Source organism: Salmo salar, chromosome ssa10 (assembly GCF_905237065.1).
Source record: "Salmo salar chromosome ssa10, Ssal_v3.1, whole genome shotgun sequence".
NCBI lineage: Eukaryota > Metazoa > Chordata > Actinopteri > Salmoniformes > Salmonidae > Salmo > Salmo salar.
In genome coordinates, this window is record NC_059451.1 from 35998012 (window position 1) to 36282560 (window position 284549).

Below are 284549 nucleotides of genomic sequence, written 5' to 3' on the forward strand. Positions count from 1 at the left end.
TTTAGAAAAACAAAGTGGACTGTGAGACTAAGAAACAGGCAGACATTACAATCCTCTCAGCCAATGTAAAGAAGAGAAGAGAGAAAAGAAAACAGATTCTAAATATTGATTCTGTCCCATGTAGTTTTATAATTTATTATTATTATGGAGAAACAGATGGTTGTCAGGGGAGATGGAACACAGTGGAGGACTCTGGGAGGATTGATACTCTGCATGAAAAAGAGTTTGCTCCCAACTTTATTGGTCAATTTCTCATAGTTATAATGCAAAGGTTTGCTTGATTTGAAAACTATATTTTATTCATCCGACTGAACATTAAGACAGGTTAAATGAATATGATAAATAAAAATATACAACTTTTGAAAACTTTGATTCTGTATCTAATAAAGATGCATTTGGTAAACGTTTTGCTGTAGAGGAACAGAAGAGGACATAAAATACAGCAAAGCAAACTAAGAGATATTTTGAGAGATTTGTTTGCAGTTGTTTGTAATTACAAACCATCTTGGCTCTTGAAACTGGAACTAGAAAGAAAAGGGATTATAGGCCTAAGCAGTTTATCTGAATAGCATAATGAACCCACTATGGTTGTTCCCAGTCCCAACCAGCTTGCATATCTGTGTGCAGTACAGTCTCAAATAAAATAAACCATGGTTAGAATAGAATACAATAGATTAGATTAGAACATAATTGAATACAATACAAAACAATACAATACTATACGAAGTTCTAGACTACCATCACATGAAATTATTGTTGCAATATCCAATGGTTAAGTGGCCGTGCAGAAGAATCAGCTACAAAACAAAATGTGGACATTTTACCCACGGAAATTGACTACCACTGTCATTGTTTTCCATAATGGTTTGTTTCTAGCCCCGTAGTGTACAGCTAACACACGTAGTTGGAGTACTGGATTATAGCATCAACAACTATAACTACGTAAGAAATACACAGATGGATTGTGGTGGAGCAGCTGTGGTAAACATTAGTGGATCAAACCAGGCACTCACTATTCCCAAATGGCACCCTATTCCCTATATAGTGCATTACTTTTCACCATGGTTTGGTCAAAAGTAATGCACTATATATGGGAAAGGGTGCGTTTAGCACCACTACCCACTGCCTGCCTGTTGTAGAGCTGTGGCCGTCAGAATCACATATCCCTGTCTGATTTATCCCCTGTGCTGAGGTGTTAGTGGGCCAGTAAATCCATTTCCTTCATTATTGAAAATTAAGCACAAATGGAATACATCTGTTTGCTTATTATTAAATTGAACAACTTCAAGTATTGTGACGTTGACTCGGTGAGCGGCAACATCTGCAGGAACAGTTCTCAGGGGTGAACAAATATGCTCGGCATTTTCATGGACCTAAATTCTTTAATCCTATTTCTGTGACATTTCCATCGCTGGGGAAGTTTTTCATTTATTTCTCAGGGAAAAAAATTGAATTCAAAGCAGGACGTTTTGCAGGACAAGTTAACCCGTTACTAAATGCAGTCGTCGACTATCACAGTTTAAGGCCAGAGTATTGAGAGGCGTGTTGCACTATAGTAACCATACAGCTGTGCTACTCCAAAGGATACCCCCAGAAACTTCACAGAAAAACATATTTAAAAAAGAACACATCCAAGACATTAACATAAACAAGAAAGTAACTTTAAATGAATTGTTTAGGGTCGTGAACCCCGAGTGTTTTTACTACATTGACCATATAGGGTGAGAAATCTCTCTTGGGCAGCCAACCATGGCTGGGTCAATAGGCTGAGGGGCTGGGGGAGAACAATTTACACTAAAGCAATCGGGATGGCTTCTTAAAAAAAACAATGTTCTCTTAAAAAAATGTAATCACAGAATCTCTAAGAATACATTAGCATTAGTGTGTCAGCTCAGCTCTTCTGGCAGTGGCAGGTTCCCAGAGCTGGTATTCATAAAGTTTCTTAGATTAGCAGTGCTGATCTAGGATCAGATCCCCCTGCTCCATTCATTATAATATAAAAGGCAAAAAACGGATCCTAGATTAGCACTCCTACTCTGGGGCATTTATGAATAAGGACAATAGGAGCAGATGTCCCTCCTAGCATGAGAGGTGCTCTATATGGCTCCACACAGAGAGGCCCTTTACTGTGTAAACTGGTCCTCATAGAGAGGACTGTTTATGTAACTCTAGCATTGCACGTCTGTCTGGGTGACATTATGGATCTAGTACAAGTAGAATATGCAACCCGGAATCCTTGGGACGTCCCTCTCCATTGAAGTTGACATTTAAAATGGTTAAGGTAAGGGTTAAGGTTAGGGTTAGGTAAGAATTATGGTTATGGTTATGGTTATGGTTAAGGTTAAGGTTAAGGTTAGGGTAAGGGTTAAGGTTAGGGTTAGGTAAGAGTTATGGTTATGGTTATGGTTAAGGTTAAGGTTAGGGTAAGGGTTAAGGTTAGGGTTAGGGTTTAGAGTAGGGACGTCCCATGGAACCCAGATAGCACTGCCCGAAGTACAACTGGAGAGGTAGAAGCGCTGCTCTGTCCGATGGTATAAACATGATACATGCTGGATTCCTCTTAAACGCCTCTTGGCCAAAATATTTAACCAGATGAGCTTAACAGAGCAGAGAGAACCACAGCTAGCTCCCTTCAAAACAGTCCTGCTATAGATTTGCATTATGTAGAAAGGCCCTTCTTAAAGAATGAGTGGAGTCTGATTGGATACTGAGTGGAATGGAATAATCTCAACTGACACTATTTTACAACTGTAGACATATACAAAGGTCCATAATTATTGGCACCCTTGATAAAAATGAGTAAAAATGGCTGTAAAATAAATAATACAAATACAAAGCTATATTATACGCTCAAAAAGATTTAGTTTAACAACAAAAAAAGATAGGTGTCAAAATAATTGGCACCCCTGTTTTCAATAATTTGTGCCCCCTCCCCTTGCGAGGACAATGGCACTTAGCCTATTTCTAAAATGTTTTACCTTAACAAGGGCCCCAGGACTAGTTAACTCAAAACAGCCCAATAACATCAAAGATCCACCACCATATTTTACAGTAGGTATGAGGTACTTTTCTGCATATGCGCCGACAGAGATGGTCGCTGACAGAGAAGGTCGCCGACAGAGATGGTTGCCTCGCTTTGCGTTCTTAGGAAACTATGCAGTATTTAGTTTTTTATGTACATTGTTACCCCAGGAAATCTTAAGTCTTATTACATACACCCAGGAAGAACTATTAGATATAAGAGCAACGTCAACTTACCAACATTACGACCAGGAATACGACTTTCCCGATCACCTGGGTGGTGATCCTCTCTTCGGACCACCACCCAGGACAATGGATTTAATCCCAGCAGCTGACCTAAAACAACGGCGGGGATAGGGAGCGGCAGATAGAAGAGGCAGACAGACCGGTCTTCTGGTCAGGCTTCGTAAACGGGCACATCGCTCACCGCTCCTGAGCATACTACTCGCCAATGTCCAGTCTCTTGACCACAAGGTAGATGAAATTCGAGCAAGGGTTGCCTTCCAGAGAGACATCAGAGATTGTAACATTCTCTGTTTTACAGAAACATGGCTCTCTCGGGATATGTTGTCGGAATCGGTTCAGCCACCGGGCTTCTCCATGCATCGCCCGACAGAGATAAACACCTCTCTGGGAAGAGGAAGGGCGGGGGTGTATGCTTTATGATTAACAACTCAGAAACTCAAACAGGATATACCAGTGACAGAACCATTCAACGCTGGTCTGACGAATCGGAAGCCACGCTCCAAGATTGTTATGATCACGCGGACTGGAATATGTTCCAGTCAACCTAAGAGAACAACATTGATCTATACGATGACTCGGTGAGTGCGTTTATAAATAAGTGCATTGGAGATGTTGTACCCACCGTCACTATTAAAACCTACCCTAACCAGAAACCGTGGACGGATGGCGGCATTCACGAAAAACTGGAATCGCGATCCACCACATTTAACCTCGGAAAGAGGTTTGGTGATATGGCTGAATATAAGCAGTGTAGTTATTCCCTTCACTAGGCAATCAAACAAGAGAAATGCCGGTACAGGGACAAGGTGGAGTCGCAATTCAATGGCTCAGACACGAGACATATGTGGCAGGGTCTACAGGAAATGTTTATTTTATTTTTATTTATTTATTTCAACTTTATCTAACCAGGTAGGCTAGTTGAGAACAAGTTCTCATTTGCAACTGCGACCTGGCAAAGATAAAGCAAAGCCGTTCGAAACATAAAACAACACAGAGTTACACATGGAATAAACAAACATACAATCAATAATACAGTAGAAAAAGTCTATATACAGCATGTGCAAATGAGGTAGGATAAGGGAGGCAAGGCAATAAATAGGCCATGGTGGCGAAGTAATTACAATATAATTAAACACTGGAATGGTAGAATGTGCAGAAGATGAATGAGAGATACTGGGGTGCAAAGGAGCAAAATAAATAAATAAATACAGTATTGCGATGAGGTAGTTGGATGGGCTATTTACAGATGGGCTATGTACAGGTGCAGTGATCTGTGAGCTGCTCTGACAGCTGGTGCTTAAAGTTAGTGAGGGAGATAGGAGTCTCCAGCTTTAGTGATTTTTGCAGTTCGTTCCAGTCATTGGCAGCAGAGAACTGGAAGGAGAGGCGGCTAAAGGAAGAATTGGCTTTGGGGGTGACCAGTGAGATATACCTGCTGGAGCGCGTGCTACGGGTGGGTGCTGCTATGGTGACCAGTGAGCTGAAATAAGGCGGGGCTTTACCTAACAGAGACTTGTAGATGACTACAAAAAGACTACAAAAACAATAACAGCCACGTCACGGATACCGACATCACGCTTCTAGACAAACTAAACACCTTCTTTGCCCGCTTTGAGAATAATACAGTGCCACCGTCGCAGCTCGCTAACAAAGATTGAGGTCACCCTCTCTCCTTCTCAGTGGCTGACGTGAGTAAAACATTTAAACATGTTAACCCTCGCAAGGCTGCTGGCCCAGATGGCATCCCTAGCCGCGTCCTCAGAGCATGCGCAGACCAGCTGGCTGGTGTGTTTACGGACATATTTAATCGCTCCCTATCCCAGTCTGCTGTCCCCACATGCTTCAAGATGGCCACCATTGTTCCTGTACCCAAGAAGGCGAAGATAACTGAACTAAATGACTATCGCCCCGTAGCACTCACTTCTTTCATCATGAAGTGCTTTGAGAGGCTAGTCAAGGATCATATCACCGCCATCTTACCGGCCACCCTAGACCCACTTTAGTTTGCATACTGCCCCAACAGGTACACAGGTGACGCAATCGCCATCCCACTGCACACTGCCCTATCCCATCTGGACAAAAAGAATACCTATGTAAGAATGCTGTTCATTGACTACAGCTCAGCATTCAACACCATAGTACCCTCCAAGCTCATCATCAAGCTGGAGGCCCTGGGTCTCAACCCCTCCCTGTGAAACTGCGTCCTGGACTTTCTGACGGGCCGACCCCCAGGTGGTGAAGGTAGGAAACAACATCTCCACTTCGCTGACCCTCAACACTGGGGCCCCACAAGGGTGTGTGCTCAGCCCTCTCCTGTACTCCCTGTTCACCCACAACTGAGTGGCCATGCACGCCTCCAACTCAATCATCAAGTTTGCAGACGACACAACAGCAGTGGGCTTGATCACCAACAATGACGAGACAGCCTACTGGGAGGAGGTGAGGGCACTCAGAGTGTGGTGTCAGGAAAACAACCTCTCACTCAAGGTCAACAAAACAAAGGACATGATCGTGGACTTTAGGAAACAGCAGAGGGAGCACCACCCTATCCACATCGAAGGGACAGCAGTGGAGAAGGTGGAAAGTTTTAAGTTCCTCGGCGTACACATCACAGACAAACTGAAATGGTCAACCCACACAGACAGTGTGGTGAAGAAGGTGCAATAGTGCCTCTTCAACCTCAGGACACTTTGGCTAGTCACCCAAAACCCTGACAAACTTTTACAGATGCACAATCGAGAGCATCCTGTCGGGCTGTATCACCACCTGGTACGGCAACTGCACCGCCCTCAACCGCAAGGCTCTCCAGAGGGTGGTGCAGTCTGCACAACGCATCAACGGGGGCAAACTACCTACCATCCAGGACACCTACAACACCCGATGTCACAGGAAGGCCAAAAAGATCATGATGGACAACAACCACCCGAGCCACTGCCTGTTCACACCGCTATCATCCAGAAGGCGAGGTCAGTACAGGTGCATCAAACCTGGGACCGAGAGATTGAGAAACAGCTTCTATCTCAAGGCCATCAGACTGCTAAACAGCAATCACTACTTCAGAGAGGCTGCTGCCTACATTAAGACCCAATCACTGGACACTTTAATAAATGGATCACTGGTCACTTTAAACAATGCCACTCTAAATAATGCCACTTTAATAATGTCAACCTATCTTACATTACTCATATCACATGTATATACTGTATTTTACACCATCTACTGCATAATGCTAGATTACTTGTTGGATTTGTGTGTATTAGGTAGTTGTTGGGAATTGTTAGATTACTTGTTAGATATTACTACACTGTTGGAACTAGAAACACAAGCATTTTGCTACACTCGCATTAACATCTGCTAACCATGTGCATGTGACCAATAAAACTTGACTTGATTTCTTTCTAAGCCAAACCCACCACCAGTGTTGCCAAAGTGCTCTATTTCCGTGTCATCTGACCATTGCATCGGTTCCAATCCAAGTGCCAATGCTGTTTAGCAAACTCCAGTTGTTTACAGTTGTTGGTTTCTCTCAATAAAATATTTCTTTCTGGCATCTAATTGTAGATTTGGAGACTTGGTGACCCCAAGATGTGTTCAGGTTCTGTAATTCTCCAACTGCTGCTCTTTTACCTTTTGCCTCCCAAACCATCTTCCTCACTATATGGGGAGACAAGATACTTCTGGGTCCTCTGCGAGGCAAGTTTACTCCTTGTTCCAGTAGTTTTAAACTTTGTTAATTGTTGCCCTAATAGTGGTATATTTGTTTTATCTGTTGCTTTTTTGTACCCATTGCCTGGTTTATGAAAGTCAACAACCATTTGTCTCTTTTCATTTGTGAGTTCTTTGCCTCTCCCCATGGTGATGGATGACGAAAGGAAATTTTATTTATTTATTTATTTCACCTTTATTTAACCAGGTAGGCTAGTTGAGAACAAGTTCTCATTTTTTGCATGTGTTTTACCTCGTTTTATTGCCCCAGTAAAACGGAAAGCCATGGAAGGCCAAAATACAGTGCCCTATCCCTGAGATTTACTTAAAAAACTAGAATGTTCATACAGATTACATTTTGTTTGATTTAATTTATAAGAATCTTTAGGTGTGCCCAATAATTTTGTTTCCTATCTTTTTGAGATTTTGCATACAATATATACAATATAGCTCATTAGTTGTATGATTTATTTCATACAGTATTTTTTGCTCATCTTTATCAAGGGTGCCAATAAGTTTGGACCTGACTGTAGATACTGTACATCATTAGTTCCTACAGTGTTTAAACTTTTTAAATCAAGCCCATATGCAAGAGGGAGGACTGACTTAAGTATTAAAACGGCATAGCATGCCAAGTCACTAACTGGGGTGAGCATATATGTGATTGAGTAATTGAAATAACAAAGAGAATCATTACATTGTTACTGATATTGCCATGGTGTCATTAATCTAAACCACAAATCCCCAGTGCAGTTAAAAATGATTCTGGTGGTTTATTGATTCTGTACTGTGCCGTATTTTACTGTACTGTATTCTATACCTTCTATACTGACCTGGCTGAATGTTGTCAATTAGGAGTGAGGACAAGAAGCAGAATGGAGAGAAAATATAGCATCTGGAACTATGTGATTTGACAAATAGACAAAAAGGTCAAGAAGTCTAGGACATGAAATGAAATATTAAAGTTGACAAGGTACTTAGGTAAGATATCTTACTACACTACGTGCCTCCACTGAAAATCCACTAGAATAGAACATAAATTCTACCTGGCTTATTGGCCTGCTCACAGTTCAAAAGGAGTGCCAATAGAGACAGGCAGACTGAGACAGACAGACAGACAGACAGACAGACAGACAGACAGACAGACAGACAGACAGACAGACAGACAGACAGACAGACAGACAGACAGACAGACAGACAGACAGACAGACAGACAGACAGACAGACAGACAGACAGACAGACAGACAGGCAGACAGACAGACAGACAGACAGAGAAAGAGAAAGAGAAAGAGAAAGAGAAAGAGAAAGAGAAAGAGAAAGAGAAAGAGACAGACATACAGACACATGTCTGAGAGACAAACCATTGTCAGGTCTGACCTAACCATAACTGTGACAGAGACGAGAGGAAGAGTCTGGTTTTGAGATTGGGAAGATAAGTAGACCCATGAGGGAAGCCTTACGGTAACATGTCTGTGGAATTCAACCGTTTAGCCAACAAGAGACACTTAATCACCCATCTCATTCACAATGTAAATACAACTGCTGCCTTACAGCTGCCTCGCGCCTCCAGTCCACCTGGCTGCCAAACTACCATCTGCAAAAATCACCTCTACTCTGAATTAGCTAAACATTGTATTTTTTCATCCTTAATTTTGTAGACAGAAGCATATAAATAATGTTAGAATATCAGCGCTAGGCAAATGGCAACCACCTGAATCACCTGACCTATGTGATGACTTCATTCATACGAGATGAGACAGGATGTTGAAAGGTGCCAGAGAGGATGGTGAGTTACTGCCACCAACAACAAGGGTGGTGAAATGACATTCAGAATTCGAAGCACAGACAAAAGGGGTTGGTTATCAGCATCTTTGCCGCTAGCTAGCTGATAAGTTAGTCGTACTAGCTAGCTAGCTGATAAGTTAGTAGTACTAGCTAGCTAGCCAGTGTAGCCAATGTATCAAGGTGACAGCTAAAGCACAAGCAACAGGTTGTAGTGATTTTTGGCATAAAAACTGTATCCCAAAATTATCAAAACCAAATTCATCCTGAACACATAGCGAGCAAGCTCTCCCACTTCATATATGCAGTCATTGCTCTCCCAACTTCGACCACTATGATCAGTAGTGGTGTGTGCGTAAAATAACTGGGGAAGCCAAGCCAGAAATAAAAGGAGTATTACAACCTACAGTGAGGGAAAAAAGTATTTGATCCCCTGCTGATTTTGTACGTTTGCCCACTGACAAAGAAATGATCAGTCAATAATTTTAATGGTAGTTCTATTTGAACGGTGAGAGACAGAATAACAACAACAAAAAATCCAGAAAAATGCATGTCAAAAATGTTATAAAATGAATTGCATTTTAATGAGGGAAATAAGTATTTGACCCCTCTGCAAAACATGACTTAGTACTTGGTGGCAAAACCCTTGTTGGCAATCACAGAGGTCAGACGTTTCTTGTAGTTGGCCACCAGGTTTGCACACATCTCAGGAGGGATTTTGTCCCACTCCTCTTTGCAGATCTTCTCCAAGTCATTAAGGTTTCGAGGCTGACGTTTGGCAACTCGAACCTTCAGCTCCCTCCACAGATTTTCTATGGGATTAAGGTCTGGAGACTGGCTAGGCCACTCCAGGACCTTAATGTGCTTCTTCTTGAGCTACTCCTTTGTTGCCTTGGCCGTGTGTTTTGGGTCATTGTCATGCTGGAATACCCATCCATGACCCATTTTCAATGCCCTGGCTGAGGGAAGGAGGTTCTCACACAAGATTTGACGGTACATGGCCCCGTCCATCGGCCCTTTGATGCAGTGAAGTTGTCCTGTCCCCTTAGCAGAAAACCACCCCCAAAGCATAATGTTTCCACCTCCATGTTTGACGGTGGGGATGGTATTCTTGGGGTCATAGGCAACATGCCTCCTCTTCCAAACACGGCGAGTTGAGTTGATGCCAAAGAGCTCCATTTTGGTCTCATCTGACGACAACACTTTCACCCAGTTGTCCTCTGAATCATTCAGATGTTCATTGGCAAACTTCAGACGGGCATGTATATGTGTTTTCTTGAGCAGGGGGACCTTGCGGGTGCCGCAGGATTTCAGTCCTTCACGGCGTAGTGTGTTACCAATTGTTTTCTTGGTGACTATGGTCCCAGCTGCCTTGAGATCATTGACAAGATCCTCCGTATAGTTATGGGCTGATTCCTCACCGTTCTCATGATCATTGCAACTCCACAAGGTGAGATCTTGCATGGAGCCCCAGGTCGAGGGAGATTGACAGTTCTTTTGTGTTTCTTCCATTTGCGAATAATCGCACCAAATGTTGTCACCTTCTAACCAAGCTGCTTGGCGATGGTCTTGTAGCCCATTCCAGCCTTGTGTAGGTCTACAATCTTGTACCTGACATCCTTGGACAGCTCTTTGGTCTTGGCCATGGTGGAGAGTTTGGAATCTGATTGATCGATTGCATCTGTGGACAGGTGTCTTTTATACAGGTAACAAACTGAGATTAGGAGCACTCCCTTTAAGAGTGTGCTCCTAATCTCAGCTCGTTACCTGTATAAAAGACACCTGGGAGCCAGAAATCTTTCTGATTGAGAGGGGGTCAAATACATATTTCCCTCATTAAAATGCAAATCAATTTATTACATTTTTGACATGCGTTTTTCTGGATTTTTTTGTTGTTATTCTGTCTCTCACTGTTCAAATAAACCTACCATTAAAATTATAGACTGATAATTTCTTTGTCAGTGGGCAAATGTACAAAATCAGCAGGGGATCAAATACTTTTTTCCCTCACTGTATGTGTTGTGATAATTGTGTTGTTTGCTCTATAACCTGTTAGTTCGTATGCCTTGCCACCGTGATATATACTGCAGGCCTAAAGGCCGAGACAATAAGAATACACAGTGGCAGAATAAATTCAACCAAACCTTTTTTTCATCACAAAGCCAGAGAGCAACTTCTGTCCAGCGAAGTCCACAAAGCATATTGCATGTAAGAAACAGTTGCACAGCCAACAGCATGGTCAAGCAAGTTCATGTTTGTGACATTTTCGGACTACTAAAAAACTATTGATTCAGAACCACAGTTACCGCAAGTCGCAAAGAAAACAGGAGCTGCCTCCACTATTCCAGCACCATTTCAACTTCAACATTTCAACAACATCAAATCACCTCTGCTTAGTCTAATACAGTGACAACTAAAAGATACCAAAAACAATTTAGCCCAATTAACGTAAGCTAAATATTATGTGGCTGTCCATGGTACTGATTTATGTCTGAGTGTGTGTGTGTGTGTGTGTGTGTGTGTGTGTGTGTGTGTGTGTGTGTGTGTGTGTGTGTGTGTGTGTGTGTGTGTGTGTGTGTACGTGCGTAACGGGCAAGTAGAAAAAGCATGATGACTCACCCTACTTGTAGAGAAAAGCCAATGCCCTCCTCCTCTCTTTTATGTTGACGAAACAGTCTATGACTGTCATACAGTACACGCTTTTAGTTTTTGTTGACTAAAATGACTAAAATGCTTGCTCGGAGAGATAAATACTTATCTATTTATGGAAAAATTACAGTGATAAACTCTTTGGTCCTATCACAGTTTACTTTCTTACTAATGGCATTGCCTACTCCAGATGATTCGTTTTTAAAATCATATGAGCAAAAAAAGATTTCATTTTATTTGGAATGGTCAGCCAGACAAAATTAAACGTGCCTATTTATATAATGAATATGAGTTTGGGGGGCTAAAATTATTAAATACTAACGCTTTAAACCTCTCACTAAAAGCTTCACTCATACATAAGTTATACTTAAACCCAAAATGGTTCTCCAGTAGATTATTAAGAAAAGCTCATCCTTGGTCAAAAAGTGCTTTTTTGCTTTCATACAGACTACAACTTCTCATTTCCGTCTAATTGAAAATGAAAATTTGTTCTAAAATATAGCCCTTTCTTAAACAAGCCATACAAAGCTGGTTACAATTTCAGTTTTATCGTCCAGAAAAGATAGAACAAATATTACAACAAATGTTATGGTTAAACTCAAATATATTGATTAATAAAAAAACATTCTTTATGGATTACATTTTTTTTTAATTATATTTATTCATGATATTATAAATAGAAATGGAGGAGTTATGTCACATATGCAGTTATCGAAAATATATGGGAATATCTGCTCAATCCAAATTTACAACCAACTGATTGCAGCACTACCACAACAATGAAGGAGACAAGTAGAAAAGGGAGAAGGTAGGGAACTTGTTTGCCTGCCATATATTAAAGATACAAATTGGCTGAAAGGAACTGGCATAAATAGAAAAATATACCAGTTTCATCTGAGGACAAAACTGTTGACAGCTGCACCATACAGATTGCAAAATAAATGGGAGGAGATTTACCAATTCCATGGCACATGGTTTATGAACTGATACAAAAACTACACTTGACTCAACACTTAGAGTTTTTCTATTTAAATTATTATATAAAAGTCTTGCCACCAACAGAATGCTATATATATATGGGGCATACAGCAATCTCAGCTCTGTAGACTTTGTTGCGAAGAGACAGGTATTGGCCCTATGTAGCTTGTTTCCGGCACAGGTTCAGGAATGGTTAAAAAATCACAACATGCACTTAAAATGAACCTTACAAATAGCAGTGTTGGGCGATCTGGAAAGCCATAGCCAATCAGCAAATAATATAATAATACTCGTAGGAAAGGTTTTCCTCTTTAGCTCACAATCTGTGGATAATATATGATTAGAAAGATTCAAATATTTTGGGCCTACTACATCTAGCTACGTTTTGAACTTCTATCCTCTCAGGACAGGGACACAATGTATGAATTTATGGTTGAATCAGAATTGCCATTATGGCCTTTTGAGTGGCGCAGTGGTCTAAGGCACTGCATTGCAGTGCTAGCTGTGCCACTAGAGATTCTGGTTTTGAGTCCAGCCAGCAGCCAGCTGCGACCGGGAGACCCATGGGGCGGCGCACAATTGGCCCAGCGCTGTCTGGGTTGGGGAGGGTTTGGCCAGCAGGGATGTCCTTGTCCCATCACGCACTAGCAACTCCTGTGGCAGGCCGGGTGCAGTGCACGCTGACACGGTCGCCAGATGTGCGGTGTTTCCTCCGACACGTTGGTGCGGCGGGCTTCTGGGTTAAGTGGGCATTATGTCAAGGAGCAGTGCGGCTTGGTTGGGTTGTGTTTCAGTGGACGCACAGCTCTCGACCTTCGCCTCTCCTGAGTCTGTACGGGAGTTGCAGCGATGAGACAAGACTGTAACTACCAATTGGATACCATGAAAAAGGGGGTAAAACATTTTTTTGCTAGCTAGCTTGCCACTGGAGGAGAACAACCAAACGAGATCCAACAATTCTATTTTTTTCTGACAATTACGTTTTGCTCTCAATATGATGTGATTCGTCTGAAGCAATATCCAGACTGGCTTCCCTTGACACTTTTTTTTGGTGCGCCAGGACCATTCACAGTTGAGCTCACTCAGTGTAGCTCAACACTGATTGACTATTATTTTACACTTTTTTTATCAAGGGAAGCCAAATGCTCACTGGCTTCCTTTGCATTCAATGCTACGGGCAGCAACAATATCATACTCTTTTTTGACCAGACAGCATCAGATAGATAGGCTACACATACAGAGGCAGAGGGGCGCTGTTTCGCTCGTTCAGATGCTTTCTCCAGTTAGATACATTGAGCCTCTTGTGAATTGAAGGAAAATTATGAAACACAGAGAGATGAAAAGATCAATTATTTTATGTTTTTTTTCTTGGTAATTTTTTTGGGGTGGAAGCCTGGCTTCCCTTGGCATCCATAAATACACGTATCTGACTACAATACTAACCCACTAATATAATGCCTTGGACCAGCCCTAGTGTGCCGACTGGTATGCGCATAGCACACTGATGCTCTCTCGTCTAGAGTTCAGGTTACGCATGCACATACCGCCTGAGACGCACGAGCATGCACTTTGTGATTCGCAGACTAGGCGGCGTCAGCGCGCAAAATCTGCAACTGGATGCTTCTCCTTACAGAGGCGAGCCAGCGACTGGAGGGTTGCCAGTTTGAATCCCTGTTCTGATGGGAATAATCTGGAGAGAAGTGAGCTGGCAGCCGGAGGGTTGTTGGTATCAAAGCCTAGTTGCCATTGCCTGATGTTGTGCCCTTGAGTAAGGCACTTAACCCCTCAAAACAACTGCTCCATGGGCGCCCAGTTTGGTAGCCCCCTGCTCTAACCTCTCCAACATGGTAATGTATGTGTGTCTTTCAGGAGTTTGAATAAAGCAAAAGTCTAGCTTAGTGAGGTTACATTTTCAAAATCATTATTAATATTGTGGAGGACAACGTGAAAAACTGACAACATCTTTTCATTAAAGGCCCACAGGCTCCCACTCTCCTACTGCTGCAGTCATTAAGCGAGGCTGTGCCCTGATCAACAATGCCACCTCTTCTTCTCTAATCACAGAACAGCTCATGCGGTTAAAGGTGGGTCAGAATAACACACACACTCACTTCTGTCCTCATGGCACATGCATGATGGTCTTAATGGGGAAAACATTTCTAAATGTACATTTTAGTAATTTAGCAGACACTCTTACCCAGAGGGATTTACAAGAGCAATTAGGATTAAGTGCCTTGCTCAAGGGCACATCGGCAGATTTTTCACCTAGTCGGCTCTGGGATTTCAACTAGAGATATTATTGTTTCTGGCCTCACTCTCTTACCCACCTGGCTACATGCCGCCAATGTTTATCTTTGAACTATGCACAGCCCTGGGTCCCTCGGGAGTTAAGGCAAACACACAAAATATCTGACCGCACACCCCCTCCAACCTTTCACAGCTCCAGACATGAGATTTGGGATAGACCCTAGGTCTGACTGGATTCAGGTATTGATTAACTTGTAACCAAACTCAAATCCTAACAAAAAATATTTGAAGCTCTTGTACTAAAGATGATAGAGGATTCCCATTCAGATTGGTGATCATCATAGAGGAAAGAAGTAGCACATTTTAGAGGAAGCACATCTGAAGGGTTTCAGTTGGATACACAATATCACAATCTCTTTCACACGTGTACACGTCTACAAGTACAGGAATACAGAGGATGAGTAATCGGCCGCATAATGTGCGCATACATGTGGACATTCGATTTTCCAAGCAAACACAAACACTTTCTTCACCCCAGCGCAGGTTTGCCTTTTATTCCCATGGGATTTCCTTCAAAGCCTAGCAGACAAAAGGGGTGTGTATTTCCATCACGGCATACCTTTCCCTGTAACTGCAGGTCAGGTCTGCTCCACTCACCTTTCAGTGGTGCCCCGGGCTACAGCAGAGTTTCACCACCCTCAGCACACCCTACACGTTTTCTAGATAACAGCCTTCAGTGAATGACTGGGGCTTGCCATCGACCAATCTGAGCTGAGGTGTGTATTTGATGTGATTATTGGTTGAGAGGGTAGACATCTGGTTGTTTTTAAAGCCTGGTAAGTAGTGCTGCTGTTTTTTTTATTATGTTGGTGTAATGAACACAATGGGAGACAGAGAGCTGGTTTCAAGCGCAGGGCACAGCAGGTGTTTATTGGTAAATGACCACAGGAGGAGGCAGGTAGCAGGTACCTGTTTCCCTCCTTTCCTGTTTCCCTCCTACCCTGTTTCCCTCCTTCTCTTCTATCCTGTTTTCCCTCCTACCCTGTTTACCTCTTTCCCTCCTTCCTTGTTTCCCTCCTCCCCCACTTTCCTGTTTCCCTCCTTCCCATCCCAGTCCTGAACGTCCCACAACATCTGTACCCTGTCTCTGGAAGGCAGGCAGACCAGGCTGACTCGGCAGGCAGTTGCTGACAGCTGGTATTGGTGTATTTTACAGCCCTCTGCCATCCTCCACAAATATGGGTTTATTTTCCAACTGGGCTTTACTTTACAGTTTGGATGAAATTAGTCTGGATGAAATTAATCCGTGGTTTAATTAAGACAGGTACTTAAAATCCACTCCACCACCAGAGCCTGAAAAATGAGCCGAGCGCCTTAATTTCAATGGCTACAATTTTCAGTACAAGCACCTATAAAAGCACAATAAATCAAATGAATGTTCATATCATTGGAATCAAATTTAGGCGTTGCATGTATCATTAATATACTTTTACAGGAATAACTTTGCCAAGATATGATGATCTATACAAACATAATTTCTGAAAAGTTGAGTATTTTCTGATAGACTTTGATGGTCTTTAAATGGTAATTGATAGCTATGTGTTTACTGTAGTGTAATTACACTGTAATTTCTGTAGTCATGATTGAGAAGAATGTTGGGTGACTCTCAGTTTGAAAGATAAGCTTGCTTCGGTGCAAAACAGAGTTGACCGTCGGCGGAAAATAAACAGTGGACATCACACTCTCTGTCTATAATCTCTCCCTGCTTCACAGTTTCAAGTAATGCAAACAAAAGACCCTCAAAAAACAGTTATACCCTCTATGCAGATTACAGATGTGTTGTATGCATTCACATTTTCCATAATACTAACCAACTGTATATGTGTGCATAGCATACTGCATTGTTAAATCTTTGTCACTGTATGTTGACAATTGGCATTCCCTCTGAGTATTGTTGTATTTGTGTTTGGTTTCAGTGTGCGGGAGAGTGGGGGTATTGGCCCTAACAGACCTCTTGGTTGAAGGACAATAATGTCATGTAATAGCCAAGACCGTCATTAATCTGTCATTGCCAGCATTCATTTAGGCGCCTGCAATCCTCCATTTGATAAGCAGATTTATAAACAGTTACTGAGACAAGAACAGTTGCCAAAATAGAGAGGCCACAATGAGGAATGTATTTGTGTATAAAAACAATTCAGTGCAGTTTTGAGACACATTTCTGTGGTGTGTGTGTTTTGTTGAACTATCCTTGTGGGTACCAGAAGTCCTCACAAGGACAGTAAAACAAGGAAAAGTGGGGGACATTTCGCCAGTCCCTACGAGGAAAATTAAGGTTAGGGTTAAGGTTAGGGTTAAGGTTAGGGGTTAAGTTTAGTGTTAGGAATTATGGTTAGATATAGTTTTAGGGTTAGGGCTTTGGAGTGAAGGTTAGGGTTATGGTTATGGAAAAATAGAATTTTGAAAGGGAATAAATATTTTGGTCCCCACAAGGAAAGTAAAACAAAATGTTCTGTGTGTGTGTGTGTGTGTGTGTGTGTGTGTGTGTGTGTGTGTGTGTGTGTGTGTGTGTGTGTGTGTGTGTGTGTGTGTGTGTGTGTGTGTGTGGTATATATGTACAGTATGTATGTATCTGTGTGTGTGCGTGCATGCATGCGCATGTATGTGGTTTTGATTGAGCTTTTTATAATGTGCGGTGGTGTGATTCTGAGGCTATAGATATTTTATTGGAATCGCTCTAGTGTTCCAGCTTTAAAAGTGGGGCTCTTCAACCTCTCCAAGTAAATATACACACATTACCCCTGTGACACAATCAAAACACTGTCTGCAAGTCAGCACAATGGGACTGTTTTATGGACACTGGCAAGCGATATCAAATGTACCATAGTCATTTTTCTTAATGTGTGAAGCGAGTGGGGGCCAGCTGTGCTACATTAGGATGCTAAACATAAATGGTCTACTACTATGTCAGGTGTGGTAGGAATGTATGCCTGGGGCATATTCATCAGCAGGGTAAACCTCTGGGATGAAATTATCTTGGTGTTTAAGATTTGTTTGACGTTCGTGTAAGGCTAGTATTCATATCTAATGATCACTAGCACGCAGAAATCACTGATCATTAGTTTGGAGTCTGTAAGAGGTGCTATGGTATACTGTACCTAAAGCCTACTCAGTAGAAATTACTTTACACAAAAACAACATTGAATTTACATCTCTTGATCAGTATCTAAACCTCATAAGATCCCATCATAGTGCCATATTGAAAGTTCAATCTACACCCCCCCTCACCCATACACTCAACCCCCCACCTTACCCACACACACACACACACACACACACACACACACACGCCTCCTCTAACCACTCCAACAAGCCCCTGGGAATTGACCAATGGCTATGAAGCAGGATGTTGTTCCCTACTCCGTGAGGAGGTGTCCCAGACCACTCTACTTGGCCACATCCCCTAACCAGGAGATAAACAAACAAAGCCCAAAACATACTGTCTTGACCTACTTAGAGTAATGGGTAACGTCCCAAATGGCATCCTAATCTCTATGCAGTGCACCACGGGCTCTGGTCAAAAGTAGTTTACTATATAGAGAACAGAATGCCAGTTCGGTCCACATTAAAACTGGCCTCCCCAATGTAGTCAGTGTCAAAAATGCTGTTGGTCAAATTGAATCCAAGGTTTCGTTCCCATATCTGTGATTCAATGGTTCTACAGTAATCCTTTCTCTGGGTTGTTGATATGATTCAAAACTTTCTGACGTACAGAAAGTCTGTGTCCGCTTCCCAATACAGTGCATGGGCCCTATGGGTCCTGGTCAAAAGTAGTGTGACACAGTATATAGGGAATAGGGTCCTATCTGCATTTTTTCTAAACTGAGTTATTGACATAGCCTTGTTCTATACTCTAAATACCCCAATTCATGTTGTTAAGTTCTGTTACAGAAAATAATCTCAGAAATCTGTCTGTGGAGGTGAATGAATGAAGGGTTGGAGAAGTGTGCAAAACAAATGAATCATCATTTAGAGAGGGGCCTGCTCAATGAGTGAGAAATCACTCTTGGACTGGTTCTGTGAGCCTTCATACACAGGTAACGGAAAAGAACGTGCTTAACTCTATCCTCTTGCGTAAAACAATGCTTGAAGCTGTAACGGTCGTCGTATGTAATGGACCAAGGCGCAGCGGGTTGAGTGCTCATTTTAACTTTTATTAGAACACTGAAAAAACAAAACAAGAAAACGAACAGTAATGCAGGCTAAACACAGCAGTGCAAAAACAACTTCCCACAAATGACAGGTGAAAACAGGGATACCTAAGTATGACTCCCAATCAGCAACAGCGATGTACAGCTGTTCCTGATTGAGAGCCATACCAGGCCAACACAAAGAAATACACAACATAGACAGAGCATAGAAATACAAAAACTAGAACATAACCAAAAACCCCGGAATACTCTAAACAAACACCCCTCTACATAAACACATATCCCAACAAACCCCGAACCACATAAAACAAACACCCCCTGCCACGTCCTGACCAAACTATATTAACAAATAACCCCTTTACTGGTCAGGACGTGACAGTACCCCCCCCAAAGGTGCAGACCCCGGATGCACCTCACACAAAAAATAAACACAAAAATAAACCCCCCAATCTAAAGGGAGGGAAGGGAGGGTGGCTACCGTCACCGACGGTTCCCGTGCTACACCCCCCCTCCCCAATCCTCCTACTGTGGAGGTGGCTCAGGCTCTGGCCTTAGTCCCCCACCTAACCTGTCCACCCCTGCTGAATACCTTGGGCTGAAGCGCGTCGCTGTAGACCTCGGGCTGAAACGCGTCTCTGGCTGCGCCGATTCCGGACTGTAGGGCGACTCTCGCTGCGCCGATTCCGGACTGTAGGGCGACTCTCGCTGTGCCGATTCCGGACTGCAGGGTGACTCTCGCTGCGCCGATTCCGGACTGTAGGGCGTCTCTCTTGGCTCCGGAATGTGGGCCGTCTCTCTCGGCTCCAGACTGTGGGCCGTCTCTCTCGGCTCCTGACTGTGGGCCGTCTCTCTTGGCTCCGGACAGTGGGCCGTCTCTCTCGGCTCCGGACTGTGGGCCGTCTCTCTCGGCTCCGGACTGTGGGCCGTCTCTCTCGGCTCCGGACTGTGGGCCGTCTCTCTCGGCTCCGGACTGTGGGCCGTCTCTCTCGGCTCCGGACTGTGGGCCGTCTCTTTCGGCTCCGGACTGTGGGCCGTCTCTCTCTGCTCCGGACTGTGGGCCGTCTCTCTCGGCTCCGGACTGTGGGCCGTCTCTCTACGGGACACTGTCGCCGGAAGCTCTGGACGGGGCACTGTCGCCGGACACTCTGGACGGGGCACTGTCGCCGGACACTCTGGACGGGGCACTGTCGCCGGAAGCTCTGGACGAGGCACTGTCGTCGGAAGCTCTGGGCGAGACACTGTCGTCGGAAGCTCTGGACGGGGACTGCACACTGAAGGCCTGATGCCTGGGGCTGGCTTAGGATGTGCCAGAGTAAGGACACGCACCACAGGGCTAGTGCGAGGAGCAGGAGCAGGACGAGCTGGACTGGGCTGACGCACTGGAGGCCTGGTGCGTGGGGCTGGTAGTGGAGGTACCAGACTGGTGACATGCACCCCAAGGCTAGTGCGAGGAGCGGGAACAGGACGTACTAGACTGGGCTGACGCACTGAAGGCCTGGTGCGTGGTGCTGGCTTTGGACACGCCAGACTGGAGACACGCACCTCAGGGCTAGTGCGAGGAGCGGGACCTGGATACACCGGGCCATGAGTAGGCACTGGAGGTCTGGAGCGTACCTCCTGCACAACCCGTCCTGGCTGGATGGTAATAGTAGCCCTGTATGAGTGGAGTGCTGGCACAGGGCGAACTGGGCTGTGCAGACGCCTGATGGTTGCCGTGCGTAGAGCAGGCGTAGGGTAGCCTGGGCCTAGGAGGCGCACTGGTGGCCAGATGCACTGCGCAGGCATCCTCCTTCCAGGCTGGATGCCCACTCTAGCACGGCACTTGCGAGGGGCTGGGATCGCTCGCACCGGACTGTGCGTGCGCATGGGCGAGATTGTGCGCACTTCCGCATACTCCGGCGCTCTCCACTCCCTATGCTCCCCATAATAAGCACGGGGAGTTGGCTTAGGGCTCACCCTTGGCCCAGCCAAACTACCCGTGTGCCCCCCCCCCCCAAGAATTTCTTGGGGGTGCCTGTCGTACTTGCCCCTCAGCGCGTATAATGCCTCATAACGTCGTCGCTCCGCCTTGGCTGCCTCTATTTCCTCCGGTGGGTGACGGTATTCACCAGCCTGGTGCCATGGTCCAGCCCCGTCCAGAATTTCCTCCCATGTCCATGATTCCCCATAGTCCATATAGTTCCTCTGCTGCTTCTTACCCCGCTGCTTGGTCCTTTGGTGGTGGGAAGTTCTGTAACGGTCGTCGTATGTAATGGACCAAGGCGCAGCGGGTTGAGTGCTCATTTTAACTTTTATTAGAACACTGAAAAAATAAAACAAGAAAATGAACGAACAGTAATGCAGGCTACACACAGCAATGCAAAAACAACTTCCCACAAATGACAGGTGAAAACAGGGCTACCTAAATATGACTCCCAATCAGCAACAACGATGTACAGCTGTTCCTGATTGAGAGCCATACCAGGCCTACACAAAGAAATACACAACATAGACAGAGCATAGAAATACAAAAACTAGAACATAACCAAAAACCCCAGAATACTCTAAACAAACACCCCTCTACATAAACACATATCCCAACAAACCCCGAACCACATAAAACAAACACCCCCTGCCACGTCCTGACCAAACTATAATAACAAATAACCCCTTTACTGGCCAGGACGTGACAGAAGCGAACAGTCAATCAAATAAAAATGACGAAGGGCTGAGCACTCACTTCATTCAGTTGCAAATTAATCTTTGTTTCATTTTCTTTTCTTTTACAAGCAACATGTCTTACTAGAAGCCTTTACACACAGTCATGAGGAAACGGAAGATGGCCAGGTAATCAGGTCAACAGAGGGACATCATACAGTACAGGCAGGGCCTGCATACTTTGGACACGCCAGACTGGAGACACGCACATCAGGGCTATACATAAAGTATGCAGCCAGGACTCTTTGCCTTCCAGTGGTCAGTGAGGTTTGAGAAGTGGGGCCTAGGCTGGTCAGCTCAAACATGGTTTGGGATGACATCATCATCAGATCTCCTATCCAACTCGCCCTGGGCCCATCTCTCCCTCTCACTCTCTCCCTCTTTCTCTCTCCCTCCCTCTCTCTCTCTCTCTCTTACAGCCTGACATCATAGTACTTTACACATTCTGTCCCATCTTCCTGATGAGGGGTCCTTGGAGTCACTGTGATCATGCATGACTCCAAGGACCCCTCATCAGGAGGATGGGCCAGATTAGCCTGTGAGGAGAAAGAGAGTGTGTGTGTGTGGACACATCTAGGTGGTCTACCCCCTCATCCCCTTTGCCAGATGGCCACATGGTCTGCATTATGTAATGGCTTCACCCAAGAGGGGACTGATGACATCATCAACACACTGCCAAACCTAACACATCATTACTACAACTCATTGTTATAAGACTAAGCCCACAGGAATAGGGATATCTACACTATTCTGAGTGAGATAATGACTAAGTAGAGTACCATGATGTTGTTACTGATGTTGTTACTTTACAAATTTTCCGCTTGATAGAGTGTATTAATCAGAGGAAGAGAAAAAAACATGCCGAACAAGTTATGAACGATTATAAGATTTTATTAGGCACACAAATGTGCATTCAAAATGCCATGCCTATTTACAGCATGATTTACAAAAGCTTTGCAAATTAAAAACAACAATTTTATCAACAAATAGCTTTGAGACCAAGGGGATTTCGACTGGCATTTGAGAAAGGACTTCTTTGGTTGTGCATAATGAAACTACAGCCAACTGACCAACACACACACACACACACACACACACACACACACACACACACACACACACACACACACAGATGTTGAGAAAAGGTTAAAAAAAAGAAAGGTTCAAACAAATAAAAAAGCTATAGAATTAGCAGAAATGTAGGGATTATTTTACTGGGCAAATGAACTGTTCAGCGCTGATATTATGTACTGTATGGAGTGGGGCCTCTCTTACAGGGTGGCTGAAACCAGCAAACCTCCCCTGATCTACTTTGCAAAATACTGTATACATGTAAGATCTACAAACAGGGATTGAATTTGAGATCTAAACTTCCAAGTATAATATCTAATCGAATCCTAATTCATAGTGTAATTTGAGGTTTAACAGGTTCATGGGTAAATGTCCCACAGTAGATAAGAAAAGCCAGTGAACTACTGGAATGTTATAAATGCAAATGATGGTAACAGCCACTTTATAGAGCGATTGACAATTAAAGGCAACATTCCTGCGGTCGTGGAGACTGCATTCAAGGGAAAGGCTCCCTATGTCGGCTCAATCGGAAATGACCTTGACATTTTTAGGTGGATCTTCCCACCCGATAATTCGCTGATATGGCTTGAATCTTGCCTTAAAACTGCCATCCCACTGGAGCAGGTATTCCCAAACTGGGGTACGCGCAATGCCGTCGGGGGTACGGCATATAAAATGTGATTCACGTTTTTTTTTTAAATTAAAATTAAAAACATATATATATATATATACACACTGCTCAAAAAAATAAAGGGAACACTTAAACAACACAATGTAACTCCAAGTCAATCACACTTCTGTGAAATCAAACTGTCCACTTAGGAAGCAACACTGATTGACAATAAATTTCACATGCTGTTGTGCAAATGGAATAGACAACAGGTGGAAATTATTGGCAATTAGCAAGACACCCCCAATAAAGGAGTGGTTTGGCAGGTGGTGACCACAGACCACTTCTCAGTTCTTATGCTTCCTGGCTGATGTTTTGGTCACTTTTGAATGCTGGCGGTGCTTTCACTCTAGTGGTAGCATGAGACGGAGTCTACAACTCACACAAGTGGCTCAGGTAGTGCAGCTCATCCAGGATGGCACATCAATGCAAGCTGTGGCAAGAAGGTTTGCTGTGTCTGTCAGCGTAGTGTCCAGGGCATGGAGGCGCTACCAGGAGACAGGCCAGTACATCAGGAGACGTGGAGGAGGCCGTAGGAGGGCAACAACCCAGCAGCAGGACCGCTACCTCCGCCTTTGTGCAAGGAGGAGCAGGAGGAGCACTGCCAGAGCCCTGCAAAATGACCTCCAGCAGGCCACAAATGTGCATGTGTCTGCTCAAACAGTCAGAAACAGACTCCATGAGGGTGATATGAGGGCCCGACGTCCACAGGTGGGGGTTGTGCTTACAGCCCAACACCGTGCAGGACATTTGGCATTTGCCAGAGAACACCAAGATTGGCAAATTCGCCACTGGCGCCCTGTGCTCTTCACAGATGAAGCAGGTTCACACTGAGCACATGTGACAGACGTGACAGAGTCTGGAGACGCCGTGGAGAACATTCTGCTGCCTGCAACATCCTCCAGCATGACCGGTTTGGCGGTGGGTCAGTCATGGTGTGGGGTGGCATTTCTTTGGGGGGCCGCACAGCCCTCCATGTGCTCACCAGAGGTAGCCTGACTGCCATTAGGTACCGAGATGAGATCCTCAAACCCCTTGTGAGACAATATGCTGGTGCGGTTGCCCTGGGTTCCTCCTAATGCAAGACAATGCTAGACCTCATGTGGCTGGAGTGTGTCAGCAGTTCCTGCAAGAGGAAGGCATTGATGCTATGGACTGGCCCGCCCGTTCCCCAGACCTGAATCCAGTTGAGCACATCTGGGACATCATGTCTCGCTCCATCCACCAACGCCACGTTGCACCACAGACTGTCCAGGAGTTGGCAGATGCTTTAGTCCAGGTCTGGGAGGAGATCCCTCAGGAGACCATCCGCCACCTCATCAGGAGCATGCCCAGGCATTGTAGGGAGGTCATACAGGCACGTGGAGGCCACACACACTACTGAGCCTCATTTTGACTTGTTTTAAGGACATTACATCAAAGTTGGATCAGCCTGTAGTGTGGTTTTCCACTTTAATTTTGAGTGTGACTCCAAATCCAGACCTCCATGGGTTGATAAATTGGATTTCCATTGATTATTTTTGTGTGATTTTGTTGTCAGCACATTCAACTATGTAAAGAAAAAGTATTTAATAAGATTATTTCATTCATTCACATCTAGGATGTGTTATTTTAGTGTTCCCTTTATTTTTTTTAGCAGTATATATTTTTTTCTTCTTCATATTTTCAAACAGTACATTTATATTGTCCAACGGGGCTATGCATTTGGGTGAGGTTTGTTTCTCGCCTGAGTAGCCTCGTTTCACTGCCATAAATAAAATTAAACCATCTAGTGTTTATAACAACGTCATAGCCTAGTCAAATAATTAACATCCAATCACATTAACCGTTACTCTCTCGCAAGAATACCTTCACTCTTGCGCAGACATTTAGAAACTAAACATGACAATTTGAAAAATAAGCCACAGGAGTTTTTTGAGTGAGAATAAAGACGATTTTCGAGTAGTAAGACATGTATAAAAGCAACAGATACCATTAATAAGAAAGGGCTAGAAGCGTCTATTATGGTGAGCTACCGAGTGGCTTGGACAGGCAAGCCCCATACTATTCTGGAGGATTTCCTTCTTCCTGCTGCCGCGGATATGGCTGGGACAATGCTGGGGGAAAAGGCCCAAAAAACTATATAGACAATGCCTTCATCAAACAACACTGTTTCACGACGCATCAGTGACATGGCAGACGTTTTGAAACAATTACTGATTCGCATACAAGCCAGTGAATTATATGCGTTACAGCTGGATGAGTCAACAGACATGGCGGGCCTGACATAGCTTCTGGTATATATCTGTTACATTTATGGGGGGTCAGTTAAGGAAGACATCCTCTTCTGGAAACCAGGACGACATGAGAGGATATTTTTAAAGTACTGGACAGCTTTGTGACATCAAATGGACTTTGGTGGTCAAGATGTGTTGGTATCTTTACTGATGGCGCAAAAGCCATGACAGGGAGACATAGTGGAGTGGTAACGCACGTGCAAGCAGTTGCTCTCGACGCCACTTGGGTACACTGCAGCATCCACCGAGAGGCTCTTGCTGCCAAGGGAATGCCTGACAGCCTGAAATACGTTTTGGACACTACAGTAAAAATGGTTAACTTTGTTAAAGCAAGTCCCCTGAACTTTCGTGTATTTTCTGCATTATTCAATGGGCAGCGACCATGTAACGCTTTTACAACATACAGAAGTGCACTGGTTATCAAGGCGCAAAGTATTGACACGTTTTTTGAATTGAGAGACGAGATAAAAGTTTTCTTTACTGACCATCATTTTCACTTGTCTGACCGCTTGCATGATGACTAGTTTCTCACACGACTGGCCTATCTGGGTGATGTTTTTCTCACCTGAATGATCTGAATCTAGGATTACAGGGACTCTCTGCAACTATATTCAATATGCGGAACACATTTGAGGCTATGACTAAGAAGTTGGAGCTCTTTTCTGTCTGCATTAAAAAGGACAACACACAGGTCTTTCCATCATCGTATGATTTTTTGTGTGCAAATGAACTCAAGCTTATGGACAATGTCAAATGTGATTTAGTGAAGCACCTGAGGTGCGCAGGTACTTTCCCGAAATGCACGACACAAACAACTGTATTTGTTATCCCTTTCATGCCCTGCCTCCAGTCCACTTACCAATATCTGAACAAGAGCCTCATCGTAATTGCAACAAGCGATTCTGTGAAAATGTAATTTAATCAGAAGAAACTGCCAGATTTCTGGATAGGACTGCGCTCAGAGTTTCTTGCCTTGGCATATCGCGCTGTTATGACACTGATAACCTTTGCAACCACGTACCTATGTGAGAGTGGATTTTCAGCCCTCCCTAGCATGACAACTAAATACAGGCACAGACTGTGTGTGGAAAATTATTTAAGACTGAGACTCTCTCCAATACAACCCAACATTGCAGAGTTATGTGCATCCTTTCAAGCACACCCTTCTCATTAACCTGTGGTGAGTTATTCACCATTTTAGATGAACAAATAAGGTTTTATATGTAAGATGGCTAAATAAAAAGCTAAATTATTGATTATTATTATATCATTATTTATGCCCTGGTCCTATAAGAACTCTTTGTCACTTCCCACGAGCCGGGTTGTGACAAAAACTCACACTCATTCTTATGTTTAATAAATGTATTGTACGGTGTGTGTGTGGCAGACTTACAATGATGGCAAAAAACAACATTTGAGAGTGCGCTGACCCTGGTGCTAGAGGGGGTACGTAACTGGAGGTTGAATGTTTGAATGGGTATAAAAAGTTTGGGAACCACTGCACTAGAGAAAGCAACCTTTCAGAGAGAACTCACAATATAGCTCAAACAAAAAAGGAAAAACTTGTCTGGCACCATCACAGTACAAGACATTGAATAAGAACAGTGTTCAGAGAGTATGAATATAACTAAACCTGTAATATGACATCTGAAAATGTGAGAGGAACAGACAATACAGAAAAACCTTTCTTTTGATTTATGTAAAATACAATGAAGTACTATGTTGTACTACCATTCCATTGTGTTTATAACAATTCAGTCTTGCTTACTTACAGTGCATTCGTATAGTATTCAGACCCCTTCCCTTTTTCCACATTTTGTTACATTACAGCCTTATTGTAAACTGGATTAAATAAAAACATTTCCTCATCAATTTACACACAATACCCCATATTGACAAAGCAAAAAGTTTATTTTCTTGCAAATCAAAAAAAATAAATAAACTGAAATACCTTATCTACATAATTATTCAGACCCTTTGCTATGAAACTCAAAATTGAGCTCAGGTGCATCCTGTTTCCATCGATCATCCTTGAGATGTTTCTACAACTTGATTGGAGTCCACCTGTGGTAAATTCAATTGACTGGACATGATGTGGAAAGGCACACACCTGTCTATATAAGGTCCCACTGTTGACAGTGCAAAAACCAAGCCGTGAGGTCGAAGGAATTGTCCGTAGAGCTCTGAGACAGGATTGTGTCAAGGCAGAAATCTGGGGAAGGGTACCAACACATTTCTGCAGCATTGAAGGTCCCCAAAAACTCAATGGCCTCCATCAATCTTAAATGGAAGACGTTTGGAACTATCAAGACCCTTCCTAGAGCTGGCCGCCCAGCCAAACTGAGCAATCGGGGGAGAAGGGCCTTGGTCAGGGAGGTGACCAAGAACCCGATGGTCACTTTGACAGAGCACCAGAGTTTCTCTGTGGAGATGGGAGAACCTTCCAGAAGGACAGCCATCTCTGCAGCATCCACCAATCAGTACTTTATTGTAGAGTGGCTAGATGGAAGCCACTCCTCAGTAAAAGGCACATGCCAGCCCGCTGGGAGTTTGCCAAAAGGCACCTAAAGGACTCTGGTCTGATGAAACCAAGATTGAACTATTTTAGCCTGAATGCCAAAGGTCACGTCTGGAGGAAACCTGGCACCATCCCTACGGTGAAGCATGGTGGTGGCATCATCATGCTGTGGGGATGTTTTTCAGCGGCGGGGACTGGGAGACTAGTCAGGATCGAGGGAAAGATCAACTGAGCAAAGTACAGAGAGATCCTTGATGAAAACCTGCTGCAGAGCGCTCAGGACCTCGGACTGGGACAAAGGTTTGCCTTCCAACAGGACAATGACCCTAAGCAAACAGCCAAGACAATGCAGGAGTGGCTTTGGGACAAGTCTCTGAATGTCATTGAGTGGCCCAGCCAGAGCCCAGACTTGAACCCAATCGAAAATCTCTGGAGAGACCTAGAAATAGCTGTGCAGCAATGCTCCCCATCTTGAGAGGATCTACAGAGAAGAATGGGAAACTCCCCAAATACAGGTGTATCAAGCTTGTAGCGTCATACCCAAGAAGATTCAAGAAAGTACTGAGTAAAGTGTCTGAATACTTATGTAAATGTGATATTTAAATTATTTATTTATTTATAAATGTTTTTTCTTTGTCATTATGGGGTATTATGTGTAGATTGATGAGGGGGAAAAAAATGTTTGGTCCATTTTAGAATAAGGTTCTAACATAACAAAATGTGGAAAAAGTCAAGAGGTCTGAATACTTTCCGAAGTCACTGTATGTTATGAATAATGTCACAATTGTATTTATTTTTAAGTTATGGGTATACAAAATATTACTTTTGTAAAGCTATATGATATCTAATTGTCTCTATGTTTACATAGGAACATTTCAGTAAAAACAGGATCATTTTAAGGTAGTCAATTGAACCAACTTCAACACTAAGTGAGAGATTTTTCTTTAATTAAAACATCACATGTGAAGAAAATTGCTAATATTTTTACATCATTTATAGAAACAGAAATACATAAAGTAATATATGCAACTTTACAAAAAAAATAGAAAGAACACAAAACAAAAAATTCACAGTACTCAGAGTCAACAATAGATTGTCTCTAGGTAAATACTTTAAAATATATATATTTTTTATACACAACTATATATTTATACTCTGTTTACCTCTGTGGAGACATATATACATGTTAACATACAACTAAGACTCAAAGCTTTGAGATAACATCCCTTCTCTATCAGGATCTGCAGCAAGCAACACTTAAAATACATTACACATAAGTAGGGTCTAATGCCAATTTTCCTAATGTATTGGGTTTTCTATTTCTCTTCCAAACATATTTTCCTTCCAAAAAACTTCCCTTTTCTCCTATTAAAAAAACATGTACTTCTATTCAAACCCCCCAAACACAAAAAGTAAAGACACACCAAAGAACATTCATGGATTCTATGACGGTGAGACTCTTTTGGCTTTGCATTAGCTATGCATGGCACGTGATATTATAACTGATGCAACACAATACAACTCAACACAGTTGTTTGTCACTCACAATGAATGTACTCATTGCTAACATGCATTATATACATCTAAGTGCCCATATGTCTATATACACAGAGAGAAACAATACATGTTTTACTTCAGATCACAAATAATCAGGATGAGTTCATTAATAAGTAGTAGAATGTTTGTCAGAACAAGTACACCATTAACATTCCAGGATGGAGCCAGTATATGGCAATGTTTAAGGTCCAATGCAGCTGTTTTTATCTCAATATCAAATCATTTCTGGGTAACAGTTAAGTACCTTACTGTGATTGTTTTAACGTAAAATGGCCAAAAAGAAACAAAAATAGCTTCTTAGCAAAGAGCAATTTCTCAACCAATAATTTTGACTGTCTGGGAGTGGTTTGAGTTGAGGGGGGAAAACTGAAAACTAGCTGTTATTGGCTGAGAGGTTTGGAACTCTTTCTTATTGGTCTATTAACTAATTTACTGCCTGGGGATGTCACCAGGCAGGACAAAACTCCATCCCACCAAAACAGGCTGAAATTTCAGGCGGTCTTTTCAAACAGTTCTTACACTAAAAGGGCATTATCATAATTTTCACAATTTCACAGTATTGTTCCAACCTCAAAGTGTGGAAATATATATAAAACACAGGACAATCACGTTTTTGACTGCACTGGGCCTTTAACTATTTCATTTTGATGCAAGAGCTCTGGTGAGTAAGATTGGCAATATATTTATTACATATAGAAAATAAACTTGAAACTTGATCATCTGGGTCAGATCTACTGCGTAATAAGCCAATGACTATGTTGGCTTATATTTTCATAACACAATCTCAACCATATCAGATTCACAAAAGATACACATTTTGGTATGAAATTGTGTACAATATTATTATGTACAATCAGAATACCAACAGCTGAAGTTCTAGTGGTGTCGGACCCAGATAGAAAGGCACATTGTTTTGTGTTTTAAATGTAATGCCCAATTACTGTGCCCCAAGTTCACTTTTAACTATACTGTATATTTATGATCCAACACTGCAGCATATAGCATTTTAGTTACCTCACAGTGGATACAAACATTATAATATATTTGGGAATACTGGCCAAACGTAGCCACTTAACAATGTCTTATTTAACAACATGATATTTAGAATGCTTCTAATGCACCAACCTTGCACAGTATATTTTGACTTTCGCCTTATAACATTTTAGATTATTTACAATATTCACAAAAATATACATAGCTTTACGATACAATTTGTATATAGTATAAGAGAACCCATAATGCCTAATTCCAAGCTGTGTAACACCAATCAAACGTGAGACTAAGGATTACAAAGCATACATCACTCAATATCAACAAAAACACCATTGATACTTAATTAACAATGTTGTAACAACAGTAAGTTTAGATGGATGACTTGCCAACGTCCTACTATAACCGATAGCATGTAAAACTAGCTGGCTTACAAACAGGGTTATCATCAAGTGACTGTTCACATTACTTTTGTCTTTCACATTTGTCTTGGTATCTAGCTATCTATCTATTTACACCTCTGCTTGGTTATTAATTCCCTTCACATTCCAAGTGATTAATAGCACATGATGGGATGCTTCACTCTATCTGGTTTTGCTCTCTGATTCAACTGGTTGATTTGACCATTTCCTATCTACTGTAAATAGCATGAGGATAGGAGGTAGCATCTCTATACTGAACAAAAATATAAATGCAACATGTAAAGTGAAGGTCCAATGTTTCATAAACTGAAATAAATGATCCCAGAAATGTCCATACGCACAAAAAGCTTATTTTTCAACAAAAAAAATGCATATTGTTTACCTGTTAGTGAGCATTTCTCCTTTGCCAAGATAATCCATCCACCTGACAGGTGTGGTATATCAAGAAGCTGATTAAACAGCATGATCATTACACAGGTGCACCTTGTGCTGGGGACAATAAAAGGCCACTCTAAAATGGGCAGTTTTTTCACACAACACAATTCCACAGATGTGTCAAGTTTTAAGGGAGCGTGCAATTGGCATGCTCACTGTAGGAATGTCCACCAGAGCTGTTGCCAGATCATTTAATGTTAATTTCTCTACCATAAGCAACATCGTTAGAGAATTTGGCAATACGTCCAACCGGCCTCACAGCCGCAGACCACATGTAACCACGCCAACCCATGACCTCCACATCAGGCTTCTTCACCTGCGGGATCGTCTGAGACCAACCACTCAGACAGCTGATGAAACTGTGGGTTTGCATAACCGAAGAATTTTGGCACAAACTGTCAGAAGCTGTCTGAGGTAAGCTCATTTGCGTGCTCATCATCCTCACCAGGGACTTGACCTGATTAAACTTCAGCGTCGTAACTGACATCAGTGGGCAAATGCTCACCTTCAATAGCCACTGGCATGCTGGAGGTATGTGCTCTTCACGGATTATTCCCTGTTTCAATTGTACCGGGCAGATGGCAGACAGCAAATATGGCGTCATGTGGGCAAGCGGTTTCCTGACGTCAACGCTGTGAACAGAGTGCTCCATGGTGGTGGTGAGGTTATGGTATGGGCAGGCATAAGTTATGGACAACAAACACAATTGCATTTTATCAATGGCAATTTGAATGCACAGAGATCGCGTGACGAGATCCTGAGGCCCATTGTCGTGCCATCTATCCGTCCCCATCACCTCATGTTGCAGCATGATGATGCATGGCCCCATGTTGCAAGGATCTGTACAAAAATCCTGGAAGCTGAAAATGGCCTGCATACTCACCAGGCATGTCACCCACTGAACATGTTTGGGATGCTCTGGATCAACGTGTTCGACAGCGTGTTTCGGTTCCTGCCAATATCCAGGAACTTCGCACAGCACAGGAGTGGGACAACATTTCACAGGCCACAGTCAACAGCCTGATAAACTCTATGCGAGGAGACGTGTCGCACTGCATGAGGCAAATGGTGGTTTCACCAGATACTGACTGGTTTTGTGATATATTTTTTTTAAGGTATCTGTTTCCAACAGATGCATATCTATATTCCCAGTCATGTGAAATCCATAGACTACTGCCTAATGCATTCATTTCAATTGACTGATTTCCTTATATGAACTGTAACTCAGTAAAATCTTTGAAATTGTTGCATGTTGCGTTTATATTTTTGTTCAGTGTACATATAATGTGGATAGGAGTTAACAGGCAGTCCTGTTGACAGTCATGTTGTTCATTTCACTAGTCCTGCTAACACTCACAGATGTTGTTTGCAGACAGGCAGCTTTACTGTCTCCATTGCTATTGGTGTACACTAGCTTGTATACAGCCTAAACTAGAACATTTAAGGTCCCATGAAAATGATCTGATGTGATTGCAGAAAAAAGCAGCATTTGTATAAAAATAAAATAAAAAGGCTGGTATTTCACTAACAGTTATTTTTTGCCCGTAGCTAGAGTTCTAGTACTCTATAGATGTGAGGCCTTGTTGCCGTTCTGGGTATTAGAGGGTCATTCCACGAAATGAGTGCCATTTGCGTCCCTTTGATATTTTAAGTAGAAATTGTACACCAATATAGAATTTTAAAAGCCTGTTATATTTAATCAACTGCCCTTTAATATAGACCACATGCAGAATTCAATAAATCAGCTTTTTAATTTGAATAAAACAACTAAAATAAATAAAAGATTAGCATTTTGACATGTCCCTCCGTCAACTCTGTATCACTTCTAGGAAGATTGTAACCCACTTAACCCCAACATTTCTCTAAGTTTTAACCATCATTGTAAAGCCCTAGTTATTTTATTGCTTTGATAAACTCATTTCTACAGAATATTGTATATTTCAGGTGATTAAGGATTCATATACAATACCAGTCAAAGGTTTGGACACACCTACTCATTCAATGGTTTTTCTTTATTTTTACTATTTTCTACATTGTAGAATAATAGTGAAGACATCAAAACTGAGAAATAACACATATGGAATCATGTTGTAACCAAAAAGGTGTTAAACACTTAGATTCTTCAAAGTGGCCACCCTTTGCCTTGATGACATCTTTGCACACTATTGGCATTCTCTCAACCAGCTTCAACTGGAATGCTTTTCCAACAGTCTTAAAGGAGTTCCCGCATATGCTGAGCACTTGTTGGCTGCTTTTCCTTCACTCTGTGGTCCAACTCATCCCAAACCATCTCAATTGGGTTGAGGTCGTATGATTGTGGAGGCCAGGTCATCTGATGCAGCACTCCATCAATCTCTTTCTTGGTCAAATAGCCCTTACACAGCCTGGAGGTGTGTTGGGTCAGTGTCCTGTTGAAAAACAAATGATAGTCCCACTAAGCGCAAACCAGATGGAATGGAGTATCGCTGCAGAATGCTGTGGTAGCCATGCTGGTTAAGTGTGTCTTCAATTCTAAATAAATCACTGACAGTGTCACCAGCAAAGCACCCTCTCACCATCACACCTCTTCCTCCATGCTTCACGGTGGGAACTACAAAAGTGGAGATCATCCATTCACCTACTCTGCGTCTCACAAAGACACGGCGATTGGAACCAAAAATAAAAAATTGGGACTCATCAGACCAAAGGACAGATTTCCACCAGTCTAATGTCCATTGCTCGTGTTTCTTGGCCCAAGAAAGTCTCTTATTCTTATTGGTGTCCTTTAGTAGTGGTTTCTTTGCAGCAATTTGACCATGAAGGCCTGATTCACGCAGTCTTCTCTGAACAGTTGATGTTGAGATGTGTCTGTTACTTGAACTCTGTGAAGCATTTATTTGGGCTGCAATTTCTGAGGCTGGTAACTCTAATGAACTCTGCGTCTTCCTTTCCTGTGGCGGTCCTCATGAGAGCCAGTTTCATCATAGCGCTTGATGGTTTTTGCAACTGCACTTGAAGAAACCTTCAAAGTTCTTGAGATTTTCTGCATTAACTGACCTTTATGTCTTAAAGTAATGATGGACTGTTGTTTCTCTTTGCTTTTTTGAACTGTTCTTGCCATAATATGGACTTGGTCTTTTACCAAATAGGGCTATCTTCTGTACCTTGTCACAACACAACTGATTGGCTCAAATGCATTAAGAAGGAAAGAAATTCCACAAATTAACTTTTAACAAGGCACACCTGTTAATTGAAGCTGGTTGAGAGAATGCTAAAAACTGCCATCAAGACAAAACTGCAAAACAGCCATCAAGGTAAAGAGTGGCTACTTTGAAGAATCTCAAATATAAAATAAATTTTTATTTGTTTAACACTTTTTTGGTTACTGCATGATTCCATGTGTGTTATTTCATAGTTTTGATGTCTTCACTAGTATTCTACAATGTAGAAAATAGTAAAAATAAAGAAAAACCCTTGAATGAGTAGGTGTGTCCGAACTTTTGACTGGTCTGTCCCTCATTTTACGGTCAACCCTGGTACGGTCAATCCTGTTACTTTATTTGGCATTTACTAGTCCTTTTTTTAAATTGAACCTATAGAGATTAGAAAATGTGTGTTTTATGATGTTGAACATGTGCTCTTTATGACAGAATGTTAAAATGAGGTGAAATCAACGTTTTTTTGGAGCAAGTTACACTTCTCAAAAGGCACCGAATTGGTGGAACAACCCTAGTACTGTTTCACTCTCAGACCAGTCCTTGTAGTACAGCAGTTCTGTCACACAGATTAACTTGTGTTGAAATAAATTGAATTAACCAGGGACATTAACGGGTGTTATTGTTTTTTAGTATCTTTCAAAATCCTTTTTTTATCCTTTTATTTTTATTTTCTTCTTTAATAAATCATCCTTCTTCTTTGTTTTCACAAAGCATCCCAAAATAATTCCTTTCATCCAGAGGGGAAACAAGTGTCAACAAACCCAGTTCCCTGTGACCCGTGTAGCCCTTCCTGTAGCCCTGCAGGGGGGTAGGGGGCTCCCCGCCGGGCTCCTTTCCAATGGCCTTGGCCTGACCTCTGGGCTATGCTGTACTGCTGCTTGAACAGGGTGTGCTTTGTGTGCTGCCAATACTGTGGGCCACACTGCTGTTCTCTGAGGGTGGGGGTTGGGGCTTCAGGGGCTGCTGTCGCCCAGCTGTATCACCTGGATAGGGAGGTGAGGGGGAGAGGGAGGGAAGTGAGAGAGAAGGAGAGGGGTGTGGGAGAAAGGGGGAGGGAGAGAGAAAGACAGACAGAGAGAGGGGGAGAGACACGCAGGAGGGGGTGAGAAGAAAAAATACAGAAGTGAGTGAGGGAGAGGGAGAGAGCGAGGGAGGGGAGAGAATGAAAAAGACAGAGAGATAAGGTTTGATGAAATACATCACAATAATATGATTTTAGATACGCTGTTTTGTACCACTGCCTTTTATTCAAGGTATCTTATTATCTAGAGGCCAATGGCTCAATCTGGTAACAGACTGATGTATAAATGAAAATCATCAGTTCTCCAAGTGCTGCTGCTTGTCCCATGTGGTGACCGCCACTTCACTGCCATTTGTTAAGTGAACGTAACAGTCGCACAAGGACTCAACTCCTTTGAGTCAGCCAATCAAAACACCTCATCAAGCACAGTGTCTAAAATGGAAAGACCTGAACTGAGGCTTCTCAATCCAACTCTCCACTTCCTGTTATCTGCAAGCAATTCGCATAGCTTTAGCAGAATAAAAATGAGACAGAGGCCTTTTGCTTGGACCTCAAACCACTGACTTGTTTATTGTTCTGTGTTTAAATGAGCATTCCAGTTTGTAGATTCCTGGGCTCCAAAGCTGGAGACAGAAAGTTAGGGGGCAAATAAAAATGCTTCAATTTGTTTGGAAAGCTTGTCTGACTGAGAACTGAAGGCATCTGAAAAAATCCCTGTGTTTGTTTTACATATCTGGCACACTGTGCTTCTGGTATTAAAATGCACTCCATATGTTGTTTGTTTGCAATCTGAGCTCCTGCATAGCTGAGTGAGGACCATAGAGGAATATACATAGAGAGAGACTGGAAAAATGGAGTCTGTGATTGTTTCCCAAATTGCACCGTATTTCCTATATACTGCACTACTTTTGACCAGAGCCCTACAGGCTTTGGTGAAAAGTCGTACACTATATAGGGAATACGGTGCCATTTGGGACGCAGTCGGTGCCTACCATATTGATCTCTGTTGGTTTCTGGAGTGGTTCTGTGTTTGGGTATTACTGTCATTTACTTTTGTGTGTGTGTTGCGCGGCTCTGGGCCCACAGCCCTTCTGGTTCCCTCTTTCAGGCCCCTCGTCTCTCTCTCTGCTCTAATGTTTGCCAGAGCAGCGCTGTCAAAGAGCTCAAGCTAAACACAGTCCATATACTCACAGAACACTGCATGGGTTGTCAAACACAAAAGGCCTCGGCTCACTTTAACTCTCCTTTCTGTCCATTCTCTATCTCTAAAAAAACTTCAATAACAAAGTCAGTTTACCTCCTGGTAGGAATCTAAGGGGCGAAATCCTAAATTTAATTTAGTCATGCATTGAAATCTATGGGAGACCAAGTGAAAATTTGACGTAAATAGAAGTTAGAATTCGCCCCTAAAAGCATACTTGGCTTTCCACCATACTGTCAGCGAGTTTGACCAAACAAATCTATAAATCTCATGATAGATCCGGCCGACCAGATAGGTAGGTCCGGAAAACCAGCCAGATAGGTACTGTAGGTCAGGCCTGCCAGATAGCTAGGTCTGGCCGGCCAGACACAAATGGGCTATATAATTTAATTTAATGTTGTTGTAAACCATCTGGCCTGAATGAGAAACTTTGCGTATGGTGACATCACGTGTCATTGAAGTGAAGCAACAGTCTATTCACCCTGTTCCGGCGCCCGGGTAACTCCCACTCCTTGTCTCCAGTGGCAATCCCCTTTAACCCCTGGTGTGAGCTATCACAATGCAGGCAGCGAGATCACAGCCAATCTTCCATAACAGCATCCTTCCTCCAAAGCTGTGTCCCAAAATAGCACCCTATTCCATATTTAGTGCACTACTTTTCACCAGGGCCCATAGAGCTCTGGTCAAAAGTAGTGCACTATATAGGGAATAGCGTGCCATTCTGGACGTACACCACATTCCTAATGTGGCATATAGTAAAATAGATGGATACTAGGGATAGTATTTATCACGTCCTGTATACACAGGATACATTACTGGACTGAAGACATAGCTTTAATAAATAACTTCCTGATATCTGTTTCCGGTTACATTAAAATATCTCTTATTTGTATTAAATAAATGTCACTTCCCTGTGGCTGCAAACACACGGTAATGATAAAGAATACTTCAGAGTACTCTACCGGTTTTAATTGTGACCTTCTATACCAGTCATGGGGAATATCAAAGCATGAGCTAGCTGTCCTATCTGCAGAGCCTGATAGGGGAAACCATATTGCACACTTGTACCTGATTAAAATGTGTACTCATGCCTAGTCTGTTGAAAGGTTCAGTTTTGAGCCATCAGGTGGATGCTTCAGCCATCTTGGAGTTTCTTTTTAGGATTTGGCCAAGACCACACAGACCAAGGAGAAAACTTTATGGGCTTGTTTTGTGAGTGGGTGAGTGTAGATGAGTGTGGGGTGAGTATGGTTTTGGCTTTTAATGTGAACAAACCTCTAACATTGTCCTTCGCCTCCTGAGGGAATAAGTGAGGGTACATGTTTCATCATTCACTGTTTTAAAATTATTCAGTTGTGGATATTTTAAGTTGTTTTTGAGAAAATATAAATTCTTGGGGTATTCTTGCCTATGTTTCCATGTAGGGATATGTTGGTGTTACAAGTCAATAGTTTCCAAGACTACATCAGAATAGAATAGGGATGCGTCCCAAATAGTACCCTATTCCCTATCCAAGACTACATCAGAATATAATAGGGATGCATCCCAAATAGTACCCAATTCCCTATATAGTGCACTGCTTTTGACCAGAGCCCTATGGGCCTCATTTTTAATTTTATTTTTAATTTAACATTTATTTAACTAGGCAAGTCAGTTAAGACAAATTCTTATTTACAATGATGGCCTACACCGGCCAAACCCAGACGACGCTGGGCGCCGCACTATGGGACTCCCAATCACGGCCGGATGTGATGCAGCCTGGTATCAAACCAGGGAGTGCAGTGAATCCTCTTGTACTGAGATGCAGTGCCTTAGACCACTGCGCCACCAGGGAGCCCTCATCAAAAGTAGTGCACTATATAGGGAATAGGGAGCTATTTGGGACACAAGCCTAAGCCTCTCGGCCTATTATGCTCCAACAGAGGAACCACTAGCTATAACATCAATATTAGAACCACATTCCTGCAGTGTTTTTTATCACAACTTCTAAAAGGGCTTAACTCTCCTAATCTTTTCATAACTACATTCTTTACACCTGTTTCCCTAAAGAAGTTCAACTCTTGACCTCAACAATATTTTGGGCCATAGGGGAATACAAAGGCTTGTGTTTATAATGGCGGGTCTCTCTAGGAAACTCATAAAAGTCTTATGAAGGACGTTTTAAAGGGGTGCCAGTATAAACAGAGGGATAAAGATAAAAGTAAAAAATTATGTATTTGGACTGGTTAACTGAAATGCACATTAGTGGAGTTTGCTGCACTTTTCTGAGATTTCCGCATTTTAGTGAGGTTGAAATTTGCCGCCCTACTGCTTCTAAGTTATAAGTGACACACATTTTAGTAATGACATTACCTAGATTAGATCAACTTTATTAGAACCCCCTTATGCTGTAAATGAAAGGTTTCACAGTGTTTCACTGAGATCACATCAGATCGATGAAGAGGGGGGCCAACAGTGTAGTAAGCAGATAAGACAGCCAGTGGCCAAACAGGCAGAACACAGACATGCCTTTGGTGCTATCTGTGCTGTGGTCCTCTACACCTTAGGGCAATGATCACACTTAGAACACCCTGATCTTGTTTATAAAGGATTTCATGGTTTTCTCTGAGGACACATGAAGGATCGATGACAGGGGGTCAACTCAACAGCATAGCAGCCAGGCAGAACACAGACAGGCCTGTTCTGTTCTACAGTATGTGCTGTTAGAGGTCCTCTCCAGACCTCAGTGACCTCCACGCTTCCTCCCAAAGGTCAGGGGTCACCAGCCTGGGGATGCTGGTGTGGAAAGTCTTGACTTAGCATCTAATGGACAGATTGTGTCTCTCTTCCTGTGAGCCAAACGGCGAGTACCCCACAAAATGGACAGGGAGAATTCCAGCCAGCCCACTCTCTATGTCCGAGCTGAGGCCATTGTGTCTGAGAATAAAACAACCCGCAGGACACGAGACCCATTCAAAGGCAGGAAAGAGAAGAGCCGCTTAAGCTGACAAACAGGATATATTTACAGTAGAGGGGTCAATATGTTATTGCCAGGGGTGTAGCCAGGGTCTGAGTTTTAGTCGGGTTGGGGGATCCAATAAATGTAAAGAAAGTTAAAGCTCATTTACTGCATTTCTATAACATTTTAAAACTCTAAAATGCTATTTGGATAACAGAATAAACAAGCAAAATTGCCTTAGCCATTACCACATTGGTTGCTGTAGGTTCATTCACCTCAGTTGATCTACTAAAACATAGCCTATTAGCTATACAATTAGCCGCTACACATTAACTCCCATTAACCTGTTAGGGCTAGGGGGCAGTATTGACACAGCCGGATAAAAAAACGTACCCGATTTAATCTGGTTACTACTCCTGCCCAGTAACTAGAATATGCATATAATTATTGGCTTTGGATAGAAAACACCCTAAAGTTTCTAAAACTGTTTGAATGGTGTCTGTGAGTATAACAGAACTCATAAGGCAGGCCAAAACCTGAGAAGATTTCATGCAGGAAGTGGCCTGTCTGAGAAGTAGTGTTTCATCTTGGCTCTTTTTATTGAAAACTGAGGATCTGTGCAATAACGTGACACTTCCTACGGTTTCCATAGGCTCTCAGAGCCCGGGAAAAAGCTGAACGATATCGAGGCAGGCTCTGGCTGAAACACTTTATCGCTTTTGGCAAGTGGCCACTCAGAGTACTATGGGCTTAGGCGCGTGCCCGCGTCGACCGAATGCTTTCTTTTCCTTTGTCTGTTTACCTAAACGCAGATCCCCGGTCGGAATATTATCGCTTTTTTATCAGAAAAATGGCATAAAAATTGATTTTAAACAGCGGTTGACATGCTTCGAAGTACGGTAATGGAATATTTAGATTTTTTTTGTCACGAATTGCGCCATGCTCGCCACCCTTATTTACCCTTTAGGATAGTGTCTTGAACGCACGAACAAAACGCCGCTGTTTGGATATAACGATGGATTATTTTGGACCAAACCAACATTTGTTATTGAAGTAGAAGTCCTGGGAGTGCATTCTGATGAAGACAACAAAGGTAATAACATTTTTCTTATAGTAAATCTGACTTTGATGAGTGCTAAACTTGCTGGGTGTCTAAATAGCTAGCCCTGTGATGCCGGGCTATCTACTGAGAATATTGCAAAATGTGCTTTCACCGAAAAGCTATTTTAAAATCGGACATATCGAGTGCATAGAGGAGTTCTGTATCTATAATTCTTAAAATAATTGTTATGCTTTTTGTGAACGTTTATCGTGAGTAATTTAGTAAATTCACCGGCAGTGTTCGGTGGGAATGCTAGTCACATGCTAGTCACATGCTAATGTAAAAAGCTGGTTTTTGATATAAATATGAACTTGATTGAACAAAACATGCATGAATTGTATAACATAATGTCCTAGGTTTGTCATCTGATGAAGATCATCAAAGGTTAGTGCTACATTTAGCTGTGGTTTGGGTTTATGTGACATTATATGCTAGCTTGAAAAATGGGTGTCTGATTATTTCTGGCTGGGTACTCTGCTGACATAATCTAATGTTTTGCTTTCGTTGTAAAGCCTTTTTGAAATCGGACAGTGTGGTTAGATTAACGAGAGTCTTACTTTTAAAATGGTGTAAAATAGTCATATTTTTGAAAAATTGAAGTAATAGCATTTCTAAGGTATTTGAATAACGCGCCACAGGATTCAACTGGCTGTTGAGTAGGTGGGACGCAAGCACCTAGCCCATAGAGGTTAACTGAGCACCGCAATTAAAAACTATAATTTAATCTGTACAGAGGGATCTGTTACCAGAAAAAGTATGTTATTAACAAAAGTTAAACAACTACGTAAGCCTTACAGAACTTTTTTGGTGATTGCAGTTTTACAGCTAATTTCCTGCAATTATACACATTTTGACATGCAGTACCAGTCAAAGGTTTGGACACACCTACTCATTCAAGGGATTTTCTTTATTCTTTACTATTTTCTACATTGTAGAAAAATAGTGAAGACATCAAAACTGAGAAATAACACATATGGAATCATGTTGTAACCAAAAAAGTGTTAAACAAATCAAAATATATTTTATATTTGATATTCTTCAAAGTAGCCACCCTTTTCATTGATGACAGCTTTGCACACTCTTGTCATTCTCTCAACCAGCTTCATGAGGTAGTCTCCTGGAATGCATTTCAATTAACAGGTGTGCCTTGTTAAGTTAATTTGCGCAATTTATTTCCTTCTTAATGCGTTTGAGCCAATCAGTTGTGTTGTGACAAGGTAAGGGTGGTATACAGAAGATAGCCCTATTTGATAAAAGACCAAGTCCATATTATGGCAAGAACAGCTCAAATAAGCAAAGAGAAACGACAGTCCATCAAAGGCAGAATTCCTCTGTCCAGTGTCTGTGTTCTTTTGCCCATCTTAATCTTTTATTTTTATTGGCCAGTCTAAGATATGGCTTTTTCTTTGCAACTCTGCCTAGAAGGCCAGCATCCCGGAGTCGCCTCTTCACTGTTGATGTTGAGACTGGTGTTTTGCGGGTACTATTTAATGAAGCTGCCAGTTGAGGACTTGTGAGGCATCTGTTTCTCAAACTAGACACTAATGTACTTGTCCTCTTGCTCAGTTGTGCACTGCGGCCTCCCACTCCTCTTTCTATTCTGGTTAGAGCCAGTTTGCGCTGTTCTGTGAAGGGAGTAGTACACAGCGTTGTACGAGATCTTCCGTTTCTTGGCAATTTCTCGCATGGAATAGCCTTCATTTCTCAGAACAAAAATAGACGGATGAGTTTCAGTAAAAATTAGTTTTTCTGGACATTTTGTAATCAAACCAACAAATGCTGATGCTCCAGATACTCAACTAGTCTAAAGAAGGCCAGTTTTATTGCTTCTTTAATCAGAACAGTTTCCAGCTGTGCTAACATAATTGCAAAAGGGTTTTCTAATGATCAATTAGCCTTTTAAAATGATAAACTTGGATTAGCTAACATAACGTGCCATTGGAACACAGGAGTGATGGTTGCTGATAATTGGTCTCTGAACACCTATGTAGATATTCCATAAAAAAAATTGTCCGTTTCCAGCTACAATAGTCATTTACAACATTAACAATGTCTACACTGTATTTCTGATCAATTTGATGTTATTTTAATGGACAAAAAATGTGCCCTTTCTTTCAAAAACAAGGACATTTCTAAGTGACCCCAATCTATTTGAAAAAAATGCAGAGGATATGACCTCGTTGTCCTCAAATGTAGCTACGGCCCTGGTTATTGTCAACTCGCCTCTATCAGCGATAAGATGTTTTCTGATTATAAAACAGCATTCTGGCACTGTGTAGTTAAGACATTCTTTAGAAGCACTTATCAGTCCAGAGAGGTCACCATCAAGATGAAACCTTCAGTCTAACATGAGGCCCAACAGGTAGGACCTCATGCAGCAGCAGGTAAAGGGACAGTACCCAGATGTTTAAGTTCCAATGAGCGTCTACGTTCCAAACAAGCATAGCACTAATGAATGTTCCAATGTCCATACTATCATACCACTTGGAATGAAGCAATGCATTGAGCATACATTCTAAGTAGTATACAAGTGGGGATGTAACTGTATGAGACTTCCTGTGTCTCAGGTAAAGGGACAGGTCAGAGAGATTTAACTGTATGAGACGTTCCTGTGTCTCAGGTAAAGGGACAGGTCAGAGAGATGTACCTGTATGAGACGTTCCTGTGTCTCAGGTAAAGGGACAGGTCAGAGAGATTTAACTGTATGAGACGTTCCTGTGTCTCAGGTAAAGGGACAGGTCAGAGAGATGTACCTGTATGAGACTTTCCTGTGTCTCAGGTAAAGGGACAGGTCAGAGAGATGTACCTGTATGAGAGTAGATGAACCACAGGGCTCCGGTCAACAGGGCACCGATCACAAATGCAGCGAAGGCGATCCCAACCACGGTTGGAGTGTCCAACACATACAAGATGGCTGAGAGAGAGAACAAGGTAGATTGTTATTCAATGACTTGACAACATGACAACACCTTGGTTTGAACGTGAGGTAGCGACAGCATGTATTTTTCTCTGGTCGTGACAGCATGAAAACAAGTTATAAGTAAATGACATAACTCAATCTGGACAACAAGTATTATGTCAAAGTGGCCTAAGATCCTGAGATATAAAACCATTGGTTAAGAATTTCCTAGTCAATGACTGACTTACTTTCCCCTAGGGGGTCAGCAGGGTCTTGTGATGCCATGAGGGTGGGATGAACTGAAACATAAAACACAGACTGGTGTTAACATAGAACAACAACTGAACAACATTACATTTGTAGATGCATGAAAACACCATATCACAACTATGTGTTGAAGCGTCAAGAACACTTGCTGTGACGTAAAATGACAGCACTTCTAAATCAAATCTGAGCAACCCAATGACCCTAACTACCGTGGGATAACCAGGTCTTGACAATGGTCCCCTATGTGCCCTGGGCAAAAGTAGTGCACTACAAAGGGAACAGAGTGCAGAGATGAACTTGTTGACTCCTAACATTTCTGCTTATTCCTTAATTTGAGGTCATCTGGACAGCTTTAAAAAAACAAACAAATTACTTCTAAACAAACCATACAATGGTGCTTGTTGTGTAGAGGCGAACTCAAGAGCAGGTTTGTTCCGGGTCCAAGCTATTCCGGGAAAGAACACCTTTGGGTTTTCATTCCATCATGACGGACAATGATAGAACCATCAGAGGATAGTTGGATTTCACATGGGACCCCCCTCCCTTCATCCCTCCCTCCCCTCCAAACCACTCAGTGACTTTCCTGCTCCATCTCTCAATCCTTCTCCTCCATTCCCCCTTCATCCCACCCTCCTGTCATCCCTCCTACTGCTCCACCTCTCCAGTCTTATCTGTTCCTTTGGCTCGTTATGAAGAAAATGCAAAGCTGACCCGTCAACAATCAGAGACGCCCAACGAGTTCCAGGTCAGAGGAGAGGATAGAGGAGCCGAAGACAAGTTGAGGCCAACAATCAGAGACGCTCAACGAGTTCCAGGTCAGAGGAGAGGATAGAGGAGCCGAAGACAAGTTGAGGCCAACAAAACTAGCACACCGTGGAAATTTGTTTTGCAGTACAGTTGTAGTTGTACAGTACAGTTGTATGAAAAGACTGTAGCAGAAGATCTTTCCAAGCCTGGTCAAACTTTGATTGGGAAGTTCCACCTCTGGGTTGCAGTTGGGGTTTTTGGCCGTCTGAGGTATGGTCACAGCTCTGAGGTTCTGTGTAAGGGTCCCTGCCCTGTTCCCATCTAGCCTCGCCTGCCCATGTGTTCTAACAAAGATGGTTGAGTCAGCTATCCCTGGGTCTTCCCCCCAGACCAACTTTCCTACTAGCACATCTGCAAATAGTATGAAAGAGACCCTAAGGTTCAACCATTCTCCATGTAAGAAGCAAAGCTTTGTTCTTCATACTTATTCAGATTTCACAAAGATCTCAGCTGTGCTACGTGTGTGAGAGGAAGGGAGAGAGAAAGAGAGAGAGAGAGAGAGAGAAAGCGAGAGAGTGGGAGAGAAAGAGAGAGAAAGAGGAAACTAAAGGAAAGGCAACGTTCTCATCTCCGTATGCTCTAGACACAGTCGACCCGGAACCGATAGCACCTCAATAGAGTCAACGTCATTTGTTTGCCCAGTGTTTGCTGTTCACATAATAGAACAGAAGAACAGTCCTTTAGTGGCATGGTGCCTTGTTTCTCTTAACATCTGACCCTTGGCCTCTAATTCAAATCCCCAAAGTGTGTAGAAATGACTAATGGAGTCCATGTGAGATCCTTGACATTTGAGGCCTGTACTCAGATAAACCATATGCCAGTTGACTTGGTTGCACAATTTACAGGCAGTCAGTCAGATAACAGGAATTCAGTCAGAAAATGTTATGTGTTGTATAATTACTGTACTGTAAACAAGTCCACTTCAAAAGAAAAGCATAGGGAGATATGCAACAGGGGATTCAAAATGGCAGTGCTCTGACGAAGTTGGTTGTTGACTGAAAGCTTAGCACATTACAACTCGCATCTGAAGCTTAGCACTGAACCTGCATCTGATTCAAGTGTGCAGAGACTTCTTTTGATAGCTCAACGTTCTTACCAGTACTCAACATTACTACTGTCCCTTCTGTTAGCTTTCCTTACAGTTCACAGTTCAGTAAAAAGGGTGACAATTTATTTATGCTGTGAGGCAGTAAATCTAACTTTGATGGCTGAGCTTGAGGCTGTTATGTTTTTCCGTGCAACAAACTGCCTACAAACGTCCCTCTTTGATTTGGAGATCAAGCTGAACTCAGTGGATACTGTCCAGTACAGGACTCAGGTTGCTTGAAAATACTGCTTGTTGTCTTTGCCATCTCAGCATAAGAGATGCCTTTGTATTAAAAGCATGGTATCTGAGCCCAGCTGTATTTTTTTCATTAGGCTTTATGTGCTTACTTAATATCCCTTTGCCACGGGAAACAAATCCACAGCCCTGCTTGGCATAAGTACTGGTATTGGCAGGAACACAACACACCACTGCCAAGGTTGGCTTGGTTACAGTAGGCTAGGTTTGGCATATACTGCATACTCAGAGCCCACGTGGGTGATGACTCCATCCTTATGGGTCTCTGATCACCAATAGCTAAAAGCAGCTGAGGTTGTTGAGGTTCTTTATTTCCAAACATCATCAATGAAAGACATATCCCTTGATTACAACATCTCAGTCTGAGCCGCAGAGGAGTGGTGCTCACTGTCAAATCAAGTGGCACCCTATTCCCTTAGGGCTCTGGTCAAAAGTAGTGCACTATATAGGGAATAGGGTGCCAATTCTGATGCAGCCTGAGTCTGTACCCAATGTTTAGGCCCTGCAGTGGCATGGTGCTCCTTTGTCAACATAGGCCAAATCAAGTGTAGTAAACACTCCTCAGGTTCCCACTACTGTTTGCCATGCTTCATTTACTCTGGGCACAATGCCAGCCCTTAGTGATTAATACAGTATGATTAGACATGAAAGACAAGTACTGCATCCTAAATTGCAGCCAATTCCCTTTATAGTGCACTACTTTTACCATGGCCCATAGGGAATATGGTGCCATTTGGGACGCACATTGTGGGTCAATAGGGGTTTACTCATCACACCCACCGACAACAGTCCACTTGTTGATGTAATCACCCCATAGGGGGATGCTGATTGGAATGTGAAAACAGTCCCATCTAGATCATAATGAGTATAATGAGATGTAGGACACCCTCGGGCCTCTGTGGTCCTGGGGCCACTCCAGTCTGCCCCACCCTCTCTCTGATCACACACTCATACACGCACACACACACGCACACAATCCCAGCCCTCTGAGCCCCAGAGAAGAGAACAACTGACTGACTGACTGACTGACTGACTGACTGACTGACTGACTGACTGACTGACTGACTGACTGACTGACTGACTGACTGACTGACTGACTGAATAAGTGATTTTCTAATGCAGCGATGAGGGGGCCTCAAGCTCTGGATATTCTCCCAAACCTAGCGAGAAGACCACTTCTCCCTCCTTTCTTTACCGGGAAGGGGAGGCCACAGAGGAGGTTCTAAGTGAAAACAACTAGAGCTCTCTGCTGGATGGATGTGGATGACTCGTCTTTTTCCACTCCTTTCGCACAGTACTGCTTTGTAGAACTGTGATAGAACATGGCTGGGGCCTCATCTGGGGCCTCAGCGCTAGCAGCAAGCCACCCATAACCCAGCTATGCTCGACTGCTCCAATCAACCTCTCTCTCACACACACACACACACACACACACACACACACACACACACACACACACACACACACACACACACACACACACACACACACACACACACACACACACACACACACACACGCTAATAAACTCCAGATGCAGGGAGGCAGGGGGGCGGAGGATGCGCTCTGCAATGTGTCTCCTCTCCTTCTGCAGAACTGAGGTTGATTTTTCCTGGGACGTCCTTTCTGCCACCCAGACTGTTCTCTGATTTACTCTCTCTGTCTTCCTGTCCTTCTTCAATGACCTCAAAACAGTTCTGGCTCTTTACATGTGTCTTAGTTAAGCAGGCTGCGCATACAGTATGTCTCAGTTAGACTAGTCTCTCTCCACAGACATTCATATAAATGTTAGCTAGACTTCCAGTACGTCTTGCGAGACTACAGTAAGATTAGACTGTCTCTGATGTATAGGGAGGGAGGGAAGAAGGGAAGGAGGGAAAGATGGAATGAGTACTTTGCAGTAGTTCTAACATGCCATCCTCCTCATATATTTTGGATAAGCTGGTTCATCATAGAGATTATATTGGTTATGAGGACTGTACAGTAGGTTAGCGTTAGTCCACTCACCAGGTTCCTCCTCCTCTGTGTCATGTTCATCCACCACCACTAGGGTCTTGGTAGAAGTCCTGGTGTTCATCATCATGGCTAGGATGATCTCTCCGTTGACAGACGTACAAGCCTCGTCCGGTTGGATACACTGCACGGAGAGAAACACAATCACAATGAGACCACTGAGAGATCAAAGATAATTCAGCCTTGGTATTCATACACCATGTGAAAATATTTCATACAGTATATTACTTTTATTAATGTTTTATGAATTTCATTAATTTCATATGTTACATAACACATGGAGTTTCCTATTAAAATAAACCATTTTTCGTATGATTTGCTTATCAGCCATGAGACTGTTACATGCTTTTCATTCATATGACAAAAGCAGTTTATAAGACCAATCAATAATCAAATCTCTACACATTTACCCAAGACAAAGCATGCCTTTTGATCTTTGACCACACGTATCATTTTCCAAGAAATCATACCTAGTCAAAACTCATGTTCCTTCCCTTGATCCCTATCCTAACCATAATGTAAATAATCAGCTGCATCGCTGCTCTGGCGTGAGTCAGCTTGGAGCCCCAGCCTGCCTCTGACAGGACATTTTCATGTAAAATACCCTCTGAGACCCAAATAGAGGGAGGCTGGGTGAGCACTGAGCAGAAAGAACTGCTTGGAAAAGGTTATGAAAGTGGAATGACTTAGCAGAGATGGAGGGAGAGTGAGAGAGAGAATGAGAGAAAAAGAGAGGAGTGAAAAAAGGAGAGAGATAGAGAGAGAGAAAGCGTGCACGTGTAACGCCCTGGCCATAGAGAGGGGTTTTTGTTCTTTATTTTGGTTAGGCCAGGGTGTTACATTGGGTGGGCGTTCTATGTTCCTTTTTCTATGTTTTTGTAGTTCTTTGTTTTGGGCCGTGTGTGGCTCCCAATCAGGCACAGCTGAAGTTCGTTGTTGCTGATTGGGAATTACTGGACGAAGGTGGACCATGGGCTCAAACTGGGGATTATTGATGCCCGCAGTGGGAGATCGAGGCAGCGATAGCTGAGAGGCGCTGGTATGAAGAAAGGGAGCGCAGCAGACACGAGAGGAAGCCCCCCCAAAAAATTTGGAGGGGGCACACGGGGAGATTGGCGGAGTCAGGCGGTAGACCTGAGCCAACTCCCCGTGCTTACCGGAAGCAGCGTGGTACTGGTAAGACACCGTGTTATGCTGTGGAGCGCACGGTGTCCCCAGTGCGCGTTCAAAGCCCGGTGCGCTACATACCAGCCCCCCGCAAGTGCCATGCGAGGGCAGGCATCGAGCCAGGACGGGTTGTGCCAGCTCAGCGCGTCTGGTCTCCAGTGCGCCTTTTCGGGCCAGGGTATCCTGCACCGGCTCTGCGCACTGTGTCTCCAGGGCGCTGGGAGGGTCCAGTTCGCCCAATGCCTGCTCTCCGCCCGTGCCGGGCCAAAGTGGGCATTCAGCCTGGAGTGTGGGTAAAGAGCGTCCGTACCAGAACTCCAGTGCTCCCCCACAGCCCGGTTTATCCTGTGCCACCTCCTCGGACCAGGTCTCCAGTGGATCTCTCCAGCCTGGTCCGTCCTGTGCCACCTCCCAGGACTAGGCCTCCAGTGGTTCTCCCCATCCTGGTTAAGCCTGTGCCTCCTCCTCGGACCAGGCCTCCAGTGGGTCTCCCCATCCTGGTCCGTCCTGTGCCACCTCCCAGGACTAGGCCTCCAGTGGGTTTCCCCATCCTGGTTAAGCCTGTGCCTCCTCCTCGGACCAGGCCTCCAGTGGGTCTCCCCATCCTGGTCCGTCCTGTGCCGCCTCCTAGGACTAGGCCTCCAGTGAGTCTCGCCAGTCCAGAGCCGCCAGAGCTGCCCGCCAGTCCGGAGCCGCCAGAGCCGCCCGCCAGTCCGGAGCTGCCAGAGCCACCCGCCACTCAGGTGCCGTCAGAGCCGCCCGCCAGTCAGGAGCCGCCAGAGCCGCCCGCCAGTCAGGAGCCGCCAGAGCCGCCCGCCAGTCAGGAGCCGCCAGAGCCGCCCGCCAGTCAGGAGCCGCCAGAGCCGCCCGCAAGTCAGGAGCCGCCAGAGCCGCCCGCCTGTCCGGAGCCGCCAGAGCCGCCCGCCTGTCCGGAGCCGCCCGCCTGTCCGGTGAGTCCTGTGCCTGCGCCTAGGGCCAGGTCTCTTACATATCTCCTCAGCCTGGTGAATCCTGGGTCAGTGCCGCCGGAGGGACTCCCGCCAGCCAGGCGCAGCCAGGGACGCCCGCCAGCCGGGCGCAGCCATCGCCGCCAGCCGGGCGCAGTCATCGCTGCCAGCCAGCCGGGCGCAGCCATCGCCGCCCGCCAGCCGGGCGCAGCCATCGCCGACCCGCCAGCCGGGCGCAGCCATCGCCGACCCGCCAGCCGGGCGCAGCCATCGCCGACCCGCCAGCCGGGCGCAGAAATCGCCGCCCACCAGCCGGGCGCAGCCATCGCCACCCGCCAGCCGGGCGCAGTCATCGCCGCCAGCCAGCCGGGCGCAGCCATCGCCTCCCGCCAGCCGGGCGCAGCCATCGCCGCCAGCCAGCCGGGCGCAGCCACCGGGCGCAGCCATATAAAGACATAATATTTATTATTTTGGAACTTTTGTGAGTGTAATGTTTACTGTACATTTTTATTGTTTATTTCACTTTTGTTTATTGTCTATTGCACTTGCTTTGGCAATGTTAACATATGTTTACCATGCCAATAAAGCCCCTTAAATTGAAGCAAATTGAATTGAGACAGGACTAAATGCAAGAGAGAATGCGTGAGAGAGAGGGAGAGAGAGAGAGAGAGATAGCGAGAAAGAGAGAGAGAGAAAGAGAGAGGGGGACTAAAGGCGAGAGAGAGAGAGAGAGAGAGAGAGAGAGAGGGCTTCTGGTATGGTGAGGAGAGGGGAAAGTGAAAATGACACTTGAGTTGTTGGCTTGTTTTGGTTCTACAGATGGTTACTTAAGAAACCTGAAGTAGATGTATGCTACCTGCTCTGGTTCAGAATGGATTGAGACTGACAGACGGTGCAGCAGGCCTAGCTCGTGCCAAGTCTGCAAACTGGAGCACAGACCTTCTGAATGGCTAAACTGCCCAGTCACACTGTAAACACTACCTAACTTACGCCGAGTGCTCTTCAAACTACCATGAAATGTATGAATCATTGCATAGACCACAGATTCAGGTCATGCCAGTTAAGTCTGGGTTACTGCATGTAGGGCTTTGAAAGAGGTAGATGCTACAGTATATACCACTGGCAATGCAGGAATTTGGGCAGTGGCACAGCCAGGCTCTGGACTACCCATGCCCCGTGAAAGACCAGGGTTCAATCCCTGGGCCAACATCTACAACTCTTCATACTGCACCTCTTATTTGTCCACCCACCCCTATTCAACATTATCTATCCCAATAAATAATACCGAGTGAGTGAGATAGAGGTCATTCGTCAATGGCTTATGCTCCTTGCAGTTTACTCCGAGTGGATATTTACATCATTCCCACAAACTGGGGAAAACAAAAATGTTTTCCCATTGACCCCAATTGTAAAAGAGCCAACTTCATCATTGATGTTTTGTTATGTAGAAAAAACAAAACATGCTGAAAAGCTGCTGTGTTGTTCAATGTACATGTAACCAAATCAAAAATCACAACCTACAATTTGCAATTGTCCCACGTAGCGAAATAGAACCTGTGAGAAGTGCTCTGTGGCTTCAGGCTATTCAGCATGGGAGAGGGAAATGTGGGGACCTGGTGTTCAAGCAGGCTACACCTAGCTACAGTGCCTTCAGAAAGTATTCATAGCCCTTGACTTGTTCCACATTTTTTTGTGTTACAGCCTGAATTTAAAATTGATTAAATTGAGATATTTTACTAATTCATAAAAAATGTAAAGCTGAAATGTCTTGAGTCATTAAGTCTTCAACCCCTTTGTTATGGCAAGCCTAAATAAGTTCAGGAGTAAAAATGTGCTTAACAAGTCACATAATAAGTTGCACTCACTCTGTGTGCAATAATAGTGTTTAACATGATTAGGAAAGACCAGACAGGGTTTTCCAGTGCCTCGCAAAGAAGGACACCTATTTGTAGATGGGTAAAAAATAAAAAATAAAGCAGACATTGAATATCCCTTTGAGCATGGTGAAGTTATTAATTGTAGTTTGGATGGTACACCCAGTCACTACAAAGATACAGGTGTCCTTCTTAACTCAGTTGTTGGAGAGGAAGGAAACTGCTCAGGGATTTCACCATGAGGCCAATGGTGACTTTAAAACAGTTACAGAGTTGAATTGCTGTGATAGGAGAAAACTGAGGATGGATCAACATCATTGTAGTTTATCCACAATACTAACCTAAATGACAGAGTGAAATGAAGGAAGCCTGAACAGAATACAATTATTCCAAAACATCCCGTTTGCAATAAGGCACTGAAGTAAAACTGAAAAAAAAGCAAAAATAATTGCTTTATGGACATACTCATGATTCATATCCCAAAGTAAAGAAATTATCTCACTACAATACATTACAATAGAAAATTAGCAAAAATAGATAAGATCTTGCTATCATGGAAAGGAAAATACTTGTCTATTTGTTGAAAAATCACCCTGATGAACTCTTTAGTCATATTCCAGTTTACCTATTTGCTTATGGTCTAGCCTACACCTAGCAACCAGTTTTTCAAATTATATAAGCAAAAAATATTCCATTTTATTTGGAACGGCAAGCCAGACAAAATGATTAAATATTAAAGAATTAGACCTCTCACTAAAGGCTCCAGTCATACAAAAGTTATACTTAAATCAAAACTGGTTCCTATAGTAGGTTAGTAAGAATGTCTCATCCCATGTTCAAGAATGGCCTTTTTCTGTTTATTCAGATTATAACCTCTCACTTTAATGTCTGCATATCTTACATTACTCATATCTCATGTATATACTGTATTGAGATCCAATCACTGGACACTTTAATAAATGGATCACTAGTCACTTTAAACAATGCCACTTTAAATAATGACTCTTTATTCATGTTTACATATCTTACATTACTCATATCACATGTATATACTGTATTTTATACCATCTACTGCACCTTGCCTATGCCACTCGGCCATCGCTCATCCATATACTTATATGTACACATTCTCATTCACCCCTTTAGATTTGTGTGTATTACGTAGTTGTTGGGGAATTGTTAGATTACTTGTTAGATTTGTGTGTATTAGGTAGTGGTTGGGAATTGTTAGATTACTTGTTAGATATTACTGCACTGTTGGAACTAGAAGCACAAGCATTTTGCTACACTCGCATTAACATCTGCTAACCATGTGTATGTGACCAATACAAATTTGATTTGATTTGATTTATAGATTGCAAAATAGTTAGGAAGAGATTTTTGATGTACCGATTCCATGGCACATGGTTTATGAACAGATACGCAAAATGAAGCCAAATTGAAAACTTAGAATTTTTCTATCTAAATTATTATATAAAATTCTTGCAACCAACAGAATTTTATATATATGGGGGATACAACCATCCCAGCTCTGCATATTTGGCTGCGAAGAGACAGAATCATTAGATCATTTGTTTTGGTACTGTCCATATGTAGCTTGTTTTTGGTCACAGGTCCAGGAATGGCTGAAGAATTGCAACATTTACCTGAAGCTAACTGTGCAAATAACACTGCTGGGTGATTTAAAAAGTCATAGTCAATTGATCAATAATATTATAATACTTTTATTTAAAAAAATATTTCATTTACAATCTGTAGAAACTATGAGAATAGAAAGGTTCAGAACTTTTGTGAAGCATCACAGCACAGTTGAAAATGGATGGTGTTAAAAGATAGATGGGAAGGGTTGAATGGAGCTGAAGAGTGCAACTAAAAACAACAAGATAACTAATGGAAAATATACTGTGTCCGTAAAATGTATATAGGTTCAGAACTTTTGTGAAACAGCACAGTTTCCCAAAATTGCATACAAAGTCTTTTGTTTGGGGCAAATCCAACACAAGACATCACTAAGTACCACTCCTCATATTGTCAAGCATGGTGGTCGCTGCTTCATGTTATGGGTAAGCTTGTAATTGGCAAGGACTATGGAGTTTAAAAATAAAATAAAATAAATGATTTTAGCTTAGAACATGCAAAAATCCTAGAGGAAAACCTGGTTCAGTCTGCTTTTCAACAGATGCTGGGAGGAAAATGCACCTTTCAGCAGGACAATAACCTAAAACATAAAGCCAAATATACACTGGAGTTGCTTACCAAGACAGCATTGAATGTTCCTGAGTGGCCTAGTTACAGTTAAATCGGCTTGAACATTTAGGACCTTGAACATGGCTGTTTAGCAATGAACAACAACCAACTTGACAGAGCTTGAAGAATTTTTTAAAGAATAATGTGCAAATATTATATAACCCAGGTGTGCAAAGCTCTTAGAGACTTACCCAGAAAGACTCACAGCTGTAATTGCTGCCAAAGGTGATTGTAACATGCATTGTCTCTGGGGTCTGAATACAAAAATGTAATATTTCTGTATTTAATTTTCAATAAATGTGCAAAAATCTCTAAAAACACTTTGTCATTATAGGGCATTGTGTGTAGATGGGTGAGAAACAATATATATTTAATACATTTTGAATTCAGGCTGTAAGACAACCAAATGTGGAATAAGAAAAGGGGTATGAATACTTTCTGAAGGCACTGTATGTGTGTGGAAAACATTTAATCACAAGTAAGACATTTAACGTGTTTAGTCTGTTTGTAATTCCACTCACTACTTGTAGCTGTATAATCTGTTTGTTTGTGTTGTTGGTCTTGGCTAGCTTTAATGTTCCAGTCAGTAGCTAGCTAGCACTCACTCGCTAGCTAGCACTCACACCGGCTCCTAGCACTGTCATGAAAAGGGGCACGTATTACGTTTTTCTAAGTAGTGAGAACGCTCGGGAGCAGGCAATGTTGAAAAGCAATCTTTAGATGTTGTACTTTTCTTAAATGTAGTTTTGTAATTGACTAAAACATGTAGACAACAAGAAATGTGCGTTCTGTAAGCCAATAGGGTAACCAAAGTAACCACAGGTTGTTTTCCTCATAAGTCGGCGGGGCCGTGACGCTCTAGCTAATACAGACTGGGACTATCGGAGCCAAGGATGTCAAGTAACTCAAGAAATAACACAAATATGGAAAAAAACGAAAACATACCATCGCCAGTCCCTGGTTATTGTGGGGTCTCTTAGAGCAAACGGACATTTCACAGTGCAGGAAGAGCAACGATTCATTGACGTGTGAGTTGAAGGTGAAGCTGAACCTCTTCCTGTCGGTCTGGGAGTGGGAGATAGGTAGGTGTCTCTGACTGTAGTATTTGACGGTGTCGTCCGTAGGGCAGATATTCTCGATCAGGGTATAGTCTGACGCGATGTTGGGGTTTGAGTTGGCAGAGATGAAGCAGGTCTGGATCATGAAGCCAAGATATGGGTCGAATTTGAAGGCTCCAATCTGACGGGAGAAATACATTAAAAAAGAAAATCAAGATCAAAGATTTTGGTGTTAAACAAAACATTGTGTTAAACATTGTGTCATTTTTCACAAAAACAATCAAGTCATGTGCCAAAATATTGTCCAGTTTATAATGTGTAAGCAAGGTGTGGAGGTTATATGATTGATACAGCCTCTAAAGATGTCAGATGATTCTATTTACGAATCCTCTCATCGATGTCATCGAATTGACAAACTATCTGTTTCGCTCTGCAAAGTTGTGTGAGGAACACCATCTTGGCAAATGTCTGTACACTCTCTGTCAGTCCAGGAGCTGACTATTTACTTTAACACAGAGAACAAGCTAAAGGAACACTATCAGAGTGCTATCAGGTCCAAGAATCACAAATCCTGTGGATTTCGGTCCCTTCAAACGTTTTAAGAGGATCTTTCCTTCGGCAGACCACAAGGCATTTCCCTGAGTTATGGGATACATCCCAAATGGCACCCTATTCCCCATATAGTGCACTACTTTCGACCAGAAACCTATGGACCCTGGAATAGGGTGCCATTTGGGACGCAACATGACTTATTATCCCCCTGCTGCTTTCTCTCTCCTTTTTCTCTGAAAAATCTACATGTGTTTTACTGTTTTCTGGCTGTGCCATCGACATGCCAAGGTTGTCAAAAAGCTTGCCCAGTCAAAAGCACACATGTACGCACGCAGGCACGGACACACAAACACGCACACAGGCATGCACACACACGCACGCACGCACACTGCGTTCAAAGGACAGCTCATGGTTGGCAGCGACTAGTGAAAACCCAGTGAGCACTGTACATGCAGGCTGTGACCTGACCTATGAGTAACACAAGTTATGACACACTTGTTGCACAACAGCAGTTTCCTATACAGCTTAGTTTGGGCTGTAGCCTCAGGGGCTAGGGCAGGGCATGGCAGATCTCAGCCCAGTGTGAGAGGTGTGGAGGTGGGACAGAAAGGGCTAGAAAGGGGCTAAGGACTAGATCCCATGGCCCCACACACAGAGCTCTTTGTGACTTGTTGCTGCTGGCTCTCTGAGGCCACACTGTCAGAGCAGCCGTCCTCCTCAAATACCTCCATAAATCAACACTTCAAGAGCCTCACTATGTGGATCTACATTATACATTATAGTCATTTAGCAGACGCTCTTATCCAGAGCGACTTACAGTAGTGAATGCATACATTTCATCCAATTTCATACATTTTTTTTTTTTTTTTTTTTTTTCTGTGCTGGCCCCCCGTGGGAATCGAACCCACAACCCTGGCGTTGCAAACACCATGCTCTACCAACTGAGCTACAGGGAAGGGAAGGATCTCAAACTTATCTTACACAACCTCCCGATAGGACCTTTTTAGTAATTACTTTTCAATGCTATTAGCAAGGTACATCCTGGACTTTCCAAACAGAATAAATAGAAGATACGGTCTCTGGGGAGAATTCTAAATGCCATACAGTAGTGTATGTGCCAGGACACTTAAGACAGAGATGATGGCTGGGAGGGGTAGTTAACAGCAGAAAGACGATATGTTAACTTTATATCCTACCGACCCAGACCAAATATCAACGTACCCTGTGGAAGCTAAAACACTAACAGATGAAAGTGGACCAGACCAGTGTACACACAGAACAGTCCTCACTGTTGTTTTGACAGGCCTCATATTAAGAGAAACAGAGACACAGACATATGCACACACACACAGACAATCCTGGCTCTTGTGAAATCGCTCCAACTCACATGTCCTAACATCTGGATAGTAGCCTACTAATTATATTCATCTGAGCGAATCACACACAGACTAAAAATATAACAGACACAATGTATTACTTAAATATATTTAGTACAGTTTATAGTATTTCACTGCTTCGTTTACCTCTACGAAGACCTGTTTATTTTTGGAGACGGCATGGAAGGCCTGGGTAGACGGATAACGGAAGAGATGGGTGTTGTACAGCTCCATGTTGAACATGACGTCGGCGCTGAGCGGTTCCTTTGCTGCTGGGGAAATACGGGGGAACGATCCTGATGATCCTGATCCTCCTAGAGTGTCCTGGTTCTTCCTGTAGGTGCAGTTGAACTGGAGAGAGGCGGGAGAGAGGAGAGAAAGCCAGTCAAAACAGCTGAACTGGAAGGAGAAGGAGAGAAGAGCCAATCCAAACAGTTGAACTGGGGGAGGGGTGAAGAGCCAATCTAAACAGCTGAATTGGAGGGGTGAAGAAGAGAAGAGCTAATCACAACATAATCATGGTTCTAACATACCCTGGCCCTCACCCTGGTCCTCACCCTGACCCTCACCACCCCCCTGGCCCTTACCCTGGCCCTCACATTACCTGTCCCTCTCCCTCGCCCTGGCCCTCACACTACCTGGCCTTCACAGCCAGGAGCGTGTCAAGTGTTTCATCACAGCAATATCACTGAGGGACACAGAGATACAGGCAGGAGGAAACAAAGATGAGAGAGGAAGAGTGTGCATGGGTAAAGAGTATGGCTATAGAGACACAGAGAGAGAAAGGAAAGAGACTTTGTAGATGAAAGGGAAAGCGTGATGGCAGATTTCCCAAAACGTTCAGGTCAGAAGAAGTTCAAGACATAAAGATAATGTGGGGAGTAGACAGTGAGAGTTGGAATCTTCCATCCTCCTAAGAAGCCAGATGAGTCTTTACTAGCACTGAGGGACTCTGGGAGATGGAGTTTCAACCATCTGGACAGGATTCAGGCGGAGGTACTATGTAATTTATTGATGATCAGTGGTCTGGTCTTGACTCCCAAAACTCTCAACCCGAGGCAGGCCCTGTCATGCAATGCTACTCTCTTAATTCCTTTTTCATTTAGGGTTCATTAACCAGGGTAAACTCCCTTGACTTTGAAAACCAACCTCTTGTTCGAGGGGGACCAAATGTATGAAAAACAAACAAATGGAGAGTCATGTAGCTACAGGACTGGCTCTAGCCATTTGGGGGCCCTACGTGAGATCTGGTTGGTGCCCCCCCACGTCCCGGGAAAACATATTAGTGCTCCCACCCCCTTTCACGGCTGAGAGAAAAATTTGAGTTTTAAAATTAATTTCCTGCAATACTACCCATTTTGCCATTGGGTGGAGAGACATCTTTGCAGTTTTATAGAAGTCGGGAAAAAAAACAAGCGACCGCTTATGCCTGTAGCTGGCCCTGTGTAGCTAGATGTCTAACCAGAATGGAGGACCTGTGTTCATATAGAATCTATATTATCTTATATTATATTATAGATGTCTTACCAGAATGGAGGACCTGTGATCAGGCCCCGTGGTCTGCTCCAGGAAAGCAGCCCTCTCCAGCGCCTCTGTCTCCCCAGGGAAAGTCACGTCTCCGGACTCTAGATCATCGTAATCCAGGGAAACACCACTCCCATCCTTAGGCTCATCGTGACTTATCAGGATCTGGATGTCAACCACAGGGGAGTTGAACACATCAGTGAACACAGTTCAGATACAGTATGCATCCCAAATGGCACCCCAGTTATTCCCTTTATAAAGTACAAACTTTTGACCAAAGCCCTATGGGTCCTGTTCTAAAGTAGTGTACTATATAGCTAGGGTGCCATTTGGGACACACACACATTGAACAGGTTCAGCTTGACTTTTTAGAATCTGTACGTCAGCCACACAGGGGAGTTGATCATTGAATCATTGAACATAGTTCAGATATACTCACAAGGTAAACAGCACATGTTCCCAGCTATTGGCGCCAAATCATGTTTTATGGGTGCATCTCAAATGTCACCCTACTACCTATATAGTGCACTACTTTTGTCAGGGCTTTGGTAAAAAACAGCGCACTATATAGGGAATAGGGTGCCTTTGGAGACACACACCAGGACACTTTACCAGTGATTGGAGCCAAACTATTTTTTAAAAATGGTCTGCGTGTGAATGGTGTTGTTTCATTCAGGGGCTCAGGACTAGTGTTGCAAAGCTACCGGTAATTTAGGTAATTAACAGAAAATCTATGGCAATCTATCGTAACTTTGGTAATGTATATTTGAATAACTTAAAAACATTTATAATAATATAGAATATTCATTTTTTATATCTGTGTCCATATTGTTCATGAGTTTCTAGTACATGGTTCAAGAGAAAATAGCCTAATTAATGAAAAAAAACATGGCATTATTTTCAAATAACTACTAACTATTGACTTTTTCATAACTGCCACCAGTTTGATGGCAAAACACTGAAACAAATACATATTGACATAATAACATAAATACACGTTTAAAAAAAATACATATATAGGATATTTCATGCTGAAACCCTCATATTAAACACCAATTGTAAGGGGTGCGTACTGGCGGCAGAGAAGTCAGACGCAGGAGAGCAGAAACTGTGTTTCCAAACAGCGCAGTTTAATAATAAAAAAACCCACTAGAAAACAGAACAATCAAATAATGGGTACATAACCCGACGCACACCAGGACAGATGTGCACAAGCACTTACAACAAACAATCACCGACAAGGACATGAGGGGGAACAGAGGGTTAAATACACAACATGTAATGAATGGGATTGGAACCAGGTGTGATGGAGACAAGACAAAACCAAAGGAAAATGAAAAGAGGATCAGGGATGGCTAGAAGGTCTGTGACTTCGACCGCCGAACGCCGTCCGAACAAGGAGAGGGACCAACTTCGGTGGAAGTCGTGATACCAATGGTATCACTAATTTGATGGTGAATAATGTTTTGGTGAATGGGGAATAATAGTTTTTTTTAAATCATCTTATTCAATCATTTCATAAGTTTTACACGTGATAAGGCGACACAGAGGCCCAGAGATTATTACAGAACCGTACCCAAAAGGGCCACTAGATGTCTTGTGATAGATTACATAAAATCCTTCAAAGATACCAAAATTCTGGTAGTTTACTGGTAAACTTCTAAAGTTTCCAGTAATATACCCTCCCTTTGCAACCCTACTCAGGACACCAGTGATGCGGCTCTGGTCTGAATCTAGCTGCCAAAACATTCTGCAACAGATGAGCTTACATTCAAAACGCGGGAACGTCCAGAGATTTCAACAGTCCAGAGCTGAAAGCTCTATCAGGTAAAACCCTGTAAAGCATATATTTCATTTTCTCCACAGGAAAGAAACACTGGAAGCCCACTCTGTGTACTTCAGATGTTTACAGGGTCAGAGGTGAGTTAGGGCTAGAGGACAAGGACTAAATTAGGTCAATTATTGCCATTGACATTTAGTTTATTCCTACTGGTGCTTATTTCACACGTGTTGACCCGCCAGTGTAGTCTCTAGTCTAAGAATGCATCCCAAATGGCACCCTTATTCCCTATATATTGCACTACTTTTGACCAAGGCTCTAATGCACTATATAGTAGTAGGCTTGGGCGGTATACAGTATATACCATATACCGGGGGAAATTTTGAAATAGCCACAGGATGTTTATTTATTTATTTTACTTTTTTTTATAAATTAGAATATTTGTAGCTACTTTTTAAGTAAATTCCTGCAGTCAACTTGTGCAATACGTTAGGAGATAAAGAAGATTCCGTTCTTCATTTTACCTGCCACATCATTTTTCATTATGAAGCTTACTGGTAGTCCCCAGTCACGTGGTGTTTGTTTACAAGCACACAACAACGAGAGGCCAGAACCTTGTGTCACTAACTGTTGTGCAGTACGCATCCGATGATCTAGTTTCAGTATGGAATTCACAACTAAATGTTTGCCAGCAAGATATTTTATAACTATTACGGTAACTGTCTAAAATGTGCTAAATGCTCTGTGGTTGTGCATTTGGTTGGCTAATTTAGTAGCTAGTTAGCTATCTAGCTACGTGGTTAGCGTCTTCAAAAATCAAGATTCGCTTTGTAACAGCTGAGAATCCCCTACTGGATCAAGAGCCTTGCTGTCTAATGTGTGCTTTGTGCAGCAAACTGTGAGTAGCATTTCTTAGTTACTTGTAAAAATGTATGAGCTGGGATGTCTGTCCTGCAAATAGTTTAGGTCAGAGACTGTATAAAATGTTTGCAATGCACTTGTTAACATTTAGTTAGCACTCTCTATTGGTTAGCATTGCTAACCTTTGGATTACAGCGGCTCAGTGGGGTTTGAAAATAGCTCCCCTTGTGTTCAATGCTGGTATGACCAAATATCCCGGGATGGCACAAGGTCGGTATGAAGGTATGACAATCTGGATACCGCCCAAGCCTAATAAATGAAAATGCTTATTCGTAGGATGGAACAAACAAGGACCATACAAGGACATGGGGCTTTGATGTATTGCGAAACAGCTAAATGAAGAATATTTTATTTTGACCATAGAGAACTGAAGTTATCTTTGCATCTAAGAAGAGAAAAAAATAAGAATTATCCAGGAGTAATAAAAGCCAAGTTCACAAATTTTGCGGGGGTATTTATCAAGGGGTGGGAAGCCCCCTCAGCACCCCTACTTCCCGCGGCAATTCATATTGTTGTCCTGATTTAGCCCTAGCTGCCCCTAAATGTTCCTCCCATGCACATAGAGATAATGGATTACCATTGTTCAGAGTAACAGGATAGGGTTGGGGGTTACGGCCATAGAGATCCTATAATTGTTCTATTTAAATATGTGAATACAGTACTCATATTGCGCTAGTTTCCAGACACAGACCAAGCCAAGTCTTGGACTGAAAGTATTTTAAATGGAGATGCATTTTAGTCCAGGGGTATGCTTATTAGGATCTGGGCACCCTCAATTTCCAGGCTTTACAAGATTTGGGAGTATGGTAACATGTGGTAGGCTAGGGTCCAGGAAACCAGCCATTCAATGAGTTGTTATAGATAATCATTTGCTAAGTGTGCTACTCACTGAGTTGATGTAGAGGACCATAGGACCGGGGTGCATGGGGTACTTGGTGGTCTGACAGCCCTCCAATGGGGTCACCAACGTGTAGTGGGTGGAGTTGACCGTTGCTTTGCATTCTGGGTCTTGAAGAGTCAGGTTGACATTAGCGTAACCGTTGGCCTGAGGAAAGAGACAATGTAATTATAAATAAATAGTCAATCATCTATAAAGTATTTTTTAATGATATAATGTCAATATAATCTATAATCTTTGCAATAAAATGTAATCATGATCATCTCAAAACGATCAGTAGAGCTGACTGAGACACATAGCATTAGACAAGTGAGGCATTAGACGTCACTATGCCATTCTACAGCACAGACTACTTCTCTGTGTGATGTTAAATAAAACCACAGGATAGTCCAACTCTAACCTTAATTATACCTAATTGCAGTGTGTGGGTTTTACTACACTGTGATGTTGTCTATTGTGTTGAGCCTGCTTCACAGTGCCCAATGGTAGCACACAAGTACAGACACACACACAGCAGCAAACACACTACACACTGTTGATTCAAGTCAGTGCCAGTCAGTATTAAAGAGGAATAATCATACAGTTAAATCAAGCATGAAAAGTGTGAATTCCACAACTGCCTTTCCTCCATTTTTGACACAATGAAGGCAGACATTTATTCACAGTGATAAACCAGTTGGCTGACTACTAAAGTATCTCCTCACCTGCAGACTCTCTCGGTCAATGCAGACCACTATCCTGCTCTCCTCACACTGAACACTGAGACCAACACTGAGGGTCCCCTGCTGCTCCTCAGGCTCCCCACCCAGCTCCCCTCCCAGCCAAGGCCGGTCATCCAGGGAGGGGTGCAGGGACAGGTAGGGCAGGCCCTGCTCCATGAGCGGGGGCAAGGGGAAGGTGAAGGGCAGGCCACCGGAGTGTGGGCCAGCACCCCCCTGACCACCAGAGAGGATGGGGTTGGTGTCCCGTAAGATGGAGAGTTCTGGAGGGAACATGGAATCCAGGGGATCCACCACATCTGTAAGTGAAGTGTGTGTGACACATTTTAGTCACACCCACAGATGCACAGATACAGAGACGCACAAGCACGAATGCACAAGCACGAATGCACACGCACATGCACACACACCTTCACACACACACTTTCACACACACACTTACACAGGCCTCATCTGGTGATTTTAAAGGCATGGAGATTGCACAGAGCACAAACAGAACAGAACAATGAAACTAAATTGGCTCAGAGTTAGCAGACTTGAGTTTCAGACTATTGTCTTTATAAGGACAGTTAAAATTGGATGTTGATGGTTTGTGGTTGTAAAATCAATGATTTATAATAGTTTATACTTTTATAACAAGCGCTTACAAATAAAATGTATTATTATTATTAGCATCATTTATTTACACAGTAGATATCTTTCTTAAATTTAGTGAACCTATGTCTATTTGTCATGCATTATCTGTTATTTTCATTATAGTAAACATACACTTTCAATGACCACTTTATTAGTTACACCCATCTAGTACCGGGTCGGACCGCCCTTTGCATCCAGAACAGCCTGAATTCTTCAGGGAATGGATTCTACAAGGTGTGGCATTCAAACGTAGCTCAATTGCTATCAAGGGACCTAATATCTGTCAGGAAAATATTCCTCACACCATTACACCACCGCCACCAGCCTGTACCATTGACACCAGGCAGGATGGTGCCATGGACTCATGCTGTTTACGCCAAATCCTGGCTATCATCAGCATGACGCAACAGGAACCGGGATTCGTCGGACCAGGTGATGTTTTTCCACTCCTCAATTGTCCAGTGTTGGTGATCGCGTGCCCACTGGAGCCGCTTCTTCTTGTTTTTAGCTGATAATAGTGGAACCCGGTGTGGTTGTCTGCTGCAATAGCCCATCCATGACAAGGACTGATGAGTTGTGTGTTCCGAGATGCCATTCTGCACACCACCGTTATTTGCCTGTTTGTGGCCTGCCTGTTAGCTTACACGATTCTTGCCAATCTCCTTCGAGCTTTCTCATCAACAAGCTCTTTTTGCCCACAAGACTGCTGCTGACTGGATGTTTTTTGTTTGTCGCACCATTCTCTGTAAACCCTAGACACTGTCATGCATGAAAAGCCCAGGAGGCCGGCTGTTTCTGAGAAACTGGAACCGGCGTGCCTGGCACCGACGATCATACCACGCTCAAAGTCGCTTAGGTCACTTGTAGGGTTGGGCGTAAATCCCAGGATTTACGGTATTACTAGCTTGGTACACAAGGGGGCGCCAAAATAAACAAAAAAAAGCCCTATGGGCGTCTATTACCAGAATGCTAACAAAATTAGAATAAGAAATAACACATTTCCATGGAGGCTGCTAGCTAAATATGCTAACGAGCGCAAACAAAAACAAACTTATTGCAAAGACAGGCAATCCAGCTCATAAAGTTATACATATATAGGTAGGAGCTACCGAATGTCATTTTTGGTGAGTTTGGACATTTAAAAGCGAATGTGAATGAGAGACTCAAAGTTTGGACGCATGCTTGTCTGAACACTACTCTGGAGCAGTGTGTGCAGGCTGTGTCTGTGTGGAATCTGGAGTCACTAGGGCAACTGGCCTGCCTGCCTGCCTGCTCTGCTTGGAGAAGATGGGGTAGGAGCAGACGGGCTGATAACAGAGAGGATAAAAAAGCAAGGAATTCAAGACAGCCTACAGAATACTCATCCAAAGGGCTTTGACTTCTCAAACACAGCAGAAAGCTAACCCAATATTGTTAATTCAGCCACTTAGATAACTAGTAAGTTAAATTCAGGGTTGTGTTAATGCAGAATTCTGTGTTTTTTCATGCAGGAAAAAAAATATGCTGCGTTTTGGAAAAGCAGATCTAAAATGCTTCTTACTGGAATTTCTGCTTGACACCAGAATAATTTTGTGCTTCAAGTTGCACTTCTCCATTTGGATGACACTTCACGAATGGGCATTCTATCAGCAGACAGTGCTTTGAGATGAACTTCAAGCAAAACATTAGGACATTTAGCAGGCTACATTCTTTCTATGATAAACATTAGAAATATGATGGCCATGCATCGTTTTTGCAAAAAAGACCTTGCTTTTTCATTGTAAACTCATTTACTTTTGTGGTTGCCGGCCAAGTAGTGTTGCGCTTCTGTTGTCATCTGATGAAAATGAAGCTATTGTCTGCCGAATTTGTTGCACTAATGTTTTTTCTGTGAAGGAGAACTATAGCTGCACATCCCTGATCACTAGTGAAGCCAAAGACAATATAAAACGTGACCCCTGTCAATACACAGCTGGACTAACCTGCTCCCGCTTTCTCCTGTTGTGCTATTTACAAACAAACACTTGGCTGGCTCAACTGTTCTGGGGAAGTAAGGTAAGATTCTTAATGTAAAATAATGTGACAGGTGAAATGAAGAATGCAATCTGCTTTATCTCCTAATATATTGCACAATTTGACTGCAGGTATTTACTCAAAAATAAGCTACAAATATGAACATTTATTGAAAAACTTAAAATAAGTAGTTTCAATGGTGACGGTATTGAAAAAACATCCCGTGGCTACTTCCAAATACCCCGGTATACGGTATACCGCCCAAGCCTAGTGGAAGCCCGACTGGAATTTTTCTAATAAGTTATTCATACTCAAATAAGCCACCAATTGCTTGAAAACTACTTCTAAAAATCTTGGATAAAAAAGGACGTTTAGAGGTCTATAATTACTCAGAGAGGAGGGGTCTAGATTGTGCTTTTTAAAGAGAGGTTGGACCAGAGCTGTTTTTGGAAAGGAGCCAGAGTTCATGGACATAATGTTGAGGCCAACATTAGGCATAACTTCTTTTAGTAGTCTAGTAGGGATCACTTCTAAGGGGCAGGAGGAGGTCTTCATGTGAGCTACAGTATCAAGGAGAGAATCAAAGGATATTTTCTCAAAGGAGCAAAAGGAAGCAGTAGAGAGTTTCAGAGCGGTTGCCTTTAGTGCCTCCTGACCAGAAATGCTGTTATGGTGTCGGCTACTGTCAATCTGGGATCTAATATTTTCTATAAAGAATCGTAAAAACTGTTTGCAGAGATCGGGGGGGGGGGGCACCAACAACAACAACAACAACACAATCAGTTGTCTAGAAACAGAATTATAGAAGCCTGGGTGTTTCTCACCTGGCTCCCTGAGCCTCAGATTAAAGGTGTTAGCTACAGGTGTGTGGGTGTAGGTGGTGACTGGTCCGTAACCATGATCCTCTGCCCACTTGATCAGGGCCTGAGAGCCAGACGGGAGGTGGTGCTTAGGGGTCCTAGACACCTCCATCAGCCTCTCTGTGTTGGGGCTCAGACTGATGGTATCTGGCGTCTGAAAGAAAGGTAAATACAGCTTTATATTAGTCATATGGAATATTAAATATGACATACAGTATACAGTCATTTTCTTCCGACAGATGGAGTCACTCCTATGTGATGCTCATCGCTCAGTACAGACAGAGCAATCTGACCATATTTTAAACCAGTCTGTGTCATGAAAGTCATTTTATAGAGATCAAAGTGGGTGCTTTTTCTCTTCTAGTCAGCAGCATTTACAGTAATCTCTACCTCTGTTAAAGTTTCATTTCCTTTGTCTGACTGTATGGAACAGTAAAAACGACCCTGCCAGCTTCAAAAGCCAGCGCGACCACAACCCACAATGAAAGTGTGGGAGTATTTCACATCAATAAAGTGTGAGAGTATTTCACATACTTTCATATCTTGACAGAGTAAAAGTCGAAGAACCATTTTACATTTGTCAGGTTTCTTCATGGAAGGAAAACCCATGAAAAATGTACTACTGCCCATAGCGGTGAAGGGTCATATGCACGCTCAATCAAACACACACACGATCACACACACACATCGAAGGCCTGATCAATGGTGGGACTTCGTCTAATGTGTCAGATTTCTACCAGAATTCCTCATTAGTTCCGCAGTGTTCCGTGCTGTATAATGTGAGGGAGCTAATCCCTTCTCACAGATCCACTCTGTCACAAATGGCATCCTATTCCCTATTTAGTGTACTACATATGGCCAAGGCTCATGTACTCTATGTCAGCCTGGCCTGTACTTTCCCAGACACCCTGGAACCACTCCAATTCGCATTCCGCCTTAACAGATCCACAGATGACGCAATCTAGTTGCACTTCACACTGCCCTCTCCCACCTGGACAAGAGGGGAAATAGCTATGTAAGAATGCTGTTCATAGACTACAGCTCAGTGTTCAACACCATAGTCCCCTACAAGCTCATCTTCAAGCTGGGGACCATGTGACTGAACACCTACCTCTGTAACTGGATCCTGGACTTCCTGGCGGGACAGCCCCAGGTGGTAAGGGGAGGCAACAACACCTACATCAGGCTGACCCTCAACACGGGGGCCCCTCAAGGGAGTGTGCTTAGCTCCCTGCTGTACTCCTTGTTCACCCATGACTGCATGGCCACGCACAACTCCAACAACATCATCAAGTTTGGTGACGACACGATGGTGGTAGGCCTGATCACCGACGGCGATGAGACAGCCTACAGGGAGGAGGTCAGAGACTTGGAAGTGTGGTGCCATGACAACAACCTTTCCCTCAATGTCAATAAGACCAAGGAGCTGACCGTGGAATACAGGAGAAGGAGGGGAGAACACGTCCCTGTCCACATAGACAGGGCTGTTGTGGAGCTGGTTCAGAGCTTCAAATTCCTTGGCATCCACATCACTAAGGACTTAACATGGTCCACACACACCCAGACAGTTGTGAAGAGGGCACAACAGTCTTCTTTCTCCTCAGGAGGCTGAAAAGATTTGGCATGGGCTCTCGGATCCTCAGAAAGTTGTACAGCTGCACCATCGAAAGCATCCCGGCTTGGTATGGCAATGCACCACCATCGACCGCAAAGCGATACAGAGGGTGGTGCGGACAGTCCAGTACATCACTTGGGCCGAGCTCCCTGTCATCCAGGACCTCTATATCAGGCCAGAAAAATTGCCAAGGATTCCAGCCTCCCAAGTCATTGACTGTTCACTCTGCTACCATCCGGCAAATGGTACCGGAGCATCATCTGTCAGACTAACAGGCTCCAAGACAGCTTCTACCCCCAAGCCATAAGACTGCTAAATAGCCATAAGAATGCTTAAAGGGATATTTCGGTTTTTAACATGTTAGACCTCATTTTCCACTTACTTTTAGTGTTGAAGCCTCACCCAGGCAATTATTTTGGTCAGACTTCCATTCCTGAGATTTCTTTGGCTGTCTTAGTTGCTTGCAAGAGTCTATATATCCTGAACTGTGTTTACTGTTTTGCCCTTGTATTGGAACTCATTTCTATGTCACTACTACATCCGCGTGCTGCTAGTCTTGCTTAGCCACACGTCCAAATTCTACGGAGCACTGCTTCTCGAGGATAGCGCAGTACAGACACATCTTTCAAGCACTACACTGCCCAAAACCATTACATCAAAATCAAAACATGTCTGAGTCGGACAGCTACAAGCCTGAAGAGGATGCATACTTTGCAGAACCATATTTATATGGGCCAGAATATACTGATGAAGAGCTTGGACAGATAGAAGCCGAGACAGAATGGGGGAAATGGCAACAGGTGATCAGGCAGACCAGCAACCAGTGGCAGCGCCCAGAGAGAGAGTCACGGGGAACTGGTGGTGTAAATGTGAAAAATCGGAGAAAAATGGAAGGCAATGCAGACCGAAATTGAGTGTCTGTGCTGTTCCGATGGGACTTGATAATGCCAACACTTGAAGAACTACATTTGTCTGCTGGAGACACTGATGATGTCGGTAACAGCACAACAGTCTGTGTGACAGACCATGCAGATTTCACAGCCCTTATCAACCCAGGAGTCATTTAAATGTTTTTCCATGTCCCTAAGATCAACTGAAAAAAGTGACCACGTCCAGCGGGAGCAAACGGGCAGCTGTCCATAGATTCAGTAAACATTTGAAGTTGAAGTTATCAATAATGTATACATAACAATGAATGTATTATCTGTTTCCTATAATGATCCCTTAATGATACACTATATATACAAAAGTATGTGGACACCTATTCAAATTAGTGGATTCAGTTATTTCAGCCGCACACATTGCTGACAGGTGTATACAATTGAGCACATAGGCATGCAATCTCCATAGACAAACTAGAATGGCCTTAATGAAGAGCTCAGTCAACCTTTCCAACAAGTCAGTTCGTCAAATTTCTGCCCTGATACAGCTGCCCCGGTCAACTTTAAGTGTTGTTATTGTGAAGTGGAAATGTCTAGGAGTAACAACGGCTCAGCCGCAAAGTGGTAGGCCAAACAAGCTCACAGAACGGGACTGTCGAGTGCTGAAGCATGTAGCACTTAAAACTTGTCTGTCCTCGGTTGCAACACTCACTATCGAGTTCCAAACTGCCTCTGGAAGCAAAGTCAGCACAAGAACTGTTCGTCGGGAGTTTCATGAAATGGGTTTCCATGGCCAAGCAGCCGCACACAAGCATAAGATCACCATGCGCCAAGTGTCGGCTAGAGCGGTGTAAAGCTCGCAGACACTGGACTTTGGAGCAGTGGTAACATCTTCTCTTGAGTGATGAATCACGCTTCACCATCTGGCAGTCCGACCTGCCCCAAAACATAGTGCCAAATGTAAAGTTTGGTGGAGGAGGAATAATGGTTGGGGCTAGGCCCCTTTGTTCCAGTGAAGGGAAATGTTAATGCTACAGCCTTCAATGACATTCTAGACGATTCAGTGCTTCCAACTTTGTGACAACCATTTGGGGAAGGCCCTTTCCTGTTTCAGCATGACAATGCCCCCGTGCACAAAGCAAGGTTCATACAGAAATGGTTTGTTGAGATCTGCAAGCATTTCACGGTTAAGTATTCGGAGCATGTGACAAATAATATTTGATTTGGTTATTAACTGTCATGTTAAACAGATATTTACATTTTAGTAATTTATCCAAAGCAAATAGGGTTAAGTGCCTTGCTCAAGGGCACATCAGCACATGTTTTCTCTCCACGTAGTCAGCTTGGGGATTTGAACCAGCGCCCTTTCAATTACCGGCCCAACGCTCTTAACCGCAAGGCTACCTGCCAACCCATATAGGCCCAAGCTGGTACTGTCCTAGAACAGTAAACTGTAGGTCAGGAGCACAGCACATCGCTACCATGTGTCCTCAGTTTCCAGTCCCCTCCTCCCCCTAATGTTTCTCTTAGCGTAACCTACTACTGTAGCCAACCGTAGACCTGCTCTGTTGGCCTGATTGATTCAGTGCAGTGATAGCCTAAAGTGTAGCTGTACAAACAGGCAGAGGCTGGGGAGTGTAGGTTTGTGTTCCAAATGGCACCTTAATTCCTATATAGTGCACTACTTGTGACCAGAGATCCATGGACCCTGGTCAACAGCAGTACACTACATACGGAATAGGGTGCCATTTGGGATGCAACCTGGGCCTAAACAGAGCTGGCTGCCTAGCAGAGGCACACACCCACCCTGCCTGCATGAGGGCGACTGTTACATAATGTGGGAACCAACCCAGAGCCCATAAGACAACACAAGACACCTCCACTGAGGTCAGCACTTAGCATAGGGACCATGGAATGGAGCTACGCAGCACTCATAAAGATGATAGGATAGGAGGGCAGGCCAGTTTGGTTTGAGCCACAGAGATGGTCTTTTTTCCTTTAGTCCAGGTCATCATTGTAAATTACAATTGGCTTTCAAATGACCCACCTTTTAAGTAAAAAAAAAAAAACATCTTATTAATAGATAAAATGTTATATCCATTAGGTATCTGTTGTCTATGTGCCAAAGGTGTAAGAGCCATCCATCATTATGACTTCAGATATACGTAAATGGTTTATTTGTTGTTGTTTTTATACATACATTGCATTGTCAACCTTAAACCAAATAATTATCCCTTGGTGTAAGCCTTGTAAATGTGTGTATGTATGTCTTTCAATTACAATAAAAGTGTATAAACGACCACAGTGTGTGGGTGTCAATGTTAACAAGAATGAAACAATATTTAAATTCTACAGACAGTCATGGATGTATTTATTACACAGGATTTTAACCTGGTCTCAAGAGTATTTCGTATGATTCTGTATGTAAATCCGAGACACTCCATTTAGCATGATATGTTACGTTTCGTATGGCATATATTCATTTGTGGATGTCCATCACCCATTTCGTATGATATGTTACAAATTACAATTCATATTATATCAGTCAGCAGCGCTCATAACTCACATTATCATGGATGACAAACAGGTCAGGCTGTGTGAGGCTGTGAGCACAAATACTGTCTGTGATGAGCCTATGAAAATGTCTTGCCCCCCTCCTCTCTTCCCCCTTTCTCCTCCTCCTTCCCCCTCCTTATTTGATGCGATGACAACCCTTAGTGCTGTCGGGGTGATATTTCACGGTTCATCCATCCCCCTCCCTCCTTCCATCCCTCCATCCCCTGCAGGCAGGTTGAAACCAGGTGCCACTTCAACACTCCTCAGATTGTGACAAATGTATTGGTCAACAACAAAAAGTGGTGACATGGCTGTCTGTCTGCTGTGCCCGTCTAGTCATGTGTTGTGACATGGTTCTTCTGCCTGTATCCCCTCACACAATCGGTGCCATTGTGATGTGTTACTGAGACAGTGAAAAAAATATTGGCAGTGAAAAATCTTAAAGTTGAACTACTCAATTTGAAAAACAACTCAACAACAGTGCCGCCACTTGGTTTGCTATAAAGCTGAGGGATGGAGTCTTGGGTCTCTGGAGATGGCCTTTAAATAAAATGCTACTACTGAAAATCATTTTTTTTTAAATTTAGGTCAAAACAGCTCTTCCCAAAAGGAGAGGCTGTGTTTGTTACGTTCAGAGTGACGTTCTGAGTCACGTACCACTACATCCAGTTTCCCGCTGACGCTGTGAGCCTTGATGACCCAGTTGACAGACTTCTGACACTTCAGCAGCAGCACGATGTCACGATGCAACAGAACATCTGCCCCCAACGGCCTCAGATCAACAATCACATCCACCTGGAACGCACTGCTCAAGGAGAGAGAGAGAGAGAGAGAGAAGGGAATAGAGAGCCAGCCAGGAGAGAGCCATAAGAATTATGGAAGGCCCAAAACACTCTGTATTTACATGCCTTCTCTCAGTCTGGCCAACTGATTAAGAAACTGGAAGTATTCCCAGAAAGAAGAGGACGTGTGTAACAGACCAGACCACATAGCAGCAGTATGGTGAAATACATGTATTTCTGGGCTCTTCATGCATATACAAAGTAATCACACCACTGGAAGAGTGAGGCGATTATCTGGCAGACTGGAGATAGGTTGCATCCCAAATGGTGAATAGGGTGCCATTTTGGGACAACCCCATAGACTCTGAGCCTGAGATATAGTTCTTTACAGAACGTCATAAGGTCAATATTACCCCCCTCTTCCTTCGTATCCAACACAAACTACCAGAGACCAGAGAGAGCGACCATTCTGGCCTCTTGTAATGGGGAAATAACACTGAGATCATGAAGGTTCATGTTAAGAGTTACTGTGATCGACATAATGTGTATCATATTGACATAAAGGGCCAGTTTCCCAGTGACAGATTAAGCCTGCTCCTCGACTTAAAGCAAGCTCAATAGAGAATCTCCATTGAAAGTGTTCTTTAGTCCAGAACTAGGCTTAATCTGAGTCCAGAAAACCAGCCCAAACTAGATAAACGTGCACCCTATTTGGGTCAGACTATGTTTTGGTTCTGGTCGTGGGCTACAGTACTGACCAGCTGGAGTTATGTTTATGTTACGGTTGTGTTATGGTTGTGTTGTGGTGGATTACAGTACCGACCTACTAGAGTTGGGTGCTTGCAGCTCGATGATGTGGACCTCTTGGTCCTGGTCTGGTCCAGACAGGACACAGCCTTTAGAGGCCTGGGACTCTATGTAGCCAGCAAGGTAGTTCAGAGAGAGGAACTTGTTGTCGATCTTGCAAGTATCGGAGAACACTGGGTCTGGAAGAGGAAAGGAGAAGGTGGGTGGATGTGATTATGAGATGAGATCATGACTCAATGTATAATTCGAACGCTGGATGTGATGTGATTATACATGATTAATCATCAAGAGGAAGAAGCTCTGACGAAGGCAGAGAGGACGATACGTAAGCTTAATATACTGAAGTGATACTAGGAATCACTGTGTGCAAGTTTTTCTTTACTTTCAAGATGATTCCTCATGAGCAAATGGGTGAGGTATTTAGTTTGAGTATTTACACTACAGTGTGTTCAGCCAACGTTTTGAGATATCTAAACACTTTGAGATTGCTGGTAAAAGACAGGGACAGACAGACAGACAGGACAGACAGACAGACAGACAGACAGGTTTTGTATTGAACACTATTATTCAAGTTCTGACAAAATTAAGGCCAATATGTTTTGAAAATATATTTTGAACAATATCAGTCATAAACACGTCGAACCTAGATGTCAGGTTTCCCACCATTTTAACTTATCATTTATTTACTCAAATATTATTATACTCCATCCAACTGCCCAGGCATGCAATCCTCTTCTCCATCTTTTCAGAGGAATCACAAGACAGATGCTTCCTTATTTGGCAAACAAGGTCTTGGACAGTAATGAGGTTTAGAGAATATAAAGTAAAGGGTTGACACCTTCCTCCCCGAACGTCCTCATGGCACTTTGAAGAGCGGAGGAAGAGAGAGTGTGTGTGTGTTAATGGCCTGAGACAACAAAGTGGAAATCTGTCCCACCTCATGAAAAGGTACCAGAGAGGAAAAGACATTGGGAGACGGACTGGAAAGTAGAGCTCTCTCTCTGTGGTAAACATGGCATGTTGGACGTTTGCCAAACCACAGGATCTAATGACAGAGAGAGGGGCTGAATGGATGACTGCTTCAAGGCTAAGCAATCACACACTCTCTGTTCTCTCTGCTCTCCTCCAAGTGACTGAGAACATGGAGAGCACAGAACATGGAGAGCATAAAAGAAAGGCCTGAGGTGTATGTTTCATAATTAACTACTCATGGTGTGATTCTGATAACGTACAGAAATGCAAGTCCTTTTGTTCACCTGACCTAGAATACTGACCTCACAATCAAATGCAGACCGTATTACCTCCCAAGAGATTTATCTTCAGTTATAGTACCAGCCGTGTATATTCCCCCTCAAGCCGATACCACGACAGCCCTCAAGGAACTACACTGGACTTTGTGCAAACTGAAAACCACAAATCCTGAAGGCGCATTTATTGTAGCTGGGGGCTTTACAAAAGCGAATCTGAAGAAAAAGCTTCTGAAGTTCTATTAACACATTGCCTGTACAACTCGTGCATCAAAAACTATTGACCATTGTTTCTCTCCCTTCTGGGATGGCTACAAAGCCCTCCCCCGCCCTCCGTTCGGCAAATCAGATCACGACTCCATTCTGCTCCTCCCTTCCTATAGGCAGATGCTCAAACAGGAAGTACCCATGCTAAGGTCTATTCAACGCTGGTCTGACCAATCAGAATCCATGCTTCAACATTGTTTTGATCATGTGTACTGGGATATGTTTCGGGTTGCTTCTGAGAATAACATTGATGTATACACTGACACAGTGACTGAGTCAATCAGGAAGTGTATAGGGGATGTTGTTCCCACTGACTGTGGGAACCTTCCCAAACCAAAAAGCATGGATAGATGGCAGTATTCACGCAAAACTGAAACCATGAACCACCGCATTTAACCATGGCAAGGTGACCAGGAATATGGTTGAATACAAACAGTGCAGTTATGCCCTCCGTAAGGCAATCAAACAAGCAAAACGTCAGTACAGAGACAAAGTGGAGTCGCAATTCAACACCAGATCTATGTGGCAGGGACTCCAGACAATCACAGACTACAAAGGGAAAACCAGCCACGTTGCGGACACCGACATCTTGCTCCTGGACAAGCTAAACACCTTCTTCACCCGTTTTGATGATAACACAGTGCGACCGACACAGGCCACTCTGGAGGACTGTGGGCTCTCATTCTCTGAGTAAGACATTTAAGTGTGTTAACCCTTGCAAGGGTGCCGGCCCAGATTGCATCCCTAGACGTGTCCTGGCTGGAGTGTTTACGGACATATTAAATCTCTCTCTATCCCAGTCAGCTATCCCCACTTGCTTCAAGATGTCCACCATTGTTCCTGTATCCAAGAAAGCAAAGGCAACTCAACTAAATGACTAATCGCCCCGTAGCACTCACTTCTGTCATCATGAAGTGCCTTGAGAGGCTAGTTAAGGATCATATCACCTCCACCTTACCTGACACCCTAGACCCATTCCATTTGCATACCGAACCTACAGATGATGCAATCGTCATCACACTGCGCACTGCTCTATCCCATCTGGACAAGAGGAATACCTATGTAAGAATGCTGTTCATTGACTACAGCTCAGCCTTCAACACCATAGTACCCTCCAAGCTCATCATTAAGCTAGGGACCCTGGGTCTGAACCCCGTCCTGTGCAACTGGGTCCTGGACTTCCTGAGGGGCCGGTCCCTGGTGGTGAAGGTAGGAAACCTCACCTCCACTACACTGATCCTCAACACAGGGGCCCCACAGCCCCCTACTGTACTCCCTGTTCACCCTGCCTCCAACTCAATCATCAAGTTTGCAGATGACACAACAGTAGTAGGCCTGATTACCAACAATGACGAGACAGCCTACAGGGAGGACGTGAGGGACCTTGCGGAGTGGTTCCAGGAAAATAACCTCTCCCTCAACTTCAACAAAACAAAAAGCTGATTGTGGACTCCAGGAGACAGCAGGGGGAGCACGCCCCCATCCACATCGAAATGGTCCACCCACACAGATAGTGTGGTGAAGAAGGCACAACAGCGCCTCTTCAACCTCAGGAGGCTGAAGGAATTTTGCTTGGCCCCTAAGACTCTCACAACTTTTGACAGATGGCCATTGAGAGCATCCTATCAGGCTGTATCACTGCCTGGTATCCCGCTCTCAAGAGGGTGGTGCGGTCTGCCCAACGCATCACCGGGGGCAAAGTACCTGCCCTCCAGGACACCTACAGCACCCGATGTCACAGGAAGGCCGAAAAGATGATCAAGGACATCAACCACCTGAGCCAAGGCCTGTTCCCCCCGCTATCATCCAGTAGGCGAGGTCATAACAGGTGCATCAAAGCTCAGACCGAGAGACTAAAAAACAGCTTCTATCTCAAGGCCATCAGACAGTTAAATAGCCATCACTCGCCAGCCTCCACCCAGTACTCTGCCCTGAACTTAGTCACTGTCACAAGCCAGCTACCACCTGGTTACTCAACCCTGCACCTTAGAGGCTGCTGCCCTATGTACATAGACATGGAATCACTGGTCAGTTTAATAATGTAACACTGGTAACTTGAATAATATTTAAATACTGTTTTACTCGTTTGATATGTATATACTGTATTCTACTCAATGCCATCCCTCAACTATTGTTGTATATATACTAATCTATTCTAGGTATTCCACAGATATACTAAATATTCTATCTGCATACTGTCCATAATGTCTATACATCCTATCACGTGTACACATACATACAGTACCAGTCAAAGGTTTGGACACACCTACCAATACATGGGTTTTTCTTTATTTTTACTCTTTTCTACAGTGCCTTGCAAAAGTATTCATCCCCCTTGGCGTTTTTCCTATTTTGTTGCATTGAAACCTGTAATTTAAATTGATCTTTATTTGGATTTCATGTAATAGACATACAAAAAATTGTCCAAATTGGTGAAGTGAAATGAAAAAAAATTACTAAAAATGTGAGAAAAAAAAACATGGAAAAGTGGTGCATATGTATTCACCCGCTTTGCTATGAAGCCCCTCAATAAGATCTGGTCCAACCAATTACCTTCAGAAGTTACATAATTAGTTAAATAAAGTCCACCTGTGTGCAATCTAAGTGTCACATGATCTGTCACATGATCTCAGTACATATACACCTGTTCTGAAAGGCCCCAGAGTCTGCAACACCACTAAGTAAGGGCCACCACCAAGCAAGCGGCACCATGAAGACTAAGGAGCTCTCCAAACAGGTCAGGGACAAAGTTGTAGAGAAGTACAGATCAGGGTTGGGTTATAAAAAAATACTTTTGAACTTTGAACATCCAACGGAGCACCATTAGATCAATTGTAAAAAGATTGAAAGACTATGGCACCACAACCAACCTGCCAAGAGAAGGCCACCCACCAATACTCATGGACAAGGCAAGGAGGGCATTAATCAGAGAGGCAACAAAGAGACCAAAGATAACCCTGAAGGAGCTGCAAAGCTCCACAGCGGAGATTGGAGTATCTGTCCATAGGACCACTTGAAGCCGTACACTCCACAGAGTTGGGCTTTACGGAAGAGGAGCCAGAAAAAAGCCATTGCTTAAAGAAAAAAATAAGCAAACACGTTTGGTGTTCACCAAAAGGCATGTGGGAGACTCCCCAAACATATGGAAGAAGGTACTCTGGTCAGATGAGACTAAAATTGAGCTTTTGGCCATCAAGGAAAACGCTATCTCTGGCGCAAACCCAACACCTCTCATTATGTTTTTTCATCGGCAGGGTTTGGGGAAACTGGTCAGAACTGAAGAAATTATGGATGGCGCTAAATACAGGGAAATTCTTGAGGGAAACCTGTTTCAGTCTTCCAGAGATTTGAGACTGGGACGGAGGTTCACCTTCCAGCAGGACAATGACCCTAAGCATACTGCTAAAGTAACACTCGAGTGGTTTAAGGGGAAACATTTACACGTCTAGGAATGGCCTAGTCAAAGCCCAGACCTCAATCCAATTGAGAATCTGGTATGACTTAAAGATTGCTGTCCACCAGCGGAACCCATCCAACTTGAAGGAGCTGGAGCAGTTTTGCCTTGAAGAATGGGCAAAAATCTCAGTGGCTAGATGTGCCAAGCTTATAGAGACATACCCCGAGACACTTGCAGCTGTAATTGCTGAAAAAGGTGGCTCTACAAATTATTGACTTTGGGGGGGTGAATAGTTATGCACGCTCAAGTTTTCAGTTTTTTTGTTTTATTTCTTTTTCTTTTCACAAGAAAAAATATTTTGCATCTTCAAAGTGGTAGGCATGTTGTGTAAATGAAGTGATACAAACCCCCCAAACATCACTTTTAATTCCAGGTTGTAAGGCAACAAAATAGGAAAGAATGCCAAGGGGGGTGAATACTTTTGTAGAATAATAGTGAAGAGATCAGAACTCTGAAATAACACATATGGAATCATGTAGTGACCAAAAAGTGTTAAACAAATCTAAATATATTTTATACTTGAGATTCTTCAAAGAGCCACCCTTGATGACAGCTTTGCACACTCTTGGCATTCTCTCAGCCAGCTTCACGAGGTAGTCACCTGGAATACATTTCAATTAACAGGTGTGCCTTGTTAAAAGTTAATTTGTGGAATTTTGACCAAGAAAGAGAGTGATGGAGTGCTGCATCAGATGACCTGGCCTCCACAATCACATGACCTCAACCCAATTGAGATGGTTTGGGATGAGCTGGACCGCAGAGTGAAGGAAAAGCAGCCAACAAGTGCTCAGCATATGTGGGAACTTCTTCAAGACTGTTGGAAAAGCATTCCAGGTGAAGCTGGTTGAGAGAATGCCAATAGTGTGCAAAGATGTCATCAAGGCAAAGGTTGGCTACTTTGAAGAATCTAAAATATAAAGTATTTTTCAATTTGTTTTACACTTTTTTGGTTACTACATGATTCCATATGTGTTATTTCATAGTTTTGATGTCTTCACTATTATTCTACGATGTAGAAAATAGTCAAAAAAACAAACAAAAAAAAAACCCTGGAATGAGTAGGTGTGTCCAAACTTTTGACTGGTACTGTAAATATATATAACAATACACAAATCTAAAATTTAAATAATGGAATTAAAAAATATATAAATATTAAGATGAGCAATGTCGGAGTCCTAATATTTCTATATTTGTTAATTCCATTATTTTACTTTCAGATGTGTGTATTGTTGTGAATTGTTAGATATTACTGCACTGTTGGAGCTAGATATGTGTACGCGACCAATAGAATTTGATTTGATTTTGACATAATGCTGTAATGTGTAATGGAGCCATTACTCCCCTCCACTCCTGGCAGTAACTGTGATGTTGTCTTGCAGTGAAAGATAGTCGTTAAAAGGTCTCCTATCTATCTGGATGTTAATGTAGGATGAAGTTGAACGTGCTGTCGGTTCGGTTTACCAGTGGGGAGTGAAACAGTGAAGGAAGGAGTGAAGCATGGCTTCAATGGATCAATCACACAACATCCCTGGAGGAGCCCTGGACTTCCAACAGCCAGCCTCCCTACTACAGTAACTCTACTGACTGGTGGAGAGGAGATGAGGCCCCCACTGTCTGCTTTTGCTCAAGACACCTCTTCACAGTTTTCCACTTACAGCTCATAGTTATCAAGGAACATCTCACATTCCCTAAACCCATTAATGCCTTCGACAGTTTAGTTTACTACAAACTTTGCTGCTCAGAAGAGATCTTCCTATAGACACAAGTTGAGGAGCAAGGCCCCTATCATCTTACTTAACAGCAGCTTGAGGAGTTAAGTAGGAGATAATATGATAAATAGATCCCTCTCGTGTATTTGACTAAACCTGCTTGAATACTTGAATAGCAAGAAACAGTCCCATGTTTGATCTCTCAGTCTACAGATTTTGTTCTTGTGTCATGAACTTCGGTACAACTCTGCCACTTCCCTCTTTTTCTCATAGTGCACAGGACTAGTCTATCAGGCCTCAAATCTGGCAGCAGGCCTACACACAAGCTAGCAATCAGAGCAGCGATCCCTCACAAACATACTACGCATTTCCATCAGTCACTTCTACCTCACTCCACTGACTCTGGGCTCATGGTCAAATAAGAAAAGTGACAAGCAAGGAAAGCAAGGGGCCAGATTACAAAAGAAAGAAAGTCTATGTGCAACTGGTCAAGTCTATGTGACAATATACAGTTAGCAAAATTAGGTGTAAAAGTCTCCCCAGGCATTCTAAATGAGAATGTGGCACACCTTCTCCCACTTTGATGTATGGTTTCACCTGAAACCAATGGTTATCCTACAGAAAGGACAGCCAAAGAACCCTTTATGGTTCTAGGTACCACCTTTTTCCATACTGTCCCTCTAACAGTGAAACACACCTTCTCCCACTTTGATGTAGATGTCCAGGGTAATCTTGAGTTCGGAGAAGGAGGTAACGGCTCTGTACTTCTTGGTGGCCCAGTTGAGGAGGTGCTCGTTGCCATGGGGAAGTACCTCCTTCTGAACATGACAGTGGAGGGAGAAGTTCCCTGGAGGGAAGTGGACATCAGATCCCCCAGATACCTGGAGGAAGGAGAGATACAACAATGTTATAGACAGTCAGTAAGAGAGACACCATGGCTTTACAGACAGACATACAGTACACTTTTCATCAACAGACATAGCCCTGAGACATGGCTGTAGTGTGTTAGGAGTCATAATGTAGGAGTCTACAGCTATGTATCAGCGCTACACAAGACACAGGGAATTGGACCACTGAGGTTTCAGATAGCTGGAGGGTTGAGAGACACAATGAGGTTACAGACAGACAGTGTACATCAGAAGACAGCCCCGAGACATGGCTGTAGGCTGCTATGGTATTACAGTAGGTGTAATAAGACTCGTAGTCAGTTATAGGAGTCTACAGCCTTGTCTCAGGGCTAAAGGAACCACAGAGGGACATCACTTTGCCGGTGAGAGAAAAGAGCTGAAGGTAAGGATTCCACAGAATGACTGTGATACAGTAGGTTTCTGTATGACAGTATGGCCTGGTTTTCCAGCCACAGATAAAACCTAGTCCTGGACTAAAAAGCAAGCTCAATGGAGAATCTCCATTGGAAATTATTTTTAGTCTAGAACAAGGCTTAATTAGTGTCGAAAAAACCCGACCCTAGCTGGAACATTTGAAAATTATGGGAGGCAACCCAGCTGTCTAGAGAGACTAAGCCTTAATCAGTGTGTGGGAAACCGGCGCTAAGAGACTACCTAAAGCATTATGGACCTAGGGTGAAGAAACACAGAGATACCATAGGAACAGTAATATGCGGTGGGGATTTACAGTATCGGAATATCTAGTCCAGAGAGCAATAAGCATTGATTTAATATCATAGGGATGATTTTTGATAGTCTAATCTACATCAAATAACTTTTGATTTCTTTTAGCAGTCTCCATTTCAGCTACAGAAGGAAATACATGTATAGAGTTACTGAGGACATAATATGGTAAGCTACAAAAAGGTAGCTGTGATTTACTGTTCAGAAGCCGTATTTTCTGTTGGGCTCATGGAGTTAGTTTTCAAGACTTTCACTCACAACGACTTCTTTGTTGATAAAGATATGCACATAAAACTAAATTCTGTATTGATATGTTCATCCACTTTATGGGAAAATAACAAACTCGAGACAATAAAAGTAAAGGCCTGCCTAGAGGCAAACAGAAAGAAAGAGATGAGCAGACCTTTCCAAAGTTAAAACCTTCATCTAAACTTCGCGCAAACACATCTTTCACACTCCATCCCCATTCATTATTTTAAGACTTCTCACAATGTCCTCTCCTTATTTTCACACAAGGTCCCCTTGCACAATAAGGTGTATGGTTTCTACTGTTTATATAACCTGTTATTGTGCGTAAGCCGTGTGCAGGGATTTTTCAAAATGGCAGCAAACAGCTGGAGTAGTATGGAGCTGTCTGTCATGAATGTAGCTAGCAGTTACACACACGCACGTGATCGCATATGCACAAACACTTATCTGTCTTCATCATAGGTAATACATATGCAAGATGCGCGTGTCTGTATATGCATGCTCACACACGCACACACACACACACACACACACAATAACTCAGAGGTACAAAAGAAAGAGACAACTTTTATCAATGCAGTATGTTTGTTTGGCGTTGCCATTGGGGATCATCTCAAAGTAGATCATTTTGTCATATTAGAGCCGGCTGAGAGTGGGGTGATACAATGAGACGCAGCCTAAGCCTAGGTAGGTAAAAAAGTGTTCACAAAACCCAGCTGTAATATGCAGAGTGAAAAAAAGAAGAAGAAAATGTGAGCGGAGCCCTGAGCCCACAATGAAATGCTGGTTTGTCTTCTGGCAGGAAGGGAAGGAGGGATTGAGGAAGGGATGGAGGGAAAGAGAGAAACTTGGCTGAGCTTGGCATGTGTGAGTGTGTGTGTGCATGTGCATAGAACAGGGAGCAGAGAAAGAGAGAGAGAACGAGAGAGAAGTAGAGAGAAAGCGAGACCACCCCTTTGGTTCTTAATGGACCTCGACCCATATGCTTCATTTCAGAGGGATAAACATTCACATGCGCTGAAAAACCTACTACTGACTGTAGTACAACTGTGAGCAGGGCTGAGCATCCCAGGCCAGTCGGCAGCCCCACACACAGTCTGGTCTAGATAGCCTACCTCATTATATTTCCATACTTGTTATTCTTAATACCAAGGCCTCCAATGTAAAGTGGGGGGCAGCTGACAGTGTGCTGCCTGGCAGGCCAAATGAAAACATTAACTCATAACACTAAACTGATAGAGCGTAGTGCTGAATGGACCATTTCCCTAAAGCGTAGGTGGACATTTAGGATCATTCACACTTTGTTGCCTTCCCCATATTTTGGTTAATAGGAATTTTCCAACGAGGGGGAAGAGGAAAGCAAAAACGCAATAATCTACTGCAACGTTGGTTCATTTTTCAGATTATGGTGTCCGTTTGTTTGTGTGAAAATTAGTCACATTATCTCTGTTGGGTATTTGGAGCTCCAGACAGAGAGGTTCTCCATTCCCCCCAAACACACACACACACACACACACACGCACGCACGCACGCACGCACGTACACAAACACACACACTAGCCAACACTATGTGCAACATCTGCCTGACCCGTGGCCTCTCCTCTCTATGTTCCTGGCATTGTCACCACAGATAATAAATTCCAAGACCAGGGAGACGGACACTGTCGAAGAATTCACCGCTACTTAGATATTTATTTTTAGCGATAACGTTTACTAAGACTATGGCAGGAAGGAAAGGAAAACTTAAGTGGAGAAAGATGGAGCACCGTGCCATTGCCTGACTGCCTCACCTAAGCTATCAAATATGAAATAGAGCAATGGAGGAGCGCTGAGAAAAGAGAGGAAAGGAGGAAGAGGAGGGGGAAGATGAAGAGGAGGAGGAAGGGGTTTACTTTGGAAAACCTTCCCAAGCTCAGCAGAGTTTATCAATTTAATTGTGGCAATATGACTGTAATTAGTCTGAAAGAATTAGAGGGGGAAGCCTGAAAACCCAAATTAGCTCCAGGCCTTTCCAGGGTGATTTGAAACCTCAGTAATATGTAATGGGAATATGAAAGAAGAGACTCAGAGAGACCCACTTTGGGACTCGACCAGTTAGCTGAGGGAGAGAGACAGAGAAAGAAAGAGAGAGAGAGGGGAGGGCTTTTGAGATTTAAAAAAAATGAAATATATGAGTAATGTTTTTATCAAAGACTTGAAAGTTTGAAGAAAGTAATTGCCACTAGCATCCACTTTTACAAGAACACATAAACTGTGAAGCCAGCCCTTGCATGAGAACTGCTTTAAAATGTAAAAGCAATGCTATTCTTAATTTTTCCACTCCTAGAGTATCAACAATACTTCAACGTAGTGCTATATGCATAGACATCAATGACTGACACAATGGGACGATTAACTCAATGATCCGTACAATACACAGAACATACATTTTTGTCTATTATATTGTCCCTACTGTCATAGGCATGTACGCTACTCGTTGCCTTGTGATTGTTATCACCCCGTTCTCCCTGAAAAGAGAAGAGGAGGATATGACTAAACGTGCAGAGAGAGAAAGGGCTTTATTCCTAAACTTTATCCCTGAACACATAAATCATTGTTGTTTATATGTCCTCTGCTCACAAACAGACCCAGACAGACAGACAGACAGACAGACAGACAGACAGACAGACAGACAGACAGACAGACTGACTGACTGACTGACTGACTGACTGACTGACTGACTGACTGACTGACTGACTGACTAGCTTAGTCCTGGGCTCGCTGTATCATATGACTTAACACCTAACGCACCCAAGCATGGCCTGTCTGTCTGTCTGGCCTCTTTCTGTCGGTCTGGAATCAGCTCAGGTCTGCACTCAGAGGTGAGCGCCGTGGAACTTTGCAAAGCCAAAAGTTTACCTCATTCTACCTAACTGAGCATGGAGCTAATCTCCAATGAGGAGTTCTTGGGCAGTTCAAAGCCAAATATAAGGGTACTTGAGTATAACCAGGGATGGAACTCTAGTCTGGAACATTTTCTACAAGCCCAATATGAAACATACTGGCCTCTGGCAAGCGGGCTAGCCTAATTTCCATGGGTATAACACAATTACAAGGGTCATATCTGTTGAAAAAGCATTTGGCATCCTCAACTGTTCAGCAGAACATGCAATGTGACACAATTAAATATTACCCATACTTTCAAAGAGATTTGTCGACAATCCACAGAAGTCTACCTAACAGCTATAGAGAGCTAAGCCTCCTTACTGTAACATTGGTCCCTTGCTTCTCTCCGCAAAGTTTAAAACCCAACAATAACATGTGCATGCTGCCCAGTACCCTGCATGGTCTGTGGCGTTTTAAAAGCATATTTGCCTGTGGTTGGTTTCCTGGCCTCTCTGCCTATGTGTGTGAGTCTACATATTACTTCCATATGTGCCAGTCGTGGTGAGGGGAGAGGAGAGACGCCATGCCAAATGTTTTATATTCATTATCAGAGTGCTGCAATCCTACTACCTAAGAAATACTAAGCAACACCCACAGTAAAGCACAACCTGAGAAAACGCCATGTCTGTTTGGAGAGACAGAGAGAGGATGTGAGATAATAGGAGCGTGCTCTAATGCAGATGATATAAATGTGATAAATGCTTTTGTGGGTGATTTGATCTGCTCTCTCAAGACTGGCTCCAGGATAGCTAATCAAGCTCCTGGGGGGGGGGCGGGTGTGTGTGTGTGTGTGTGTGTGTGTGTGTGTGTGTGTGTGTGTGTGTGTGTGTGTACTGGCAGGGAGAGCTGTTGTGTAGATAACAACACCATCTGTCTCTACATCAAAGCCAATATTGGGCTGGCCATGGTTCCAATTAAGAGAGCGAGCGAGAGAGAGAGAGAGGGAGATGAAAGAAAGAGATACAGAGAAAGAAAGACAGAGACAGAGACATACAAAGAGAGAGAGCGAGAACAAGACAGAGAGAACAAGACAGGGAGAAGAAGATAGATAGACAGAGAGAAAGAAACGAAAGTGAGTGAAATTTGCACATCATAACCATAAAATGACATTTGAAATGTGTCTATTCCTTTGAAACTTGTGAGTACAATGTTTACTGTTAATATTTGATTGATTATTTCACTTTTGTTTATTATTTATTTCACTTGCATTTGGCAAAGTAAACATATTACCCACGCCAATAAAGCCATTTGAATTGAATTGAATGAGAGAAAGAGAGAGAGAGAGAGAGAGGGGGAAAGAGAGAGGGATTTAAAGAGAGACAAAAAGGAAAAAGATAGAGATTTAAATCAAATCAAATTTTATTGGTCACATTCGCCGAATACAACACCTTACAGTGAAATGCTTACTTACAAGCCCTTAACCAATAATGCAGTTAAAAAAAAAAAAAGTGTTAAGAAAGTGTTTACTAAATAAACTATAGTAAACAATAAATAAATAAAAAGGAAAAAAGGAAAAAAAATTAAGAAAATAGAAAAATAACAAATAATTAAATAGCAACAATAAAATAACAGTAACAAGGCTGTATACAGGGGGAACCGGTACAGAGTCTATGTGCGGGGCACAGGTTAGTCGAGGTAATATATACATGTAGGTAGAGGTAAAGTGACTATGCATTGATAATAAACAGAGAGTAGCAGCAACGTAAAATTGGGGGGGGGGGGGGGGGGGTCAATGCAAATAGTCTGGGTAGCCATTTGGTTAGCTGTTCAGGTCTCTTATGGCTTGGGGGTCGAAGTTAAGAAGCCTTTTGGACCTAGAATAGAAGCTCCGGTACTGCTCCTGTACCGCATGACACTAGGGTGGCGAAGTTATGGCAATTTTTAGGGCCTTCCTCTGACACTGCCTGGTATAGAGGTCCTACCCTCTGTAGTGCCTTGAGGTCGGAGGCCGAGCAGTTGCCATACCAGGCGATGATGCAACCAGTCAGGATGCTCTCGATGGTGCAGCTGTATAATTTTTGGAGGGTCTGAGGACCCATGCCAAATCTTTTCAGTCTCCTGAGGGGGAAAAGGCGTTGTCGTGCCCTCTTCACAACAGCCCCATTGATGAGAATGGGGGAGTGCTCGGCCTTCTCATCAATGCTCGGCCTTCCTTGCTCACATTGAGGGAGAGGTTATTGTCAGGTCTCTGACCTCCTCTCTATAGGCTGTCTCATCTTTGTCCGTAATCAGGCCTACCACTGTTGTGTCGTCGGTAAACTTAATGATGGTGTTGGAGTCATGCTTGGCCATGCAGTCATGGGTGAACAGAGAGTACAGGTGGGGACTGAGCACGCACCCCTTAGGGGCCCCCGCGTTGAGGATCAGCGTGGCAGATGTGTTGTTACCTACCCTTACCACCTGGGGGGCGGCCCGTCAGTAAGTCCAGGATCCAGGTGCAGAGGGAGGTGTGTAGTCCCAGGGTCCTTAGCTTAGTGATGAGCTTTGTGGGCACTATGGTGTTGAACGCTGAACTGTAGTCAATGAATAGCATTCTCACATATGTGTTCCTTTTGTCCAGGTGGGAAAGGGCAATGTTGAGTGCAATAGAGGTTGCGTCATCTATGGATCTGTTGGTGTGGTATGCAAATTGGGGTGGGTCTAGGGTGTCTGGGAGGATGCTGTTGATGTGAGCCATGACCACCTTTTCAAAGCTCTTTATGACTACAGACGTAAGGGCTATGGGTCGGTAGTCATTTAGGCAGGTTACCTTAGTGTTCTTGGGCACAGGGACTATGGTGGTCTGCTTGAAACATGTTGGTATTACAGACTCGGTCAGGGACAGGTTGAAAATGTCAGTGAAGACACTTGCCAGTTGGTCAGTGCATGCTCGGAGTACACGTCCTGGTAATCCGTCTGGCCCTGGGCCTTATGAATGTTGACCTCTACGGAGAGGGTGATCACACAGTTGTCCGGAACTGCTGGTGCTCTCATTCAGTGTTGCATGCCTCGAAGCATGCATAGAAGTAATTTAGCTCGTCTGGTAGGCTTGTGTCACTGGGCAGCTCACAGCTGTGCTTCCCTTTGTAGTCTGTAATAGTTTGCAAGCCCTGCCACATCCGGCGAGCATTGGAGCTGGTGTAGTAGGATTCAGTCTTAGTCCTGTATTGACGCTTTGCCTGTTTGATGGTTCGTAAGAAGGCATAGCGGGATTTCTAATAAGCTTCCGGGTCAGAGTCCCGCCCCTTGAAATTGGCAGCTCTAGCCTTTAGCTCAGTGTGGATGTTGCCTGTAATCCATGGCACTTATTGATGAAGCCATTGACTGATGTGGTGTACTCCTCAATGCCATCGGAATAATCCCGGAACATATTCCAGTGTGTGCTAGAAAAACAGTCCTGTAGCTTAGTACCTGCGTCATCTGACCACTTCCGTATTGAGCAAATCACTGGTACTTCGTGCTTTAGTTGTTTCTTGTCAATAGGAATCAGGAGGATAGAGTTATGCTCAGATTTGCCAAATGGAGGGCAAGGGAGAGCTTTGTATGCATCTCTGTGTGTGGAGTAAAGGTGGTCTATAGTTTTTTCCCCTCTTGTTGCACATGTAACATGCTGGTGGAAATTGGGTAAAATGGATTTAAGTTTGCCTGCATTAAAGTCCCAGGCCACTAGGAGTGCCGCCTCTGCATGAGCATTGTCTTGTTTGCTTATGGCCTTATAAAGCTTGTTGAGTGTGGTCTTAGTGCCAGCATCGGTTTGTGGTGGTAAATAGACAGCTACGAAAAGTATAGATGAAAAATAGTAAATAGTGTGGTCTACAGCTTATCATGAGATACTCTACCTCAGGCGAGCAAAACCTCAAGACTTCATTAATATTAGATTTCGTGCACCAGCTGTTATTGACAAATAGACACAAACTGCCACCCCTTGTCTTACCGAGGCAGCTGTTCTATCTTGCCGATGCACAGAGAACCCAGCCAGCTGCATGTTATCCATGTCGTTGTTCAGCCACGACTCAGTGAAACATAAGATATTAGAGTTTTAATGTCCCATTGGTAGGATAGGCTTAAATCAGAGCTCATCCAGTTTATTATCCAATGATTGCACGTTGGCTAATAGGACTGATGATAGAGGCGGGTTACCCACTCGCCGTCTGATTCTTACAAGGCACCCTGACCTATGACCCCTATATCTCACTGTGGCTCAGTTGGTAGAGCATGGTGTTCGCAATGCCAGCATGGTGTGTGCAATGCCAGGGTTGTGGGTTTGATTCCCACGGGGGGCCAGTACAATTTTTTTTTTTAATCCATGAAATGTATGTATTCACTACTTACTGTAAGTCGCTCTGGATAAGAGCGTCTGATAAATGACTAAAATGTAAAAATGATATCTCTGTCTCTTATTCATGTGAATGACGGGGATTTGGGCCTTGTCCGGTGACTGATGTAAATCCTTCGCATCCGATTCATTAAAGAAAAAATCTTCGTTCAGTACGAGGTGAGTAATCGCTGTTCTGATATCCAGAAGCTTTTTATGGTTATAAGAGAATAAGTTACACATAACGTGGAAAAAACACACACAATAGCACAATTGGTTACGAGCCCGTAAAATGGCAGCCATCTCCTCCAGCGTCATTAATCAATTCACACACCAAGTTCAAATAATGTAATAAAATAAAGAAAAGGGAGGGAAAACGAGGAAGACTTGGAAAACACAGAAAGAGCAACACATTCCAACAGCTAAACTTTACAATGTTGCTCCATCAAAAGGCCAGAGAGAACAGAGATGTGTTTCAGATCAAACTAGTCAAACAAAGAGGCACGATAACACCATATGCAATAGAGACACAGACAAAGTCATACAGCCAACTTCCCTAAAGACATGGAAACATGCCCTCTTTCGGATTGTAATTGTCCCCTGCTGAAATTACATTGGCTTGATTTGCTGTGTCCATCTTTCATTCCATGTTAGAATTGGTATTCTTTCATTACTCAGTACTTCTGATTGATAGGGAGTGTTGCGGAGCATGTTTACCAACAGAATGTCTGGATTTTAAAAGGCTGGAGGTTAGGAGGGTGCAGTGGGCCAACAGCAACAGTGTGTTTACCAGGCAGAGCAGGGCTAAACTGCAACAGTTCCAGAACCCATCCGTGTCTGTCTGTGGACCCTAGAATGAGGGACCAGGAAACGAGGCCTTGGCAGAGCTGATTCAGGGCTGATCAAGTGTTTGTATATGGTGTGTGTGTGTGTGTGTGTGTGTGTGTGTGTGTGTGTGTGTGTGTGTGTGTGTGTGTGTCTAGCAGGGCTGATGCATGGCCCATTAGCCCCAGGAAACAAGCTCTCTAACGGGGAACAGCGTAAAGAAGGTTTGGGTCGAGGTGTTACTATTGTCTCTGTTACTCCATAAATCCAACAGGGGAGATAAGCAGGGGAGATGTGGCTGCATGCAGTGTGATGGGGTTTCTCCTCCTTTTCCTCCTCCTCCTCCACATCCTCCTACAGGGAAAACAGGCAGAGTGAAGCACCGATAGTGTGCGGGACAGGAAGAGTGGGTGTACATCCTTTCTTTCACCCTGTCCCGTCTCGTTGTCCAGTCATTGTGTGTCTGGGTTCCATGGTGGCATGTTAACAAGGCGTCCCGGTGGAGCTAACCTGAACCTGAGGAGAGCAGAGGCTCCAGGGTTCCTGAAACTGAGGCGAGCAGAGGCTCCTGGGAATCTGGTTCTGGCTAAGTGCAGACAGGCTGACAGAGAGGATGTACAAGGCAACTCGATTTGCGCACAGTCAGAGGGCCTGGAGCTGTCACTCAAACACACAACCCAACACTTACCTTACTTTGCCATAGCTAAGGACAGAGTGGCACTCCACAGACAGACGGCTTATCTGGTACAGTCAATTCACTGTTAGAGTGAATGTGTCTGAATAGGACTCACATATGACTCACGTGTATATGTGTAGCTTGCCAGGGCCATAAAGAAAATCTCATGTAAACTATTTAGATGAAAATTACAAAATCTGTTTATGTGAATATATGATACTGCGGGTACATTAAAGTATCCCTGAACAGTAAAACTCTCACCAGGGAGGAGTCCTATCCCCTTCCCTCTTCACAGTGGGAAAGCAGGCACAGGGCCCCATGTCAGATCCCATGTCTAACAAATCAAATCAAATCAAATTTTATCACATACACATGGTTAGCAGATGTTAATGTGAGTGTAGCGAAATGCTTGTGCTTCTAGTTCCGACCGTGCAGTAATATCTAACGAGTAATCTAACAATTTCACAAAGGAATGATTAAGAATATGTACATATAAATATATGAATGAGCGATGGCCGAACGGCATAGGCAAGATGCAGTAGATGGTATAGAGTACAGTATATACATATGAGATGAGTAATGTAGGGTATGTAAACATTATATACAGTGGCATTGTTTAAGTGACTAGTGATACATTTATTACATCCAATTATTAATTATTAAAGTGGCTAGAGATTGAGTCTGTATGTTGGCAGAAGCCACTCAATGTTAGTGATGACTTTTTAACAGTCTGATGGCCTTGAGATAGAAGCTGTTTTTCAGTCTCTCGGTCCCAGCTTTGATGCACCTGTACTGACCTCGCCTTCTGGATGATAGCGGGGTGAACAGGCAGTGGCTCGGGTGGTTGTTGTCCTTGATGATCTTTTTGGCCTTCCTGTGACATCGGGTGGTGTAGGTGTCCTGGAGGGCAGGTAGTTTGCCCTCGGAGATGCGTTGTGCAGACCTCACTACCCTCTGGAGAGCCTTACGGTTGTGGGCGGAGCAGTTGCCGTACCAGGCGGTGATACAGCCCGACAGGATGCTCTCGATTGTGCATCTGTAAAAGTTTGTGAGTGTTTTTGGTGACAAGCCAAATTTCTTCAGCCTCCTGAGGTTGAAGAGGCGCTGTTGCGCCTTCTTCACCATGCTGTCTGTGTGGGTGGACCATTTCAGTTAGTCCGTGATGTGTACGCCGAGGAACTTAAAACTTTACACCTTCTCCACTACTGTCCCGTCGATGTGGATACGGGGGTGCTCCCTCTGCTGTTTCCTGAAGTCCCCGATCATGTCCTTTGTTTTGTTGACATTGAGTGTGAGGTTATCTTCCTGAAACCACACTCCGAGGGCCCTCACCTCCTCCCTGTAGGCCGTCTCGTCGTTGTTGGTAATCAAGCCTACCACTGTAGTGTCGTCTGCAAACTTGATGATTGAGTTGGAGGCGTGCATGGCCACGCAGTCATGGGTGAACAGGGAGTACAGGAGAGGGCTGAGAACACACCCTTGTGGGGCCCCAGTGTTGAGGATCAGCGGGGTGGAGATGTTGTTTCCTACCCTCACCAACTGGGGGCGGCCAGTCAGAAAGTCCAGGACCCAGTTGCACAGGGCGGGGTCGAGACCCAGGGTCTCGAGCTCAATGACAAGTTTGGAGGGTACTATCGTATTAAATGCTGAGCTGTAATCAATGAACAGCATTCTTACATAGGTATTCCTGTTGTCCAGATGGGTTAGGGCAGTGTGCAGTGTGGTTGCGATTGCGTCGTCTGTGGACCTATTGGGGCGGTAAGCAAATTGGAGTGGGTCTAGGGTGTCAGGTAGGGTGGAGGTGATATGATCCTTGACTTGTCTCTCAAAGCACTTCATGATGACTGAAGTGAGTGCTACGGGGCGATAGTCATTTAGCTCAGTTACCTTAGCTTTCTTGGGAACAGGAACAATGGTGGCCCTCTTGAAGCATGTGGGAACAGCAGACTGGGATAGGGATTGATTGAATATGTCCGTAAACACACCAGCCAGCTGGTCTGCGCATGCTCTGAGGACGCGGCTAGGGATGCCGTCTGGGCCGGCAGCCTTGCGAGGATTAACACGTTTAAATGTTTTATTCACATTGGCTGCGGTGAAGGAGAGCCCGCAGGTTTTGGTAGAGGGCCGTGTCAGTGGCACTGTATTGTCCTCAAAGCGAGCAAAGAAGTTGTTTAGTTTGTCTGGGAGTAAGACATTGGTGTCCACGACGGGGCTGGTTTTCTTTTTGTAGTCCGTGATTGACTGTAGACTCTGCCACATACGTCTCGTGTCTGAGCTGTTGAATTGCGACTCTACTTTGTCTCTATACTGACGCTTAGCTTGTTTGATTGCCTTGCAGAGAGAATAGCTACACTGTTTGTATTCGGTCATGTTTCCAGTCGCCCTGCCATGATTAAAAGCAGTGGTTTGCACTTTCAGTTTTGCGCGAATGCTGCCATCAATCCACGGTTTCTGGTTGGGGAAGGATTAAATGGTCACTGTGGGTACCACATCACCGATGCACTTGTTAATAAACTCGCTCACCGGATCAGCGTATACATCAATGCTATTGTCTGATGCTATCCGGGAAAACATATCCAGTCCACGTGATTGAAGCAATCTTGAAGCGTGGAATCAGATTGGTCGGACCAGCGTCGAACAGACCTGAGCATGGCCGTTTCCTGTTTTAGTTTCTGTCTATAGGCTGGGAGCAACAAAATGGAGACGTGGTCAGATTTGCCGAAAGGAGGGCAAGGGAGGCTTTGTATGCATCGCGGAAATTAGAGTAGCAATGATCCAATGATCCATGATGCCAGCCTGGGTCGCGCATTCGATATGCTGATAAAATTTAGGGAGCCTTGTTTTCAGATTAGCCTTGTTAAAATCCCCAGCTACAATAAATGCAGGTTTCCATTTCCTCTATGTAAACTGGAAACCAGTTTACATAGAAGGAGTCCAATGAAATTCTTTCAGGGCAGTCAAGGTGTCTGCTTGGGGGGGATATACACGGCTGTGATTATAATTTAAGAGAATTCTCTTGGTAGATAATGCGGTCGGCATTTGATCGTAAGGAATTCTAGGTCAGGTGAACAAAAGGACTTGAGTTCCTGTATGTTATTATGATCACACCACGACTCGTTAATCATAAGGCATACACCCCCGCCCTTCTTCTTACCAGAGAGATGTTTGTTTCTGTCGGCGTGATGCGTGAAGAAACCGGGTGGCTGTACCGACTCTGATAACATATCCCGAGTGAGCCATGTTTCCGTGAAACAAAGAATGTTACAATCTCTGATCTCTCTCTGGAAGGCAACTCTTGCTCAAATTTTGTCTACCTTATTGTCAAGAGACTGGACATTGGCGAGTAGTATACTCGGGAGCGGTGGGCGGTGTGCCCGTCTACGGAGCCTGACCAGAAGATCGCTCCTTCTGCCCCTTCTGCGGCGCCGTTGTTTTGGGTCGCCTACTGGGATCCGATCCATTGTCCTGGGTGGTGGTCCAAACAGAGGATCCGCTTCGGGAAAGTCGTATTCCTTGTCATAATGTTGGTAAGTTGACGTTGCTCCAATAGTTCCTCCCGGCTGTATGTAATAAGACTTAAGATTTCCTGTGGTAACAGTGTAAGATATACACGTTAGATACACTACAGCATAAAGCCTAGTACTGTACTGTAGGCTGTGGGTTGGGCTTCATGGCTTCATGACTGTTGTCAGCTGTTATATATCTGATGAGGAGACTCTGTTGACCTGCTAATGGCTCCCTCCGAGACCACGTCCCAAATGACACCTTATTCCCATATAGTGTACTACTTTTGATCAGAGCCCACACTACATATAGGGAATATGTTTCCATTTGGGACACAGCCCCTGAGAAGACTGGCTCAAACTGCATTTGGAATTACAGCTCTAAAAACAGAAGCAGCCTGGATGCACATTCATCTGAATAAACTACGTCAATCTGACATGGAAATATTTCCACTTAGTACAGGAAATAACTCAATTAAAAAGGGAGCCTGGTATGTAGGTTGTTATGCTGTGTGATGTATTCACTAGGGGTGTCCGAGTGAAACCGGAGTCTGTGGTTAAGACAGATGGGTCTGTTGTAGAATTGGGTTCAAATACTATTTCAAATATTTATAATTATTTTAGCATTTGCTTTCGCCTGCCTGGAGCGACAGATGGGAAGGGTTTTCACTTTTGCACCTATTCTATTGGTTCCATTGTGCCTGGCAAACTCAATCAAGCCCAGCTGATGAATTTGAAATAATTTCAAATAGTGTGTGAACCCAGGTCTGGTCTGTGATATGGCTATATAATGGTTTCTCTGCTCAAAGTGGATGGATGTTAGCACGTCGGCTACGTAGCTTCACATGACCACAGTAATCCCACTCAACACAGAGGTGATGACGGAGATCTCGCTCTTCTCATTGCCGAAGGAGACCAAGGTCTTTTCACTGCCGAAGGTCAGATTTCAGGCAAGCCTCTCTCTGAGAGACTGAATTTGGCTATATCTGTTATAAATGTAAAATGTTTTAGCCGTAAAGGATTTAGGTCGTGGCTTTATTGCTGAAGCTCAGCTCTCTCAGTGATCAAAATAAAAATGGCTTAATATATTTTTGAAAGACCCTGTGCGTGTGTGGTGTGGGTCAATGAGTGTGTGTTTGTGTGTGTGTTCGTGCATGAATGCGTGCGTGTGTGTTGTGTGTGCATTTATGTGGGCGTGCTGATGCATCTGTATGGGCTCTGGTTTTCATGATAGGATGTTTTGCATGCAGTGAGAACACATAACCACCACATCTGGAAATAATATGGAGTATGAATGCCATTCTTGCAGAATGCTATGGTGTTAACTCACATTTGACAATGATTATTTCAGAAGAACCGCAAGCTACATGAAAGTTTTCACAACATATATGGAAATGTAGGTGTTGAGTGTACAGATCCAGACAGGCTTACAGTGTAGAGCAGCATTTTGAGTTAAACCATGTACATGAAGGCCTGTTGCTCTCATTTCGCTCAGATGTTGTCATGTGATACCCCACTGTAAGGTGGGGTATCATGCCCCACTGTAAGGTGGGGTATCATGCCCCACTGTAAGGTGGGGTATCATGCCCCACTGTAAGGTGGGGTATCATGCCCCACTGTAAGGTGGTGTATCATGCCCCACTGTAAGGTGGTGTATCATGCCCCACTGTAAGTTTGGGTATCATGCCCCACTGTAAGGTGGGGTATCATGCCCCACTGTAAGGTGGTGTATCATGCCCCACTGTAAGGTTGGGTATCATGCCCCACTGTAAGGTGGTGTATCATGCCCCACTGTAAGGTGGGGTATCATGCCCCACTGTAAGGTGGGGTATCATGCCCCACTGTAAGGTGGTGTATCATGCCCCACTGTAAGGTGGGGTATCATGCCCCACTGTAAGGTGGTGTATCATGCCCCACTGTAAGGTGGTGTATCATGCCCCACTGTAAGGTGGTGTATCATGCCCCACTGTAAGGTGGTGTATCATGCCCCACTGTAAGGTGGTGTATCATGCCCCACTGTAAGGTGGTGTATCACGCCCCACTGTAAGGTGGGGTATCACGCCCCACTGTAAGGTGGGGTATCATGCCCCACTGTAAGGTGGGGTATCACGCCCCACTGTATGGTGGTGTATCACGCCCCACTGTAAGGTGGGGTATCACGCCCCACTGTAAGGTGGTGTATCACGCCCCACTGTAAGGTGGTGTATCACGCCCCACTGTAAGGTGGGGTATCACGCCCCACTGTAAGGTGGGGTATCATGCCCCACTGTAAGGTGGGGTATCATGCCCCACTGTAAGGTGGGGTATCATGCCCCACTGTAAGGTGTGTGTGTGTTTTCGTGATGGAAGGGAGGATGGGAGGGAAGATGGGAGGGGAGGGAGGGAGGGATTACCAGTCAGACTGGAAAACAATAACGTTGTTAGGGACTCCAGTGCCAACAGAGCTCACCGACCCTGGTGTGACTATGACCGTAGCTGTTGGCAAGACAGCACAAACAGATCTGGGACCAGGCTAAGCATAAAGTACATGCCAACCTATATCCCATCATTTGGCAGGTAAACCCTAATCACTTGAGGGTTGATATCAATGATGTCCTAAAGGAGTGGTGCGTTAGTCATCAAAGTGGTATAGGTTTGTCACTGATTTTTAGAGTTTACTGCGAGAGGATGTGGAAAGTGTGAGTGTTTGCACAGTGTAAAGAAGAGCCTGTACCCATGGGTAAACCACTGCTGCACATTACACACAAACTACTGCCATACAGACATCAATGTCTCACCACAGGCCACGTGGGAGGGTGCGTGTCTGTGTGCGTGTCTGTGTCTGTGTGTGCCTGTGTGCCTGTGTCAAATCAAATCAAATCAAATTGTATTTGTCACATACACATGGTTAGCAGATGTTAATGCGAGTGTAGCGAAATGCTTGTGCTTCTAGTTCCGACCATGCAGTAATATCTAACAAGTAATCTAACAATTTCACAACAACTACTTTATACACACAAGTGTAAAGCAATGAATAAGAATATGTACATATAAATATATATGGATGAGCTATGGCCGAACGGCATAGGCAAGATGCAGTAGATGGTATAGAGAACAGTATATACATATGAGATGAGTAGTGTAGGGTATGTAAACATTATATAAAGTGGCATTGTTTAAGTGACTAGTGATACATTTATTACATCCAATTTTCCATTATTAAAGTGGCTAGAGTTGAGTCAGTATGTTGGCAGCGGCCTCTCAATGTTAGTGATGACTGTTTAGCAGTCTGATGGCCTTGAGATAGAAGCTGTTTTTCAGTCTCTCGGTCCCAGCTTTGATGCACCTGTACTGACCTCGCCTTCTGAATGATAGCGGGGTGAACAGGCAGTGGCTCGGGTGGTTGTTGTCCTTGATGATCATTTTGGCCTTCCTGTGACATCGGGTGGTATAAGTGTCCTGGAGGGCAGGTAGTTTGCCCCCAGTGATGCGTTGTGCAGACCTCACTACCCTCTGGAGAGCCTTATGGTTGTGGGCGGAGCAGTTTCCGTACCAGGCGGTGATACAGCCCAACAGGATGCTCTCAATTATGCATCTGTAAAAGTTTGTGAGTGTTTTTGGTGACAAGCCAAATTTCTTCACCCTCCTGAGGTTGAAGAGGCGCTGTTGCGCCTTCTTCACCATGCTGTCTGTGTGGGTGGACCATTTCAGTTTGTCTGTGATGTGTACGCCGAGGAACTTAAAACTTTACACCTTCTCCACTACTGTACCGTCGATGTGGATACGGGGGTGCTCCCTCTGCTGTTTCCTGAAGTCCACGATCATCTCCTTTGTTTTGTTGACACTGATTGTGACGTTATTTTCCTGACACCACACTCCGAGGGCCCTCACCTCCTCCCTGTAGGCCGTCTCGTCGTTGTTGGTAATCAAGCCTACCACTGTAGTGTCGTCTGCAAACTTAATGATTGAGTTGGAGGCGTGCATGGCCACGCAGTCATGGGTGAACAGGGAGTACAGGAGAGGGCTGAGAACGCACCCTTGTGGGGCCCCAGTGTTGAGGATCAGCAGGGTGGAGATGTTGTTTCCTACCCTCACCAACTGGGGGCGGCCAGTCAGAAAGTCCAGGACCCAGTTGCACAGGGCGGGGTCGAGACCCAGGGTCTCGAGCTTAATGACAAGTTTGGAGGGTACTATCGTATTAAATGCTGAGCTGTAATCGATGAACAGCATTCTTACATAGGTATTCCTGTTGTCCAGATGGGTTAGGCCAGTGTGCAGTGTGGTTGCGATTGCGTCGTCTGTGGACCTATTGGGGCGGTAAGCAAAATGGAGTGTGTGTCAGGTAGGGTGGAGGTGATATGATCCTTGACTAGTCTTTCAAAGCACTTCATGATGACGGAGGTGAGTGCTACGGGGCGGTAGTCATTTAGCTCAGTTACCTTAGCTTTCTTGGGAACTGGAACAATTGTGGCCCTCTTGAAGCATATGGGAACAGCAGACTGGAATAAGAATTGATTGAATATGTCCGTAAATAAACCAGTCAGCTGGTCTGCGCATGCTCTGAGAACGCGGCTAGGGATGCTTTGGCAGAGACACGTACAGGATTCTACCCTCCACAGCATAACCTTCGCTCCAGATCAAAACTCAAAACCTACAACCTAATTTTGGACAGAATTATCTGGAAGGCCCAAGCTATACAGCAAATGCTCTGGCAAACAAACTGAAAACACCATCCAACCTGGAACTGAGTGAGTAATGTTTAGTCTGAAGCTATATTTTATATTCAAAAGCCAAGAAGAAAAATAAATTACAATGATATATTTTACTTTATGAGGACTGAATGCTAAGTTGGACTAGCAAGCTTGCTGGGACAAGGAGATACAAATTGACATGTCAAGTGAGAGGTGTCAGAGCCCTTTAGCCCAACAATGGCAAGAGAATCAAACAGTCTACTCCAACCAAATGCAGAGGGATTTGAAGCTGCCTCCCACTGTTCAGAGGTAATTAAAATACAGTACACTCTGTATGTAAAAAACGATAAGGCAAGAAAAGAGTACAAAATGGAGCTCCTTATGGAAAATCAAAAGACACTTTTTGTTGACTGTTATAAAAATGGGAACATAAGCAACTTAATCTTCCACACAGACCATCCAATGGCATGGCACAGTGCTATATTAACACACTACCCCTCCGTTAAGAGTGTTACTGAGGGGTGGAAACTCAGGATATTACACAATGAGGACTCTGAGTCAGCTAATATAAATCTCCATAAGTCTGGAACAGTATTGGTACAGGACAACCCCAAACAGTTTCAGCTGGACTTTCACCTAATCAAAGAATTAGCTCAGCAGGAGAAGCTCTCCCTTGAGAAAGATACCCCTAGCGGATCAGACCAGACCTCTTCATCATATAACCCCACAGACGAGCAACCCCAAGCGGAAAGTCAACCTCCCAGCACAGAGTACTACCCTCTCATTGAAATGAAGGATAAATTCACCCAGCTGGAGGTAAGGCAGGTGGAGCTGGAACAGCAGGTGATTACACTCCAGTCAGCACAGACCCAGACAACAGTCCAGCACAACAACACCCCCTTAACCAGACCCGAAGAGCTGGAGGTGGAGAGAGACATATCTGCACTCTGGACTGTAGTGGGACAACACAAACAGGAGAAAGAGCAGGAGCAAGAGAAAAACAGAGCACTAGAGGAGAGGATCAGACTGCTGGAGGAGAGCTTGAGGGGGATGGCGTGTGACAGAGAACAATCCACTAGAGAGGTGGCCACCCCCGCAGAGAAGCCAGCAGAACAGCCCACCTCAGCTCCCGACAAAGGTCTCGACACCACAGCAGAACAGTCCACACCAGAACCCCCCCCCACACACACACACACACACACACACACACACTAAGGACACACACAAGACACAGATTGTACTCCTCAGACGGGAAATATATACATTAAAAAAAATACTTTTCCCAAACACAGAGTGTCTGACCTCTGGTGTCCAAACACCCAGCGTGCCCTAGACCTTCTGTCTGAGGACCAACTAGGGTCACCCAGCCACATAATAATACACACAGGCACAAACGACCTGAGAACACAGCAGGAAAGAGCACTCAAGGGAGTGATTGAAAGCACTCAAGGGAGTGATTGAAAAAGCTTCTTCTACTTTCTCCAATGCACAAGTGGTTATCTCCACCCTGCTACCACAAAAATACTTCCACCCTGCTACCATACAGCAGGTAAACGCAAGTATTTCCTGTGACTGTGCCTCAAAAACAAATATATTCCTGGCCCACCACTCCACCCTGGACTTGAACAGCCTTTATGACCAGGCACACCTATACAAGGCAGCAGTGCCCACCTTCACCCGGACTCTAAAGGACATCTCTCTCAAACGCAGCCCCAACACTTCACACAGGAGCATCAGATCAATAGACACCCCACCCAGACCAGCGAGACACTCTCCCAGACCTGCGGGACCCCCCCCCCCCCAATCAACCAATCAACACCTCCCCAAGTCAAACATGCCCACACCCCATTTAGGCCCCCTCAGATCAGACCTATGCCCCTCCTGCCCAACCCATGCCCCCCACTCCCGCAAAGAGGGCCTCAACATGAAAGTCACACATACGCCCAGGCCGTGAGGGGGCAAACAGGCCCAACCCCCACTCTTACATTAGCCCAAGCCAATGGAATGTACCAGGTGCTCAGCAGGTTCTGCTCACACTTACTGGCCTGAGGCCAAACCACACAACCAACAATATTGGACACTTTATGGAACACAAAGCCTTCACTATATCATCATGGAATATCCAAGGCCTTAGGTCATCTGCCTTTGGCCTAAAGAGCAGGAACCTGGACTTCAGACATTGTCATCCTACAAGAAACATGGTATAGAGGAGACGGACCCACTGATTGCCCTCTAGGTTACAGAGAGCTGGTAATCCCATCCACCAAACTACCAGGTGTGAAACAGGGAAGGGACTCAAGGGGTATGCTAATTTGGTATAGAGCAGACCTAACTCACTCTATTAAATTAATCAAAACAGGAATATTTTACATTTGGCTAGAAATTCAAAAGGAAATGATCTTAACAGAGGAATATGTCATCCTGTGTGCTACCTATACCCCCCCACTAGAATCCCCATACTTTTATGAAGACAGCTTCTCCATCCTGGAGGGGGAAATCAATAATTTCCAGGCCCAGGGACATGTTCTAGTCTGTGGCGACCTAAATGCCAGAACCGGACAAGAACCTGACACCCTCAGCACACAGGGGGACAAACACCTGCCTGGAGGTGACAGCATTCCCTGCCCCATATGCCCCCCTAGGCACAACTATGACAACAGAACCAACAAAAACGGGTCACAACTCCTACAGCTCTGTCGCACGCTGGGTATGTACATAGTCAATGGTAGGCTTCAAGGAGACTCCTATGGTAGGTACACCTATAGCTCATCTCTTGGCAGTAGTACTGTAGACTACTTTATCACTGACCTCAACCCAGAGTCCCTCAGAGCATTCACAGTCAGCCCACAAAATCAAAATCACAGCCTACTTGAACAAAGCAATACTCAATCATGAGGCATCAAAGCCAAAGGAACTGAGTAATATTAAGACATGCTATAGATGGAAGGAATGTAGTGTGGTAACCTACCAAAAAAACAATTAGGCAACAATAAATTAAATCCCTTTTAGACAACTTCCTGGACAAACGTTCCACTGTAACAGTAAAGGTGTAAACTTGTCATTAGAAAATCTTAATAGTATATTTGACCTCTCAGCTTCCCTATCAATTCAAAAAAATTCTAACAGAAAACTAAAGAAAATGAACAACAATGACAAATGGTTTGATGAAGAATTCAAAACCCTAAGAAAGAAATTGAGAAACCTGTCCAACCAAAAACATAGAGACCAGGAAAACCTGAGTCTACGCCTTCACTATGGTGAATCACTAAAACAATACAGAAATACACTACGGAAAAAGAAGGAACAGCACGTCAGAAATCAGCTCAATGTAATTGAAGAATCCATGGACTCTAATCCATAGACTCTAACAACACTAATAATTATCTATCCAAAATGGAGATGTATGGGTAAACCACTTCTCCAATCTTTTTGGCCCTATAACAAAGAACAAACAGCAAAAACATATACATGATCAAAAACAATTCTTAGAGTCAACTATTAAAGACTACCAGAACCCACTGGATTCTCCAATTACCTTGAATGAGCTACAGGACAAAATAAAAACCCTCCAACCCAAAAAGGCCTGTGGTGTTGATGGTATCCTCAATAAAATGATAAAATATACAGACAACAAATTCCAATTGGCTATACTAAAACTCTTTAACATCATCCTTAGCTCTGGCATCTTCCCCAATATTTGGAACCAAGGACTGATCACCCCAATCCACAAAAGTGGAGACAGATTTGACCACAATAACTACTGAGGGATTAGTGTCAAAGGCAACCTTGGGAAAATGTTATCAATAACAGCAGACTCGTACATTTCCTCAGTGAAAACAATGTACTGAGCAAATGTCAAAATGGCTTTTTACCAAATTATCATACGACAGACCACATCATGAGAAACCAAATCATGAGAAAACAAAAAGATAATTACTTGACACATTGGAAAGAATTAACAAAAAAACAGAGAAAACTAGAATGCTACTTGGCCCTAAACAGAGAGTACACAGTGGCAGAATACCTGACCACTGTGACTGACCCAAACTTAAGGAAAGCTTTGACTATGTACAGACTCAGTGAGCATAGCCTTGCTATTGAGAAAGGCCGCTGTAGGCAGACCTGGCTCTCAAGAGAAGAAAGGCTATGTGCACACTGCCCACAAAATGAGCTGGAAACTGATGTATGACCATATTAGAGACACGTATTTCCCTCAGATTACACAGATCCACAAAGAATTCGAAAACAAACCCGATTTTGATAAACTCCCATATCTACTGGGTGAAATACCACAGTATGCAATCACAGCAGCAAGATGTGTGACCTGTTGCCAGAAGAAAAGGACAACCAGTGAAGAACAAACACCATTGTAAATACAACCCATATTTATGTTTATTTATTTTCCCTTCTGTACTTTAACCATTTGCACATCGTTACAACACTATATATATACATAATATGACATTTGTAATGTCTTTATTCTTTTGGAACTTCTGTGAGTGTAATGTTTACTGTTAATTTGTATTGTTTATTTCACTTTTGTATATTATCTACTTCACTTGCTTTGGTAATGTTAACATATGTTTCCCATGCCAGTATAGCCCCTTGAATTGAAGAAAGAAAGAGAAAGAGAGAGAGAGAGAGAGAGAGAGAGAGAGAGAGAGAGAGAGAGAGAGAGAGAGAGAGAGAGAGAGAGAGAGAGAGAGAGAGAGAGAGAGAGAGAGAGAGAGAGAGAGAGAGAGAGAGAGAGAGAGAGAGAGAGAGAAGGAGACACACAGCGATTAGAAGGGAAATGAGTTAGATCTGGACCCAGATGGAAGATATGTTTGATAGGAGTAATAGGGGAGTGTTTGTAAGGAACTAAGTTGGAGCTGGACTCACATGGAAGGTGTGTTTAATTCCTAGGGCTAGTTTCTCTGTCCTGATGTCCCACACCACAGGCTGGGGGGAGTTTAGCACAAACACCAGGGGCTTCTGGTGAACCAGCAGGGACTGGATGGGCTTCAGATGCAGCTCCACCTGGGAACAGGGTAACAACACAGAAGGTTAGAGGTCTATAATTAAGCAATAAGGCCTGAGGAGGTGTGGTGTATGGCCAATATACCACGGCTAAGGTCTGTTCTTAAGCACGACACAACGTGTTGGTAACTAGTTTATAATAGCGATAAGGCTTCTCGGGGGTTTGTGGTATATAGCCAATATACCCCAGCTAAGGTCTGTATCCAGGTACTCCTTGTTGCGTCTTGCGTAAGAACAGCCCATAGTCGGGATATATTAGCCATATACAGGGTTGGGTAGGTTACTTTATAAATGTAATTAGTAACGTAACTTTAGGATTACCCAAACTCATTAACGTAATCTGATTACATTCCATTACTTTTAGATTACTTTTCCCTTAAGAGGCATTAGAAGAAGACAAAATGTATGTTACCAATTGAACGACATCTATTGCAGAATAAATCAATGTTAAAGTTTACATACTGTAGCTGGCAATATATGGATGTTCAATTTTACTATATGGGTTGGTTATGTAGTCTTCTTCTAAACCATTGCTTTCTACTACATATAATAATACCATTAAATGATATCTTTACATTAAAAACCAAAGTCTATCAGAATTCCAGTCATTCCAATAAATGTTATACCCCTTAATCTTCAAGAATAGGACTTGGAAATGTGTTTTATTTTATCTTTATTTAACTAGGCAAGTCAGTTAAGAACAAATTCTTATTTACAATGGCCAAACCCTTTGAGCCAGAGTGTCTGTAGTGACGCCTCTAGCACTGAGATGCAGTGCCTTAGAGCACTGTGCCACTCAGGAGCCCCGAGTATAGATTAGCCAAATTGTTTTACCTGAGCATGACCCCAAAACTAAGGACTTATTAGCCAGCCCTACTCTGTTGTTTATGATTTTGTTGTCAGGAAGGACTGATTGGGCTCATTGATTCTAGTTCAAAAATAAATGCTGCGCTCATGGAATGGCATGCTTTGAGAACTACTGAAAAGTGCTATTTACATGTGAAAAATGAAAGCCATATGCTGCATTTGCTATAGGCCTATTGTTAACCTTTTTGTTGGTGCCACTTTAATATCTTGATAATATGCAGCTGTTTAAAGGGCAAATCCACAGATGAAACAATAACACAATGGACACCCCACCTCTGTTTTGGTAAAAAGCTGAGGGATGGGCCTGGAGAAATGCAACCAATCTCAGATAAATAGACAGAGCTATGGATGCAAGGACTGACCATCAATGATATCAAAATAATTGTTTTAACCACAGTGGATATAAAGTGTTTGTTTACATTCACAATGTTTACAAACAATGGAGTAAAATAACCTTATATTTTGGGTTCTCATGGAGTGTGACAGTTGAACTACACTAACATCAAGGCGGTGACCCGATCCTGTAGGTTCATGCTCTACAACATTCGCAGAGTACGACCCTGCCTCACACAGGAAGCGGCGCAGGTCCTAATCCAGGCACTTGTCATCTCCCGTCTGGATTACTGCAACTCGTTGTTGGCTGGGCTCCCTGCTTGTGCCATTAAACCCCTACAACTCATCCAGAACGCCGCAGCCCGTCTGGTGTTCAACCTTCCCAAGTTCTCTCACGTCACCCCGCTCCTCCGCTCTCTCCACTGGCTTCCAGTCGAAGCTCGCATCCGCTACAAGACCATGGTGCTTGCCTACGGAGCTGTGAGGGGAACGGCACCTCCGTACCTTCAGGCTCTGATCAGGCCCTACACCCAAACAAGGGCACTGCGTTCATCCACCTCTGGCCTGCTCGCCTCCCTACCTCTGAGGAAGCACAGTTCCCGCTCAGCCCAGTCAAAACTGTTCGCTGCTCTGGCACCCCAATGGTGGAACAAGCTCCCTCACGACGCCAGGACAGCGGAGTCAATCACCACCTTCCGGAGACACCTGAAACCCCACCTCTTTAAGGAATACCTGGGATAGGATAAAGTAATCCTTCTAACCCCCCCTTAAAAGATTTAGATGCACTATTGTAAAGTGGTTGTTCCACTGGATATTATAAGGTGAATGCACCAATTTGTAAGTCGCTCTGGATAAGAGCGTCTGCTAAATGACTTAAATGTTAAATGTTAAATGTAACTAAGCTCATGAGGCATTTGTAAGTTATATTCTTCAAGAAGCAATGGATATATACATACACTACCATTCAAAAGTTTGGGGTCACTTAGAAATGTCCTTGTGTTTCAAAGAAAAGCATTTTTTTTTGTTGTCCAGGCCAGCATCCCGGAGGCGGCTCTTCACTTTTGACGTTGAGACTGGTGTTTTGCGGGTACTATTTAATAAAGCTGCCAGTTGAGGACTTGTGAGGTGTCTGTTTCTCAAACTAGACACTCTCATGTACTTGTCCTCTTGCTCAGTTGTGCACCGGGGCCTCCCACTCCTCTTTTTATTCTGGTTAGAGACAGTTTGCGCTGTTCTATGAAGGGAGTAGTACACAGCGTTGTACGAGATCTTCAGTTTCTTGGCAATTTCTCGCATGGAATAGCCTTCATTTCTCAGAACAAAAATAGACTGATGAGATTCAGAAGAAAGTTCTTTGTTTCTGGCCATTTTGAGCCTGTAATCGAACCCACAAATGCCGATACTCCAGATACTCAGATACTTAGTCTAAAGAAGGCCAGTTTTATTGCTTCTTTAATCAGAACAAAAGTTTTCAGCTGTGCTAACACAGCTTTGTTTTGGGCCGTGTGTGGCTCCCAATCAGGCACAGCTGAAGTTCGTTGTTGTTGATTGGGAGTCACACATAAGGAGCATGTTTTTCCTTTGGGTTTTGTGGGTAATTATATTTTCTGTTTAGTTTTGTACCTAGCAGAACTGTAGGCTGTCGTTCATTTTCATGTTTTGTTTGAAGTGTTTCTATTAATTAAATATTGAATATGAACACATCCTCCGCTGCGTATTGGTCCACCTTTTCCGACGATGACTTCTCTGTTTCATCTGACGACGAAGACAGCCGTTACACTGACTTGTGGTGGAACAAACTTAAACTTGCACCTTTTTTCAATGCTGATTTGAATGTCATTGAGAAAACAGAGAAGTGTCAAAGATTTTTTGTGCAAACCTCCTTTCTGAATTTAAAAGTAATCCTCGAAGTAATCATCTAGTTTTTCAAAAGTACCTGTAATCTGATTACAATATTTGTGCTGACAACGTAACGGATTACAGTTACCGTTTTTTTGTAATCCCTTACATGTAATCCCTTACTCCCCAACCCCAACCCTAGCCATATACCACAAACTCCCGAGGTGCCTTATTGCTATTTTAAACTGGTTACTATCGTAATTAGAACAGTACAAATATTTTGGGGAGTCATACCCATGGTATATGGTCTGATATACCATGGCTTTCAGCCAATCAGCGTCATAAGACCTGTCATAACCATGTATGGCCCACTTACAGTGCCTTGCAAAGTGTTCACCCTCCTTCACATTTTTTCTATTTTGTTGCATTACAACCTTTAATATAAATGGATTTTTATTTGGATTTCATGTAATGGATATAGACAACATAGTCCAAATTGGTGAACTGAAATGAAAAAAAATTTATAAAAAACGGAAAAGATGTGTGCGTGCATATGTATTCACCTTTTGCTAGGAAGCCCCTAAATAAGATCTGGTGCAACCAATTACCTTCAGAAGTCACATAATTAGTTAAATCTAAGTGTCACATGATCTGTCACATGATCTCAGTATATATACACCTGTTCTGAAAGGCCCCAGAGTCTGCAACACCACCAAGCAAGCGGCACCATGAAGACCAAGGACCTCTCCAAACAGGTCAGGGACAAAGTTTTGGAGAAGTACAGATCAGGGTTGGGTTATAAAAAAATATCCGTAACGTTGAACATCCCACGGCGCACCATTAAATCCATTATAAAAAAATGGAAAGAATATGGCACCACAACAAACCTGCCAAGAGAGGGCCACCCACCAAAACTCACGGACCAGGCAAGGAGGGCATTAATCAGAGAGGCAACAAAGAGACCAAAGATAACCCTGAAGGAGCTGCTAAGATCCACAGCGGAGATTGGAGTAGGACCATAGGACCACTTTAAGCCGTACACTCCACAGAGCTGGGCTTTACGGAAGAGGAGCCAGAAAAAGCCAGAAAAGCTGGAGCAGTTTTGCCTTGAAATGGGCATAAATCCCAGTGGCTAGATGTGGCAAGCTTATAGAGACATACCCCAAGAGACTTGCAGCTGTAATTGCTGCAAAAGGTGGCTCTACAAAGTATTGACTTTGGGGGGGTGAATAGTTATGCACACTCAAGTTTTCAGTTTTTTTGTCTTATTTATTGTTTGTTTCACAATAAAAAATATTTTGCATCTTCAAGGAGGTAGGCATGATGTGTAAATCAAATGATACAAACCAGCATATGGTCAGATACAGTCAGCATAGGGTCAGCATAGGGTCAGCTACAGTCAGCATAGGGTCAGCTACAGTCAGCATAGGGTCAGCTACAGTCAGCATAGGGTCAGCTACAGTTAGAATAGGGTCAGCATAGGGTCAGCTACAGTCAGCATAGGGTCAGCTACAGTCAGCATAGGGTCAGCTACAGTCAGCATAGAGTCAGCTACAATCAGCATAGGGTCAGCTACAGTCAGCATAGGGTCAGCTAGAGTCAGCATAGGGTCAGCTACGGTCAGCATAGGGTCAGCTACAGTTAGCATAGGGTCAGCTACAGTCAGCATAGGGTCAGCTACAGTCAGCATAGGGTCAGCTACGGTCAGCATATGGTCAGATACAGTCAGCATAGGGTCAGCATAGGGTCAGCTACAGTCAGCATAGGGTCAGCTACAGTCAGCATAGGGTCAGCTACAGTCAGCATAGGGTCAGCTACAGTAAGCATAGGGTCAGCATAGGGTCAGCTACGGTCAGCATAGGGTCAGCTACAGTCAGCATAGGGTCAGCATAGGGTCAGCTACAGTCAGCATAGGGTCAGCTATTGGTCAGCATAGGGTCAGCTACAGTCAGCATAGGGTCAGCTACAGTAAGCATAGGGTCAGCATAGGGTCAGCTACGGTCAGCATAGGGTCAGCTACAGTCAGCATAGGGTCAGCATAGGGTCAGCTACAGTCAGCATAGGGTCAGCATAGGGTCAGCTACAGTCAGCATAGGGTCAGCTACAGTCAGCATAGGGTCAGCTACAGTCAGCATAGGGTCAGCTACAGTCAGCATAGGGTCAGCTACAGTTAGCATAGGGTCAGCATAGGGTCAGCTACAGTCAGCATAGAGTCAGCATAGGGTCAGCTACAGTCAGCATAGGGTCAGATACGGTCAGCATAGGGTCAGCTACGGTCAGCATAGGGTCAGCTACAGTCAGCATAGGGTCAGCTACGGTCAGCTACAGTTAGCATAGGGTCAGCTACAGTCAGCATAGGGTCAGCTACAGTCAGCATAGGGTCAGCAACGGTCAGCATATGGTCAGCTACAGTCAGCATAGGGTCAGCTACAGTCAGCATAGGGTCAGCTACAGTCAGCATAGGGTCAGCTACAATCAGCATAGGGTCAGCTACGGTCAGCATATGGTCAGCATAGGGTCAGCTACAGTCAGCATAGGGTCAGCTACAGTCAGCATAGGGTCAGCTACAGTTAGCATAGGGTCAGCATAGGGTCAGCTACAGTCAGCATAGAGTCAGCATAGGGTCAGCTACAGTCAGCATAGGGTCAGCTACGGTCAGCATAGGGTCAGCTACGGTCAGCATAGGGTCAGCTACAGTCAGCATAGGGTCAGCTACGGTCAGCTACAGTTAGCATAGGGTCAGCTACAGTCAGCATAGGGTCAGCTACAGTCAGCATAGGGTCAGCAACGGTCAGCATATGGTCAGCTACAGTCAGCATAGGGTCAGCTACAGTCAGCATAGGGTCAGCTACAGTCAGCATAGGGTCAGCTACAATCAGCATAGGGTCAGCTACGGTCAGCATATGGTCAGCATAGGGTCAGCTACAGTCAGCATAGGGTCAGCTACAGTCAGCATAGGGCCAGCTACAGTCAGCATAGAGTCAGCTACAGTCAGCATAGAGTCAGCTACAATCAGCATAGGGTCAGCTACAGTCAGCATAGGGTCAGCTACAGTCAGCATAGGGTCAGCTACGGTCAGCATAGGGTCAGCTACAGTTAGCATAGGGTCAGCTACAGTCAGCATAGGGTCAGCTACAGTCAGCATAGGGTCAGCTACGGTCAGCATAGGGTCAGCTACGGTCAGCATAGGGTCAGCTACAGTTAGCATAGGGTCAGCTACAGTCAGCATAGGGTCAGCTACAGTCAGCATAGGGTCAGCTACGGTCAGCATATGGTCAGATACAGTCAGCATAGGGTCAGCATAGGGTCAGCTACAGTCAGCATAGGGTCAGCTACAGTCAGCATAGGGTCAGCTACAGTCAGCATAGGGTCAGCTACAGTTAGCATAGGGTCAGCATAGGGTCAGCTACGGTCAGCATAGGGTCAGCTACAGTCAGCATAGGGTCAGCTACAGTCAGCATAGGGTCAGCTACGGTCAGCATAGGGTCAGCTACAGTCAGCATAGGGTCAGCTACAGTCAGCATAGGGTCAGCTACAGTCAGCATAGGGTCAGCTACAGTCAGCATAGGGTCAGCTAGAGTCAGCATAGGGTCAGCTACGGTCAGCATAGGGTCAGCTACAGTTAGCATAGGGTCAGCTACAGTCAGCATAGGGTCAGCTACAGTCAGCATAGGGTCAGCTACGGTCAGCATATGGTCAGATACAGTCAGCATAGGGTCAGCATGGGGTAAGCTACAGTCAGCATAGGGTCAGCTACAGTCAGCATAGGGTCAGCTACAGTCAGCATAGGGTCAGCTACAGTAAGCATAGGGTCAGCATAGGGTCAGCTACAGTCAGCATAGGGTCAGCTACAGTCAGCATAGGGTCAGCATAGGGTCAGCTACAGTCAGCATAGGGTCAGCTACAGTAAGCATAGGGTCAGCTACAGTCAGCATAGGGTCAGCTACAGTTAGCATAGGGTCAGCATAGGGTCAGCTACAGTCAGCATAGGGTCAGCTACAGTCAGCATAGGGTCAGCTACAGTCAGCATAGGGTCAGCTACGGTCAGCATAGGGTCAGCTACGGTCAGCATAGGGTCAGCTACGGTCAGCATAGGGTCAGCTACAGTTAGCATAGGGTCAGCTACAGTCAGCATAGGGTCAGCTACAGTCAGCATAGGGTCAGCTACGGTCAGCATATGGTCAGCTACAGTCAGCTACAGTCAGCATAGGGTCAGCTACAGTCAGCATAGGGTCAGCTACAGTCAGCATAGGGTCCGCTACAATCAGCATAGGGTCAGCTACGGTCAGCATATGGTCAGCTATAGTCAGCATAGGGTCAGCATAGGGTCAGCTACAGTCAGCATAGGGTCAGCTACAGTTAGCATAGGGTCAGCATAGGGTCATCTACGGTCAGCTACAGTCAGCATAGGGTCAGCTACGGTCAGCATAGGGTCAGCTATAGTCAGCATAGGGTCAGCTACAGTCAGCATAGGGTCAGCTACGGTCAGCATAGGGTCAGCTACAGTCAGCATAGGGTCAGCTACAGTTAGCATAGGGTCAGCATAGGGTCAGCATAGGGTCAGCTACAGTCAGCATAGGGTCAGCTACAGTCAGCATAGGGTCAGCTACGGTCAGCATAGGGTCAGCTACAGTTAGCATAGGGTCAGCTACAGTCAGCATAGGGTCAGCTACAGTTAGCATAGGGTCAGCATAGGGTCAGCATAGGGTCAGCTACGGTCAGCATAGGGTCAGCTACAGTCAGCATAGGGTCAGCTACAGTCAGCATAGGGTCAGCTACAGTTAGCATAGGGTCAGCATAGGGTCAGCTACGGTCAGCATAGGGTCAGCTACAGTCAGCATAGGGAAAGCTACAGGTCAGCATAGGGTCAGCTACAGTTAGCATAGGGTCAGCTACAGTCAGCATAGGGTCAGCTACAGTTAGCATAGGGTCAGCTACAGTTAGCATAGGCTCAGCTACAGTCAGCATTAACACCACCACCACCTTTCATTTCACTCAGTTGCTTCACTAGGCAAATATCAGAGCATTTTCTCATCAAAACATTGCAGATCACTCTGTTGACTGTTCCTGCACAATTACCGAGCTATAATGTTTCTGATTGTGTCTTTTATCAGGGTTTTAGTCTGACTAAGTTTGACTATGAGCTTTCTCCCTTTGGAAAGCAGTAACTCTGCTCTGATATGTAGTCTCTCTCAGGTTGCTGCTATCTGAATGACCCTAATTGAACTCTTATACACTGGAGGCTTTGTTAGGAGCGCTGAGGATTTTCTTAACGAGCGACGGAGCGAGCCTCTGTTACCCATAACCTCACAGCATAAAGCTATGACCAAGCTATGTCTTCCCTACTCCTTAACGTGCGTGTGCGTGTTTGTGAGTGAGTGAGTGAGTAAGTGAGTGAGTGAGTGAGTGTCGTCTTCCCTACTGTCATTTTCACTGTCAGAGGGAGAGGAGTGATTCAGCTAACTCACACTGTTGGGAACTGTGTTGTTGTACGCTGCCCTGCACTGGTGGCGCAGGCTGGGCCCCCAGGACCAAATCTAGCCTTGAGATTTAGAAGCATGTAGGCCTCACAGAAACCAGACTCTACCTCAGACATGTTAGGATTTGGCCCCTCCATCAGCAGTTTGACAAATAGGCCAAAACTTTATCACAATCAAGGTTTTTTAATTTTTTAATTTAACCTTTATTTAAGTAGGCAAGTCAATTAAGAACAAATTCTTATTTACAATGACGGCCTAGGAACAGTGCCTTGTTCAGGGGCAAAATTACAGATTTTGATCTTGTCAGCTCAGGATTTGATCTAGCAATCTTTCGGTTACTGGCCCAACGCTCTAACCACTAGGCTACCTGCCGCCCCAGCTGAGCTGAGCTCCACTAACAGATGGGAAGAGGTGCTCTGTTACCTGGAGGGGAAATACACCCAGAGAAGTTTTCACATGGATACCTGACATACTGTACAGACCTAGTTTTGATGGATACTAATATAGGTGGAGGGGGGTTAGGGGGAACTATAGTTTAACGTATCAGTTGTTGAACCTTCCTTCAATCTCTCTCTCCCTCTAACCCCCCCTCTTTCTACCCCCCACCACCCATGTCTCCCTCTCTGTCTCTCTCGCCATTCAGACTGGTTTTAACTCTATTCGCAGGCATCATATTAAGCTCTTCCTGCGTGTGAGTGACCAGAGCTTGTAAATCACAGTAAATCACTAACTCAACCCACAACAAGTTCTGTCAGTGTCATATTATTTACATTTAATGGCCTTAAATCAATTCTAACTCAATTAGTCAAGGCAGGTTCAGATGAGAAAAAGAGAGAACAGAGACTTCTAGCTACTGTCTTCAATAGTGACTGGCGTCAGCACATTTTCAGTTCCAAAGTCTGTCAAAAATGATAAACACAGCAAATGCACAAACAGTACGATATTGTGTCTGAGAGTGACATTTCAGATGTACACTAGAGCCAAGAAAACGTTCAAAGCAAATATGCACAAACAAGTTGTTTGTTCACGACCTTACATAGTTCAAACCTCAGATCGTTATCTTCAGAAGAAACTCACTTGCTGTGTTTATATGTTCTGTTACATTAACAGATAGGCTCTTAACATGTAATGCTTGATATAGTATATTTCAAGGTTAACCATAGTTAAACATCAGCAATAATTGAATTCCTCAGACTTTGTTATGAGGCAGACAACATCTTCAAATGTAGTATTCGGGCCCCTTGAACTTTTCGACCTTTTGCCACATTTCAGGCTTCAAACATAAAGATATAAAACTGTAATTTTTTGTGAAGAATCAACAACAAGTGGGACACAATCATGAAGTGGAATGAAATTTATTGGATATTTCAAACTTTTTTAACAAATAAAAAACAGAAAAATTGGGCGTGCAAAATTATTCAGCCCCCTTAAGTTAATACTTTGTAGTGCCACCTTTTGCTGCGATTACAGCTGTAAGTCGCTTGGGGTATGTCTCTATCAGTTTTGCACATCGAGAGACTGACATTTTTGCCCATTCCTCCTTGCAAAACAGCTCGAGCTCAGTGAGGTTGGATGGAGAGCGTTTGTGAACAGCAGTTTTCAGTTCTTTCCACAGATTCTCGATTGGATTCAGGTCTGGACTTTGACTTGGCCATTCTAACACCTGGATATGTTTATTTGTGAACCATTCCATAGTAGATTTTGCTTTATGTTTTGGATCATTGTCTTGTTGGAAGACAAATCTCCGTCCCAGTCTCAGGTCTTTTGCAGACTCCATCAGGTTTTCTTCCAGAATGGTCCTGTATTTGGCTCCATCCATCTTCCCATCAATTTTAACCATCTTCCCTGCCCCAGCTGAAGAAAAGCAGGCCCAAACCATGATGCTGCCACCACCACGTTTGACAGTGGGGATGGTGTGTTCAGGGTGATGAGCTGTGTTGCTTTTACGCCAAACATAACGTTTTGCATTGTTGCCAAAAAGTTCGATTTTGGTTTCATCTGACCAGAGCACCTTCTTCCACATGTTTGGTGTGTCTCTCAGGTGGCTAGTGGCAAACTTTAAACGACACTTTTTATGGATATCTTTAAGAAATGGCTTTCTTCTTGCCACTCTTCCATAAAGGCCAGATTTGTGCAGTATACGACTGATTGTTGTCCTATGGACAGAGTCTCCCACCTCAGCTGTAGATCTCTGCAGTTCATCCAGAGTGATCATGGGCCTCTTGGCTGCATCTCTGATCAGTCTTCTCCTTGTATGAGCTGAAAGTTTAGAGGGACGGCCGGGTCTTCGTAGATTTGCAGTGGTCTGATACTCCTTCCATTTCAATATTATCGCTTGCACAGTGCTCCTTGGGATGTTTAAAGCTTGGGAAATCTTTTTGTATCCAAATCCGGCTTTAAACTTCTCCACAACAGTATCTCGGACCTGCCTGGTGTGTTCCTTGTTCTTCATGATGCTCTCTGCGCTTTAAACGGACCTCTGAGACTATCACAGAGCAGGTGCATTTATACGGAGACTTGATTACACACAGGTGGATTCTATTTATCATCATTAGTCATTTAGGTCAACATTGGATCATTCAGAGATCCTCACTGAACTTCTGGAGAGAGTTTGCTGCACTGAAAGTAAAGGGGCTGAATAATTTTGCACGGCCAATTTTTCAGTTTTTTATTTGTTAAAAAAGTTTGAAATATCCAATAAATTTCGTTCCACTTCATAATTGTGTCCCACTTGTTGTTGATTCTTCACAAAATATTACAGTTTTATATCTTTATGTTTGAAGCCTGAAATGTGGCAAAAGGTCGAAAAGTTCAAGGGGGCCGAATACTTTCGCAAGGCACTGTATTAGAGATGCACAGTAGAGATAATATATTAGAGAGAGAGAGCAGCGAGAATATATTAGAGACAGAGATAATATATCAGAGACAAACACAGCAGAGATAATATATTAGAGAGATACAAAGCAGAGGATATATTACAGACACAGCAGAGAGAATATATCTGTGTCACAGGTATCGTAGCAAAGAGACCAAGGCGCAGCGTGGATAGTGCTCATTCTTAATTTATTTTATGAGAACACTTAAACAGCAAAATAACAACGACCAACAGTTCCGTCAGGTAAAACAACTAAACGGAAAATAACCACCCACAAAACCCAAAGGAAAACAGGTTGCCTAAGTATGGCTTCCAATCAGAGACAACGAAAGACACCTGCCTCTGATTGGAAACCATACTCGGCCACAGATGGAAAATGAAACATAGAAACAGAAAACTAGAACAAATTCCCCTTGAACCAAAAAACCCCAAAACACACAAAACAACCCCCCTGCCACGCCCTGACCATTCTACTATGGCAAATTACCCTTTTCACTGGTCAGGACGTGACAATTAGAGCGAGACACAACAGAGAGACTATATTTGAGACAGACACAGCAGAGAGAATGTATTAGAGAGACACAGCAGAGAATATATTAATGCAAGAGAGACAGCAGAGATACTATATTAATGCGAGAGAGACAGCAGAGATACTATATTAGATAGAGACACAGCAGAGAATATATTAGGGAGAACCACTGCAGAGAGAATATATCAGAGAGAGACACAGAGATAATATATTAGAGAGACACAGCAGAGAATATATTAGAGACACAGCAGGTATAATATATTAGACAGACACAGCAGATATAATATATTAGACAGAGACACAACAGAGATAATATATTAAAGAGACACAGCAGAGAGAATATATTAGGAAGACACAGCAGAGATAATATATTAAAGAGACACAGCAGAGAGAATATATTAGGAAGACACAACAGAGAGAATAAATTAGATACAGATAATATATTAGAGACAGACACAGCAGAGATAATATATTAGAGAGAGACACAGCAGAGAATATATTAGAGACACAGCAGAGAGAATATATTAGAGAGAGAAACAGAGAGAATATATTAGAGAGAGACACAACAGAGAGAATATATTAGAGAGAGACACAGCAGAGAATATATTAGAGAGAGACACAGCAGAGAGAATATATTAGAGAGAGACACACAACTGAGAGAATATATTAGAGAGAGACACATAACTGAGAGAATATATTAGAGAGAGACACAGCAGAGAAAATATTTTAGAGAGAGAAACAACAGAGAGAATATATTAGAGACAGACATATTAGAATATATTAGAGACAGAGGATATAGTACTAAAGAAAGTATAGGCATGGCTTCAAAGCCTCTTGATCATAGTCTCCCACAGATCTAAAGGAATAAGGCCCTGGGGAAGAGAGGGAGAGGAGGAGAGCAAATTTGAGTATTTAGTGATATGGGCCATAAAAATGCTGCAATAATCATAATAAAAAGGCCCTCTGAGAGAGACGAATGGAAGAAATTACAGAACGCTTATCTTCAAGGGGGCTTGGCTCAGAGACGCTCTGAGCCAGACACACACACACACAACAAGTGAGACGAAAGCCCCACAAGTACGTCTCGCATAGCTTCTCTCCCTCTTTTTTTCTCACCCCTTTCTTCATGTTTGTCCTCATGGAAAATTGTAGATGAGCATCTAATCTACTTAAACCTCCCCCTCTGTCCAGACTCTGGAAAAAGCCTCTCCATCCCTCCTGGGAGAATAAACTAATGCAAGGCAACTCAGATACAATCATACCTGCTCTCATATACAGCTGGCTCCAGGGGCCTTGGCTTTGAGCAGAGAGAGAGAGAGAGAGAGAGAGAGAGAGAGAGAGAGAGAGAGAGAGAGAGAGAGAGAGAGAGAGACAGAGAGAGAGAGAGAGAGAGAGAGAGAGAGAGAGAGAGAGAGAAATAAAGAGAGAAAGAGAAAGAGAGAGTTGTGGAATTTTAGAAGCAGACAGAATCAATTCCAAAAGAAGTGAGTCACCTGAAAGCAAAGGCATAAAAATAGTTGCGCGGAAACAAAATGGCAAAGGTTAAGAGAAAGTAGTGCCAGAGAGTGTAAAATAATAAGATTAACAGTGTTGTGATACACTCTTTCACGTCAGACTGAATGCGCCCATGGGAGGGTCACTGACGTAGAAATACCTGGAGAAGACCTGTGAGGCCATTTAGCCAGTCAACTTCCAGACATTATAGATCAACTGAGGAATGCATCAACTCATGATCTTTCACACTTATAATGTGGGAAGGGGGAGATAATGTGATATCAATCTATCAGCTGTGGAAGCACTGGAACTCACAGACACTTTCCCATTCCCACTCCCAGTCCCCACTCCCACTGCCAGTCCCAGTGCCAACTCCCCATCCCCTCTCCTACTCCTACCAGCCAGATGTGTAGAGGACAGAGGAGAGCTGAGCAGCAGATACTGTGTGTCTCTATCTGCCCACAGAGAGACTGAGATGCAATCCATCCAGATTCCATCCGGAACCATTGTCACTCTGCACTCCTCAGCCAGCGGTAATGTGATTTAGACGTCACAGCAGGCAGGGCCCAGAACCCATGGAGGATGTGAAGAGAAAAGGACCAGAGGCCCCAGTGATCAAAGCCCAGATAGTAGTGCTAAGTAATTAGTGATTTTTGAGGTTTTGGTCAGATTATTAGAAGATAATAACATGAAATGCACTATGCATTATGTGGGTTAAATGATGTAACAACACAGAATAAAGCTATTAATAAAGTCCCATGATGGTAGTGACTGCCAATTACACCTTATCACTTATTAACCATTATTTATTCACATTACTTTACTTTAATAAAATATTTCAGTTATTGTGTATATTAGATTTGTTTAATTTGATGACTTTATTATTTCATTCCAAGTCATCATCTCATCTGTATAGAGCTGCTGCCTATGCTGTCTGACAAAAATCTAAATTTAGTAGTTCTTTAAAGTAAATAAGGCACACTTTTATGACTGCCGAATAACAACTATCAATCACTTAGATCATGTATTTTCAGGTAGAGATACCTCGCGAAGCAACAGCTGCTCTCTATGTCACCTCACAATGACTCATTATTCTCTCTTCTGTAGCAGGCGTAAAAGAAACACAGACCGGACAACTAGATGACAATGACCATAATCCGTTGCGCATTAATTACTATGTAGAATATTGGCCTGTTGGAAACTCCCTACTAGATTGCACAGTTCAGGCTGGATCTGATTTATCTCTAGAGAAACTGCGCAATGTGCGCATTGATCTCACAGAAAAAATGGAATTCAAATAACTTAACCCATGTTGGTCAATTAGTTGTAAAAAAAAATAAAAAATGTAAACTACATTTATGATAATCGTTCAGCACTACCAGCTATTATCAGGTGGCCCTGGACCTGGGAGCTGGGACTGCCACGCACCTCCAGAGGAACCTGTGCAGACTAGAGGCCCTATGGAGAGCCCCGGCAGGAGCCTGGAAGCCCAGCCTGATTGATGATGGGGAGGTTGGTGCAGGGATTTGGGGGACCAGGGTCCATTACAGTCATAGCCAGGCCCAGGACACATGGGCTGTGTCCCAAATGGCACCCTATTCCCTATATAGTGTACACATTTTGACCAGAGCCTAGGTGGTCCTGGGCTCTGGTCAAAACTAGTGTGCTATGTAGGAAATAGGGAATAGTGTGTCATTTGAGACATAGCCATGCTAGTGACTGGCCAGGGACAGGGAGGGACATGGGCTTGTCTGGACCTATCACGTTACGGTAACATCAAACCCCTCACACAACCCTCACATGATCACAGCTGCTGCCAGCCCCGGCATGCTAGGCCAGTCCCAGGCGGCATACCGTGACTGGTCAGAGCATACGGACGTAAACAAGGAAAAGATCCCATTAAATACAAAAATCTCAGTTAATTACTACATAAGCAACGAATGCCAATACAACACGCAAAAAGAGGAGGATCCAACTGCTGTAAACAGACACAAGGCTGTGGATATCTGCAGTATTAAGGTATGATGAAAACATATTCCAAGTGAGACATACCACACCGTCAGACAATAATAACTACACCATGATTCAAGGCATTTGGCCAGCCACCTGCGTCAAGCATTCTGAACACAATTGCATGACCTTTCAGGCCCAAGTAAATGATGTTTCGCGTCCAAGCATTCATAATACCTCAGCATAGTAGAGTGAAATGTTCATAACCAATGTATGCACAGCCCGTTGTTAATAAGCTGTCAGTACCCAAGTACTACAACACAGCTGTCAGAGACCTCTCTCTCTACTCCTCCATCCAGTCAGTCAAACCTGACACTATCACACGCACAGTGACCCACTTACACACACACACACATCCAACTCCAGCTTTCAGCAGCCCTGGCTGCAACAACCAGGAACAGGGTATTTTTCCTTTATTGACAGAACTAATTATGCGTCTGACAGTCCACAGTGACTCAGTGCTAACTCAAAACATCCTTTCGATTAGCCGGCCAGTAATACTAATCTATCAAAATATTCTACATCCCTCCCTCCCCTGGCAAATTATAATAATGGTCAATCCACTTCAGCATGAAATCAGCAGGCACTTTGTTACAACAGAAACACAGTTGGTTGGAGCAGCTGCCTACATGATGGATAATGACTTTTTATACAGTACCACTTGGTAGCCCTTTGTAACTGGGTTGATATAATGTATAAAGTCACAACTGGAATTATTGGCACCCTTCATAAAGATAAGCAAAAAAGACTGTATAAAATAAATAATTCAAATTCTGAGCTACAGTTGAAGTCAGAAGTTTACATACACTTAGATTGCAGTCATTAAAACTTGTTTTCCAACCACTCCACAAATGTCTTGTTAACAAACTATAGTTTTGGTAAGTCGGTTAGGACATCTACTTTGTGCATGACAAATTGACTAATTGTTTACAGGCAGATTATTTCACTTATAATTCACTGTATCACAATTCCAGTGGGTCAGGAGTTTACATACACTAAGTTGACTGTGCCTTTAAACAGCCTGGAAAATTCCAGAAAATGATGTCATGGCTTTAGAAGCTTCTGATAGGCTAATTGTCATCATTTGAGTCAATTGGAGGTGTACCTGTGGATGTATTTCAAGGCCTACCTTCAAACTCAGTGCCTCTTTGCTTTACATCATGGGAAAATCAAAAGAAATCAGCCAAGACCTCAGAAAATAAATTGTAGACCACCACAAGTCCACAAAATTCCCTGTCTTAGATCAGTTAGGATCATAACTATATGTTAAGAATGTGAAATGTCAGAATAATAGTAGAGAGAATTATTTATTTCAGCTTTTATTTCTTTCATTACAATCCATTACTCCAACCTAAGTGTATGTAAACTTCCGACTTCAACTGTATATACAGTGGGGGAAAAAGTATTTGATCCCCTGCTGATTTTGTACATTTGCCCACTGACAAAGAAATGATCAATCTATAATTTTAATGGTAGGTTTATTTGAACAGTGAGAGACAGAATAACAACCAAAAAATCCTGAAAAACGCATGTCAAAAATGTTATAAAATGATTTGAATTTTAATGAGGGAAATAAGTATTTGACCCCCTCTCAATCAGAAAGATTCCTGGCTCCTGGGTGTCTTTTATACAGGTAAGGAGGTGAGATTAGGAGCACACTCTTAAAGGGAGTGCTCCTAATCTCAGTTTGTTACCTGTATAAAAGACACCTGTCCACAGAAGCAATCAATCAATCAGATTCCAAACTCTCCATCATGGCCAAGACCAAAGAGCTCTCCAAGGATGTCAGGGACAAGATTGTAGACCTACACATGGCTGGAATGGGCTACAAGACTATCGCCAAGCAGCTTGGTGAGAAGGTGACAACAGTTGGTGCGATTATTCGCAAATGGAAGAAACACAAAAGAACTGTCAATCTCCCTCGGCCTGGGGCTCCATGCAAGATCTCACCTCGTGGAGTTGCAATGATCATGAGAACGGTGAGGAATCAGCCCAGAAATACACGGGAGGATCTTGTCAATGATCTCAAGGCAGCTGGGACCATAGTCACCAAGAAAACAATTGGTAACACACTATGCCGTGAAGGACTGAAATCCTGCAGCGCCAGCAAGGTCCCCCTGCTCAAGAAAGCACATATACATGCCCGTCTGAAGTTTGCCAATGAACATCTGAATGATTCAGAGGACAACTGGGTGAAAGTGTTGTGGTCAGATGAGACCAAAAATGGAGCTCTTTGGCATCAACTCAACTCGCCGTGTTTGGAGGAGGAGGAATGCGGCCTATGACCCCTAGAACACCATCCCCACCGTCAAACATGGAGGTGGAAACATTATGCTTTGGGGGTGTTTTTCTGCTAAGCGAAAAGGACAACTTCACCGCATCAAAGGGACGATGGACGGGGCCATGTACCGTCAAATCTTGGGTGAGAACCTCCTTCCCTCAGCCAGGGCATTGAAAATGGGTCGTGGATGGGTATTCCAGCATGACAATGACCCAAAACACACGGCCAAGGCAACAAAGGAGTGTCTCAAGGAGAAGCACATTAAGGTCCTAGAGTGGCCTAGCCAGTCTCCAGACCTTAATCCCATAGAAAATCTGTGGAGGGAGCTGAAGGTTCGAATTGCCAAACGTCAGCCTCGAAACCTTAATGACTTAGAGAAGATCTGCAAAGAGGAGTGGGACAAAATCCCTCCTGAGATGTGTGCAAACCTGGTGGCCAACTACAAGAAACGTCTGACCTTTGTGATTGCCAACAAGGGTTTTGCCACCAAGTACTAAGTCATGTTTTGCAGAGGGGTCAAATACTTATTTCCCTCATTAAAATGCAAATCAATTTATAACATTTTTGACATGCGTTTTTCTGGATTTTTTTGTTGTTATTCTGTCTCTCACTGTTCAAATAAACCTACCATTAAAATTATAGACTGATCATTTCTTTGTCAGTGGGCAAACGTACGAAATCAGCAGGGGATCAAATACTTTTTCCCCTCACTGTACTATATACAATGTGCTGGTCATCTATTAGATAGTGTGGTATGTTTAAACACTAAGTCAATTTGGCAGGTGTTTGTGTGTGTATGCGGAGAGGTGGAGGTGTATTGGGACATGCAGCAATGCTGACAGCAGAGTGCATGTGGAAGAATTGGAAAATATAATGCATGAGCTCATTGTGTCAATGTAGGAGAGATAGCATTTCCTCCACTCACAGCAGATCCAACCTGGACTGCTTTTATTTGCAGTATAGTCAACATCAAGTCTCTAGAGAGAGTGGTAACTGCCTACAGAGTACACTGTACACTGTATATATACACACTACTATTCAAAAGTTTGGGGTCACTTAGAAATGTCCTTGTTTTTGAAAGAAAATCACAATTTTTGTCCATTAAAATAACATCAAATTGATCAGAAATACAGTGTATATTATTATTTTATACTAATACAATTGCTCAGAGAAACATTTAAATAGAGCTTTTTGGCCACGTAAACAACCCAAATTATTGGCACCCTTGATAAAGAATGGGCAAAAAAAGAGGTATGCATATGCAGAAAAGTACCTCATACCTACTGTAAAATATGGTGGTGGATCTTTGATGTTATGGGGCTATTTTGCCTCCACTGGTCCTGGGGCCCTTGTTAAGGTCAACGGCATCATGAATTGTACTCAGTAGCAGGACATTTTAGCAAAAAACCTGGTTGCCTCTGCAAGGAGGCTGAAACTTCGCCACAAGTGGATCTTCCAGCAAGACAATAACCCCAAGCACATATAAAAATCCACAAAGAAATGGTAAATTGACCACAAAATCAACATTTTGCAATGGCCGTCTCAGTCTCCAGACTTAAACCCATACTGAAAACCTGTGGTTTGAATTGAAGAGGGCAGTCCATAACAACAGACAAAGAATATCAAGGATCCAGAAAGATTATGTATCGAGGAATAGTCTAAGATCCCTCCCAACGTGTTCTCCAATCATATATATATTTTTTAAAGGCTCAGTGCTGTTATCCTTGCAAGGGGAGGGTGCCAGAGTATTGAAAACAAAATATTTTTATTTGAGCAATTGTATTACTATAAAATAATATAATTTGGTATTTTTTTGCATACAGTACAGCTCATTATTTGAATTATTTATTTTATAGTGTTTTTTTGCTCATCTTTATCAAGGATGCCAATAATTCTGGTCGTGACTACAGTATATCACCATATGGTGACTTGCCATATTCGATAACTAGGCCTGGGGAAACGTTGCGGCATGCTCAAAACAGGATGTTCAGCAACACAATCATCACTCCTCTACAGCAGACAGACAGCACTAGATGAGAGCCCGAAAAGACAAGGCTGTTGGAAAAGCCTTGCATTTCCTGGAACTTATCAATGAACATTAAGCTCTAGCTTTATCAGATAGGTGTGTGTGTGTGCATGCGTGTGTTTGTGTTGTCTGTATCTTGGTTCTTTCTGGATCACTGCTCAGAAAGTGTCACGAGTGTCGTGTGTGGAGGACCAAGACGCAGTGGGTATATGTACACTCATCTTCTTTTATTAGGACAAAGAAGGGAAACCAAAACAAACACGTATACAAAAACACAACGACGATAAACAGTCCTGTAAGGCATAAAGCTAAACACGGAAATAACCTCCCACAAAGTGACAGGTGAAAACAGGCTCCCTAGTATGACTCTCAATCAGCAACAACGATGTACAGCTGTTCTTGATTGAGAGTCATACCAGGCCAACACAGAAATACAAAACTAGAACAGCCCCTTAGAAATACAAACACAAGAACATACCCAACACCCCGGAACACATAAATCAAATACCCCTCTACAATACACACACACCCCGAACCACCTAAATCAACTACCCCCTCTACATCGACACTTACACCAATAAACCCCAGAAACACTCTACACAAAATATCCCTCTATCTAAACACATACACAAAACCATGAAAACAAATACCCTCTGCCACGTCCTGACCAAACTACAATAACAAATAGACCCCTTTACTGGTCAGGACGTCACAGAAAGAGAGAGGGCAGAACTCTCTGTGGGGGTAGATAGCAGTTAGGCCAGGCTAGAGGAGAGGAGTAGCTCACAGGGCTGCCAGGGCAAGGGATCCTGTTGACTGATCTTATCAGCACCCCACCGGCCGTCCCCCTGCTGATCTGAGGGCCGATGGGGCCACTACCTGGAGCCTCTCCACTACACAGCGATGCTAATCAGTCTGCTTCCAACCCCAGGTCACACACACACACACAGATCTCAAATGGGCCCAGCAGGCAGATAAGACGTCAGGGGTAGATATTTCTTCATGGGATGATAGTAATCAGGTTGTGATTATGTAGGCTGGCAGGGGAATGAGGGGATGATAGTAATCAGGTTGTCATTATGTAGGCTGGCAGGGGAATGAGGGGATGATAGTAATCAGGTTGTGATTATGTAGGCTGGCAGGGGAATGAGGGGATGATAGTAATCAGGTTGTGATAAGGTAGGCTGGCAGGGGAATGAGGGGATGATAGTAATCAGGTTGTGATTATGTTGGCTGGCAGGGGAATGAGGGGATGATAGTAATCAGGTTGTGATTATGTAGGCTGGCAGGGGAATGAGGGGATGATAGTAATCAGGTTGTGATTATGTAGGCTGGCAGGGGAATGAAGGGATAATAATAATCAGGTTGTGATTATGTAGGCTGGCAGGGGAATGAGGGGATGATAGTAATCAGGTTGTGATTATGTAGGCTGGCAGGGGAATGAGTGGATGATAGTAATCAGGTTGTGATAAGGTAGGCTGGCAGGGGAATGAGGGGATGATAGTAATCAGGTTGTGATAAGGTAGGCTGGCAGGGGAATGAGGGGATGATAGTAATCAGGTTGTGATAAGGTAGGCTGGCAGGGGAATGAGGGGATGATAGTAATCAGGTTGTGATAAGGTAGGCTGGCAGGGGAATGAGGGGATGCAGAGGAAAACAACACTCCATAAAGGAGGGAATGATGCAGACCCAGAACTCAGACCCAAATCTCAGACCCAGATCTCTGTCAGATTTGTTTAAGTGGATGGGGTACTCCCAACTCCCCGATTCTATCGCTGAATGCTGTGCATTCACGTCATGTACAGTAGCCCTTCTGATCCCCATGGGAACAACAATTCTAGAGGTGCCATCATATAACTACATATCCATTCATGTTAAATGATCCTTTACAAGGTTGTCAGTCAGCATGATTCAAATAAACCATACATGTAGAATATGTGTGCTCAGCATAACATAGTGTCAGGACACCCAGGAGGAGATAGATCTGAAGAGATAGCTGTGTCAGTGCTTGTTTTCACATCTGACTCTGGTGATAACACAGTGCCATCGCTGCTTGTTAATTAAGAGGCAGATGTCTAGAGAAATGTTGTTCTCTGCTACTATGGGTGCATTCGTAAATTCACTCCGATTTCAGAGCACTCTCGTCTGAGTGTGCCAGACCCCCAGAATAACTGATACATATACCAACGTGCAACACATATGAATATGACCAGAATATGACCCCCACCTTAGAGAGCAAGATAAGATGGTGCCGAAGAACATGGCTGACGTTTTACATTCTCCCCAAAAATTGTGTGATTTTGTAATTTTTTTTGCGTTTTGTGTAACTTATTTTTTAACTTATTGTGTACATAATGTTGCTGCTACCATCTCTTATGACAGAAAATAACATCTGGACATCAGAAAAGTGATTACTCCCCACGGACTGGAAGAAACTTTTTCCTTTAACGAGTCTGACGAGAAGGATATCCTGCTTTCACTGGAAAAGGCCCAGACCACGCCTTTTGCGTGAAGAAAAGACGCCGGGAAAATGGGTCGCAGATCGGGCAGCCTTCTGAGAATCCGGAGGCAAGCGAGTAAACTCCCACTGCCATCCGTTCTTCTTGTTAACGTGCAATCATTGGAAAATAAAATTGATGACCTATGATTAAGATTATCCTACCAACGGGACATTAAAAACTGTAACATCTTATGGTTCACCGAGACGTGGCTAAATGAAGATACGGACAATATAGAGATAGTGGGATTTTCCATGCACCGGCAGAACAGAGACGCTACCTCTGGTAAGACGAGGGGTGGGGGTGTGTGTCTGTTTGTCAATAACAGCTGGTGCTCTATGTCTAATATTAAAGAAGTCTTGAGGTATTGCTTGCCTGAGGTAGAGTACCTCATGATAAGCTGTAGACCACACTATCTACCAAGAGGGTTCTTATCTGTTTTAGCTGGCACTAAAACCGCTCTCAACCAACTCTATAAGGCCATAAGCAAAGAAGAAAATGCTCACCCAAAAGCGTCACTCCTTCTGGCCGGGGACTTTAATGCAGGCAAACTTCAATCAGTTTTTCCAAATTTTTACCAGCATGTCACATGTGCAACCAGGGGAAAGAAATCCTACACCACCTTTACTCTACACACAGAGATGCATACAAAGCTCTCCCCCACACTCCATTTGACAAATCTGACCATAATTCTATCCTCCTGATTCCTGCTTACAAGCAAAAACTAAAGCAGGAAGTACTAGTGACTCGCTCAATACGGAAGTGGTCAGATGACGCAGATGCTACACTACAGGATTTAAAGGGATTCATCCAATGGCATTGAGAAGTACACCACCTCAGTCATCGGCTTCATCAATAAGTGCATCGATGACGTTGTCCCTACAGTGACTGTACGCACATATCCCAACCAGAAGCCATGGATTACAGGCAACATCCACATCAAGCTAAAGGCTAGAGCTGCCGCTTTCAAGGAGCTGGAGACTAAAGCTTATAAGAAATCCCGCTATGCCCTCAGACGAACCATCAAACAAGCAAAGCGTCAATACAGGATCAAGATTGAATACTACTACACTGGCTCTGACGCTCGTCGGATGTGGCAGGGCTTGAAAACTATTATGGACTACAAAGGGAAACCCAGACGCGAGCCTACCAGATGAGCTAAATGCCTTTTATGCTCGCTTCGAGGCAAGCAACACTGAAGCATGCACGAGAGCACCAGCTGTTCAGGATGACTGTGTGATAATGCTCTCGGTAGCCGATGTGAACAAAACCCTTTAACAGGTCAACATTCACAAAGCCGCTGGGCTCAAAGCATGCGCGGACCAACTGTCAAGTATCTTCACTGACATTTTCAACCTCTCCCTGACCAAGTCTGTAATACCTACATGATTCAAGTAGACCACCATAGTCCCTGTGCCCAAGGAAGCGAAGGTAACCTGTCTAAATGATTACCACCCTGTAGCACTCACGTCGGTAGCCATTAAGTGCTTTGAAAGGCTGGTCATGGCTCACATCAACAGCATCCTTCCAGACACCCTCGACCCACTCCAATTCGCATACCGCCCCAACAGATCCACAGATGACGCAATCTCAATCACACTCCACACTGCCCTTTCTCACCTGGACAAAAGGAACACCTATGTGAGAATGCTGTTTATTGAATATAGCTCAGCGTTCAACACCATAGTGCCCACGAAGCTCATTACTAAGCTAAGGACTCTGGGACTAATCACCTCCCTCTGCAACTGGATCCTGGACTTCCTGATGGGCCGCCCCCAGGTGGTAAGAGTAAGCAACAACACGTCTGCCACACTGATCCTTAACACTGGGGCTCCTCAGGGGTGTGTACTTAGTCCCCTCCTGTATTCTCTGTTCACCCATGACTGCGTGGCCAAACACGACTCCAACACCATCATTAAGTTTGCTGATGACACAACAGTGGTAGGCCTGATCACCGACAACGATGAGACAGCCTATAGGGAGGAGGTCAGAGAACTGTCAGTGTGGTGCCAGGACAACAACCTCTCCCTCAATGTGAGCAAGACAAAGGAGCTGATCGTGGACTACAGGAAAAGGAGGGCCGAACAGGCCCCCATTAACATCGACGGGGCTGTAGTGGTGCGGGTCGAGAGTTTCACATTCTTTGGTGTCCACATCACCAACAAACTAGGCGGTGTCAGAGGAAAGCCCATAAAATTATCAGTTACCCAAGTTATAGACTGTTTTCTCTGCTACCGCATGGCAAGTGGTACCGGAGCGCCAAGTCTTGGACCAAAAGGCTCCTCAACAGCTTCTACCCCCAAGCCATAAGACTGCTGAACAATTAATAAAATCGCCACCAGACAATTTACATTGACCCCCCCCCCCTCCCTTTTGTACACTCCTGCTACTCGCTGTTTGTTTGCTATCTATGCATAGTTACTTCGCCCTCACCTACATGTACAGATTACCTCAACTAGCCTGTACCCCCGCAAACTGACTCGGTACCGGTGCCCCCTGTAAAGTCCTTCCTCCTTTAAAAGTTGCGTCATACTGCGGCACACCGTGCATGCTGCCACAGCATTCTGTGGCACGTCATTTAATTCTCAGCCATTTCTTCTGTTACTGCAAGACATTGCTAGTTTGACCACCAGAGGGCATCTTTGAAAAGCATTTGATAGTCTTCCATATTGCAGACACAGGAGACTGGAGTTCAATCCCCCAACGGGGAGGAAGGAGTAGGCTGTCCTTGTAAATAAGAATGAGTTCTTAACTGATTCCATATGTGTTATTACATAGTTGTGATGTCTTCACTATTATTCTACAATGTATAAAATAGTAGAAATATATAAAAATCCTGGAATGAGTAGGTGTGTCCAAACTTTTGACTGGTACTTTCTTAATTAATTTGATTATTATTATGGTGTTTCTATTCCATGAAAAATGCAAAACCCTCTGGATAAATTCAGACCGTTTCGCTCTCGGAGCGCACACTAGACGTTCGGGCCGAGGCAGTCAAGCACCCAAGCTAACAATGGCTAGCTTGCTATCTACTTCCAGACACAAATGAGACCACTCTGACCATTTTACTCGCCCTGGCAGAGCTGGTTAGGCAGTTTTCGTGTTAACCAGAGCGTTGGTGACTGTAACTGTGCTGCTGGAAACAATTTAACTACGCTTTATTCGGCCATATTCAATGGGCATGAAGCGCTCGTAAATTCATTATTATGCGCTCTGGTACACTCAGACGAGAGTGCTCTGAAATCAGAGCAGATAGCCAGAGCAAATTTACAAAAGCATCCGAATGTCCATTGAGAACGCACTCGGACTATACCATTTAGCTAAGCTAAGAATGACAGGAATAATCAAGTCAATAAACGTTGGGTAGTTAGATAGCCTATAGTCAATTTACTGTCAAGTTTGATGTATAACTACTAACGTTAGGTAGATAGCTAACATACAGGTACATACTGCTGTAATGATATCATATGTGGTTCGTAAAGACAGCGTAGCTAACAAATTGTCAGCCAACATAACGTGTAAGGTAACTTATTTGAAAAGTCATTACTTCATTACATTGAGTAGCAAGTTACCGCGAGGACATGCTCTATCGACTCTGCGGCTTGAGCATGCTTTTGGTGCACTGTCGATAATGCGCTGGACTTCAGGCAAGAAGGTTGAGGGTTCGAAAACCTGCTCCCTGCTTGCTTCATTTGAAGTTGTGCACAATTATCAGTTTATTATTTGGTTTATATTGCCCATTCATTGTCAGTTAGAGACAATAAAGCATTGGGACCCAAAAGCATAATCAGTGCATTGGTCGTTAAGGCAAATCTGGTCTGTGATAGGACACGGGTTTTTCACACCTAGCTCAGCTATTAGACTACTAAAGAATAAAGGTTGAATAGTCTATTGTTCAGCTATTAGCCCCCCTCCCCGACTTGCAACAAATGGATGTATTTTTGTCAAGAGCAAAACTTTTTTATTTTCAAGTCAAAAATAATTGTTCTGAAGCAACTTTTATATTTTCAATCAAAAATAATTGTTCTGAAAGTCAAAATGAGGCTTCAAAGGAAACCGAAATGTTTTGCAATCAAATATTTTGTAATAGAGCGTAAAACTATGCATTTATTCCCCGAAAATATTTTGAGAACAAAAAATGTATTTGAAAACAAAACTCGTTATCAGCCACCCTCCATTTTGGCAATTTTTTGAGTGTCAGTTTGGCTACAATCAATATTGTTCAGCCTTTCTTTCCGACAAAAAGGAAGTCATAGCGGACACCTATGAAGGACTGTGTGATGATGTCATCTCAGGTAAGCAGCACTGGGCGTTCTTCTGTCCAACTTTTACATAGCTAGTAGTTAGCTCCTACGATTCAGTGTCAGGTTCATAACATTGTACTATATTACATAGATACATGCATACCGTAGAATGATAAATCATGCAATTATTATTCTCAAGCTAACCAAAAGCATTCAGCTTCGAACGCCTGTTTTCGCCATTTTCAGTTCAATTAATCTAACTTTCTGTCATGGCAACTCATAAGCAGGCCATGTCCTACTTGTTTCATAGTCGATATATAATCATATTTCATGACAGTGTAACGGTTAACTTTGTTTACAGAAAGATGAAAGAACACAATATGTCTGTCAGGGAATGCTATTCTGATATGTCAGATTCTTCATTCTTCATATTGTGTTACACCAGAAAGTCAGCGTCATTAAGGCAAGGATGCCCCATGCAGGCTTTAGAATGGTCAAAGGAAGTCTCAGAGCAATGGGCCATCGTGTACAATGGCGAAGAGTCTTTGCAGCGTGTAGATGGTGCAGGTATCATTGCCAGAATGATCCAGCTTCGTTGCATTGCTCGGCAAAAATACTCTGTTCCTGCACCTCTGTCTCTCGTCCACATTGATACAAATCATAAATTGATAAGGTACTAAGATGTAGAATGTCTCCATCAAATCTAAGAAGTTATTTTAACTTTAACTTACTTATTCCTAAACAAATTTTCAATGATGTATGAAATTGGAGTTGTTCTTCATCAACTGGTAATACATAAATAATGAAGCAGGTTAATAGCTTAAACATTTCACTTTTAATTCCAATGCTTTTTTTCAAGATACAACAGGTAATATATTAATATATTATTTTGTATACATATTGCATATTTCCCATCACCTAATGAACAACCACAATACCAGTCTGGTGTTAAGCTTTCTGTGCTGTATTGACGTATCCTGAAATTGATATCTTCTGCGTTAGATTGATCGGTCATATCTCAGTTATTGTTTTCATATCAACAAAAAATAAGCTACTTTCTTTACTTTCAGAGTGCAAGCTGATCAAAGGGTCGAAAATGTAGATATTGCCAGATGTTCACTGTCCGAGGAACAGGCTGTGGAAGCTTTATTGCTGGCAAAAGTGTCCATAACCACAGGTAATTAAACTGTTCTGTGTTCTTTTTCTCTCTTCCTCTCTGCCTGTCTTGTTGTACATGGAACCTGTCTCACATGCACAGTTTGGAGGAAGAAGGATACATTGACCTGTCAAATATTATCCACCTCTTCTGTGTGGGATATGTGTTCCTACCTCGTCTGCGGGCAGATCTGCAGCATTTCACAGAGAGTTGGAATAATCACCCTTTAAGTACAGAGGCGAACCTGACACCTCACCAGCTGTGGCATATCGGAATGCTCCAAACATCTGTGCACATTTTTGTTTTTGCCTTAGCACTACACAGCTGATTCAAATGATCAAGTCATCATCAAGCTTCAAGTGGTATTATGTCTAATAATGACATTATCTTCTATTGTTTGTCCTCATGTGTCTGTTTTTCAACATAAAGTACTCTTTGGGCACTTAGTGTGGACACCAAGTGAGACCACACACACACACACACTAACAGTCTCTCTCCTTCACTTCATCCCTCTCCCCCTTCTCCCTAAATCCTCTAGGTTATATCAGCTGTGTCGGTGAACCCCTCCCGCATCTGAACTGGCTGACACAGAGGGCACAGCATGATCATAGGTGAGAGGTCAAAAAAAGGCTTAATCATGCTCTCTCTCTATCCATCTGTCTCTCATCTGCAGGTATGTTTTGATGTGAGAGAGGAAGCCAGTCCCATCATCGCAACCTCACCCACTCTTAACTTCTCTAGGGTAGGGGGCAGTATTTTGACGTCCGGATGAAAGGCGTGCCCTTGGTAAACTGCCTGCTACTCAGGCTCAGGCTTAGATTTGGATAGGAAACACTCTGAAGTTTCTAAAACTGTTCGAATGATGTCTGTGAGTATAACAGAAGTCATATGGCAGGCAAAAACCTATGCCGGAGTTGGCAAATATGCCGGAGTTTGACACACCTGGTATTGGATATGACTGAAAAAGAATGTCTCAGAGATTCATACCTAAACCACACCTTTATTTTCCAAGGAAGAGTACATGATCAGTGCATATATATATATATATATATACAGTGGACAGGCTACAATGTGGGGCTCTCATGTGTGGTAATAAGTACAGTACATGTATATAGAACTTGCATCCTTGGCACAATAAAGTTATTATATTCTACTCAATCCATAGGCTTCATTAATGCCATTCAAACTTGAAGTTGATACAACAACTATGATAGCTGAGGTTCATAGATTGGTATGAATATTAGTTCAGAACCTAACGTTTTAGGGTCCATACACAGATCGGCTACATACTGTAGCTAGCTACACATCCATATGCATACAGTTATTTTTAAACAACACAAATTACAATGTCATACTGTACTCATGTCATAACACCAGCTAGCTAGTTGGCTAATGTTAGCTAGTCAGTTAACTTGCTAAATCGCGATTTTTGTAAATTAACTTTATGACAAAAAATATGCACTGTCTCTAGATTAACTAACTTATTCCTCTCAATTGTACATTTTTAACATGACTCATTATGATGTTATAATTACTTACATTTGCTTCCCCGGTAATGTTTTGTCAGCCATCTTTGTTGAAGAAAGCTACCAGGGACGGGTGGCTCGCGTCAAATTCGACATTGGAACCACTTGATATGATTGGTCATATAAAAACCTTGGGAACCAAATATCTTCTTAACTCTTGTAAGTAAGCATTTCATTGTAAATTCTACACTTGTTGTATTCGGCGCATGTGACAGATAAAGTTTGATTTGATTTGATTTATTTATAACTTGTCAGACATGTCCAGATCAACTAGCCCATGTCAGCTAACATTTTTTTAATTTAGGTTTATTAGCCCATAGATATTGTTGTAATTTTTTGGTCTCAAATTTCACATGAATACACATTAGACATGGCTAAATTTATAGAATTGCAATAAAATGAGCTTCTTTCCATCAACAAGAGGGATGTGAACAGTTTTTGTGCAGGGGGGGGGTGCGGGATGTTCCTGAATGCTGGAAGGGGGGCCCGAGTGAAAAAGTTTCAGAACCCCTGCTCTAGATAACATGAAAACAGCTTAACCAGCTCTGCTAGGGTGAGTAAAATGGTCAGAGTAAGGTGTTCTCTCATTTGTGTCTGAAAGTAGCTAGTAAGCTAGCCAACTTTAGCCAGTTAGCTTGCGTGCTTGACTGCCGTTGTGAGGTCAGAACGCTCGGATCAACTCTACTCAGCCAGAGCGTCCAGTATGTGCTCTGAACGCTCTGAGAGCGAAATGCTCTATTAACTGACAATCTGACAACACTCTTAATTTACAAACGCCCAGAGCACACTCTGAGGCACTCTGGCACTCCAGAGTGAATTTACAAACACACCCTACAATTACCCTTGTCCAAGAGCACCTGTAGAGGTATGTAATAGTATTTTCTTATAGTTAAAATTAGTTCTCTAATAACTCTGTCGCCAGAGAGAGAGAGAGAGTAGTGGTGGAATTGTGCCTATTTACAGTACACTAGTTAGCTTGACCTGTCTCTTGCCCTTTGTAGTGTCACTCAGTTCCACTCCAATCTTCGCATTCAGAAGCTGTATTCTCTGCAATCAACTAATAGTGCCTGAAGAGATGTTACACCACAACTCTGTCCTTTAAGAGCTGTGCTATCTGCTGTCATCTATTTGTGCCTGGGGAGCTGTACCGTAAGTCACCCTCCAGGCAGATCTCAGAGCAGCTACAGTATCTATGAATTCCAACTGATAAAACAATCTGCTGAGCCTCACTCTGATCTGTGGCAAAAAGACTCTTGTTTGACGTTTGCCTTTGTGTGTGTGTGTGTGTGTGTGTGTGTGTGTGTGTGTGTGTGTGTGTGTGTGTGTGTGTGTGTGTGTGTGTGTGAGTAAGTGAGTGAAATGTGTGAGAGAGTGAGAGACAGTTGAGTACCACTTGGTAAAAAAATTAATAATAATTGTGTCAGCGTAGTACATGTTGAGTGTCCTTCTCTATAAGCATGGTGAAAGTGTTGTTAATTGGTTTACAGAAAAATACAGTGCATTCGGAAAGTATTCAGACTCCTTGACTTTTTCCACATTTTGTTACATTACAGTCTTATTCTAATATTTGTATCTTTTTAATTTTTAATTTATTTAACCAGGTAGGCCAGTTGAGAACAAGTTCTCATTTACAACTGCGACCTGGCCAAGATAAAGCAAAGCAGTGCGACACAAACAACACAGAGTTACACATGGAATAAACAAACATACAGTCAATAACACAAAATAAAAACATATATACAGTGTGTGCAAATGTAGTAAGATTAAGGAGGTAAGGATATAAATAGGCCATAGTGGCGAAATAATTACAATTTAGCATTAACACTGGAGTGATAGATGTGCAGAAGAGCAAAGGAGCAAAAAAAAGATAACAATATGGTGATGAGGTAGTTGGGTGGGCTATTTACAGATGGGCTGTGTACAGGTGCAATGATCGGTAAGCTGCTCTGACAGCTGATGCTTAAAGTTAGTGAGGGAGATATAAGTCTCCAACTTCAGTGATGTTTGCAATTCGTTCCAGTCATTGGCAGCAGAGAACTGGAAGGAAAGGCGACAAATGAGGAGTTGGCTTTGGTGATGACCAGTGAAATATACCTGCTGGAGCACGTGCTACGGGTGGGTGTTGCTTTGGTGACCAGTGAGCTGATAAGGTGGGGCGTTACCTAGCAAAAACTTATAGATGACCTGGAGCCAGTGGGTTTGGTGACAAATATGAAGCAAGTGCCAGCCAACGAGAGCATACAGGTCGCAGTGGTGAGTAGTATATGGGGCTTTGGTGACAAAATGGATGGCACTGTGATAGACTACATCCAATTTGCTGAGTAGAGTGTTGGAGGCTATTTTGTAAATGACATCGCTGAAGTCGAGGATCGGTAGGATAGTCAGTTTTACGAGGGTATGTTTAGCAGCATAAGTGAAGGAGGCTTTGTTGTGAAAAAGGAAGACGATTCTAGATTTAATTTTGGATTGGAGATGCTTAATGTGAGTCTGGAAGGAGAGTTTACAGTCTAACCAGACACCTAGGTATTTGTAGTTGTCCACATAGTCAGAACTGTCCAGAGTAGTGATGCTAGACGGGCGAGCGGGTGCGGGCAGCAATCGGTTGAAGAGCATGCATTTAGTTTTACTTGCATTTAAGAGCAGTTGGAGGCCATGGAAGGAGGGTTGTATGGCATTGCAGCTCGTCTGGAGGTTTGTTAACAAAGTGTCCAAGGAAGGGCCAGAAGTATTCAGAATGGTGTCGTATGCGTAGAGGTGGATCAGAGAATCACCAGCAGCAAGAGTGACATCATTGATATATACAGAGAAAAGAGTTGGCCCGAGAATTGAACCCTGTGACACCCCCATAGAGACTGCCAGAGGTCCGGACAACAGGCCCTCCGATTTGACACACTGAACTCTATCTGAGAAGTAGTTGGTGAACCAGGCGAGGCAGTCATTTGAGAAACCAAGGCTGTTGAGTCTGCCGATAAGAATGCGGTGATTGACAGAGTCAAAACCCTTGGCCAGGTCGATGAAGACGGCTGCACAGTACTGTCTTTTATCGATGGAGGTGATGATATCGTTTAGGTATTGATTAAATAATTTATTTTCCTCATCAATCTGCACACAATATCCCATAATGACAAAGCAAAAACAATAAATAAAAAAATGTGTTCAAATGTATTAAAAATAAAAACAGAAATATCTCATTTACATAAGTATTCATACCCTTTACTCAGTACTTTGTTGAAACACCTATGGCAGCGATTACAGCCTTTAGTCTTCTTGGGTATGACGCTACAAGCTTGTATTTGGGGAGTTTCTCCCATTCTTCTCTGTAGATCCTCTCAAGCTCTGTCAGGTTGGATGGGGAGCATCGCTGCACAGCTATTTTCAGGTCTCTCCAGACATGTTCGATCGGGTTCAAGTCCGGGCTCTGGCTGGGCCACTCAATGATATTCAGAGACTTGTCCCGAAGCCACTCCTGCGTTGTCTTGGCTGTGTGCTTAAGGTCGTTGTCCTGTTGGAAGGTGAACCTTCGCTCCAGTCTGAGATCCTGAGCACTCTGGAGCAGGTTTTCATCAAGGATCTCCCTGAGCTTTGCTCTGTTAATTTGTCCCTCGATCCTGACTAGTCTCCCAGTCCCTGCCACTGAAAAACATACCAACAGCATGATGCTGTTACCACCATACTTCACTGTAGGGATGGTGCCAGATTTCCTCCAGATGTGAAGCTTGCATTCAGGTCAAAGAGTTCAATTTTGGTTTTATCAGACCAGAGAATCTTGTTTCTTATTGTCTGAGAGTATTTTGGTGCCTTTTGGCAAACTCCAAGCGGGCCGTCAGGTGCCTTTTACTAAGGAATGTCTTCCGTGTGGCAGCTCTACCATAAAGTCCTGATTGGTGGAGTGCTGCAGAGATGGTTGTCCTTCTGGAAGGTTCTCCCATCTCCACAGAGCAACTCTGGAGCTCTGTCAGAGTGACCATTGGGTTCTTGGTCACCTCCCTAACCAAGGCTCTTCTCCCCTGATTGCTCAGTTTGGCTGGGTGGCCAGCTCTAGGAAGAGTCTTGGTGTTTCCAAACTTCTTCCATTTAAGAATGATGGAGGCCACTGTGTTCTTGGGGACCTTCAATGCTGCAGAGAGTTTTTGGTACCCTTCCCCAGATCTGTGGCTAGACACAATCCTGTCTCTGAGCTCTACGGACAATTCCTTCGACCTCATGGCTTGGTTTTGCTCTGACATGCACTGTCAACTGTGGGACCTTATATAGACAGGTGTGTGCCTTTCCAAATAATGTCCAATCAATTTAATTTGCCACAGGTGGACTCAAATCATATATCAATGATGATCAATGGAAACAGGATTCACCTGAGCTCAATTTCGAGTCTCATAGCAAAGAGTCTGAATAATTCTGTAAGGTATTTCTGTTTTTGCCACTTTGCCAATGAAGTAATCATTCATAGAATTGGCAACATCAAATGGTTTTGTAATCATTCATATAATTGACAACATCAAATGGTTTTGTGATGAAAAAGCCATCTGACTCAATGAAAGATTTTGTCTTTCTGCCGATAATTTCATTTAAGGTACTCCAAAAAAAAAATCCATTCTTTATATCATTGATCTAAGCTTCATAATTCAGTTTACTTCTTATTTTTGTGGAGTTTAGTCCCATAATTTCTCAATTTGCAGTTAGTCAGCCAGTCAGTTTCTTAACAGGTGCAGCATATGGATCCCCCTTATTAATCACATTAGACCAACAAATATTTTTACCATCATCCACATAAGAGTCACAGCAAACTCTTTTGTATGATCTCTTATATACTATTATAGGCCCAGCATTTAGAACTTTGGCTTTCCTGGATATATAGTGATCACTGGATCCAATAGGTACGGATACAGCTTTATTAGTAAATATTAGTAAAAATATGATCAATACATGTGAATGATCTTGTTCCTGTAGTGTTTGTAAACACCCTGGTAGGTTGATTAATAACCTGAACCAGATTACAGGCACTTATTACAGTGAGAAGCTCCTGAGCGGATTGCTTGATGAAAACCAGTTAATATTCAGGTCCACAAGAAAGTAGACCTCGTGGTGTGTTCCATCAGAAATAATTTGTTATTGTTTGAACATTGAGAGATACGTATAAATGTAAGCTTATCACTGTCAGAGTTAGACCCGTATGCACAGTATTAGACAGCAGCCAGGAGGCTGCATATTGTGAAGCAGGCAAATGCAGCTGTGCATTTCTCTCTGTTATTAGAAGGATTAGGGCCCAGACCCTCTGACAGTATCCCAAATGGCACCATATCCCTACATAGTGCACTACTTTTGATTGACTCTGCTCAAAAGTAGTGCACTATACAGAGAAAGGGGAGCTATTTAGTGATGCAGCCTTTGACTGGTGTATGCCCATACAAAATGGGCTCACTGGGAGCATGGCAGGAAACTATTAATTCCTCTCACTTCTGAAGTGAATACGTGGAAGAACTCAAAAAGCGTTTGAGGGTTTCACACGTAGATGTGAAGAGGATATAGAGCAGGCCTGACAGAATGCAGCTGGTGTGTGTGTGTTGTGTATGTGTGTACATCAATGTCAATGTTGCATTGATTAAATAGTAGCTGGGAGCTTGTGGTGTCTGTACTTGTGAGATTTGTTTATGACAGTTTGTGATGGAACACATGAAAATTGCATGTCCTTTAGAATGGTTTGGCAAGCTAATCATAGGTGGGCTGCGAGCTACTAGTAGCTCACGATCGTCCTGTTGGAGACCCCTGGTGTACATCCTGTTCCTCTTCCTGTTCCCTATCCTCCTTCCTCTTAGCCCCTCCCTGTAACCATGGAAACCAGATGCATGTCTCTGCATGCTTATCAGGATAGAGATATCATGGAGCACATCCTGGTAACAAGACTGACTCATGCAACTAAACCTATTAACAGTAATATTTTGAACTATACCAATGTCCAATTAGAATAATACTTTTGAGAAACAGTTACAAATAGGCCTGACTGTATGGAAGAACATGGTTTTATATGGATCTTATGTTCCACCAATTCCCCTGTGTAGACAGTGGAACTTGAAGGTGCACCTTGGAGGTGTATTGTCTATACAGACAAGGTGTTACTAATGGGTGGAAGTTGGGTTTGGAGGGAACTCTGTACGTGGACATAGCTGTGCACTTGACTTGATAGGTCAGTTCAATTGAAAAAGCAGTCCCTGGCTGCTGCACAGTCAGTTCAAAACAGAAAAGGACATGTTCCACATCGGCCCCTGAGCCCAAACAGCCCAGCCAGAGAAGACAGTCCCAGCCAGAGCAGGCCACAGACCCCTGCTTGTGCTGCAGGCCAATCCACTGTAAACATCAAAACACACCACACACACAATCCGTTCTACGGGCCAGTCGCCACTCCCTCTTCCAACATGAGGCAGAGAAGAGACTGGGGAAAACAACTCTCCATAATTATTGACTGCCCTGGATGACCAGCTACCTTTGTACTGATTCTGACAACAACAAGCATCCAACACACACTCCTAATCAAACAGAGGAAAAACCTCATTACATAGAGTGGAGGGTAATAAATTAGCATGCCCCATGAAAGGACTGAATGAAATGGATTTGAATGTCGGTATTAGCAATCTTTCCCTTGTGTTTGTCTCAATACAGAGGCCAGTAGGCCATCTTACCTCAAGAAGACAGGAGATGCCTGACTACAGTTATTTTGTTCAGGCAACTTTCCATCCCCCTCTAGGCTTATAGAGTGGATGTTGGTAACAGGAGCAGAGGCAGACTAGGCAGAGTTAGCAAATCAGGTGTCCAGTGAAATGTTTGTGTGTCTAAGTATCCCCTCCATCTGCCACTGAAGGTCATGATTACAGGCAAGTTGTGTACGTGTCATGGTCAGCCTGTGTACGTGTCATGGGCAGCCTGTGTACGTGTCATGGTCAGTCTATGTACGTGTCATGGTCACCCTGTGTACTTGTCATGGGCAGCCTGTGTACTTGTCATGGTCAGCCTGTGTACGTGTCATGGGCAGCCTGTGTACGTGTCATGGCAGCCAGTGTACGTGTCATGGGCAGACTGTGTACATGTCACGGCAGGTAGTGTACGTGTCATTGGCAGCCTGTGTATGTGTCATGGGCAGCCTGTGTACATGTCACAGCAGGTAGTGTACGTGTCATTGGCAGCCTGTGTATGTGTCATGGGCAGCCTGTGTACGTGTCATGGCAGGTAGTGTACATGTCAATGGCAACCTGTGTATGTGTCATGGGCAGCCTGTGTACGTGTCATGGCAGGTAGTGTACGTGTCATGGGCAGCCTTGTGTACGTGACATGGGTAGCCTGTGTACGTGTCATGGGTAGCCTGTGTACGTGTCATGGGTAGCCTGTGTACGTTTCATGGGCAGCCTGTGTATGTGTCAATGACAGGCATTGTATGTGGTGAAGCCAAACCCTGGTCTCTGCCTGGGTGTAAGACTGAAGGACAAGGGATGAGGGAAGGCTACACAGAGGCAGAACCTGTGTCCCAAATGGCACCTTAATCCCTAGGCCTATATAGTGCACTACTTCTGACCAGGGTCCATATGCTATTGTCAAAATTAGTCCACTTCAAAAGGAATAGGCTGGCATTCAGACTGAGACTACTGAATATCCATATGGGCACATCTGGACCCCCGTCTCAGGTACTGTAGGAAGGTCAGCCGTTATAATGTCAAGGATCAGGATTGGTTAAGTTAGGAAGCTTATCTCCACAGAGACACCCACCTACGCTCACAGGGAGAACCGGTACAGGGCCAACTTATCTCTATCTCAGATTGTAAATAACCTTGGTCATTTGTCCACCAAGGTAAAGCCTACGGCCAGAAACCTTGGTGTCTTTTTGACCCTGACCTAAACCTCAAGCTGCATGTAAAGAAGGTTGTCCTGCTTTTATCGTTAAAAAAATATAGCTAAAGTCACTGATCTGGAGAAACGTACACATGCTTTTATTTCCTCAGACCTAGATTACTGTAACTGTTTGTATTACTGTCTCAGTCAGAAATCCCTCCATCATCAGTTAGTACAGTTAGTTCAAAATGCTGCAGCTCGGCTTTTAACAGGCACCAGGAAATGTAACCATCACACCTGTTTTAGCTACACTGGCTACCAGTCACTTTTAGAATAGATTTTAAAATTGTATTAATCACGTTTACGGCTAGGCTTGGTTTAGCCCATCCTATATCCTTGATCTTTAATCTCCCTATGAACCAGGATGCAGCCTGAGATCCTCTGGCAGGGCACTGTCGACCATTCAAAATTCTAGGGTGAAAACGAAAGGAGACCAGGCATTTGCCATTAGGGCCCCTAGACTTTGGAATGGTCTGCCAGAGGAGATCAGGCTTGCAGATTCAGTGCCTCTTTTTAAATCCCTGCCGAAGACACACTTTTATGAAGACGCTTTTAATGTATCATTTCAACGTATGCTTTTAATTATCTATCCAATTTAATTCTCATTCCTCCTTTGTTAATTATTTTACTTTATTGTTTTATGGTGTGAAACACTTTCTTACCTGTATTGAAAAGCCCTATACAGTAGTAGTAGTAGTAGTAGTAGTAGTAGTAGTAGTAGTAGGTAGTAGTAGTAGTAGTAGTAGTAGTAGTAGTAGTAGTAGTAGTATGCATCTCTCTCTCTGCCTGAGACGGAGTGGCTTTCTGCAGCCAAGGACAGGGTTTGGAGGGGTGAGTGGAGAAGGCCAGGTAAATAGACAGATAATAGTTATGTTACACAGACAATCTAGGATGTTTCTAACAAACAGGAATATTCTAGAACAGTTCAGCACTTTCCATTCTATCTGGTAAGTAACCCACCAATTGTTCATTGGCAGAACGGAGTGTGCAAATCATCATCATCCATACATATGTTGTTGGGACACATCTTTGAACTGGCCCAAGACAAACTGCTTAGGGGGATTCATGTGACATTCGCAATGATGTGAAATGAAACTCATGAAATGAAATGCACTCTTTGCAATGATGACAAGCGTTTCCCATGACATTTGAGCATGTCCTTCCTCCCTCCCTCAGTTCAAGACATCACTTATATAAAATACCATCTATTAGTCTGATTTACAGTCCAACTAATGTAGTCAGAAGATGACACAAAGTCAGAAAAACATTAACACTGGCCAAAATGACAAACAAAACATGAGATATATTACATGTGAGAATTTCACGAGCAAAACAAGCCCACTCTCAAATGTCAACATAAGCCATGACAGTTATCCTTAGGGAACAGAGTGTGTGCTTTGGACTATGTGCTCGTGGACTCTGTACCTCCCAAGCAGAATTAGATGACAGTAATTTAAGTTGTTATTTGGGTGGTAACACCAAGCAGGAGAGGTCTATAAAGAGAAAATAATTGCAGGATTTTGGACAGCTAAACTCCCATGGGTTTATTCTGATTGCTCAGCATGAAGAGCACCATGAGAGGCCTTGGTTTCCCTATTATGAGTCCCAAATGGCACCCTATCCCTACATAGTGCACTATTTTGCTCCAGGGGTGCTGTACAACTAAATGGCTGACCCTGTAAAACAACAGACAAAGGTATCATTAGGCTGGTGATTAGAGTGGCGCAGTGGTCGAAGGCACTACATGGCAGTGCTAGAGATGTCACTACAGACCCTGGTTCAATCCCGGGCTGTATTACAACCGGACGTGATCGGGAGTCCCATAGGGCGGTGCACAATTGGCCCAGTGTCATCCGGGTTAGGGGAGGGTTTGGCTGGGGTAGGCAGTCATTGTAAATAAGAATTTGTTCTTAACTGACTTGCCTAGTTAAATAAAGGATAAATATACAAATACATTACTTGGCTTCAGGTGTTTTCTGTGGTCTCATGTACTGTCTGAATACACTACAGAAACAAACTCTCTCTCTCTCTCATTTTTGACTCTCCCTCTCTCTCTTGTGTGTGTTCCTAATGTTTTGTAAACTCAGTGTATATGTTGCAGCTCTTATTCAAAAGCGGCAGGATATCTCCGTTCTTGGCAAGGTTATTCTTCTACAGAACAAAGATATGTAAGCCAAAGAGAGCAATCAGAACAGCACATGTTTTGGATGTGGAGTAATGACAGGTATGGCATCACTCAGACTTAACTTTGCTGCATGCATTCCTTTTCGGTGTGACAATTACTTCAATGTGTTCTGTTAGATTGTGTTCATACTATGGTATTCTATTGTCCAACATCGCTCTCGATCCTTCTTGGGAAATTTGTTGATACTATATGTTTCAAAGGAGACCTTTAATTAAATCATTTACCTCAAGCTCGTCCTTTAGAATATGTTTTCAACATAGGCAAAAGTACAAGTCCTATCTACATCTGTGATGTTTTATTGTGCTTCCCATGACAGTGTTTTTGTATTTTAATGTGTGTATATACAGTACCAGTCAAAAGTTTGGACACACTCATTCCAACACACCTCCAGGCTGTGTAAAGGCTATATGACCAAGAAGGAGAGTGATGGAGTGCTGCATCGGATGACCTGGCCTCCACAATCACCCGACCTCAACCCAATTGAGATGGTTTGGGATGAGTTGGACCACAGAATGAAGGAAAAGCAACCAACAAGTGCTCAGCATATGTGGGAACTACTTCAAGACTGTTAGAAAAGCATTCCAGGTGAAGCTGGTTGAGAGAATGGCAAGAGTCTGCAAAGCTGTCACCAAGGCAAAGGGTGGCTACATTGAAGAATCTCAAGTATAAGACACTTTTTTGGTTACTACATGATTCCATATGTATTATTTCATAGTTTGATGTCTTCTCTATTATTATACAACATAGAAAATAGTAAAATATAGAAAAACCCTGGAATGAGTAGGTGTATCCAAACTTTTGACTGGTATTGTACACTGCTCCAAAAAATAAAGGGAACACTAAAATAACACATCCTAGATCTGAATGAATGAAATAATCTTATTAAACACTTTTATCTTTACATAGTTAAAACAAGTCAAAATGAGGCTCAGTAGTGTGTGTGGCCTCCACGTGCCTGTATGACCTCCCTACAACGCCTGGGCATGCTCCTGATGAGGTGGCGGATGGTCTCCTGAGGGATCTCCTCCCAGACCTGGACTAAAGCATCCGCCAACTCCTGGACAGTCTGTGGTGCAATGTGGCGTTGGTGGATGGAGCGAGGCATGATGTCCCAGATGTGCTCAATTGGATTCAGGTCTGGGGAACGGGCGGGCCAGTCCATAGCATCAATGCCTTCCTCTTGCAGGAACTGCTGACACACTCCAGCCACATGAGGTCTAGCATTGTCTTGCATTAGGAGGAACCCAGGGCCAACCGCACCAGCATATGGTCTCACAAGGGGTCTGAGGATCTCATCTCGGTACCTAATGGCAGTCAGGCTACCTCTGGCGAGCACATGGAGGGTATGGCCCCCCAAAGAAATGCCACCACACACCATGACTGACCCACCGCCAAACCGGTCATGCTGGAGGATGTTGCAGGCAGCAGAACGTTCTCCACGGCGTCTCCAGACTCTGTCACGTCTGTCACGTGCTCAGTGTGAACCTGCTTTCATCTGTGAAGAGCACAGGGCGCCAGTGGCGAATTTGCCAATCTTGGTGTTCTCTGGCAAATGCCAAACGTCCTGCACGGTGTTGGGCTGTAAGCACAACCCCCACCTGTGGACGTCGGGCCCTCATACACCCTCATGGAGTCTGTTTCTGACCGTTTGAGCAGACACATACACATTTGTGGCCTGCTGGAGGTCATTTTGCAGGGCTCTGGCAATGCTCCTCCTTGCACAAAGGCGGAGGTAGCGGTCCTGCTGCTGGGTTGTTGCCCTCCTACAGCCTCCTCCACGTCTCCTGATGTACTGGCCTGTCTCCAGGTAGTGCCTCCATGCTCTGGACACAACGCTGACAGACACAGCAAACCTTCTTGCCACAGCTCGCATTGATGTGCCATCCTGGATGAGCTGCACTACCTGAGCCACTTGTGTGGGTTGTAGACTCCGTCTCATGCTACCACTAGAGTGAAAGCACCGCCAGCATTCAAAAGTGACCAAAACATCAGCCAGGAAGCATAGGAACTGAGAAGTGGTCTGTGGTTACCACCTGCAGAACCACTCCTTTATTAGGGGTGTCTTGCTAATTGCCTATAATTTCCACCTGTTGTCTATTCCATTTGCACAACAGCATGTGAAATTTATTGTCAATCAGTGTTGCTTCCTAAGTGGACAGTTTGATTTCACAGAAATGTGATTGACTTGGAGTTACATTGTGTTGTTTAAGTGTTCCCTTTATTTTTTTGAGCAGTATATATAGGTTGGGTATAATGTGTATATTTATGTTGTATATACAGGGCGCATTTGTAATATGTCTTCCCTGTTAAAATAAAGGTTAAGTAAAAACATCTCTGCAAGGCACACTAAGGTGTTATGATACAATCACCAGAGTGATGTCTTTATTTGCATACTGACTCAACATAACACACCCTGCCTTACACCCAGTTTCTGTTCTTGTCTATGCATCAGGCCTTAGCAACATTTATGTCTGCCTAACTCAGCAGTGAAATCCCCAGTGCAGGCCGAGACATGCTGCTTTTCACACTACCATGACTGATGGGGTAGGGAGTGGGACACTTAAATATCCTGACACAGCACAAGCACATCCTTCAGTCCGCAGTCTAGACATTTGACACCCATGACTTATGGTAGAGAAAATGTTAATGCATACAGAGGTTCTTGCCATTCAATAGTCTGATATACAGATGTTGGATCTTAATTTGATCACACTTTTGTTGCGATCAAACAACATTATGGACTAAACGTTAAAATCCTGTTGCTGCAGGATTATTTTGCTATGACAATACTGGTCAAATGAAGATCCAACACCTGTACTGTAACCCTTGAAAGAGAGAAGGGTTCAGGCCTATAGGCAGCTAGACACACTACAACTATGAGGATTCAGGTGCAACAGTATTCAGTGTCTTCTTTAGTTGACGTTATTAAAACAATTATTTACTGCTAAGCCTCTCTTGAATATGCTGGGATGTCATTTTGAGCAATAAAAGAATGTGATGACAGCCTACTTTTCTCTCTCCTCACAGTGTGAAGAAGTGCAGAGGCCAGGGTAAAGGGTTTATTGACTGCACAGCCATTAATATAGCTGGGGGAGATAACCTTTTCTTTGCTTTTGTTTTACTGTATGTTGCTGAGCTCTCCAACAACAATGGCCATGTCCCAAATTACATCCTATTTCCTATATATATTTCCTATATATACTACTAAGCAGTGCAATATGAAGGGGAATAGGGTGTAATTGGGACGCAGGGGTAGAGCCCTCCAACAACAATCTGATCTACCACGGATGTTTACAATCTTCTGCTGCGTTGTTTTGGCCATCAAGCCTTTCTTTGGCTTCCTGTCAGCACCAGGAGGGAAGGAACGGACGCCATTTTCTGGGGCCCTGATTATAATGGGGGCAGAAGAGGGCAGGGGATAGATGCTACAGATACCGTGCTATCTACTATACTCTACAGATAGTGTTCTCTACTGTACTCTACAGATACAGTGTTCTCTACTGTACTCTACAGATAGTGTTCTCTACTATACTCTACAGATAGTGTTCTCTACTGTACTCTACAGATACAGTGTTCTCTACTGTACTCTACAGATAATGTTCTCTACTATACTCTACAGATACAGTGTTCTCTACTGTACTCTACAGATAATGTTCTCTACTATACTCTACAGATACAGTGTTCTCTACTGTACTCTACAGATAATGTTCTCTACTATACTCTACAGATAGTGTTCTCTACTATACTCTACAGATAGTGTTCTCTACTGTACTCTACAGATAATGTTCTCTACTATACTCTACAGATAGTGTTCTCTACTGTACTCTACAGATAATGTTCTCTACTATACTCTACAGATACAGTGTTCTCTACTGTACTCTACAGATAATGTTCTCTACTGTACTCTACAGATACAGTGTTCTCTACTGTACTCTACAAACACAGTGTTCTCTACTATCAAATTTTATTGGTCACATAAAGTTATTTAGCAGATGTTATTGCGGGTGTAGCGAAATGCTTGTGTTCCTAGTTCCAAAATTGCATTAATATCTAACAATTCACAACAATACACACAAATCTAAAAGTAAAATAATGGAATTAAGAAATATATAAATATTGGAAGAGCAATGTCGGAGTGGCATTTACTAAAATACAGTAGAATAGAATACAGTATATACATATGAGATGAGTAAAGCAGTAAGTAAACATTATTCATGTGACTAGTGTTCCATTATTAAACTGGCCAGTGATTCATTGTCTATGAATATAGGGCAGAAGCCTTTGAGGTGCAGGGTTGAGTAATCGGGTGGTAGCCAATTAGTGATGGCTATTTAACAGTCTGAGGGCATTGAGATAGAAGCTGTTTTTCAGTCTCTTGGTCCCAACTTTGATGCACCTGTACTGACCTTGCTTTCTGGATTATAGCGGGGTGAACAGGGCGTGGCTCGGGTGGTTGATGTCCTTGATGATATTTTTGGCCTTCCTCCGGGTGCTGTAGGTGTCCTGAAGGGCAGACAGTATACCCCCGGTGATGCGTTGGGCAGACCGCACCACCCTCTGGAGAGCCCTGCGGTTGTGGGCAGTGCAGTTGCCGTACCAGGCAGTGATACAGCCCGACAGGATGCTCTCAATTGTGCATCTGTAAAAGTTTGTGAGGGTCTTAGGGGCCAAGCCAAATTTCTTCAGCCTCCTGAGGTTGAAGAGGCGCTGTTACGCCTTCTTCACCACACTGTCTGTGTGGGTGGACCATTTCAAATTGTCAGTGGTGTGTATGCTGAGGAATTTGAAGCTTTCCACCTTCTCCACTGTGGTCCCGTCAATATGGATAGGGGCGTGCTCCCTCTACTTTCTCCTGAAGTCCACGATCAGCTCCTTAATTTTGTTGACGTTGGGTGAGAGGTTACTTTCCTGGCACCACTCCGCCAGGGCCCTCACCTACTCCTTGTAGGCTGTCTCGTCCTTGTTGGTAATCAGGCCTACTATGGTTGTGTCGTCTGCAAACTTGATTATTGAGTTGGAGACGTGTGTGGCCATGCAGTCATGGGTGAACAGTGAGTGCAGGAGGGGGCTGAGCACGCAACCTTGTGGGGCACCAGTGTTGAGGATCAGTGAAGTGGAGGTGTTGTTTCTTACCTTCACCACCTGGGTGCAACTGGGGTGAAAGTCCAGGGCCCAGGTGCACAGGGCGATGTTCAGACCCAGGGCCCCGAGCTTGATGATGAGCTTGGAGGGTAATATGGCGTTGAAGGCTGAGCTATAGTCAATGAACAGCATTCTTACACAGGTATCCCTCTTGTCCAGATGGGATAGGGCAGTGTGCAGTGCAATGGCAATTGCATCGTCTATGAATCTACTGGGGTGTAAGCAAATTGAAGTGGGTCTAGGGTGTCAGGTAAGGTAAAGGTGATATGATCCTTAACTAGCCTCTCAAAGCACTTCATAATGACAGAAGTGAGTGCTACGGGCGATAGTCATTTAGTTCTATTACCTTTGCTTTCTTGGGTAGAGGAACAATGGTGGACATCTTGAAACAAGTGGGGACAGCAGACTGGGATAGGGAGAGATTGAATATGTCTGTAAACACTCTAGCCAACTGGTCTGCGCATGCTCTGAGGACTGGGCCGGCAGCCTTGCGAGGGTTAACACGCTTAAATGTCTTACCCACGTCGGCCACAGAGAACAAGAGCCCACATTCCTTGGGAGCGGGCCGCATTGATGGCAATGTGTTATCCTCAAAGCGGCGAAGAAGGTGCTTAGCTTGTCCGGGAGCTAGACGTCAGTGTCCGCGACTTGGCTGGTTTTCCCTTCATAGTCCGCGATTGTCTGTAGACCCTGCCACATGTCTCATGTCTGAGCCATTGAATTGCGACTCCACTTTGTCTCTGTACTGATGTTTTGCCTGTTTGATTGCCTTACAGAGGGAAGGCCATATTCCCAGTCACCTTGCCATGGTTAAATGCAGTGGTTTGTGCTTTTAGTTTAGTGCGAATTCTGCCATCTATCCACGGTTTCTAGTTTGGGAAGGTTTTAACAGTCACAATGGGAACAACATCCCCTATACACTTCCTGATGAACTCCATCACTGTGCCCGTGTATACATCAATGTTATTCTCCGAGGCGACCCGGAATATATCCCAGTCCGAGTGATCAAAACAATCTTGAAGCATGAATTCCTATTGATCAGAATAGCGTTGAATATACCTTAACACGGGTACTTCCTGTTTGAGTTTCTGTGTATAGAAATGGAGGAGCAAAATGGAGTTGGAATCTGATTTGCCAAAGGGAGGGTGGGGGAGGACCTTGTAGGGATCCCGGAAGAGAGAATAGCAGTGGTTGAGTGTTTTCCCAGCATGAGTACTACAGTCAATGTGTTGACAGAACTTCGGTAGCGTTTTCCTCAAATTTGCTTTGTTAAAATACCCAGATAAAATAAATACAGCCTCAGGATATGTGGTTTCCAGTTTGCATAAAGTCCAGGGTAGTTCCTTGAGGGCCGTCGTGGTATCGGCTTGAGGATGAATATACATGGCTGTGACTATAACTGAAGAGAATTCTCTTGGGTGGTAATATGATCAGCATTTGATTGTGAGGTATTCTAGGTCGGGTGAACAAAAGGACTTGAGTTTTTATACCTTATCACAATCACACCATGAATGGTTAATCATGAAACATACACCACCACCCTTCTTCTTCCTGGAGAGTTCTTTATTCCTGTCTGCGCGATGCACTGAGAACCCAGATGGCTGTATGGACGGGGACAGTATATCCGGAGAGAGCCATGATTCCGTGAAACAGAGTATGTTACAGTCCCTGATGTCTCTCTAGAAGGAGATCCTCGCCCTGAGCTCGTCAACTTTATTGTCCAGAGATTGAACATTAGTGAGTAACATACTCGGAAGCGGAAGATGGTGTGCCCGCCTCCTGAGTCGGAATAGAAGTCCACTCCAAATACCTCTTCTCTGCCGGCAGGTTTTGGAGCAGCCTCTGGGATAAGTTCAATTGCCCTGGGGGGTGCGAACAAAGGATCCAATTCAGGAAAGTCGTATTCCTGATCATATTGCTGGTGGGTTACCGCCACTCTGATATCCAAAAGTTCTTTATAGCATCCAGTATAAAATAACACAAAAACTGTTCTGGGCTAATAATGTAAGAAATAACACAAAAAAATGAAATACTGCAAAGTTGCTTAAGAGCTAGAAGAGCTGCCATGTCTGTCAATGCCCTCATACTATACTCTACAGACACAGTGTTCTCTATTGTACTCTACAGATACACCATGGAAGGAGCTGCTCACAGGGAGAGGGGGCCTGTGTGCAGAGTGGTGAGAGACAGGAGAGCCATCCATCTTTACACAAATAACCAAAGCCTGGGTAGTGTTCAATCAATAGGCACACAAAAATAAGAAAATGGTGTGAAACCGGGAGGTACCACCTATCCTATAAAAAAAATGATTGTTTATGGGTTTTTTTTTTAAATCACAAGAAAGGCCATGTAAGGTTCTCTGGTCTATTGTCTTTAATGACTCAGGGTCAAGAACAGCATTCAGATTGGTTGCCTGCAGCCTAAGATCTGCATGGCTGATAACATCTAACTAGTGTGTATGGTAATATCTCCCCTACATTGAGCAACAACCGCCCACCACCACCTCCTCAGTTAAAGCTGCTGTTATTCTGGGACGAGTACAATTTGATAAGAGGGGGTCCACTATCTTTCGTTAACAACATTACTCTCCAGCCCTGCTGCTCAGCAATGACAAAAACATTTTTTTATTATGCAGCTCTCCCCAGAAAGTGCTTGAGTCTCCCCAGCTCACAGCCAGAGAGGCCTACCAGTAATTATAGCATCCATTAACTTGATATGGAGCTGTTGAAAGGTGAAAGCCAACCCACACTGTTATGTACTTTCTTAGGATGGCACACTGCCCATGGAACGATACTGACTGAGTTATCACCTGGAGGAGGTGACATTTTCTTTAACGTGCTCATCTGCTGAGGCCACTTAACTCAAAATGACACCAGCATTTTTGTTGACATCAATGTTTATGTTATGGTAGAAACAATATGCTGGGAGCATGTTGGATATTTAGCTGTCTGACAGAGTTGTGCACTGTGGGTTACAGTTACTGTATAACAGTATATACAGGTGTGGATAGAGTGAGACTCTACAGTCTACAGCAGGGTTTCTCAAAGTGGGGTCTGCCGAGGTACTGCAGGGGGTCTGCGGCCAGATCAAAAATAAATAAATATAGCTCTGTCTATGAATTTGAGAGTGGTTACATTTCTCCAGGCCCTCAGCTTTTTACCCAAACAGAGGTGTGTAGAATTGCAGGAAATAGGCTTGAAGACTGCAAAATGTTGTCGTTGATGCCGTTCCTTCCCAGGGCCTGAGACTTGGTTTGTCCAGCCATGCACTGCTGAAGTCATAGTAAAACTCCTGGTATGCTACTTCTATCTCACACCAATTCATATTCTCTAGTAGTTTTCACACTACTGAGCCATGCCGAGCTGTATTGCACTGGCCTAGTTATGCATCCACCATAGTTGCTGGTACCATGCTGGATTGGACATATCTGAGCCTGCACAGTGCGGTTGAGTTTGGCATGATAGTGTGAAACAGTATATGAGGTGTGGGTGTTCTGGGCTGGCTCAGCCAGGTGAGTGACTGACCTCTGGTCAGGTGTGTCCTGTGGTCCATCATATTATATACAGTATATCGTTATACATTGTATTATATATAGGTGGTTATATTATATACAGGTGACTGACCTCTGGAGGTGTGCCGTTTGACCCCTCAGGGCTGCTGCCCCTCAGGTTGATGATGTGAACCTCCTGTGGTAGACCCGTGGTTCCACGGGAGGCACAGCCTGACAGGGCCGTGAAGCTCTTCAGCAGAGCCTGCACCGGGTGGCCTACACCTACTGGCAGCAGCTCACACGGGCTACGAGACAACGGACCTGGGGGGGGGGAGAAAAATTAGATGAGTGGAACCCATGAAATGGTTTTTTGAGAATCCAAGATCCCCAGTGTGGAGCTAAATAATCTTCATTTTAAAAGTCAACAGCACAGATGGAAGAAGTGTTCCACACTGCAGCTTCAGTCCAACAAACTGGAGAACACTTTATATGAATTTTCTGTAAATCATTTATAGACTGTCCATAAATAGATAGCGTATGAATCAGCAATTCTCTGATGAACAAGTTATGAATGATGAGGGTAAATAAAGTGTCAGCATGCAACTATAATGAGTGACATAATCATTATTTAAATTGGGAATAGCAAAATAAAACCGTGACTGCGCACATTGTCTGGGCACAAAGCTCACTACTTCTCAAAGTAGGGCATTCTCTCCAGTCCACAGCCTACTAAAACAGCAGACTGGCCTCTCAACAAAGAGCAGCACCACGCTTTCTGACCCTCAACAGGCCACTAACACAAGACTGGCCTTGCCTCTGAACAAAGCAGTGTCTAGCTGACCCTCTACAGGATGTTATGGTGCCAGATGTATAATCAAGATGACCCGAAGAGACCTCCATTATAATCCCCTTTATGTCACTTTTACCTCTTTCTCTTTTCCCGTAAATGTTCAGATCTGACCTTCCCTTAATTCCCTAATCCCTACAGGGGGTGGCCCACACTTCACACTTTAGTGCTCTTGTCTCTGGACAGCCCATAGTTAGCCATTATGACTGTGGTCAGTTATAGAAGTTGCTGTGGAGATGTGGCGCTGGAGGTGTTCCTGTGAGAAGCCTGTTAGATTGGTCTACAGTGTGTGTGTGTGTGTGTGCGTGTGTGTGTTTCACTCCCACTGGTGCCCTGCTGCACAGAGAGACTGGTGAACTTGGACTTAGAGTACAACAAGAACGGATGGACTATAACAGGGGTCAAGCAGTTGAACATAACGAGCACACTTGTTAACAAAACTTCCTTGAAGGGCTATCCTAACAAGGTCATATTATGTTGGAGGTTGTGGGATTCCGTTTTCTCTCTCTCTGGATCAGAATCTCGCTTTTTCTATCTTTCATTTTACTCTAAGCTGATTAGCCTAATAGTGGTGCAGGTAACATTGTGAGGTCCTGTATATTACTAAAAACGGAAGATAATGCTTTAGGTAGCTAAAGTCAATCATAATAAATTATAATAAATAGGCAACAACTAAATATCAAGACTGCCATAGATTATAGTTAGTCTGAGGGCAGTGGTCCAAAAATAGGGCCGTCTGCCCCTTTCCTCTCACTACTGTCCATCCATCCATCCATCCATCCATCCATGGCTGTCATGGAGAGGAACAGTAGGACCAGTGAGACCTGTCAGTCATGCAGAGCCAAGCCCCAGCGTGGTCAGACCAGGGTTATGTCCCGAATAGCATCATATTCCCTATATAGTGCACTATAAAAGTAGTATAAAAGCAGTGCAATATATAGGAAATAGAGTGCTATTTGGCACGCAACCTGGGAGAGGACACTAAGACCCAGTCTGTCTGGGAGGCCTGGTAGGGGGCTGGGGGACCGGCTGGGTTTCTGGGTTTGGTCTGCTGGCCTGGAAAAGCACATTTGTCCCTCACTTACAGATCAGGCTGCAGTGAGTGTTTGGAGAGCTTGGATTTAAACTCAGATCATACCATGCTTATAAACTCATCAGCACATCATCATGGTCACAATGGTAAGCTCATCAGCACATCATCATGGTCACAATGGTAAGCGCATCAGCACATCATCATGGTCACAATGGTAAGCTCATCAGCACATCATCATGGTCACAATGGTAAGCTCATCAGCACATCATCATGGTCAAATTGGTAAGCTCATCAACACATCATCATGGTCACAATGGTAAGCTCATCAGCACATCATCATGGTCAAATTGGTAAGCTCATCAACACATCATCATGGTCACAATGGTAAACTCATCAGCACATCATCATAGTCACAATAGTAAGCTCATCAGCACATCAACCAGCTAATCACATTGCTCTGTGGACCGCTATTACATCAGGGCATAGGCTTAGCCATGTGCACAAGGAACGCATGCCACTTGCCACAAGCTTTCAGGTGGGCTACAAGGTTAAACTGCCACTATCTGACATGTATCTACAGCGTAAACATTATTTTACTTTAACTTTAGTAATTTTACACACTTAAACACACACACACTCTTACACTGACACACACATACACATACACACACATGCTTACACTGACACACACACACACACACACACACACACACACACACACACACACACACACACACACACACACACACACACACACTGTTAAACTGACACACACACATACACACACAGCCCTGATGTTTTGTGCAAGGTGTTGGACAGGCCTTTTCCATTAGAGAAACTGTGTCTCAGTGGACAAGCTGTGGCCAGACTTTCCTCTTGCAGGTCAGTCCCTACACTCTACTCTGCCCAACGGCCTCACAGACATTTCTTGGGCCAACCAGCCAGCATAGGCCCGCCCAGGTTTCAAACACTGCATGATAAACACGCTATAGTTGCCGATAGCGATCAGGGGGAACATTTGGAAATAATTAAAAGAGAAAATGAAAGACAGGGGAGATAACAACTTTAAAACTCCCCTGTCTCTGACAAAAATACTGTACCTCACAAGTGGGTTGCTACAGTGGGTTGCTAGAGGTAGGTTTCTCTCTGAGAACAGACTGTTATTGTTTTGCAGTACACACACACACACACACACACACACACACACACACACACGTGTGATCCGCACAAAGCCTGAGACATGACATACCTTCCTATCTGTGTGTTGTGAGGACAGAAATGCTTTACTATTGTCTCTCTTGTCTCTCCTGAGAGAGACCTTGAGAGCCTCTGACAGATGTCTTTAACCTATTCTCTCTTCCTACAGCTGCTGTCTCCTGGGGCTAGTGAATCCCTTCCCCATACAACCCATAGGAGATCTACTTTGATGTGATTGATGATTCAAAAACACAGTGACGGATGCCTGGAGTCAAGGAAAAAAAAACTGCAAAACCTTAATGGCAAAACCTTGTTGTGGTACTCCTCCCCAAGGAGTACACGCCGGTCCCTCTCTCTCCAGTCATCACACCTAACCCTTCAGTCCTAATCTCACAGCACTCAAACTCACTTTTCCCTCCACACCACACATTGTGAAATAACAACCACCCCACCTGCCAGACAGACAAATAATTTGTCCTTTTTAGAAGACAGCTAAGAAATGACGCTACTTGTCGGGCAGTGATGTTGTTTCTTTATTTAACTTCCTGGAAAAAAGGGCTATACAGAGAAAATAAAAGCGTGTTGGAAAAAAAGAATACAGAAGATTTTGAAAATAATGGAAGGAAACCAAACATTTGTTTTATAACCCTGAAACACAAATGGAGCTGTGGGTAATAAACAAAGACACTGTTTCCATCCCAAAGAATAATGGAATCATCGGTATCGAGTTCAAAATCATATCAGGACAAAATGGTTTTGACTGAGATGGGATTGAGCAACAATAGGGCCATACTTTCCCCTAAACTAAACTCAGACAACAACTCTGATTATTTGTGTATTATATATTCATTTATGGGCCTGCCATATTTACAACATTATTACAACAACGATGTCTATTGGACATTTACAATATGGAACTTAGTTTATATATTTACACAAAGGAACTTTAATAGACATATACAATGCACCCAGCCACTACAAGGATCATTCCTAACTCAGTTGCCGGAGAGGAAGGAAAACGCTCAGAGATTAAACAGCTACAGAGTTTAATGGCTGTGATAGGAGAAAACTGAGGATGGATCAACAACATTGTAGTTACTCCACAAACCTAGCCTAAAAGACACAGTGAAAAGAATGAAGTCTGTGCAAAAATATTCCAAAACATGCATCTTGTTTGCAATAAGGCACTAAAGTAAAAGTGCAAAAAATGTGGCAAAGAAATTAACTTTATGCTAAGAGCTAAGCACAATCCTAGAGGAAAACCTGGTTCAGAGACAAATTCCCCTTTCAGCAGGACAATAACCTAAAAACAGAAGACCAAATATACACTGGAGTTGCTTACCAAGACGACATTGAATGTTCCTATGTGGCCTATTTACAGTTTTTACTTAAATTGTCTTGAATCGGCAAGACCTTGAAAATGGCTGTCTAGCAATGATCAACAACCAGCTTGACAGAGCTTGAAGACGTTTTTAAAGAATATTTTGCAATTATTGTACAATCCATGTATGCAAAGCTCTTAGAGACTTACCCAGAAAGACTTACAGCTGTAATTACTGCCAAAGGTGATTCTAACATGTAATGACTCAGAGGTGTGAATACTTGTGTAAATTACATATTTATGTATTTAATTTTCAATACATTTGCTATCATTTCTAAAAACATGTTTTCACTTTGCCATTATGGGGTATTGTGTGTAGATGGGTGAGAAAAAATGTATATAATACATTTTGAATTCAGGCTGTAACACAACAAAATGTGGAATAAGTCAAGGGGTATGAATAATTTCTGAAGGCACTGTACTTATACAACAATCCTCTATTATAGCCATAATATCTGGTATTATTGATATTTTTCTGTGTAGCTGAAACCAACTGGAATCTAATCCTGCACATCTGGTATGGTCATCATAGTCTGCAGCCTCCATGGAGAGGGGGGAGAGGAGAAAAAAAAGACTTGAACAGCTTTGTCTCTTCTGTCACCTCTCCCCCTGTCCATACCTCTCTCTCTCTCCCTGTCTCTCTTCCTCTCTCCCCCCTCTTTCCCCCTCTCTCTCTCTCTCCTCTCTGTGTTTCTTCTCTCCACAGCAGAGGGAGTACAGAGAGGTCCTGTCCAGCAGCTGCTAGGCCCTCTGGCCAGGCTGAGCCGGACTAACGCCCACAGGAGAGGAATGAGAGAAGCTGTTGTTCACTCTGCATGAAAAATCAACCCGGCCTAGAGAGCCCACCAGACACTTTACTAGACAGACTATACACACTGCAGAGCAGACACCTCCAAGACCTAAGCCCAGCAGATCCAGTCATATCTGATAGTAACAAGTGATATTCCGTCTGTGATGTCTACCTTCACAGCAAAATATTTATCTTGGATTTTGATTGGGAGAATAAGGTCATGGTTAATCGTCTTCTGGTGGAAAATAAGGTCAAGGACCTGTGAATCTCAGCGTGAAGCCAATGTTGGTTGATCAGATTATGTTCAAAAATGAGAACAATAACAGCAATTGAAGAAAATTCTGATTTTATTTCATGTCTAGGATATGATTATATCCATCAATGTTCAAGCACCCTTTATTCGGGGGCCTTGGGGACTAACTGCTCTCGTCAGGCAAACCACCACACCAGGCGAGACTGGTTCCCACAGGAGTGTCTCTTCCTGTCTCAGTCTGGATCCTGAGAAAGATGAGACAGACAGAACCCTGCAAGAGAGCAGCGCATGGGATAGAGCACACCTGTGTAAGTACAGACAGCCTGGTCTGGTCCTGCATGTTCTGGACCCACAGACTCAACATCAATATCCTACTATCCTCACCACCCAGACCTAGTTACAGCCAGGATAACTAAGTAAAAATCATAATAAACGACAACAAAAACACAAAACTATCCTATAAATAAATACTCAAAAACCACAGAAGACAGTTTCTGTGTACCTCACCAGTTTGACATCAGATAGGTTTCTATAAAACTGACTAATTTAGAATGTTTCCCCAGGCTAGCATGCTAGGAAATAATGATTTGATAAACGTGTAATCAAAGTAACAGAAGGATAACATCTCAGTTCTAGACAGGATGTATTGCCAATGATGGTCGACATACTGTACAAGGTGTCTTTGCCACTCGTTTCTGCTGCTACCTCAACTTTCTGGCTGGAAATGCCATGCCTTTGTCTTTCACTCCCACATGCACCTGTTTAAAGAGAGCACAGACACACCAGGCCACAACTTTTACACCTATAAGCTATTAACCTACTTGTTCATATATACATCCTGTTAACCTGTATTCATAACGGTATTCTATCTTTCCTATCAAATTTGGATATATATATTTTTGCTGTCAATTTTTACAAATGTCAATATTTATTTATTTATTGAAAGCAGTAACTACCCTCAATGTCCTCTGGACATTTCATGACTCTAGGACCAAGAAAATGTATTCAAAATAACTTCTGAAGTTTTATAATTGTGTGTTCGTTAATGGGGAAATATGGTAATTTATCAGAAAAGTCTCTGTTTTTGGAGATAAGAGGTTTTCATCAGACAGTGACGATATGGTATCTTATCTTGTGGAAGGTTCAACTATGTATGATGGGTAACGGCAATAAACCATTCCTGAAACCATTTGCTAAAATACAAATGTTACTCAAGGCCATTTGGCGTCATGGGGCAGTCAGTCTTGAAAAGGCATTTGTAATAAGTTTCAGCATGAGCCATAGTTTCAATTAAGTCCTTTGAGTGGAGGAAGACGAATAAGCCACCCGCACACATGCTTCGCGGCCAAATTAGATGCCAGAGAAAATGAAAAAGAGCTGATAGCCCGCTGTGCCTTTGACACACACACTGCCCTTTCTCTCTCTCCTACAGTATATATTGTAGATAGCAGGGGAGGGCTGTCAGAGTGAGTCAAGGGGCTCTGTGGGCCCTGGTCAAAAGCAGTGCACTATAAAGGGGATAGGGTGCCATTTGGAAGCAGGCTGAACGAAAACGCTGACTGGGTTATATAGTGGTACTACTGCGAAAGGCCTCAGAGAGAGTAGATTAAGTTTAGGTTGCTGAATTTACTGGGTTCTTATAGTAATACTGGGAAAGTCCTTTGAGAGAGTAGATTAAGTTTAGGTTGCTGAATTTACTGGGTTCTTATAGTAATACTGGGAAAGTTCTCAAGAGCAGATGACGACGGTTTAGGTTACTGAATTTACACAGGGTAGAAACCACAGGCATTCACATTTTTACACGTCAAACTAGGAGTTTAGAGAGAGAGAGGGACAGAACAAGAAAGAGGAGAGAAACAGAGAGCGAGAGTGAGAGAGAGTGAGAGAGAGAGAGAGAGAGAGAGAGAGAGAGAGATCAGGAATGGGGGAGGCACTGACACTGAAAGATAAAATGCACTCTGACTCAGATGAGTATAACTCCTTATTACTCCACTTAACCTATCTGATGATGTGGGAGTTGAGAAGCACGGACAGCCAGTAACAGAACTGATGTACTTTTCAATCTCCCAGTCTCTATTCTGCCCCTTACAATACCTACTGAAGTCTGCAGTTCTGGTTATGCCTCTTTTGTGAATTACAGTTCAGTTTTTATATCAGGTGGTCAAAGTATTAGCAGTCTCTACTCAGAAGCTGTATATGTGAACTAAAATAGAAATAGATTCTGTAGTAAAGGCTCATTGAGTGCTTTGATTATTACACTGATGTTGAAGGCTAGGGAACGAGGAACGTGGATATACAGTATCGGGATCGCTCTCAAAAGGGTTAGTAGAGTCAGGAAGCGTATAGAAACTCAAAATGATAGTTAAATCTCAGATACTGTAGAAATAATCTCCAAGCCAACCGACTTATGACGCATTTAAACACCCTGGAAGTGTTCCAAATAACACCCTATTCCCTAGTCCTATAGGCCCAGGCCAAAAATAGTGTACTATATAGAGAATATAATGCCATTTAAGGATGCAGCCACTGATTAGATTCCAAGAAATGCACTCTGTTGCTACAACATGCTGCTGGTGACATTCAAAGACTTTGCTACAGGATGTGATGTCATTCCATGTGCCTGTTAGGAACATATCTGATTTTCCCACAAAGCCAATTCCGATAAGAAACAAAAAGACCCTTCCCCAATGCACTACACACACACAACATGTGCACGCATAAACACACTCACACACTCAGAGACAGACAAGTGCACGTGTCTTATTTCCAGCATCCCTCAGCAGTAGACTATTGTATATTTTTTCAGAGGGAGATACTTTTACACAGTTTTAATTCTTAAACAGTGTGTTTCACAATATAGATGACGCTGGCTGTGCACTGCCTATATCAGAATACATGCTGTATCCTGTACACATTCCCAAATAAAGACAAACGGGTTTTAAAACATGTTTGTTCAATTACACAAAGACATCATAAGGCAGGATTGATTACAGGAAAATACATGTAATAGACAGGGGATTGGTGGGGCCACTATGTCAATATGTGTAGTTCTATCCATTAAACCTGTGGTATCTCAGTTCCCATATGGACTAAGGTATTATCTCAATCCTCCAATCATTGGTCCTTGTCTCCTAGCAGAGATTCTCAGGGTCCGCAGAACACGCAAACCAGTTTAGGGAGAGCAATATTCTGCCCTGTCATGTTTTTCTAAGGGGCTTTAGTTTGGAACGACACAATCACTAGGCCCGCAGTGCTGACACTAACAGTAACTCAGTCAGCGCTGAGTTAGCCAGAGGGCACAAATACAGGAAGCGAATAAAGCCTTTCATAAGGATAGTACTAGCTTTATTCATTCTGTCTGCTAGCTATGAAATATGGATTCATCATGAACCAATATGAGCCTGTAAAATGTGGAAGCACGGGAGGCAGGACGTTGGTAGGAAGGGGGAGACATGGGGGAGGACGAGGAGAAGAGGTGGGGGAGAAGAGTGGTTGACAGGGGAGGACGGGGGGAGGAAGTGGGAGATGGGGGCGGCACTGCAGTCAGTCAGGAAAGTCATAAAACCTTTTCATCAAAGTGTGAAATCTGAGATCAAAAGTCCCACAAACCTGTCCACGGTCCAGCATCACACAAACAATCCCTTATTTGATGAATCAATCTGATCAGACAAAATTGTATTCGCTAATGCGAAGCTTGATTGCATGACTGAATAACTTGATCGCATTACTGAATAACATTTACATAAGGGGGATAAAACAGTAATCGGGAGAAAAATATTTAAATGAATCTTTGTTCCATCTCCAAGTGTGTTACCAGGTGTGGATACTAGTCATAAATCCTACATCTGTGTCCATAAAAAGAACAGTGACAATTGAGCTATTGACCTAGGACTGAAACCGTCACTCCAAATCGGGACCCATCTTTCTATCAAGTGATAATAAACAGACAGGCCCAGTCTAGGAATGGCTTCCTGTTTTGATTTTATACACAGGCATAGCAGTTGCAGAAACGGTATGTACTGAGATGGATTAATTCAAAAGTATTCACACCCCTTGGATTTCTTCACAGTGTTTTTTTTCAAAGTGGGATTAAAATGGTTTTAACTGTAATTTTTGGTCAACAATCGACACAAAATACTCTGTAGGGTCAAAGTGGAAGAAATACACTTTTTAAAGAAGATTTAATCAAAAATAAAATAAATAAAATATAGTCGTTGCGTAAGTATTCAGCTCCCTGAGTCAACACATGTTAGAAACACATTTGGCAGCAATTACAGCTGTGAGTCTTGTTGGGTAAGTCTCTAAGAGCTTTGCACACCTGGATTATGTAATATTATTCTATTATTCTTTTAAAAATTCTTCAAGCTCTGTCAAAATGTTGTGGATCACGGCAGACATCAATGTTCAAGTGTTGCCATAGTCTTGCCATAGTATTTCAAGCAGATTTAAGTCAAAACTGTAACTTGGCCACTTAGGAACATTCACGGTCTTCTTGGTAAGCAACTCCACTGTAGATTTGTCCTTGTGTTGTAGGATATTGTCCTGCAGAATAGTGAATTCCTCTCCCAGTGTCTGGTGTAAAGCAGATTTTGCTCTCGGATTTTGCCTGCGCTTTGCCCTATCCCGTTTCTTTTTACATTTACATTTACATTTACGTCATTTAGCAGACACTCTTATCCAGAGCGACTTACAAATATGTGCGTTCACCTTATGATATCCAGTGGAACAACCACTTTACGATAGTACATCTATATCTTTTTCTTTTTTTGGGGGGGGGGTTAGAAGGATTACTTTATCCTATCCCAGGTATTCCTTAAAGAGGTGGGGTTTCAGGTGTCTCCGGAAGGTGGTGATTGACTCCGCTGTCCTGGCGTCGTGAGGGAGCTTGTTCCACCATTGGGGTGCCAGAGCAGCGAACAGTTTTGACTGGGCTGAGCGGGAACTGTGCTTCCGCAGAGGTAGGGGGGCCAGCAGGCCAGAGGTGGAATCCTGAAAAACTTCTACATCAGTACAGCTACATCAGTATTTGCATACCTATACCATGATGCAGCCATCACCATGCTTGACAATAAGGAGGCAGTTACTCAGTGATGTGATATGTTGTGTTGGATTTGCCTCAATCATAGAGATTTGCATTTAGGCCAAAAACTGTATTCCTTTGCTATGCTTTTTTGCAGTATTACTTTAGTGCCTTGTTGCATACACGTTTTGGAATATTTTTTTTATTTTTTATATTTGTGTTCTTTTTGCTCTGTCATTTAGGTCATTGTTGTGGAGTCACTACAATTTACATTTACATTTACGTCATTTAGCAGACGCTCTTATCCAGAGCGACTTACAAATTGGTGCATTCACCTTCTGATATCCAGTGGAACAACCACTTTACAATAGTACATCTATATCTTTTTTTTTGGGGGGGGGGTTAGAAGGATTACTATATCCTATCCCAGGTATTCCTTAAAGAGGTGGGGTTTCAGGTGTCTACGGAAGGTGGTGATTGACTCCGCTGTCAATGTTGTTGATCCATCCTCAGTTCACTCTCATCAAAGCCATTGAACTCTGTAGCTGTTTTAAAATCACCAATGGCCTCATGGTAACTGTATATTGGAGGTGTCTCGGTGGTTTAATACATCATTCACAGCATAATTATGAACTGGACCATGCTTAAAGAGATATTCAATGTCTGATTTGTTATTGTTACCCATCGAAAAACTCCCTGGTTTTTGTAGTTGAATATGTGCTTGAAATTCAACACTTGACTGAGGAACCTTACAGATGTTGCATTTATGGGGTACAGAGGAAGAGTTAGTCGTTTAAAAATCATGTCAACCACTATTATTTCACATAGAGTAAGTGAACGTAATTTATGTGATTTGTTAAGCCCAATTGTATTCCTGAACTAATTTAGCCTTGCCTAAACAAATGGGTTGAATACTTATGCAACGACTATATTTTTCAGTTATATTTGTTTTTATTAATTCAATTGTTTTAATGTTTCTTCCACTTTGACATTACACAGTATTTTCTGGGTATTGTAGACAAAAAATGACAATTAAATTCATTTTAATCCCACAATAAAATGTGATGAAAACCAATGGGTCGGAAAACTTTTGCAAGGCATTGTATGGACTCAAGGGTGTAGAGACTAGAAAGAGTTCTCCCAAGTCATGCTATTCTTTAGTGGAGAGTTAAGTATGTGCTAACAAAAATGACTATGATGAATTGTTTTAGAAAGAAAAAAGTTTCCGTTGGCACCTTTATATAACTGCATATTCAAGAATGAGGGTGACATAAACATAAATCTAAAATATTTTAGCTTTTTCATCCCTTGGCCTTTTGAAACAGGAGACAGGAATTGTAAATGAATAAATGCCCGGTCACGTCAATGACCTTTCACCCATCACTCACAGGCGCCAAATAGACCCCAGGCCCTTTCATCCAGGCTTGTCAGCGTTCTCAGGAGCAACCACCTACCCCTGTCCTCTTAGCCTCCCACCCGTCTCAGGCCTCTTTTCAGGGTCTCAGGCCCAGTGTGAGTCAGATTCAGACACACACACACAGGCCTCGTAGCCAGGGTCTCAGGCCCAGTGAAGGTCTTGAGTGCCACTTGTCCTGCTCGTTCCTGACACCATTTATTTTCTGAATGACCCACCCACCCAGCCTGCTTTCATCTGGCCCTTTGTATTGTTCATATTAGTAATGACTTTACAACAATAGAAAGGCTGAAAAGCCAGTCTAGTTAAACCACCAATGTGAAGTTTCCTCCCACCTCACTTGAAGTATTAAAGAACACTTCTTGAGACTCTAAGTCCTATACAGATCCTGTGAAGGTTACATCAGCAGCTAGAGGTTGTAGATGCTGGGGACAGGAATACAATTTTAATGACATAACGACTGAAGCTATCTGTTTATTAGTGCATTTTGGGCCGTATATCAGAAGAAAATGCTAACATAACGTATTGTATTTCACTGTGCTCAAACGTCCGGGAAATTTAAAATGCTGCCGGTCAAATGTCCAGCGCCACATTTTCCTAACGGAAACCCTGACAGACATGTACACACAATAAATAAATGTGGTGTGTGATATCTACTGAATAAACATACCCCTGCTTGTTTGTTCTTTACCATGAGCAGCAGGAAGGGATTGAGTATCAGGGTAAACAGAGGGCAGCCCCTATACAGCTTTACGGCTTAAATATACTGCCTCATATACCCCTATTGATCCAGCCACAGCACATAAATATCTAGGTCATGGTTCTACAGAAAATAATGAAACCAACTGTAATCTTCCAATGGAGATATAGCCTGAAAAATGAACAAGTGAAGTCAACAGAATAATATTTGGGGTCATTACAACATGAAAAGGTGGATTTATGTTCCACGGGAGCAAAGAGGAGTAAAGACTTAAAATATATAGGATTACTATACTGTATGTTCTCTGGATGCCATGGCGATAGCAGGACAGTTTTGAGGGATTATCTCCAAAACAAACACTATATATACAAAAGTATGTGGACAACCTTTGAAGTGAGTGAATTCGGCTATTTCAGCCTCACCCATTGCTGACAGGAGTAGGAAATCGAGCACACAGCCATGCAATCGTTGACAAACATTGGCAGTAGAATGGCCCGTACTCAAGAGCTCAGTGACTTTCAACATGGCACCGTCATAGAATGCCACCTTTCCAACAAGTCAGATCAGAAAATGTCAACTCTGCTAGAGCTGTCCCGGTCAACTGTAAGTGCTGTTATTGTGAAGTGGAAACGTCTATAAGCAACAATGGCTCAGCCGCGAAGTGATAGGCCACACAAGCTCACAGAATGGGACCGCCGAGTGCTGAAGCGCGTAGTGCGTAAAAATCATCTGTCCTCGATTGCAACACTCACTACCGAGTTCCAAACTGCCTCTGGAAGCAACTTTAGCACAAGAACTGTTCGTCGGGAGCTTCATGAAATGGGTTTCCATGGCCAAGCAGACACACGCAAGCCTAAGATCACCATGCGCAAAGCCAAGCGCCTACTAGAGTGGTGTAAAACTCGCCGCCATTGGACTCTGGAGCAATGGAAACACGTTCACTATTTGGCAGCCCGACAGACGAATCTGGGTTTGGCGACTGCCAAACACTACCTGCCCCAATGCTTAGTGCCAACTGTAAAGTTTGGTGGAGGAGGAATAATGGTGTGGGGCTGTTTTTTATGGTGTGGCTAGGCCCCTTAGGTCCAGAGAATGGAAATATTAACGCTACTTTGTGGCAACAGTTTGGGGAAGGCCCTTTCCTGTTTCAGCATGATAATGCCCCAAGTGCACAAAGTGAGGTCCATACAGAAATGTTTTGTCGAGATCGGTGTGGAAGAACTTGACTGGCCTGCCCAGAGCCCTGACCTCAACCCCATCCAACACCTTTGGGGTGAATTGGAACGCCGACTGTGAGCCAGGTCTAATCTCCCAGCATCAGTGCCCGTCCTCACTAACACTCGTGGCTGAATGGAAGCAAGTCCCCGCAGCAATGTTGCAACATCTAGTGGAAAGCCTTCCCAGAAGAGTGGAGGCTGTTATAGGAGCAAAGGGGGGACCAACTCCATATTAATGCCCATGATTTTGGAATGAGAAGTTCGACGAGCTGGTGTACCCATACTTTTGGCCATGTGGTGTATCACTCACTCTGTGGCGCTAGCTGCCTAGTGTTATAGTCATATGAATACTTTTGTTATTATGTTATATACATGTACATCATTATGACTGATGGGTTAGGAGAAGCAGCTGGTTGCCGGCGAGGCCAGTATGAATAGAAAAGAAAGGCAGGTCTTTACATTTTAATGGAGCCTGAGAGGCAACTAGAGAGGGCAACTACTTTTACACACACAAACACATATATTTTCACACACACACAGCTACTTTCACATAGACCCAAATGAGGAGACCACATTCCAGTGGACCTCCTCGTCTCGTGGCCCGAGAAGAATGACATGACGTCAAATGTCTTGCCGCTTTGCCCCCACACGTATTAACACACGCAAATGACCCTGTGAGGGGAGAGACCCTGGCCTTCGACAAGACGCTGGCTAGTTAATAATGAGACTGAGTACAAAGGGGATAAAATATGCTGCTGGTGAATAAAGTCCTCTGTTTAAGGAAGACTTCAGATCAGCCTCCACTAGAACCCCATGAGAGAGGAACTACACATCTGACTAACTGCCACTAAGCAGAGCTCGCCCACCAGCTCAAGAAATATATTGTTATTTATACAGTAGAACAATTGAAATATAGTTTATTTTAATTGTTGTAATAGTTAATCAAGCAGTGTGGACAACAGGTAATTTTGTCAAGAAAATGGAAGATACCATGACATGAAATTAATAAAAAGTTTAGTACGCATGTGTTTTAACACGAGAGTGTTTCTCCCACGTACACAAAAGAAAAGAAAGGCACCTTCCAACTCATACATAACAGTGCATCACATTGTGGAGGGGAAACCCTTGTGGTAAATGTGATGAGTCCCTTAATCCTCTACACAGCAGCAATGACGCTAACCACAACCAACAACAGTACTCTCTTTCCATTCGTTAGCCAAGTCCCAACTTCCAGAGCTGAGACCCAAGGTGAAAAAACAAGCGTGAAAATATCAATATGTGACTGTGTGCGTGATCTAAGGCAAATGATATCTGTAATTTAGTGTTCAGACTGAGGAGGGCCTGTTACTTTGGAAGAATACTTTGCTGATATTTTCCAAAGAAACTTTCCGACGGTGGGGCTTAGCCGACGTGGCCTGTCAGCACAACTTATCTGAGGGGAATTGAGGGGGGAAAGGTGGGTCCCAGACTGGGGAGAGTAGGGCGGTGAGATGAGAGACACCACCTGGAAGCCTTCAGCTAACTCACTAACATCCCTGCTCCTACTTAAGATGAGGGAGGGAGAGGAAGGGAAGCTTATAGATTGTTAACTGCAGAGAAAGTGACACGTCATGTGTGGTGGTGATGATAATGAACCTGATAATGTACTTCAAAATAAGAGGATATCAAGTAACTCATATCCTTCCAGAAAACATGTGGGGACAGAGATCAGGGCTTTTAGCTAAACTTGCAGTGAATAAAGGACTCAACTCAAACCCACTCGCTTAGTTTTTTTAATTTTTTTTAGTAAGAAGAAGAGTGCCAAGTTCTGGCAACCTACAATGAAAGAGGCAAAAAAACAGAGACATGCCCTACTACTCTGTCTACCTTCTTCCAATACCAGGACAAGAGAGAGTTAAACTCTAGTAATATTTGTTCCTTTCTCTTTCTTCAGTGAAGTCACACTCCACATATCTCCTTTACTGTTCCAGGACCTCTATACCAGGCGGTGTCAGAGGAAGGCCTTAAAAATTGTCAAAGACTCCAGTCACCCTAGTCATACACTGTTCTCTCTGCTACCGCACGGCAAGCGGTGCCGGAGTGCCAAGTCTAGGTCCAAAAGGCTTCTTAACAGCTTCCACCCCAAGCCATAAGACTCCTGAACAGCTAATCAAATGGCTACCCAGACTATTTGCATTGTCCCCCCCTCTTTCATGCTGCTGCTACTCATTGTTTATTATCTATGCATAGTCACTTTAACCCTACCTACATTTACATATGACCTCAATTACCTTGACTAAACTGTACCCCCGCACATTGACTCTGTACCAGTACCCCCTGCATATAGCCACACTACTGTTATTTTACTGCTGCTCTTTAATTATTTGTTATTTGTTCTTTTTATTTTTTACTTAACACTTCTTTTTCTTAAAACTGCATTGTTGGTTAAGGGGTGGTAAGTAATCAATAAGGGATGATTGCTTTCACCTGGTCAGTTTATGTAATTGAAAGAGCAGGGGTTCTTAATGTTTTGTAGACTCAGTGTACATCCACTGCTGTTCATCACTAATCTCAATAATAAATCTACACTTAATTACTAAATAATTTTCTCAAGCTGAGAGAAAGCCTGTGTCTTTCTCTCCTCCCTCCCTTATCGGCAGTGTTGTTGAGATAAAGGCTTAACCGCAGGGAAGGGCCCAGGTCTGTAAGTAGAGATGCTCAAGGCAAGCTGGGCTCCCATTGCTATATAAACATCCCTACCACTCTCTAGCCTACAGCAACACACACAGTCATATGTGCATCCCAAATGGCATGCTATTCCTTACATAGTGCATTACTTTTAACCCTATGGTCAAAAGCAGTGCACTATATAGTCACAGTCTCTGTACCGCTCTGACTGGCTGCTCCGACTGTTAGCATGAATCACACTCCAACATCTGGTTTAACATGCTGGGAGGGACCTCTCTCTCTTCGGTTTGGCTCAGTGTGTGTGTGGAGTGTGTGTGTGTGTGTGTGTGTGTGTGTGCATGCATGTGTGGATGTGTGTGTGTGCGTGTGTGTGTGTGTGTGTGTGCGCGGAGTGTGTCGATTTGGACTGGACTCCTCTTCCCCCTCCTCCCCCATTCTCCCCTCAGTTTACAGTGGGTTGCACAATCCATTTTGGCAGTCCCCTTGTCATGCTGCAGTCCTTAACAGCGGCATTGTGGATATACAGTAGATGGTGATTTACAGGCCATCCTTTTGTTCAACTATGGGGAAAAGGGCTAAAACTGCTTCCCTGAAGTGTGTATCTGATAGCCAAGCATGGAGCTGGAAATAAAATAAAAGAGCTAAGACAATTATATATTAAATGTGGTACACTGTGAGCACATTAAAATGAAAGCGGTAGATTGGTATCAAAGTGAAGGTTATAGGAGTATGAAGATTAATACCATATTTATTGCACTCGAGCCTTGTTTACATTGGCAGTTTGAAGTGACTCAAATCCTATTCTTTTGCATGTCTGATTTAAATCTGATCTTTTTTATGCAGTCTGAACAATCAAAAAGCACATAGAATCGGATATTTCAAGCCACATCTCAAACCACCTTCGTTAGTTGCTTGAAATCAGATACAAATCTGATTCCTGGCCACGCGACAGTAAAATCTGATTTATTTGCCCTCAAGTGGTTTTTAGACTGTTATTTGGCTTGTTGCTTGCTAGCTACTATCTTTACAGTTTGACAAGAACATGTGGTAGCTAACTATCTTGTTAATTGCTTATAAAGAAATTAGTGAATGTGCTAGAAAGCTAAACAGCTGCCTAGCTAGTTTAGTTGAATGCTGTGGCTAGCCAAAATTGACTTGTTTTGAAAGATGGATCATCCTATCCTTTGAGGCTTTAAAAGTGTTCTTACACTATGATTTTGAACATGCCAAGCAACTGGGAAACATCCATGGCAGGCATTGTTTCCACCTTAGCTTGCTACATAACTTCTGAGTGATAGGAAGCACGAGCACCACCACCAATCAGCCTACACCACTGAGCACACACCCGTTGATACTATGACAGCTAGTGTAGCCATTTGGTCATTTGTAACTTTCTCTTTGGACAGTCAGTATTCCAAAATGGATTTGAAAAAAAAAAACTGGTTTGAGCATTAAGGTCTGCAGTGTGAACCAGGCTTTGGAGTCATGGAATTCAGTAAATGATGACTCAGGCCAGGGTGACTGACTTAGTTTGTCATGTTACCGTTGTCTTTTATAGCTGTTAAAACTTGATATGAGTGAATTCTCAGGCCCATCTATGTGTCTGTCATCATTTAAAGTCCCTACATGTACATACAGTATCACCATGCCTTCCAATTGAAACTCAAAGACTACCCCCTTCTCTCGGCTATGTGTCACTCATCAGAAAGAGCCGCCTATGAGATAATAACATGTGAACGGCTCGAGGAGAAAAAGTGCCTCGGCACTCAACACATGAGCGTGTGTTTCTGAGAGAACCACGAGCGGTGCATTGTGCCTGCAGTATAACAAGCATCCTGCCTGAGCTGTTTTTGGCAAGTGCATCAAATTAATATCCGGCTTCACATTTATTTCACAGTGAAACCTGAAGTTGTCACAACCAGTTCATAAAATACCCTTCAGAGATTAAAGAGTTTTGTCAAGGTGAGGAGAGGCACACGTGAAAAGAAAAGGTAGCAGAGTAAATGCACAAAACGTATAAACAGTCCCAGGGAAAAGGGAGAGAGAATGAGAGAGAGATAGAAACAGAGAGAGAGGCAGCAGACAGAGAGCGAGGCAGAAAGAGAAAGAGAGAGGCAGCGAAGAAGGACGGAGCAGACAGACAGATGGGAAGAGAGCCATCAAGGTACTTTGGGTAAAACTTCAGAGAGAATTATGGCTTGTATCCTGGATTGCATTACATTTACATTACATTACATTTACATTTAAGTCATTTAGCAGACGCTCTTATCCAGAGCGACTTACAAATTGGTGCATTCACCTTATGATATCCAGTGGAACAACCACTTTACAATAGTGCATCTAAATCTTTTAAGGGGGGGGGGTTAGAAGGATTACTTTATCCTATCCTAGGTATTCCTTAAAGAGGTGGGGTTTCAGGTGTCTCCGGAAGGTGGTGATTGACTCCGCTGTCCTGGCGTCGTGAGGGAGCTTGTTCCACCATTGGGGTGCCAGAGCAGCGAACAGTTTTGACTGGGCTGAGCGGGAACTGTGCTTCCTCAGAGGTAGGGGGGCCAGCAGGCCAGAGGTGGATGAACGCAGTGCCCTTGTTTGGGTGTAGGGCCTGATCAGAGCCTGAAGGTATGGAGGTGCCGTTCCCTTCACAGCTCCGTAGGCAATCACCATGGTCTTGTAGCGGATGCGAGCTTCAACTGGAAGCCAGTGGAGAGAGCGGAGGAGCGGGGTGACGTGAGAGAACTTGGGAAGGTTGAACACCAGACGGGCTGCGGCGTTCTGGATGAGTTGTAGGGGTTTAATGGCACAGGCAGGGAGCCCAGCCAACAGCGAGTTGCAGTAATCCAGACGGGAGATGACAAGTGCCTGGATTAGGACCTGCGCCGCTTCCTGTGTGAGGCAGGGTCGTACTCTGCGAATGTTGTAGAGCATGAACCTACAGGATCGGGTCACCGCCTTGATGTTAGTGGAGAACGACAGGGTGTTGTCCAGGATCACGCCAAGGTTCTTAGCACTCTGGGAGGAGGACACAAGGGAGTTGTCAACCGTGATGGCGAGATCATGGAACGGGCAGTCCTTCCCCGGGAGGAAGAGCAGCTCCGTCTTGCCGAGGTTCAGCTTGAGGTGGTGATCCGTCATCCACACTGATATGTCTGACAGACATGCAGAGATGCGATTCGCCGCCTGGTTATCAGAAGGGGGAAAGGAGAAGATTAATTGTGTGTCGTCTGCATAGCAATGATAGGAGAGACCATGTGAGGATATGACAGAGCCAAGTGACTTGGTGTATAGCGAGAATAGGAGAGGGCCTAGAACAGAGCCCTGGGGGACACCAGTGGTGAGAGCGCATGGTGCGGAGACAGATTCTCGCCACGCCACCTGGTAGGAGCGACCTGTCAGGTAGGACGCAATCCAAGCGTGGGCCGCGCCGGGAGATGCCCAACCCGGAGAGGGTGGAGAGGAGGATCTGATGGTTCACAGTATCAAAGGCAGCAGATAGGTCTAGAAGGATGAGAGCAGAGGAGAGAGAGTTAGCTTTAGCAGTGCGGAGAGCCTCCGTGACACAGAGAAGAGCAGTCTCAGTTGAATGCCCAGTCTTGAAACCTGACTGATTAGGATCAAGAAGGTCATTCTGAGAGAGATAGCAGGAGAGCTGGCCAAGGACGGCACGTTCAAGAGTTTTGGAGAGAAAAGAAAGAAGGGATACTGGTCTGTAGTTGTTGACATCGGAGGGATCGAGTGTAGGTTTTTTTCAGAAGGGGTGCAACTCTCGCTCTCTTGAAGACGGAAGGGACGTAGCCAGCGGTCAAGGATGAGTTGATGAGCGAGGTGAGGTAGGGGAGAAGGTCTACGGAAATGGTCTGGAGAAGAGAGGAGGGGATAGGGTCAAGTGGGCAGGTTGTTGGGCGGCCGGCCGTCACAAGACGCGAGATTTCATCTGGAGAGAGAGGGGAGAAAGAGGTCAAAGCACAAGGTAGGGCAGTGTGAGCAGGACCAGCGGTGTCGTTTGACTTAGCAAACGAGGATCGGATATCGTCAACCTTCTTTTCAAAATGGTTGACGAAGTCATCCGCAGAGAGGGAGGAAGGGGGGAGGGGGAGGAGGATTCAGGAGGGAGGAGAAGGTAGCAAAGAGCTTCCTAGGGTTAGAGGCAGATGCTTGGAATTTAGAGTGGTAGAAAGTGGCTTTAGCAGCAGAGACAGAAGAGGAGAATGTAGAGAGGAGGGAGTGAAAGGATGCCAGGTCCGCAGGGGAGGCGAGTTTTCCTCCATTTCCGCTCGGCTGCCCGGAGCCCTGTTCTGTGAGCTCGTAGTGAGTCGTCGAGCCACGGAGCAGGAGGGGAGGACCGAGCCGGCCTGGAGGATAGGGGACAGAGAAAATCAAAGGATGCAGAAAGGGAGGAGAGGAGGGTTGAGGAGGCAGAATCAGGAGATAGGTTGGAGAAGGTTTGAGCAGAGGGAAGAGATGATAGGATGGAAGAGGAGAGAGTAGCGGGAGAGAGAGAGCGAAGGTTGGGACGGCGCAATACCATCCGAGTAGGGGCAGAGTGAGAAGTGTTGGATGAGAGCAAGAGGGAAAAGGATACAAGGTAGTGGTCGGAGATTTGGAGGGGAGTTGCAATGAGATTAGTGGAAGAACAGCATCTAGTAAAGATGAGGTCAAGCGTATTGCCTGCCTTGTGAGTAGGGGGGGAAGGTGAGAGGGTGAGGTCAAAAGAGGAGAGGATTACAATGAGAGAAGATGTATCACTGACCAATTTAAACATTACATAACTAAGAGCCCTCCTTCCAAGTTTACAGGGCATATGTGACCGTATTTGATGAGACTTCAGGACTGAGAGAAGCTGGAAGGTGTAACACAAACGAAGATGAAATGTCCCGTTCTCCTCTTATTTACCTCTTTTGTAATGTCATATGTTATCTTTGAATCTCTATTTGTTTCATAGTCTTTTCAGTGATCTTTCAGAGTCACCTTCAAGTTTTTTGGCACACACCTCAGCACAAGGCTTGTCACATCTTAACACCACTTAATTGGTGGAATTACTGAGTAACATCTTTCATCAGTAGGATATTCACACTTACACGACTTCACAAATATTACTCATGTAACTAGGAAACACTACACCTTATGATGATGAAGACATAATCTAAGACTTACAGTGAGGGAAAAAAGTATTTGATCCCCTGCTGATTTTGTACGTTTGCCCACTGACAAAGAAATGATCAGTCTATCATTTTAATGGTACGTTTATTTGAACAGTAAGAGACAGAATAACAACAAAAAAATCCAGAAAAACGCATGTCAAAAATGTTATAAATTGATTTGCATTTTAATGAGGGAAATAAGTATTTGACCCCCTCTCAATCAGAAAGATTTCTGGCTCCCAGGTGTTTTTTATACAGGTATCGAGCTGAGATTAGGAGCACACTCTTAAAGGGAGTGCTCCTAATCTCAGCTTGTTACCTGTATAAAAGACACCTGTCCACAGAAGCAATCAATCAATCAATCAGATTCCAAACTCTCCACCATGACCAAGGCCAAAGAGCTCTCCAAGGATGTCAGGGACAAGATTGTAGACCTACACAAGGCTGGAATGGGCTACAAGACCATCGCCAAGCAGCTTGGTGAGAAGGTGACAACAGTTGGTGCGATTATTCGTAAATGGAAGAAACACAAAAGAACTGTCACTCTCCCTCGGCCTGAGGCTCCATGCAAGATCTCACCTCGTGGAGATGCAATGACCATGATACCGGTGAGGAATCAGGCCAGAACTACACGGGAGGATCTTGTCAATGATCTCAAGGTAGCTGGGACCATTGTCACCAAGAAAACAATTGGTAACACACTACGCCGTGAAGGACTGAAATCCTGCAGCGCCCGCAAGGTCCCCCTGCTCAAGAAAGCACATATACATGCCCGTCTGAAGTTTGCCAATGAACATCTGAATGATTCAGAGGACAACTGGGTGAAAGTGTTGTGGTCAGATGAGACCAAAATGGAGTTCTTTGGCATCAACTCAACTTGCCGTGTTTGGAGGAGGAGGAATGCTGCCAATGACCCCAAGAACACCATCCCCACTGTCAAACATGGAGGTGGAAACATTATGCTTTGGGGGTGTTTTTCTGCTAAGGGGACAGGACAACTTCACCGCATCAAAGGGACGATCGACAGGGCCATGTACCGTCAAATCTTGGGTGAGAATCTCCTTCCCTCAGCCAGGGCATTGGAAATACTTATTTCCCTCATTAAAATGCAAATCAATTTATAACATTTTTGACATGCGTTTTTCTGAATTTTTTTCTTGTTATTCTGTCTCTCACTGTTCAAATAAACCTACCATTAAAATTATAGACTGATCATTTCTTTGTCAGTGGGCAAATGTACAAAATCAGCAGGGGATCAAATACTTTTTCCCCTCACTGTACTATATACAATGTGCTGGTCATCTATTAGATAGTGTGGTATGTTTAAACACTAAGTCAATTTGGCAGGTGTTTGTGTGTGTATGCGGAGAGGTGGAGGTGTATTGGGACATCCAGCAATGCTGACAGCAGAGTGCATGTGGAAGAATTGGAAAATATAATGCATGAGCTCATTGTGTCAATGTAGGAGAGATAGCATTTCCTCCACTCACAGCAGATCCAACCTGGACTGCTTTTATTTGCAGTATAGTCAACATCAAGTCTCTAGAGAGAGTGGTAACTGCCTACAGAGAATAGTGCAAAGACTGCAGCCAAAACTGGGGTGGTAAAGATGGTCATTATCAAAACGTTCCACTTCAGGCACTCACAATGAAATAAAAATATGTTCTATGTTGGGTCACACTTCAAGATTGTCATTTACAGCAGGGTTCCCCAACTTCGGAATTTGGTCCGCGGGTGGATTTATTTGGCCCCCCAAGTTTTCTGAGCAAAAAAATACAGTATATATTCTATATATCCTAAAGCATGTGGACACCTCTTCAAATGAGTGAATTGGGGTATTTTAGCCACACCCGTTGCTGACAGGTGTATAAAATCGAGCACACAGCGATGCAATCTCCATAGACAAACATTGGCAGTAGAATGGCCTTACTGAAGAGCTCAGAGATGTTCAAAGTGGCACCGTCATAGGATGCCACCTTTCCAACAAGTCAGTTGTCAAATGTCTGCCCTGCTAGAGATGCCCCGGTCAACTATAAGTGTTGTTATTGTGAAGTGGAAACATCTAGGAGGAACAGCAGCTCAGCCTCAAAGTGGTAGACCACACAATCTCATAGAGTGGGGCCGCCGAGTGCTGAAGCACGTAGCGTGAAAATAGTCTGTCCTCGGTTGCAACACTCACTACTGTTACGAACCGGCTCTGAGTTCGCAACAAAAGGGAGACAACGTGGAGACAAGGGGTATCAAAATATATATTTATTAACTAAAGTAACTAAATAATTAACAATGGCGTATGTGTAATCAGTAATCAGTAGTGTAAGTGAGTGTTTTGCATACCTGAATGTAATAATGCAGGGTGTTGAAAGGTGCCAAAGCAAATAACCAAAAAAGCCACAAAACTACACAACCAAAATCAACAAAGTGTCTGCATGGAGAGAGTCCTCCCAATAACTGTGGAAGAGGTCTCTTTATCCTGGGACACACCCGGGCCCAGGTGCTTCCCATTTAGCTGACGACCCTTCCAACTCCGCCCACCGGCATCCTAACAAGGAAACAAGAACAGAGAGAATACGGCAGACAGAGTGGGAGGGTCGTCACACACCCCCCCCATAAAACCGGGGACCAACAAGGGCCCCGGAACAACGTACCAGCCTCTGCGTCCCAAATTGACACAGGCCTCTGCGTCCCAAATTGACACAGGCCTCTGCGTCCCAAATTGACACAGGCCTCTGCGTCCCAAATTGACACAGGCCTCTGCGTCCCAAATTGACGAGAGGTTACATGTTCACCTTCCACTTGCCCCAGCCAACCTCCTTCTCCCCAGACCTCAGCAACCTTTGTGCACAGGAAGCAACATTTAAGAGGAAAGGAGAACACAAGACCAGGAGGGAACAGACAGGAAAGTTAGAACATGACAAAACCAAACAATGGTCAGTCACATAACACTCAGGAACAGGGCGCACAAGAGACCACATCAGCTACAAACGCAAACAACATCTCCCAACGGTTCATAGTCACTTCTCAACGGTTGTCATTTCCCAACGATTCATAGTCACTCCAATGATTCATAGTGACTCCAACGATTCATAGTCACTCCAACGATTCATAGTCACTAAACTCATAACCGAATACGAGTACAGACCAGAGGGTGTAATAAAGGCAAACATGTCATGTGCCCTACTCGTCAGTGGCACCTGCCAATAGCACAATAACAGGTCAAATTTGCTCACAAACTTAGCTGCGCCGACTTGATCAACGCAGTCCTCCCTCCGAGGAAGAGGAAATTAATCTGGCTTAGTGACTCCGTTTACCTTACGGTGGTCCGTTCCATCTGGTTTACTGACCAAGATACAGGGAGAAGACCAACTGGAGAAAGAAGGCTCTGCTATCTTATTCTCCAGCATGTACCTGACCTCAGCATCCAGGCAACGCAGTTTCTCTACAGAGACTATAAAACCGCTGACGAATGTGGTCAGCATCTCCAATGTCAATATCATGCTCTATCAAGTTTGTACGTGTAGGTGTCACAGAAAACAAACCTGGAATTTTCCGAATCAGACCAACCAGCTCTTTCCGCCCGTCAACAGGTAGCTGAGTAAAAGGGCTATCCAAAATATCCAGTGTCTCTGAATTTTTCAATCTACCCTGCAGTAAACAATCATCGGGACCAGGAACATTTTCGTCCTCATGCACAGACCTAGCATTACAAGAACCAAGGGAAGTAACGGTATCAGCCAAACGAACAGGTTTACCATCCTCTGTAGACTCCCACTTTCTCATCAGAACATCCTCTTGGAGAAAATAACCATGTGAGACATCTCCCAACTGTTCCACAGGCACAATTTGGTCACGCAACTCTTCTAATGTGGGGTCAGTCCGTGGCGCATTGATTAGATCGGAGCGGAATACAGATAACGGGATAACAGGGAAAACAGTGAGAGACTTCTTTGTGGTATTCTCATTTACCGGAGCAGGGACCAGGTCACCATGGCTCATAGACCGCGTCACTGCACCCGCAGAGAACACCGCTGGGAAACTCTGCGCACTCTCATCAGGAATCCCTACAATTGACGGTTTAGTGGAAACCACTAGAGATGGAAACACGACAGGCCACACACGCTCACCAGCCAAGTTATTCCCAAGGATAACGTCGATACCCTCAATAGGCAACGAAGGACGCACCCCCACAACAACCTCACCTTTCACCAGTCCACAATCCAATATCAGTTTATGCAATGGAACTGACAGATTGTTCAAACCTATTCCCCTAATTAGAACACTATTCCCAGAATCAGTCTCAGCAGAGAAAGGTAACACAGATTCCAACACAAACGATTCCGAGGCACCTGTGTCTCGTAGGTTCTTACTTCCAAACAGACACAAAACCCTCCGTAATGAAAGGTAAATAGCCTGGGTCAATATGGACTTTCACATGCCCATGGGCCTGAGACAATGTGTCAGGAGTAAACTGATGTGGAACAGACACAGCTAACGCCGTAGGCCTAGATTTAACGTTAACACACGTACTGAATTTACCCCTAGACCTGAGAACCGGACATTCGTTTTTCCAATGACCTGAGCCTTGACAGTAGTGACACTCTTGACCAAAGTCAGTTTTACCACGGGAGTCAGGCTCAACCCTAGTTGAATAAAACTCTGCCCGTGAACCAGAGTATCTCGGTGAGCGAGGCCCAAATCTCTCCGAACGCCCCCACTCACTCCAAGTACGGGGTTCTACAAAAACACTTTTGTGAGTCAAAACATATTAGTCCGCCAAAACCGCAGCTTCAGCGACAGTCTTTACTTTTCGTTCGTTAATATACGTCGCTATATGACCAGGGATTGTGTCCTTAAATTGCTCTAGCATAATCAGATCACACAGCCCTTGAAAAGTCATAACCGCAGAGGCGGAACACCAGCGATTAAACTGTGAAGATAATTTTCGCGCAAACTCAACATGAGTCTGCCCATCATCCCTTTCTAAAGGTCTAAATCGTTGGCGGTAAGCCTCAGGAACCAATTCGTAAATCTGTAACACCGCCATTTTAACCTTATCATAAATGACACTGTCGGCTACACTAAGAGCTGAATATGCTTCCTGCACTTTACCAGTCAGCACACACTGCAACATTAAAGTGCGGTCAGAATCAGGCCAACTCCTAGCGTCAGCAACACGCTCAAACAACGAAAAGAATGTCTCAGGGTCCTTTTCATTAAACTGAGGCAACAACCGTAAATTCCCAACAATGTCAAATGTGTCCGGGGCACGACCAAAAGAGGAACGACTCCTAAGTAAATCTGCGTCACCTTCCCAGAGCAAACTCTCCCCTGAGAGCTTTCCTTCCCTAACCAACTCTAGTCGCTCTTGTTGCAGCTTGATTTTAGCACGCTCCATATCCTGTTTAAATTCCAATTCCTTTTCATATTTTACACGATCATGCTCTAGCTTCTCACGATCGTGCTGTAGCTTCTCACGATCGTGCTTTAGCTGTAACAGAAGCAGCTCTTTCTGCTGTTCAAAAAGAAGACTACTAGGACTAACCGATGGAGCGGTAATTGTAACATATCGGGGAGACGGCGAGTCCTCAGCAGAGGCTGCCCCAGTGGTATCTTCAAGAATACCACTCTCCATCAGATTGGCCTTCAATATTAACCTAATAGAATTTTTTAGACGTTTATCACTAATTTCAACCTTGTAGTGTTCAGCAACCTTCAACAGCTGTTCTTTAGTACATACATCTAACAGTTCCTTTGATGGAAAGCGAATGAACTCGTCTACATTAGACGCCATAGTCAAAAAAATTCTCACTCAACCCCCTACTGAGCACACCAGACCACAAAAAGAGAAAATACAATCACACCGGGCACCACAGAAAAGAGATGAGAAATGGAGTTTCCCCAAAATCTACAATAACTCAACCCTAGTCTTCATGCAGATTTGCGGTGGGTAATTATGCACTGTAGCCCGCTGGCAAGGAAGTAACCCCCAGCACGCTGGTAGATTCCACCAAGCCACAGATGTGCCCCCGAGACAACTGCTCAGTCCACAGACACCACACAAAAATAACAAACATTAACAATGCCCAACATATTCCAAAATGAAAGACGTCGCTAAGCCTTTCAGGGGAAAAAGGTTATAGCTCCGGGTAGTAAGTTTCACTACCCTATCCAAATCTCCCACCAAGGTACACAGCTGATTGTACTCACCTCCTCAGACCAACGTCCCAACAGCAAGTAGAACAAGCGTTTCCAGGCTAGGCAGGGGCCTGGAAACTAACCAATGTATTCTCTCCAACACAGCACACAAACCAAACAAAGGCAACCAATACTAAGCACCAAACTCAAACTAACAAACAAAGCTCCTACAGAATTTAACATACGTCCACGTTTTCTCCCAAACACAAGTTCAATATCCCGGATGAGCCCCCACTTGTTACGAACCGGCTCTGAGTTCGCAACAAAAGGGAGACAACGTGGAGACAAGGGGTATCAAAATATATATTTATTAACTAAAGTAACTAAATAATTAACAATGGCGTATGTGTAATCAGTAATCAGTAGTGTAAGTGAGTGTTTTGCATACCTGAATGTAATAATGCAGGGTGTTGAAAGGTGCCAAAGCAAATAACCAAAAAAGCCACAAAACTACACAACCAAAATCAACAAAGTGTCTGCATGGAGAGAGTCCTCCCAATAACTGTGGAAGAGGTCTCTTTATCCTGGGACACACCCGGGCCCAGGTGCTTCCCATTTAGCTGACGACCCTTCCAACTCCGCCCACCGGCATCCTAACAAGGAAACAAGAACAGAGAGAATACGGCAGACAGAGTGGGAGGGTCGTCACACTACCGAGTTCCAAACAGCCTCTGGAAGCAACTTTAGCACAATAACTGTTCGTCGGGAGCTTCATGAAATGGGTTTCCATGGCCAAGCAGCAGCACAAAAGCCTAAGAATACCATGCGCAATCCCTAACCTCAACCCTATCGAACACCTTTGGGATGAACTGGAATGCCGACTGCGGGCCTGCCTAACCCCCCAAAATCAGTGGCCGATCTCACATATGCTCTTGTGGCTGAATGGAAGCAAGTCCCCGCAACAATGTTACAACATCTAGTGGAAAGCCTTCCCAGAAAAATGGAGTCTGTTATAGCAGCAAAGGTGGGACCAACTCCATATTAAATGCCCATGATTTTGGAATGCGATGTTCGGCAAGCAGGTGTCCACATACTTTTGGTCATGTAGGCCGTCATTGTAAATAAGAATTTGTTCTTAACTGACTTGCCTAGTTAAATAAAGGTTAAATAAAATGTAGTGTATATATATATATATTTCTTTTTTTAAATCATTGCTGGCATACATTTTGGAAATCTGTTACCAATTATTCCCACGTATAATGGAGAGACAAGTGATCGCATAAAATGTAATCAAGGTTTGAAATGATTATGTTTAAGTCAAATATTATGTCTGTTTGGGCTTCTTGTGGTCAATTTGCAGTATTCACATGATTTGTAATTATGTTCAGGGCCCCTGACCACCCGCTCAAGAAAAAATTGACCCATGGCTAAATCTACTGTAGTTGATGATCCCTGATTTACAGGATTCTAAGGTCTAGATAAACACTACATACAGTGACTTCGGAAAGTATTCAGACCACTTGACTTTTTCCACATTTTGTTACGTTACAGCCTTATTCTAAAATTGATTAAATAAAATAAATTCCTCAGCAATCTGCACACAATACCCCATAATGACAAAGTGAAAACATGTTTTTAGAAATCTATTACAATTAAAAACAGAAATACCTTATTGTCACGCCCTGACCATAGAGAGCCCTCGGGGTTCTCTATGGTGTTTTAGGTCAGGGCGTGACTCGGTGGTGTTCTAGTTGTTATATTTCTATGTTGGTGTTTTAGTATGGTTCCCAATTAGAGGCAGCTGATTATCGTTGTCTCTAATTGGGCATCATACTTAAGTTGTCCTTTGTTCCCACCTGTTTTGTAGGATATTGTATTGTGTGAGTGCATTCAGCACCATGTAGTTCACGTTCGTTGTATGTTTATTGTTTTTTGTTTATGTTTCACTGCAAATAAATATGTGGAACCCAACTCACTCTGCGCCTTGGTCCGTCCATTACCACGACCGTGACACTTATTTACATAACCATTCACACCCTTTTTTTATGAGACTCGAAATTGAGCTCAGGTGCATCCTGTTTTCATTGATCATCCTTGAGATGTTTTTACAATGTGATTGGAGTCCACCTGTGGTAAATTCAATTGATTGGACATGATTTGGAAAGGCACACACCAGTGTATATAAGGTCCCACAGTTGACAGAGCATGTCAGTGCAAAAACCAAGCCATTAGGTCGAAGGAAATGTCCGTAGAGCTCCGAGACAGGATTGTGTCAAGGCAAAGATCTGGGGAAGGGTACCAGAACATTTCTGCACTATTGAAGTTCCCCAAGAACACAGTGGGCTCCATCATTCTTAAATGGAAGAAGTTTGGAACCTCCAAGACTCTTCCGTCATTGTAAATAATAATTTGTTCTTAACTGACTTGCCTAGTTAAATAAAGGTAAAAAAATTAAATACATAAAAAATAATAATAACAATTTAAAAAATAACATTAAAACAAGAGCTGGCCGCCTGGCCAAATTGAGAAATGTGGGAGGGGGGGGGTCTTGGTCAAGGAGGTGACAGAGCTCTAGAGTACCTCTGTAGAGATGGTTGTCCTTCCGGAAGGTTCTCACATTTCTACAGCACTCCACCAGTCAGGCTTTTATGGTAGAGTGACCAGACGGAAGCCACACCTCAGTAAAAGGCACATGACAGCCAGCTTGGAGTTTGCTATAAAAGCACCTAAAGACTCTTAGACCATGAGACACAAGATTCTCTGGTCTGATGAAACCAAGATTGAACTCTATGGCCTGAATGCCAAGCATCACGTATGGAGGAAAACTGGTACCATCCCTACGGTGAAGCATGGTGGTGGCAGCATCATGCTGTGGGGATGTTTTTCAGAGCAGGGGCTGGGAGACTAGTCAGGATCGAGGGAAAGATGAACAGAGCAAAGTACAGAGAGATCCTTGATGAAAACCTGCTCAGGACCTCAGACTCCAGCGAAGGTTCATATTTCAACAGGGCAACGACCCTAAGCAAACAGCCAAGACAAAGCATGAGTGGCTTTGGGACAAGTCTCTGAATGTCCTTGAGTGGCCCAACCAGAGCCTGGACTTGAACCCAATCGAACATCTCTGGAGAGATGTGAAAATAGCTGTGCAGCAACGCTCCCCATCCAACCTGACAGGGCTTGAGAAGATCTGCAGAGAATGTGAGAAACTCCCCAAATACAGATGTGACAAGCTTGTAGCGTCAAACCCAAGAAGGCTCGAGGCTGTAATCGCTGCCAAAGGTGCTTCAACAAAGTACTGAGTAAACGGTGATCTGGAAAGTCATAACCAATCAATAAGTAATATAATAATACTCGAAAGAATGGTTTTCATCTTTAGTTAATTATCTGTGGATAATATACGATTAGAAAGATTCAAACATTTTGTAAAACATCACAGCACAATTGAAAAATATATGGCACATGGAAACCAAACAAAGGCGGTCTATGGTGATACCTGGGATGGGCTGAGAGTGGCTGAGGGTTGGGGTTAAAGAGTTTGTTTGGTCATGTATTGTTGTTATATATAAAAGTACAAAGTATGTAAAATATAAACTCAGCAAAAAAATAAACGTCCTCTCACTGTCAACTGCATTTATTTTCAGCAAACTTAACATGTGTAAATATTTGGATGAACATAACAAGATTCAACATCTGAGACATAAACTGAACAAGTTCCACAGACATGTGACTAACAGAAATGGAATAATGTGTCCCTGAACAAAGGGGGGGTCAAAATCAGAAGTAACAGTCAGTATCTGGTGTGGCCACCAGCTGCATTAAGTACTGCAGTGCATCTCCTCCTCATGGACTGCACCAGATTTGCCAGTTCTTTCTGTGAGATGTTACCCCACTCTTCCACCAAGGCACCTTCAAGTTCCTGGACATTTCTGGGGCGAATGGCCCTAGCCCTCACCCTCCGATCCAACAGGTCCCAGACGTGCTCAATGGGATTGAGATCCTGGCTCTTTGATGGCAATGGCAGAACACTGACATTCCTGTCTTGCAGGAAATCACGCACAGAATGAGTAGTATGGCTGGTGGCATTGTCATGCTGGAGGGTCATGACAGGATGAGCCTGCAGGAAGGGTACCACATGAGGGAGGAGGATGTCTTCCCTGTAACGCACAGCGTTGCGATTGCCTGCAATGACAACAAGCGCAGTCCGATGATGCTGTGACACACCGCCCCAGACCATGACGGACCCTCCACCTCCAAATCGATCCCGTTCCAGAGTACAGGCCTCGGTGTAACGCTCATTCCTTCGACGATAAACGCGAATCCGACTATCACCCTTGGTGAGACAAAACCGCAACTCGTCAGTGAAGAGCACTTTTTGACAATCCTGTCTGGTCCAGCGACGGTGGGTTTGTGCCCATTGGCGACGTTGTTGACGGTGATGTCTGGTGAGGACCTGCCTTACAACAAGTCTTCAAGCCCTCAGTCCAGCCTCTCTCAGCCTATCGTAGACAGTCTGAGCACTGATGGAGGGATTGTGCGTTCCTGGTGTAACTCGGGCAGTTGTTGTTGCCATCCTGTACACTGCAGGTGTGATGTTCGGATGTACCGATCCTGTGCAGGTGTTGTTACATGTGGTCTGTCACTGTGAGGACGATCAGATGTCCGTCCTGTCTCCCTGTAGCTGTCTTAGGCATCTCACAGTACGGACATTGCAATTTATTTCCCTGGCCACACCTGCAGTCCTCATGCATCCTTGCAGCATGCCTATGGCACGTTCACACAGATGAGCAGGGACCCTGGGCATCTTTATTTTGGTGTTTTTCAGAGTCAGTAGAAAGGCCTCTTTAGTGTCCTAAGTTTTCATAACTGTGACCTTAATTGCCTACCGTCTGTAAGCTGTTAGTGTCTTAACGACCGTTCCACAAGTGCATGTTCATTAATTGTTTATGGTTCATTGAACAAGCATAGGAAACAGTGTTTAAACCCTTTACAATGAAGATCTGTGAAGTTATTTGGATTTTTACGAATTATCTTTGAAAGACAGGGTCCTGAAAAAGGATAGTTTCTTTTTTTGCAGAGTTTAAATGTAAAATGTATATGTAAAATGTATAGGTAAAATGTATGTAGCAAAAATATGTAGCAAAAAAGCTGTAAAAAAAACTACGATATTAGTCCTCCGAAGAGGGGTTAAAAAAAAGTACCACATTTATGAAGTTTATTTAAAGTGGTTGATGTTGATAAGCAGACTGAGTCTTCAACGTCTGAAAGCCTGCCACATAACCACAGGTTTTCAGCAGGCATTATCTTATTTGTTTGTTTCCGTGTTGTTGTTTTCTTCTCTCCTATCTCCTATTATTATTTGTATTTTTTTTAAATACAAAAAATGTGAACAAAAAATATAAATAAAAATAAAAACATAAAAAATATACAAATACAAAAAATGAAGGGGCTGAATACTTTTTTATTTGTAATAAATTTGATCAAAATTCTAAAAACTTGTTCTTGCGTTGTCATTATGGTGTATTGTATGCAGATTGATGAGGGGGGAAAACAATTTAATCCATTTTAGAATAAGGCTGTAATGTAACAAATTGTGGGAAAAGTCATGGGGTCTGAATACTTTCCAAATGCACTGTAAATGCGGTGGCAGGTAGCCTAGTGGTTAGAGCATTGGATTAGTAACCGAAAGGTTGCAAGATCAAATCCCCAACCTGACAAGATAGAAATCTGTTGTTCTGCCCCTGAACAAGGCAGTTAACCCACTGTTCCTAGGCCATCATTGAAAATAAGAGTTTGTTCTTAACTGACTTGCCTATTTAAATAAAGGTTAAAAAAAAAGCATTACAAATAATTGATCATAATCATGCTCCGTAAAAGGTAACTACATTCATTTGCTTACGAATGACTTCTGTAGCATCTACATAGGTCTTACAAGGGGTTTATTTAAAGTGGTTGATGTTGATAAGCAGACTGAGTCTTCAACGTCTGAAAGCCTGCCACATAACCACAGGTTTTCAGCAGGCATTATCTTATTTGTTTGTTTCCGTGTTGTTGTTTTCTTCTCTCCTATCTCTGCAGTCTGCCTTACCAAGCAGCTGTAAATCACAGTGCTTTTGGCTTCGCCTGAATCTCATTCCAATCAATCTGGCAGATACTTGTGGAGGCATTATGGAGGCCTTCTAGACCTGCTATGAGATCGAAGCTGTCAGCACTTTTTTTCTGCCTCAGCCCTGCCTCAGCCCTGTTTCAACCCTGCCTCAACCCTGCCACAAACCTGCCTCTGTCTCAGAGCTCCAACAACAAATCTCTGCTCTGGGGAGGCCTGCCTGCTGGGAGAAACAGGGGAAATTCCTAGAGTGTGGGGCGATTTGTGATTGCCTGAAAAAACAGGCAACACCAGGTTAGCCCTGACGAGGCCCGGAGTGCAAAGTGTGCTTCCAGTTCCTAAGAGTGATTCCACTGCTTGGCTGCCTTCCACAGTGAAGACTCAATATATAAGAGCATACATTGACTACTCACTCTACTCACATAGAAAACATCTAGCACTAAACATACAGTTTCCATTTCCATGTTTTGCTACTCTATTACCAAAAGCCTTTATTCTTATCTTTCTTTGAACATTTGTATTAAAAATATAGCCTATAATAATATATAATTCAAAAATCCCTATGTCTACAGATATATAAGCAGCCAAAGATGACTTACCTGCAAATGCTGAGCAGCAGAACGCCAGGAGAAACAGGGGTAGAATGGGTCTGTCTGGCATCATAATGCTGCAGTTATACTGTAGTAGAACTGGCCTACAGCTTATCCAGAAGAGGACAGGATGTATCCACTGGACGGCCTTCCTTCCTCCTGGTTCTTCACAAGTACAACCCTTCTTCCACCACACAGTCAGTCAGTAGAGAGAAACCTCACAGGAGCTCCTGCTGCAAAGAACAGGAGTAGGAGTAGAGAGAGAGAGTGAGACAGAGAAACATGATGGCTAAACGTTTAGCATGACCAAAGAGTAAGACTGATTGTAAGTCCCAAATGGCACCCTATTCCCGGCATAGTGCACTACTTTTGACCTTAGCCCTATGGGCCCTGATCAAAAGTAGTACACTATATAGGGTGCCATTTGGGACGCAGCAGTGGCAAGTACCAGAAGGGGCAAGTACCAGAAGGGGCATTAGGATCTAGTTCCCTGTGGAACTGATGAGAAGAGACAGGAGAGAGGGGAGACAGTGGCTCGGAGACCAGGAGGATTAATCTCATAGGGCTAACTAAACATCATGTGAGTTTTTAGGGTTCTTGTTCTTGGTACCCATACCGGCCACCCACCTACCCCACCACAGCCCACGCACGGTCAGTCAAAGAGGGGTATCTGAGGGTTGAGGTATGGCTGGGTGGCCAGCGGGTGTGAAAACACTGTTTTCTGAACATGTTATGGGGTGGGTGGGGTAATTCACCCAGTTTAATTGAGATCGTTGGGAAAGACGGGACCCTCCAGCAGGATCCTGGTTAAGCTGCTTAGTGCCAGTGGGGTCGATTTTGCTGCTAATCAGCATGACCATAGCTGAACCTTTTAACTTGACCAGGCTATAGACCACACCCTGTTAGCCAACCTCCAAACAGGGAATAGCACCATAAAACCCTTATGGTCTTAATTCATTCCATTCGTATTGCTTCCTCATCTTAACACAATAAAAATAAATACTCCAAAATCAATGAATGGAATCTAATAATGGATCATATAATGTCCCGATAAAACATAACGTTGTTAATTAAAAACTTCTGTCTTTTTACCATTATGTTTAATTAAATGTTTATATATTGTAGTTATTTTTCAACCTTTTACAACTCAACACTTTGATTTGTCAAAAAAGGTTATAACAATGCAACAACCCACGTCAAATCAGTCTTTAAAAAAATCCATCAGAATTAGCCTGGTGGTCAATTCTGTTTGCGCTTTAGCCAACTGCTCTCTGTGTCCATTTGTTGGCATGCCAAAGATGTGCATGGCTTGACAACAATAGAAAAGTTGGCTACGGCACATTCACTAGGGTACCAGGAGAGATAAAAAATATGCTTTGAATGTCATTTATCTGGGACATTTTTCAACATGGTGACAGGCTTTGTTATTATTCAGTTATATTTTGGTGAAACTGTTTATTTTTTCCAACAGATGATGGCCAGATTTTACTTTTTAGTTTTAAAGCTGCAATATGTAACTTTTCGACTGACCTGACCAAATTCACATAGAAATGTAAATTATGGCTGTGTCATTCTTATTGAAAGCAAGCCTAAGAAGCGGTAGGTCTGTTCTATGTGCGCTATTGTAGGCTCGGCCCTAATTGATGTGCTCTCTGACACCTGGAGTTGCATGCCAAATGGTCAAGGAGCACAAGGAAGACAAAGGACCATGCCAAAGGACTAGTCAGCCCTTCCCCCCTCTGAGGGGCCAAAATGTATCTCTCTGTTATAGTATCCAGAGGACTGACTATTGAGTGTGATAGAATAAAACTAAATTATCCATGTTTGGTATCTATCCAAAACTTGTTCACTGAGGATAACTCTGATGCATCTATATGGATGTATGATCTCTGTGGTAACTTGTATCTGTACAGGGTGAACTCTAAATTACTCTCAAAGGGATTTTATTGTCCTCTCAGGAATTCTGTCTCATGGTCTCATTCCCCAGACAAGCCTTTAAATGCTGTGACACCCTGTGGAGATTGGGCCTTGGTGGTCAATTTACACTGTAAACTTGGTATCGTTTGATTGGTCAATGGTGGCTGGTCTTGGGTAGAAAGGTTACATTTCCATTCCATGGAGGAAGGTTGCATGATTAATTATAATTTCCTAGGCTTCTCTTTGTTCATGCTTTGCCGTGTAAGGGAATCCACTCATTGTACAATGTTAATTAAATATCTGCCTTTGATATCAACAATTCTCAGACCAATTCTTGCTAGTCAACGTCAACTCATTGCCTAATGCTTGCGTATATTTTAATTATCTTTATGGAGTCAGATAAACATTTTAATAGGCTAATTGCTTAGTCTTATTACGAGTCACATGTGAGGTATTTATAATATACACATATCATACATGATAAAAATTACAACCACTACACTATTTCTATGCTTCCCATTCTTAAGTTTCATTTCGTTGTCTTTTACTTTCGGTTATGTACAACAGTTTCAAACAGTTGAATGCAATATTTGTAGATGGAATAAATGGTTCTCTACACTATACTTTCTTATTTTGTCACAAACTGAAATTAAGCAAACTATTCGAATTTTAGCAACCAGGAAATGGCAACACGATTTCTACATAGTGCACCTTTAAAAGTCATATAGTGCACCTTTAAAAGACATTTAAATAATTTGTGGAATGATAAGTGAACAGTAAGCCTGCCTCAGTATCACTATCACAGCATTAGTCAGTTAGGACAGGGAAAGGGATTTTTCATAGCTCATTGAGTTGTTAGGATTACCCTACAATAGCAAAGGATTCTCTGAACAATAGAGCAGTAATGCAGCACACAGAGGAATGCACCACTGCAGCATGGCCGTTCAGATTATTACCCCAGTGCAGAGAGTCCTGACAGGCCAGATGCCAGCCCTATTGTGGTTTCCTCACTCTGTATGCTCTCACATTGTTGAGGGCCAACACAGACCACAGTAATATACTGTGCCCAGTCTTTCTCTATGTATATTTTAAAATCTTTATTTAACTAGGCAAGTCAGTTAAGAACAAATTCTTATTTACAATGACAGCCTACTCTAGCCAAACCCAGACAATGCTGGGCTAATTGTGGACCACCCTATTGGACTCCCAATCAAAGCCAGATATGATACAGCCTGGATTTGAACCAGGTATGATATTGGCGCCTCTTGCACTGATGATGCAGTGCCTTAGACCGCTGCGCCGCTCAGGAACCCTAAAGTATGGCCTGTCAGGAGATGACATGATGTAACAGCTGTCTTTGTCGTCCTCAGATGAAGGGGAAGAGAAATCAAACCAAAATGCAGCGTGGTAAGTGTCCGTCATTTTAATGAGAAAACTGAACACTAAAATACGACAAACAACATAAAAGAACAACCGAACAATTCCATAAGGCACAGAAGCTACTACGGAAAACAATCACCCACAAAACCCCAAAGGAAAAACAGGCTACTTATGTGTGACTCCCAATCAGCAACAACGAACTACAGCTGTGCCTGATTGGGAGCCACACACGGCCCAAAACAAAGAAATACAAAAACATAGAAAAATGAACATAGAACGCCCACCCAATGTAACACCCTGGCCTAACCAAAATAAAGAACAAAAACCCCTCTCTATGGCCAGGGCGTTACACATGATGTGACTGTCAACATCAGAATTTTGTTAATTTTCATGTATGTTCCCCCTCAGACGTACCTTCCAGCCCACCTCAAAGCAACATGAGTTCCAGAATCTATCTTATAGAATAATATAATTTTTGGGCCAGTGGCCAGCATTGCTGCTCTATGATCAGCGCTCATGGACCATGGCAGCCGCCAGTTGATGACAAGACTGGTGTAAGAAGACATGCTGGTGATCTGGTGTGACTGACTGTCCAGTGATGAGCAGAGTGAGAGATGAGGTCATGTTACAGAAGGAGCATCTCTATCTTTTTCCTATTGCGCACCTCTTAACCTTTCCACTGCAACAGAGAGAATGCATGGGAGGAGAAATGCATGGGAGGAGAGATGAATGGGAGGAGAGATGTATGGACGGAGGCCAAAGTAGGGCTAAGGATAGCTTTTATTTATTGAAATTTTTTTCACCTTTATTTAACCAGGTAGGCCAGTTGAGAACAAGTTCTCATTTACAACTGCGACCTGGCCAAGATAAAGCAAAGCAGTGCGACACAAACAACAACACAGAGTTACACATGGAATAAACAAACGTACAGTCAATAACACAATAGGGGAAAAAAAGTCTATATACAGTGTGTGCAAATGGAGTGAGGAGGTAAGGCAATAAATAGGCCATAGTAGCGAAGTAATTACAATTTAGCAAATTAACACTGGAGTGATAGATGTGCAGATGATGATGTGTAAGTAGAAATACTGGTGTGCAAAAGAGCAAAAAAGTAAATAAAAACAATATGGGGATGAGGTAGGTAAGATTGGATGGGCTATTTACAGATGGGCTGTGTACAGCTGCAGCGATCCGGTAGCTGCTCAGATAGCTGATGTTTAAAGTTAGTGAGGGAGATGTAAGTCTCCAACTTCAGCAATTTTTGCAATTCGTTCCAGTCATTGGCAGCAGAGAACTGGAAGGAAAGGTGGCCAAAGCAGGTGTTGGCTTTGGTAATGACCAGTGAGATATACCTGCTGGAGCGCGTGCTATGGGTGGGTGTTGTTATCGTGACCAGTGAGCTGAGATAAGGCGGAGCTTTACCTAGCAAAGACTTATAGATGACCTGGAGCCAGTGGGTCTGGCGACGAATATGTAGCGAGGGCCAGCCGACGAGAGCATACAGGTCGCAGTGGTGGGTGGTATATGGGGCTTTGGTGACAAAACGGATGGCACTGTGATAGACTGCATCCAGTTTGCTGAGTAGAGTGTTGGAGGCTATTTTGTAAATGACATTGCCGAAGTCGAGAATCGGTAGGATCCTCGACCTAAGGTGCTTTGCAGTGCTCTGAAGCATGGAGTGGATAGAGGCCTAAGAGATGGAAGGAGAGCTAAGGTGCATCAACAGAGGGAGCCGAGGGCTGATGAGAACTGAGGAGGGCTAAGGTGCATCACTGAGCTCCACAGTGCAAACAGCTGCTGGAACAAAGGGCCTTTCAGACCCTGGCAGCTGTGTGGGCTGGAAAGTCGTTTTGGATGATCACGACAAATATTACACTTCCAGGGCTAGTGCCATCTCTTTTTGATTTGTTGGCCCCTTTCCCAACGCCCCCTTCCCCTTTCATAAGTGGAGGTAAACTCTGTCCCTCCATTCTCCACTATAGGCCAAATTCCATATCAACGGGAAGCTAGATGACATGATATAATTCAGAGCGTTCAGGCCAGCGCTAAACTGTGTTGCGACCACACAGAGTACAGAGTGGAAACCGGTTGTGGTCTTGAGCAAGAAGAGTGAAATGAGAAAAAGTGCTGAAGTGTTTTTGCTTCCTTCCGGAGTTTAGATTGATGGTTGTGACACAGTGGGTTCAGAAGCACTTTCATTAGGCCTAATTGTTTCCAGGAGACAAAAAGAACTGGCCTAGCCTATCATGAAAGAGTCAAATCAACCAGTCTAAGGGTTATTGCATGGGTCTGAACTCTGGATTCAAACCAATGACTGTATACATTATGAATGGACAAAGCCTTCGATCACGTGACACCATGAATTCCTATGTTTATTTTATTTATTTAACAAGGCAAGTCAGTTAAGAACAAATTCTTATTTACAATGACGGCCTACCAAAAGGCAAAATGCCTCCTGGGATTTGGGATTTTAAAAAATCTAAAATAAAATGTTAAAAATATAGGACAAAACACATCACAACAAGAGAGACAACACAACACTAAATAAAGAGAGACCTAAGATAACAACATAGCATGGCAGCAACATGACAACACAACATGTTAGCAGCACAACATGGTAGCAGCACAAAACATGGTACAAACATTATTGGGCACAGACAACAGCACAAAGGGCAAGAAGGTAGAGACAACAATACACCACGCAAAGCAGCCACAACTGTTAGTAAGAGTGTCCATGAATGAGTCTTTCAATTAAGAAATTGAGATAAAACTGTCCAGTTTGAGTGTTTGTTGCAGCTCGATCGTTGCTAGCTGCAGCAAACTGAAAAGACGAGCGACCCAGGGATGTGTGTGCTTTGGGGACCTTTAACAGAATGTGACTGGCAGAACGGGTGTTGTATGTGGAGGATGAGGGCTGCAGTAGATATCTCAGATAGGGGGAAGTGAGGCCTAAGAGGGTTTTATAAATAAGCATCAACCAGTGGGTCTTGCGATGGGTATACAGAGATAGATGGTAAAAGGGGAGTATAGAGTGCAATGACGTGTCCTATAAGGAGCATTGGTGGCAAATCTGAAGGCCGAATGGTAAAGAACATCTAGCCGCTCGAGAGCATCCTTACCTGCTGATCTATAAATTACGTCTCCGCAATCTAGCATGGGTAGGATGGTCATCTAATCAGGGTTAGTTTGGCAGCTGGGGTGAAAGGAAAGAGAGGAAACCAAGTCTAGATTTAACTTTAGCCTGCAGCTTTGATATGTGCTGAGAGAAGGATCCCAAGTACTTGTATGAGGTGACTACCTCAAGCTCTAAACCCTCAGAGGTAGTAATCACACCTGTAGGGAGAGGGACATTCTTCCAAACCACATGACCTTTGTTTTGGAGGTGTTCCGAACAAGGTTAAGGCTATGTGAAGACTCAATAGCGCAATGAAGCCAAATTAAGTCAGTTAAGATGGCATCTCGTGGAGACATAACATGCGCAGATTGAGCTACTCCAGGAAGTGACGTTGCAGACTAACTTGGAGTTGAGGAAAGACTGACTGCATCGCTTTTTGGTTTTATAAGAAACATTAATGTGTTGGAAATTCCACATTGTTTTCATAGTCAACTTACACAAAGCACTGACACACACACACTTACCCCACCAGACATGCCACCAGTGGGCTGGACACATGAACTTTAAAAAAACGCTTTTTCTGATAAAAACTAGTTCATTGCATCCGCCGTGGAGCCCAGTCTCATAATATTACCATCTGTCCCAACTGCTTGCCGTAGTTTTGAAGTAATCGCAAAAGAAATGGCTTTATTTTAAGGCATTTTTCACCCTGCCAGCTCATATTAGTTCTATTGAGGTTTAGGTTTCAAAAAACAAATAAAGCACTTTTGTGTGTATATACTGACATGTGTATGTACAGATTTTTCCATTCATTATAATGGAGGATCCTGTTTTCTGCTAACAATGCCTACAGTACCACGGTCGGCCTGGAACTACCGCAACTTCAATGAGGGGGCAGTCGTTCTCCCCTGATTCAAACCGATGCAAGAAACTGACTGACTTTTTGTTGCCGCAACAGTAGGATCACCTCATGTGACTTCTCTTTTAACTCTAGCCGTCCGTCCAAGCAGAGCTTCCATTTCACTCCAAGCTGGTCTGGAATACCCATTAGAGACACTGCAGACCCCAGACTGAACATAATAAGTAGCTATGAGGTACTCTACACTATTGCAGCGTAGGAGGGACCGTAAATGCCACATGGTTACCAAAACGCAGCAGCCTTATCCTAAATCCAGGAAACCAGGCAGAATTGTTTACTTAAGCAATAAGGCACGAGGGGTGTGGTATATGGCCAATATACCACGGCTAAGGGCTGTTCTTAGGCACAACGCATCGCAGAGTGCCTGGATACAGCCCTTAGCCGTGGTATATTGGCCATATACCACAAACCCCCGAGGTGCCTTATTGCTATTATAAACTTGTTACCAACGTTATTAGAGCAGTAAAAATAAATGTTTTGTCATTCCCATGATATACAGTCTGGTATACCACGGCTGTCAGCCAATCAGCATTCAGGGCTTAAGATAAACTGAGATTAATGAATTTAGTACTGTGGCCGTATGTAGCAAGCATCTAGGAGTAGGAGTGCTGATCTAGGATTAGTCCCCCAACCATGTAAACTTGTGCATTGTGATCTAAAAAGCAAAACTGATTCTAGATCAGCACTCCTATACTGAGACACTTGATACATATGGCCCCTAGTCACATCTAATGCAAAATTATTACAATTATTAATCAACAGTGTTAAAAAGGGCTATTTATATAACTCCCTCCTATCTAACAAAGGGAAAGGCTGTCTAATGAAGGATGTCCTGTGCTGGCTGCAAACCACCCAGAGACCAGTAACTTGCATGCTCTGCCACTCTTACGCCGGATCAAGCATAAATCACCTATTAAATACGGCTAATGTGTCTGAATGAGCGTCTCCAACCACCTCATCTCAGTTCATTAGTCCATCTGGACATTAGTCCATCTGGACAACTACCCATCCAGAATATGAGTTCTGTTTCTGCAATAGGACATTGAGAAGCTTCATAACCTAAAATGACACTCATCTGACTGCTCTCATTTCAATAGTTCACTGAATGAAGTACACTCTTAGAAAAAAAGGTGCTATCTTGAACCTAAAACAGTTCTGCGGTTGTAATTATAACAACACTTTTTGGTTCCAGGTAGAACCCTTTTGGTTCCAGGAATAACCCTTTTGGGTTCTATGTACGTAAAACCCTTTCCACAGAGGGTTCTACATGGAACCAAAAAGGGTTATTCTATGGGGACAGCTGAAGAACACTTTTGGAGAAAAAAAATTCTAAGAGTGCAGGCTGGCCTCCCGAGTAGCACAGTGGTCTAGAGATCCTGGTTCGAGTCCAGGCTCTGTCACAGCCAGCCGCGACTGGGTGACCCAAGGGGTGGCGCACAATTGGCCCAGCATCGTCCAGGTTTAGGGGAGGGTTTAGCCGGCAGGGATGTCCTTGTCCCATTGCGCACTAGCGACTTGTGTGGCGGACCGGGTGCAGTGCATGCTGACACGGTCGCCAGGTGTACGGTGTTTCCTCCAACACATTGGCGTGGCTGGCTTCCGGGTTAAGTGGGCATTGTGTCAAGAAGTAGTGCGGCTTGGCTGGGTTGTGTTTCGGAGGACGTACGACTCTCCCGAGTCAATAAGGGAGTTGCAGAGATGGGACAACACTGTAACTACCAATTGGATACCACGAAATTGGGGAGAAAAAGGGGTAAAATAATATAAAAGAAATAATAATAATACATTTTAAAAAAGAGTGTAGGCTGGCTTGTTCAGTCTAAAGTTGTGTTTCTCAACTGCATAAGACACCGATGATGCAGAGTAACTACCGTTGTTTATAATAAACAATGTGCTTGTCCAGAAGAGACAAATCTTCCCTCCCCACATCCCCTCTTGTGGAAGTGAGACGCCACGTGTCAATGCAAGGGATGCACACTTAGGATGCATGTATTGACTAGCTGTGTCTCTCTCTGTCTGTGTGCGTGCGTGCGTGCCTGCGTGGTGTCCTCCTGTGTGGCTCAGTTGGTAGAGCATGGCACTTGCAATGCCAGGGTTGTGGGATCAATCCCTGAGGGGAACCAGTACAAAAATGCATGTAGTCACTACTGTAAGTTGCTCTGTAATGTAAATGTGTGTGTGTGTGTGTGTGTGTGAACACATATTGATTACTTAATATAGTGACAGGGACTGACCAGCTACACACTCTCCCCAAACATATGTGCACTGACCCCTGAGTAAGTCAATCCATATGCACACACAATCTGCTCAAACACACAGCCACAGACTCTCTGCTCATACACTGAATGTCATCAGTATGTGAGATCTATATGAGTGAGTCACAACAACTGAGTACATACACACAAGCATCAACATGCATATTCCCTGGTCCTGCTTTTCTTTCTCTCTGAGTCAGTTCAGTTATTCACTGATATAGAGACTGAGGGCATGCTTATGTTTGCTTTGATATCAGGCTCAGCCTCTCCTTCTGTGTTTTATTCACCTCACCTAAGGCATGAGTTACAGGTCTCTCACCCGTCTCCCTACTTCTGACACCATGGAATAGGTACAAGCCCTTACCTCAGCTGCTAAACACAGGCACAAGACCAGATATCAAATATATAGCTATTAAAAATGTGCACAACACTACAGCTGCCATCAAGCTTAACATAGCCTATCATGCCCCAGACTGCCCAACAACAATCCTCCTAGGAAATCCCTAAAGCAAGTATTTAGAAAGCAATTCAAATAGCTTTCTGACACAGAGCTCGATCTGTAGTCTAAAGCTTTTTTTCAGCTCATGTTTTATAACTACATTAATTATGACTTTTCCCATATCAGACATACTACTGTATAAATCTGCTATTCTTTCATCATAACAAGGCAAACAGTTATATCTACTTTTACCAAGTCAATAACAGTATTATAATGCATCAAAGGTTTCTGAAAACGGTTCCTAAAACGACAGAATTGCAGAACTAAATCAGCAAAAATTACAGAGAACTCAAACTAAAGGAAGATAGGTGCATACTGCAAATGTATAAATCATGGTAAAAAATTCACATCCTTTCAGAAATTGCTGTAGACAGTTTGGTATCATGCTTTGCTTTCACATCAGTGATGCCACACTGGAACACAACTTGAAGTTGTTTAAGGCAGGGATACAAAACAAAATCATACAGTAAAGTGATGTTCAGCACTAAGGTGTGATATCTGGTTATGGCAGGTCAGTTGTGTAATGTTAAAGTTCCTTCCCGCCAGTAATCCTCTGACCATGGTGTCTACATCAAAGCTTGCACAAATAAATAGCCTAATACCAATTTAGCCTAATACATAAGCCTGCATTACTATGTTTACTATTTACAATGTTAGAATAAATTATTGAAATGAATTATCCAATGTGAATATTTATTGATTTAGTTAGTTATAAACAGTTATAAACCAGTTGCATATTATAAGAAACAATGCTGACACTAATTGAGGGGTGATAGGTAGTTGTAGGTGTGCGCAAGGACCATGCAACTGGCCATGCTTGTTTGGTTTTGAGAGCTTGACAGCTTCAATATACTCAGAATCTTACGTTTGCAAATAGCTTTTGGGATAGTTGTTCATTCAGGAAAGCATAGGACGTCATTAAAGTTGATAAGAGGGAAAAGTTCATCACTGTTGATCTGAAGAACTATTGTGTGTGCATTGGAAGAACATGTCAAAACAAAAGCCAATGCACTTTTTGTTTGTTCTGTCACTTGGAACAATACAGCCTATCACAAAATATCCGACATATTCTGCTGGCCGGCAGGGATGTTCATACTCTGTGCCCTGTTTTGCATCCTTGCAGTGCGGGGTTGTGAGCCGGGGACACAGCAATTATTTATCCCAGAGATGTTCCGAAAAAAATGCAGATGATATTACATAAATTATTTTCATAAAACAATTACTATGTAGGCCTAATGTAACTTTTCTTTCTGTACGCTAGTATAACATGTTTCACAACGTTTAACGCTTAAAGAAGAACTCTGACGTACCATGCAGAATATCCAGAAATCTCAAAGTAAACTTTGTTGTAAATTGTAGCTTGCTTGCCTTGCAGTGGTTCGAATGGATGCGATATGTATCCTTTCCTGGAAAAACCCCTCTGCGTCCTTGGAAAACAACGTTAGATGTCAGGTAACAGAATTTGCCGAGTTTATGAATAGTGAGTCCACTACTATTGCGATATGTTTTAAAGTTTTAAATACCTATCTCCGTTTTCACTAGGCACTTCATTTTGGGGGTTGGTCTTGTGGTGGGAGGAGGCTGCGAGGTAAACTAGCTAGCTACATCAGTCAACAGATTGGTTTTCATTGGAGAAGAGCAGACAGTTGCTGCTGTCATTCCAGTGAAAGTATAATTATGGTCCAAACAGATTGCACATTATGACATTAGGCAAACACAATATAGGCTAATTGAACTATGAAATTAATTAAATAGTATTGTTATTATTGGGTTTAATAATGATTAATAATGAATATTAAAATTATAATGTTTGGTTCTCTTTATAAGCAGCATTTTCCAATGTTGTTGTCGATGTTTCATTTTTTTACACTCAACACATAATAAGTAATTAGTTGTAATGACCTCTCCCATCAGGAAGTTGAAAAGGTTTGGCATGGGCCCTCAAATCCTCAAAAAGTTATACAGCTGTGGTATGGCAACAGCACTGCCCTCGGTTGCATGGCCCTACAGAGGGTGGTGCGGACAGCCCAGTCTGTAACTTTCTCACTCACATATAAGTGAACTTGTCTCAATACTTTTGGTCCCCTAAAATGGGGGACTATGTACAAAAACTGCTGTAATTTTGAAACTTTTCACCTGATATGGATGACAATACCCACAAATTAAAGCTGATAGTCTGCACTTTAACCTCATAGTCATAATATCATTTCAAATCCAAAGTGCTGGAGTACCGAGCCAAAACAACATCAACAAATGTCACTGTCCCAATACTTTTGGAGCTCACTGTATATTTATTTTCCCTTTTATTTAACTAGGTAAGTCAGTTAAGAACAAATTCTTATTTTCAATGACGGCCTAGGAACAGTGGGTTAACTGCCTTGTTCAGGGGCAGAACGACAGATTGTAACCTTGGGATTCGATCTTGCAACCTTTCGGTTACAAGTCCAAGTATAACCTGATGCCTAGTCACCTTACCCCTATACATTTCTACCTCTATAACTCCAGTATCCCTGCACATTGTAAATATGGTATTGGAACTGACCCTGTATATAGCTTCTTACTTTCTCATGTTCTTCTTATTTCTAGTGTGTTTTTGTTCTACTTTATGTTATTTTTAGTGCTGCATTTACAGTTGAAGTGGGAAGTTTACATACACTTAGGTTGGAGTCATTAAAACTCGTTTTTCAACCACTCCACAAATTTCTTGTTAGCAAACTATAGTTTTGGCAAGTCGGTTAGGACATCTACTTTGTGCATGACACAAGTCATTTTTCCAACAATTGTTTACAGACAGATTATTTCACTTATAACTCACTGTATCACAATTCCAGCGGGTCAGAAGTTTATATACATTAAGTTGACTGTGCCTTTAAACAGCTTGGAAAATTCCAGAAAATGATGTCATGGTTTTAGAAGCTTCTGATAGGCTAATTGACATCATTTGAGTCAATTGGAACTGTACCTGTGGATGTATTTCAAGGCCGACCTTCAAACTCAGTGCCTCTTTGCTTGACATCATCAAAAAATGAAAAGAAGTAAGCCAAGACCTCAGAAAAAAAATTGTAGACCTCCGCAATTCTGGTTCATCCTTGGGAGCAATTTCCAAATGCCTGAAGGTACCACGTTCATCTGTACAAACAATAGTATGCAAGTATAAACACCATGGGGCCACGCAGCCGTCATACTTCTCAGGAAGGAGATGCGTTCTGTCTCCTAGAGATGAACATACTTTGGTGTGAAAAGTGCAAATCAATCCCAGAACAACAGCAAAGGACCTTGTGAAGATGCTGGAGGAAACAGGTACAAAAGTATCTATATACAAAGTAAAATGAGTCCTATATCGACATAACCTGAAAGGCCGCTCAGCAAGGCAGAAGTCACTGCTCCAAAACCACCATAAAAAAGCCAGACTACGGTTTGCAACTGCACATGGGGACAAAGATCGTACTTTTTGGAGAAATGTCCTCTGGTCTGATGAAACAAAAATAGAACTGTTTGGCCATAATGACCATCATTATGTTTGGAGTTAAAAGGGGGAGGCTTGCAAGCCGAAGAACACCATCCCAACCGTGAAGCACGGAGGTGGCAGCATCATGTTGTGGGGGTGCTTTGCTGCAGGAGGGACTGGTGCATTTCACAAAATAGATGGCATCATGAGGAAGGAAAATCATGTGGATATACTGAAACAACATTTCAAGACATCAGTCAGGACGTTAAAGCTTGGTCGCAAATGGGTCTTCCAAATGGACAATGACCCCAAGCATACTTCCAAAGTTGTGGCAAAATAGCTTGCGGCCAACAAAGTCAAGGTATTGGAGCGGCCATCACAAAGCCCTGACCTCAATCCCATAGAAAATTTGTGGGCAGAAGTGAAAAAGCGTGTGCGAGCAAGGAGGCCTACAAACCTGACTCAGTTACACCAGCTCTGTCAGGAGGAATGGGCCAAAATTCACCCAACTTATAGTGGGAAGCTTTTGGAAGACTACCCGAAACGTTTGACCCAAGTTAAACAATTTTAAGGCAACGCTACCAAATACTAATTGAGTGTATGTAAACTTCTGACCAACGGGGAATGTGATGAAAGAAATAAAAGCTGAAATAAATCATTCTCTCTTCTATTATTCTCACATTTCACATTCTTAAAATAAAGTGGTGATCCTAACTGACCTAAGACCGGGAATTTTTACTAGAATTAAATGTCAGGAATTGTGACAATCTGAGTTTAAATGCATTTGGCTAAGGTGTATGTAAACTTCCGACTTCAACTGTATATTGATTACTACATTGTTGGGTTTGGAGCTTGCAAGAAAGGCATTTCACTGTCCTTGTGCGAGCTCTCCCTCAAGGTGTTGTTCCTTGGTTTTCTCGCTTCATGCCATTGATGAAGCCTACCAATGTCTACATGTTTAATACATGACTGTCTTATTAGCTTTGACTGGTCCAAAAAATAGGAAACAACTGATTCTGTATTACAAAAAAATTAAAAGGTGGGATTAGTCAAATGTTCCATGTGCTCCCCTCCTCCCAGATAGCTATCATCTAGCAAGCATACATCACTGTGTGTATGTGTGTGTGTGTATATTGATATTATTAGCTGCATATATCTGTACCTACCTCGTCAACTCGTCTCGTATCTCTGAACAAACAGATCTGTTTTGCTTTGATGTGATATCATCTCTCCACAGAGAGGGAGATGCTATATGGCAGGGTACAACACAAATGTCAGAGAGATGATTTGCCACTAATGAGCCGGTACCTGTGACAAGAGGGGAGGAAACTTTGTTTCGGAACACCTTGATGCCTTCACAACAACACTGATGTGTCGCTTCTGAGAGTTGACAAGCTAACGCTCAAAGGGCTCAAATCATTTTACGTCTCATACATATGTATGTATGTATGATGACAGTGAAAGGCCTGCTTATATTGTTGTATGTTTATTTGGTGTTCAATGTTTGGGCTGAGGGTAGGCTGACATCTCAGACAGAGAGAAAAATTAAGTGTGAATAAGAAAATAAAAATAGCATGATATCTTCTAATTTCAGGGAAGTAAAAGTAGTACTATAGTTAGTAGCCTATTAGACAGCAGTAAAAAAAAAATACATTGAGAATTGGCTAAAAAGGGGCAGAGGGGCTGGGCTGAAGTAATGAATTCTGTACATTTTAATATAAACCTGAAGAGTAAGGAAATACATAACCCCTGACCTCTGTCTCACAAAGAGTGATTATGTATTATGTGAGTTATGTATGAGCAACATGAAAAAGGCTTCAAAAGTTGACCATTATAGCTCACAGTTTGAATATAGTGAAAAAGTGAAGGACTACCCAACATAACTGCACAGCATGTTCATCTTGTGCAGAGAAAGAAAATCCCAAATAATGACAGAGACTATTGATTGTTGATAGATATATCAGAATCACTTTATCCACCAAGTACCTTTAACCGGAATTTAACTGTGAAGTGGTGCTGCCGGCAACAGACAAAATATGCAAACAGAATATAGATGTCCACAAGTTAACAAAAACAGTAAACACACGAGCAGTGACCAAAACACTGTGGCTGCCTCACTGAGTGCCCAAATTTTGTCAAACAATTTATGGAAACTAACAGTATATTAAATGCATGGTCCTTGCACGTCAGTTCTCCAGTTAGCCTTCGGCAGAGTAGTTTCTGCACCACACATAATGTAGGTAATACTGCCCTCCTGTGGCTGTTTCCAAATAGCACTCCTCCTGATTCATATAAAGATGCAGGCCAACAATGTTTTCCTCATCCTTCTATCGTCATTTCAGTACTGTATTGTCAGACAAATGCTCATGTATTTTGTGGTTATTCAAAGCACTATTGGTAAGTTCGAATAAGTACTGTTTGTGTTTAAGAGGCACTTACAAAGAAACTTTGCTGAATGAACATTAATTACTTTCATTCCCAATGAAACGCCATTACCACATGTTGAGAGCAGTTCCTGACGTGTCCAAATAGAATGGAAAGCTCAGAGTTAGATCTTTATTTGAGTGATGTTCCCATTTATTGTAGAATACAAAATACAGTTCCAATACAAAATATGACCTTACAAACGGGATGAGATTCATTCCATAAGCTTTCTAGTGAGACAGTTAGAACCGTGCTCTCTCCTCTTACCTTTGCTAACACTTCCTGGTAAAAATTATTATTATTTTTACACCTTTATTTAACCAGGCTAGTCAATTAACACATTCATATTTACAATAACAAAAGGCCTGGCAAGAGGCAAAATGCCTACTGTGGGGACAGGGGATAACCATTTGTGGTTTCATGGTGGGTAGAAAAGGAGTTGGATGTTTTCTTTTTTTTCTTCTGACCAGAGGGAGTGGGCGCTCTGTCACGTCACTTGGGTCAAGATCTGATTCTTGCTTTGCTCTTAGGAACAGGGCACCATTGAAAGGAGTGATTTCTGGGGTAGCGTTAAGTGTGGAGGTGGAGCATTGAAGTTGAAGATTCCTGATGTTTATGACGCCTGCCGTTTGGTGCGACGCAGACCTGGTGGTGAGCGTGGGAGTGAAACAGAGGAGCCACAAGGTCATGTTAGGATATATCAGTTATCCTGTTAGAGCTTTTGTGGTGAATCCACTGCTCTGTTTCAGGTGCAAATGTTTATGGTCATGTCGCAGCAGTGTGTAGGAGGGAGATTCCAATATGTGGGAAGTGTGCAGGACTCATGGGACAGATGATTGTGTAGTTTCGGTGGATAAAGTGGTGTGAGTCAATCAACTGTAGGGGTGCATATGATGCTGGGATAGTTAGAGTCAGAGTTGTGCAGAAGGTGTCGTATGCTGAGGCAGTGAAGAAAGTAGAGGATGGGTCAAGGGTGAGGAATTCTGAGAGGATCCCTGTGAATAGTAGATCTGTGCGAGCACAGAGGGATAGACCAATGAGTGATATATGCTTCAGTAAGGTTGGCTTCTTAGCGTTCATAGCAAGGGTTATCAACTGTACCGCAGAAATGGAACGTAAATGACAGAAAATACACTACAAAAGTATGTGGACACCCCTATAAATTTGTGGATTCGGCTATTTCAGCCACAACCATTGCTGACAGGTATATTAAAAAAAATAGAGCACGCAGCCATGCAATCTCCATAGACAAACATTGGCAGTAGAATGGCCTGTACTGAAGAGCTCAGTGACTTTCAACGTGTCACCATCATAGGATGCCACCTTTCCAACAAGTCAGTTCGTCAAATTTCTGCCCTGCTAGAGCTGCCCTGGTCAACTGACCTTATTTTGAAGTGGAAACATCTAGGAGCAGCAACAGCTCAGCCATGAAAGTGGTAGGCCACACAAGCTCACAGAATGGGACCGGCGAGTGCTGAAGCGAGTAAAAATCGTCTGTCCACGGGTTGCAACACTCACTACCGAGTTCCAAACTGCCTCTGGAAGCAACATCAGCACAATAACTGTTCATCGGGAGCTTCATGAAATGGGTTTCTATGGCCAAGCAGCCGCACAAAAGCCTAAGATCACCATGTGCAATGACAAGCGTCGGCTGGAGTGGTGTAAAGCTCATCGCCATTGGACTCTGGAGCAGTGGAAACGCGTTCTCTGGAGTGATGAATCCGCTTCACCATCTGGCAGTCCGACGAACGAATCTGGGTTTGGAGGATGCCAGGAGAACGCTACCTGCCCTAATGCATAGTGCCAACTTTAAAGTTTGGTGGAGGAGGAATAATGGTCCGGGTCTGTTTTTCATGTTTCAGGCTAGGCCCCTTAGTGGAGGAGGAATAATGGTCTGGGTCTGTTTTTCATTTTTCGGGCTAGGCCCCTTAGTGGAGGAGGAATAATGGTCTGTGTCTGTTTTTCATGTTTCGGGCTAGGCCCCTTAGTTCCAGTGAAAGGAAATCTTAACGCTACAGCATACAATGACATTCTAGACAATTCTGTGCTTCCAATTTTGTGGTAACAGTTTTGGGAAGGCCCTTTCCTGTTTCAGCATGACAATGCCCCCGTGCACAAAGCGAGGTCCATACAGAAATGGTTTGTTGAGGTCGATGTGGAAGAACTTGACTGGCCTGCAAGGAGCCCTGACTTCCTCAACCCCATTGAACACCATTGGGATGAATTGGAACGATGACTGCGAGCCAGGCATAATCACCCAACATCAGCGCCAACCTCACTAATGCTCTTGTGGCTGAATGGAAGCAAGTCCCCGCAGCAATGTTCCAACATCTAGTGGAAAGCCTTCCCAGAAAAGTGGAGGCTGTTATAGCAGCAAAGGGAGGACCAACTCCATACTAATGCTCATGATTTTCTAACATCTCATTCTAAAAACAGTACTTAGGGATAGGAGATTTGACTTCAGAAGAGTTACAGCGTGTGTTCTGTGGCAGTGTCGCGTCCACTCAGGTTGTTGGCCTGAGGTAAGATCAGAGAGGGTTAAAGTAGTGGAATAAGGTGATGGGTTTTAATGAGTATAGGGTTAGATGGTAGGGTAATTAAAATACATGTATATTTTATTTTATTTTTTTATTTTTTTTCCCGGTTCCCATTTCGTATCACAAAGTGTAATGGCTCTATACTATAGTTCAGTTGGGGGCAGTAATGCAACATATGGATGTCGTCCAGGTTTGGCCATCATTGTAAATAAGAATTTGTTCTTAACTGACTTGCCTAGTTAAATAAAGGTAAAAAAATTTTTTTAATAAAATGCCAACTGCCGTTAAACCTCACCAAAGAAAACGCTGGCAACAGCATAAATACAACAGCAAACAAACAGTGAATGAGTGTGTGTGTGTGTGTGTGTGTGCATGCAGGCATGTGTGTGAGGTAAAACAACATGTGTACCTGAACCAGTATCTCTGAATCAGTATCTGTGAATTTAGAGACCTCTAACTCACAGAAAGATCTGATTCAAACTCCCATTCACCAGCTCTGCAAGTGTTAAAATATGTTAGTTGATCACCAAATATGGAGTGTCGCTGAGCAACTCTCTTAATTTACTCCCGTTACGGCCGGTATGTACTTCCAAAAAAGGTCAAAATAAAAATGTGCAAGTAACCAAAAAAATTGTTCTGACACCTCCAATGCTGTTGTAGACTTCCGACCGATGCATGGCAGTAATGAGTGATTGGAGGTGCCGAATAGGCTTTTTTTCAGTTGTTTCTACATTTCTATTTTGGAAGTACCAGTGGAAGAAAAATTACCCAACTGTCATACTTGAGTAAAAGTAAAAATACTTTTAATAGAAAATGACTCAAGTAAAAGTGAAAGTCAACCAGTAAAATACTACTTGAGTAAAAGTCAAAGTATTGTACTTAAGTGTCAAAAGTCAAATGTAATTGCTAAAGTATACTTAAGTATCAAAAGTAAAAGTCTAAATAATTTACAATTCCTTATATCAAACAAACCAGATGGCACCATTTTCTTGTTTTTATCTATTTATGTGTAGCCAGGGGCACACTCCAACACTTGGACATAATTTATAAACAAATCATGTGTGTTTAGTAGGTCCGCCAGATCAGAGGCAGTAGGGATGATCCGGGATGTTCTCTTGATAAGTGGATGAATTGTACAATTTTCCTTCCCTGCTAAGTATTCAAAATGTAACAAGTATTTTGGGTGTCAGGGAAAATGTATGATGTATAAATTACATTATTTTCTTTGGAAATGTAGTCAAATAAAAGTCGTCAAAAATATAAATCGTAAACTAACGTACTTATACCCCCCAAAAAATATTACTTTAAAGAATTTTTACTTAAGTACTTTACACCACTTGAAGGACATACCGGCCGTAACGTGAGTAAATGAATATAGTTGATCAGCAAACTCCATATTTGGTGATCAATTTACGTATTTTGACATAGCGCTTGCAGAGCTGGTGGATGGAGTTTGAATCTGAGCTTGTTAGAGAGGTCTCTAAGCACAGATACTGGTTCACTGTGTGCCTACATGCAGAAAGGAAGAGGTGAAGCGAGAGGTTTTAGTCGGCCCAAAATCTGAAAATAAGGAATTAGGAATTTTTGTATGGAGGTCAATGAGATTGTCAAATTCGGTAAACAAAAAATGCATTTCCAAATTTGATACATGAGGCTTCTTTGATTGAATAGAGTACGTGTCAAACTCATTCCAAGGAGGGCCGAGTGTTTGCGGGTTTTTGCTCCACCCTTCTTTTTCTTCTTTAAGGTCTAACGGCAGACTACACCTATTGGTGTATTGCCGCCACATACTGTACAATCAATTAACTTTACCACCCCATTCCACTATTTAACCCCATCTAATCCTACTCCTACGGTCTGGGAGGAAAGAACACTACCATTCAACACCCTCTGCAGCTTCTCTGCAGCTGCCTCCACGACCACGATTTTCTGTGACTTACATTCCATTTCTGCAGTACAGTTGACAACCATGGCTATGGATGCTAAGAAACTCACCTTACTGAAGCACATATTATTCCCTTTACTCTCTATTGCTCTTCACTGCTTCAGCATACGACAATTTCAGTACTACTCTGACACTGGCAACCTCAACCTGCATTTCTCTCACTGGACACGATCTCCAGCCCCTCCGATCTCCAGCCCCACAGCTAACACATACAACTTTCTCCACCGATACTACATATTCCTTCATCTCATGCCCACTTCACACATCTAGGAATCTCCCTCCTACACACTGCTGCAACATGACCATAAGCTTGGACCAAAAACGCTGTAGAATTTTTGGATAACTGACACATCCTAACTTGACCTTGTCGGTCTTCTCCGTTTCACCATGCACTCCACCGGGTCCACGTCGCACCAAACGCAGGGCGTCACAGATACCAGGAATCTTCCATTTCAGCTGATCCTCCTCAACACTTAATGCCACCCCACATTACCACTACTTCCAATGGCGCCCTGCTCTGAAGAGCAAAGCAAGTCACAGCGCCACTCCCTCTGGACAGAAGAATCACAATAAATCATCACGAGTCCATTTGAGTTACTTTCACCGACTCAACAGTCCCCAAACTCTTCTCCACCCAATCTGACACCACATATGGATCAGCCAGAAAACAAGGATCCATTCTCTCCACAAATCCCAGAATCATCCTTGTCATTATCGGGAAGAGGCTCAAACTCAACGGTCCTCACCACACCTGCCCCCAAGTATCCTCACTCTCGTCAGGTTACATCTCTAAGCTACTGGAGCACGTATCCCTCTTTTGGCACTTGGCGCCAACCTTCCTCACCCCACCGCTTTCCTTTACACTCAGCTCCTTCTCTGCGGTCATCACTACACATTCCAGCACAGTTAATTAATCCTCACTCTCGTCACGTTAAATTTCCTTCTGTCGCTCTTGTTAAAGTTCTGTATAATCCTCCATTCCATATTCACTCAAAACATAATCCACTTTTCTCCTTTTTTTCTTGTCGGGGGATTTTCTCCTTCATAAAAGTCATAATATGTTCCACGTTCCTCCTTTCTTTCCTGTCCACCATCTTACCGCCGACATCCATCTTCCTTCGAGCAGGAAGTTCTTCCCTTCTTTTTCTTTGACGAGATTTAACAGAGGTTGGCATCCAATAAATGTTGCATTACCGCCACCTACTAGATTGGAGTAACTCCCTTATACTTATACTAAACAAATACCCTACACTCACTAAAAACCTGTCACTTCACCTATTTAAATCCATCTAGTCCTACTTCAGGCCAACAGCCTGAAAGGACAGGACACCACAACTCAACACACCCTGTAACTCTTCTGACGTTAAGTCTAGCAAATACCTCTCTGTAGCTGCCGCCACATCCTCAATTTTCTGCGACTTACATTCCATCCCTGCAGTACAGTTGATAACCATAGCTATAAATGCTATAAATGTAATTTTACTGAAGCATATATCACTTGTTGGCCTATCCCTCTGTACTGGTTAAGATCTACTACTCACACCACTCCTCTCAGGATCCCTCCCTCTGTACTGGTTAAGATATACTACTCACACCACTCCTCTCAGGATCCCTCCCTCTGTACTGGTTAAGATCTACTACTCACACCACTCCTCTCAGGATCCCTCCCTCTGTACTGGTACAGATCTACTACTCACACCACTCCTCTCAGGATCCCTCCCCCATGACCCATCTTCCTCTACTTTCTTCACTGCCTCAGCATACGACAACTTCTGCACTACTCTAACCCTGGAAGCCTCAACCTGTCACTCTCGCACGGGACATTTCTGATCCCCAGCCCCATGGGCACCCCCACAATTAACACATACCACTACTTTCCCCAATGCTACACATTCCTTTGTCTCATGCCCTTCTGCACACTTCTCACACCTAGGAACCTCCTCCTACACACTGCTGCCACATAAGCTTGACACCTGTAAAAACGCAATTTATTCGGCACAAAAGCTTGCACCGGATAACTTATATATCCTAACATCACTTTGTCTGGTAAAGACTCAACATCAAAACTCAAAAGAGCAGACGACTCTTCTGTTTCACCACTCACGCCCAACTGTCTGCGTTGCACCAAACGACAAGCATCACAAACACCGGGAATCTTCCCCTTCAAATTGGTGAACTTTCACATTTACCGCTACCCCAGTAATCACTGCTTACATCTCTTGTCCCCATTCGTTTAACCAATTCAAGCTCACCCTCTTCTTCCCGCTCTCTCTGACCTCCTCTGCCTCTCTATTTTCCTCCATTCTGCCACCATAATCCAAGTATATGTCTCCTCATGATAATGCTATCATTCTTCTGACATACATCTTGTTCTTGCCCAACTGATTTAAATCCAAACCCTTCGTCGTGGTGTGTGCATTTTCTTTTTCCGGCCACCCTCTCAAGTTCTTCCCAGTCCACCATTGTACTTGATGGATGGATTAAGGTCCCTAATTAGTAAGGAACTCCCATCACCTGGTTGTCTAGGTCTTAATTGAAAGGAAAAAAAATGTTTTTGAGGTTTTGTAATGGTTAGGTTGTTAAGAATGCACTGATATAAGTGGACGCATGTGGAATTTCTGCTACTTACCCAAAAACAACTTTATATCAGAGTTGTTCCTGTTGTCATAGAGATAGATAGAGGACTCATAATGGTTATAACCTGTTTTAGCATGGACATTGCCATTGAAGGCTTCCACCATTTTAAAGTAGTCAACTGGGTCGGGATTCCATGACATAGGAGCAATCAGCCAATGAAGAAGAAAATGTATTACTTTAAAAAGGAGATACAGTGAGGGAAAAAGTATTTGATCCCCTGCTGATTTTGTACGTTTGCCCACTGACAAAGAAATGATCGGTCTATCATTTTAATGGTAGGTTTATTTGAACAGTGGGAGATAGAATAACAACAAACTGATTGAATTGATTTGCATTTTAATGAGGGAAATAAGTATTTGACCCCCTCTCAAACAGAAAGATTTCTGGCTCCCAGGTGTCTTTTATACAGGTAACCAGCTGAGATTAGGAGCACACTCTTAAAGGGAGTGCTCATAATCTCAGCTGGTTACCTGTATAAAAGACACCTGTCCACAGAAGCAATCAATAAATCAGATTCCAAACTCTCCACCATGGCCAAGACCAAAGAGCTCTCCAAGGATGTCAGGGACAAGATTGTAGACCTACACAAGGCTGGAATGGGCTACAAGACCATCGCCAAGCAGCTTGGTGAGAAGGTGACAACAGTTGGTGCGATTATTCGCAAATGGAAGAAACACAAAAGAACTGTCAATCTCCCTCGGCCTGGGGCTCCATGCAAGATCTCACCTCGTGGAGTTGCAATGATCATGAGAATGGTGAGGAATCAGGCCAGAACTACACGGGAGGATCTTGTCAATGATCTCAAGGCAGCTGGGACCATAGTCACCAAGAAAACAATTGGTAACACACTACGCCGTGAAGGAGTGAAATCCTGCAGCGCCCGCAAGGTCCCCCTGCTCAAGAAAGCACATATACATGCCCGTCTGAAGTTTGCCAATGAACATCTGAATGATTCAGAGGACAACTGGGTGAAAGTGTTGTGGTCAGATGAGACCAAAGTGGAGCTCTTTGGCATCAACTCAACTCGCCGTGTTTGGAGGAGGAGGAATGCTGCCTATGACCCCAAGAATGCCATCCCCACCGTCAAACATGGAGGTGGAAACATTATGCTTTGGGGGTGTTTTTCTGCTAAGGGGACAGGACAACTTCACAGCATCAAAGGGACGATGGACAGGGCCATGTACCGTCAAATCTTGGGTGAGAACCTCCTTCCCTCAGCCAGGGCATTGAAAATGGGTCATGGATGGGTATTCCAGCATGACAATGACCCAAAACACACGGCCAAAGCAACAAAGGAGTGGCTCAAGAAGAAGCACATTAAGGTCCTGGAGTGGCCTAGCCAGTCTCCAGACCTTAATCCCATAGCAAATCTGTGGAGGGAGCTGAAGGTTCGAGTTGCCAAACGTCAGCCTCGAAACCTTAATGACTTGGAGAAGATCTGCAAAGAGGAGTGGGACAAAATCCCTCCTAAGATGTGTGCAAACCTGGTGGCCAACTACAAGAAACGTCTGACCTCTTGTGATTGCCAACAAGGGTTTTGCCACCAAGTACTAAGTCATGTTTTACAGAGGGGTCAAATTTCCCTCATTAAAATGCAAATCAATTTATAACATTTTTGACAAGCGTTTTTCAGGATTTGTTTGTTGTTATTCTGTCTCTCACTGTTCAAATAAACCTACCATTAAAATGATAGACTGATCATTTCTTTGTCAGTGGGCAAACGTACAAAATCAGCAGGGGATCAAATACTTTTTTCCTTCACTGTAGTTCAATGGCCCTGCTTATGCCACCACATACACTATAATGGCAGACACAAAGATTAGCCCTCTAACTCTATGGCCCACGAGTATTGGATGGGGCCACAGTGTCTCCTGACCCCTCCTGTCTCAGCCTCCAGTATTTATGCTGCAGTAGTTTATGTGTCGGGGGGCTAGGGTCAGTCTGTTATATCTGGAGTATTTCTCCTGTCTTATCCGGTGTCCTGTGTGAATTTAAGTATGCTCTCTCTAATTCTCTCTTTCTCTCTTTCTTTCTTTCTCTCTCTCGGAGGACCTGAGCCCTAGGAACATGCCTCAGGAATACCTGGCATGATGACTCCTTGTTGTCCCCAGTCCACCTGGCCGTGCTGCTGCTCCAGTTTCAACTGTTCTGCCTGCGGCTATGGAACCCTGACCTGTTCACTGTGATTACTATTATTTGACCATGCTGGTCATTTATGAACATTTGAACATCTTGGCCATGTTCTGTTATAATCTCCACCCGGCACAGCCAGAAGAGGACTGGCCACCCCTCATAGCCTGGTTCCTCTCTAGGTTTCTTCCTAGATTTTGGCTTTCTAGGGAGTTTTTCCTAGCCACCGTGCTTCAACACCTGCATTGCTTGCTGTTTGGGGTTTTAGGCTGGGTTTCTGTACAGCACTTTGATATATCAGCTGATGTAAGAAGGGCTATATAAATACATTTGATTTGATTTTGATTTGATATCTACCCTCTCATTGGCTAGAATGGTCCCACCTGATCTCACCTGCCTTCCATCTTTGAGGACATGTATTTCCATTGTTAGAGCGGTCACTCAAATATCTTGTCAATATAATCAAAGAAGAAGAGGCGAAGCGAGAGGCCCAACTCGGCCCAAAATCTGTCTTCTCTAGCAGATGGCGTTTTTTCGCCAACCAAGCAAGTTTTTGTATGGAGGTCAATGAGTGAGTTTGACATTTGGTCAACAAACATTTTTATGGCTTATCATCAATCAATCAATCAATCAATCAAATGTATTTATAAAGCCTTTTTTTACATCAGCCGATGTCACAAAGTGCTGTACAGAAACCCAGCCTAAAACCCCAAACAGCAAGCAATGCAGATGTAGGAGCACGGTGGCTAGGAAAAACTCCCTAGAAAGGCCAGAACCTAGGAAGAAACCTAGAGAGGAACCAGGTTCTGTGCCGGGTGGAGATTATAACAGAACATGGCCAAGATGTTCAAACGTTCATAGATGACCAGCAGGGTCAAATAATAATAATCACAGTGGTTGTAGAGGGTGAAACAGGTCAGCTCCTCAGGAGTAAATGTCAGTTGGCTTTTCATAGGCGATCATTCAGAGTTAGAGACAGCAGGTGCGGTAGAGAGAGAGTCCAAAACAGCAGGTCTGGGACAAGGTAGCACATCCAGTGAACAGGTCAGGGTTCCATAGCCGCAGACAGAACAGTTGAAACTGGAGCAGCAGCATGACCTGATGGACTGGGGGCAGCAAGGAGTCATCAGGCCAGGTAGTTCTGAGGCATGGTCCTAGGGCTCAGGTCCTCCGAGAGAAGAGAGAGAGAGAAAAGTAGAGGGATCATACTTACAGTTGAAGTCCGAAGTTTACATACACCTTAGCCAAATACATTTAAACTCCGTTTTTCACAATTCCTGACATTTAATCCCAGTAAAAATGCCCTGTCTTAGGTCAGTTAGGATCACCACTTCATTCTAAGAATGTGAAATGTCAGAATAATAGAAGAGAGAATGATTTATTTCAGCTTTTATTTCTTTCATCACATTCCCAGTGGGTCAGAAGTTTACATACACTCAATTAGTATTTGGTATAGGATTGAGGTCAGGGTTTTGTGATGGCCACTCCAATACCTTGACTTTGTTGTCCAGAAGCCATTTTGCCACAACTTTGGAAGTATGCTTGGGGTCATTGTCCATTTGGAAGACCCATTTGCAACCAAGCATTAACTTCCTGACTGATGTCTTGAGATGTTGTTTCAGTATATCCACATGATTTTCCTTCCTCATGATGCCATCTATTTTGTGAAGTGCACCAGTCCTTCCTGCAGCAAAGCACCCCCACAACATGATGCTGCCACCCCCGTGCATCACGGTTGGGATGGTGTTCTTCGGCTTGCAAGCATCCCCCTTATTCCTCCAAACATAACAATGGTCATTACGGCCAAAAAGTTATATTTTTGTTTCATTAGACCAGAGGACATTTCTCCAAAAAGTACGATCTTCCCCACGTGCAGTTGCAAACCGTAGTCTGGCTTTTTTATGGTGGTTTTGGAGCAGTGGCTCCTTCCTTGCTGATATTGGACTCGTTTTACTGTGGATATAGATACTTTTGTATCTGTTTCCTCCAGCATCTTCACAAGGTCCTTTGCTGTTGTTCTGGGATTGATTTGCACTTTTCGCACCAAAGTACGTTCATCTTTAGGAGACAGAACGCATCTCCTTCCTGAGAGGTATGACAGCTGCGTGGCCCCATGGTGTTTATACTTGCGTACTATTGTTTGTACAGATGAACGTGGTACCTTCAGGCATTTGGAAATTGCTCCCAATGATGAACCAGACTTGGGGAGGTCTACAATTTTTTTCTGAGGTCTTGGCTGATTTCTTTTGATTTTCTCATGATGTCAAGCAAAGAGGCATTGAGGTTGAAGGTAGGCCTTGAAATACATCCACAGGTACACCTCCAATTGACTCAAATTATGTCAATTAGCCTACCAGAGGCTTCTAAAGCCATTACATAATTTTCTGGAATTTTCCAAGCTGTTTAAAGGCACAGTGAACTTAGTGTATGTAAACTTCTGACCCACTGGAATTGTGATACAGTGAATTATAAGTGAAATAATCTGTCTGTAAACAATTGTTGGAAAAATTACTTGTGTCATGCACAAAGTAGATGTCCTAACTGACTTGCCAAAACTATAGTTTGTTAGCAAGAAATTTGTGGAGTGGTTGGAAAACAAGTTTTAATGACTACAACCTAAGTGTATGTAAACTTCCGACTTCATCTGTAAATTCACTCAGGACACCGGATAAGACAGGAGAAATACTCCAGATATAATAGACTGACCCTAGCCCCCCGACACATAAACTATTGCAGCATAAATACTGGAGGCTGAGACGATACCCCCGGACAGGGCCAAACAGGCAGGATATAACTCCACCCACTTTGCCAAAGCACAGTCCCCACACCACTAGAGGGATATCTTCAACCACCAACCTACTACCCTGAGACAAGGCTGAGTATAGCCCACGAAGATCTCCCCCACGGCACGAACCCGAGGGGGCACAAACCCGGACAGGAAGATCATGTCAGTGACTCAACCCACTCAAGTGACGCACCCCTCCTAGGGTACGGCATGGAAGAGCACCAGTAAGCCAGTGACTCAGCCCCCGTAATAGGGTTAGAGGCAGAGAATCCCAGTGGAAAGAGGGGAACCGGCCAGGCAGAGACAGCAAGGGCAGTTCGTCACTCCAGTGCCTTTCCGTTCACCTTCACACCCCTGGGCCAGACTACACTCAATCATAGGACCTACTGAAGAGATGAGTCTTAAATAAAGACTTAAAGGTCGAGACCGAGTCTGCGTCTCTCACATGGATAGGCAGACCATTCCATAAAAATGGAGCTCTATAGGAGAAAGCCCTGCATCCAGCTGTTTGCTTAGAAATTCTAGGGACAGTAAGGAGGCCTGCGTCTTGTGACCGTAGCGTACGTGTAGGTATGTACGGCAGGACCAAATCGGAAAGATAGGTAGGGGCAAGCCCATGTAATGTTTTGTAGGTTAACAGTAAAACCTTGAAATCAGCCCTTGCCTTAACAGGAAGCGAGGCTAGCCTTGGAATAATATGATAAATTATTTGCTATGTGAAACTTATTTGATCAAATAGAAGTTTTGTAATGCTTAGGTTGTTACAAGTGTACTGATAAGTAGGACACGTGACATCCCGACAACTTTGAGAAAAATAACTTTATATTAGACATGTGCATTTGTTCACACGCGTAGCTGCCTTCTCATTGGCTAGGATGGTCCCTTCCGATCTCGCCTCCTCTCGACTGCCTTTGTATTTTCATTGTTAGAGCTCCCACTTGTGTATCTGGTCAATATAATGGATAATCTGTGATATAATAGACCATCTTTGCTACATGACCCGTGGCCCAGAAGCAGGGGTAAAAGTAGAATTCATTTCTTCCAGTTATGGGACTTCCTATATGCACGTGAGCCAACCATTTTTATGGGCTTAATCATATAATTACATATAGAATCCCTATTAATTCAATAAGATCGACATTGGCCATGTTGTAAAGACTTGTAATTTTAGTTTTAAAATGTATTACCTTTTATTATGGAATAAACACAACCAGTCATGATGTATTCAAATGATTGTCAAACAATCACTTCAAAGGGCTTCTTTACTAGACAATCTCCAAACAGTAGTGAATGGAAAGAGACATTTGTTACACAAAACACCAAAAAGTGTCATGTCATTTGGCATTGTCATTAGGCCAGAATTTATGCATCCACTGCTGTCTATATGTGCATTGTCACGTCCTGGCCAGTATATAAAGTTAATTGTTTTGTAGTTTGGTCAGGGCGTGGCAGAGGGTATTTGTTTTATGTGGTTCGGGGTGGTGTGTTTGTTAAAAGGGTGTTTGGTTTAGTATTTTCGGGTTTTGGTTTATGTCTAGGTAGTTCTATGTGGAGTCTAGTGAGTGTATGTCTATGTTTGGTTAATTGGGGTTGGGACTCTCAGTTGAAGGCAGGTGTTGTCTATCTGCCTTTGATTGAGAGTCCCATATATTAGGGTGTGTTTGTGTTTGTGATTTGTGGGTGATTGTTCTGTGTTGAGCCTATGCTAGCCAGACTGTTTGTAGTTGTTCGTTCGTTCTTTTTGTTTTGTGATTTTGTACGTTCATTTTTTGAAGTTAATAAATTCTCAAGATGAGCATACACGTACCTGCTGCGTATTGGTCCACATTTTCCGATGACGATTTCGTTATATCATCAGAGGACGAAGACAGCCGTGACATGCATCTTGGTGTCTTTCAGTGTTTTCGTCAAACCACATCACATTTTGGAGCATAGGTTATACCACCCATTATGAAGTTCATTCGCTAATTTTGGTCATGATAAAAAGTGGTGTAAAAAAGCCTACAGTTTTCTTGACATTTTGTTTTAATTATTGTGATAGGCTCATGTTTTACCTGTATGTGTAACGCCCTGGCCATAGAGAGGGGTTTTTTGTTCTTTATTTTGGTTAGGCCAGGGTGTTACATTGGGTGGGCGTTCTATGTTCCTTTTTCTATGTTTTGGTATTTCTTTGTTTTGGGCTGTGTGTGTGGCTCCCAATCAGGCACAGCTGAAGCTCGTTGCTGCTGATTGGGAGTTACACATAAGGAGCATGTTTTTCCTTTGGGTTTTGTGGGTAATTGTTTCTTGTTTAGTGTGGTTGCACCTGACAGGACTGTTGGCTGTCAGTTTCCTTGTTTTTGTTTTTGTATAGTGTTCTTTCCAATTAAATTGAAGGATGAATACTAACTCTGCTGCATTTTGGTCCTTTCCTGAAGACAGCCGTTACAGTATGGCGTACCCTCACTATTTATTTTTGCCAGTCCGCCATACCGCCTAACTTTCACTCCTACCTACAACCCCATGTGAGAGTGCCAGCAGCCCCACATAGGAACTATGGTTGTTCTTGTTAGGTGTCTGATGCCAAATCCTATCCCACCATGGCAGAGATTCTCAATTGGGAAAAAGTCTGTCCTCTCCAAGACTCTTCCGTCCAGAAACTGACAAATGGTCCAGTGATCAAGGAGAGAATCAATTAGTTAGTAGACGAATGAAGGAGTCTGCTCCCCTCCTCGATTAGCTACTTCGGCAGAGGATGGAAGTGTTTTATTCTCGGGTGGAAGTGTTTTAAAACCCACCACACTTCCAATCAGGTGAAAATAAATATTTTGAGAGAAGGAGAGTGGAGAAGGAGAGTCTCATTTCATACACGCGTATTTTGTTTCAATGCTTACTCTCTCACCTTCTCACCTTACTCTCTCACCTACTATGAAGGAGCAGACTCCTTCATAGTCGGTGGCAGGATGCACATTCAAATGTGTGATTGCCAGTATACCATAGAAGAAGAAGAAGAGAAGAAGAAGAAGAAGAAGACTTACTCTCTCACCTTCTCTCCTCTTCTTCTTCTTCTTCTTCTCTTCTATAGTATACTGGCAATCACATATTTGAATGTGCATCCTGCCACCTACTATACGGGATGGAAACAGGATTCCCCCAAAACACTGAACTACCAAAAAACGACCAAAAAATGCATAAATCAAATAACTTTTCTGTTAAAAAATAAATTAAAAAAACAGATCTGATCCATACACAGGCTCAAGGGGAACCTGGGAGGGCAAGTCTTCCGGGCACCAGTACCCCTTGCAAGTCTTCCGGTGTAAAATCCTTGAATCCCAAAAACTTTTCTGCTGCAGCCACAGTAAGGTCTAGTTTCTACGACTTCTTTGAGACTTATGCTGTACAGTTTATAACTGTGGCAATGAACGCAACGAAATCCACCTTTTTAACACACAGGGTATCTTTTGTCTGGCAGCAAACATTTACTACAGCCTGTGGTGTATCCACTACCATCTCTTCACTAGCATCACACATAGGAGATTCGATTGACCACTAACTTTTCCCACCTCAATTTCCTTCACCATTAGAGGGCATTCCAGGAACTCAGGGTCATGATCACCACCACAATTGCAACACTGGCGTCCTTCTACACACCTTTCTTCAGTATACTCTGTTCGTCTGCACACACTTGAAACACGTCCAAATCCTCCTTCCAAAATTCTTACACTGCACTGGTTTGGGGTGACGAAAGCTCTTAAGGCGTATCTTACATAACCAAGCTTCACATGCGTAGGTATTTGCTCTTTATCAAAAAACAACTGGACTAACAGACTTTCTTATTTTTCTCCATTCACCCAGCGGGTCAGACGCCGGGCACCAACCACACCAGGAATTCTCTTCAGTTATTCAACCTGAACATCCGTCGTCACCCCTGAGATGACGAGTACTACAATGGCTCCGGGAAGGGATGGCTGCCGTTCTACGGGCTCCAAACCAACTGTGCTATTTTGTGTGTTTTTTCACATTGTTTTTAACTTATTTTGTACATAATGTTGCTGCTACCGTCTCTTATGACCAAAAAGAGCGTCTGGATATCAGAACAGCGATTACTCACATAGAACTGGACAAAGAGTTTTTCTTTAATGAGTCCGATACGAAGGATATACTGCTTCTCTGAGACCAGGCCAAAATCCCCGTCATTCGCATGAAGAAAAGACAGGGGGCGGAGATCCTGTGTCTTCTGAGAATTCGTTGGTGAGTGGGTAAACCCACCTATTCCATCCCTTTTATTGGTAAATGTGCAATCACTGGAGAATAAACTGGATGATCTCCGTTCGAGACTATCCTACCAACGGGACATTAAAAACGGTAATATCTTATGTTTCCCCGAGTCGTGGCTGAATTTACGACATGGATAATATACAGTTGGCTGGGTTTTCTGTGCATCGGCAGGACAAAACAGCTACGTCTGGTAAGACAAGGGGTGGGGGTGTGTGTCTATTTGTCAATAACAGCTGGTGGACAATGTCTAATATTAAGGAAGTTTCAAGGTATTGCTCACCTGAGGTAGAGTACCTCAAGCTGTAGACCACACTATCTACCAAGAGAGTTTTCATCTATATTTTTCTTAGCCATCTATTTACCACCACAAACCCATGTTGGCACTAAGACCGCACTCAACGAGCTGTATAAGACCATAAGCAAACAATAAAATGCTCATTCAGAAGCTGCGCTCCTAGTGGCCGGGGATTTTAATGCAGGCAATCTTAAACCGTTTCACATCATTTCTACCAGCATGTCACATGTGCAACTAGAGGGGAAGAAAATCTAGACAACCTTTACTCCACAAACAGAGATGCATACAAAGCTCTCCTTCGCCCTGCATTTGGCAACTCTGACCATAATTCTATCCTCCTGATTCCTGCTTACAAACAAAAACTAAAGCAGGAAGTACCAGTGACTCGCTCAATACGGAAGTGGTCAAATGACGAGGACGCTACGCTATGCTACAGGACTGTTTTGCTAGCACAGACTGGAATATGTCCCCGAGATTCATCCAATGGCATTGACGAGTATACCACCTCATTCACCGGCTTCATCAATAAGTGCATCGACGACGTCATCCCCACAGTGACCGTACTACATATCCCAACCAGAAGCCATGGATTACTACAAAGGGAAATCCAGCAGTGACCTGCCCAGTGACGCGAGCCTACCAGACGAGCTAAATGCCTTTTATGCTCGCTTTGAGGCAAGCAACACTGAAGCATGCATGAGAGCACCAGCTGTTCTGGACGACTGTGTGATCACGCTCTCCGTAGCCAATGTTTAAAAAATATATATATTTAACCTTTATTTAACTAGGCAAGTCAGATGTGAGCAATACCATTAAACAGGTCAGCTGTATTACCAGGACTTTTACTCAGAGATTTTGCGGAACAACTGTCAAGTGTCTTCACTGACATTTTCAACCTCTACCTGACCGAGTCTGTAATACCGACATGTTTCAAGCAGACCACCATAGTCCTTGTGCCAAAGAAAGAGAAGGTAACCTGGCTAAATGACTACCGCCCCGTAGCACTCACGTCGGTAGCCAAGAAGTGCTTTGAAAGGCTGGTCATGGCTCACGTCAACACCATCATTCCGGAAACCCTGACCCACTCCAATTCGCATACTGCCCAAACAGATCCACAGATGACACAATCCCAATCGCACTCCACACTGCTCTTAACCTGAACACGGGGGCCCTTCAGGGGTGCGGCTTAGTCCCCTCCTGTACTCCCTGTTCACCCTCAACTGCGTGGCCAAGCAGAACTTCAACACCATCATTAAGTTTGCTGACGACACAACAGTGGTTGGCCTGATCACCGACAACGATGAGACAGCCTATAGGAGGTCAGAGACCTGGCAGTGTGGTGCCAGGAAAACAACCTCTCCCATTACGTGAGCAAGACAAAGGAGATGATTGTGGACTACAGGAAAAGGAGGGCCAAAAGCCCCCATTCACATCGACAGGGCTGTAGTGGAGCGGGTCGAGAGTTTCAAGTTCCGTGGTGTCCACATCACCAACAAACTATCATGGTCTAAACACACCAAGAAAGTTGTGAAGTGGGCACGACAACGCTGTTCCCCCATCAGGAGACTGAAAAGATTGGCATGGGTCCCCAGATCTTCAAAAGATTCTACAGCTGCACCATCGAGAGAATCCTGACTATTTACATTGCCCCCCCCCCCCCCATTATTTTTACACTGCTTTTATTATCTATGCATAATCACTTTAACCCTACCTATATGTACAAACTACTAACCTGTATCCCCGCACATTGACTCGGTACCAGTACACCTGGTATATAGCCTCGTTAATGTTATTTTAGTGTTACTTTTTATTTTATTTTCTATTTTCATTTATTTAGTAAATATTTTCTTAACTTATTCTTGAACTGCATTGTTGGTTAAGGGTTTGTAAGTAAGTATTTTATGGTAAGGTCTACACCTTTTGTATTCGTTGCAAGTGACAAATAAAATGTTATTTGATTTTTGATGACTCCTTTGATGGGTGCTCTACTCCGAAGCTCAAAACACAAAACTTACGTTGTCCAGATTCTTTTCAGGCCGACTGCAATCTTCCTTTGCTCTTCAGAAATAGAATTAATCAAAATAATACCACTCCTGGTCACTCTGGCAGACTGCACTTTTCCAAGCGCATACTTCACAATTTTTGACACCTCAAACGGGTTTCCCACATATGCATCCATTCTCAACAAACGCATACCAACGAGAAGTTATTCATTATCATTTACACACGTATGCTCCATTCCAATTTTAGACAATTTCCTTTTTGTTCAAGTTTTTGATATTACTGTTGTCCATTCAGAACATTAGTCTTCATAAAATGTACTTGACGCGCTGCTTAATTTAAGCACAGCATCCACTTCCTCCATCTTCCCCCTCATCACTGTCTCCCGGCAGAATCAGAGCCTTCGCTCCTCGATTACCTCTGACCCTTGTCATAAAGATGTGAGGAGAGGACAGAGGAGAGGAGGCGAGCAAAACAAATTGAGATTCTCCCCATATGTTTGGCATATAATGAATTACAAGGAGTTGGAATGATAGCACAAACAGACTGGCACTCAGGCTTACCATATCCCTCCTACCATGACAGAACACTATTAGAGAAGTTTGAAACCTAATCATCTACTCTTCGACCACACCTTACCAGTGTTGGGGAATAGTAAAATTACTAGTTGAACTACATGTAGTTAACTACATTTTGTAATATCTGATGGCAGTTGAACTAAATTCAAATATTGGTAATGTTACCAGTAGTTTATTATTTTTTGTCATGCAGTGGTGTAGCAAACTACTGGAACTACACAGTACTTTTTTTTGCAAAAAGTAAAGAAAATATTCTCAATAAGCCGGATGTGGAGGTTCCTGGGCTGGTGTGATTACACATGGTCTGTGGTTGTGAGGCCAGTTGGACGTACTCCCAAATTCTCTAAAATGACGTTGGAGGCAGCTTATGGTAGAAAAATTAACATAACATTTTCTGACAACAGCTCTAGTGAACATCCCTGTAGTCAGCATGGCAATTCCATGCTCCCTCAACTTGAGACATCTGGGGCATTGTCTTGTGACAAAACTGCACATTAAAGAGTGGCCTTTTATTGTCCCCAGCACAAGTGGCACCTGTGTAATGATCATGCTTTTTAATATGCCACACCTGTCAGGTGGATCAATTATCTTGACAAAGGAGAAATGCTCACTAACAGGGATGTAAATACAGTGCCTTCGGAAAGTATTCAGGCCCCTTGACTTTTTCCACATTTTGTTAGGTTGCAGCATTATTCTAAAATGTATTTTTTTTTTAAGTATTCTTCTCATCAATCTACATACAATACATACCCCATAATGATAAAGAAAAAACTGGGTTTTAGACATTTTTGTGCATATATTAAAAACCAAAAATTTGAAATATTACATTTACATAAGTATTCAGACCCTTTTCTCAGTACTTTGATAAAGAACCTTTGGCAATAATTACAGCCGCGTATCTTCTTGGGTATGACGCTACAAGCTTAGCAGACTTGTATTTGCGGAGTTTCTCTCATTCTTCTCTGCAGACTCTCTCAAGCTCTGTCAGGTTGGACGGGGAGTGTTGCTGCACAGCTATTTTCAGGTTCAAGTCCAGGCTCTTCCTGGGCCACTCAAGGACATTCAGAGACTTGTCCCGAAGCCACTCCTGTGTTGTCTTGGCTGTGTGCTAGGGTTGTTGTCCTGTTGGAAGGTGAACCGTCGCTCCAGTCTGAGGTCCTGAGTGCTGTGGAGCAGGTTTTCATCAAGGAGCTCTTGATGTACTTTGCCCCGTTCATCTTTGCCTCGATCTTGACTAGTCTCCCAGTCCCTGCCACTGAAAAACACCCCCATAGTATGATGCTGCCACCACCATGCTTCACCGTAGGGATGGTGCCAGGTTTCCTCCAGATTTGATGCTTGGCATTCAGGCCAAAGAGTTGAATCTTGGTTTCATCAGACCAGAAAATCTTGTTTCTCATGGTCTGAGATTCTTTAGGTGCCTTTTCACAAACTTCAAGTGAGCTGTCTTGTACCTTTTACTGAGGAGTGGCTTCCGTCTGGCCACGTTACCATAAAGGTCTGATTGGTAGAGTGCTGCAGAAATGGTTGTCCTTCTGGAAGGTTCTCCCATCTCCACAGAGGAACTCTGGAGCTCTGTCAGAGTGACCATCGGGTTCTTGGTCACCTCCATGACCAAGGTCCTTCTCCCCCGATTGCTCAGTTTGACCGGGTGGCCAGCTCTAGGAAGAGTCTTGGCTGGTTCCAAACTTCTTCCATTTAAGAATGATGGAGTCCACTGTGTTCTTGGGGACCTTCAGTGCTGCAGACATTTTTCGGTACCGTTCCCCAGATCTGTGCCTCGACACAATCCTGTCTCGGAGCTCTACGGACAATTCCTTCGACCTCATGGTTTTTGCGCTGCCATGCACTGTCAACTGTGGGACCTTTTATAGACACGTGTGTGCCTTTTTCAAATCATGTCCAATCAATTGAATTTACCACAGGTGGACTCCAATCAAGTTGTAGAAACATCTAAAGGATGATCAGTGGAAACAGGATGCACCTGAGCTCAATTTCAAGTCTCATAGCAAAGGGTCTGAACACTTACGTAAATAAGGTATTTCTAAAAACCTGTTTTTCGCTTTGTCATTGTGGGGTATTTTGTGTAGATTGCTGAGGATTTAATTTTTTTTTAATCCATTTTAGAATAACTCTGTAACATAGCAAAATGTGGAAAAGTCAAGGGGTCTGAATACTTTCCGACGGCACTATAAATGTGTTTACAACATTTTAGATAAATAAGCTTTCGATGGTGCAGCTGTAGAACTTTTTGAGGATCTGGGGACCCATGCCAAATCTTTTCAGTCTCCTGATGTGGGAATGGCGTTGTCGTGCCCTCTTCACAACTTTCTTGGTGTATTTGGACCATGAAAGTTTGTTGGTGATGTGGACACCACGGAACTTGAAACTCTCGACCCGCTCCACTACAGCCCTGTCGATGTTAATGGGGGCGTGTTTGGCCCTCCTTTTCCTGTAGTCCACGATCGTCTCCTTTGTCTTGCTCACATTGAGAGGGAGGCTGTTGTCCTGGCACCACACTCCCTATAGGCTGTCAGTGATCAGGCCTACCACCGTTATGTCGTCAGCAAACTTAATGATGGTGTTGGACTTGTGCTTGGCCACGCAGTCGTGGGTGAACAGGGAGTACAGCTGGGGTCTAAGCACGCACCCCTGAGGGGCCCCCGTGTTGAGGATCAGCGTGACAAATGTGTTGTTTCCTACCCTTACCACCTGGGGGCGGCCCGTCAGGAAGTCCAGGATCCTGTTGCAGGTGGAGGTGTTTAGTCCCAGGGTCCTTAGCTTAGTGATGAGCTTTGTTGGCACTATGGTGTTGAACGCTGAGCTGTAGTCAATGAACAGCATTCTCATATAGGGTTTCCTTTTGTCCAAGTGGGAAAGGGCAGTGTGGAGTGTGATTGGGATTGCGTCATCTGTGGATCTGTTGGTGATGCAGTGGTGGAGAAAGTACTCAATTGTCATACTTGAGTAAAGGTTAAGATACCTTAATAGAAAATGACTCAAGAAAAAGTGAAAGTCACGCAGTAAAATACTACTTGAGTAAGTCTAAATGTATTTAGTTTTAAATATACTTAAGTATCAAAAGTAAATGGAATTGCTCAAATGTACTTAGGTAACAAAAGTAAAAGTATAAAGCCATTTTCTCATTTTTTATTTTTGTTTCTTTTTCTGACAGATAGCCAGGGGAACACTCCAACACTCAGACATATTTACAAACAAAGCATTTGTGTTTAGTGAGTCTGTCAGATCAGAGGCAGTAGGGATGACCATAGATGTTCTTTTGATAAGTGTGTGAATTGGACAATTTTTGGGGTGTCAGGGAAAATGTATGGAGCAAAAAGTACATTATTTTCTTTAGGAATGTAGTGATGTATAAGTAAAAGTTGGCAAAAATATAAATAATAAAGTAAAGTACAGATACCCCAAAAAACTTCTTAAGTAAAAATACTTTAAAGTACTACTTAAGTACTTTATCCCCACTGTGGCGTGGTATGCAAATTGGAGTGGGTTTAGGGTTTCCGGGATGATGGTGTTGATGTGAGCCATGACCACCCTTTCAAAGCACTTCATGGCTACCGATGTGAGTGCTACGGGGCAGTCATTTAGGCAGTTTACCTTCGCTTTCTTGGGCACAGGGTCTATGGTGGTCTGCTTGAAACATGTAGGTATTACAGACTCAGTCAGGTGAAGACACATGCCAGTTGGCCCGCGCATGCTCTGAGTATACGTCCTGGTAATCCTTCTGGCCCCGTGGCCTTGTGAATGTTGACCTTTTTAAAGATCTTGCTCACATCGGCTACGGAGAGTGTGATCACACAGTCGTATTGAAAATCTGGGGCTCTCGTGCATGCTTCAGTGTTGCTTGCCTCGAATGCATAAAAAGGCATTTAGCGTCATTGGGCATCTCGTGGCTGGGTTTCTCTTTGTAGTCCGCAATAGTTTGCAAGGCCTGCCACACCGGACGAGCATCAGAGCCGGCGTAGTAGGATTCAATCTTAGTCCTGTATTGACGCTTTGCCTGTTTGATGGTTCGTCTGAGGGCATAGAGGGATTTCTTATAAGCGTTAGGATTAGTGTCCTTGAAAGCGTCAGCTCTAGCCTTTAGCTCGGTGCGGATGTTGCCTGTAATCCATAGCTTCTGGTTGGGATATGTACGTACAGTTACTGTGGGGACGACGTCGTCGGTGCACTTATTGATGAAGCCGGTGACTGAGGTGGTATACTCCTCAATGCCATTGGATGAATCCCGAAACATATTCCAGTCTGTGCTAGCAAAACAGTCCTGTAGTGTAACCGATGTGAAATAGCTAGCTAGTTAGCGGGGTGCGCGCTAATAGCGTTTCAATCGGTGACGTCACTCGCTCTAGAGACCTTGAAGTAGTTGTTCCCCTTGCTCTGCAAGGGCCGTGGCTTTTGTGGAGTGATGGGTAACGATGCTTCGTGGGAGGCAGTTGTTGATGTGTGCAGAGGGTCCCTGATTCAAGCCCAGGTAGGGGCGAGGAGAGGGACGGAAGCTACACTGTTACATTGGTGCCGTGACCCGGATCACTGGTTGCTGCGGAAAAGGGGGGTGAGTGTAACCAATGTGAAATGGCTAGCTAGTTAGCGGGGTGCGCGCTAGTAGCGTTTCAATCAGTGACGTCACTCGCTCTGAGACCTTGAAGAAGTTGTTCCCCTTGCTCTGCAAGGACCGTGGATTTTGTGGAGCGATGGGTAACGATGCTTCGTGGGAGGCAGTTGTTGATGTGTGCAGAGGGTCCCTGGTTTGAGCCCAGGTAGGGGCGAGGAGAGGGACGGAAGCTACACTGTTACAGTAGCATAGCATCCGCATCATCTGAGCACTTCCTTATTGAGCGAGTCACTGGTACTTCCTGCTTTAGTTTTGCTTCTAAGCAGGAATCAGGAGGATAGAATTATGGTCAGATTTTCCAAATGGAGGGCAACGGAGAGCTTTATACGCGCCTCTGTGTGTGAAGTAAAGGTGGTCTAGAGTTTTTTTCCTCTGGTTTAACACGTAGCATGCTGGTAGAAATTAGGTAAAATGGATTTAAGTTTGCCTGCATTAAAGTCCCCGGCCACTAGGAGCGCAGCTTCTGGATGAGCATTTTCTTGTTTTCTTATGGCCTTATAGAGCTCTTTGAGTGCGGTCTTAGTGCCAGCATCAGTTTGTGGTGGTAAATAGACAGCTACGAAAAATATAGCTATAAACTCTCTTGGTAGATAGTGTGGTCTACAGCTTATCATGAGGTACTCTGCCTCAGGCGAGCAATACCTCGAGACTGCCTTAATATTAGACATGCGCACCAGCTGTTATTGACAAATAGACACACCCCCCCACCCCTCGTCTTACCAGACGTAGATGTTCTGTCCTACCGAAGCACGGAAAATCCAGCCAACTGTATATTATGTCGTCATTCAGCCACGACTCGGTGAAACAAGATATTACAGTTTTTAATATCCCGTTGGTAAGATAGTCTCGAACGAAGCTCATCCAGTTTATTCTCCAGTGATTGCACGTTGGCTAATAGAACGGATGGTAGAGGCGGGTTACCAACTCGCTGACGAATTCTGAAAAGGCACCCTGATCTCCGCCCCCTGTATTTCCTTATTTTCTTCATGCGAATGACTGGGATTTTGGCCTTGTCTGGGAGTAACATTATATCCTTTGCGTCCGACTCATTAAATAAATAATCCTCGTCCAGTTCGAGGTGAGTAATCTCTGTTCTGATATCCAGAAGCTTGTTTCGGTCATAAGAAACAGTAGTATCAGCATTATGTACCAAATAAGTTACAAACAATGCGAAAAAACAGGCAAAATAGCACAATTGGTTAGGTGTCCGTAAAACGTCAGCCATCCCCTCCAGCGCCATTCTTCCTGGGACCATATGTGTACACAATTGTGAGTATAGACAGTATGGACAGCACAGGAGGTTGGTGACACCTTATTTTTTGGGAGAACTCGCTCGTGGTAATGGATGGAGCGGAATAAGTGAAAAGGTATCAAATACATCAAACACATGGGTTCCATGTGTTTGATGTCATTCCATTGACTGTTCCAGCCATTATTATGAGCCGTCCTCCAGTCTGCAGCTTCCCCTGATGGACAGTATATGAATAGAAATGTTATGTACAGCAGTAGTTATATAGGATGTGCCTTGACTAGAAAACAGTATATACATATAAAGTGGGTAAAACAGTACGTAAACATTATTAAAGTGACCAGTGTTCAATGTCTATATACATAGGGCAGCAGTCTCTAAGGTGCAGGGTAGAGTACCGTGTTGTAGCCGGCTAGTAACAGTAAATTCTTCTAGTGTAAAGTAATTGGTAAACAATATTTTCAGAGTAGCCTCCCCAACACTACACCTTACCACTGGTTGGGGTTGGGTTGCACCACTGAGCTCAAATCAATTCTGTATCAGCTGAGCCAACAACAAGGCTAGACATGACGTTAGGTAAAGCCAAATCAAAGGCACTCGTTCGATATAAAGTTGTTTTTGACGAAAATTAAAACGTGTCAGTTTGTCACTTTCACGAGGTTGGAGAAATAACATGTTCAACTATTTAAGACATTGGCACGAATATAGGTTGTGCCTTTAGATTTCGAGAAAATGTACAACTAAGGAAGAATTGTTCAATTATCTTATTGACATATCAAACGGCAAACCCCGGATTGGTCTGTTTGGCAAGAATTCCCGGAAGTCTCGCGATGTTGGCTTCGAAACTGTGATAGTTCTCAGCTGAACTACCAACACCGCTTGGCTGTACGCTTTCTTTGGGACAGGCACCATATCGATGAAACAGCGACTAGAAACACATTTGTGTATAATGTTCGCAAGAAATGTGTTGTTTAGCGGCAATTTTCATTCTTACACATCAATGGAAGGTTCTAGAATGGTCATGTGATGTCGTTTGACCAGTTATGTTGCATTTTGAAAAATACCCTGCTTTTCCGTGTTTGTTTTTTTTACGAGTGCCTTCTCTAATTTTCAAACTATCTAGGGTACTACATCGAAAAAGAGGACGCGGATGTCAGTGAGCTCAAGGTGAACCGATGTTTGATAACAATATCTAGGATATTTTTATTTAGTAAAACCAAATCCTCTCTCACGCTTGTGAGGAAATCAAGGACTGAATGTATCACGTGAGCTGGTTTGACCAATCACCGCTTGAGTTCTGAACTGAAGTGTATAAATATGAGGCGGTTGCCCATAGAGACGTCCGCCATTGAAGACTCGTTTTCAATGTACTTGATATTGGTAAAACCGTGTGTTGTTTTTTTATATTATTTGTTAGCAAACTAAAAACAGCAACATTTTTATCCACCGCATCATCGGCGACAGTTTCATTTGGCATCCTTCAAGCAGAACACGGTCGGCAAAGAACGTCTCTCAGTTCGGCAGTAATAACAATCTTGTTGTGCCAGAGACGGAAAGGTAAACGTGAAAAGAGGTCAGGGATATATAACGTTAACACATTGCATTTAATCAGCTGGTTACTTTCTGTGTATCTCCTTATAACGTTGATATGGAAGGCTTGTGTGTGTGGCGGAGCTGTTTCAAGTTTGAGCGGTTGGCCTCCTTTTTGTGTGGGCCCTTGACACGGAAATCGTTTCCTGTCACCATTTTGTTACGTAAAGCTAACTAGCATTGCTAACAAGCTATAACTAACGTTAGCCGACCAAGATTCGCTTGTCACATTCACTGCGAAATCTGAGCCATGTTCAGGATTCAAACTTTAGCGACAAGGTAGAATTTCATATTTGTTGGCTGGGCGAAGCTTTCGTTTTTTGGTACGAAAGTCACGTTGTAAATTATCTCACGCGCTAGCCACCACATTTCGGTCCAACCACGTTGATTGCGTCATGCAAGCATGGAGTTGACCAATAATGCTCACAAACTATAGCTCACTAACGTTTGTTACCTTCAACAATGTAACATTTGACGAACGTTAGCTAGCTAGTCTGAAACGTGTTGTAGCTGACTAAGGTTAGCTAGCTATGTACAGTAGGGGTAAAGTTCTCCGTTACTGCGACGGATTTCCGTCATTCATTCTGAAGAGGTCGTTTTTTTCAGTGTAGATCTGCAATAACATTATCGGGGGGGCTGGTTTGGAGACGACTGTCTAATACCAACAGGAGCACGTCTGTTCTACAAAATGTATTACAAAACGTCTCAAATTTGATTTGGTCTGTTACGCTGTGTGGACTGAACTGGCATGCATGATTTCTGCTGACATTCCCATATTCAGATGAAGGGAATTAATTAAATAGTTTTAACGCGCACCAACGCGGTGCTTAACTCACACAGCGGTGTGTAAGAGCCAGTAAATGCTTGGACCGAAAATGTGGTCGGAGCACGCAGAGGCCTAACGTTAATTTAACTCCATACTGCTTTGCCGTGTGCCGCTCAAATGGTGTAACAATGCGGAGGGCTCAGTATAGCTCCGCATTGACATGATTTGGTTGATGGTAGTAGGCGAGAGGTCCTGTATAAACACCAACTTCCTTCACAGCAGCACTGCTCTGCGAAGGCCAAGAAGTATGCTGCACAGCCAGTGCAGACGAAGGAATACCCACGTAGCGCCTTGATCAGTGTCATTGCATTCTGGAACGTCAGAAGTACATTCATTTCCAATGGTACGTTGGATTTATCGAACGTATGCATCACTGTATGGGTCGATTTCTTGACAGAAATGGAAGGATAAGGTGAATGTTGAACTTTTGTAGCACACATCCAGATGATGCTGCGTACCACTTAGTGCAATAATGTTGGTGTGATCAAGGTTTTAAACGCATCTCAAATGTATTTATTTTTTTACCTTTATTTAACTAGGCATGTCAGTTAAGAACAAATTCTTATTTTCAGTGATGGCCTAGGAACACTGGGTTAACTGCCTTGTTCAGGGGCAGAAAGACAGATTTTTACCTTGTCTGCTCAGGGATTCAATCTTGCAACCTTCCAGTTACTAGTCCAAAGCTCTAACCACTAGGCTATCTGCTGCCCAATCTCAATTGTTGTTGAGATCTGATATCTTGTGCAAGATGAGACGTGGGCAAGTATCATAGGCCTATCTTCAATCACATTTCTTAAATCCTTTTGGGATACATTTCAGCTGAACTTGGAGGACAATTGGGGCTGACTACTTACAAAAAGCGTGCTTCTGACAAAGTTACAAAAATAAATCGCCATGTTAGACTGAAGGATATACGGTAATTTTGTCAAATTCAAGGCTCTTCATGCTCATTGGTTGCTCATTCAGAATATTTTCAGGTACTTCACTCTCCCGTTTTTAAGTCTCCCTTCCTAACTGTTTTACATTCCTCCTGAGAGCTGAGACCAACCTGCAATGTATCGTTGGGCAAATATTCCCACATTTTCATAACATTCATGTTAACGCTTGTTTCTGTGTCACCAAATGTTGCATGAGGCAAGAGTAGGCTAGGTGCGTTTCAATTAGCTTGTTTGGTTACGCAGGAGTGTAGTACTGTTGTAGCGCACCCGCCTTTTCTCACAATGGTTCTCCTTTAGTAAAGTACGATCAAAGCTGAATCAATGTCTTGGAAGATCAAGTAAATGATTCTACATAACATAACCAAATATAATAGCAGTGTTACTGTTTACACCACCTAATTTCTTAAGATTTTAGGATGGTTAGCTCAATAGTCCCCCAAAAGTTAATGTTGGCTACACTGACCTGCAAAATCATCCTGTTATCCTGCATTTGGGTATTTTAAATGCGCAACAGAGCTCTTAAATTAGCAATGGCATCTTAAAAGTGCAATGACAAAAATAATACTTTTTAGAGTGCATAATGAATTATAATATAGACTATGCGTTGTCCAAATGATTTTATTGGTCACATATTTAGCAGATGTTATTGCCGCTGTCTGAAATGCTTGTGTTCCTAGCTCCAACAGTATAGTAGTATCTAACAATAAACACATCTAAAATAATGGAATTAAGAAATATATATATATATATATATATAACACTTTTATTGGGCCTGTTTCTGGAGGTGGAAATCATTATTCATTAATTTATATATGTATGTATGTGTGTGTCTAAAAAGCTCAGTTCTGGTGACCAGAACTGAGCTTTTTAGACATCCCAAGGATTCTGATAGCACGGACCCTGGCCTGATGCCAACTATTTGCTTCCATGTCTACCAGTAGAGGGCAGTCAGAAATTACAGTGATGCATTGTTTCTCGTGGCTGTGGTAACTAGTGACAACCCTGGTCAGAGTAAACAACTGCATGTTTAAATAATAAAATGCACCTATACATCCATCACTTCTCACATGTAATGCACACATTCATCTGTAACGTTAGGTTCTCCTAGTAAATAAACATGCATGATATTGTTTTTCTTTCTATTCAGTCCAAGGCTTAAGTTTTGCTCCCCCCCCCCCAAAAAAAATTTTTTGTTCAGTATTAGCTGCATGTATTTTTTTTTCATAACATACTACTTAATTATATAACATTAGGTAACGTTAATTGTAAACAAATTTTAGTCTTGTTATGATTTGTATTTTCTAATGTTTATTTTTAATGTTCATTTTACAATGTTTTGTATGTCCTTGGGAGTGCAAATTATAGTTTCTTTGTAAAAATACAATGTATTTATTGAAAGAAAATAAACTGCCTAGAAATATCAACATAACTTGTAATGTAAATTCTTTGATTTGGGTATGGGCAAAAGTCAAATCTCATTGAATGTGTACCCTTTTTGGAAGATTGCAATATTCTTTATGGGGTAAGTGGGTAACAAAGGCATGCATCTGTGCCAGCACAAATGTTTTTTTGTGAACTGTTAGGTACCTAGTTTGGTTTGTAAGGCTGTGAATGACACTAAACGTTCCCTGCCTACAAGTCTATTGGAGGTGTTTTTCAAATTTGAGTGAAACGTTGAAAACGGTCGACTGATTGGGCATTTCCCAGAGAAATTGGGCCTATAGTTTACTGTATAATGGACAGTGTAGTTTGTTCATATGCATGTTATGTAATTCATATCTTTGGTAATGTTGAATAATTTATGGCTTAAAGTTTGTTATTCCAAACATTCATAAAATACCTAAGGGTTGGGTTGAATAATTATAAAGATATGATTTTCCTAGAATATTACATTGATACTGTGATGCAGAACCTTCGTGACTATTCAGTTTTTTTCTGTGATGTGAATAGGCCTAATGCTTTTCATAAAGTGTTGATGCCTAGAATGTTGCTACTTATGAGTGTAACTAATTGTCAAAAATGTTTGACTGAAAACCTGGATGCTTACAAGTTCATCAGTTGGCATGGCGCTTTGTAGAGTCAATTGATACGCCCATACTTTTCATAAAACCATTTGGTTGGATGGTAGAGGAGAGCACTGCTTACAGAGGGGCTTTGCTGTGGTTTCCGATGGGAGAATTCGTAAAAAATATCTGCGGTTTTATTTGTCAAGCGATGTTTCTCTGACATGAGGTAAGCAAATTTGGAGCTTTAGATGCCACATTGGACATCAGAATTGTAATGTTTCCTGTAGCCCACAATGCACAGGTCCAGTAGATGGCAGTAGAAACCAGTTCTGAATATCATAGGATTAATTGGTTGTTTTTTGTAGTTATGTTTTGTGCTCAATTTTATTTAGCAAAACCCTTGTCAGTAAAACCTTTTTTTCCCCCCTGCACAAAAACGCCACATCAATCTGCCTGTATGGCACCGTCTATGGACATACTGGTGTACGATATAGCAGTGACGGGTTTACGTATTGGGCTTTCAGAGCCCTCTTGATATTTATGCAGATGGCATTTTCATGGCTGTGTTTTTTTAATTGTGGCCAAAGCCTTACTATCTTAATAAAACAGTCAATCCAGCAACTTCATCTCCATGGCAGTGTGATTCTGCTCTGGATATTGTACCAGGGGATCAAAAGGGGTTTTGTCACTATTATTGTACAGTTATCTATAGAGAAATGCCCAGCCATGCTGAAAACCACCCCTCTCTTTCAGTAGTCTTGGAGGAAGATGTGTGATGAGAGCTGAGCTACGGAAAATAAGTGTCGTTCTCAACTGCTACCCTGTGTCCACCGCGCTTTGGACTGCATCGCGATGACAGACGCCAAATACCCTTCTGTGTCCAGGGTGGGAGGCGTGAACCCTCCTCCGCCGAAGTTCAACAACCCAAAGAAACCCGGTCGCCAAACCAACCAGCTGCAGTACCTGGAGAAGGTGGTGGTCAAGGCCCTGTGGAGACACAACTTCTCCTGGCCTTTCAGAACGCCTGTTGATGCTGTCGGACTGCACATTCCAGTGAGTCTCACTTTTTTTGTTACTCGCAATTACTTTTATATATGGTTGTTTTTCCCTACTAAACTATACTAAACACAAATATAAACACAATTTCAATGAGTTATAGTTCATATAAGGAAATCAGTCAATTTAAATAAATTCATTAGGTCCTAATCTATGGATTTCACATGATTGGGCAGGGCCGAAGCCAGAGGTGGGCCTGGGATGAGCCAGGCCCACCCACTGGGCAGCCAGGGCCAGGCAATCAAAATTAGTTTTCCACACAAAAGGGCTTTATTATAGACGGAAATACTCCTCAGTTTCATCAGCTGTCCTGGTGACTGGTCTCAGACTATCCCGTAGGTGATTAAGCCAGATGTGGAGGTCCTGGGCTGGTGTGTTTATGCATGGTCTACAGTTTTGAGGCCAGTTGGACGCACTGACAAATTCTTTTAAAATGACGTTGGAGGCTGCTTATGGTAGAGAAATTAACATAAAATTCTCTTTCGGCAGCTCTGGGGGACATTCCTGCCGTCAGTATGCCAATTGCACTCTCCCTCAAAAAGTCCCCTCAACTCTGGTGTGTGACAAAACTGCACATTTTAGAGTGGCCTTTTAATGTCCCCAGCACAAGGTGCACCTGTGGAATGATCATGCTATTTAATAATCTTCTTGATATGCCACACCTGTCAGGTGGATGGATTATCTTGGCAAAGGAGAAATGCTTACTAACAGGGATGTAACCAAATTTGTGCACTATTATTATTTATTAAATAAGCTTTTTGTGCTTATGGAACATTTCTGGGATTTTTTTAAATTTCAGCTCATGAAACATACGACCACTTTACATGTTCCGTTTTATATTTTTGTTAAGTATAAGTTGAATGCACTGACTGTAAGTTGCTCTAGTTAAGTGTCTGCTAAATGGCTAAAATTGTACTTGTTTATTTTTAATTTCCTCCATCCTTCCTCCACCTTAATAATCTTATCTTTTGTATTTGTTTTCCCATTATTTTCTATTTTAGGATTACTATACAATTATCAAGACGCCAATGGACTTGAGCACCATCAAGAAGCGTCTTCAGAATAATTATTACTGCAAGGCGTTGGAATGCATACAGGACTTCAACAAACTCTTCACCAACTGCTATGTATATAATCGGGTAAGGGAAAAAAGTTAACATTTCATAATCATATTGTATTAATTTGCCACGCACCAATAGTGTAGGCCTACATGGTCTCCTATTGAATGACAGAATGCACAATAATCGGGATTACATTTTTCCAGCCTGGAGATGACATAGTTCTGATGGCCCAAGCCTTGGAGAAGATCTTCCTACAGAGAGTGGCTGAGATGCCCCAGGAAGAGACTGAGATATCTGCCATCACAACCAAGACACCAGTGAAGGGTGGGAGGAAGTCCTCCTCTGCTAGTAGGCTACACAGCTGCTCCAGCTGCTTAATCTTGCACATAAATTGTATGCGTCCCAAATGGGTGGCACCCTATTCCCTTTATAGTGACTACTTTCAACCAGGGCCATAGAGCTCCATACTATCTATTATATACTCCTAGGAGTACACGCTGCCTTCTAAATGTCCTATGTTCTTCTGTGTAGGTGTGGTGAAGCTGAGGCCCCAGTCCCCTGTGTCTGAGGTGGTGTTCCAGCAGACAGTGACAGTCATCCCTCCTGAGGCCCTCCACACCGTCCCCCCTGCTGCCCAGCTCTCCTCACACATAGCAGCCAAAGTCAGTACCTCTTCACAATTACCTCAGTGTGTACTGTGTATATATTTTGACAGCAACTTTAACCTCTATTCCACTTATACATTCCACATAAACATCACTTTTGTAGTTTCCAGAATACTTTGTAACATATATATTGTGCAACCTCTGTTTAGTCTGTAGTTTGATTGCATTTCCACCCTTCTCAGATAACACCCAGCCCTGTTGTATTCATATCGTTTCAGATCAAGAAGGGTGTGAAGAGAAAAGCAGACACCACCACGCCGACAGCCTCTGCTCCGATCACCAGCTGCGAGTCGTCCCCCGTCATTGATGGCTCGACGGCCTGTAAGCTGTTCTCCAGGCGGGGCAGCGGTCGGCCCATCAAACCCCCCAGAAAAGACCTGCCGGACTCTCCCCAGCACCACCAGAGCAAGAAGAGGAAGCTCTCTGATCAGCTCCGCTTCTGTAACTGCATCCTGAAGGAGATGTTCACCAAGAGGCACGTGGCTTACGCCTGGCCCTTCTATAAGCCGGTGGATACGGAGGCCCTGGGTCTACGCGACTACCACGACATCATCAAGCAGCCCATGGACCTGGGCACCATACGGGTTAGATAGCCGTGTTACACTAAACTTGTTGAACAAGAGGCTAGTTAGTGTCTGCCAAGGTTACTTTGGTCTAGCTGTATCTTGTTCCTTGATCTCTCTCACTATTATGAAGATGACAGTATTTGCGTGTTTTCTCACAGAAAAAAATGGACGAACGTGAGTACATGGATGCCCAGGAGTTTGCTGCTGATTTCAGACTCATGTTTTCCAACTGTTACAAATACAACCCACCCACCCACGAAGTTGTTATTATGGCAAGAAAACTCCAGGTATGATTGCCCTTGGTTTCAGCCAGTCCAGTCCCTAGAAGTTGTCTAAATAAATTGCGATGGAATAACGAAAGTGCAACATGAATGAATATAGATGGTTGGTGAGAAGTTTTGACTAGATGACTTGTGGCCCCTACCCACCAGGATGTGTTTGAGGCACGCTGGCTGAAGCTTCCAGACGAGCCAGTGAGGAGTGCGGGTGATCCAGGTCACCACAGGGACAAGAAAGCGAGAGGCGATGGGCCTGAGCGCTCTTCCAGCACAGGCAGCAGTGACAGCGAGAGCTCCTCTGAATCGGAGTCCTCCTCTGGCACGGAGGAAGAGGAGGAGGAAGAGGAGGCCAGAGTTCTACGTCTGGCTAAACTAGAGGAACAGGTATGTTGTCATCTTACCTGGCCATGCTGACATTACTATTCTGTTACCTACTGCCATGTATCTAACTCTCTTCTTTTCAGTTGAAAGCGGTGCACGATCAGCTGCAGAAACTCACCCAGGAGCCCCTGCTCAAACCAAAGAAGAAAGAGAAATCAAAGGAGAGAAGAAAAAAGAAGGAAACGAGTAGTAGACCGAAGCAGGAAGAAGACCTGAGGAAGATCAAACCTAAAGTACAGCAGAGGGGCATCAATAAGGGCGCGTCTGCAGTGTAAGTGGCCAATCCTTGTTGATAAATTGCTCTAATTGTTTTCTAATCCCGATCCCCGGTGTAACTCCTTTTCTTCAGCCAATACACAGGATTACTGACTATTGTTGCCAATTTTACTTTGAAACTAACTTCCATTGTCCTACCAAGAGTTTTTTAATATCTTCTCACCCCTCTGTAGGCACGGCAAGAGGAGGAAGATGGCACTCCCAATGGTGCCCTACAAGTCTGATGAGGAAGAGGTGCCAGCGGTGCCCATGTCATACGGTGAGAAGAGGCAGCTGAGCCTGGACATCAACAAGCTTCCGGGGGACAAACTGGGCAAGGTGGTGAACATCATCCAGGCCAGGGAGGCCTCGCTCAGAAATGCCAACCCTGAGGAGATCGAGATCGACTTTGAGACCCTCAAGCCCTCCACCCTCAGGGCCCTGGAGAGCTTTGCCATGACCTGCCTCAGGAAACGGCCCAAGAAACACAACCGTGAGTAGTTGTAGTACACACCTTTTCTTTCTGAGCTTCCTTGCGGGTTGATCATTGCACTGTAGATCTCAGTACTGCTGACCAAGGACATTACCAGGCTCAAATGTCATTGTTATTTTCCATCTTCTTTCTTCCAGTGAATAAGCTGGTGAAAACCAAAGGACCAATACAGACTGTGAAGAAGCATGATGCAGAGAAACATCTCCAGAGTATTACTGAAGAAATGAGCTCACTCGAAAAGAAGAAAAAGACAACAAGTAAGTAAACAGTGAATCTGTGGTAGCAAGGACCAGGGCCATACAGTGTGTATCTATAGAGAGTTAGGCCAATGCGGTTGAACGTTCTGAGGGCGCCACTTTCTCCTCCATTGCTAAGTGATCACTCTTTTGCATTGTGTTTATTTCTGATAGTTTTCAAAACCTATGAAGATGTCCAGTGAAAGCAGATATGCAATTTGTTGACACTACAACACAGTAAAGACTTGAATACACATTACCCTGAATTCCCTGCTCTGTTTTGCTTGTTTACAGCGGGTCATTTCAAAGGGAACTGTTGTAGGCGCTCTAGTGTTGTTACATCACCAACATTTCAAGAATAAAGTTCTATATGGGCGCTAACATGGCGGCCGTTCTGAAAACCTGGCCTCTCGTATTTATATATGGACCTGTCAAGGACCAGTGTAGTGTGTCTGTGATCTAGGGGCCTTGTTGTCCTTAGAGTCAGGGAATATGGGTTCTTCTATGTTTTCTCTCTGCTGTCCAATAGTGAATAATTCAACTGTGCAGTGCTTGCCTCAGTCTTTCTCTCTGTTGTCCTATACATAAGTTGTCCCTCTCTGTTTTTCTCCAGATGGGCTCCCCAGGGCTCCTGCTGTCCCAGACCTGGCCCAGCCATCCCGTCTCCGTGAGGGCATCAGCTCTGACAGCTCCAGCAGCAGCAGTAGTAGTGATTCTAGCAATTCTGATAGCAGTGACTCTGATTCAGGTTAGCTGTTCTCCTCCGCACTAAGCACTTTCCTCCCTCCCCTACCTACCCACTCCCTTTCCCCACTCTCTACACATGGATTGAGTGAAAAAGATATGGCTTAAAACCCACTGGGACTCTCTAGCCCCTGTAGCACAGTAGAACTCAATCACCTTTTCACCTGCTGGCGAAACCAAAATACTTGAAGAAATATTGTTTTATTTTATTATTACGTACATTTAGTCTGTCTATATAGCCAACTCTGTCACACAAACCTCTTTCATCAGACTATTAGGGTGTTATATTTATGTTTGATAATGTTATTGTTTTGTTGTAGTTTCACAGAATTTATTTTACCTTTTGAAGACAAACTGTAGGTTAGGTTTGAAATGAGAACAGCCAGTCTTCTGTACAAAATGTCAATTATCCAACGGGCCCCAGACTGCTGTTGCATGGTGACAAGTTCTTAAAAACTGCCCATACAGACTAGCCACTAATTATAAGCCAGAGATCTTATTTTCACTCCTACCGGTAGCTATACATCTTTCGATAAACATAGCAAAAATCAGATGGGTAGGGCTAGAGAAGTACCAGGCAGTGTTACCATACTCTTCGCCCCCCTCATCTCACCCTCCATACTCTGTACCATTGCAGAGTCAAAGCTGGTCCTCATCACTATGATACAGTTTTGATTGTACTTCGATTTTTGTACTTTTTGTGTTGGGTTTTTGCATGATTTAGTATAGAGCAATATTAGCGTAAAACGCATACAATCTGATGTATTTAAAGTAATCAACAGCTTGTAACGTTAATACAGACCTTGATGGAGTAGGATTTCTGCTGCACTTATACATTTTGTAGCCAGTGCTAATGTTTTCTTGTTCTAGTTTAACCTACGTCTTGGTGGTCAACACCTAAAGGTTCAAATAAATACATTTTCATAGACAATTTGACATTTTACTGTTAACGATTTGTGATAAAAATGAAAAGAAAAACAACTTAAAGCCTACTAGACACTTAAGCTTTAGCTGAGAATGTGTATGAGAGTAGTGATTCCAGAGTAGGTCAGTGGAATTGTTTTGATATTACTTGAAGGTAAGTGAAGTAGATCTTCGTTTTTATTTTCCAGTTATCCTACAATGGGTAAATTTAAATTACTATTGTACCTGTCTTTCAGTGAAGAAAACCAATAAGAAAAGCAAAGGTTCTCCACACAAAGTCAAGACCAAGGTAAATCTGTAACATAGGCCCTGCTTCTTTTAAACTAGTGGACTAATTCACATGGTTATACGTTCACTTTTGTGATATTTGGATGAATATACTTGAAGGTTGGAACTACAGTGCATTGTCATTATAAATTGTAAGTCCTTTCCTTCTCATCTGAAGTCTAAAAATAAGAAATCTGAGAAGAAAGACTCATCGTCGGAGTCTTCTCTCCAGACCAGCCAGCCCCCGCCTGCCTCTCCACCCCCTGCAGCCGTCACTAAAGGCCAGTCTACACAGCAGTACCCAGCCCAGCCTCCTCTAGATCTGCTCATCTCACCCCCAGGTAATAAACGCTTGTTGCCTTCATATTCTGTGTGTTGTCTATAAAGGAGCTCAATGGACAACCATGTCAAGTTCTGTAACACTGTCCTTTAATGATTTAAAGGTGGTTGACACTGCTCTTCCAAAGTCCTTCGTGTCAGCCCTAGCTATGGAATGCAATTTATCCTGTAAACCAGCAGGTTTTAAGCCCATTGAAAGTCTCAGGCTGGACCGAGGATTGCATTGTTTGGGTTAGCGATTAAACAGCTGGAGTGCCAGGTTTCTCTGGGCAGTGGGGTGAAGTTTAGTTGATTTTAGCAAGGAAGTCAGATTGGGATGGAAGCCTTATCTTACTGTTGCTCTTGAATCTCCCTCTCCCCACTTGTCTTCAGCCTTACACAGCCGCCTGCCTCCGCAGCCTTCAAGACCTAGTTCCAAAGCAGCACCACTACCTCGCAAAAACATGGTGGCCCCCCAGCAGCTCACTGACAGTCAGCCCCAACAACAAGACCCCCTATCTGAGAGCCCTACTACCCCCTCCCTCACTCCCCCTTCTGCCTCCTCCTGTGACCCCTCCCTGACTCTAACTCTGCCCACAGACCCTCTCAGCACAACACCCACCCCCACACAAGAACCTCCTTCCAGCCTACGCTGTTTGCCCCAGCCCTCTCCCCTAGCACTCCTCACCTCTCCTCAGTGTCAATCACCAGGCCAGACACAGGAGGTGAAAACTGGGCCAGTTTATCTCAATCTACCTGATAGGGCACAACAGGAAGGTAAGATCTCTTCAGTCAGCTAAGCATCCCCCCTAGCTTGTAGCTGTTAGCATGTCCACTCGCCTGTGTGCTGCCTGCTTCTCAGCCCATAGCTGATCATGTCTGTGTGTCGTCTGTAGATGGTGTGTTTTGTCTCTTTGTTTGCAGTGTGTTATAGATGCCATGTCACCATCGCTGTAGCCTAGGGTGCATGTCTCATCCCACTCTGCTCCCCATCAACTGCTGCCTGCTTACATCCACAGTGTTGTTGTCTGTCTGGAGAATAATGCACTGCTTTGTTTTTCTCCTGTCCATCAGGTCTGTCTGCGCTGCTGTCCCCTCTGACCTCTCCTCCTGTAGGTTTACTACAGGCTGCTGGCAGCAGATATGAGGTATGCTCTCCTCTTCCTGTTGTTGATGGATGAATTGTGACGCTGGATTAAATCACTGTTTAAATGAATGTCTCTGTCCTTGGCATTTATTAATGTTGAAAGAGTTGGTTGGTAATTTTTGGGGGAAGGAAATTGGGTTAATATCGATACAAGTCTACCGTGTTCTTTTCCTTTTTGTTGCGATTTTAACTGTTTTTACTGGCCAAATCCTTAATGAGTGGAGACAGATTGTGTGAAATAGCATTGGCCTTAGCCCTGGGAGTGATAATGGAGGTTTAACACTGTAAATCTCACTTTGTGGTAGCAGCTGTACCCAGTGCTGTTGTCCCCTCTACAAGACAGCCCATTACAGCCTGTGAAGGATGACAGGAAGCCCTCGGAAGCACTGGAGGAGACTCCCTACAGGAAGCTGCAGAAACAGACTAGTAAGCACAACTGTGTGTGTGTGTGTGTGTGTGTGTGTACGCTGTGTAAATGTTTTCCTTCAGAATTTCTTCCAGAAATCTTTTAAATGGACTCTATTTACTCTGCCTCCCCAGATACCAGACACTCTGACAGTGTGTTTGATGGTGGCAACACCAGCCTCTCTCATCCAGCTAATAAAACCACTGCTGACGGGAAAAAAACGCCTGCCAAAAAGGTACGCAAATGTGATTGAAACTTAACACTACCATCGTCATTAATTACTTGAAATGCACTGTATGCATGCCCATAGATGCATTCATATTATTTGTGAAACTTAATTTGTGAAACTATCCTTGGTAGGATATTGTCCTGAAGAACGCAGACTCCTGGGCTAGTCTGAGGAAGATGTCTCTTTCCACTCCCTCTACGGTGAGGTCATCGAAGGAGAGCTTTGATAAGTTTCGCAGGGCAGCCATAGAGAAGGAGGAGAGAGAGAAAGCTCTGATTCTAAGGAGGATGCAGATGAAGGAGATGGCTTCTGGGAAGAGCAGGTATTATTCATCCATCCAGTCATAAACATATTTTCTTAATTTATTCTTTAGTCTTATCAGTTTCATGTCTTGTAGGAAATGCTGCCTCACCCAAAATCCTCACATAATGAGGTAGATCTCTATCAATATGTGAGTGATACTTGATGAGCTAGCTGACATTGTTGTGACTTTTTCTTTTCAGCCTGACTATGCCAGTATCGGTGCCAGTATCCGTGCCACCTAGAGCAGCAGAACCGGAGCCCCTGCCCTGTAGAACTCCAACCCCAGAGCCAGCAGAGATCCCCCTGCAGACAGAGGCCATCGCGGAGCCTCCGCCTCCTAAGGCTCCAGAGGCCCTGAGAGAGGAGCCTCCAGCCACTGCCCCAACCCCACCTCCGCCCCTCACTACTCAGACCTCTGTGGACAGGGAGAGGGAGATGGCCCGCAGGAGAGAACAGGAGCGACGCAGACGGGAGGCTGTACGTTCCTTTTATTCCTCTTCCATGTATTTTATTATGCCAGTCATTCTTCTGTTCTTTTATACAGTTGAATCCCAAACTGTGTAATCTCTTAACCTACCTCCTCTCCTTCCTCAGATGTCTGGTATCATTGACATGACCATGCAGAGTGACATCATGGCAACGTTTGAGAAGAACCTGGACTAAAATAAAATGGCAGCAGGCAGTGCAGCTTGTGACTGACTGATGTCTTCTGTTATTGGACAATAAATAAATGAGCATGGTGTTCCAGTAGACAGCACCCTAGGCTTCTTCTCCCTCCAGACACTGGCTGTCTGAACAGAGCGAGCTGCATCTAAATTAAGGAAACGGGTCATTGTTGCTTCCCAAATTACATTCCTACCCCCTATATAGTGCACTACTTTGGGCTCTGGTCAAAATGATTACATTACATAGGGAATAGGGTGCCATTTGGGACAGCATATTACTATCCTTACCAGGGGAAGCTTGTACTATACTATAGCAGCATCACATAACATAACCCCAGTACATTTTAGTATTGTCAACTGTAAGAAGATACTGTAAGATGTAAAATATTGATATTGCAACAAAAAAAACACAATGGACCATATATAGATGGCATTTGACTTTCCTTTTTTTACTCATGCTGGTGGTGGTTTTGTAAATATCTGCTGCACTGAAGTAATGCTTACCTCTTAGAGAGAAAGACTAAGTGAAAAGTTAGCAAAATGAAGCTGTTGAAAAAAATAAATGTTGAAAATAAGTTGTTTTTCCTCCAACACGTAGAGTCCTCTGTTCCTTTTCACCTAGGTTACTTCCCAAATGGCATCCTATTGCCTTTGTAGTGTATTACTTTTGACCAGGGCCCATAGGATCTTGTAAAAACTAGTGCACTGTATAGAGAATAGGGTGCCATTTGGGACACTACATGGTGAGTCGTCCTCCAATGACTGCAGTACACATCAACCGGTTCACACACTTCTTAACATTCCAACTCTTTGACTTGGCTGAAATGCATAACCTGACCTTTGTGTTTGCTACACTCCCAAATAGTAATACTATGTATATCCATGTACTGCACTGTATAGTTTCTCCAGTTATAGTTCTTATCTTCATATTTCATTCATCGTTACAATTCTGCACCTTTTTGTGGAAAAATCTTCAATATGATGCGCTGAATTTTACAATGCATGTCCTATTTGATTGACTTAAGTAAAAAATGTCTTTCTGTTCCAAACATATTTTTGTTTATCTGTATGAAATCATACTTAGTATTTTGTTACACGGAGGCTGAAGATGTGTCGATCTTTGCCAAAATGTCATTTCAAATGTGGGACTTATTTAAAACCATATACTTGTTTTGAGTTTCTGCTTGAAAAAGTTTAAGTGCCATGTATAGTGGTGTGCTTATAGCAAACTTTAGGCATTGATGATGCCTACATTGTTGGCTTTTTCTAATCAAGATCCAATCCTGACTAAATGTTTTGGGAGACATGTAAGACTTTGTTAATGTTTTTTTGATCCTATGGTTCTAGCTATTCTGCAGTTTTTTTCACTCTTTGACATGAACAGTAGCACTTTATTCTGTATCTTGTGGTATGAGTGAATGTCATACCATTTATAGAGAAAGAACTAATATACTTTTGAGAAGATCACACTCTAAAAGCTAAATCATAAAAAGATTTTCATTGAAGCACAGTGTTTTTTGTATTTGTTTATTTCTACACCGCCTCTGACGCTCGTCGGCTGTGGTAGGGCTTGAAAATGATTATGGACTACAAGGTGAAAGCCAGCCGCGAGCTAAATGCCTTTTATGCTCGCTTCGAGGCCAGCAACACTGAAGCATGCTTGAGAGAACCAGCTGTTCTGGATGACTGTGTGCTTACGATTTCGGTAGCTGATGTGAGCAAGACCTTTAAACAGGTCAGCATTCATAAAGCCGCGGGGCCAGACGGATTGCCAGGACGTGTACTCAAACCATGCGCAGACCAACTGGCAAGTGTTTTCACTGACATTTTCAACCTCTCTCTGACGGAGTCTCTAATGCCTACATGTTTCAAACAGACCACCATAGTCCCTGTGCCCAAGGAAACTAGGGTAATCTGCCTAAATGATTACTGCCTGTGATACGTCAGTAGCCATGAAGTGCTGGTCATGGCTCACATCAACAGCCTCCTCCCAGACACCCTAGACCCACCCCAATTTGCATACAGCCCCAATAGATCCACAGATGACGCAATCACATTCACACTGCTCTTTCCTACCTGGACAAAAGGAACACCTATGTGAGAATGCTGTTCATTGACTACAGCTCAGTGTTAAACACCATAGTGCCCACGAAGCTAATCAATAAACTAAGGACCCTGGGACTAAACACCTCCCTCTGCAACTGGATTTCCTGACGGGCCGCCTCCAGGTGGTAAGGGTAGGCAACATCATGTCTGCTACGCTGATCCTCAATGCTGGGTGCGCCTCGGGGGTGTGTGCTTAGTCCCCTCCTGTACTCCCTGTTCACCCATGACTGCGTGGCCAAACACGACTCCAACAGCATTAAGTTTGCTGACAACACGACAGGGCTGTAGTGGAGCAGGTCGAGAGTTTCGAGTTTCTTGGTGTCCACATCACCAATGAACTGTCATGGTCCAAACACACCAAGACAGTCGTGACGAGGGCACGACAACACCTTTACCCCCTCAGGAGACTGAAAATATTTGTCATGAATCCCCAGATCCTCGAAGTTCTACAGCTGCACCACCACCTGGTATAGTAACTGCTCGGCATCTGACCGTAAGGCCCTACAGAGGGAAGTGCGTAGGGCCCAGTACATCACTGGGGCCAAGCTTCCTGCCGTCCAGAACCTATATACTAGGTGGTGTCAGAGGAAAGCCCCAAAAATCGTCAAAGATTCCAGTCACACAAGTCATTGACTTTTCTCTGCTACCGCACAGTAAGCGGTACCGGAGTGCCAAGTCTAGGACCAAAAGGCTCCTTAACAGCTTCTACCCCCAAGCCATAAGACTGCTCAACAATTAATCAAATGGCCACCGGATTATTTGCATTGACACCCCCGCCGCTGCATTCGTTTTTTTTACTCTGCTGCTACTCGATGTTTATCGATGCATATTCACTTCACCCCTACCTACATGTACAAATGACCTCGACTAACCGGTACCCCCTGTATATAGCCTAGTTATTGTTATTCTATTGTTACATTTTTATTATTTTTACTTTAGGAAACTGTTTACCAAATAAACTAACTCTTTCTTGAACTGCACTGTTGGTTAAGGGCTTGTAAGTAAGCATTTCATGGTAAGGTCTACACATGTCAGCGCATGTGACAATTTGTTTGATTTGATTAATGGATGATGACGATGATTTATAGAAGTGCTTGACTTGGACTGAAATAGGTTCCGGTACTCATTTTGGGTGTCGGTACTGTTTATATTTAAGTGCAGGAACTTTATAATACTTTTAAGCTAATATTTTATAAGATGTGTAGGAACTCAAGCCATATAACATTTTAGGTGCCGGTACTTGTATTTGTATATATTAGAGATCCCAATTAGCTGCCTTCCCTGTGGCTCAGTTGGTAGTCATGGTGTGTGCAACGCCAGGGTTGTGGGTTCGATTCCCACGGGGGGCCAGTACAAAGAAAAAATGCATGAAATGAAATGTATGCATTCACTACTGTAAGTCGCTCTGGATAAGAGCTTCTGCTAAATGACAAATGTAAAAATGTTCTGGTGAGCTCCTGCCCAAGTCAAGCACTAATGATCAGCCAGTCCATCAAGGAGGATATCCAGAAAGTTTTCATTACAATAAAAAGATGACGCAATACTTGAAAACAGAGTGCACATTCAGATCTACACACTTGCATTTGTTCAGTGACTGAGATTTGACAAGACAAGCTGGACTCACAATGCCTCAATTTAGTGTTATTCTTAGCAATTTTCCAACTGCATGCCAGTATACTGCAATAATAGCTATACACTCACTGAGAGTCAGTCCTGTACATTAACTTTTTTACATTCATACTTCCCATATCAGCATCCATCAACCTTCGATTGAGCAGTGGATTACAGCCCTGGGAGTCTCACCATTTTCTTCCCTTGAGGCGTTAACTGTCATTCATCTTTAATCCCAGAGAGCTCTTGGTCTCTCAATCATGTCCCTAGATCAGTCTCAGTCAGGCACTTGCTCATTCACCTCTTATTTTGCAGTCTAAACACGTAGAAAGGGTTTCAGAAAATAATCTGTTTTGAAGGTGACGTGGCGTCTCATATTTTTCTCTGATTCATTTCTAGGCTTTTAGATTAAAATAATAGAAGCGTTAAACACCAATCTCAAACTAAACATCCTATCTGCTGTCATCACACGCACGCGTGGGTTCTGACGTACTGCTCCCCTCTTGAACATTTCATTCAGGGATCCTCCCTAGTACAGCGGCAGACCGACAAGCAGATGCGCTGTTAGCGGAGCTACCGGATAACGATGAGCGATATTTCAAGATAATTAACAAAATAATATATCAATAGGTAGGTGACGTTATCTGCGTTGTTTTACCTGAGTAATGTAAAGATGGCGAGAGTGCTCAACAACTTGCTCCTGTTTACAATCAGACTCACGCTGAAGATCCGAGTTTTAGGGTATTGGTCGTTGATATACGGTTATTGTGCCCTCTGCACTGCCGTAGCGCTGCTGAAACTTTGGTGGAGCATCATTTTAAGGCCGTCAGCCACCTTTCAGTGGGGAATTCGCGAAACTCCCCCTGCTTGCTTGAATGACACGTCCTTGGGAACCCACTGTTACGTTAGAATAAAGGTATGGCACACTTTACATTGCACGTGAGAGGAAGCCTATTTGAGATTGGGAAATAGCCTTTTGTGTGCGTGAGAGGTCTGTTTAGGTAATTCCGTATGTGCCTTAGTTTGTTTGTAGAATTGAAATCAATTCGAATAGGCCTGCAGGGTACGTGCAGATCTTGGGGCATCTGTTTTGTTTTGGGGGAATTTCAGCGAAACGCCATATGCAGATATATTTGCAGTGTAGGCTTCTGTTATTATTCCAAGCGACTGTCTCTGTATATGCGCTCACGCCTCAGAGGTAGGTAGTGCTGAACGGGCAGTCCCCTATAGCAGCAGCAATAGTAATTCGTGACAAATGTCACGATTTCATACGAGTACCAAGATAAAAGGTGCTATAAACTGTAGATTCACATTTAATTTGTATTTTTCGTTTAAATGTTTATTTAGCAACACATTATCCCTTATAGGATTCACATAGCATGAACGCATGCTCACAATAATAATGTGGCAGTTCAGTTGTAAGAATAATCCCCTATATTATTTGACATCCTAAGTAACCTGTGCGATTTAAGTTTGTGCCAGTAAGTAGCTACATTGGGCCAGAAAACGCTTGAGCTAGACAATGTTATAAAATCAGAAATTAGATAAGATAGGTAGTCCATGCATATAAACCAATCAAATGTATCCACACTTTACTCAACGGGTAGACCATAAGAACAACCTATTCTACATACCATTGCAACATAAATTCACAATGATTTGAATAGAATTGGCTATAAATGTTAGTGACAGATTGATTTCATAATATAAAGAATGCTTCATACTGGAATGACCAGACAGAAGGCAGGCCAGGGCTGAGTTTATGGGATGGCCCTGCTCTCTCCCTGTTCTATCCCTGCTTTACAGCGCCATAAAGCACACAGCAATGTTGGAGGATGAGAGTTTTATGTCACAGAGAGCACTACGCCCCAAATGGCATCCTATTCCCTATGTAGTGCACTACTTTCAACCAGAGCCCATAGTAGTGCACTATATAGGGAATAGGGTGTCATTTGGGACACAGCCAGAGACCAGCAGACAGTAAGAGCCCACGTGATGGTGATCAGGGAAGTGTTGACATATAACAGTGTGTCCCTGGTGACTGACAGATCTGTCTTCCGTCTTTATTCTCAGGAGTCTGGTCTGAGGTTTCACTATGTCGCTGCTGGAGAGAGAGGGAAACCGCTCATGCTGTTTTTGCATGGTTTCCCAGAGTTCTGGTAAGACATCTAGACTACACAGTGCGTCTGCACGTTATACACACATAAAGGGCTGGTGTTTCAACCCAGACACAGATTAAGCCTAGTTCTGGACTGAAAGGCACTTTCAATTGAAATTCTCAATTTATCTTGCTTTTTAGTCTTGCTTTTTAATCTGTGTCCAGGAAACAGGCCCATAGAGACTCAACAAATTTATTGGTATTGCCTGGCCAGTTAATTTTTTTATTTTTGTGTTTTTATGCTGAGAAAGCATTTTGGAAAGGAGCTCCTTTGCAAACTAACTAACCAGGACCCCCATGAAACACTGACCCCGGGGCCTCCCGAGTGGCACAGCACTTTAAGGCACTGCATCGCAGTGTTAGAGGTGTCACTACAGATCTGGGTTCGATCCCGGGCTATGTTGCAGATGACTGCGACTGGGAGACCCATGTCCCGGCTGTGATGTCCTTGTCCCATCGGGCTCTAGTGAATCCTTGTGGCGGCCAGGCGCATGCATGCTGACTTCGGTCACCAGCTGTACTGTGTTTCTTCCAACACATTGGTGCAGCTGGCTTCCTGCTTAAGCGAACAGTGTGTCAAGAATCAGTGCGACTTGGCGGGGTCGTGTTTCGGAGGACGCACGGCTCTCGACCTTCGCCTCTCCTGAGTCCTTACTGGAGTTGCAGCGATGGGACAAGACTGTAACTACCAATTGGATATCACGAAAAAGGGGTAATAATAATACCAACAACAAGAAAAAACACCCCATAACTACTATATCGATCCCACACAACAGTACTGTATCATGTAACCAACGCTCTGCTGTACATTACTTCTGCATCAAAAGACCATATCTCAGTTGGGGTCTTCATACCATGTGATTCTTCAATTACAATATTCCTATTAGACTTTATTGCTTATTAGGATAGCTAAGGATCTAAAGTTCCTTGTTCCTCTTTCCACCATGTTTCATAAAAAATGATATGGAGCGTAGTAGTGAGATCGACCTCTGGAATGGGGCTAAATTAAGAGGTTGTCAAGTGCTGTAAGCTAGTCCATATCTCAGGGAACTCACAGAGCAGCAGAAAGGACAGGACCGGGCTTAATTAACGGGTCTTCTTGGGTCTATTCTGCCTCACTGCCCATCTACTGCACAGGAATCCATGATGAACTTTGAATGTGTCCCAAATGGCACCCTATTCTGTATATAGTGCACTACTTTTGACCAGAGCCATATGGGTCCTGGTCAAAAGTAGTGCATTTATGGGATTAGTGTGCCATTTGGGACGTAGCGTCTCTCTCTGCAGTGCTAGCTGGACAGACAGACTCTCTTCCACTTATGAGTTTCTTCTCCCACTTAATTCAGTGTTTAAAAAGTGCTAAACCCAAGTTTCCCTTATCACTCAGAATAGAGAGAGGCTTGGTGTGTGGGTGATTGGGGTGCAAGGTGGGGGGCTGTGAAGGAACTGGAAGTGCCTGTGTTATTTTAAACCTCATCTATATTCTAAGATATTGGGTTTCTCTGCTCCAGTCCTGTGTCCCAAATGGCACCGTATTCCCTGTAGTGCACTACTTTTGACCAGGGCCCAGCTCTTATCCTGACTCAACAGAACCCCAGTCAGGCCTTGTGCTCCTCCTCTGTGGGGCTTTGAGCTCTGAGGAGCCTCAGCCTCCAGTCCACAGCAGATAGATCCCCAGCAGACAAGATCTTCAATTAGAGAGCTTTTGCTCTCCACTATGATGATTGAGCGGATTAGAATTGTGGAAAGAACATCTCATATTATAAACTCAGCAAGAAAAGAAACATCCCTTTTTCAGGACCCTGTCTTTCAAAGATAATTCATCAAAATCCATATAACTTCACAGATCTTCATTATGAAGGGTTTAAACACTGTTCCCCATGCTTGTTCAATGACCTATAAACAATTAATGAACATGCACCTGTGGAACGGTCATTCAGACACTAACGGCTTACAGACAGTAGGCAATTAAGGTCACAGTTCTGAAAACTTAGGACACTAAAGAGGCCTATCTACTGACTCTGAAAAACACCAAAAGAAATATGCCCAGGGTCCCTGCTCATCTGCGTGATTGTGCCTTAGGCATGCTGCAAGGAGGCATGAGGACTGCCGATGTGGCCAGGGCAATAAATTGCAATGTCCTTACTGTGAGATGCCTAAGACAGCGCTACAGGGAGAAAGGATGGACAGTTGATTGTCGTCGCAGTGGCAGACCACATGTAAAAACACCTGCACAGGATCGGTACATCCGAACATCACACCTGCGGGACAGGTATAGGATGGCAACAACTGCCCGAGTTACACCAGGAACGCACAATCCCTCCATCAGTGCTCAGACTGTCTGCAATAGGCTGAGAGAGGCTGGACTGAGGGCTTGTAGGCCTGTTGTAAGGCAGGTCCTCACCAGACATCACTGGCAACAACGTTGCCTATGGACACAAACCCACCGTCACTGGATCAGACAGGATTGGCAAAAGTGCTCTTCACTGACGAGAAGCGGTTTTGTCTCACCAGAGGTGATAGTCGGATTCGCGTTTATCGTCGAAGGAATGAGCGTTACACCGAGGCCTGTACTCTGGAGCGGGATCGAATAGGAGGTGGAGGGTCTGTCTTGGTCTGCGGCAGTCACTAGCAGTTCTGGGGGAGGGGCCAGGGGGGGCCAGTGCCCCTGTGACAATTTTGGACCCCCTTGTGGCCCCCCTAAATGTGGAGTATGAAAGAATTTTTACATAAGACATTTTGCTATCGTTCTTTTTTTACATCCGTTATTAGACAGTGGCAATGCGAAACACTAATTTAACCCACACATTTTCTAGAGGGACGGCTTTAGGCGGAACACAACAGTATCGTACCACATGCAAAACGATATGACAACAATAACGTCTAATGTAACTGGCCCCTCTAACAGTACAACTGGCCCCAACTTGCCCCCCCCAGTTGAAATGGTCTAGAACCGCCACTGGCGGCAGTGTGTCACAGCATCATCGGACTGAGCTTGTTGTCATTGCAGGCAATCTCAACGCTGTGCGTTACAGGGAAGACATCCTCCCTCATGTGGTACCCTTCCTGCAGGCTCATCCTGACATGACCATCCAGCATGACAATGCCACCAGCCATACTACTCATTCTGTGCGTGATTTCCTGCAAGACAGGAATGTCAGTGTTCTGCCGTGGCCAGCGAAGAGCCCGGATCTCAATCCCATTGAGCACGTCTGGGACCTGTTGGATCGGAGGGTGAGAGCTAGGACCATTCCCCCCAGAAATGTCCGGGAACTTGAAGGTGCCTTGGTGGAAGAGTGCGGTAACATCTCACAGCAAGAACTGGCAAATCTGGTGCAGTCCATGAGGAGGAGATGCACTGCAGTACTTACTGCAGCTGGTGGCCACACCAGATACTGAATGTTACTTTTGATTTTGACCCCCCCTTTTGTTCAGGGACACATTATTCCATTTCTACTAGTCACATGTCTGTGGAACTTGTTCAGTTTATGTCTCAATTGTTTAATCTTGTCATGTTCATACAAATATTGAGAGGATGTTTCTTTTTTTGTTGAGTTTATAAAGGTGACCTTCACTCCGTTTGGAAGGGAAGAAGGGAAGCCGAGTGCCAGTAGAAATAATGCAGTATAAGATACAGCAACTTTGTAGGTATATTCAAGAGAGAAACACACAGCGTTTTTATAGAAGAATATATGCCTAGGTAAAAGTTTGTGGTTTTTCAGCAGTGTTCAGCAGGGGTTTAATAATTAAATACTGTCTTGTGTGTGACTTTCTCCTCTCACAAATAATAATATAAAATGCCAGTAAATAATATTACAAAATTAAATATCTAAATATGCAAAATGAAACTATAACTAACTTAACTAAATAACGGTCATCTTCATCTCTCTCACACACACACTCACTCACTCACTCACTCTCTCTCGTTCTCAAATTCAAGCTGCTTTATTGGCATGAAAAACATTGTGTCAATATTGTCAAAGCAACAATGTATACAATATACATTGTAATACAATTATAAACAATAAAATAATAATATAGAATGGCAGTAAATAATAATACAAAATTAAATATAAAAATAATAACAATAAAATAGTAGTAAAATAATAGTATAATGTAATAAATATAAATATGGAAAATGAATCCATAACTAACTTATAACTAAATAACGGTCATCTTCACCATTACATCAGTACTACAACTACTGTCGTCATTACTAGTACTACTACCACCACCATCACTAAACTGCTATCATTACCATTACCACCCATATCACTACTATTTGGAATGATAAACAACAATAATAATAATAGTAATAACAATAATTGTAATAATAAATAAGTTACTGCTTACTATGCAGATGTTATTATCCAGTGTCCCTCAGGCTATGGCAGGAAAATACATATTTGGCTGCAAGAGGAGCCATTGCTCCTTCGCCCATGAGTATTTGTCGTTTTTCCTCTGGGTTTAATAAGTTAAAATTTGGAGTAAATGTAGTCATTTCTGTGAATAAGGAATCTCTTTGTGAGGAATATTTATCACACTAAAGGAGAAAGTGCATCTCTCTCTCTACCTCCTCTGTCGTGCAGTGACCACATACACGCTCCTCTTTGGGTAGCCATGTCTTTTTATGTCTGCCGGTTTCTATTTCCAATCGGTGGTCACTCAGCCTGTACTTGGTAAGGATCTATCTCTGCTTCCTATCTCTGACAGAGTAGAGATAATCAGCCAATTCATATTTTCTGTTTAGGGTCAGATGGCAATTTAGTCGGCTTTGGGATTTTGTTTCGTTTTTCCAATGTTGTAAATATGAGTCCTTTGATTGTCTCTGTCTCTGTCTCGGTCCGTCTCTCGTCCTCCCTCTCTCTTTCAATCTCTCCCCCCTCACTCTCTCTCTTTCTCTCTCTGTCCACCTGCCCCCAGGTTTTCCTGGCGCCACCAGCTGCGTGAGTTTAAGAGTGAGTTCCGTGTGGTGGCCGTTGACATGCGAGGCTACGGGGAGTCCGACTTGCCATCATCCACAGAGAGCTACCGCTTTGATTACCTGGTCACAGACGTCAAGGACATTGTGGAATACCTAGGTAAGAGTGGACAACCACATCTTTTTTTCTGTATTTTATATCCATGCTTATGTAGTTTATGCAGAAATACACACGGAGACAGATGTATATATGATGGAAGATGAAACAAAACATGCCCACTCTGATTCAGGGATAGACACTTTAGGGACCATGACTACCCATATTATGAAACATCACTCCGTGGGAACAAAGAGAAAGGGTGACCGTCTGGTGTCCTGAGCTGAGTCAAAGTTAAACTTGTTTCTCATTGTAATACTGTGTGGACTGGACAGCCTGTGAACACCCTGTGGGCCTACAACACAGCAGGACATGACAGGCTTACTCTGACTCATGGTGACTGACCGTGGGTCGTCGTGCTGATACACACTAACTACAGAGCCCCCAGCCAGTGAAACAGGAAGCATCCACTCAGACCTGGGGTCCTCTGTGTCTGTGTAACACCAGTATGCCTCACCTTGTGTCAGACTGATATTTCAAATAGCAGTACACCTGACAATTATTTTCTTTGCAGGCAAAATATTGACATTTTTAAACAAACAAGATTGTTCTACTTCAGGAGGTACTGTATCTTGGCAAGGAGACTCAACTCCAAGAAGGTGAATGAATGGTGCTGGACAAATACACACACACACACACACACACACTCAGACTTTACTCCATCTCTCCTCAGGTTACAACAGATGTCACCTGGTCGGCCATGATTGGGGAGGAACCATCGCCTGGCTGTTCGCCATCCACTACCCCGAGATGGTCACCAAACTCATCGTCCTAAACTGCCCCCATCCATCTGTCTTCAGTGGTATGTCCTAATGTCCTAAACTGACCCCATCCATCTGTCTTCAGTGGTATGTCCTAAACTGACCCCATCCATCTGTCTTCAGTGGTATGTCCTAAACTGACCCCATCCATCTGTCTTTAGTGGTATGTCCTAAACTGACCCCATCTATCTGTCTTCAGTGGTATGTCCTAAACTGACCCCATCTATCTGTCTTCTGTGGTATGTCCTAAACTGACCCCATCTATCTGTCTTCTGTGGTATGTCCTAAACTGACCCCATATATCTGTCTTCAGTGGTATGTCCTAAACTGACCCCATCCATCTGTCTTCAGTGGTATGTCCTAAACTGACCCCATCCATCTGTCTTCAGTGGTATGTCCTAAACTGACCCCATCTATTTGTCTTCAGTGGTATGTCCTAAACTGCCACCACTCCTATTTGTCTTCAGTGGTATGTCCTAAACTGCCACCACTCCTGTCTTCACTGGCACATCCTAACTTCCCTCTGTTTTCAAGTTTCACTTTTGCAAAGTAAATTAGTTTAGCATAAAATGACAGGGACTACATTGGTGAACACACTGTGGACTGAATACACCAATCGACTAGTCCCTGGAACGTCATTGTCCTGAACTGCCTCCATCCCTCTGTGTTAACTGGTACGTCATCACCATCATCATCCTTAGATGAACAACAGATGAAACAGCCTACTGTATGTCACAAATATACAATCATTAAATCAATTGGATGTGAGAGAAACCTCCTCTTCCTCCTTGTGCTAATTAGAGATTACCATCTTTAATTGTGAGGTATTATTACCCTCATGCAGTGTTTGCTGCATCCATCTGGTAGTTCCTCAGTCTCCTTCATTGAGGGGAAGATGGAGGAGGTAATTATACAGTAGTGCTTTAATATGAAGCTGGAGCAGCTGGCTAGACTGGGCTGGAGGAGCGGAAATGAGAGGAGAGGATAGAGGGGAGGTCACTGGCAGACATCCACAGCCTCTCTCTCCCTAGCAACTGCACTACGCTGGATTCGTCTCTTGCTTAACATCCATACTTGCATGCCACTTAGAATACATGCCCAAAACATTGCTTCATTCTAAGTGGTATGCAAGTGTTTATTTTGAAACTTTTTCTCATCCTCTCTTTTTTGTCTTATTTTCCTCTTTTCCCTCTCACCCGCTCCTCTTTTCTCTCATATCCTCTTCTCCCCTCTCCCTCCCTCCCTCCACTCTCCCTCTACTATTTTCTTTCCTCTGTTCTCTCCTGTTCGCTCCCATCCTTTTCTCCCCTCTCCTCTCCCTACCTACCTCCCTCCCTCTCTCCTCTCCTGCCCTTCTCTCTCCCTCTCCCCTTTTCTCTCCTGTTCTCCCCTGTCCTTTTCTTCCCTCCTCTCTCCCTGTGTCTTCTCTCCTCTCCTCTTTCCTCCATGTTTCTAGATTATGCCCTGCGTCATCCCAGTCAGCTGCTCAAGTCCAGCTACTTCTTCTTCTTCCAGCTGTCTCGCTTCCCAGAGCTCATGCTCTCCATCAATGATTTCAAGGTGAAGCATGTTGCATGTATTTGAGTGACCTCAAGGTGAAAAATACAGAACTGCTCCAGGCAACAGGAAGTTGCCTTTGTGTGTATGTCGAAGGGGAGGGGCTTCTTGATGTGATGGTTGTGCCTCAAGGAGTCTGTGTATGGCGACAATTTATAGAGTATAGTAGTTGCAGGCAATCTATCATTGAATGGTAAATGGAGCAAAAATATGTTGGCTTTTTTGTTATTGACAGGAAGGCATGTTAGTTCTTTTTTAGCTATCATGAATATAAATGAATAATGATTAACTATGTTACAAGAAGGCAATCAAATTGATCATGTCTCAAAAAAAGCAATGCATTCCCATATGCGTTTTTTTCCAATATATACTGTAGGGGAGAGAGACGGTTGTCATCCATGATGTTATGCCTAAGTCCTTTTCAGTTGAGTGTAGGTCATCTCACAGTAGTCAACACAACCGCCATGGCATTTATAGAGCCTCATACAACCTGTATTACTGTGACAGTGACATAAGCGACCTTGTCTGTGTGTGCCATCCAGTTCAAATCACACCTTGAGCACAACCGGAAACACACACACACACACACACACACACACTCACCCGGTGTGTCCTTCTGTCCCCTCTGTACTGTAGGCACTGAAGGATCTGTTCACCAGCCGTAGTACAGGGATTGGGAGGAAGGGTCGGTGGCTCACTGCAGAGGACATGGAGGCCTATCTCTACGCCTTCTCCCAGCCAGGGGCCCTCACCGGGGCCCTCAACTACTACAGGAATGTCTTCAGGTTAAGATTATGAACCAATGAAATTCTTAATTAGTGAGCTCTGTATTTGGTCTCCTGTGGGCATCCCTACTTATGTATGACATGCCCATTGAACATGTCGTAGCTGACCACCATTGTTGTGTACCCTCATTTGAGATACGGTTACTTCAAGCGCCTTATGATAATGTGAATCATTAGCACACTCTTGTGTTTGAAATGCTGTTTTGATGAAAGTACATTCAAAAATAAGTTCCTCTTATGAAAACTCAGTGGTTGTGTAATAGGTACAGAGGTCTTGGAATCAGACTACATGATGAGAAATAATTGGGCTTTAGAATAATGTATTCTGTTAGTTTTTTTGTATTGTTTGTCTTTGACAAGTTGACTCCTATAATGAATAAGAGAAAGCCTGGATGATTCCAATGTAATCTCTGGCACTCACTCACTCACTCACTCACTCACTCACTCACTCACTCACTCACTCACTCACTCACTCACTCACTCACTCACTCACTCAGCATCAGAGAGTACATGTGTTTTTGACATGTGAACTGTACATGCATGACTGACTTCACCATCTGCTCTTCTTCCTCAAGCAGCCAGCCAGTGTCTGTCAGAACAGAACAAAATATTTTATTCTGCTCGGAATTATATAATATGAATGTCACTGACACATTATCAATTAGCGTAAGAAACATGTTCTATAAATCTATTATTCAATTAGCCTCTCCACAAGTTTACAACACAGGTAACATACATGGATACCACGTGAATACTGGACATCAAGTCTGCATTAAACCAGATTTCTGGTTCTCAGATGCGTTGCTTTTTAATGTGGAAATTAGAATTTTCAGTTTACTTCCATAATTGACCCCAAACCATTTCAGATCTGATCATGTTTTCTCCACAGGTAACATGGATAGCACATGAAAATATTAAACTCGTCTACATCATGATGGAACGCGAGTGTTTACTGTAACCAGTTTCATATAAGCAACCTATCTCAGATCTGTATATCACATCATATGATTGAGTTTAACCAGTTTTAAGCAACTCATCTCAGGTCTGTTATTAATATTCTCTCCACAGTTCCCTCCCACTCAGCCAGAATGATGTCAAGTCCCCGGTGTTGTTGTTGTGGGGTGAGAGAGATGCCTTCCTGGAGCAGGAGATGGCTGAGGCGTGCCGTGTCTACATCAGGAATCACTTCCGACTCAACATCATCTCCGGGGCCAGCCACTGGCTACAGCAGGACCAGCCTGACATCGTCAACACACTCATATGGACCTTCCTCAAAGAGGGAGAGGGCCGCAAAACCTACAGGAACTGAATCTAGCTAGGTCTACATCCCAAATGGCACACTTTCTTCCTACACAGTGACCTACTTTTGACCAGAGCCCTACGGGTCCTGGTCAAAAGCAGTGCACTATATAGAGAATAGGGTGCCATTTGGGACACAACCTAAAACAGGGCCTCCTCCCTCCTTCACTCCCTCCCTCCCTCCCCACCAGCCACCCCTACCATAGAACGGGGCCTCTTCCCTCCTTCACTCCCTCCCTCCGTCCCCACCAGCCACCCCTACCACTAGAAGCCTGGAATATTCCTGTGAAAAACCAACCAATATAATGACAATGCAATCATTCTTTAAATCTTTGCACATTTCAGATATTTTTTTTATGTCAAAAGAAAGGGAAAGAGAAAAAAAGCACATTTTATTGAGAGGACACTGAGTAGTACAGTAGTATGTTTGACACATATTCAGTACTCTTTTGCACATGACATCCGCCTTAAAGTTTGTAGGTTACAACATTACAAATGTGTGGTAAAATCTCCTTGTGAGTTTGTATTGTGTGGTGCCTTTTAATGTAATGTTGTATAATGTTTTGCGGCGTTGTAAAATTGTGCCATGTCTTCTGAGGTTGAGCTGTGGCGTTTGTCTGCTATATGTGTAACTGGATTGCTCCTCACTATTTTAGACACAATCCTTTGGGATCCCTCTTGTCCCACACCCTTGTCTTCGTCCCAAATGGCACCCTATTCCCTATTTAGGGATATAGGGTGTCATTTGGGACGTAACCGCATACCCTCTCTATCAGGTAGTGTTGTCTTACAGAAAATATTGTTATTTTTGTATTTTTTTGATTATTTACTCAGATATTTGAGAATGTTGTTATTATGAGATTCCTGTATAGAACAACAGTGATGGTTCAATATTGTACACTTTTTTGAATCTCTTCCTACACACTGCATTTTGAAATCCACTGAGCCAGGTCGGCACCATTTTGATTTTTTAAGCAAATAAACTATAATGTGAAGCCTGGGGAGCCATTGTCAATCTTTTTAACTGACCTACTGAATCGACCATTGACTGTATGGATGACAGACACAACCTGACAATTTGCATGCCTGCTGTGTCACAGAAGCAGCCCTGTCATTATATCAGAACATGATTAAAATTAGATTGGCCTGGTTTAGAGATGCCAATCCCTCTAGTTCAAAATAGTTTACTGCGTTTTATTTATTTGTTTGGAGAGATCGAATGCAATCTGAGCATTTACAACACAGTATAACATTTAATACCCATTTATATTCACGCCTATTCATGCATTTATGGTAAAAGTACATCATTTTCCCTATGTCACCTGGCACAGCAAGCATGTTACTTGCAAAGAAATTCAATTGAAATGGTATTAAAATATTGGTCTTGCTCAACATTGCAGCCGACAGTGTAGGCGACTGACTGATTGATCTATTTACCCATGATACATTACGGATTTGAATCTCTCAAACAGCCATTTGACACGTTAGAGCGGATCAATTCTTTCAAATTCCAAAGTGTGTTGTGTTATGGGGATAACAATTGTCCGACTTGCGACTGCATGAACTTTACAAATGTCATGAAGTTTTGACTGCACTTGGCTGCAAGTTTATGCAGTTTCTCTTTACCAATTTCATCCTGCATCCATCTCCTGCATTGTGGGAGGCTCAATTGTCACCAAATCATAAGGGTGTTTTTATTTGACCCACGTGAATGTGACAAAAGACATGACTGAAACGAACTAACTTTGCACAATTCATGTATACAGTGGACAAATTAATGGGTGCGTTTGAGTAGTAAGGCAAAAGTAATCGACTGTAGACGGAAGTCGACAAGTACATTTGGGGGATGTACATATGCACCGATAGCAAGTCAGACAACTTCTGCTGTTTCTAGGAAACGCGACAAAGGCAGACATGGCATTTGCCTTTGTTATTGCCGATGAAGTGGACGCTATTGAAATTCCACTTCTCATACACGAAGCTCAACATGATCAACATGGTCCAAGGAATGAATATCCTGATGATAAGGACATTAGATACCAGCCCAACTTCTTTCTAACATTCAAGACTTGTTTTGTTTTTTTGTTTGGTTATCTCAAAACATAAGCAGGTAGTGAGTGCATAGAATGAGACATAGCATGAGACATATAGGTGTTTTTGCAGCATATTGAAAAGCTATGTTTGCCATTACTTCATGCCCTTGTACCTTCCTCATTATTATGTTATTGTGCAACATGGAATTGTAACAGATGTGATTAAATGGAGCCCAGAAAGATTCTTACTGTATGGTAATTGATTGCATGTCAGCATCATTACAGCCTGTAGTGTAGGTTTATTTCTTTAATTCTCAACTTTTATGTTGGTTTTATCAGTAAGCATGTGAAGAACATAATTTAATCACATGAAGGACAAAACACTCACTGTACAGAAAATAATGAAGCTATACAGTGGCAAGAAAAAGTATGTGAACCCTTTGATCTGGATTACTGCATGAATTGGTCATAAAATTTGATCTGATCTTCGTCTAAGATACAACAATAGACATACAGTTTGCTTAAACGAATAACACACAAATTATTGTATTTTTCTTGTCTATATTGAATACATAAATTAAACATTCACAGTGTAAGTATGTGAACCCCTAGGCTAATGACTTCTCCAAAAGCTAATTGGAGTCAGGAGTCAGCTAAACTGGATGGAGTTCAATCAATGAAACGAGATTGGAGATCAAATCAAATTTATTAATAAAGCCCTTCTTACATAAGCTGATATCTCAAAGTGCTGTACAGAAACTGTACTGTGGTGTACAGATGTTGGTTAGAGCTGCCCTATAAAAAACACTCACAAAATTTGAGTTTGCTATTCACAAGATGCATTGCCTGATGTGAACCATGCATCGAACAAAATAGATCTCAGAAGACCTAAGATTAAGAATTGTTGACTTGCAAAAAACTGGAAAGGGTTACAGAAGTCAGTGGCAGTTCTAGACCATTTCAACTGGGGGGGCCAAGCTGGGGCCAGTTGTACTGTTAACTGGCAGTACTGTTGTACTGTACTGCCAGTTACATTAGACATTATTGTTGTCATATTGTTTTCTTCACTGCATTGCAGGCATTAGCAGGCAAAAGACCATGTTTATAATCATCATCGTTGCCCCTGTCTAATAATGGATGTAAAAAAAGAACGATAGCAAAAATGTGTTATGTTAAAATGATTTCATACTCCACATTTAGGGGGGCCACAAGGGGGTCCAAAATTATTGTCACAGGGACACAGCTAAATTAATACATTAGCTGTGCTATCACAAGTACAATATTTTATTTATCTATGTTATACATTTGGATCAAATGTAGGCCTATGTAATTACATTGTAAGGATACAGTATTTAAGCTCTAAATAGTCATCTACCCAGAAAAGTCAACATGCATTGATAATAACCAATGATAGGTGGTGACATCAACCATTTGTGAGCATGTAGTGCCTTTTGCTTCCAAAAAAAAAGAAGGTAGTCTCCCACAATGCTTTGGTTCCAACTTCAAGTTGCAATTGGTGAGGAGCAACTGCAGACATTTGTATACCCATAATGCAACACACTTTGAAAGGCGATGACCGACGTTTGTCAACATCTTTACAAAAGTAATCTGCTCGAATGCACCCAATGTGATATTTGAAGCTTACTCTAACTAATTGCTAGTGCAATGTACAATAGAACAATATACAGTACCAGTAAAACATTTGGACACACCGACTCATTCAAGGGTTTTTCTTTATTTTTACTATTTTCTACATTGTAGAATAATAGTGAAGAAATCAAAACTATGAAATAACACATATACTGTAGAATCATGTAGTAACCAAAAAGTTAAACAAACCTACATATATTTTTCATTAGAGAATCTTCAAAGTAGCCACCCTTTGCCTTGATGCAGCTTTGCACACTCTTGGCATTCTCTCAACCAGCTTCACCCGGAATACTTTTCCAACAATCTTGAAGGAGTTCACACATATGCTGAGCACTTCTTGGCTGCTTTTCCTTCACTCTGCGGTCCAACTCATCCAAAACCAGCTCAATTGGAATGTCAGTGGAAACGCTTTTATGCGCCAAAGTGGAAAATGTTGCCGACGGATTGGGCTTCCGTGCTTTTAGTTCTTAGGAAACTTTGCAGTATTTTGTTTTTTTATGTGTTATTTCTTACATTATTAGCCCAGGAATTGTTTTGTGCAATTACATACAGCCGGGAAGAACTTTTGGATGTCAGAGCGGCAGTAACTCACCAGCATTACCAGCATTATGACCTGGAATATGACTTTTCCGAATCGGATCCTTAGCTCTTACCCCCCAGTGCAATTGAACTGATTCCAGAGGCTGTTCCAAAATACCGCCAACGGAAAAGAGGTACTCGGAGTGGACTTTTAGTCCGACTCAGGAGGCACGCACACCACCCACCGCTTCTGACCATATTACTCGCTAATGTTCAGTCTCTGGATAATAAAGTTGATGAGCTCAGGGCGAGGATTTCCTTCCGGAGAGACATCATGGGTTGTAACATGCTCTGTTTCACAGAAACATGGCTCTCTCAGGATATACTGTCTGAGTCCGCACAGCAAGTTGGGTTCTCAGTTCATCGCGCAGACAGGAATAAATATCCCTCCGGGAAGTAGAAGGAAAGGTGTGTATGTTTCATGAATAACTACTCATGGTATACAGTAATTGTGATAACATACAGGAAGTCCTTTTGTTCAACCGACCTAGAATACCTCACAACCAAATGCCGACCGTATTACCTCCCAAAATAATTCTCTAAGGTTATAGTCACAGACGTGTACAGTGCCTTGCAAAAGTATTCACCCCCCTTGGCATTTTTCCTATTTTGTTGCATGACAACCTGTAATTAAATACATTTTTATTTGGATTTCATGTAATGGATATACACAAAATAGTCCAAATTGGTGAAGTGAAATTACTTGTTTTCAAATATTAAAAAAAAAAATTAAATACTGAAAAGTGGTGCGTGCATCTGTATACACCCCCTTTTCTATGAAGCCTCTAAATAAGATCTGGTGCAACCAATTACCTTCAGAAGTCACATAATTAGTTAAATAAAGTCCACCTGTGTGCAATCTAAGTGTCACATGATCTGTCACATGATCTCTGTATATATATACATGTATTCTGAAAGGCCCCAGAGTCTGCAACACCACTAAGCAAGGGACACCACCAAGCAAGCGGCACTATGAAGACCAAGGAGCTCTCCAAACAGGTCAGGGACAAAGTTGTGGAGAAGTACAGATCAGGGTTGGGTTCTGAAACAATATCAGAAACTTTGAACATCCTACGGAGCACCATTAAATCCATTATTAAAAAATGTAAAGAATATGGCACCACAACAAACCTGCCAAGAGAGGGCCACCCACCAAAACTCACAGACCAAGCAAGGAGGGCATTAATCAGAGAGGCAATAAAGAGACCAAAAATAACCCTGAAGGAGCTGCAAAGATCCACAGCGGAGATTGGAGTATCTGTCCATAGGGCCACTTTAAGCCTTACACTCCACAAAGCTGGGCTTTACGGAAGTAGGGCCAGAAAAAAAAGCCATTGCTTAAAGAAACAAATAAGCAAACACGTTTGGCGTTCGCCAAAAGGCATGTGGGAGACTCCCCAAATATATGGAAGAAGGTACTCTGGTCAGATGAGACTAAAATGTAGCTTTTTGGCCATCAAGGAAAACATTATCTCTGGTGCAAACCCAACACCTCTCATCACCCCGGGAACACCATCCCCACAGTGAAGCATGGTGGTCATCATGTTGTGGGGATGTTTGTCAGTGGCAGGGACTGGGAAACTGGTCAGAATTGAAGGAATGATGGATGGCGCTAAATACAGGGAATTCTTGAGGGAAACCTGTTTCAGTCTTCAAGAGATTTGAGACAGGACGGAGGTTCACCTTCCAGCAGGACAATGACCATAAGCATACTGCTAAAGCAACACTTGAGTGGTTTAAGGGGAAACATTTAAATGTCTTGGAATGGCCTAGTCAAAGTCCAGACCTCAATCCAATTGAGAATCTGTAGTATGACTTAAAGATTGCTGTAAACCAGCGGAACCCATCCAACTTGAAGGAGTTGAAGCAGTTTTTCCTTGAAGAATGGCTAGATGTGCCAAGCTTATAGAGACATACCCCAAGAGACTTGCAGCTGTAATTGCTGCAAAAGGTGGCTCTACAAAGTATTGACTGGGGGGTGAATAGTTATGCACGCTCAAGTTTTCAGTTTTTTTGTCTTAATTCTTTTTTTGTTTCACAATAAAAAAATATTTTGCATCTTCAAAGTGGTATGCATATTGTGTAAATCAAATGATACAAACCCCCCAAAAATCTATTTTAATTCCAGGTTGTAAGGCAACAAAATAGGAAAAATGCCAAGAGGGGTGAATACTTTCGCAAGCCACTGTATATTCCCCCTCAAGCCAATACCACGACAGCCGTCAAAGAATTTCACTGGACTTTATGCAAACTGGAAACCACATAGCCTGAGGACATATTTAATGTAGCTGGGGATTTTAACAAAGTAAATTTGAGAAAAATGTTACCGAAGTTCTATCAACACATTGACTGTAGTACTCGCGCTGCTAAAACACTCGACCACTACTACTCCAACTTCCGGGATGCTTACAAGGCCCTCCCCAGCCCTCCCTTCTGCAAATCTGATCACAATTTTTCCATTTTGCTCCTCCCTTCCTATAGGCAGAAACTCAAACAGGAGGTACCCGTGCTAAGGACTGGTCTGACCAATCGTAATCCACACTTCAAGATTGTTTTGATCACACGGACTGGGATATGTTCCGGGCAGCGTCCGAGAACAACATAGACCAATACACTGATACGGTGGCTGAGTTCATCAGGAAGTGTATAGGAGATGTTGTTCCCACTGTGACTATTAAAACCTACTCTAACCAGAACCCGTGGATAGATGACAGCATTTGCGCAAATTTTGAAAGTGCGAACCACTGCATTTAACCATGGCAAGGTGACTGGGAATATGGCCGAATACAAATAATGTAGTTATTCCCTCCGTAAGGCAATCAAACAGGCAAAACGTCAGTATAGAGACAAAGTGGAGTCGCCATTCAACGGCTCAGACATGAGATGTATGTGGCAGGGTCTACAGACGATCACGGACTACACATGAAAAACCAGTCACGCCACGGACACCTGACGTCTTGCTTCCGGACAAGCTAAACATCTTCTTAACCTGCTTTGAGGATAACACAGTGCCCCAGATGTGGCCCACTATTTTGTGGTCTCTCCTTCTCTGTGGCTGACGTGAGTAAGGCATTTAAGCGTGTTAACCCTCACAAAGCTGCCGACCCAGACGGCATCCCGAGCTGCATCCTCAGAGCATGCGCAGACCAGCTGGCTGGAGTGTTTATGGACATATTCAATATCTCCCTATCCAAGTCTGTTGTCCCCACATACTTCAAGATGTTCACCATTGTTCCTGTACCGAAGGAAGCAAAGGTAACTAAACTTAATGACTATCGGCCTGAGGGCTCACTTCTGTCATCATGAAGTGCTTTGAGAGACTAGTCAAGGATCATATCACCTCCACCTTACCTGACACCCTAGACCCACTTCAATTTGCTTATTGCCCCAATAGATCCACAGACAATGCAAACGCCATCACACTGCCCTATCCCATCTGGACAAGAGGAATACCCATGTAAGAATGCTGTTCATTGACTGTAGCTCAGCATTCAACCCCATAGTACCCTCCAAGCTCATCATTAAGTTTGGGGCCCTGGGTCTGAACCCCACCCTGTGCAACTGGGTCCTGGGCTTCCTGACGGGCCGCCCCCAGGTGGTGAAGATAGAAAGCAACATCTCCACCGCTGATCCTCAACACTGGGAACCCACAAGGATGCGGGCTCAGCCCCGTCCTGTATTCCCTGTTCACCAATGACTGCGTGGCCATGCACGCCTCCAACTCCATCATCAAGTTTGCAGATGACACAACAGTAGTAGGCATGATTACCAACAATGACGAGACAACCTACAGGGAGGAGGTCAGGGCCCTGGGAGTGTGGTGCCAGGAAAATAACCTCTCACCCAACGTCAACAAAACAAAGGAGCTGATCGTGGACTTCAGGAAACAGCAGAGGGAGCACCCCCCTATCCACATCGATGTGACCGCAGTGGAGAAGGTGGAAAGCTTCAAGTTCCTCTGCGTACACATCACTGACAAACTAAAATGGTCCACCCACACAGACAGGAGGCTGAAGAAATTTGTCCTGGCACCTAGAACCCTCACAAACCTTTACAGATGCACAATTGAGAGCATCCTGTCGGGCTGTATCACCGCCTAGAATGGTAACTGCACCACCCGCAACCGCAGGGCTCTCCAGAGGGTGGTGCGGTCTGCCCAACAGATCACCAGGGGCAAACTACCTGCCATCCAGGACACCTACAGCACCCGATGTCACGGGAAGGCCAAAAATATAATCAAGGACAACAACCACCTGAGCCACTGCCTGTTCACCCTGCTATCATCCAGAAGGCGAGGTCAGTACAGGTGCATCAAAGCTGGGACCGAAAGATTGAAAAACAGCTTCTATCTCAAGGCCATCAGACTGCTAAACAACAATCAATAACTCAGAGAGGCTGCTGCCTACATGGAGACCCAATCACTGGTCACTTTAACAAATGGATCACTAGTCACTTTAAACAATGCCACTTTAAATAATGGCACTTTAATAATGTTTACATATCTTACATTACTCATATCATATGTATACACTGTATTTTATACCATCTATTGCACCTTGCCTATGCCGCTCGGCCATCGCTCATCCGTATGTGCATATTCTCATTCACCCTTTTAGATTTGTGTGTATTAGGTTGTTGGGAATTGTTAGATTACTTGTTAGATATTACTGCACTGTCGGAACCAGAAGCACAAGCATTTCGCTACACTCGCATTAACATCTGCTAACCATGTGTATGTGACAAATAAAATTTGATTTGATTTTGATTTGATACTGTCCAATCTTCCTTATGCGTGCTTTTAGTGGCAAGCTGTATATCACTCAAACATGTATACCTAATTTTTTATTTTTTAAAGGCTTTATAAATAAATGGCACTACAGACACATCAAATGTTGTTTAACCCAAGTCATTTATGTTTCACTGTGGATTATCTGACTCTCTTTCGATCCATCATCATGACTGTTAAACCGGTGCTTGGATTGTAGTTGGAGTACTGTTAAATCTCTGACAGATGGCGCCAAACTCATGTTCTTTCTGGATATTACAGTATTTTGTCATGCAGGTTTTCAATCGAACAGCGTAATCTGGTTATGAACAACAAAGGAATTATGAGATTATGTGATCATGTTAGTGTTTATTCAATCCATGTATAATATCATCATCAGGGTGGTATGACTCAGAACCAGTGGTACTCTCCATCAGGAATACTGTAGACTAGAGGTAGATCTGACACCACCACCACCAGCAGCAGCATCAAACCAAATCAAATCAAATGTTATTTGTCACATGCGCCAAATACAACAGGTATTAACCTTACCGTGAAATGCTTATTTACAAGCCCTTAACCAACCATGCAGTTTTAAGAAAATAGAGTTTACTAAATAAACTAAAGTAAAATCAATGCAAATAGTTTGGGTGGCCATTTGGTTACTATGGTCTATTGAGAGAGTAATAGAATGCTATTTGGCCCTGAACAGAGAGTACACAGTGGCAGAATACCTGACCACTGTGACTGACCCAAACTTAAGGAAAGCTTTGACTATGTACAGACTCAGTGAGCATGGCCTTGCTATTGAGAATGGCCGCTGTAGGCAGACCTGGCTCTCAAGAGAAGACAGGCTATGTGCACACTGCCCACAAAATGAGGTGGAAACTGAGCTGCACTTCCTAACCTCCTGTCCAATGTATGACCATATGAGCAACACATATTTCCCACAGATTACACAGATCCACAAAGAATTTGAAAACAAACCCGATTTGGATAAACTCCCATATCTACTGGATGAAATACCACAGTGTTCCATCACAGCAGCAATATTTGTGACCTGTTGCCACAAGAAAAGGTCAACCAGTGAAGAACACACACCATTGTAAATAGAACCCATATTTATGCTTATTTATTTTCCCTTTTGTACTTTAACCATTTGTACATCGTTACAACACTGTATATCAAATCAAATCAAATTGTATTTGTCACTTACACATGGTTAGCAGATGTTAATGCGAGTGTAGCGAAATGCTTGTGCTTCTAGTTCCAACCATGCAGTAATATCTAACAAGTAATCTAACCTAACAATTTCACAACAACTACCTTATATACACAAGTGTAAAGGAATGAATAAGAATATGTACATAAAAATATATGAATGAGCTATGGCTGAACGTCATAGGCAAGATGCAGTAGATGTTATAAAGTACAGTATATACATATGAAATGAGTAATGTAGGGTATGTAAACATTATAGTGGCATTTTTTAAAGTGGCTAGTGATACATATATGACATACATTTTTTCATTATTAAAGTGGCTAGAGATGAGTCAGTATGTTGGCAGCAGCCACTCAATGTTAGTAATGGCTGTTTAACAGTCTGATGGCCTTGAGATAGAAGCTGTTTTTCAGTCTCTCGGTCCCCGCTTTGAAGCACCTGTACTGACCTCGCCTTCTGGATGATAGCGGGGTGAACAGGCAGTGGCTCGGGTGGTTGTTGTCCTTGATGATCTTTTTGGCCTTCCTGTGACATCGGGTGCTGTAGGTGTCCTGGAGGGCAGGTAGTTTGCCCCCGGTGATGTGTTGTGCAGACCTCACTATCCTCTGGAGAGCCTTACGGTTGTGGACGGAGCAGTTGCCATACCAGGCGGTGACACAGCCCGACAGGATGCTCTCGATTGTGCATCTGTAAAAGTTTGTGAGTTTTGGTGACAAGCCAAATTTCTTCAGCCTCCTGAGGTTGAAGAGGCTCTGCTGCGCCTTCTTCACCACGCTGTCTGTGTGGGTGGACCATTTCAGTTTGTCCGTGATGTGTACGCCGAGGAACTTAAAACTTTCCACCTTCTCCACTACTGTCCCGTCGATGTGGACAGGGGGCTCTCCCTCTGCTGCTTCCTGAAGTCCACGATCATCTCCTTTGTTTTGTTGACATTGAGTGTGAGGTTGTTTTCCTGACACCACACTCCAAGGGCCCTCACCTCCTCCCTGTAGGCCGTCTTGTCGTTGTTGGTAATCAAGCCTACCAAACTTGATGATTGAGTTGGAGGCGTGCATGGCCACGCAGTCATGGGTGAACAGGGAGTACAGGAGAGGGCTGAGAATGCACCCTTGTGGGGCCACAGTGTTGACGATCACCGGGGAGGAGATGTTGTTACCTACACTCACCACCTGGGGGCGGCCTGTCAGGAAGTCCAGGACCCAGCTGCAAAGGGCGGGGTCGAGACCCAGGGTGGTGTCAGGGTGTCAGGTAGGGTGGAGGTGATATAGACCTTGACTTGTCTCTCAAAGCACTTCATGATGACGGAAGTGAGTGCTACGGGGCGATAGTCATTTAGCTCAGTTACCTTCTCTTTCTTGGGAACAGGAAAAATGGTGGCCCTCTTGAAGCATGTGGGAACAGCAGACTGGGATAAGGATTGATTGAATATGTCCGTAAACACACCAGCCAGCTGGTCTGTGCATGCTCTGAGGACGCGGCTGGGCCGGCAGCCTTGTGAGGGTTAACACTTTTAAATGTTTTACTCACGTTGGCTGCAGTGAAGGAGAGCCCACAGGTTTTGGTAGCGGGCTGTGTCAGTGGCACGGTGTTGTCCTCAAAGTGAGCAAAGAAGTTGTATAGTTTGTCTGGGAGCAAGACATCGTGGTCCGCGATGGGGACGGTTTTCCTTTTGTAGTCCGTGATTGACTGTAGACCCTGCCATATACCTCTCGTGTCTGAGCCATTGAATTGCGACTCTACTTTGTCTCTATACTGACGCTTAGCTTGTTTGATTGCCTTACGGAGGGAATAGCTACACTGATTGTATTCGGTCATGTTTCCGGTCAGCTTGCCCTGATTAAAAGCAGTGGTTCGGGCTTTCAGTTTTGCGCAAATGCTGCCATCAATCCAAGGTTTCTGGTTGGGGAATGTTTTAATAGACGCTGTGGGTACAACATCACCGATGCACTTGCTAATAAACTCGCTCACCGAATCAGCGTATTCATCAAATCAAATCAAATTTATTTATATAGCCCTTTTTACATCAGCTGATATCTCAAAGTGCTGTACAGAAACCCAGCCTAAAACCCCAAACAGCAAGTAATGCAGGTGTAGAAGCACGGTGGCTAGGAAAAACTCCCTAGAAAGGCCAAAACCTAGGAAGAAACCTAGAGAGGAACCAGGCTATGAGGGGTGGCCAGTCCTCTTCTGGCTGTGCCGGGTGGAGATTATTACAGAACATGGCCAAGATGTTAAAATGTTCATAAATGACCAGCATGGTCAAATAATAATAATCACAGTAGTTGTCGAGGGTGCAACAAGTCAGCACCTCAAGAGTAAAAGTCAGTTGACTTTTCATAGCCAATCATTGAGAGTATCTCTACCGCTCCTGCTGTCTCTAGAGAGTTGAAAACAGCAGGTCTGGGACAGGTAGCACATCCAGTGAACAGGTCAGGTTCTATAGCCGCAGGCAGAACAGTTGAAATTGGAGCAGCAGCACGGCCAGGTGGACTGGGGACAGCAAGGAGTCATCATGCCAGGTAGTCCTGAGGCACGGTCCTAGGGCTCAGGTCCTCCGAGAGAGAGAAAGAAAGAAAGAAAGAAAGAAAGAAAGAAAGAAAGAGAGAATTAGAGAGAGCATACTTAAATTCACACAGGACACCGAATAAGACAGGAGAAATACTCCAGATATAATAGACTGACCCTAGCCCCCCGACACATAAGCTACTGCAGCATAAATACTGGAGGCTGAGACAGGAGGGGTCAGGAGACACTGTGGCCCCATCCGATGATACCCGCAGACAGGGCCAAACAGGCAGGATATAACCCCACCCACTTTGCCAAAGCACAACCCCCACACCACTAGAGGGATATCTTCAACCACCAACTTACCATCCTGAGACTAGGCCGAGTATAGCCCACAAAGATCTCCGCCAATGCACAACCCAAGGGGGGGGGCAACCCAGACAGGAAGACCACGTCAGTGACTCAACCCAATCAGGTGACGCACCCCTCCTAGGGACGGCATGGAAGAACACCAGTAAGCCACTGGCAGAGAATCCTAGTGCAGAGAATCCCAGTGGAGAGAGGGGAACCGGCCAGGCAGAGACAGCAAGGGCGGTTCGTTGCTCCAGAGCCTTTCCGTTCACCTTCACACTCCTGGGCCAGACTACACTCAATCATAGGACCTACTGAAGAGATGAGTCTTCAGTAAAGACTTAAAGGTTGAGACTGAGTCTGCGTCTCTCACATGGGTAGGCAGACCATTCCATAAAAATGGAGCTCTATAGGAGAAAGCCCTACCTTCAGCTGTTTGCTTAGAAATTCTAGGGACAATTAGGAGGCCTGCGTCTTGTGACCGTAGCGTACGTGTAGGTATGTACGGCAGGACCAAATTGGAAAGATAGGTAGGAGCAAGCCCATGTAATGCTTTGTAGGTTAGCAGTAAAACCTTGAAATCAGCCCTTGCCTTAACAGGAAGCCAGTGTAGGGAGGCTAGCACTGGAGTAATATGATAAAATTTTTGGGTTCTAGTCAGGATTCTAGCAGCCGTATTTAGCACTAACTGAAGTTTATTTAGTGCTTTATCCGGGTAGCCGGAAAGTAGAGCATTGCCGTAGTCCAACCTAGAAGTAACAAAAGCATGGATGAATTTTTCTGCATCATTTTTGGACAGAAAATTTCTGATTTTTGCAATGTTACGTAGATGGAAAAAAGCTGTCCTTGAAACAGTCTTGATATGTTCTTCAAAAGAGAGATCAGGGTCCAGAGTAACGCTGAGGTCCTTCACAGTTTTATTTGAGACGACTGTACAACCATCAAGATTAATTGTCAGATTCAACAGAAGATCTCTTTGTTTCTTGGGACCTAAAACAAGCATATCTGTTTTGTCCGAGTTTAAAAGCAGAAAGTTTGCAGCCATCCACTTCCTTATGTCTGAAACACAGGCTTCTAGCGAGGGCAATTTTGGGGCTTCACCATGTTTCATTGAAATGTACAGCTGTGTGTCATCCGCATAGCAGTGAAATTTAACATTATGTTTTCGAATGACATCCCCAAGAGGTAAAATATATAGTGAAAACAACAGTGGTCCTAAAACGGAACCTTGAGGAACACCGGAATTTACAGTTGATTTGTCAGAGGACAAACCATTCACAGAGACAAACGGATATCTTTCCGACAGATAAGATCTAAACCAGGCCAGAACTTGTCCGTGTAGACCAATTTGGGTTTCCAATCTCTCCAAAAGAATGTGGTGATCGATGCTATCAAAAGCAGCACTAAGATCTAGGAGCACGAGGACAGATGCAGAGCCTCGGTCTGATGCCATTAAAAGGTAATTTACCACCTTCACAAGTGCAGTCTCAGTGCTATGATGGGGTCTAAAACCAGACTGAAGCGTTTCGTATACATTGTTTGTCTTTAGGAAGGCAGTGAGTTGCTGCGCAACAGCTTTTTCTAAAATCTTTGAGAGTAATGGAAGATTCGATATAGGCCGATAGTTTTTTATATTTTCTGGGTCAAGATTTGGCTTTTTCAAGAGAGGCTTTATTACTGCCACTTTTAGTGAGTTTGATACACATCCGGCATTTTATAGCACGACTTTTGATGCTCCCTGGTTGGGGTCTGAACAGATTATTTGTTGCGATTGTAAACGTAATATAATGGTGGTCCGATAGTCCAGGATTATTGGGAAAAACATTAAGATCCACAACATTTATTCCACGGGACACTACTAGGTCCAGAGTATGACTGTGGCAGTGAGTAGGTCCAGAGACATGTTGGACAAAACCCACTGAGTCGATGATGGCTCCGAAAGCCTTTTGGAGTGGGTCTGTGGACTTTTCCATGTGAATATTAAAGTCCTTCCCTCAGCCAGGGCATTGAAAATGGGTCGTGGATGGGTATTCCAGCATGACAATGACCCAAAACACACGGCTAAGGCAACAAAGGAGTGGCTCAAGAAGAAGCACATTAAGGTCCTGGAGTGGCCTAGCTAGTCTCCAGACCTTAATCCCATAGAAAATCTGTGGAGGGAGCTGAAGGTTCGAGTTTCCAAACGTCAGCCTCGAAACCTTAATGACTTGGAGAAGATCTGCGAAGAGGAGTGGGACAAAATCCCTCCTGAGATGTGTGCAAACTTGGTGGCCAACTACAAGAAACGTCTGACCTCTGTGATTGCCAACAAGGGTTTTGCCACCAAGTACTAAGTCTTGTTTTGCAGAGGAGTCAAATACTTATTTCCCTCATTAAAATACAAATCAATTTATAACATTTTAGACATGCGTTTTTTGGAATTTTTGTTGTTATTCTGTCTCTCACTGTTCATATAAACCTACCATTAAAATTATAGACTGATCATTTCTTTGTCAGTGGGCAAATGTACAAAGTCAGCAGGGGATCAAATACTTTTTTCCCTCACTGTATACAGTATCTCCCATGTTTATGTTATCATCATTCATTGATAAAAGCTGTACCACTCAATCCCAGTCCTCAAGGCCAGAGTGTTTCACCCAGCCATTACGCTGTGGTGAGGTCACTCAGTGGTGCAGAGATAGGCTACATAGTAGTAGCTGGCCTATAACCATGGAAACAGGTTTCTCCCTCCCTACCTCCTTACCTGTGTTCAGGGGATCTACCCAGCCAGTCAGCCAGTCATCAGCCAGCCAGCCAGCCAGCCAGCGAAATGCAGCACCTCTCCTTTCCTCCGTCAGATGAATGTGGGGCAAGCCTTTTTTTTGTGTTACTGTAGCATAGCACCATGCTGTGAGAGCCTTGACTGCAGCACAGTACTGTTGAATCTGATCAGTATGGTAGCTCAGTGGTGCCTGCCTGCCTGCCTTTCCTCTCTCTCACGCCCCACTTCTATCCACACCGCTCTACTGGGACTGAGCTGTGTGATCTCTTTCATCACTCCATCATCCATCCCTCTATCCCCACCTCCCTCTGTGGGGGGAAGAGAAGAGATATTCCCCTTCTCACGGAGACTGACTGACATTCCCTACTAAGTACCTTAGTGTGGAGTACACTACTGCACCACCATGACCACGTTATGTGAAATGTCTTTAGTGTCTCCCAATAAGTTTGGCCAATGTTCTTAATATTATTGTCTGCCATTTAGCAGACACTTTTATCCAAAGTGACTTAGTCATGTGTGCGTACATTTTCATATGGGTGGCCCCAGCGAGATAGCAGCCAGTGTTTAAGTAATAGTGACAGTAATCACTGAGGATCACCACACACACACACACACACACACACACACACACACACACACACACACACACACACACACACACACACACACACACACACACACACACACACACACACACACACACACACACACACACACACACACACACACACAGCTGAGGGGATGAAATGTTAATATGGTAGGTGGAGGAAATGATGTGTCTGTGTCTGTGTTTGTGAGTGTGAGTATATGTTTCCAGGGCGATCCTGTGTGCACGGTCCCAGTATTTCAGAGTCGTGCTGTGAGGGAGTTGGATGGAGATCTCCAGACAATGCATCTCTCTACAGGGGTAGGTTCTGGCTAAGGTTAGGCTGCAGCCCTCAGTCCTCCTCCTTCTGTCATTTCTGCTGTAACATCCCTATTTGGGACACACATTTGGTATATAGTGCACTACTTTTGACCAGAGCCCTATGGGTACTGGTGCAAAGTAGTGCCCTATAAAGGGAAAAGGGTGCTATTTGAGACTCAGCCAACACCTCCACTCTGGTGTAACGATAAGAAGGCTCATTGTCTCCCAACAACAGTCTACTGCCTGATGCCTATACTATGCTCATTAATAATTCATACTGTGGGTGCTGAAAATACATCAGGACACAGAGCTGACTTTGTATGGGGTTTCACACACACACACACACACACACACACACACACACACACACACACACACACACACACACACACACACACACACACACACACACACACACACACACACACTGCCAAATACAGTCAGAGAGTGTAATTTCCTGATTCCACTCACTCAGATATCCACACAGTGAGCGAGGTCATCTACTGTAGTTAAGTCCTCTCTACCATTCTTCTGATGGGAAGATCCCCCACAACCCCTTGCTGTCAGAGGTGTGTGGCAGCAGAGACAAACGAGGCAGCCCTATCTCCTCAGGGGAGACTAATGTCACTAGTCTCTGTGGCTGGCTGATCTGAGAGTAACCCGGGACGACACACTCTGTCGCCATGGAGGACTCTGGGAAAAATTCCCCATAAGACTGAGTCACAATGTTGTAGCGCTACTCTTCGATTAGACTTGCATTTTATAAAAACATAATGTAGCAAAAAATAGATATGTTTACATACTGTATGTTTTATTGAACCACTATTTATAGTTTAGTCTCATTAATATAATATATATTTTGCAAGAGAAACATGTAGAATTTGTACAAGTTTACAGCTTGTATAAAAAGCCTACAGCCAATACAACACCACAGAACTTAGATTAGAGGGTAGATGTGAAGTGGCATTGCCTAGAGAGGTAACTACAGTGTTTGTTGTGTTATTTTCAGTTTGGGTCCAGATGAGAGGGAGATTCTCCTACAGTTGATGTACACTGCCTCCCAGAGCCAGTGCCAGGCAGTACATGCCTTATATGAGTACATTCCTTTCGGGGCGGCAGGGTAGCCTAGTGGTTAGAGCGTTGGGCTAGCAACCGAAAGGTTCCAAGTTCAAAATCCCCGAGCTGACAAGTTACAAATTTGTCGTTCTGCCCCTGAATAAGGCAGTTAACTGTTCCTAGGCCATCATCGAAAATAGGAGTTTGTTCTTAACTGACCTTGCCTAGTTAAATAAAAGTAATAAATATATAGAAAAGGTAATAATTGTACTTTATTAATCCATCAGAAAGAAAGGTTAATATCCGCAACTAGAAAATGTCAACTTCCTGAATTGTGCGTGTTTGAATTCTTTTTATAGTAGTGGAAGTGGAATTCTACAGTACCTAGGGCTTAATGATGAATCTATAGCACCAGAACCACAACACTACACCAGTCCCACTCTCCCAGTTAGAACCACAACACCACACCTGTCCCTCTCTCCCAGTCAGAGCCACAACACTAGACCTGTCCCTCTCTCCCAGTCAGAACCACAACACCACACCTGTCCCTCTCTCCCAGTTAGAACCACAACACCACACCTGTCCCTCTCTCCCAGTCAGAGCCACAACACTAGACCTGTCCCTCTCTCCCAGTTAGAACCACAACACCACACCTGTCCCTCTCTCCCAGTCAGAACCACAACACTAGACCTGTCCCTCTCTCCCAGTTAGAACCACAACACCACACCTGTCCCTCTCTCCCAGTCAGAACCACAACACTAGACCTGTCCCGCTCTCCCAGTCAGAACCACAACACCACACCTGTCCCTCTCTCCCAGTCAGAACCACAACACCACACCTGTCCCTCTCTCCCAGTCAGAACCACAACACTAGACCTGTCCCTCTCTCCCAGTCAGAACCACAACACTAGACCTGTCCCTCCCTCCCAGTTAGAACCACAACACCCTACCTACCTTTTATTCCAGATAACTGTTTTTGTAACTAGTTTATTAAGGCTTTTATTCCAGATAATTGTTTTTGTAACTAGTTTATTAAGGCTTTTATTCCAGATAACTGTTTTTGTAACTACTAAATTAAGGCTTTTATTCCAGATAATTGTTTTTGTAACTAGTTTATTAAGTATTTAATTCCAGATAACTGTTTTTGTAACTAGTTTATTAAGGCTTTTATTCCAGATAATTGTTTTTGTAACTAGTTTATTAAGGCTTTTATTCCAGATAACTGTTTTTGTAACTAGTTTTTGAGGCTTTTATTCCAGATAACTGTTTTTGTAACTACTTTATTAAGGCTTTTATTCCAGATAACTGTTTTTGTAACTAGTCTATTAAGGCTTTTATTCCAGATAACTGTTTTTGTAACTAGTTCATTGAGGCTTTTATTCCAGATAACTGTTTTTGTAACTAATTTATTAAGGCTTTTATTCCAGATACTTTACTTGTAAGTAAAGAAGAATCCATTTCCAATTTGAAAAGACGGCCCATCATTAAATGTCCTCTCACTCATACATGTTTTTTTCCTCCTATTTTTTTCTACCTGCAGCCTGTAGATGGGGTTCAGAAGACCATCCTCTAGTGCCTCTCGCTCACCCTCACCCTCACCCTCACCCTCACCCATACCCTAGGTCTCCAGAGCCTCCACAGCCTGTGTATGAGGTGAGTGTGTATAGGGCAGTTTAGAATGTATTTATATTGTACATTATATTTCAGTTAGGACTGTTTGTGGTTTATTCTTAGTTTGACAGATCTTCATCACCAAGGTTGGGGTCAACTCTCTATTACCGCACGGCAAGCGGTACCGGAGCGCCAAGTCTAGGTCCAAAAGGCTCCTTAACAACTTCTACCCCCAAGCCATACGACTGCTGAACAATTAATCAAATGCCCACCCGGATTATTTACATTGACACCCCACCCCTTTGTTTTTACACTGCTGCTACTTGCTGTTTATTATCTATGCATAGTCACTTCACCCCTACCTACACGTACAAATTACCTCTAACCTTTACCCCCGCACACTGACTCGGTACCGGTACTCCCTGTATATAGCCTCATGATTGCTATTTTATTGTGTTACTTTTTAGTTTATTTTTTACTTTTGTTTATTTTGTAAATATTTTCTTAACTCTATTTCTTGAACTGCATTGTTGGTTAAGGACTTGTAAGTAAGCATTTCACGGTAAGGTAATACCTGTTGTATTTCGGCGCATGTGATAAATACAATTTGATTTGATTTAATTCCATTGCAATTCAGTCATTCGGTAAACTGAAATCCCAATTTAGTGTAATTGACCCCAACCCGGTTTATCACCTTCAACATTCTATATCATTGAATAAGAAGAGTGACTTAATCTGCATCATCCAGAGTACGATAGACGTGAGGATGGAGGATTGTGTAAGTGTTCCTCAACAGGGCTAACATTATGTCATCATGTTGTCCTGCGTTATTCCCTATGTTATGGAGGTCACTAGCTATAATAGCTATCCAAAGGTCTCTGAGAATCTAACAAAAGTGTATTAATTACCCCAGAAAAGAAGTCACCACTGCCATGGGCACTGTGTAAATTGTGATGGCCTTGTTAGTTTTTCAGTCTGGTCATTCAGGCCTAATTCTAACTTCACCATCTGTGTGTGGATTTAATCTGGCAGAAAAATACACACAACAAAACAACTAAAACCCCAATGGGAAGTTTACATTACAGCATAACTTTGTAATAATCCTTTAGTCTTGGTACAGTATGCTTTCAGATGAGCTGCTGTGTCAGATGTCAGACAGACAGGCCCAGGTTCATTTTGTCCATTGTTTGAAGCAGGAGTCAGTTGGAGTACTAATTGTGAGAATTATCTGAACAGATCAATAATTTGAAGCTCAGCAGAGACTTTTTCCTCGTGGGACTTCCACAGCCTCTCTATTCATTCACTACTCCTGACACTTCAGCATGGTGGTTACAAGAGTTGTTGTTGTTGTTGTTGAGGACTACGCCACCTGAGGTTATGCTTTCCTTTCCTTCCTCCTTACCACAAATTGCCTTAAGCAGAGATCTGTGTATAATGATGAGATGCTCATGTCTCCACCCAAACAATTGGAGTCGTTGTCCTAAAGGCGGGAAGACAGGCGACAAGCTTAGGTTGCATATTAAGCCCATAGAAACGCATTGAGCTTACTTTGGACCAATTTTGGCGAGTGAAGCCTCTCACTTCGCCTCTTCCTCTCTGCCTTAAATCACATTTCCCTTTACCCCAGACCACCCCTACCTAGACCCACTTTCTGCCCACAAAGTAACTGTCTGGTGAGGATCGGATTGGCATTGCGGTAAACACAGAGAGAAATGTGGGAATGTAGATCAGAAGGATAGTATTTTTACTATGAAAGTTGTGGTAAGATGATTGGTTGTGATGTTGTGGGTGCCTCCACTCCGCTGTGGGCGAAGCGTTTGATGAGTCACGTGTGTGTGTGTGTGTGTGTGTGTGTGTGTGTGTGTGTGTGTGTGTGTGTGTGTGTGTGTGTGTGTGTGTGTGTGTGTGTGTGTCTGTGTGTCTGTGTGTGTGTGTAGAGGCGCTGACATTCTCACCCCTCAGGCCTCTGGAGCTAACCAACCATCTCTGGCCACTACCCTGAAAATGGGACTAAGATTCTGAGTTCAGTTTCACTCCATTTCAGCGACGATACTGGATTTGATCACTTCTCTCAGTGCCACTGCCTTAACTACAAGTTGTTGATCAGTCCTAGGATGCATCTAAAATGGCACCCTGTTTCCTGTAGTGCACTACTATGAGCCCTGGTCTAACGTAGCCCATTATAGGGAATAGTGCCATTTGGGACTCACTCAGATACACACACACACACACACACACACACACACACACACACACACACACACACACACACACACACACACACACACACACACACACACACACACACACACACACACACACACACACACACACACACACACTGTGTCTTGTACAGAGTGTGGCAGCTCTCTCAGTTGGATGTCAGGCTGGATAAGTGGTTATGGACACAGACCTGACCATTCATCTCCTCAGACCTTAAAGAGACAGTAACGGTGCACACTGAATCTCATCACACACAGTAGACAGTCACACTGAGCCTCATTGGCTAGTCAGTGGATGGTTACTGTATATCAAAGGATTTGCCGTGCTAATAATCATAAAGTTTATTGAGTGCCCGGTCTTGGTCTTGTGATTAAGGCTGCTATCTACAGAACATGTACAATCCCCAGCTGGCGTCAAATACCTTCACTATGTGAAGAGCTGGTCAGAGAGAAACTTTGCCATGTTGCCTTGTGATGTTCAGAGAACTTGTCTAACTGCTGTGACTGCTGTGGGTTACACACAGACACACACACACACACCAACATCCTCAACTCATTTTCTATTTCAGTGCCTGACAGGAAGTCCCAACAGGAAGTCAATCCAAACATGATCAGATGAGCGGGTCATCTTTATTGAATAACAGTCCTTTATGTAAGGCGTGTTCAGGAGGACAGTGTGGATACAGACAGATGTAGCAGTGTAATCAGGTCTAGTAATTGAGTGAGTGGCTGCATCCCAATTCTCTACCCTTCTCCGGACGTGTGTACTTGCACTCCACATCATGGATTTTAAAGCATTGGATTAGTATAGTGTTGGCTGGAAGGAGTTTCAACCATTGTAAATCCATGACAGGGAGTGTGCAAGGGCACACTTCGGGAATAGGGTAGAACGTGGGACAAAGTCAGTGTCTTTCCCTCCTGCCCCCCTCAAGGAGGAGACAGCTAGCTGAAGCTGGTTCTCCTCCTGGGCTGGGCTATGTGTGACTCCAGGGTTGCTCTCGAGTTGCCTCCCCTGAGTATACCACTCTGGAACGCAGCCTACTAACATTACTGTTGTTGCTGCTGTTCTGGAGCACCTGGCTGCTGCCAAAATCTGTTGCATAATTTGGGGTTCCCCCTCCATCGATAGCCAAGTAGTGGTGTAAGGAACAGTAGTAGTCTGCACACACTAGATTTGATCAAATGTGTAAATGTCTTAACACATTTTGAAGATAATAAACAGTGTTCCATTGTCCATAATGTCATTATGAAACTGAATCGGAAATTATAAATGACAAGATGTACAGTGTTTTAGGAACTATGTGGTTGTATGCGTTGTGAGAGAAAGACAAATGGCTCACAAATAACAGGTCTCATAAGAGCTGAAATAACTGTTGTTCCACAGACTGTGATTTTGAATGATGAGATAGTTGGTGAAACACTGTGTATGTGTTGAGAAAGAGAAGTAGACAGAAAGAGAAAGGACTAAATTAAGAGATCATAAGAGCTATAATAAATATTGTTCCTAAGACTGTGTGTGTGTGTATGTGTGTGTGTGTGTGTGTGTGTGTGTGCGTGCGTGCGTGCGTGCGTGCTTTTGGGAACAGGCAGAAAAAGTTAACGTCAATCCACGGAGGCAAAAAGGATATTGTCAAAGTTTAATTCAATAAGACAAAAGCTGCAAAAGGAGAGTTGAAAAAGAGAAGAGAGGGACAGAAAAGTAATGTTTGCAAAACATTTGCTGAAGTGGTAAAAGAGGATGATAGTAATGCCGGCTATGTGATGTGTAATGATTGTGAGGTGCTATACAAATTCCACAGTCACAAGATGGGACTTCAAATAGGCCTATGGTATGTCAAGGGAACTGTAGCCTACTGTTTAGATGGGTTAAATAGAAACTGAAATCTGAACACTGACTGTAAGTCTATAACCTCTCACATCGACTTAATATTAACTCCTGCAGAATTAAGCATTTATTTAAGTAAAATGATAGTACAAATGATACACCAAATTTGCACTTCGGAACAGGAGCGGAGAAATATTATTTATTTATTTCTGCATCTTGAGATGCTGTCAGCATCATAAAAGCGAATAGTATTTTAACTACATAAAATATGCATCGAAGCTGAACTGAAATCAGAAACATTTTGGGTCGTTTTCACAGATTTATATTTCCTTACAACTAGTCAAACTGATTTCATTTGGACATTTTTCACAGAAAATCTTTCCCGTTTTTTTGTTGTTGCCGTTATTGCATTTTCTCCACAGTCCCTAAACGTCTTTGCTCCGCGAAAGAAGATGACAGAGAAAACTTTACAGATATCAACTAGATTGAAGCATTCATTCTATCGATCTGTTACATTATTTTGTTGAGCAAGGGTTGATTTAGTCTTCTTGGTCAACATATAATGACAAAAGAGAAGCAGCATGTATCTAATTATGGACAAGTTGACTAATAAATAGCCTACCAAAATGTCAGAAATTATAAGCAGAAACATATCTAAATCAGGGAACCAAAGAATTCCTGCACCCCCTGTGAAGAAAACCGCTCTACAGTCTTTGACTGTAGCCTATGGTGCATTTTCTATATTTTCAGTTTATGGTTGGGTGCGGACCTCAGATTGAAACTTTATCACATATCACAAATTTTATTGGTCACATACACATGTTTAGCAGATGTTATTGCGGGTGTAACAAAATGCTTGTGTTCCTAGCTCCAACAGTGCAGTAATATCTAATAATTCACAACAATACATACAAATCTAAAGTTAAGGAATATATAAATATTAGGACGAGCAATGTCGGAGTGGCACTGACAAAAAATACAGTAGAATAGAATACAGTATTTACATATTAGACGAGTGAAGCAGTATGTAAACATTATTAAAGTGACTAGTGTTCTATTATAAAAGTGACCAGTGATTCCATGCATATGTATATAGGGCAGCAGCCTCTAATGTGCAGGGTTGATTAACCGGGTGGTAGCCGCCTAGTGATGGCTATATAACAGTCTGATGGTCTTGAGATAGAAGATGATTTTCAGTCTCTCGGTTGCAGCTTTGATGCACCTTTACTGACCTCGCCTTCTGGATGGTAACAGTCGGCGGTTGCGGATGTGTTATTAGCAATTGCGTGCGGGTGTGGGTGAAACAGCTGACCTGCGCAGCACTAGTGTCTGTCTGTGTGTGTGTTTTGTAATCCTGCTGTGTGTGTTGTGATGTGAGGGAGAGAAAGAGAAAAGTCTCTAAAATATGAGATAACAGTTAATAATCTTGTTCTATCCAGACTGTACAGAATACTGTGACTCTGCTGTGTGACAGTGAGCAGTTGCAGGGCAGTCTCCCGGATGTCAAGTGGGCTAACCAGATGGTGGTGCAGGCTACAGAGCTGCAAGACCAGTGTCTGTATGTCACACCCACAGCCTTAAATGGGTAAGAGAAGAGGACACACACAACATACGATACACACACACAACATATGACACGCACACACACAACATACGACAGACACACACAACATACGACAGACACACAGACAACATACAACAGACACACACAACATACGACAGACACACACAACATACGACAGACACACACAACATACGATACATACATACACAACATACGACACGCACACAGACAACATACAACAGACACACACAACATACGACATACACACACAACATAAGGCAGACAGACACAACGTACGACAGACACACACAACATACGACAGCACACACACACACACACACACACACACACAGCATCTGACAGACACACACACACACACACACACACACAACGTACGACAGACACATACACAACATTCGACACACACACACAACATACGACAAACACCCACACACACACACACAACGTACGACAGATACACACACAACATTCGACACACACACACACACAACATACGACAGACACACACAACATACGACAAACACACACACACACACACACACACAACGTACGACAGACACACACACAACATTCGACACACACATACAACATACGACAGACACACACAACATACGACACACACAACATACGACAGACACACACAACATACGATACACACACACACACAACATATGATCACACACACAACATATGACACACACACAACATATGACACACACACAACATACGACAGACACACACAACATATGACAGACACACACAAAACATACGACAGACACACACACCATACGATACACACACACACAACATATGACAGACACACACAACATATGACAGACACATAGGACAGACACACAACATACGACACACATACAACATACGACAGACACACACGACATACGACAGACACACACAACAATGACAACACACACATAGGACAGACACACAACATACGACACACATACAACATACGACAGACACACACGACATAGGACAGACACACAACATACGACACACATACAACATACGACAGACACACACAACATACGATACACACACACACAACATATGACACACACACAACATATGACACACACACAACATATGACACACACACAACATACGACAGACACACACAACATATGACAGACACACACAACATATGACACACACACAACATATGACACACACACAACATACGACAGACACACACAACATATGACAGACACACACGACATATGACAGACACACACGACATAGGACAGACACACAACATACGACACACATACAACATACGACAGACACACACGACATAGGACAGACACACAACATACGACACACATACAACATACGACAGACACACAACATACGACAGACACACAACATACGGCAGACACACACAACATACGACACACATACAACATACGACACACATACAACATAGGACAGACACACACACAACATACGACAGACACACACGACATAGGACAGACACACAACATACGACAG

At 43.4% G+C, this 284549-nt stretch overlaps 3 protein-coding genes across 16 annotated transcripts; 2 read left to right on the plus strand and 1 right to left on the minus strand.

The window, feature by feature from the left end:
- Positions 1 to 35302: 35302 nt before the first annotated feature.
- Positions 35303 to 197911, minus strand: LOC106560309 (transforming growth factor beta receptor type 3). Of its 3 annotated transcripts, none has more exons than XM_045687705.1 (17): positions 197713 to 197911; positions 186269 to 186492; positions 151911 to 152098; positions 103790 to 103927; positions 80833 to 81016; positions 73472 to 73634; positions 72524 to 72671; positions 66779 to 66968; positions 63312 to 63625; positions 62599 to 62754; positions 59012 to 59173; positions 57632 to 57835; positions 55444 to 55737; positions 48258 to 48387; positions 44083 to 44133; positions 43742 to 43849; positions 35303 to 35656 (listed from the first exon to the last, which is right to left on the minus strand). In XM_045687705.1, exons 2-17 carry the CDS (start codon positions 186330 to 186332, stop codon positions 35535 to 35537), a joined length of 2616 nt encoding a protein of 871 aa, XP_045543661.1. In that variant the 5' UTR covers positions 186333 to 186492; positions 197713 to 197911; the 3' UTR covers positions 35303 to 35534. The 3 variants fall into 3 exon arrangements, with proteins under 3 accessions (XP_045543661.1, XP_045543662.1, XP_045543660.1); XM_045687706.1 differs by having other exon boundaries at positions 186269 to 186489; positions 197655 to 197911; XM_045687704.1 differs by having other exon boundaries at positions 197655 to 197911.
- Positions 197912 to 228117: 30206 nt separating this feature from the next.
- brdt (bromodomain, testis-specific) lies at positions 228118 to 244119 on the plus strand. 12 transcript variants are annotated; one of them, XM_014123079.2, is made up of 22 exons: positions 228457 to 228817; positions 229896 to 230019; positions 233374 to 233673; positions 234678 to 234815; positions 234941 to 235085; positions 235269 to 235399; positions 235621 to 235986; positions 236127 to 236255; positions 236400 to 236630; positions 236711 to 236898; positions 237077 to 237375; positions 237513 to 237632; positions 238225 to 238359; positions 239516 to 239568; positions 239725 to 239887; positions 240258 to 240641; positions 240939 to 241012; positions 241317 to 241437; positions 241552 to 241652; positions 241778 to 241968; positions 242150 to 242426; positions 242544 to 244119. In XM_014123079.2, exons 3-22 carry the CDS (start codon positions 233473 to 233475, stop codon positions 242610 to 242612), a joined length of 3516 nt encoding a protein of 1171 aa, XP_013978554.2. In that variant the 5' UTR covers positions 228457 to 228817; positions 229896 to 230019; positions 233374 to 233472; the 3' UTR covers positions 242613 to 244119. The 12 variants fall into 12 exon arrangements, with proteins under 12 accessions (XP_013978555.2, XP_013978560.2, XP_013978554.2 ...); XM_045687709.1 differs by having other exon boundaries at positions 229899 to 230019; XM_014123080.2 differs by lacking the exons at positions 228457 to 228817; positions 229896 to 230019 and adding an exon at positions 228118 to 228427.
- A 2737-nt stretch (positions 244120 to 246856) lies between these two features.
- Positions 246857 to 258661, plus strand: LOC106560314 (epoxide hydrolase 4). The gene is made up of 7 exons (XM_014123099.2): positions 246857 to 247247; positions 248405 to 248490; positions 253413 to 253570; positions 254241 to 254369; positions 255785 to 255888; positions 256522 to 256670; positions 257739 to 258661. The coding sequence occupies exons 1-7, from the start codon at positions 247005 to 247007 to the stop codon at positions 257977 to 257979; spliced, it is 1110 nt and encodes a 369-aa protein (XP_013978574.2). The 5' UTR covers positions 246857 to 247004; the 3' UTR covers positions 257980 to 258661.
- Positions 258662 to 284549: the final 25888 nt, after the last annotated feature.

Bases quoted from the DNA above. Each gene is read 5' to 3' on its own strand.
- LOC106560309 (XM_045687705.1), bottom strand. From the start codon at position 186,332: ATGATGCCAGACAGACCCATTCTACCCCTGTTTCTCCTGGCGTTCTGC. The intron at 73,635-80,832 runs GTGTGTTTCACT...TTCCTCTTCCAG, and splicing joins CTACATCAAAGTGGGAGAAG to ACCCAGTGTTCTCCGATACT. The intron at 35,657-43,741 runs GTACATCTCTCT...CTCCCTATCCAG, and splicing joins GTTCATCTACTCTCATACAG to GTGATACAGCTGGGCGACAG.
- brdt (XM_014123080.2), top strand. From the start codon at position 233,473: ATGACAGACGCCAAATACCCTTCTGTGTCCAGGGTGGGAGGCGTGAAC. The intron at 237,376-237,512 runs GTGAGTAGTTGT...TCTTTCTTCCAG, and splicing joins ACGGCCCAAGAAACACAACC to TGAATAAGCTGGTGAAAACC. The intron at 241,969-242,149 runs GTATTATTCATC...TTTTCTTTTCAG, and splicing joins ATGGCTTCTGGGAAGAGCAG to CCTGACTATGCCAGTATCGG.
- LOC106560314 (XM_014123099.2), top strand. From the start codon at position 247,005: ATGGCGAGAGTGCTCAACAACTTGCTCCTGTTTACAATCAGACTCACG. The intron at 248,491-253,412 runs GTAAGACATCTA...ACCTGCCCCCAG, and splicing joins CATGGTTTCCCAGAGTTCTG to GTTTTCCTGGCGCCACCAGC. The intron at 253,571-254,240 runs GTAAGAGTGGAC...ATCTCTCCTCAG, and splicing joins GGACATTGTGGAATACCTAG to GTTACAACAGATGTCACCTG.